The sequence below is a fragment of the Falco peregrinus genome, chromosome 1 (assembly GCF_023634155.1).
Source record: "Falco peregrinus isolate bFalPer1 chromosome 1, bFalPer1.pri, whole genome shotgun sequence".
NCBI classification, from domain to species: Eukaryota; Metazoa; Chordata; class Aves; order Falconiformes; family Falconidae; genus Falco; species Falco peregrinus.
Genome location: NC_073721.1, coordinates 107,262,691 through 107,550,190, shown reverse-complemented (window position 1 = coordinate 107,550,190; position 287,500 = coordinate 107,262,691). Strand labels below are relative to the sequence as shown.

General features: G+C 42.3%; 7 protein-coding genes, 1 long non-coding RNA gene and 1 other non-coding gene across 26 annotated transcripts in view; 6 read left to right on the top strand and 3 right to left on the bottom strand.

Annotated features, from left to right (window-relative positions):
- Positions 1 to 37,909: 37,909 nt before the first annotated feature.
- On the top strand, positions 37,910 to 45,527 carry LOC114011644 (uncharacterized). Its single transcript, XR_003553647.2, has 3 exons — positions 37,910 to 38,134; positions 38,743 to 38,852; positions 44,927 to 45,527. It is a non-coding gene; the product is annotated as an uncharacterized LOC114011644 (long non-coding RNA).
- Positions 45,528 to 51,788: 6,261 nt separating this feature from the next.
- On the top strand, positions 51,789 to 103,609 carry UBE2Q2 (ubiquitin conjugating enzyme E2 Q2). Its single transcript, XM_055805770.1, is given in 14 exon segments — positions 51,789 to 52,177; positions 52,179 to 52,241; positions 68,740 to 68,844; positions 75,821 to 75,925; positions 77,582 to 77,638; positions 79,743 to 79,883; positions 88,230 to 88,314; positions 93,618 to 93,678; positions 95,664 to 95,754; positions 96,118 to 96,176; positions 97,690 to 97,738; positions 98,638 to 98,733; positions 100,917 to 100,983; positions 102,803 to 103,609. Coding segments are annotated over 14 exon segments (1,134 nt in total). The 5' UTR covers positions 51,789 to 52,054; the 3' UTR covers positions 102,835 to 103,609.
- On the top strand, positions 69,874 to 69,940 carry LOC114011645 (small nucleolar RNA SNORD78). The gene has a single exon (XR_003553649.1). It is a non-coding gene; the product is annotated as a small nucleolar RNA SNORD78 (small nucleolar RNA).
- Positions 103,610 to 104,209: 600 nt separating the features above from the next.
- Positions 104,210 to 109,876, top strand: FBXO22 (F-box protein 22). The gene is made up of 7 exons (XM_055805759.1): positions 104,210 to 104,368; positions 104,453 to 104,585; positions 105,064 to 105,151; positions 105,296 to 105,391; positions 106,401 to 106,565; positions 107,528 to 107,693; positions 108,896 to 109,876. The coding sequence occupies exons 1-7, from the start codon at positions 104,265 to 104,267 to the stop codon at positions 109,323 to 109,325; spliced, it is 1,182 nt and encodes a 393-aa protein (XP_055661734.1). The 5' UTR covers positions 104,210 to 104,264; the 3' UTR covers positions 109,326 to 109,876.
- Positions 109,877 to 111,375: 1,499 nt separating this feature from the next.
- NRG4 (neuregulin 4) lies at positions 111,376 to 166,799 on the bottom strand. 9 transcript variants are annotated; one of them, XR_008747441.1, is made up of 8 exons: positions 166,767 to 166,799; positions 135,411 to 135,473; positions 131,249 to 131,342; positions 123,285 to 123,434; positions 118,384 to 118,463; positions 118,200 to 118,289; positions 116,702 to 116,811; positions 112,399 to 115,195 (listed from the first exon to the last, which is right to left on the bottom strand). XR_008747441.1 is itself a non-coding variant. In XM_005235674.4 (6 exons), the coding sequence occupies exons 2-6, from the start codon at positions 135,418 to 135,420 to the stop codon at positions 118,270 to 118,272; spliced, it is 354 nt and encodes a 117-aa protein (XP_005235731.2). In that variant the 5' UTR covers positions 135,421 to 135,473; positions 140,909 to 141,280; the 3' UTR covers positions 118,038 to 118,269. The 9 variants fall into 9 exon arrangements, 2 of the variants coding, with proteins under 2 accessions (XP_005235731.2, XP_027639970.1); XR_008747440.1 differs by lacking the exon at positions 166,767 to 166,799 and adding an exon at positions 141,193 to 141,296; XR_003553635.2 differs by lacking the exon at positions 166,767 to 166,799 and adding an exon at positions 140,909 to 141,280 and having other exon boundaries at positions 116,702 to 117,184.
- TMEM266 (transmembrane protein 266) lies at positions 141,436 to 227,932 on the top strand. 5 transcript variants are annotated; one of them, XM_055805727.1, is made up of 14 exons: positions 141,436 to 141,624; positions 166,840 to 166,996; positions 168,179 to 168,279; positions 168,805 to 168,929; positions 169,318 to 169,423; positions 171,605 to 171,793; positions 183,258 to 183,412; positions 189,624 to 189,697; positions 199,405 to 199,461; positions 201,141 to 201,279; positions 202,762 to 202,877; positions 212,491 to 212,677; positions 224,211 to 224,261; positions 226,933 to 227,932. In XM_055805727.1, the coding sequence occupies exons 5-14, from the start codon at positions 169,410 to 169,412 to the stop codon at positions 227,514 to 227,516; spliced, it is 1,566 nt and encodes a 521-aa protein (XP_055661702.1). In that variant the 5' UTR covers positions 141,436 to 141,624; positions 166,840 to 166,996; positions 168,179 to 168,279; positions 168,805 to 168,929; positions 169,318 to 169,409; the 3' UTR covers positions 227,517 to 227,932. The 5 variants fall into 5 exon arrangements, with proteins under 5 accessions (XP_055661702.1, XP_055661693.1, XP_055661705.1 ...); XM_055805718.1 differs by lacking the exon at positions 168,805 to 168,929; XM_055805730.1 differs by lacking the exon at positions 168,805 to 168,929 and having other exon boundaries at positions 168,098 to 168,279.
- A 132-nt stretch (positions 227,933 to 228,064) lies between these two features.
- On the bottom strand, positions 228,065 to 259,080 carry ETFA (electron transfer flavoprotein subunit alpha). 2 transcript variants are annotated; one of them, XM_055805789.1, is made up of 12 exons: positions 258,924 to 259,079; positions 253,146 to 253,295; positions 251,249 to 251,330; positions 251,066 to 251,148; positions 249,460 to 249,559; positions 248,138 to 248,248; positions 246,792 to 246,893; positions 245,941 to 246,009; positions 244,803 to 244,885; positions 232,689 to 232,754; positions 229,039 to 229,119; positions 228,065 to 228,163 (listed from the first exon to the last, which is right to left on the bottom strand). In XM_055805789.1, exons 1-12 carry the CDS (start codon positions 258,960 to 258,962, stop codon positions 228,125 to 228,127), a joined length of 1,005 nt encoding a protein of 334 aa, XP_055661764.1. In that variant the 5' UTR covers positions 258,963 to 259,079; the 3' UTR covers positions 228,065 to 228,124. The 2 variants fall into 2 exon arrangements, with proteins under 2 accessions (XP_055661764.1, XP_055661769.1); XM_055805794.1 differs by lacking the exon at positions 232,689 to 232,754 and having other exon boundaries at positions 258,924 to 259,080.
- An 8,653-nt stretch (positions 259,081 to 267,733) lies between these two features.
- ISL2 (ISL LIM homeobox 2) lies at positions 267,734 to 271,285 on the top strand. Its single transcript, XM_055805777.1, has 6 exons — positions 267,734 to 267,908; positions 268,972 to 269,161; positions 269,363 to 269,622; positions 269,730 to 270,013; positions 270,115 to 270,285; positions 270,429 to 271,285. The coding sequence occupies exons 1-6, from the start codon at positions 267,851 to 267,853 to the stop codon at positions 270,543 to 270,545; spliced, it is 1,080 nt and encodes a 359-aa protein (XP_055661752.1). The 5' UTR covers positions 267,734 to 267,850; the 3' UTR covers positions 270,546 to 271,285.
- A 1,433-nt stretch (positions 271,286 to 272,718) lies between these two features.
- The window catches only part of SCAPER (S-phase cyclin A associated protein in the ER), a 166,049-nt gene continuing 151,267 nt past the window's right edge, over positions 272,719 to 287,500 (bottom strand). For all 5 annotated transcript variants that reach the window (XM_055805663.1, XM_055805669.1, XM_055805684.1 and 2 more), the window contains exons 30-32: positions 277,633 to 277,824; positions 274,815 to 274,866; positions 272,719 to 273,165 (exon numbers count right to left, since the gene is read on the bottom strand). In XM_055805663.1, the coding sequence (XP_055661638.1) occupies positions 273,071 to 273,165; positions 274,815 to 274,866; positions 277,633 to 277,824 (339 nt within the window). In that variant the 3' untranslated portion in view covers positions 272,719 to 273,070. The remainder of the gene's footprint in view (positions 273,166 to 274,814; positions 274,867 to 277,632; positions 277,825 to 287,500) is intronic.

Sequence of the window (287,500 nt, the reverse complement as noted above, 5' to 3'; positions counted from 1 at the left end):
TTGCATCTCATCTCCTGGCCCCTTTGGTTATATTTGCTCACTTACTAGAGAAAGCATGTCTTTTAAAAAAAAAAGGCACTTGTGGGTTCAAATATTTCCTTAATATCAAAATACCAATTGAAAAACTCTGAAACCAAATATATAGGCTTAGTAAAATTTCCAGTTCCAAAATAGACTGCAGCTCTACATCAGCTTCTTACAGACCTTCACAGAAAAGGCTGCAAATAATTGAGTAGTAAATATATCTGGATTGGCCACTGACATTAATAACGTCTGTCCATATTTAATAACTGCTTTCAATATATAGTCATTCAGCAATACAGCGTGAATTACAGTGCTGTGATTCATGCCAGCTCTTCTGTTGGGGCCGTGGTTGAGAAGTAACTACATACTAGCCATAAATTACTGTTCTGTCATTCATTCCTTGCAGTGTCTTACTGAAATATCGTATATTGTTATATTTACAAAGGCACAACGTCTCAAAAAAGCCACCTGAAAATAAGTAACTCATTAAGTAGGGGGACAGGGAAGCAGGAAGGCGTGTTCTTTTGATAGGCTAGGGCAGGAGACCTTTGAGTAGCACTCAGATGCCTCAGCTAAGGATCTGTACTGACATGTAAGTGGGTTCTTCAGCTACACCCTTCAAACCACCAGCCTTTTGTTCAGCATGTGATGCTGCCTCAGGGCTTACCTCCCACCAGGCCCTCGGGCACAGTGGAGGGAGAAGCACAGAAGTCCAGGCAGGTCCCTATAGATGGAGTTGCTGCTGCTGTTGTTACCCATCTGATCTGTCAAGCGCCAGCGGATTTCTGGGTACTGCAGCAGAGTGAGGTGGATGTTCCCTGTTTTCTTGAGTTTAAAATCCACATGCCACCTCTGTGAGCTGTGCAGCCTTTTACTGATCAACTGATGCTTTCAGCTGCTTTTTGAAGTCACACCAACAGGAAATACCATTGCAGAACCAGATCCTTGCTAAGCAATAAAATAAAGTACTGGAAGACTTTGAAGAATAGTTAATGTATGGGCATAATACTGGCTGGCTTTTTTATTTTGAGGCTGGTCTGAAAGCATCGTCCTGTGAGGTATTTGTAGTGATGGATTTGAAGGGAGAGAGAGTAATCATGGATTTGAGTAAAGAGGTGAGACCTGGTGCATGGAGTGTGGGAGGGAGTGACTAGCAAGAGGACAGCTGTGGAAGAAAGCTGGAGGGGAAAGGCTGGTCAGAGCAAGTGCTGAGCCGAGGCACTTTTGCAGAAGAAAAAGGGGAATAATTAACAAATGTGGTCGACTCACAAAATAAAGCAAAGTATGGAAAGTTAGAATTGTTAATGGAGGGTGCTGAGCCTTTATGCTTCTCAGTGCTTTTGAAAAATACCATGCTTCACGAGTGTCAGATTCCTTTCAGAAAGAACAATTCTGTTACTACCCAAAAGCCTCATCCATGTCCTCAGCCTGCGTTTGCTGCAGTGCCATGGGAAGCCCTGGCTAATCTGCCTGCTTGGCTCTTGACTGTATTTCCACAAGACAAGCTTTCTTGCATTAGTCTTTGCCTACAATATGCTGCTTTTTGGCTCTGGGGCACTCCCAACAGCGTTGTAAATTATGTATCGGGACTGTCCATCTTCATCATAGCAGGCACAGGCAGAATGATATTTGGGGAAACTGTAAATTTGCATTTCTTTCTGTGTCTGGATCTTTCCAAATTCTTCTGAGGCTCACATGTATGTTTATTTTTCTATGTGTATGGAGTCGTTAAAGCAGGATATCACATTCACCAGTGATTTTGATATGAGCAATGGAGATGCTCATGTTTCAGCCTTCTTAGGAAAGGTCTGACCTGATTGCATCCACCTACTGTTATTGTGTTGATTCCTTTGCAGTTCAGTAAGGTGAAAGCAGAGTAAGAAAAGGATGGATTTAAGTCACAGAACTGTAAGGATCTTTCCTGGGCTTTTAAGAGCTTGGGAAGAGATTTTCTCCAATGTAATTCAACTGAATTTTACATATTATGTTAGCAAATAATTTACTACTTTCTGATTCCAGTACTTGGAAATCACATCTTAGGGTCCTGCTCCAGTACTGAGTGACCTCCAGTTATTCCAGGGAGAACAGTTTCTGCATGCAGAAAGCTTACCTAGACTAAGCTTATTTGAAAAATAAATAAAGAAAATAAATTGCTGCAGGCCTTTTTTCCTTTTGTGTTAATTGCAGGATTTTAACTTTTGAATATAAAGCTCTGTCCCTTCGTATTAGGAGTTTTGGGCTCCTTTCAAATGTTCTATAACATCATGCACATTCTTCATCTGAACTTTCAATTTATACTGTAATGTAACATACTAATATTAGTAACACCATTAATTCATCTGTTAGTTTTCCCAACAAAGTTCTCAATTTCTTTATAACTGGAAGCTTCCTAAGGAGAAAGTTCATACTGGTGCTGTGAGAAAGGGAAAATTACTAGAGAAAACATACACGCCTGCCTGAGTGTATATATATATGTGTCTTTATTTATAAAATAACTGGAGAAACTGATGTAAAAGACTCTTCCAGGGAACGTCCCCTGTGTAGTTGGTACTTTCTGGTATATTTGCATGCCACAAATAGAATTCTGTTAAAAAAAATATAGGGAAGCATCAGTTCATTTTGGCCTGGGGGGAGTTGATACCTATTAAATATTACTTGTAATACCTGCGTGAATTGATCTGGTTACTTGATTATTAGGTCCCTAGGAATTTAGAGTTAGTATATTTTAGCCTCTCTTAACTGGCTTTTAGTCCAAGATTAGGAAAGGAAAATAAGCTTTCCAGATTTTTCAATTCCTACTCTATTTTAAACTTTTAATGAATTATAAAATAATAAGAAAAAACAGTTTTATGCACCTGCGCAAGAGACTGCAGTTGTGCAGATATATTTCTACTGAGGTTCTGAATGAGCATGTTCAGTCGCAGCCTCCCTCACCTCAGTGGTCAGTCAGGTCAAACCTTCTTAGTAAACATGCATTGCTTGAACATACATTTCACCTTTATTTATTTTTGCCTCTTTAGAAGAGTTCTAACTCTTTTAAAGCAGGTAAAGTATTCTGAGACCTTAAAGTATGAAGTTTCTTAAATTAAATTTTGAATACTACTATTTTCAAAAAAAATTCAGAAAATTGTAAACTTTTTATTATGTAGTACACTTACTGTATTTTTTAATAGCATCCTTCATCTGAATTCCATTTGAATATGGTTTATTTGAGGAATAATATAACCCAAGGTGCAGTATTACAGTATTAATTATACATATAGGGAGAACTTGAAAATCCTAGGGATGGGTATGGCACCACAGGGTCTGTTCAGCTGTGACTAAGCCAGAAGCTCCTGAGGGAATATCGAGTGTAATCCTTGTGCAGGGACCTCTACGGCCCAGGGGTGACAGGCTGCTGGAAGCTGTCTGCTGGTCTGTGACTGGCACCTGCAAGTGCAACCCACATGTCGAAAGCAATCTGCCTGACTGCTGTAGGGCCCGAGGGGGTTCAAATAAAGTTAAACTTGTAAAAACCTGTCCCCACTTTGTTACTGAATGAAAGTCATGGGATAGCTTACGTGTGCTAATGACATCAGCGTTGTAAAAATACCACAGATACGTTCTTGATAGAACCTGACAGAGGAAACCTAAATATTTATAATGGTGGCAAACTTCTGTAAGTGTGACATAGAATTCAAGGCACAGTTATTCCAGAAGTTTAGCTGTGGGTTGTTTTACTGGAAATTACTTCTACTTATTATTTGATTTTCTCTGTTATGACTTGTCTCCTGTACAAAGACTCCAGGTCATGTCTTCTGGTAGGGACTAGTGCTGATGATAGCAGAGATTTCTCAAGTAGAAAATAAATTCATTGTGACATAGTGTCCATAGGTGATTGTTGTTATATATACACTTGTTTTGTTGCATATACTATGATACAGTCTCAGGAATGAATTAAAAGCAGAGCCCTGTTGCACTGAGTGCTGCCATGTGCTCTGGGACGTCATCCCTGTTTCAAAGAGCATCCATTTGTGCTGTCCCACATGGGTCGCTTCCAAATGGTGGAGGCAAAAGTATTTTTTTCTCCAAAACAGGCAGGGAGTAGCTTGGCCAACTAGTGCAGGAGGTCTGGTGCACTCCAAAAAGTGGAGTTTTGAACCCAGAGCTGGTGAACTGCATCAGGCTTGGTAACCTCAGCATTGCCCCCCCTCGGGAACACTAGGTTTGAAATTCCCCAGCATTACAAGGCTGTCGTAAGTGAAGCCAGTGAGGACTAACTTGGAAGGTTTTAATAGAATTTTCAGTATCCCCTGAGTGAGGTATAATTATATTATGCTTGTGGAATAAGCTGCCCCGTTTCAGACTAACATGATCACTTAGTTCCTGGTTACAGCAAAAAGAGTTTAAGGAGTGTTAGAAGCAACCACTGCACTACCGGTATGGCTTTCCTCTGCCACCGCTTCAAGCTGTTCTGCATTGTCTTGGTCCACACACAAACCCCTGTCAATAGCGTTGGTGATGCTTGGCTGTGGATATGCTTGTCCAGATAGGTGTGCTGACTAAAACCTGCCATTTGCTCGCTTTCTTATCCATTTTGTATGGTGCTAGTAGTACTGTGGTGCCTTTCCATGTTTCACCACATCTAGAAAGGCAGGCAAGGTTTCTCCAGTTCAGTTACAGCAGCGTACTGGAATACAGCAAAACGCAGGCCAGGGCTGCAGGAATCCCAACAGCACAGCCTTAGGGACATAGCACGGAGTGTGGAGCAGGGCTCTGCTGTGGCTGCTTACGCCTGGCTTAGGCTGATGTTCTCAGACACTTGTGCCTGTCAGAAAACCTTAGCCGTGAGCAGCTGCTTCCTAACATCTTCCAAATCCCCTTGGAACAAAGCCTGGAAGTTTGTAACAGAAGCAAATGGCACTTAGAATGGCACTCCCACTGTTTTGTGTTTCTCTCGTAATGATGAAAAAACCATTTCGATGTGCTGTTAGTTAGTACCGACAAAGAAAAAAGGAAATTGGCCTCCCCGTGAGACATTTATTCATCAATTAAAAACGAGATCTCATTCTGCAGATTAAGTATCTAGACTGTGTGAAATGGTGTATGCTATGGATGGTGTACAATCAATTGACAGAACAGAACGTTGGGTGAACTCTGCCTGCTGGATTGCTTCTCCGAGAGTGGGCTTGTGAGTCTACTAATACACGCAGGTTTATGGAATGGTATGAGGTGAGCCTGGGTTTTGTCTTTCCAAAACCAGAAGCAATTACTGTTTCAACGCACCGTGTTTTACTTCCAACAATTTTTGGTTAAAAACATGTTGTGAGAAATGAAAGACACAGCAAAATAGTGGAAATCAAAGGTGTTACCTGACATGCATCTAATGTTATCTACTTCTGCAGGGCTCCAAGGATGCTCAGCACCTCTTAGTTTCCTTCCCCAGAATGAAAATACGTATTTTTCACACAGCAAATATAGCAAGTAAGCAAGAAGAGGGTCTGGTGAAGCAAATACTTGATATAGTCAAGGGCTCAATTATGCATCAGTGGATTCAATTTATAGAGCAGACAGCATCAGTCTTGGACGAAGTCGGTCTCCCACACAGAGCACTAAAGCACACGCTGACAGAATGAATTAACTAGAGTGCTAACCAGAAGTCACTTCTTCCAAAAGGTAATTTGATTCAGTCCTACAGAAATTAGACTCCAGCAGTGGAATATTTACATATCTTATTTGAAATAACTCAGAAAGTGTAGAAAAAAAAGCATGTTTATTACTCTCTCACTTATTCTTGGATGAAAGCTCTTCCTTTGATACAAGTGAAGCTCTCCAGAAGTAATCAGGTGAGAAGACACCCCTGCAGACCTCATTTACAAAATCTAAGCTTCTCAGACTGTCAGTGATAAATTTTTCCCAGATGTGTTTTGATACAAGTGAGTGGTTTGTGTGACATCTGTATAATATAGGTGGTATAAAATGCATGTAGGACTAAAGACCATCCAAACCCATCTTTATCTGCTTCTCTTAGTTACAGGACCAAGAAAACCTTATTTGTGAGAAAGTGATTCTTGTGCTCTTGGTACTATGTCCACTGCTTTAATGCAGAGTGTCACAAGACATAAAAAGAACAATGTCAAGGATCCAGAACAAGGCCAGCTGCATTCCAGTTTGCTTTTGTGTGCCAGTGAAAGCTTTTAAATGGCTGTGGTCCGCCTACCTATGACCCTAGGAAATCAACAGACCTCATCCTCGGTTGTTGCATCATGGGCTTGTACATCTAAACTGGTTAGGTTTGCTCCCATTATTTCCGTTGGAAGGAGGATTATATTTCAGAACCATCTGACGGATTTGGAGATTTCTGCTTTTCTACTGGAAAAGCTTTTATGGAAGCAGACTGCATCAAGCAGCCAAGACTAGAAGATTTTTACTTCAAATGCAGAGGAGCAGAGAGCTGCAATCAAGCTGTCTTGAACCCTTCAGTCTGACTGAAGCCTTGAATTCCCATCTCAAGTCCTAGATGATGGATCACTGTTTTACTGCCAGAAGAAGGGAAACAATATGCATTTACCTTTGGTGTGTTCCACTGGGGAAGCTGCTGTCGGTTTCTATTAGCTGACGTAGAGGTGAGCAGACACTGAGCGAGTTGTGGGGAAGGACTCTGTGTTCTGTGGCCTTTTGCAAGCCTCACCCACCCACGTGTAAAAGGCTTGGAGATGGTTTGGATCTTCTCCAAAACACAGTGCCTCATCTTCTTCCCCCTACTTCATTCCACTAATGAGTTAGCAGCTCTACCTGAGGTTGGTGGGACACTGCAAAAATGCGTTGGTGTCAGACCTTATTTTTCTGTGGCCTGAGCAATCTGCTCGGGACGTGATCTGAGGGTCAGGTTGGTTGCAGTGAGATGTACAGTGTGTTCTGCAGATATTTTTCACTCAGTTGTTGGCAGAGCTCCAGGCTACTGCGGCTCACTCCATTGACTCTTTCACTTGCATGTCCAATTTTGTTTGCATGAAAGCTCCATCTATCACAGGCAACCTTCACACTGGCCATTAATTCCAGCTGGCTGGCTGATTGACTGGACTCCCATGCTGCATCACTTTGAAAGTTAATAGGATTACTAGAAATGCAAGAAATGGCTCACATGGTGACTTTAGGAAAAAAAAAAAAAAAAGGAAAAAAGGTGATAGCCAATTTGTCAGTGTGCATGCAGTGAGTGAGTTCACCTCCTGAGTTATCCGAAATCGCATTTGACTGATGGCAGCCTTAATGGACCAACCGTCATTTTGATTGACAACCCTACAGCAGAGTATAATGAAGCTGGTGTAAATTAAATGAAGGCCCAATGACAGGGGTGGCTCAGGGCTGTCATCAGGGAACATCCAGGCTGCATAGCCCGTGTGAACCCAAGGCTGTGCCTGAGGCCAGTCCTGCCAGCGCTTCCTCACACCCTGCGCATGGGCTCTGTGCTGTCACGCGTGGCACAGATCAAGGCCACGCCAGGAATCACCACGGACTGACATGCCTGCCTGCTGTGGGGAGCAGGGGCACGCCAGACACACTGAGCACTGTGTTTAGCCTGCTGGGCAAATGGCGTGATGTCTCTGTGGAGTCCTGAGACCACGGCAGACAGGACTGGAAGGCGAGCAGGGCCTTGCTGCCTGTATGACAGCCTGAGTCGCAGCTTCGCACTGGTGACGCAGGAGCTCAATAGAAAGGGTAAGGACGGGCCAGGATAGGCCACTTCTTAGTCTAGGTGACAGTCTAAAGCACTCCTTTGTACCGTGTTCTTGTTGCCTTTAGACTAAAGAACGTAAAAGCTGTGTAAAGGGCAGGTATGTTTTCCACAGCTTTTCTTTTTTGGTTGACATTTGCAGAATTGTAGTTTATATGTATTTTTCTATGGGATACTGAGGAAAACGGAGAAGCAGAGGCTTATGTGTGTTCTGTGGCAGGCTGAGAAGAAACTTAATTCCTGTTTCTCCCTCACCTTCCTTTCAACTCCTCCTTCTCCCAGTGTCCCATTTCTTCTTTTTCCATTCCTGGAAAGAGCAGGCTTGGGTACTGTAGGCAAATTTGGTTACTGGTTCTCTCTAACAACTGCATCATGGAGAGTGACGTATTTGAGATGTGTTGGCTTTGGCAGCACAGGAGGTGTTGCCAAGGTGCTGAGACGTACTCCATTCCTTTGGCCATCAGGAGCCTTGGGAACACAACTAAAACTAGCCTGAATAAAGCAGGAAAAGGTTGTGTTGCTAGGAAATTTGGGAATGGCTGGAGGTCACAGAATCACACAGGGAGAACTATGGAAATGTTTTACACAGATTTTTGAGTCCTTGAATCAGAGCAAAACTCAATAAAATCTTTTTCACACCCTTAGCAAGTTCTCACAAAAATGTCTTCATATTTGTAGTACAGAGCAGAAGGCCTTCATGTCAGTGCATGCATGAAACAAATCTAGAAACTGTATACAAATACCAATGATGATGTTCTTTCTGTTACAAACCTAGAGAAGGTAAGAAGTGAGGAGATGGGCTCCAAGGAGTGAATATATGAAGTGGTTGTAACGTAAAGGTGCTGCAAAATAACTGTTCTTGGGGTTTTGAGGGGAGTGGTAGTGCCACAGTGCCTCCTGTTGTATTTGCCTTCTGCCAGGTCTTCCTAACATTTCAGGTGTTCAGAATACTCGAATATTTCTGCTTCCTTTTCTAACTCTGTGCACTGCAGTTCTCTGTCAAGGCAAGAATTTCTTCAATGTCTGTTCTTCCACTGCTGAATTGGTATTGGTTTGGTTTTTCTTCACTTGGGTTATAATCTTGTTTGAAGTGATTGCGGGGCTCAGTACTGCCTGAAAGCGATTTGTGTGTCATACACAGTCCGCATCAAACACTTCTCTGTGGCAAACACATGGGTGAGCATGTCCTTTTGGTAACATCAGCATTCAGGCCAAAGAATAAAGCTGAAAGACAAGATTGCTTACGCCCCAGGAGGGATGTGTCTGTTGGGAGGTTCAAAGAAAGCTGTCCGGGCAAGGGAGGCAGCCTCTTGTTGCCCTCTGTTGGGAATAAACAGAGGAAGGGTTTCCACCGCCGCCTTTTCCTCTCCAAAACACTCAGCAGTTTAATTTTTGATGGAGGGGAGAAAAGATTGATTATTTCTTTCTCAGCCTTTACTGTTGAGCGAAGTGTTCTCTTGAGTTAGCGTTACTTCTCCTTTTGCACCTTGAGGACATGTCGCCATCAGCTTGTGTATCAGTAAGGCTGCTCTAACCTTGCCTTCTGCTGATTTTGTGAAAACAGTTATGCATGATCCCTATGCTGTAACTTGCTGCAGCCCGAAAGGCAGCAGCACTTGTGGGATTTCTCACAGCCACACACACAGAATGTTTCCAGATCAGTCTGTTCGTACAGCAGCACATGCCAAGCCCAGAGTGACTGTGAGCTTCTGAAATTGTGTATCCTCACATGTAACGAGAGAGTTTCCATGAGGATGACAAGTGCAGTTTTAAAATGTGGAGAAGTACAACTTCCAAGGCTGATAGTGAGAGGGGATAATTTAGGAACTGAAGAGTAGATCATTCCTCCCACAACAGCACTTCTAGACCTTTCTGCATGTGTAGGTTTTCGTACCAGGAGAAAAAAGCCAGTGCGTCAGTGGAAAAAAATGTTGGTTTATATTTTTACAAATACATTTGCCTGATAAACTGATAGCTGTGCAAGTCATAATTAATCTAATTAAAATGGAATCAAATTGCCTTTTATCAAATTAGCTCCCTGTGCAGGAATAAGCCTTTCTGATTTAATCCTACACATGCACACCAATACTTGGGAATAGTGGCCTGTATCTTGTCGATGTTAACAGGACAGCTAAAATGCCAGAGTTTCTATGTATGAAAGAGGCTCATGCTCTGTTTTGAAGTTTCTGTCTCTCTTTAACAGTAGTGTAGCCCGTCAGGTCGTGCTGGCTTAGATTCCCACCGCTTCTCTTTTTCTCTTGGCTTTGTGAGCTGAAGGCACTGAGGTAAAACCAAAGCAGCCAGCTCATCTGCTGGAACAGCAGCAAGTCATAACGCTGCCACCTTTTACAATGCGCAACTCTCATAGGAACCCTGGTCTTTTCAGTTGTGAATAAGCAGAAGAGGGTGGATTTAGGAAAAAGGATGTCGGATATGACAAAGTGAGAGAATCAAACACAGGTGCTGAAACTGGACTTCACTAAGATTTTTATTTGGGGAAGGAGACTGCATGCAAAAGTTTATGTAGTTTCAGGGTAAAATGAGGTTTATATGGCTTCCTTTTACACAGGACAAAAAAAAAAAAAAAAAAAAAAAAAGAGTAAGCTTTTAGCCTCACTAAGAGAACAATGAAGTTGAAATAAAAGCTAAATCTCCAGGGAGGCAGATGCAGATAGTGTCCATTTGCTCTCGGCAGATATATGCATTGAGCTGAACAGGTTTTACAGGTACCATTCAAAGAAAAAGGGCTACCACAGCTCTGCAGGTTGTTTGGGGTTATGCATTCCCTTTACACTTTGATTTTTTGCAACTGCATTTGAGGGAGAGGAAAATTCATGTGGGCAAACCGAACTTTGGAAGGAAAAAAACCTGAGTGATCCTTCCAAACTGAAGTTACATACTCAAAACAATAGGTACTAGTCCAAACCAAGTGTGGAAAGCCACATGTGAGATTCAGAGTCTAAAATTTGCATCTATACTGTGGCCCAGACCTAAATGGTGGGGGTAAACACAAACGTGCATCTCTTGCAATCACAGCTGTGTCTGCAGTGCGGCAAAGATGTCAAATAAGCTGGCAGGCAGCAGTGCTGCTAATGCCAGTATTTGGCACAGACCCTCCAGATGCATCTACGCTCAGCTACAAGCAGAATTGTAATTGCTGTGTAGATACTCTGAATAAGCAACTACAGCCTGCACACTGCAAACCCAGGTGCTGGTTGAACATTATTTCTTTCTACTGCTCTGTATTTAATGTAGCATCAAATTTATACTGTCTTTAAGGACTGATTTAATTGCCAAGGCAATCTATCTGAGGAATCTTCCTTCAGAGCAGTCAGAAATAAAGACATATTAAGAAAAAGACTAACAGAAAAGCATATATTTAACCAGTGTGTCAAGTCACTGCACCGGTGGTTGATATGGATCTCATTTTAATTTCTGAACCATTTTTGTGTCCAGAAGATAGATGGGGTTTTATTTGGTGTCTTGGAAATTTGTTTGCTTGAGCTCTTATAATCCAGAAAAAATATGTCTACCTTTTTTTTTTTTTCCCAGTAAAAGCAGAAAGCAAGTGATAGCTCTTGTGTTTGCCTCTTCTTCCTTACGGAGGGCAAAGCAGCTAGACAGCCAAGTACGGTACTAACTGTGTGCTGCTTATTGCAGAGCTGCTTATATTATGCCTGGATGTGCAAGGCTTGCGAATTTTGTATCTGCAGAGCTTCTGGTAATACTCTGATGGCATTTTATGGTTTTCTTTTTGCTTTGCTGGCTTTTTTTATGAGTGTAAGAGGATTTTTAAAGGGTCTTTACATACGGCTTATAAAATATCTCCAAAGAGTAGTAGGTAAACAGTTTGCCTTGCCAATAAAGGTTGTCTCTACCAGCATAAAGTTTAATTGCTTTTAGAGCTGTCAGAGTGATTTCTCAGTGTCTGATTTATGGCGATGAGTGGTACTGGAAAAGGTTGCTCTTTGTCTGTATAGCTGTGGGGGTTTTATAAGTCTTGAGGCTTTTTTGAAATGGAAGAATCATTATATTGAGAAGTGAATTTGTGTGTTTTACTTCTTTTTTGGGGAAAAGAATGTCCTGGACAAATCTGTTTCCTGTCAAAATACTGAGACTTTCCAACATCACTCAAAAACTGGGCTCTCTTGAAAACAGAGCAACAGTGAAGAATCTCAAAGTAATAAAAAAAAGACACAGTAAAAGGAGGTTTCCAGCTGTGACACATGCTAATAATATCTTGCATGGCTTTGAGCAATTCCTCATGAGATTCTGAGTCATGTTATAAAAGCATCCACTGGGAAGAACAGTACTGAGGTCCATAGCATTTATGAGCCATCTAAAACTCTGTGTCCAGTTCTGTACCCAGTTTAATTGAACCTCAGGGAGTGCTGGAAGATTTTAGCTCAGTGGATGACAGGTCCTAGGAAGCTTTCCTAGCACATTTGGAAAATAATCTATTGGAGGCCAAAAAGCACTGAATGCCCCATATGGGCTGAGAGTGACTGGAACGGTTCCTGTTGGCTTGTCTGGTGGAAATAGTTGTTCCCAGGCAGATTGTGCTCTCCCTGCTGCTGGTCCAAAACCAGAACTTCACTCAGATGGAAAGAGAACAGGTGAGATTAAAATGTGGCCTCACGGATTTACCCTGTGACAACCCTCTCTTCTTCTGGCAACATTTTAAAGCCCAAGGTATTTATATATATGCCTGCAGATGACAGCTCTGCTAGTGACCGTCCCCACAGCTGGGGTGCCTGCAGTGAGAGCTTGTGTTCTTACTATGGCCCCTCTGGGGGTTGCCACATCTGCCCCAGCAGCGCTTTCCTGCACTGGGTTTCTGATCTTGGTTCACACCACTCAAGTCCTGGCTGTAAATTCAATGGAACTTGCTGCATGTCTGTCTGTGTGAGCAAGATCCGGGCACTGCCTGTAGTGTCTTCTGGTTCAGCCAGCCTTGGAGAGCAGCAGCTAGCAGTTAACTGGCAGCCAGCTGCTCAGGGAAGAGGGGAAAGAGCAGCAGAGCGGTTCTAGACATTAAAAAATAAAATTGTCCCAGGAGATATGGCTTTTTAAAGACTTCAGTGTAGCAAGTAGCTGGATACCTGCCTTATGGGAAATGCAGTTTCTGCTGCTCTTGTGTCATTGGGGAAGGACAGGGAAAAGTTTGTAACTTCTTTGAATTCATTCCCTTAATTGTCATTGTTTCCATGTCCAGTACTTCTAAATGAGAGTGCAACATCTGCCTCTTCCTCCCGCAGCAGCACAGTTTAGCAGTATCTTCCTTTATAGAGTTTTTTAATGCAAAAATAATTTTCTGTTTTGCTGTTTTCATTGTAGACAACATGTAAGCAGAAGATGATGGGTTTTGCATATCTGGAGTGAGACTTTAAAATATTTATTCAGTTACACAAAGAAGAAAATCCCGAATTGAGGTTTTGCCTGCCTTGCTAGAGAAGTGCCTTGTTAATTCTAGTAATTACTACATATTCTATTACACAGTCTGTCAGTTGCATCTAATGTACTCTTTCATATTTTACTCCATAAGCTCGGTACTGGGGAGAAAAAGGGACAGGAGACTCTGAGTAGTCTTGCTCTTGAGTGGAAATTTTTTAGTGTGTGCATGTTCTCCCTCCAACCCTATCCCCCATTTTTTCTTTATCTGAATTGCAACACTACTGGTGATGTCACTTCTACCAAAGTCAACGAAAATGCTACTGTTGGCCTCATGGTGCTCACAGGGTAGGAATGGTCTATGTCATCTCTTTCTTCCACAGTCTCTCTTGTTCTATTGCATCAAAATCTCCCTTGGCCGTAACCACCAGGCAAAATAGCGCTAACAGCATTTTATATGGGTGATCTGTGGCCACATCCGCTGAATGTGCCTTGGTATGCTTCTCCATGGCCCCGGTGACTTCTACAACTCTTTCCTCCTTGTCCCTCTTTCCCTCCCTTTCTCACTTCAAAATGGGAAGCTTCAAAGCACTTAAATGAACCGTCTGTGTATTAAGGAAAGAGTTGGGGGTTTTTAAGAACCATTAGCCCAAGAGCAGTGAGTCCTGTATGGGGGAGTGGAGTTTTCTGGGTGACTTTTAATATAAGTAAGCAGTGGTGATAGCACACTCAGCCTGCACCGTGCAGAGCAAAGGAAGGCGATGCTATTTATTAGCTGTTGCATTGTACCTGTGAACCCCATGTCAGGTCTCTGCCATCAATTTGGAAGAGATATTATTGTTCTCGGCTTCTCCCACTCCTTGCGCACACATTCCCAGGCAGGAGCTGAGTGCCATGTGGTACCTGCAGTGCAGGCTACAGCTTCTCCTGGGCTTGGACCAGGCTGCTCGTTTCTGTGATAATTCCCTCATAAGTTTCCATTCTTGAACATATGGTTGGTCTGCTTGCAATTTACCACTCTGCTATTATGCAGTGTTTCTGCTGACTTCTCTGAAGTTTTTCTTGACTGCGGTCACTTGAGGGGAGTGAGCACAGTGGCACCAGAAGTCATCAGGTTTGTTCTAGAATTCTGAGAACAGGACCGTATGACCAGAGCTCCTCCAGACCACAATGACCCTTACCTGCTGCTTTCTGTAACTGCAGTCTCAGCAGGCAGAGTCATTGCACTTCATTCTCATATGCAGGCTCAGTCCTGAGTCTAGGTTTTGCTCCTCTCTGAAATACCACTTCTTGCTGAGGCAGCTGCTTTAACCTCGGTCTCCTTAACTGGTTGGGTAAATGACCTTGTCCCTGTTTTGCTCTTATATCCTGGTATTTCCTATTTTTTCCTGATTTGTGTTGCTGTCATCTTCTCTACTTCTATTCTGAATAGTCTGATAAAAGCTAAAGGAAGTTGGTTTTCATTCTTACGTTTTTATTTAGCAGTTCCAGCTAGTCTACAACAGAGACAAAATAGACAAGCAGAAGTATGAGCAATAAATAGTAATGCTCATTGATGCTGTATATTTTCCTACCATGTGAATTTTCTTTCTTCTAATTATTTTTCCTTCTTCAAAGTCAATTAGTTTCATGTGGTAACAGGAATTTACAATGGGGCTGCCAAACCATAAGTCTCTAAATCTCCATGGATTGCCAGCACGACTTTTTGTTATGCACCGAGAAGTGACAGATGTGTAACACTAAAATTGTTCTTCAAACCTGTTCTGGCTTTCTGTAGCTTTGGGCCAGGGTCAACTTAAAAAAACATGGGTTATCAAGAACAGTACATATTTTGGGAGTGTGGGAATGTGCTTTCTTGTCCCTTGGCCCTGCAAAGATTCCTGTGTGTTCTGGGGTTCAGATGCAAACAGGTCTATTGAACTTGCCTGGACTGTTCATAGAGATAAGGATGAACATGGGACTAAATCATGCAGGACCGGGACCTTAAACCTGAGTGGAGCAGGAGAATACAGCAACTGTAGCATGGTCTAATCTGGGCAATGTTCTTGAGTACAGGGTGCTTTACAGAAAATTATGAAACATCCTTGATGCTCCTCGTAGCTCCATACTATCAGGAGGCATTTCTGTATTGAAGGATATTTTTTCCAGCTTTCTCCTGGCCTGCGTTCTAATAATCAGAATATGATATTGAGTATAAGGATTTGAAAAGAAATACCACTCCCTCTGTAGACTGCTAGACCTGTGATGCTGATAGATACTATTTTGGCTGTGCTGCACTGTCAGCACTTGCCATAGCACAGATTTCTGTCTGTATTGCGATCAAGATGTGCAGCACCAGCTGAGACTGCTGGCAGCTGAATGGGACGCATTTGTGGGTTTTGGCAGTTGTACGGGATGATTTGGTACTGGGTTTGAACGCCCCAGCTGACAATCTCAGTAACATATTCAGCTGTGACACGATTTGCAATTTTAACCTTTCCATTATATTTTTTTTTCTTTTTCTTCTCTCTCTGAAACAGGAACTGTTCGGGAAGCTCAGACCTAGTGTCTGAAGCTGCCTGGGATGTCTAGAAGGTAGCACTCAACATGATAACTCACAGAATTTGTGATAAGGACTGCACTTGAGTCCTTATCACGATTATTATCAAATCACTTGAGAAGGACAACCAGGGAGTGCACTGTTCATGTGAACCGTACAGACCCCTAGGCACAAAGCTTGGGACTTGCTGGGCTTTAAGCAAGAAATCTGTAAGGGTCAGAATGCACCTCTGGCCTGCGTGGCGAGCCACTGCTGCACGCCATGACTCCGTGGATGCCTTGTACCACGGCACCGCGCTTTGTGTGGCACAGAAGGAAACTCTCTGTGTGGAAGGCTGCTAGTCTCGCCCTGACTTCAGTGGTTTGGTTCCCTGCTATAGGTCCATCAGTGGTAGTGCGCTGCACTTTTTATGTATCACAGAGGTGTAAATACCTGTTTCCTTCCAAATAATTTTTAAGGGATTTCTTGACAAGTCCCAGTGCAGTAAGTTATTTAAGCCTGTGGTCCGTTTGAAGCATTTGTCTTGATACTCATATGAAGCTGAATTCATCCTGGCATGTCTTACTGGGTTATGTCTTAAGCATATATATTATATTCATATAGCAATTCATTCCAAAAATAGTTTGGAAAAGCAAATCATAGTTCTGGAATAATCCTTCAAGCTTCAGTTGTGTTTTCTATTTATATACCTGCTGCAGATGTTTTACCTGAAAACTCACACAGCATTTTGTTAACAACATTCTTGATATTGTCCTTTCAGACCTTTACTGATGTTCTTTATCTTTATTGACGGTGCTGCATCTGGGCATAAATTGTTTTTTATGGTTGGATGAAAGATGGTTATCTGGGCATCTGTAGTTTCAAACAATATCTTCTCTCTCTCTGTAATCAGTGGAGTGAACGTAGTGTTTACAGTCACTGCTCTGTGTTCACCACCTCTGCCCCTTTATAGCGTTTCAAATAACAGCTGGCCCAGTTTGATATATTTAAAACCAGTGGATGGTCCTGTTGCATTAATTGAAAGCTGGACTGAGACCAAAAAGAGGGATAAGAAAGAGTTTTGTTTTGAGCTCTGTGCACCTAACCCTGCCCTCAGCAGTGGCAGTATCTAGGCCTTATCACGCATTTATTTAAAAAAAAAATGGAATCCACAATATATAAACAGAAGATAGTGAGTGTGCTTTGTTGTATAATCATTTCAGAGGATACGATCACTGAAGAGGAGAATAGATTATTTCAAGGATTAGTCAGAGGGTGAAGGTTAGGCAAATCGAAAACCAGGATGAATGTTTGGGAAAAAATAGTCTTGCTATTACAGTCCAGTGGAACAGTGAGGAAATGGAAGGACTATTGACTGGGTTATTTCAAAAGGGGTAAGAAAAATATTTTTTCAAGGACAATCTTTACTTAGTTAAATCACGCAAATGTTATTTGCCTTCTGAGATTGATGCAGTTTGTAAATATAGCATTTGTTCCACCTGTGTTAAGACCTGGTACAAATATCCACCCGATTATGGAAAAGTGCTGAAGTTTGGATATATGCTTAGAACAAAACATCTGTTTAGAGGGTGTGTTGAACTGGGGTCTAAACCTTTAAGCGATCCACAGGGAACTGGAAATGTCATATTGCAGACCATCCTTTTGGCCCAGTGCTTTGTACTGCCAATTACAAGCTCTGCTTGTTAGCGCTTTGCAGTATTTCTGAGGTGTGCTCTTGTCCATCTGAACGGGGACACTATGACACAGGCAGCTCCTGTCCCGCTGTATGGTCACTTCACACAAAGGAGAGCTGCTTTGTCCAGGTCTCACACTACGCTACGGAACAGACACTTAAACGGTAACACTTGGGCAGGCTGAAAACAATGAACTGCAAAAGTACTTAACTCGCTTGTTGTCAGTAGGCTTTATTGTTCATAATCCAGTATTAATTTAAATTACAGTCTTTAATTCCTTATATTCTTTTGAAAAAGCTATGGGAGTTGGCTTAAAACTGTCCCATTTTCCTTGTGACTTCATCTTCAGAGGAAGCTACCACATGTACCCTTGTTACAATTTCAGGCTGGAAGATCATCAGTGGGTTTCTGTTGCATTGCATTACAGTTGTTTTTCCATTGTAATCTTACATAATAATGGGATCCTAATGACTTTGCTAATAGTCCAGGATGCAAATTGGCTGGTTTTCAACTCGATAGTATTTTTCTTAGAAGAAGCAACATAATGGAATCCTCAAAAGGGTTTCAAAAAGTTCCTTCCCTGTTGTTTTTCTCTGGTAATGTAGTCTCTGGGTGCTTGTACTTCTAGGATGAGATCACTGAGCTAGTACTAGGAAGCTAGATTTAGTGTCACTTCTAAAAAAATGTGTATTTGGTCAGTGGTGTAATTTGCAAAACAGTGGTCTAATCCTAAATGGAAATCCAAATGGAATTATGGGCACTCATGAACTTTCAAGATTGTACATTTAGTAATGATGGAGCTTCATTTTGTCTTCTGTACTTTGTGGTTGAAGCTGCAGGGTTGCAAGCAAGCACTAAAATTTAATGAAAGAGATTTTCCCATGGGGAAGATATGTGTCTGATGCTGATCAAACATCCAGGGTTGACCCTAGCTGGGTTCTTTTTTAGGGCAAGTACAAGGATGATGGGTCAGAGGTAAGTATAGACAGTGGAATTGTTAGAAAAACAACAATGGTTAGAGACCACTGGGAGTGGCTAGGGCAAGTGTGGTAGCATACAGGTTTTAGAATACCAATACTGGATATGCTTATCATACATGTAGCTAAAGATGATGTTATTCTGGCATGTGTAGGGGCCAGCTACTCGTATATACTGTGAAGTAGATTACATCTCTAGTCCAGTTTGTGCTTTCTCTGTTTCATCATTTCTGTAAAGAACTCTCACTCACAACATTAAGTGACTCTTTATTTAAAGTTTCAACAGAAATTCCCTATAGCCATTTCTGTGTGAAAGCTATGCATTCATTCTCCTTGGAAGTCCAGTGCTTACTGCTACAAAGTTTTTATTTTTTCTCTCTTCCACTTCTGCCTATTCAGCTTTGGCTCCTGGTGGCTGAGAATAGCAACTGCCAATGCTCTCTGGTCCTTGGAAGGCTGCTCAGAGGAAAAGAAATTGCGCTTTCTTTAGTTCCAGTGTCATTTGACTTTCCCACAGTTACAAGGATTTCCAGAGTAATTGTTCCTTCTGCTTCTCCCTGTGCCAAGGACTATAGAGGGATATTTTTATCTTGCCTCAAATCTTTCTATTTATTGTGTGCTTAAAATTCATATGAGAATTGCTAGTGCTTCCTTCTGACTCCAGTGATACTGGCCCAAGGCCTGAGGCATGCTGAAGTCTGGCTAGTAAATATCCTAAACGTTGCTCATTAAATGCAGATTTCTCAGGCTAGCATCACTTTAAGTCGTAGAGTTACAAATTCCAATCTCTCGGCAGGAGACCACAGACCATTCTTTATGCTTCACTTACCTGTCTCTGTAGAGTTGCACAGAGGCTTGCCTTTGCGTTTTCACCATCACTTCCATCTTAGCAAAGTTCCCCTGTTCCCAAGTGCTGCTGTGTTCTGAGACACATGGCCAAACTCCAGATTCTTAGATAGCTTTTACTCAGACTCCAACTTGAGACCGGATAAGAAGATACAGGTACTATAAAGTATAAGGGACCAAGCAAGGGCTTCTGTGTTTGGGTGTCAGGCTTATATTAATATCACTCCTGGCGACTTTTGTGAGTGGCTTAGCAAACTTCTGGTATTGCTTTGGCTCTGCGCTTCCCTCTTCCTCTTCGCTGGTTCCTGCCTTGCCATCTGCATTCCTGTGGTCCTTACATCTGTCTTTCCATCGTAGTGCTCTGCCAGCATCAGTACAATGCTAGGGGAGAGCACCTTTAACTTAACGTAAGAGCATGGCATCTTCAGATGTCCACCCTTCTATTCTTGTGCGTACGGCTGAGTGGGCACACAAACTAAACTGTCGTTAATTCTCCCTCATTGCTGGGCAGAAGCCACACACGGCTGTTACGAGCAGGAATATTTCTCACTCGTTTTCCTCAGGGGCTTTTTAGCATGTGGGTCTTGGAGACTGTAGAAGGTTCTGTGTGCCAGTACAGTGTTGTACCCTTTTACAGTAGGGGTGTAATTCTTTGCTCAGCATTGCTTTTGTGATGACGTTCCTCCTTCTGAGCCTGCTGCTAGCTGAAGGAAGGTTTCTCACATCAGAGCACTGGTAAGAGAATGGACGTTCTCGCTTTTGTAGTTCTTCAAAGCAGCACTTCCAAGAGAAATAAGAAACCTTATGTTCTCTGGGTGTGGCTGTATGTGGCTGTTGGGCTGTTGCTTTTTAGTATCAGGGCCAATGCTGGGAGAGAAGCTGGGGGCACAGCTGGCCTGTGCCCTTGAGCCTAAATACCTGTAATGTCAGGATGCTTCTGCCTCCGTCACTTGTAGCCCGCTGTCGTCAGGACCCGCCTTGGAGCTGGGACCTTCTCCAGCCACTCCTGGACAGCTGCAGTGCTGCTGCTGCTGCAGGTGGGAAGACATGGCAGTAATGCAGTCGGCGTGTGGCTGGGCCTTCCAGCCAGCCTTTGCTCCCAGAGCTACAAAACAAGCTTCGTCATTAACTGAACAAATGGTGTTAGAAGGAGAGCTGGCTGTGAGCGTTCCGATGGAAACTTTCTCATTGGAAAATATCAACTATGTCTGCATCTTACTGGAAACAAGTCTGGTCAAAATCTGTCAGGAAGTTTCTCAGGCACAAGATGGAAATTATTCTAAAAGCAAGCAATAATTAGGACATTAATTTTCAGATGTGGGAAATTTGGGTTCAAGACCTTGGTGTTTTAAAAGCAGATATTTATCCTTGCTCTCCGAGATTCCCAGTCTGAGCAACCACTTTTGAAATAAAAGTGATGATCGGAGTGAGTGTAGTCGATCAGCTGACTGCCTTTCTGTGCAAGTGGTATAGCTTGTAACCCGGTTATGCATTTCAGAACTGACTAAAGGCGGGTGATCCATCAGAAGATAACACATCAGAATCCATCTGAATCAAAGGATTTGGAATCACAGTTCCAGATTTCCCGAGTCTCACCTTGCCTTTTCTGCTGGTCTTTGCCATAGGTCAGTAGTAGTTTTATCAGTAAAATCCATTGGGACAGCATATCTCTACCTCCGTGTGGTGTTAATTACATGTACAATATATATATATCACTTTTTATTAAAATAAATGCTTAATATTTAAATTCCTGAGTGGAATAGTAAAGAAAGAGTGAGGGTTAGGAAAGTGTACATACTTGGGGATCGGAACAAGATTCTTTACTTTGGAGAGGAGTAAAAAAGAAAAAAACCAACTTTTTCTTCGTTGTCATAAGATCCTCTGCCAAGTATGGCAAATAATGCTTGTAGCTAATATTTCTGAGATGCATTTTATATAAAAAAAATAATTTAAAACCATCCACCTGTGCACTATGCATATGCTTGCCTGGCTGCATTCTATTCTTCTTTTAAGCCTGTCTTACGAAAGAACAAAAATATCGTGTTCAGCAAGAACTCACAGAGACTGTTTTACTTACCTGTGAACTCTACTTCCACTTGTAAAGACGCAACAATTGTAGTTAAAGTTGCTGCTAAATTGCAGCGACTCTGATAATGCATGGGGTCTATAGTATCTTTGTGCTTGTGGCTGTGACCTTTCAATGAAGGGCTGAACCTGAAAATTATTATCATACATTATCGTCACTACCCATCCTGTATTAACCTCCTGATAAACTAGAGAGAAACTGTTTTGTCAGCCTGAGTATATGCAGGCAGCACTAGACACTGAATCATTTCACTGCCTGCAAACATCAGCAGTTCTAGCTTCTCTGTTACACTGCTTCACTGAGTTTCAAACTACTGCCGTGAAGTATGAAAATACTAATTTCTTTCCTGTGTGAAGTAGGCCATCTGTGCATTGTTCAATGCAATACTATCTTCTCGCTCTTTAGAATGCTTAAATAGTGTCATCTCTGAGTCATAAGTGAGCTGTTCCACGCACTCTGATTATATAAAGTGTATTCATGGTTTTCTTAACCTTCCTGCAGTCTAAAAAATGGAGATGCATGAATTTCGGTTCATCTATCAGTCAAGCAAATACTCTCATGCTGATGTAATGATAAACTCATGTAAGATGTCAAAACGTGGAATGCAATTTTTAAAAGTCTGCTGAGTTCACTTCTTGCGTAGTGCTAGAGAAGCTGAGTGACAGCACACGTGCATTAGATCACTTGGAGATCGTGGATACAGGTGTGTTTATACCTCAGCCTGCTCTGCAGTCCATTACACGGCTCTGCAGGAGCGCACAGACGTGCCTGAGCAAGGCAGAAAGAGAGGGGTCTCTGCTCAGGGGAGCATCGGACCAGACGTGAGTGTTGAATGGTGGGTGACAAGAGGAGCAGCACTGAACAGGGCAGCTTTTGGGGTGCAGCTTCTAAGGAACCAAAGGGGCAGCAAAAACCACTGAGAAGCAAAGTTTCGGCTTGGGTACAGCCAAAGCTTCATTGTCCAGGTCAGTTCTCTCCCAGCTTTGAGGACAGCGTGTCCTGGACACCAAAGCAGACCTGTCCCATAGGCCTGTCCCAGGGCTGGCTCTCAGCACACTCCTGTGGGTTGTGCTTAGGGCTGCAGTCTGGCAGCACAGAGCTCCTTGCATAGTTTGCAGCTTGTCAAGGGTTCCTTGCTGCTGCGGGCGCCGAAGCTAGCTCATGGGTGGCTCGCTGAGGGAACTGCACCGCACCACAGTCTGCAGGATGAACGTACCCCGTGAAACCAACACTGACCCAGCAGCAAGGGAGGTTCTCACAGAGCAAGCTGTGCCAAGTTCAGAAACTACTATATGTTTCTCCATCTGTAAAAATTAACAGTGTGCTGATTCAGGGCAGTCCTGTGAGAGCAGGCAGGTGCACATGAAGAGCTGTGAATAAGCGTAATGATGATAATGAGTATTGGCACTCTGCTGTTGCCCTGAAGAAATGAAGTGGAATGAAAGTGCAGTGTGAATTTTCTTGGAGATAACATGAAGCTCATTCACCAAACTGCAGATGCAATTTGGTTTGAGCCTTATATGGCAGGGTGTTTGCTTTTGCACTCAAATCTTGCATTTAGCACAGATACTCAGTGCAATGAAATTCATTCCTCTCGTTCAATTACTTTAGTATCTTGTTCTTGTTCATTCTGTTTAATCTCCCCGCCACCTTCTGTTGTGCAAAAGATATCTGCATATGTATTTTGTACATAATAGATGAACATAGGTCATAATTGATATTTTTGCATGTGGAGCAAGGTGGTATATTTTTGGTTCTAAGTCAGTAAAGCTTTTCTTTTCCATGCTTTAAAAAGAAAAGACAAGACTGTTATCCTTCAGTCAGTGGATTGAGAACCAGGAAACAAACTGGTCCCTGACTTTGCTGCTGTCACTGTGTGTGGCCATGGGAAGTCTTGTCAATTTTTATACCTCACTTCTCCATCTGTAGCATGGGTGTGACACTACCCCCTTCATCTCTGTCCTGTATGTAAACTTCAATCTAAGTGTTTGTATTTAGATAGAGGTGATAGTCTAAATTAGAAATTCCGGAGGCTTCTTAAAGTACATTGTATTCCTGTGTTTCCTTCATGCTGGGATATTCACAAATAGTTTAAGTGTGTAAATGATTGAGCCCAGCTAACAGCGTCAAAGAATATATGGTATGTTGGCTCCTACTGCTAAGAGCAGAGGTGGTTTACTGGGGGGAAGGATGGGGTGGAAGTGAGATTTTATTGCCTCCTGACTGAAAAGCCAGAATCCAGATGAGTGATTGTGATATGGTTGTGTGATCCATAGTAGAAATCTATCTCTTTTGCATGGAGCATTGAGGTGTGACGTGCCCCTTCTACAGCTGAAACGTGATTTAGGTGTTCCTAGAAAGTACCTGCATATGCAAAGTAGTTCTCACTAGTTACTGTCACCGCAAGCAAACAATCTGCCAGCTGACTTAAGTCTATTCTATTTTACATTCCTTGACTAGGATCTCGTGAACGCTGTATTGAAGATGCCATCTGAGTACTCTGGATATTTATGACTTGAAGTTGGGTAAAATCATGAGAAATTTGGTCTTGCGGAAGCTGGACCTCATTGCCTAGATGGGTGTCAGTCCCAGTTCACCAGAGGAAAACAGAGCCACACGGTTTTATATACTGTGGTTGCACGTAGACTTTGTGTTCATTTTGCCTGCAGACAACTCAGTTTTAATCTCTTACTGTGTAAGCTCAAAATAAAAATAACAGTTCTAAATACCAGGGCTTCTATTGCAAAGTCGCTGAGCGAAAAGCTGTCATGTTACATTAAGAGCACAGTTACTGCAACTGATTACTTCATACAGTATAGTTGCCAGTCTGTTTCCTGTGTAATCATGAGGAATGCATTAAGAATAGTGGCACATAAATAAGTTGTGAAAAAGTCTAGGAGCAACTGAAAGTTCCTGCCGCAATTGGTAGTGGGGAGAAATGAGCCAGTACTGTCAGAAAAATATTATCTTTTCATAATGTATTCCAAAAGATATAGACCAGAATCCCAATAATTTAAAATATTTGGACAGAGAATCGGCAAAACTACTAACACTTGCTAGTGCTTAAGCTGGGTTTAATAGACTTAGTCCAGGCAAATACCAATCTATGGTATTGCCTGAAGTGCTTTGCTGTGTTTTGTTGTAGAAATGAGGCAAGGAGACAGCTGCTGAGGCTTGCCATGGTCATGAAGCACTGAGTATTCCATGGCAGCATTCCATTTTTGTCTCTTTTTAGACAACTCTTCAGAAGTCATCACCTACAAAATACATATTCCCTGGTTCTCGTACAGACTGAAGCACTTTGGCTTTGCCCAAAGCATGGAAGGATAAATATACTTACTGTCAGTTTCCTCCAATCTGGCTACATAAAACCCAACCAATAATCTTTTCAGTGAACTTTAAGCAATTTGGAATTGCATCAGGAGAAAGAGCAACAGCTAATCAACTTGCTGTTAATTATCAATTAACTCCATAAATCAATGCCAAGGTGCTCAGACACATAACTGTTCCTCTAAAACCCAGTGGCTGACACAGATTCTCCTATAGAATTTTGCCTTTAAAATTCTTAAGATTCCTTTCCCTCTGCCATAATTCATTTTCTATCTTCTTTCTAGCTCACCAAGTCTTCATAGTGCTGAAAATGTCACTTTTATTTGTCTTCCACATGTCAGTTGTTGCTGTTTCCAATTGCTAAAGGTTTTTAAGGATTGGTTGAGTTGTTTCAGCAAAGATCGGTTTTGCCAAAGATTTTTTTAAGAAAAAAAAATGCTTTCTGTTAATGCAGTCATATTTCTGTCAAAAATGAAGAGAAGAAACACTGAAATCTCCCATGTTTATAATTTTGCTTTAAACAGCTGTGGTTTGCAGTGAAAACTCAACATTTCACAGGAAACCTTGTTTGTGATTGGAAAGCATTTAATAGAATTTTTTTTTTGCTCCAGGTGCCTTTATTTTGGAATATTTCTAAATCCTTTCCACCCTGCACTGCTTGCCAAACTGTCACTGCAGGTGTGAGGCGTACGCCCTCCCTCCAGGAGCATGAGTGGGGACACAAGCAGGTGGCCAGCTGTTTCCCTGGGGGTGGGTGGCCCAGCAGTGCTGTTATGTTACCACTCAGGGAGGATCAGAACAGAGCTCTAGGCCTATTCCTAAGGGTGTGTTTTATATTTGTTCCAGATTAGCTATGAATTAAATGTTACCATTTAATGATCCTGTGGTTGCTTGTCAGGCTATAACCACCATCCACCTAGGAGCAGCAATACACAACACACAGTTCTTCATCCAGAGGTGTCTGGACATGTCCTAGAGAAGCTCACTGCTGGTCTGTGCCATAGAGCAGAGCTGCGGTCACTGTATTTCATCCTGCATCTTTTGGTAGGTCAATGGCAGAGGAGGCAGCAAGAGCCAGTGTCCCCTGTGGTCTAGCAGTGTGTGGGAGGCTCAAAACAGGGGAAAGAATACGAGGCTTATTGCAACTTGTAGATAAGCTGTGTAATTGCTGCTGTAGCATTGCAGCTGCCACAGATTTCCATGAACAAATTCATGGAAGAGACATTCATACTATCTAGGCACCACTAAATCCCTCGGAACCAGGAACCCTGTGAGCTGCTATGCGTGGAAGGGTACTTGGGGCTGCTGCTTCCCCTCTTGCTTTTCTTCCCCATGTATCCAGCTCCATCACTGCGAGAGGCAGGATACCAGGGCCAGAGGAATATTAAGTCCAACCATGTGTGGCTGGACCTAGCATGTTCTCAGCTAGAAGGTGAGAAATGTAGTTTGTAAATGTACCTGGCTGATCTCTGAAGACTGCCCCTCTTAAAACAGGCTAAGGCACATCATCAGGTCAGTGTCACACGACATAACCTGCTGCTGCTTGGGCAGTACCTGCTCTGTGGGGAAACATCAGGCTACAGTTTTGCGTGCTGGCATTCTGGCACCTTTCATGATCGCTAAATCAATTTTTAAAGTGAAAAAGAGCTGAACCGTTGCCAAGAAGTTATGAGGCTGGGGAAGGTACATGAGGCTTGGGAGGACGCTGCACAACAGGAGTGCTAAGTGAGGGATTCTTCCGGACAAGGTCCGTGCTTCGAGCCGTATGTAACTGCACTGAACTGGAACGTGTTAAATGATTGATAGGAGATGTAGGCTGTCTGTAAGCAGCACAGAGACCCCAGAGACTGGTAAATAATGAATACAATTCTTCTGCTGTTAGTGGTATGACTCATTGCGTGCTCTCTGTTTTAATCACCTGCTGTAGGGGCCAGAGAAGGACTAGGCAGTCTCTCAAACCTGGATTGCAAGGAAACAGCAGGTAGGTTTTGAGCTGTCACTGCTGCCTGGTCGTTCCTTATCCAACTGGATACAAAAGCTACCAACAGTAATTACTGGTAGAGGCAGCCTGGGCAAGGAGGACAGATTCTGTCTCTCTGTGTTGTTTGCCAATTGAGGACCTGGATCCACAAATCAGTTGTCTGTCTTGACTGTCCTAGAAACCAGGGAAGCAGCAATGTGACAGCTGACAGGAAGCTCTCCAGACCTGTCGTCTCTCAGAGCTTCTGACAGGCGCCAAGGGACGCCCATGCACAAAAGCCTGGGAAAGTGCCGGGACAGAGCCCTTCTGTCCAGGGAAAGCCCCTTGAATCACTGACCCAGATACCCGTGGATTGGTAGTGGCACTGGCAAAAACCTGATGCTTTGTCCCTTCATTCTGTCCATTTGACCAGGCCCGAAATAGTCAAAAGTGAAGTCCTTAACGTTCCTCCCCCAGCACTGACATCTAGAAAACCCAGGAGCTATTTCCAGCCAACATTTCCACTGGTTATGTCACTGTCAAACTTCATGCCAGTTCCGCTGTCCAGCATTAGGGGCAGCCCAAAGCTTCTTAACAGCATGCATGAAGCCCAATTTTGTTGTCGCAACAGAATGGTGTTGCAGGATGCCAAGACCAAGGAACAGGTTGCAGTGGTTCCTCCCTCATGGGCCAGTGCTGTTTGCTTGGCTGTTTCTGGTTGTCTGCCTCTGCTCGCTAAGGAGCATGATGAACAGCTGCAGGTCCTCAACTCCTTGGAGGGAGGCTTGAATGAGATTTTGATACATGTGGCAACCAAGTCACAGAGCAGTATTGCAGAAGATGAGTGGAACTGGTCAATCTCTTCCCAGATCTGCTTGGAGCACAGAAGAGGATAGCAAGAAAGATGAAACCTGTTCCTCTGTTTGGATGCCATTTTCTCCCATAGGGAAAACACTGTAGGCTGGGCAAGATATCTTTTCTTTACAAATGATAAAGCCAGAAATTGCGGAATATAGCTTAGCAGACTGTACTTCAGCTTACTGGAAGTATAGTAAAGCTAAGGCAGAATTTTGCAAGCAGTTTTGCCTATATTTGGACTTTAAAAGACAGATTTAAGCACAAGACCCATTTACCTGGTTGACATAGCTGTGTTTTCATCTGTGATGAATTTGATCCACGGCTAATCACGTATGCCTGAAAGTAGGACTTGACCTGTTGCCTGAAACTCTTGATAAGAGATAGTATGAAATGCCTGGTAATAGGCTGGGAGAACATAGCTGTGCTTCTCTGCATTTTCTTGTAGTAGGGAAGTTTTCATTAAAATAAAGGGAACAACTTCAGTGTTGTGGCAAACTTTCCATTTAAGAGTGCTTATTCAGACATACAACCAGAAGTTCTTCTGGATTAACCTTTGACCTTACATATGTATGATTTGTTAGTGATGTGAGATAAAAGTAAAGAATAATAAGTCTGATATTTGTAATGTCATAGCATTGAGAGACTAAACTCAGACAAACAGAAGCCCAAGAACTGACTGACTTTATTTCTTCTGTACGTGCTTTGGCATTTTTCTAGCTCACCGAAGTTGCTGTGTAAATAAGTCGCTCTCGGAGTTTATTCTGCAGTAAACAGTAACACTGCAAAGCCCACAAAATTCGAGACACAGTAATGAGATTAGGCTTTGTTTCATTAATGACTTCTGAGTCACTGACATACATTGATTAACATTTGTATCGTGTATCTCCTTTTTGCAATAAAACTGTAGCTGACTGTAGAAGGGAATGGTGGGAGAAAGGCAGGAGAAAAGAATGGAGAAGTAGAGAAGGAAGAAGAACAAGGACTGAATGAACCCAAGCAAGAAAAAAAAGTGCTCAGGGAAAAAATGCCAGACACCACAGTCCTTGTTCCAGGGGCATTGCTTGAATGTGTCTTAGGGCTGCACTTAATGAAGCCATGGTGGGAAGGTCTCTGAGGTCTTGGCAGATATTTTGTTCTTTTCTAGTACAGAAAGCTCTCAAAGTGGAAGAAAATTCCTAAAAAGTCCAAACCCAGTAGCTGGCAGGTACAGCTGTAGCAGCTGTATCTTAATTGTTGGGATGCACTAAATCCTTCTTTTGATAATCAGACTATTCCAGATTTAGAGTACCTCATCATCCTCCACATGCTGTTTTGCCAGTTTTACTGCCGGAGAGTCTGTCAGTTGATGAGTGAAAGATCACAGATTTGTAGTTTCTGAACTGAGATGTTCAGTTCAAAAACTCATTAAAACTACAGCACCTGAGCCTTTCCTGGCCTGCCTAAGGCTTGCTGCTCTGCTGGTTCCTCCATCCTAGGGCCAGCCTTGTATTCAGGTCTAACTCTCTTTTTTGGTGACTAGTCCCAGCCTACCCAGGGCTTTTACTAATCAGCTACTTGCATGGCATTTGGGACATATGTATAACTATCTGTTTTGGGACAGGCTCTTGTTCGTATTTCCTAATATTGGCCTCTGCAGCCTATGAGAGGATGGGGGTTTTTAATGTTTTTTCTAACAGTGCTGTTCTCTGTTGCCCTATTTTCTTTTTTTATGCAGAAGCTATTGATTGTCTGCCTGCTAGTAGGAATGCCACCACTTCACACCAACATCCCAGACCGCTCCATATTTATAACCACCCCTCATGCCAGTAAGTATTTTTCTCTGACATATATCCACTTAACCAAAGGCATTGATAAGTTTAACCCTCCTTTCTTTTGCCAGAGATTTTTCTTCCTTCCTTTTTAAGAAGTTAAAACCAAAAAATCCTCCAAGGTCATTGGGAAACCAGATCATTCCCTAGATCAGCCTCCAGTATTTATTAGTTAGATCATTTCAGTGACTACACTGTCTGCCCTTTACTCACAACAGCATGTGTCACAGGTTAATTGTCTGCCTATTCTTAAGTGAATTCAAGGACTATAATGTGCGCTCTTATTTGCTTGTAGAAATTCAGATAAGCAACCTTACTCATCATGAATTTTGCCCTTGGCGTGTCCTGACAGTAATTCTTGGGCATCACCAGCCTAATGCCATGGAAAGCCATGCAGCATAGCTCAGCTCTGCTTTCATGTTTTCTGTTGTACTTCAGTTCTGTCTAGAAACAACACCTGTAATCTTGAATGTGTTTATTGTAAGAAGAAGCCCCTGTTCTGCAGAGCTGGCAATCTAAATAAATGAGGCAAATGACAGGTGAAAATGAAACAAAAGCACCAGCAATCTGTGTGACTTGCTTGACCTCATGTGGCTATTGCCAGATCCCACATGCGAGGCCTGTGACAAAGCTGGGAAAATGATCCAGCTATCTGGGTCCCCATCTCTCTGGCACATCTTCTAGATCAGACAGTCCCTCAAAGCATCAGGCAGTCAGACCTTACAAATGGTCTAACAGTGCAGCGTGGCTGTAAATCAAAACACTGCAAACATTTGTCATCCCATGAAAAATTATCAGGAGTAAGTGTATGATCTGTAGAGCCTTTGTGTCTTAAATGGGATTGATAGGGGTTTCTACTGGATTCTTTTGAGGGTAGCAGTGATGGAGAAATTGTGGAAATAATTGTGATGTATCAACTTCTGTAAAGTACAAGATCATTCCACAGGGAGTGATTTCTGGGAAGACAGTGTTAAAGTTCCAGAAAAATGCCTGTGGCAATGAAATAGCCTGTCTAGGGATGAGCCGTACTGCTGCTATTAATAGATAGGGTCTCAGTAAGAATATTCTTTGGCCAAAGTAGGAAACACTCGGATCATCATTCTTTTTAGGTTCCTGACTCTGCACCCAGCTATGCAAGGCAAGAGCAGGAGTGAACAAGCACAGCTGGGAAAGGCAAAATCCACAAAAAGATGGAACAGCTGCTTTTAGAAAGGAGAGCCTGAGGAGGTTTCTCTGTTGATCAGCTTTCCCTTTGCCCAGTTTACACACAAGGCTCAAAGTCTTTGTTTTGTGGGAGTTTGCATAATATCAAGTGTGTACTTCAGATACTGTGGTATTTATATTCACCTAGTTTTCTACCCCTAGAAACATGCTTTGAGATCATCTGCTGAAAAGATTAATTTACAAAATAACTTTTTTACAACACTGCTAAGACATAGCCACCACCTGGTGAGGAATTGTGAGTTAAAACTACTGGGGTGGTTTTTCCTTTGATGTTAGCATGATAGAGCAAAGGGGGGTACTATGGTAAGGAAACCAAAGCTGGCCAGAAAGAACTACAGTATTGCTTTGGAGACAGTTTTTCCAGATACTTAGCAGTGTTTTGTTAGTGCACTACGGCACAGTACCTATCTTAAACCTAGTTAACAGGCATTTTGTTACCCTCCCACTGATCTGGTATGCTATAAACCAGATCTAATATCAAACTAAGTATGTACAAATAATTGTTCATCAAAGACTGTGATAAAGGCCGCTGGCACAAGACGGCTCTGGATTTAACGCATGGTTACCCTGAAACTGCAGTAAGAGGGGATGCGCCCCGTGCAAACTGCAAGGATGCACTCTTGTGGCAAAGAGGTGCTGTGCAGGGAACAGGTGAAGCTGAAACCGCCTGTTTGTTAGGAAATCAAATGTTTTCACACTCAAACTGAAGAGACTGCCAGCTATACTAAGGAATTTTCACTGCAGCATCAATATATTGTATTATTTCTCAGGCCTCTGAAACTTGAGTTTCTCTGCGGGAGGGTGCATTTGTACCTCTGGTTTTCTGAAGTTCTTAGGGGCAGGTGCTATTCGGCATGCCTTGGTGTTTGTTCCCCTTGTCGAACATTCATAGCTGCCTCCCAGCCAACTGTTTCTCCTCATGACTTACAGGAGGGGAGATGTCTAAGGGTAAAAACTGGTGGAGACATAGCCAGCTGTCTCCCTGAGGCATGCGGCATGCTTTAGTGAGCGTTGAAGGCCATCACACTCTGTCCCTGCTGCCTTTTCTGTGTAGACAAGGGGAAAACCTCACAGCTGAGGCTATGCAGGATTGTCTCCCACCCTACCTTACAACACTTCCAAGGTTTATTGGGGAGAGTGCCAGGAGAGGAGGGCATGGGAAATGGCTGGTGGCCAGCACAGCTATGAAGTACTATGTTAACCACTGAGCTGCAAAATCAGAGCCAGAGTGGAGAAAACCTCATGACTAAGAACTAGCCAAGAAGAACCACAGGCCGATTGTGGAGAGCCGCCCAGAGACTCCAAGCCTGTGTTCGAAAGGTGCTTAGGTGCCTGCTGATAGGGATGGAGTTTTGGACCTGCCCAGAGAACCTCCCGGGAGGTTAGTTTTCAGTCTTCTTGGTCTTTGTTCCTCCTCTGTGGCTCACAGCTGATCATGTGCTTTTTTTCTCCCACTGATTACCTACCTTGTATATTCAGAGAGGTTCTATTTTAACTGTTCATAGTGTGTGATTGAAAAGTCTTTGGTGTGAGTCTCCCATCTTACGTCTGCTGTTTAGGGGCCCTGTGCTGTAAATCCACGGCTGTTAAGAGAGTGTTGTTGCGGAGGAAGGTATTTGCAGACTGTTTGTGTAAGGTAGTACTGCCAAAAATATTTGAAATGGTGTATAGTTAGGTCATTGGAAGGGTGTTTTCCAAATATTTCTTGCCACATTCTGCAAAAGAGACAGCAGTCAATTGACAGTGAAGTCAGTAATGTAAAAGGTTAATGTCAAACAAATGTGAAGAGCATTGTAGCAGTCTGCCAAGAAGTTGGCTTGATTATGAGTGTGACAGATGGATTCCAGGTACCAAAGCCAACATCTGATGTACTGAGGAAAACATAGTCTGTAACGTTGCCTTACTTGTCACATAATCTCCTTCTGAAGATAAGAGCTTCCAAGACACACAAAGCTACCCTCACAAAGTTAGTCAGAGCAGGATTTTCCAGGACACGCAATCAGGTAGCATCATCCCAAAGCGTCAGATGGGTTGGAAATGATCCAATGCAGCCAGTGCAGAGGAGGGAGCTTCCAGCAGTTGTTGGAGTTATTCCTCTGTGGAGCTGGACACTCTTTCACCTGTGTGGCCCCCAGTGTTGATGTGCACAACCAAGCAATAGTGAATACAAGGTCTGGGCTTGACTAACACTGAGGCCATTTGGATCTCTATGCATGGATAAAGGACCCAGAAGAAGCAGAAGTGCCACTGGAGGTTGAGTAACTGAAGTAGGTGATATTGAAGATCCCGGTTTAACAGATAATGTAAAGTATTCATATCAAGCCCTTCTTATTTTGAGCATTTAATGTATTAGCATATATAAGATAAGGACATAGGGTCGATCAGGACAGATGTGAAGAGTTTCCTAGTTGAAAATGGGCTGGAAAAAGTGAAATAAATGCAATATTAAAAGGAGGAGAAGTAATGGATAATTATTGAGTGTTGGTGCTTCTCCAAACTGTGAGTTTTTCCCCTGTGAAGAAGTGGCAGTTTAATCAAATTGAATAATTAGCTTTGGAACATCAATGTGAATTTATTTTTCCTTTTACAACATTGAATTGTAACCACTGCTGATGGATCTACACTGGAAGCTGTACACCACACTGTCCTGTGCTGCACTCGGATGGTAAAACTTCCTCAAGTTCTGCGTGGAAATACTTTCATATTTTCTATGTGGCTATCCTACAAAATTAACTCCCTGGTCCACCTAAGTGTAAGCCAAAGCAAATATTGGCAAACAGATGAAGGCTGTATGAACCTCAGGAAAAGAAAGATTTCTAGATGCTTTTTCAGAATATAAAGCATGTTGTAGATTTTCAAGTAGAAATTATCAGGGACCATTAATCCTGTACTGGAAATACCATGTGGTTTTCCCAAGATGTTGAACATCAAAACTGGTGCTACTTAAATTATTAGCAGCAGTTTTCTAGAAATAGCAGTCTTTGCTTGAACTTTATAGTTCAGTTTAATTCAAGATATGTTACCTGAACCAACACATCAGCTTGGTAGGAGAACCATGGCAACTCATGAGGAATTATCTTTGAAGGTCCAGATTTTTGGTTTCCTCTGGCTGAATACCAACCCGCGGTAGCTGCGGTGGTTTAATAGGAATGAATGCCCCAGGTTTACCTGACTGTCACTGACACCTTGTGTGGAGACACCGGCCGGGGAGCCTGGTGGTCGCATGGCCTTCTGAGAGCCAACCTTGATGTCTGAAGAACATTAAGAGGTATTTTCAGACGCTACTTCCCTTTCGTACTCGTGTGTCACAGATTTTTGGAACATGTCAAATTTCCAGAGAAAACTGGATTTTGGAGAACAAAAAAATGTTCCTATAATCACCCAGCCCCCTGCGCTGCCCGCCCACGCCTGCCCCGCTCTCCTGCCCCTTCTCCGGCTCCTGGCCGGTCCCGGACCCGCACCCGGCCCCTGCGGGACCCCGGCCCCTGCCCTGTCCCGGCCCAGCCCCGGCCCCGCGGAGCGGAGCGCTGGGACACCGGGCTCCGCCGCCGCTGGCTCAGCAGGCCACGTCTGGTCACCTCTGAAAAGCGTTCCTCTCCCGCCATCTTCTGGTCACCTCTCCGGGCCTGGCCGTACCTGGGCTGAGGGACCCTCCTCCCCCGCCGGCCGAGGTGCGGCGGTGTCCCCGCTCGGTGACGGCGTTGGGGCTCGCTCTCCTCCCGGTTCCTGCCGCTGCCCCCCGGCCTGCGACCAACAGCAAACGCGCGGTGCGGGCGGCACTTTGTACGAGTGTGTTGAGGAAGGTTGTTTGCATGAAACGTCAAGCCTGCTGTCAGATAGGAAAGTCACAGACAATGCTCTCAGCTCCCTCCCCACCTAGACAGGAGCTCTATGTGCTGGATGGTCTCTTTCCTGAGGCAGGCGGCTCCACGAACGGCGACAAACATTAGCACCGGGGAGTTTAACGAGGTCATTTCTCCGTAACTGCTCTCACCGAAGCGCTGTGGCTCCGGGGCCCCGCTCTCGGGCGCAGCCTGGTGCGTTATCCTGGTGGCCAGAGGAGCATCTTGTGCTGCTGGGAGAGAGAAGCTGAAAGTAGGTGTCCCCCTCTGGAGGGGTGCAGAGCTTACCTTCACGGACTGAAGACCACAACTGATTAAATTAGAATAGAACTAAAGAGCTGTAATTAGTGGAGCTAATTACTGGCAGGGAAAAAAAAAAAAAGTTCTGAGCTTTTTGACTTGATAACTACATGCTTTTTTTTTTTTCATTGTGAAAAGAGTATCGTGTTACCCAACTCTGTGTTTCTAAAAATGTGAGTAAATAAATACTAGGCAGAAGTTACATTAATCACTGACTTCTGATGCTCATTTAATTAATGTATTCATGCATCATTTAATGAATAGAGATGAAATTGTGTTTGCTCAGATGATTTTGAAATTGCCACAGACAGTGGTGGTCTGGGAACTTGTGCTCTTAGCCTTTGTTACAGAAAGAGACTATATATCTTTTGCAGCTAAATAGGGATAGTAAGTTTGAAATGTAATCACTTTTCAAAAAAAGTTAGAGTTCTTGGTAACACATGCCCCTGCCTCCAGCTGCTTTAAGCAAATTATACTCACATTGTCCTTTCTTTTTCTTTTTTTTTTTCTTTTTTTTAAATGCTCTCCTCTTCTTTGTGGCGTGTGAAAAAAACACAGAAACAACAGGGGAAACACTAACAGTCTTGGGGAAACAGTGAAACTCTGCAAAAATGCTGCCAAGCATGCAGAGCAAACTAACTGAAACAACAGGAAACAAGCAATTATTTTTAGTCAATATATGTTGTAATAAGAGCCAAAAGGATTCTGACAGATGTGTGATTTTTGAAACAAGAAGATGCTGTCCCCATCACAAATGGGGTCCTACTTCCTGATGAAAGGCTGAGTTTGAATACTGCTTCTCACTTTACCGTGACTGATGTGGTCCACTGGAAACCTCAAAACATTAGAGGGTGATGCAGCCTCCACAAAGTCTTTATTTGGAAGATGTAGCTATCGTTGGCTCGCTTCCCTGGATGGGGACTGTAAGGCAGAGTTCTACAATGTAGAATTCACTGCCTCTGGGGACACCACCCTTTCAAAGTGGCCCTCGTGCTTCTCATGGGATGCAAAGCCTTTGTAAACAACCTCCAAAGGGATTTAAAAACCAACCACAAACGTGGTGTGGACCACCTGGGCCAGCTGAGAGCTGGGCCTGTGGTAGCTAAAGGGTCTCTTTGAGCTGCAGCAGGACCAACAGGAATGGCAATGCCAAGGTGGCCAGAGGCATCAACCACCCAGAGCCAGCTCAGAAGGCTCAGTACTGCATCCCTGGCACCAGCTGTGCCCCTGCAGCTGTACCAGGCCCTGAGGAGCTGCTGCAGGGGCCTTTCAGAGCACTGTCTCTGGGGTCTTGGTGACCCTCCTTATCTGAAGAAGGTAGAAGAGGCGTTGGGCCTGAGCTCTAGCTCTGCAGCTTATGAATTTTGTTATGCAGGTACCATCCTGGTATCCTGGTGTGAAGAAGGCTTCAGAAACCCAGCTTCAGGATGTGTATTCTCAGCTAACTCCCACCTGAGCTGTCTTAGCTGCAAAAAACAAATTAGAAATTCAAACAGATGGGAACCTCTCAAAAAATGTACACTATTTCATCTCCCAAAAGGATTTTGACAAGTTATTTAAAGCTATGCATCCTACTACCATCTCTGTCTGGTCTTTGAGGCACAAATGAACTCAGGAGAGGTTTGTGTTTCAGCATGGGAAGCGCAGAGTTGCCTTTTTGCATTTCTAGCAGCGACATCAGCAGCAGATAGCAATGAACAGGCGAAAAGCTCTGTTGAGGTCAAGAAGAATTCACTTCCTGGCCCCCTAATAGACTACGAGCATGTGATGACCACTTTTAAGTGTGAAAAGGTTATTTCTCTGTAGCTCCTCCTAATGCATATACAGCACCCAGCATTATTGCTTGGTATGTGGCTGGTGGAGTTAACTTTCAGAGGAGATGTCAGCTGCATTTTGCGCGGTGAAGTTCTCATGTAATGCCGCAAGCATCAGGTGGGAGTGATGGCTTTTGCATGGGTCTCTGCAGCTGCTAGACATCCTGTATCTACCGAATGCAGCCAATGCATGAAACCGAAGTGTTGGATTCAAAAAGGAGATTGGTGGGTGAGAAGGTTTGAAGTTCAGGCATTTGCCTCCTTGAAGGTTAACAAAGCTCTTAAAAGGCTTTGCAGTTTTAGTTGGGGATTTTAACCGGAGCTGCCAACAAAAGCTCCAAAATCCCTGAGAAATGTGTGCAGGTTTGTCTTCCACACAATCTTCCCCCTGAAGAGGGGGGGCAGGGAAGAGGCTGGCCAGAGAGATTTGTTTCTCCTGGATGTGCAGTAAAGTCAGGCATTCCGAGAGGTTTTGTGTGGCTCCCGGGAATGTTTCTAATCTACCCTAGAAAGCAGTGCAGGAACCTGATGACTGTAGCTACAGCGGCACCGTTTAAACAGAAATTCAGTTCTCAGCTGCCCTGGGAGCCGCGCAGTTGTTTGGACCTGCAGCAGAGTGCGTGGGGGCAATGCCACTGAAAAAGACCAGGGACACTAGAGATTCAGTTTGTGTTAAATGATGGCCTGCAGCTAAGCACAGTGGCAAACAGGCCCTTTTGATCATGTTACTGAGGCTGTTCTGGGAGATGTTGTTCTGGCTGCTGCTGGAGTAAGAGCTTACTGTCTTTGGCTACCCTTCTCCCATCCCTCATGGTGCCTCATGCTCTGCCAGTGTAACTGCACACAGTCACTCCCTAACCTAGTTCTGTCAGAATGATGCAGGTTAGGTTAAGTATTTTTTAATATGGGAAGGGTAGCCTCAAGGCCAGGTTCCCTCACTCAACTTCTATTATGATAATAGCATGTGACATCCATATTATGCTCTGCTCAAGTGTGTGTGATCAGCTCCTGATCGGACTTAATGCCTCTGTAAATAAAAGAAACACAGAACAAAAAGCCTGAGATTTTATAAGCTAATAGCCCCTCAGAAACCTGGCTGGTTCCCAGAGGAGTTAACTCATTTAGAAACCTTTTAGTGGGCCATATTGATTACACGGATGTGTTCAGAGCTGTGGATATCGCAGTAACAATGAACTGAGGCAGTTTATCAGCGCATCAGTTATTTTACTGGGATAAAAAGGAGCTTCAATTGGACTAATGATGATGGGCTCAATCTTATGTTGAAGCTATCTGACTATCACAAAATTATCTTTCAGTGAGCTCATCTGTTTTGCAAGGAAGAAATTCATAATCTCATAGGATGGAAGATGTGCTGGCTATTTATAGTCACTGATTTTACTTGTAAGGAATATCATGACTTCACAAGTGCAGTGGCACTAATCTCCCTGGTAAAGCGTTTACCCTAATCTAAAGGGAGCTGCTCCTACAAAGCCAGCCATGTACTTAAAAGGGCCATTGAACAAATCTGCACCGCTGGCTCTCATTTGCCTGTAAAAGCAGCAGGTGAATCAGAGTGTCCTGAATGCACAGCAGCCCGAGAGCCAGGCTGCTCTCTGAAAATGAGACAGTGAGACAGAGGAGACAATATTCCTACCCAAAATGGCTGCAACGAGCTGAGATGAACGTAGGCAACAGCACATGAGCAGCTGAGAAGGCGCTGTAGCCAGCCAGCTGCCCGAGGTCTGCAGGTGCGGGTTTAGTAGTTAAAAAGCAGGCTGCTGTTACTCCACCAAGGACAGTAAGAGAGTTATTTCTCAGTTATTTCCTACCCTGCTCCAAACTAGCTAGTCTGGGGTAGCTTTTAGTGCTAAGTTGTATGTATTTGCTTTTAGTACCTGTTCCCAAGGGAGGAAAATACCTTTCTGGTTATGTTTGCAGAGGTCACTGAGGACCACAGAGCTAGCTGGAGTACATCTCCAGGAGATCAAACATGCTCGCAACTGAGCCAAATGAGAATGAGTTATTTAGAAAGCAAGGGTGGAGTGGAGTTTCTGCATTTTCCAGGGCTGCGAGGAGCAGTGAGCCAGCAGAGATCACTGCTGGGATGGAGGTAGGCGACTGCAGGTGCGAGACCTGCACATACTGGAGTTCTGTTAGCGATTTCACAGGCGCTCAGGTCTTCAACAGGGTGTGGAGCCAAGCCCATAAGACAGGTTGTGGGTGCAGGGCACAGCTCCAGGGCTGTGAGGGCTCTGAAGGGAGGGAGCGTGGCCTCATAGCGCCTGCACTGCCACTCTCTACCTGGCTTTTGGCTTGCCTTGAGTCTGTATTTATTTTTTCTTCTTGGGATCTGCAGGAATAGAGTGGAGCAGTGTCCTTTGCTCACTTTCAGCCTGGTCTGCTGAGCCTTCCCCTCCTGGTCGTAGGCTCACTGATTTCACAAAGACAAGCAGATTTGTGCACAAGGTACGTACCACATCAGTTGCAAAGGCCAGATGTAAGAGTGTTCCTTTAAATCATAATCCTTCATGTAATATCACACTTAGTTGTCACAGAAACCATGGCATCACTAACACTTACAGCTCTTGATCCAGCAAAAGAGTTGAGCATTTGCTTTTAATATAAAGTATGTGCTTAAATTCCAATTAATTCTATGGCACTGCTTGTATGCCTAGAACAAGGTCTACACTTTAATTTTTTTCCTAGATGAGAGTGATGTGGCCTGGTAAAACCTTCTGGTTGCTTTAGTTAAGCCAAAGTGGCATGCATGTTTCACAATCATCAAAATTACCAGTACAGGAATGGTCTGAAGGATGTCCAAACAGCAGTTTTTAAAGAGGATATGTTGTAAATTGAGTGCTTGATTAGATCACTGTCTCTGCTTCTGCAACCTGGAAAAGTGTTTGAATAATGCTTTTTTGTAGTTCCTTCCAGTACTTAGGACACCGGACATCTTTTAATTCTATTGATTCTATGATAGAGAGTAATTTTTTTTAAAATTACTTTAGAAAATGTAGAAGTTTGATCATAATTTCAGTCTAACACAAGCATTTGTGCTCCCAAATTAAATAACTGTTTTAATATAGCTGCTCATATGGTATTTTTTATTTTTCATTAAAGACACAGTTTCTGGATTAAGTACGTAAGAATTACTGTCTTCATTTTAAGGTATGTTTTGGCACTCAAAGTGGCTGAGAAAAGTATGAAAATATCCTTATGTCTCCAAGAAAACAAATGAAAACCGGAGGCAAATTAAGAAAACACTGCATGTATATTAGTTCAAAGATCTGGGCGGGTTAAAACATCTTTTAGTCAGGTCCATGATTTACGGTTCTTTGAATAGGTGTCAATGCTGAATATTCAATTCCTGTTGCAAGTATGTTTGAAAGATAACATGTAATATTTTACTCATTTACATTAACTATAGTCTTTTGTTCCCCTGATCATACTACAAACAAAATACTCAGGGTACCTCTTCAGTGGCTAAATGTTGCCCTTCAGACAGGGACTCAGAGCTTACTGGACTCGATGGGTAGGCTTCCACTGGAGCTCAGTGGCTGTTCCTCAGAATTAGACAGGTGGTTTAGTCTGGATCTTCCCAGTTTATGATTCATGTTTGTCAGTCCCATGAGCTGTATGGAGTTGTTACTGTTGCTCTGGCTGGCCACTTTTGGTAATGAGACAGTGAGAGGCATGAATTCAGCAACACCAGGTCCATTAAAAGTTAATGCTCTGACTAATTTCATCAGTTGATAACTGGACCTACCCACAGCTGTTCTGGAAAGTTACACATTTGTGCCTAGGTCTGTATTCATGCCAAGGAGATCTGTTCTGCAGATCTTCAATAAATGAAGGTGGTAGTAACTCCACAGCTAATTTGGTGTGTTTATGATGCTTTCTGCCAGCAGCAAAACAGTAAAATCCCAAAGGCATAAGCTTTTGTGGAAATGAAAGCAGAAGGCTAGTAAATGTGGCTGAGTTCACTTCCAATTCAGAGAATGCTTGTGGACAAATCTTCCTGCTGTTTGTTGAGGTCCACCAGCTGGTAAATGGCTGTGTGTTTCTAAAAGCTGTTATTGTAAGAAGTTAAAATCCTGTGAATGGAAAAGGGGGTTGAAAATATTACTGGCTCATCCCCTTGCCTGGAGAGTAAATGTGTAAGCCTTTGAATAACTGCAAAGATAAATCAGAGAGTATGGTGTTGATTTTGCTGATTCTGGAGTACATGGACAAAAAGACAGAACCTCATCTGTAAAAACATTTTATTAAATAGTATGATTGACGTGAAGAATTACCATGAATTTGTGGTCAGCCGTATTGGCTCACAAGGCCAACAGACACGCAGCGGGATGGTTCCCCCGATCAGTTGTTTGGGTTAATATTACTGTCTAAGAAGCTGACAATGAGGCAGGGAAAGGGGAGAGTAACCCCCTTTGTTACACTTACAGGGCTTATATCCCTTTTTTACACTGCTCACCTGAGTCTAAGGCCTCGCACTGTGTCAGTGCGTTCCCTGCAGTCCACTGTAGGCAACGGATAACGTGGGACTGACTGTCCTGCCTGCTTGGAAACAATTTCAGAGCACAGAAAAGGGCTGCTGCCTTTTTTATCGGTGTCTCTTGGTTCATCTTTAGGGTTGTCAGCATTACAGGGGCTTTTTCCTTCTCCCAAGCACGCAGGCTGTTAGCGCCCCGCCGGGCCGGCGGCTGCCTCCCGCCCGTGCCCGCAGCGCCCCGTGCTGCAGGGCGCTCGCTCCCCCGCAGCGGGACCGCTCCCCCCCCCGCAGCGGGACCGCTCCCCCCCGTCCCCCGCTCCACCCCCGCAGCGGGACCCCTCCCCCCGTCCCCCGTTGCCCCCCCAGCAGCGGAACCGCTCCCTCCGTTCCCCCTCCTGCAGCGGGACCGCTCCGTGTCCCCCCCCGCACCCCCGTCCCCCGCAGCGGAACCGCTCCTCCCGTTCCCCCCCCTGCAGCGGGACCGCTCCCCCCGTCCCCCCCCTTGCAGCGGGACCGCTCCCCCCGTCCCCCCCTTGCAGCGGGACCGCTCCCCCCGTCCCCGTCCCCCCCCCCGCAGCGCTCCAGGTCCCCCGCCCGGCCGCGGGGCGCTGGCGCTAGGTGGTGGTGTGCGCCCACGGAAGGTGCGGGAGCTGCCGCAGGGCCCGCACCGAGCCTGGCTGCGCCCCGCCGGGGCTGCGGGTGCTGCCGGGAGCGCGGGAGGCCGAAGCTGGGTTACCGGCGCGGCGAGGCTTGGCTTTTTGAAGCGTCAGGGCCGGAGGAGGTTTCTAAGCAGTCTGTGATCAACATTTCTTCCGTAGAGCTCACCTTGTCCAGCTTACCTTGCCGCCATGAAATCAGCCCCTTCCCTGGGCCTTACCTGTCATGCACAGCTTGGGCCACCCTTGTCCCACCTTGGTGGCCGCTCTTGGCAGCTCTTTGGCACTACGGCAAGGCTCCCTCGGAGATTCCCAGAGGCTCTTAACGTTGTCGTAGTGGCAGGAGGCTTTGGGCCAACCGTCAAGTTGTGTTTTCTTCCCCAGATTTTAATTTTTCTTGCTTAAATCCCCTGCTCCCTCTGTATATCGATGCTAAATAACTCCCTTTGCTTAGTGCTGGCAGCCTGCAGACTTAGGGAGCCAGGACACAAACGCAGGGCTGTGCAGCTACCTGTACTGTTGGGTATACGATGCAACCATGTGCTAATGCAGGGAGGGGATGATAAAAGATCCTTTAACTCCTTCTCTCCAGCCCTGTTCCTCTCCTCCTGCCCCTGTGGGAAGCTAGTATATACCTGTTTAACTATCCTTTAGTTAGTTTATATGAGATAGGTTCTTCAAGCCAGAAGAATCTTCCTTAGCCAGGTAGGGGAGAAGTTAAGACTCTTGTCTAGAGAAAAAGATCACCCTGGTGAGCGTATTGACATTCTCTGTTCTTGTAGGTGTCACACAGATGCTGTGTTGTTCTGAGGTTGCTCTGTGTTGTGCCTGGAGCTAAAGTGCGTGCAAGCCAGGTCTAGATTTAAGGGGTGTAAAAGAGGATCCTAATAGCCATCAGCTGCATCTGAGACACTCACTCTGGTGTTTAGTCCTTTTAAGTCTCGCTTCAGAAATCTGTTCTCTGAGTCTCCCACTTTGCTCTGATTTTTGATAATTCTCTGCCAAGATCATAGTTGCAGTGTTCTATTTATCAAGGAGCTTTCCTTTATGGAATGACACTGCCAAACACCACTGAACTTCGTGCTGACCTTGCTCTTAACTGCATCTTGAACTTGTTAGCCTGTTTAAAATTCATAGAAATGTGGAGTAAAGTATTATGTTCCACAAATTTTTTTAAAAATCAGTGGCTAACTGGAGGAAAGTAAGTGTTCCCCTTTTGAAAATATTGGTAAGACCCTAGTCTTACCCTGTCCACAAATCAGAGCTCATCTGAGCACATATAGAATATACTGGACAAAAAGATGGACTCTTATCTATAAAAACATTTTCTTAAATAAACAGATTGAAGTAAAGAATACAATACCAGGCAGAACAGATTCTGAAACCAGCCACAGCATCTGCTCTGTCTCCCCTAGCCAAAACAAGTGGTGAATGTAGGTGGTGGGAATATGGAGAATCCTGTGGAAAGTAAGAAGTGTAAAAACATGGGATGGAATTGGGAAAGGGCAAGGCGATTTATAATATGAGATCAAGTAAGATGCAGTCTGATGGTGGGATAAAAAAGTAATCCATAGGAAACCAGATTCACTAGGTTTGTGGCTTATAGATCAAAGAGTTCGGGGGGGGTTACCATTTCTCTGCACTTCTTGAAATTATTTCCTTGTTCTCATTATTATTCAAAATGCCTTTCTGTGTCATCTGATAATTTCATCAATGATAGTTTCTTCTAGATCACTATGAAAACCTTGATCTCAACTCTAACGCAGTACTACCACGATCCTTTTTAAACACACTAAGTACCTTTCCCTGCTCAGTAATTTCCTGGTTTTATTCCTGGTTCACAGTTCTTAAGCCAGTTCTCAAGCTATGTGGGTTCTGTTAAGTCGCAAGAGACATGAATTAATGTTATATTCAGACTTTTGTGATTCACTCTTTCGTATGTTTGTTTAAAGTGGAGTATGTTGATTCTGCTACTTCCCTTTTACTCACTGACCTTGTAAATCTGTAAGAGGTTCCCTTCCTTATAAACTCCAGGGCAAATATAACTGCTTGTGAGTCTGTTACCCTTCATCTGTTTTATTGGCTTTTTGTGCTTAGAATTTGTTTCTAGTAGGAAAAGTGACAGGTTTACAGAATGGTAATTGTTGGGATCATTCTTTTCTGATGTTTGGTCTTGCATTTGATTCTCTGAGACTGCTGTTTCCTGTGGCTTTTTCTCAGGCAACTCTTCATACTTCAAGTCATCTCTATAACGGAAAAAAGTCTTTTCTATCCTTCTTTCACTCATAAAGATACGTGGGTTAGTTTTACAGATGTACTTCACCATGGGGTTTTTTTCAGTGCTGTATCTACCAAACTCGATGTTGTGGTTTTGGTATTTAAAAGTTACCAGACGCAGAGTATGTAAAAAATCCCATACCAGAGCTTGGTAGATCTTGAATTGTGGTGTATGGACTCCTGTGACCTCCAAATCAGAGAATGATTGAAAATCACTGATCTAGCTCACCAATATTTTAATTCCCGTGAGTACTGTGTGATCTTGGTAAGGCATAGCCCGTCCTGTTGTTGAGATAGTGAGAAAAAACTGTTTATTATGTGCAGTAGGGAGCAACTTAAGATCTGGGATTAATTGATTCCCATAAAAATTTAAGCATCATCTCAAATGGATGTGCCGTCTCTCATGCTGCTTCTCCAGGGACCGTGGGCCCTGAACCTCCTTCCACTCCTCTGCTCCATGTCCCCTGTGAGCATTCTTGGCACAGAGGGGTGGACACCACCCAAAGCATGGGCTCCAACAGCACTCTGCCTGCTCCCCTTGTGCGAGGAGGGCGTTGGGGTAGGACGGGACGTGGCTAGGCACAGCGAAGCTGTGACTGTTTCAGCCTATACAAGGCTGTGGATGGGGCCGCTGCAGAACTGGCCCCAGACTCAAGGTGCCTTTCCTCTTTGCGGACAGCTGGGCTCTCTTGACAAACAGCATAAGCAGGACAAACGCCAGCACTGACAACAGCTTGCTGTGTAACTTTGATTTTGTCTCTTCCAAGTCTGGCTCAGACGTGTGGTTAGCTGAGTTACTGCAGTGCTGGGCTGCGGTTGGGTCCTAAGGCTGGCTGTACACCTGGCTCTGCAATGGCACTGCCTTCAAGATGTGTCTGACTTTCCCCACCTACAAAATGAGGCTGCATCCTATGCCTGGTTTGCTGTGACACTGACAGGATTAGGGCTTGTGCAGCACTTCAGGCATTCTGTTGAGGGTTTGAACAGGAGAGTACTGCCACAGGCACCGCTTTGTTCCCCAAAACCTAAACTTACCTACAAAAAGTAGTAAGAGTAAATGAGAAGCCCTGGCTGGTGTGGTTGCTGAGATGCATTTGATTTGTGTTTTCCAGGCTAAGTGACGCAGTGGTGTCTGGCTGTGCTTGCAGAATCTGAAACAATAACTCTGACCTGCCCGGATCATCTCAGTGCCTGCCACGTCAGATGCCCTGAGCTGATACTGTAATACAGACAAAGTTAACTATTTTGCTACCTATAAAAGAAGAAAAAAGAAGGGGGATGAAGGAGCTGCATATTTAGCTGTGACTAATATTGTATCTCAGCACTGTGAGTACTCGATCTGGGGATCTGCCCATTTCCCTGCCTCCCCCTCCAGCCAGAAATGTATTTAGCAGGACTGAGCTACATCTACATCCCTTTTAAGCCTCTGTGATGGCAGGGGACAATAAGCTTGCTGAGCCCTATAATGCTTATGACTCTGCATGGATGCCAAGGAAGGGGTGCAAGTCCTAGGGTGTCCAGGGAAAGTGCGTTATCATACCCTGAATAGTGCTCCACACAGCTGCCTCTTCCCTCACCCAGCTGGCTTTGGGAAAATGTTGTCATGATTTCCTTTTTTGTCTGGCTTGTTCTGTTATTTCATTAAACGGCGTACCTCACATATGGCTGCATACTTCCTCATTGCTTTCATAGCTGTGCTTTTCTTCTGTTTTTAAGAATCTATGGAGCCATAAAGGAGAACACCAGGCATATTCCCTGACTGTGCATTTTAAAGTATGCTCAAGGAGTTTCATTTATGATGTTTGTACAGTGGATTCTAACCCTCATCTGCAGCACTGCAAGACTGTGATTAACATGGCTTTGCTTTCTAGTAGCACCTTTCTGGCAATAAATTTAATTCCCAAAACTTTCATATGGAACAAAACCATATCATTAACCTTGCTTGCAGACACTATTCAGCTTTTGACCATTCTGAAATATGCACTGTTCAGTAATATATGTAAATATAACCAGAACTACAAACCCACAAACAGTGATGAAATCTTTACCAAAAGATTATTGCTGTTTCCTGTATAGGATTGCCAACACTCTTCAGTAGCTGAGCAAAAACACTCTAAAGAAGGGACCTATTTGACTCAGTTGCTGACAGAGGATGGACTCAGAAGAATTGTAACTGAAAACTCCTCTCTGACTGCCCCCCCCCCCCCCCCCCCCCCCCAGTGTTAAAGTTACGGCCATAGTATTTGAGTGCCTGCAGACAACTCCTTGACCCCTGTCCCATCTGGGCAACAGTATCGCTATCTGTCCAAAGCTGCTCTAGAATAGGTTTTGAAATTACATTTCTTAACGGTTAAAGCCTTTAAAAATAAAACAGGTATTTGAGGGACTGAGCAATCCCATGTCCACTGCATGCCATGCTTCTTGAAACTGCGTTGTCCAACCATTTTGTCAGCTTTTATGCACTGATGCATGATTTCCTAAAATGCTTTGAAAGTGACTTTGTTACTGAAGTGATGACGACTTTGGTGCTGTGAGCTCAGAAGCTGATGTGAAGGCCTGGCTTTGGTGAACAAGACAGCTTGGGTTGTATATAGGAAAAGCAGGATCCCCCTCAATCTTTCTGCCTTTGCCCCAGGCTTTCAGGTAAGGTTCCCGTCATATCCTTCTCTTTATGGGTGTCGGGTATTATTTGTCTTTTCTAGTCTCAGGTTCTGCTGCTATCTGTGAAAAAGGTTGTCTGTTCTACCTCAGGATCAGCTATTATCAAACTGCATCATCCATCTCTAAAACCAATTTACACTTCCTCCCATCTCATAAACTTTATCCTTTTCTTTCTCCTTCTGCCGAGGTTCAGGGTTACATAAGATCTGGACCTTCCTTATTTCTGAACTGGCAGTTCCCTCTTTGGTGCCTGCCATTTCTCTCAGGAAGGTGACATCAGAATTAAACAGAAAGACCCCTTCTAAGGGCTAGGCTGCTAGGCTGTAAATGAGAGGTGAGCTCAAAACCGAAACTCATAAACTATTCTCAGGGAAACAAATCAATCCTCTGCTAGGCACAAACACTCAACTGAACGTGCGGGAGCTTCACTCAGGGGTAAAGCTGGAAATACAGGAGGCCTGGAAAAGGCATTCACTGGAAGAAAAGGACTAATATAAACTGTAATTCATTTGTGCTCTAGAACATTCTTTCTTTAAGCCCCAAAGAACTCTTGCTTTCTTCAAAGCCAATGTGGTACCTCAGTTCTGGGCTCTTCACCCAGAGCTGATCCACACACAGAGCTGAGATGCTTGTGTATTGTGTGGCTGCACGGGGGTGGGGTGGGGGGGTGGGGGGGGGTGGTAATCCATGAACCTAGCAGACCCTTAACACATAGCAAAACTTTTTATACACTTTGAACAAGTGTTTACAATTAGGTTTAGTCATACCTAATTCTCACTGGTTCTTACAAGCCTCATCTCTATCTAAAGGTACAGCTTCACCCCCCATGTTCGTAGGGGGGTTTCTTTCCTCCAGGGTGGATCTTTTAGTGTGCTGATTAGGGTAGTTCACACATAGTTCTAGTAATTTGCTGTTTAGTCTTATTAACCATTTGTTTCTCCTTGACCTTATCTTGTTGTGCCCCAGCTGGACATATTTACAGTGCCTGTTCCTTTTCCCAAGTCTGTGTTTTGTTAACTGTTTGTAACAGTTTTTCAAATTCTTTCTTGGTTTTCACTAGAGATATTTACTTTCCCCTCCTCTCTCTTTTTCTTTTTGAAATAAATAATTCCTATATCACATCCATCCTACATCTTTGTTTATTTCTTTCTTAATGGCTCCTCCTGGACTCATCTTTCCTTTCGTTCCCTTCGCCCCTTGCTGATGGCTTTCTGTCTCACCAGGGATGTGTCTAGCTGATATGTTGGAGGCAGCACTGGCAGTAAATGCTAATGGAAGAGAAAATTTTGGTGTGAACTGTTTGCCTCTTTTTCTTGCCAGTTCTACCCAAGAAAGCAATGAGGAATCAGCTGTTTTTTTCTGAGAGTTTCAGTTAAGAACTCTTACAAATCTTGTAAGTTTTCATATTTATATGAAAGGAAGGGAAAAGAAACAAAGAAGGTTATGAGGGTATGTTATCTTCCTAACAGAGAGGTCTGGCCAGAGTTCAGATCCCTGGAAGAGGAAATCTAGCTGTATCATAGATAAAGAGAGGTTCCCATGATATTGAAGGTGAACATTTAGGAAGAAAGGTAGAAACCCCCAGTGCTTACAGGCAATAGAGAAGAAGGGACTTCAAGAGCATCTGTAATTACTAGAATCTGATACAGTGCTCCTGAGGGTCTTTGCCAGGATTAATTTCCTTTATTACCCAGAGTCGTCAGGTCTTTCCCTCTGTGCATTCATTTTGGTCTTTGGGACCGTCAGGAATTTCTGAGTCACCTTGTGACTAACCTGAGATTCATGGCAAGACCCTGAAGGAGGAAAAAGGAATGAGTCAGACATAAAGAGCAACTCTTTACACCTCTGAAGCAGCCTCTGTATTCCAGAGAGCAAGGCAGCCCCAATGTGTTCTCAAGGTCTTATCACAGGAATGAACTCACAGGCGATGTTGCAGCTTGCACAATGCCTACTGAATACAGAGAAGTGCAACAGGATTTAGAGGAGTGGTAGCTGTGCAGTTGCATGTTGCTTCTTGAAGCCTGCAAAAGAGGCAGACTGAAAAAAGGAGGACCCAGGAAACTACAGGCTGGTCAGCCTCACTTCCATCCCTGGAAATGTGATGGAACAGCTCATCCTGGAGGTCATCTCGAAGCATATGGAGGAAAAGAAGGTAATCAGGAATGGTCAACATGGATTCACCAAGGGGAAATCATGCCTGACCAACCAGATAGCCTTCCATGATGGAATGACTGGCTCGGTGGACAAGGGGAGAGCAGTGGATGTTGTCTGCCTTGACCTCAGCAAGGCTTTTGACACTGTCACCAGTAACATCCTCCTACATAAAAAAAACTTGAGAAGCATGGACTACGTGGGAGGACAGTGAGGTGGATTGAGAACAGGCTGAATGGCAGAGCCGGGTTCCCCAGGGGTCAGTGCTGGGTCCAGTCCTGTTCAACTTATCCATCAGTGACCTGGATGAAGGGACAGGGCGCGCCCTCAGCAAGTTTGGGGATGATACAAAGCCGGGAGGGGTGGCTGACTGGTGAAGGCTGCGCTGCCCTTCAGCGAGACCTGGGCAGGCTGGAGAGCTGGCAGGGAGGGACCTCATGGAGGTCAACCAAGGGAAGTGTCGGGTCCTGCCCCTGGGGAGGCACAAGCCCGCGTACCAGCCCAGGCCGGGGCTGACCTGCTGGGGGCAGCTCTGCGGGGAAGGACCTGGGAGTGCTGGTGGGCAACAAGTTGCCCGTGGGCCAGCCCAGCGTGCCCATGTGGCCAGGAGGGCTAGTGGGATCCTGGGGGGCATGAGAAGGAGCGTGGCCAGCAGGTGGAGGGAGGAGATCCCGCTCTCTGCCCTGGCGAGGCCGCATCTGGAGCGCTGTGTCCAGTTGTGGGACTCCCCAGTTCGAGAGACTGGGAACTGCTGGAGAGGGGCCAGGGGAGGCTATGAAGATGATGAGGGAATGGAGCATCTCCCTGATGAGGAAGGACTGAGGCAGCCGGGCCTGCCCAGCCTGGAGAAGGCCGAGAGGGATCTTACCGACGTCTACAAGTATCTTCAGGGCAAGAGTCAGGCGGCTGGGGCCAGGCTCTGTTCAGTGGTGCCCAGCGGCAGGGCAGGGGGGCAGCGGGCACAAACTGGGACACAGGCAGCTCCATCTGAACGTGAGGAAGAACTTCTCTACTCCGAGGGTGACAGAGCCCTGGCACAGGCTGCCTGGAGAGGTTGTGGTGTCTCCTTCTCTGGAGACATTCAAACTCGCCTGGACACGACCCCTGCTGTAGCAGGGGGTTGGGCTGGGTGACCTCCAGGGGTGCCTTCTGACCCCAGCCAGCCTGTGATTCTGTGAAGGAGCTGGGGAAAGCTCTAGGCCAGACTTGAACAATATATGGCTTGCAGGACACAGCTGGCCAATTAAGCAACTTTTTTGGCCTGCCAGAGGGTCAGGAGACACCATTTGGTTCACTGGGTGCCTTAGAGAGGTTCTCATGCCTCCTACCAGCTTGCCAGCCAGTGTAGGCCAGGCATCCCACCAGGCAGCACATATGCACCTCTCAGCAGTGCCGCTGCCAAAATAAATGGGGTGTCACAGTCCATGGAGAGGCAGAGGGGGAAGGCAGATGAGAAGACAAGGAGGATAAAGGACCAGAGGTAGTGGTAGAGGCAGTTCTGGTAAGGTATGACGAAAGGTGCAGTTTGGACTTGCTAAGCCTACCCGCCTATCTGCTACAGTGAGGTGTCTGAGGCCAAAATCCTATCATATGAGGGAAATAAGGCTGAGTCACCAAATTCATTCCTCTGCTGTCTCATGCATGGTGTCATGTAATGCTTGACAAAGTCTGTTCTGTTTAGTTTTGTCTCTTGTGTTCCCAGTGAAAGACTCTTCCACATTCTCCTTTTCTAACAGGTAGTCGTAATTTTCTGCTGTTTATTTATAGCTAATTTGCCCTTACACTTAAATCTTACCTCTCAAAGGTCTTCACCCCTGCCTGTTGACGCAATGGCAGACAAGGTTTGTACCCGCTCTGCCCTCACTTCGCAGGCCCTGCGGTCTGAGCCAACAGTTCAGCCCTGCTAGAAAAGCTGAGTTGCACACAGTGTGTGACAGGAGCCTTTCAAGTGATCCCTGGGGAAAACAGGTCTTTCAGCTCAGTGGACTTTCTGGTATCTCTCATTCAGAGTATTTAAACCAGTGTCAATCCTTCCTGGCTTCTTTTGTAGCAATGTGTGTTCTTTGCAGCTCTGTTTGCCGGAAGAACAGGAGATTTCAGGCCCACAAATCAGTAAGACTTCCATATGTTTGGAGTTGGGTATGTGCGTAACTGTTTTTCTGGATGAAGATTAGAGTTCTCACCACTTGACAAGATTCAGCTTGTGGTTTGTGAAGTGCTGCCAGTTCCTCTGAAATTAAAGGTTTATATAAAATATCAATAAAAAAAAAAAGGCGATTCCTTATTCCAGGTTTGCGCGTGTGCATGTGTGTACTGCATTAGTTGAAAGCTGGTTAGGAAACAAGGATGCTGTGCGTCAGTATTACTTGTATCACAGCAATTTCTTTATGCCATGGAGAGCTGATCCTGGCTCCCTAAGAGCTGTCAGCTGCCTATAGCCCAAACCAAGATGGAAAGGGACAAATAAAGGCACAGAGGTGATTTTCCCAGCGCCGGGGAGTGATAGAAATGGAGGCGGCATCTCTTGATCCCCGAACCCTGAACGCAGCGAGTATTCACTTTACTGGGCTTTCATACTTCGCGGCGCTTTTTCTGGGGGCAACGTGTTGTACGAACAGCTCCAGAGGAACGTACGTGCAACCCCGGCGTTTTTCCTGGCCGCTGCGTTGCCGCCCGCCAGCCCGCAGATACCGGCCCGGGCTGCGCTCGCACTGACCGGTCCAGGCGGGGCAGGAGCCGCCGGCTGGTGCTGGCTGACCGAGGAGCACTGGGGGCTGGCGGGGCGCCGGCGTGGCCAGTGCACACCCAGCCCGCAGCTTTCTCTCCCGGCGGGATGCGAGCGCGGTACGGCCGCAGCCCGGGTGCCCTCCCGCGGGGCCGAAGCCGGGGCGGAGCCGGCGCGGGTGAGCAGCGGCGGCGGCGGGCAGGGGGTGGCGGGCCGGGGGCGGGGGCTGGGGGTGGCGAGCCGGTGGTGGTGGCGGGCCGGGGACCGGGGCCGGCGCTGGCCGGGAGCGGTGGGGCGGGCGCGGGGAGGCGGGCGGCTGCCCCGGGGGAGGGGCAGAGGGCCGGCCCGGTCCTCCTGCGTGTCCCGGGAGCGGGGCCGGCCTAGCGGGAGGAGGGCAGGGCGAGGGCGGGGGCGGCTGGCGGGCCTGGCCCAGCCCGCCGGGGAGGAAGGGGAAGGGAAGGGGGAGCGGGCTGCGCTGTTGCCCTTTCAAGCGGGCGAGCGGGCGCAGCAGGCCGGTACAAAGGGAGCCGCTGCCGCGCTCGCCGTCCCCCCCGCCGGCTGGGGCTGCCCCGGCCCCCCGCCCTCCCGCCATCTTCCGCCCCGCAGGCGCGGCCGGGGCCAGGGTCGGGCCGGGCTGAGGCGGAGGGAGGCGGTGGCAGCGCGGGCGAGGCGGCGCAGGCCCGGGCCCGGAGATGAGGCCAGGATGTCGGTGTCAGGGCTCAAGGCCGAGCTGAAGTTCCTCGAGTCCATCTTCGACAAGGACCACGAGCGCTTCCGCATCGTCTCCTGGAAGCTGGACGAGCTCCACTGCCAGTTCGTGCTGCTGCCCGCCGCCGCCGGGCTCCGGCCCGCAGCCGCCGCCGCCGCTCACCATCCACTGCAACATCACGGTGCGGGGGCCGAGCGGGCCGGGGGCGGCGGGGGGAGGGCCGGGGCATGGCCCGCCCTCGCCATTGTCTGCGGGGCGCGGGGAGCGGGCGCAGCCCCGCCGCGGGGGTGACTCAGCACCGGGGGGCCCGGGGCCTCCGCCCACCGCGGGGCCGGGCCGGGGGGCCGCCGAGGCGCCTGGGCCCGCTTCCCCCAGAGGCGCCGCGGCTCCTCCCCGCCGCGAAAGTTAGGGAGCGGGCGCCCCCCCGGCCGCCGCTACTCGCCGGGGTGGGGGCCCGGCAGCCTCCCCGGGGCCGGCGGCGGGCGCGGGGGAAGGACGCGGGCGCCGCGGGGCCGGGAGCCGGAACAAAGGGCGGCTGGGGCCCGGGGCGAGCGGGCGGCCGGTCCGCGGGGCCGCGCCCGGGGCAGCGGGAGGGCGGCGGGGGCAGCGGAGGCGCCCCTGGGGCGCCTCGGCGGGGCACGGGCAGCGCCGGCCGCCTGCCCGAGCGGCGGGGGCCCGGGGGCCGGCGCGTTGCCGAGCGCGCCGCGGCCTGCAGCCGCACGGCGGCCGGGGGTGGCGGCCGGGCCACGGGGCTCGGCGCGGCGGGGGGGGGACGGGACCAGTCGCCCTGCCTTCCGCGGCGGCGTGTGGGGCTGGGACCGCGCCGCTGGCCCCCGCCGGGCGCTTCCCGGGGCGCGGCGGCGACCAGGGGGGCTGCGGGGCTCGGGGCGCCGCCTCAGCGGAGGGGCTCCCGCCGGCGGGCGTGCGCGTCCCGGCGCCGTGCGGCGGGTCCCCCGTGAGTTCGCCGGGGCTGGCTTGTGCGCGGGGGGAGCAGCGTGAACTCGGCGGCGCTGCGTGCCGTGGCGAGCCCCGCTGGGTGCCTGGGAGTTCAGGGCCTGAGCTTGCCCGGGGGTCTGCGCGGCTGGTGCGCGGCCCGCGGTGCGGGGTTTGCTGGGCTGGCTGTAGGTGCAGGTGAGTTCAGACGCCTTGTCAAGGTTCAGCGCGAGAGTAGAGCACTGACAGTGTCTGACAGGGTGAAGACAGGGATCGTGTGTGATTCACTGGGTGAAGCTCAGTGCTCCAGGGTGTGAGGAAGGCCTTTTTTTTTTTTTCTTTCTTTTTTTTTCTTTTTTTTTCCTTTAAAAGGGTGAACGTTTCAGACAGATATGGTGGAGGTAGAAATGTGCAGAAGTGTAAATACTGGAGTAGTGAAAGGTGAAAATGTGCACCCGAACCTAATAATCTTGGTCAGATCCTTACTTCGTAACTTACAAAGTTACACACTTACAAAGTGACTGTAAAATTGAAGGACACTCTCGGGTCTCACAGTTGGTTGGTGTGAGAAGCTAGTTTTGTGGTCATGGGACAGGTGTTTGCTTTACCTGACACTTGTATAGACTTGTCACCCCAGAAACATCTTATGTCTAAAATAAGCAAGATGCTTTGGTGTTCTGGTTTTTGGATGTGACTGTTCCGATGATGGATTGTGTGACTTCGTTTGAACAATTTTTGTATTCGGTAGAGGGGATTTCGTTGCTGAGAAGTCTGGCTGTTTCTTTCCTCACAACATGATCTGTTTCCTAAGTCTCTAAAGAGTAAAATAAAAGGTCTGATGATTGTGCACCTTCAGTTGCCGGTTGAATTTGATGGATTATTTCTTCTTTGCCAAGTAGTAAGCCCTGAAGCTTTTGGTGCCTTGGATTTTTGTGCTGTGGTGTCTGCCTACTTCTGAGGCTGCTTTGAAAGTAGCTAAGACAAATAGTCATTCTCTGCTAAGCTGCAAATAAATACACCCGCTTGCTTGTAGGCCGTTGGTTGATGTGTGTCTGAGCAAGCAAGAAACAAGCTTAGCTCAGTCTTGGTGTCTTTATGTATTGAGGAGGAAACAGTGTCTGCAATCTGCTATTACTGTCACTTGCCCTAAAGGTCAAGAGGTCTTTCGCATACTATTGGAACCGTGGCAAAGAACAGGGAAAGAGTAGTTTCAAACCTTAGAGCCGAGACTTCTGCTGTGGGAGAAGGCTGTGTCTGAGCTTCTTGAAACTTGTTTCACAGTTGTCTGCAAGCAGCTTGGTGCTTCCCAGTGTTGACTAACTTTTGGCTCTTTGAGGTAAATGGCTATTTGCCCTGTCTGTTAAAAATAAATGGGAGAGGGCAACCTGAGATAGAGGTGGCTCTCTTGAAACAAGTGGGCAGCAGATGATGGGGCCAAAAAGAGAAAGCTGACCTTTTGACTTCTGTCCTTAGATTTTTGACACAGGTGTTAGAAACTCTGTGTGACAAAAGTGGTTCTGATCTTCGCAGTGGATCTCTTTCTTTTCTCTGGTCTGGAGGGATAAGGCAGAGGAAAGGGGAAATGTCCTCCCGGAGAGGTGAGGGAGAATGTCTGCTTAGGAGCTGCATGAATCTCCACAAGTTTCCTAGACAGAGTTCTACAGTTTGATTAGAAGCCTGCTCTGGAATTTCTCACTGAGTTGATTTTCTGATTGTCTGCAGTATGAGTTTGTAGACCTGTCAAAGTCAGGCATTTGCTGCAGCATCCTAGGAGTAGCGTACCTGTGATACTGAGCAATGCTTGGAATTAAAGCAAGCTATACTTCATTCAATAGCTCCTCTGTTTCATAAAGTGACAGGCAAACTTTGTCCAAGTCTGTCCTAACTGCTGGTAGTGACCCATATTGGAACTTAAATGGTTAATCAGTTTATTTTAAACAAGGCTCTTCAGGGTGGAGTCACCCCTGTCAGAAACACTGCTGCTTATCCTGAGAACTGTCTAATTATTGAACTTGTTCAGGCTGTGTACCTTCACATTCCCATTTGTTATGCCAACAGCAGTGTCTTCGTTCTGGAGTTTTATTCTGGTTTCCTTTTTATATAACAGCAGCATTCCTATTAATGAAGTTCAATAAACCGGTGTCCTTCACAAATTATATGTATTTATCCTGGTCCTGTTCTGCATATTTTTTTAAATAGTATCAAAACAGTGGCCTTAGAGGAGTGTGTTTATTGATCATGACTTTATGTAAGTGCCTTTCAATGCAATCTGTAATTTCACTTTGGTACCTGATTGGACTTACGTCATAGTATACCAAAGGGTGTGTCAGAATTACTCAGTATTTTCCTTGTTGTTGTAAGGAAAAGGACTCATATGGACTGCTATAAAACATCTCATATTTTTTATATGATCTCTTCAGAGAGAAACTGGATATTAATATCTCTCCACCCATACACCAAACTACTGTTGAAATTCTGTGTCTTCCAGTAGCACTTGCAGGTAGAATGAGGTTTGTGTCAGCTCTGAGTGGGAGCAGATTTTACCTTTTTTTCTGATTTGCAGTGATAATGTTCATACATGAACGATTCGATTCAGGTGATATGGCTGACTCCAGTATACTCTTGCTTCTCTTCTGGAAAGTAGTATCTTCTGCTTTCACTGAAAAATACTCTGCTGCTAAATTGGAGTTAGAAGTTGTTATGAAAGAATTGAAAAGGTTGCTGTCTACAGATAACTGCAATTGATGGTAGAAGGCACTTCCACCCCACCCCCCCCCCCCCCCCCCCCCCCCAAACCAGAATGGATGAAAGGATATTACCAGTGAAAGCTTTTGACAAGTTGGGTATATACATAAGATCTAAAGATTAAATGCACTCCTAGGTAGTGCCTAGGCAGCCAATAACCTTTTAAAATGATTTATTTGTACACGGAACTAACCACATAATGAATGAGGTGTTCAGTTCAAACCACAGATATATTTTTTTTGTTGTTTTTAGATCACTAGACATTCTGTAGTGAGGTTGAGACCTTTGTCTTGCAGCATATGAATACCAGGACTAAATAAAAGCATACACAGCTTTGTCTTGATAATATGTACTTTTCTAACTAGAATTAGATATAGTTGGCATTTTAAAAAAGGCAATCAAGTAGCTGTTATCAAACATGACTTGCGCAATACAAACTGAGAAGCTTAGTCTTGTTTTATTTAGCAAAACAAAATTAAGTAAACAAAAAATACTAGAAGAGTGAGGACTTTAACTTCTTTGTATGCCAAGAGTGCAACTGGAAAAAGAACATTGCAAAAAGGGGTGGCAGGAGTCTTTTGTGGCTGGAAGACATAGGACCTTACTTTCTGACACCACAGCTCAGTTGTCCTATGTGTGAAAGGCTGTAACTGTTAGTGCTGCAGGACCTTGCAGGCAGTTGTTCTTCCTCCTCTATGATTTATGGAGTGCTTCTAAAACATCCTAGAAAAGCACAGTGGTGGGCTTCAAATATAAATGCTGGCTTATTTTGAGGTTTTAATGTACAGGAAATTGCGCTTACTTCAAATGGATTTCTTGTGTGATACTATAATTTCGGAAGTGGGACTGTTGTGGTCCTCAAAAGAGCTCTCCCTGCACTTTGATAATTGGAAAAAGTTTTATAGAAAATCATTATGTTCTTTTTACTTAGCATGCTTCCTCATGTTAATTGTTCATGAGGTTTTTGTGAAAGATTGAAAGATACTTTTTGATTTTTGTAAGTTTCTTCATATTCACTAATTTTTAAGAGGCTAACAGAGTAGGGCTACTGTGTAACAGGCGTCTGCAGGTATGTGATGGTTGCCTTTGGCTTGTGTTGCCAACGATATTTACTTTGTGTCAAAATTGAAGCACTGGTTGTGGGCCTTACCAGGGACCCTTCAGGCTACAAGAAAGATGACTATGTACTGCTACCTTTGGTTTGGGGATGGATGGACAGATGGATGACAAGGGGTGCTGGAGTTGGGGTGGGGTCTGTTAAGATTTTTGACTTTCCTGTCAAAGCTTTTTATCAATGAAATGAGGAAAAACCAAGGGAGTTACTCTGGAAAATAAGGTTGTACTTTCAAATTTGTTGTGGTGGTATGTCTACAGTGGAAGTTTGTAAAATCAGAAGTTATTAATGGAGTTAATCCAGTATGTTCCCGGAAAAAGAGTAACCTCATTCTGTTAGTCTAGAATGAATCTGCAAGTGTCTTTTCTGTGTTATACCAGGGGATATTGCATATTGATGACACGTCGATATCCTCAACATTAATTAAAAATCATGAATGCTAGAAAGAACAAAGTATGGTTGTGTGTCTGTGCACTCTGTAATGCTGCTGTTGCTCGCAGGGCAGCACAGGCTATTTGCCCTGTGAGTTGGCCAAAATTAAGATTACTGGATTAAGGACCTGGCTGGCGTGTAAAATTTTTCTACTAGGTTATTGTTAGTCTGGATCATTTCCCAGTCTGGTTCGCTGCATGGCTGCACAAACAGCTGTACCGTCACAACAGAGGGCACAGGAGCGAGCGAGTACTGGGGAAGACTGCTGAAGCCAGCATTGCTGACCGAGCCGCTTGCCAAGCGCTGGCTGAGCCCTCGGCAGCACTTGGGATCACTCCTGTGCAGAATATCCGAGCCAGCATCAGGCCGGTGCCCCTACATGAGTGTCTGGTTTGTTACAGTGACAGCTAAATAGAGACGACTGGACCAGACTAACTGGAAGTTGTTTGTTTACTTCTAAAATCAAATTCCTTTCAGGACAATGGAGGATGCAAAGATGGAGACAGTTCTCTAAATAGTATTATCAGACACACTCACACCACCGCCACCCACCCACCCTCCCCCAAAGAAACCAACCCAACCCAACAAAAACCAACCAAAGAGGGGGAAAACTTATGCATAGGAACAAATGTTTGTAGAAGCTGATTAACAGAAATATTTTAGTTATGCCTCAGTGTGGACTAGTGTTCGGTACTGTCAGCTTGTTTGCCTTTAAGTAGTTTTGAAGGGTTATAAAACCCTGAACTCCTGCCTGAAATTGATTTTTTTAGAATTTTTGTTTTAGACTGTGAATGGTAATATGCTATTTTTAAGAGACACAAGTTTATGGTTTAGTAAGCATTCCACTGTATGTCTTCAGCTGCAGACTCCTTAGAAGTGAAAATGACCTGTCACCAGCTCATAGAAGACAACTGGAAAGTTAAATGACTCATTATAGTAAGGAGAGGCTGTTTAACATTTAGCTCCTTACATCAGCCTGTCTGTACAGCTGAAGCTAGTATGATCAGAATAGTTCTCAGCTGATCTTTGCTGGAAGCAAGCCTACCAGTTCGTGTATGTTTTGCTGATTTCTTGCTTCCAGTCCTAATCTTTAAGGGTGCAATTAAAATAATGACCTTGTGTGTTCTGTGTCTTTTATGTTATCTCATGCATACAAGACATCCTGGTGTATTAAGTACTGTAGAGCAGTTAGTACCTGATTTCTTGAACTTTAGTTTGGACTGCATTCTCCATTCTCCCAGGTACCTAGTTTTTTTTTAACCCCTCTGAGAGCAAGAGTTTGGTACAGGTGCAGATGTTGCAATGGTTTCTTCAGTGTGTATCCAGAAAGGCAGAAACATAAGCTCTGTCAGAACTTGTATAGTGGCATTAGGAAAAAAAAAATGAAAGTGTTCCTGTGAGGTGGTGTTCAAGATACCACAGGCTTCCTTGAATTTTTGAAGTAGGAAATGACTGGTAAGAGCGCAGTATTTAATTTATTGATGGTAAACATTGGTTGAACTCCATGATAGTGAGATTTTGCATGTGGGGGACAAAGTTCCATCTAAATGGCTCTAATCTGAAGGCCGGTGACTAGCAGTCAGGGTGGCTGCATACAGGTTGCTGTGAGGGGGAGCTGGGGAACTCGGGTGTAAGAGCGGTAGAGCAGCAGGACCTCTGTTAGCAGTGGGTGAGAATGAAAAATCCTTCTATCTGCAGATGTCTGGGGCACAGCACATTTGTAAAAGGAAAGGGCGTAAGAGGAGAACTGTTCACAGAGAAGGGGAAAGGGCGCAGTGCCTTGGATGGAAGGGGGACTAAGCGATTTGAACACTTGAAAGATGTAAATTCTTGGAGAATTTGCAAGTTAGAAGTCTGCTCTGGAGTTTCTCACAGAGTTGATTTTCTGATTGTTTGCAGTAGGAGTTTGTAGACCTGTCAAAGTCAGGCATTTGCTGCAACATTCTAGGAATGGTGAGAGGATGAAGAGGAGGAAGGGGAAGTCTGGATTTTTGGCTGGCAGCAAAAGTGGCGTCAGACTTTGCATGCTGTGGGATAACAAAGTGATAAAGGCAAGAATAAGTCTGCTAGGAAACTTTCAAGTGAAGTTGTGAGCAGTGTGACATGCGCCAACTTAGTTACAAAACTTCTTCAGTTCTGGCTGTAGTAGAAGCTGTTTCTTGCCACTCTGGCTTTGTGACACTGGTGTTGATGGTACCTTTTCTGAATGTACTTTCTGTACAGTTGCAGAAGTTGGTAATTAATAACTCTTGATGATTCAAATGCGTTGATAATTTTTTTTCAAGAAACCAGACTTCCTTCAGGAATTTGGGCACCTAGCATACTGTGCTGCTGGTAAAGAAAGAGTATTGGAGAATCAGATTGGCAAAATACCTTTCTCTTCAGTGCATGTCTAGCTGCTTATTAGATAAACCATTGCCAGCTGGAGTGCCTGTATTATATGTGCATTAAAGACGAGAACCCCTTTGTGGCTGAGGGCTCTAAAAGAAACATCCTCTGACAACTGTCAAGACAGGAGTACAAGCACTCAGCGGGGTTTTTGCATGTGAGGATCAGGACAGGTTTGTTTTGACTGCGTGAGGTGCCATGGTGACAATCTGGATTCAAGTCTCAGCTCTACAACCTTTCTCCTGATAAGCCAGTCACTTAGCCTCCAGCGATGCTGTGTTCTTCACTCGATTTTCAGTGCGGGTGATCTGTAACTGTATTCGTTGCTGTTAGTAGTATTGGCAAAGGAATGTTCCGTCGCTCACTTAGCTGGGCTGGCCCTCTACAACAGTTTTCATTTTCAGTGACTACACGCTGCTCTTGAACGAGTGTCCCTTGCTATGCTGTTAGCTAAATCATACTTAGTGTTAACTTAGGAGTTGTGTTGGAGCAGCAGTATGTGAGCGTTTGGTGGATTTTACTTCAGGTCCATACAAAAGTGTTAAGAGTGTTCTGTCTTTTCTGTGAATTTCTTTGAATGGATAGGTGGCATGCCACATTATCTTGACTGTGAAGCAACATTTTATTCCCCAGGCCATCATCATAAATATCTGTGTTTTTATCAGAAAATGTGCCTTTTTTTGTTTTTATGCTAAACCTTGTATTTTAATTCTGTGTAGTTACACTGGACAAGTATATGTACTGTGCAGTTATGTTATACTGAACAAGGCCTGCTGCCTTTTGTTTGGGAAGGGGAGTGGATGAGGTTGTGGCAGCTGATAAGAGAGTCTGATAAACCTGTTTTTCCATGGGTAGTGTGCAGTTTCACATACCAACATCAGGAGTTGGGACATTTTGTGTAGATTAAATAGTCTGAAGAATGACTGGCTGTAAAAACTTGACCAAAAGAACTTGACCATAAGAAATATAAGAACTATGATGCCACATCTGCATTCATGTTTGTGACCACTTGAAGTGATGTTTGATGCCTTTGCTACTTCGGTTGTATGTGTTTTGGCTGCCTCTAAGGTAATGATGTTTGAGCAGTGAGAGATTTAAATGTGTGCCCCTGGATAGAGATGTGGAACTAAAACATGGAAGTAGCTTAGATTGTTTCATGAACTTTGAAAATATTGGCCTCTTCTATGCTCTTCTATGTGTCTGTTTGAAAGCAGCATTTGCTTAAGGAATTCTTTTTTTCTCAAAACATCACTTTATGTCTTGGGTGTATCCAGAAGTAAAGAAGTCAAAGATTCTCTAATAATTTTGAGAGAATTCTATGGGCTTGGATTGAACAAATGAATTTATGCAGAGCTGCAAATTACAAGCTTCTTGGGGTTTGGAATAATTTTTACATATGAAGTGTCATTGAAATACTGTCCCCATTCATACGTACTCAGCTGTGGTCACCATCTTATAAATACTGGTGCTTGCAAATGCTGCTGAATCTGTATATTGCAAAAAGTGTTCCATAATCTTGGCTTTCTGTTGATTTAAAAACATGCTGTAGGCAATGTGCACTTGTGCAGAAAGTGACTGTAGAAGGTGCAAAGTGGCAGACTGTGGCAAGTGTGTCTATAAAAGCCTGATGTGACAGGAGAGGAGCTGCCTTGCTCTGCCCAAGAGGATGTCTGTTGTGAAGACAGAAGTAACATCCATAACGATCCTGTATGCTCTTAACAGAAATGCTTCCTTGTGGTTATTTTGTTGTAGCTTTCTGCAATCAGTAGAACTTGTTTGTACAGACAACTGTGGGTTTTTTGGGGGCAATTTGTGATTGTAGGGTGAATTTTACAGGTACCTATAGAATTGTGGTTTGTGACGGTTTTTCTGTTTAATAAAGCACATGCCTTTGACCCCTTCTTCTCCAACACGGCTGTATTCAATAACACAAACTAACCTAAAACAAGATACTCTGCTACACTTGCCTTGTTCCCTGGAGAGTGTGTGGGAGAGGAAAATCATGACCCTGTTAGTTGTGTTGTCTTAACGCACTCCTGAAGGTGTTCAGTTTGGCAGCGATGAGCGTTATCGGCAAGCCTACAGAAGAGTAAGTGAATGAATCCCATAATACCTCTGTAAAGGTGCAGGATGATTAAGCTCTTGCAGTCTCCAGGGATCCAACCAAAGCATGCCGCTTCATCTGGGATTGTCTTGTATAGGCTGTAGCTGTCAAGACAGTCATTAAACTTGAGGGTAGAACTGCGGTAATTTTCTATGTTTGAGAGACACGTGTCTGTCAGTTGAACTTGGTACCTTACCAAATGTGTAAGTTGTAACAAGTATTCTCACTGAACTGAGCGTGTCAGGCCTTGACTCCAGGAGGAGTGTTAGAAAATTAAAGCTAGTACAAGCTTGCTTTTCGTGGTATGGGAACAGTTAAAAGATCTCTGTTTAACTGAACTCTAGTGAATAAAAAATATCCTTCTGTTTATATGCATTGAACAAGTTAATAGCATGTTGTATACAACCTTAAAATGCAGAAGCAGGTTGAAGTTTTCCCCTTGTTCAGCAGGGATGGGTAAAATTCACTTTGCTGCTTCCTTACCCCCAATATTAAATTTTATTTTTAAATGCCACCCCCCACCCCCCATCACATATGCTTTTCTTTTGGAACTCTGGATCACCGAACTGGTAGATTCTTAAAGAAATTACAATTATTTCGTATGTAAAAGTGCAAATTTTTACTTGGGCTTGGAAATTATTAAATGTTAGAATACTATAATATGTTAAATAACTCATTCAGTCTGTACAACAGAGCAAATGGTGATGTCTGGATGTTTGAAAACACAAAATTTTGGGGTTTTAGCACCTTGAGGTTTCTTTGAAGTAGCTTTGTTTGGAGTACTTCCACTGAAGTTTCAAAAAACCCGAGTTGAAAGTGACCCTTCATGCTTTCTTCCTTTTTTAATTATGATAAAGAATTGCATGGGAGGGCAGATGACAGTCTGCTGACTTTTAAAGTTTCTTGGCCTGTAGATTTCACAGGCACTCAAATACTTAGTGGCAGAAGAGTCTGACTTGCATCTTAAGCTGCCTTTGGAAAATTTGGCCCCTAATTATGGGAAGCAGTCTGTCAGTTGTGTGATCACAACTAATACTTTTAAGAAGCTGTAAGCTCTAGTATTTTATGGCCATCAAGCTAAACTTTAGCTTTAAGAGTATCTTCTCAAATCCTGGTATTTTTGTTAATGTTAACTCTGTGGGGTTTTTCTTTTTCCTCTAAAGGCAGGTTGACACAGGTGAAAAATTATTTAGTGAATGGCTAACAATTTCAAATGTGTACTAAACTGTAGCTAATTGTATAGTTTAATCTTCAGTGTTTTTTTGGATGTTCGTATAGGATATGTATGTGATCCCTAACTAGTGGGACTTGATTTTAGTTAAAAATAATTAATTCTGCTATTTAATTCAAACTAGCAAACTTGGTAGCATCAAGGTGTCTGCTGAGGGAAAGCCATCTATGATTTGAGATCAATCACTTGATGTGTGTTTATAGCTGCAAACATGTTCGCCTTGAAAAGACTGTATTAGCCTTCTGAAATGCCTTGTTACATTAGTATTTACTTTGTTACCAAGATTTGTGTGAGCTGGAATGGTCTCTTGCTAGCGTTCTCAAAGCAATTAAGCTGTTCAAAAGATTTGGGGGTTTGATGTTCTGTTGTTTGGAAGTAAAGGGGGGTGGACAAAAACTTTTGGACTGAGAAGACAGAAGTTGTGTTGTGAAAATCAGCTGTGTTTTAGTTGTAGCTGGTGTAAAAAGAACAGAACTAGGTTCTCTCAATGATAGAGATCTTGCAAAAACTTAAAAGAAATACAAATTGGTTTAATCTTGTTTACCCAGTATACTAAGGAGTTTTAAAAGAAAAAAATTTTCAATCTATAATGATCTGCAAATTAAAGAAAATGAAGAGCTGTCAGCATGTAATTGCGATTTTAAATCATGATGCTGAAGATGTATGTTTTCCTGCCATTTGGCCATGATAAAATGGCACCATTGTGTAGCCAAGTAATGTGGGTGCTCTGCTGCCTCATAGCAAACTGCCTGTATAGGTTGTTCTGATCTTAGGAATGGGAGCAAGATGGGTTGTTTTAATTTAGCAACTTCACGATTTCAACAGTATTGTAGTGATATAGAAAGAGCTCGTTTAAAAGTCTCTAACATCAAAATTGTGTCACTGTAGCTTTACAGAACAGGATAAAGATTACATAACACTGCAAGTAAAACAGCCATATTGTTAAGGGTGAGAAAACTTAGATAGGATATACTTAGATGACAGATCTCTACCCAGGAAAAGCTGTCTTAATGCATGTGTTCCTGGTATCTTCTGTCACTTTTTGCTGCCTTTTTTCCCCCCAGTAATTAAAATTGTTAGTAAAATATAAGTAGAGCCTCTTGTAGAGGATGCAATGTCTGATCAGCATGATCCTGTGTGTATTCTTCTAATACGCTGTGGTTTTCCGAAATGACATGATAGGTTTTGAAATTGTTCCAGCGGCAGGAGCGCGGGGCTTTATTCTCTTTGTATTTTGTATGTTTATTAGTAGGCGAAATGCTTTTGCTGCATTCTGTTACAGAAGCGTTAGTGTTGACAAAGGTCCCAGCCTGTCCTGGTGTTCATACAAAGACTCTCTAGAAGTGGTGATCCCATGAATTGCAATTGCCTCTGAGTCGTCTGTGAACATATTCAGCCTTTGTCCTCGGGCCTGGGTGCATGCTCGGTGTGATGTCGTCTCATCGTGTCACGTCTTACTGAGTGGTTGCGTTAACGCACGCCGTACAGCTTGGAAAGCTAGCTTGTGAAAGCTGCTTGAATCCAAGCACTGTAGCCTTTGCCTCTTGTGATGAATTTTTGGTTTTACTTGTAGAGAGCAGGGAAATGTCACGTTGCAGCAGTTGCATAAAAGATTTCAAACACTTACTGTGGGTGGTGCTTGCGCAGCCAGGCTAGGTTACACCACACAGCTGACGTACCGTGATTTTGTAAAAGGCCCAAAATAACATGTGGTGGTTTTGGGTTTTAGCCACTGAGGACTAATAGTAGAATAACTGCTATTTTAAGGTTCCTCTCATGAAATTTTGTTTTTGCATGTGAGAAGCTTGTGTTCCTTACATGACAACTCAAATCCATCTCTTCTCTCTATAGGGTGCAGGTATGGAGGAAAAACCCAACTTAATTCTCTCGACAGAATTAGCTGCTGTGAAGTTCAGTTGACCTTACAAACCACAAGCGTAGTTTTTCATTGCATGCTATGGTGGTACAAACTCATGAGCTTGTTTATATCTCAAGATGTATCTCAGAATGTTCGAAGTTTTGTGTGTGAATTCTATATTTCAAAATATAGTGACTCATATTCGCATGAAACTCAACTGTTCCAAAAATATGGATTACTTACAGATCTGGAGAATCTTAGTGCTATTTATGTTTTTAAGTTAAATGAACGTATTTATTGCTAAGTCTGAAGAATTAGTGTTGCAACAAACTGGAAGTTTGATTGAACCTCTATGTTAATATTAAGCATCTGTTGTGAAAAAGTTGGAATATGCAATTGAATATCCGTGTTCCAGAAGTCTAAAATTTGAAGCCTTTTCTGATGTGGATGAATGAATGTGCTCACACAGTGTTTAAGAAAAGCCTTTCTGATAAATGTGTTGTTCCCATTCATGTTTCAAAAGCTAAAGTAGACTAAAAATTTGAATATTTAATAATTTTTAGGGTATAGTAATTCATATGTCTCTACACAAATATGCAGTTTCAAATCCTAGAAGGACTGTTGTTCAGTACAGAAGGTATCAGCACGTGCAGGTAGCCACTGTAATGTATTTCAACACACGGTGGGACTGCTTGATCGTCAGATCTGCACTATCTGTCGTGTCCCTGTCTGACAAAGGATTTGCTGCAAGTTCTTAAGAGGACATTTTTGTATAGGCGCACCAGACTGGGATAGATACTGACTGCGACCAACAAATGTCCTACTGTGGGTTTGTTTATTAAATCCTTCTGGTGGAGAAAGGAGAAACAGTTGTCAGAAAAGAATAATGTAGGCAGTGAAGAGTTGAGCTTTATTCTGTAAGCACTCTTCAGATTCCAGATATGGTTTAGAAGAGTGGCCTGTCAGTTGTTAATCTTCTATAAATCATTGCAATTAATAGACTGGCTTAGAACTGGGTTAACGTAACTAAAAACACTTGGGGGTTTTTTGTTTGTTTTTTTTTTTAAAGGCGAAAAATACCTGTTGGGAGAATGCACACACACACAGTACAAATGTTGACTGTATCTGGAGAATATTTTTATTCTAATGAGTCTGGGGATTTTAATAAGCAGGGGCTCAATGAATCTTGGAAGGGGTCGTGCTTATTCTTTGTGTTTTCTGATGGAAATGTTGGTGTGATCTGAAGTTGCAGCAGTAGTGTTTGGCACATTGCTTTTCTCTTCATGAGCTGGCCAGAGAAGTTCAGGCCTCAAAAGCAGCTGGTTCAAACAAGTCTTCAGGCAGTCAGGCCATAGTCGGCAGGGTCTCCCTTCCGATGTCCCCACTGTGCATAAAGGTCCAGTGTGCAGCGTGGAAGCCTTGGGCTGAGGGTATTGCTGTGTTGCAGAGGACTTCACAGGTAGGCTGCATGTTATTAAAAATGAATGAGACATTACAGGGTTTGTACTGATAACATCTTTAATGAGCTCTAGCTCCTAAAAATAATAGTTTGGGAACCCAGTGGCAACTGGGAATTCGATGTTTCTCCAGCAGTCATAGTGGTTGGTCTTTCAGGAGTATCTTAAGTGAAACTGAGGAGAAAATACACTTTTCCAAGGTACTGCGTTTGGTGAAGGAAGAAGGTAATTAAACCAGCTGTAACTTACCCGTCCATTTGCCCGCCTTAGCCTTAAGACCTTGGCAAGCTGAGCACTGGGCTTTGCGGACAGGCCTTCGGGATGTTGGACCTCAGTTAAGCGAGAGCAGGTGTTTTGAGGCCTCTGCTGCATGTGCTATGCTTCGGAGTGAACCTGAAAGGTGTAAACAGTTTGTCTTTTCATAAAGATACCAGGAATATCATGTGTTCTAAGGTATTTTTAGCTCTGACTTAAAAAAATAAATAGAAACTTGGTGGGGTGGGGTAATTGAGCTTGTTTCAGTTTGTGCAAAGGCTTCAGTTTACAGGTGGGAATTCTGAGACTTCTGGAGCTAGCACTTCCCTGGAGCATGCTGCCAGGTGGGAACTCCACGAATGGTCTGTTTTGCCAAAGCTGATGTCCTTGATCTAATCTCATGGTTTCTTTTATGAAGTTCAGCACTTCAGCTAGAAGGTCAGATAGGAAGTAAGTGTTGTTAAAAGCCAATTCTAACATGCTTCTATTTCTCTCCAGTTCTCAAATGGATAGTGTTCTGTATTCTAATAAACCCAGTATCTTTGAAGTGACAGAAGCTAGTTTAAGTTAGGAAGGTCTGGGTTTTTCTTTTGGAACTTGCTCTTTGAGAGCTTGCCAAGGCTAAGTTTGCTTGGGAATCACTAAAGACCAGATGCTAACACTGACAGACAGGTATGATGCCTGCCTTCTGTGAAACTTTTTACTGCTGTCTTGAAAACCATAAAGCAAAAAATATGCAAGATGCAATCAAGAAAGGGTGTGAGTTTGTAAGCATAGTGCACATTTTGAAGTCACCTGTTAGAGTGGCAGTAGGAACCTTGACTCTTAAGTGTTGAAGGATGAAGCGTGATTTGTTGTCTCTGGAATGAGAAATAGGGAATTTTTCCTTTTAAACTGCAGTGAGGGTGATGAATTAAAATTCAGTCATATTATTTTTTAAGGCCTGAGGATATGAAGGTAATATCTGGTTGATAAAACTGAGGTTCAGCAATTTGTCTTCAGCTACTAGAATTTAATTGAATGGGTGAGAAGTGGAAAATGCCTTAACTAAAGCAAAACAAAAAGATCCAAACGTGCTGATGATATGAAGGGACGCTTCCTGTAGAGTTGGAAGCTATGTGGTTTCATCCATCCTCACTGTTGCCAAAGCCATGTCGGTAAAAAGATTGGTATTGCCATTTGAAATATCTAATCAAGAGGCAAAGGACTTCTGCTTACTTTTCTGTAAGCAAGGCTCTCTGTAGCACCCTTTTGAAGAGCTGCATGCTGTGGCAGCTTAGTGACAGAAAAAATCGCTTACCAAGGATTGTATGAGGTTGTGTGCCACATGTGTTCCGTATGTTGTATGTGCCCTAACAGTGGCTTGTTCTGGAAAACTGAGTACGCTTCTAACCCTGTGAATGCATTTGGTCTCACCACTGTCACCAGGATGTGTTTTGGCACCTGCCTAACAACTGTAGGGCTGTATCGATGGGGGACAGTTACTCTGTAAGCTTTCTTGATAGGGTTGTATGCAATATATTGTCTGAGAAATCTTTCAACAGTGGAAACTCCTCTATGTGCCTTGATGATACAAAGATAAAATTGCAGATTTTTGACATAGTGATCTGCCTGTTAACTTGTCCTCCAAGGCAGGAGATATGAGCGGTGTTGCTGAACTCTGAGGGCTAGTGCTAGAAGAGTTTGAATAATCCTGTTTGAGCAGATCTGAAGATTCCAGGTTTGTTGCTCACAGCTTTTATTTGGAAGAATCTGTATTTTTATAAAAAAATGGTAGAGTTTTATTCTTGGACATGTACTCAGTGTGATTCCATTTTTTGGTAATGAACACCTTCACGCGTTTCTAAATTTCTCCCTCCTGCTCCACCTGCCACCAGGGTTTTAAACTTTTCAGCACTGTTTCTTGTGTATGTCCATCACCTGATCAAGATGAAAATAGGATGAAATACTAGAAGAACCAGTTGGCTGGATTTCTTTCAACTTCTCTTGTGTTGCTTAAAAATACTGTGTTAAAAGCTTCTATGTTACCTGACTTAGAGTAAGATTAAAGGTCATGTTAATACTGTGTTGTGAAATTTTTTGTGTGAATTAATTTAAAAAGCTTTTTGGGTTTTATTCATTTATTTGTTGGGTCTTTTGTGTTGTTTTGTTTTTTTTAACAGGAGTCTTACCCCTCTTCATCACCAATATGGTTTGTAGAATCAGATGACCCAAACCTGACTTCAGTCTTAGAGCGTTTAGAAGATATTAAGAAGAGCAATACTCTGGTGAGCAAGTGTTTTGGTTGTTTTGGGTGTTTATTTAGCTGTGTCACGTTAACAAGCAATTAAGTAAGTGCAGTTTTGGGGTTATTTGGGGTTTTTTGGAAGCACAAGTTTCTCTTCCAAAAATATACAAACCAAAAGTAATCCAAAAGATCTGGGGCAAGGAGGAGGAGATGACTTAAATGCTTGCTTTCTGAAAGGTTAAGTTTCAGCCCCAATAATGACATGGTTTAAAGTTTTCTGAAAACACTTAAACAGTGAAATGCATGAGAACTTAAAACTATTGAATAAAACAGCTTTTCTAGAGTTTTCTTTGCATAGAGATCAGTTATGGAGGCAAAACCTTTGTGTTCTTGAGAATGTATGTTCTCCAATACATGGCTATGATACAAAGAATTCCTGCTATCAATAAAGACATAACTTGACCTGTTAGCTTCTGGTTCATCAGAATGTTCCTTAGATAGTGATAAGTTTGAGCAGTGTCGTGACTTCAGATGATTGCTATTTAAAGAAACATCTTTGCACAGATTCTAATGGTAGTTTTGTATTTCGGAAAACTATCAGGCATTATATCTCACTTGAGTAAGTATTTTGATGTAGTGATAGGAGCTCTGTGTGTGTATACATATAACATAAAAATCAACTTCACATGCTATGCATGAAAGTAAGCGTTTCTTGATGTCCTTGAATGTTCCTTGGAAATAAATTTCAGCACAAATATACTTTGTTCCACAAAGAGCAGTATTGCATCCTACTGACAAATTCTGTGATTAAAAGAGTTGCTTTGCCTCTCCAAATTCAGCATTATGGATATCAAATAGCCCTTAAGGATGATCTTTATTAACAAATTATTTCAACATTCTTTGTTTATTTTTGTGTACAGGGGTGCATGCATGCACGTGATGCATATGAAACTAATCAGTCTGCAGAATACTGTTTATTACATGGACGGTGTGGTGGCATTGGTATTTGCCTGGTTTTGGAAAAACTGAGAATATTCTTTCTCGTGAAATCACTTACCTGTGATGTTTACTGGGATAATGTTAATCAAATGTACTTGACCTTAAATAAGGATGTGTAAATTTCTTTTTCTGAAGAATATTTAGGATGCATTTGACTGTTAGCAGAAATAATTGGAAAACTAACAGGCGAGAGTCTTCATGGGTCTTGCCATAATTAAATACAAAGGGGCATTGCAAAGAAACGCTAGTGGTTTAGTAACCTGTCATCAGATCCAACATAATATACAGGAGACATACCTATCAGGTGTGTATTTTCTTCTTACAACCTAAACTTTAGACTAAACTACACTTAGAAGAATGTTATAGAACTCTTAGTCTTTGTGACTTCTGTGTAGAAAGACGTTCAACAGTATGGTAGCAGAAAATGTGGGCAAATCAATCTTTTTCTGTAATACAATTTTCAGAAGGTTCTCCACCTTGAAGCTGTGTGACTACAGCTTCAGACTAAAGGTTTTAGGCAAGGTATTTCCTATGTTTAACTACCTACAGCTTTGCTTGCAGGAAGGTAGAAAGCTTTATCACAAACATCATAGGACTTGCTGTACTGAATTGTATATGCACATAGGCTGCTTACGTATGTTGTAAGAAAACAGTTTCTGATATCAAGATTGTACTTGCCCGTGTAAAAGCTGATGGGTTGATGTAATAGACACCTGTGGATGGCCCATTGGTTTCTTGGGAATCCACCCCACATCATGTTATGCCAAGGTGAAGACAGATGGGAGTGGTTGAAGAGACGAATACTTAAGACTACAAAAATATGACTACTTTGTTTTGCTCAAAAGGCTTGGCTTTGTGGGGTTTGGGTTTGTTTTTTCTCCCTACAACTTTTCCCCCTGCAACTCCCTCCCCTTCAAGGGTGTTAGAGCAACTCACACACAGACTTCTTGGAGTAGGATAGGAAAGGATAAGGAACTACCTGTGGAAATGCAGAGGCTTCTGACTTATCATGCTATCTCCCAAAAAGTCACTTAGTTCAATTTAGACCCTTGGAATGTTTCAAACCAGTTTCCATTTAATTTATTGTAGCTAAAAGATGATTTGTGCCATGTTGCTCTAAACTCATAAAGTTATTGGAATGGTCAAATTTTGAATGAGAAAATTGCATTGGACTCTTCCAGGAGCTCAACTGAGCATAGCAAACGTGCTAAAAGCACTGCTAGCACGTGTAGACCGATTTAGTGTTCTTTGGTATTACTCTGTCCTCTGTACTTTCTTTGTAACTTTTGACAGGTATCAGCTGTTTGGGAAACTGAAGAACATGTTCTTCAGGCACCAGAGCTTGACAGGACTATATATATATGGAAGCCTTGTCATTTGACATCATAAAAGGAAAACTGTTTTACCATGTTAACATCATGCACATGTCTCCTGGAAAACCTCCTGTGGGTCTGAAACTGTATTACTTACTTTGGCATCAGCATGGTGCTTTTTGCTATGAAAATTTGTCAAGGCAAAACTATAAATGCTGAAAAGTTGTTGAGAACGTGATCAGCATAGATAACATTAGGTTTGGAGGCTTAGCTACTTGGCTGTTCATACTGAACAAGCTTCAGTCAGCAGATTGAAGGGCTACAGAATTCCCTCTGACCTCTAGTGTCTCCTGAATTCCTTTTCAGATCCTGAAAATCTGCATTATGTTAGACTTGGTAGGTAGCTGAAACTGACAGCTGCCTTCTAGTGGTTGTGCCATGCAAAAGATAAATCCTACTTCAATTTTGTTATTCTTTTTCATATAATGGAAGTTATAGTTGCAAGTCTAAAGTCTCAAATCTTACTTAATATATTTAAATATAACTGTACATGATTTGGAGGTTTTCTTTTTAAAGACAATATTGAAATGGACTTAAATTCAGATAGGCAGCTTCAGTTCTCACACTCTGCAAACCTTGAGGGCTTAGACTTGCATGGAAGACATCGAAAGTATAGAATTCCTGGGATAAGTATGCATACAACTTGGATAAGCTGCTGTCCCCAAGCACTCTGCTTCTGTATTAAGAATTTAGATTTAGTCTCACATGATGGCATTTCAGGAAAGAATGTTGGATTTTGCAAGCTACCAATGTGGCAACAAGTAATTCTGTGTTGGGGGTCAAAGATGATATGCAGGAAGCAGCTTTGCTTTACTTTCTGAAACCGCCCGAAGCTGCTGAATGTGTGTGAGACCAGTTACTGTCACAGACTACCTGATGGCTAAGTAGGGAGTCATGCTCCAAATGACAGTTATATCCTTTTTCAGCGGTTTCCTTCGGTGGTAGGCTAAGACTTATATAAAAACAAAAAAAAATTAAATCAATAGGTATAACATGTGAGTATATAGATAGATACATACATGTAGAAGAATAAGTATGTGTATACTTATACTATATCTATGTTTCTTGGTAATCAGAAAACAAGCTGCTTCATAGTAGACGCAGCAGTGTATTAATATCATTGAAAGTATCCTAAAATTTTCAATGCTTTCATACTGATCTCCTTGTGCATGAAAAGGCCTCCTAATGTAGGACAGGTTTCAGAAAACTTGTTCTAAACTGTTTTCAGATTTGTAAGATGTTAACACAGGAAAAAAAAAATTGAGAGGTGCTTTTGTGTTCAATAACAGCATTATGGTTTCCATAACTGTCCCAACTTTTCAGAACTCCTGAAGCATTAAAAGTTATAGATGTATATATAATATTTTAATATTTTGCTGTTATTTTCATGTTAATTATAATCAATATCATTAATATATAAATTTGTCATTACATTTTGTCACTGGCAGTTTACATTGTTCCTTTAATACCCTGTGAATTATTCATTCCAGTTGCTGTTTAGTTTCTGCTTTAGGCAGTTTGTATTCCAGGGAAACTATTGATGTACTGGTAGCCTGCTTTTCTCAGTAGCCCTAAAGTGTGTGTAAAGTGTATTTTACATTAGCCAAGCACGTGAAGTTAGCCTGGAAATACATGTAAATTATTAATACATGGCAGAAATCTGCTATCCTTTTTTGATAACAGTCTATTCCTGTACAATTAACACATACCAAATCATGCTAGACCCTGCTTAGAGCAGGGGGTTCGATCAGGTGGCTTCCAGGCATGTCTTTCAGCCTGCATTATCCTATGATTTTTCGTATGTATGAACAGAGCATAAGGGATAATGGTGATGGTCATCCATGGCAGAGGTATCAAGGATATGAAATGAATTCCTGTGGAGGAAAAACAGGAGTAAGGAAGAAGGGTTGTAGAGATGGGATCAGCTTCTCGCTCTGCCACCACCTTTGCAGGTCATAGAAACAGATGTCAAGTAAAACAACTTAGCTATAACAATGCAGTTTCACTGTTGCATTAACCTAACCCTGAAGTGTAGGCTGCTGCCATGGGAGGGTGTCCCTGCTCTTTGCTGCATGGTCCTGCCTCGCCCTGTACAGCGAAACCGGTGCCGATGTGCTGAAGCACGTCAGGAATTGATCTGTCGTGAAGTTTGTAAGCTGTGACGTGGTTGTGTGATCTCTCTTGCCAGTGCAAATAAGAAGGTGAAAACGTGCTGGTGGAGACGGGGAGACCCCTCTTCAGGCACAGCCGCTGTGTACTCGGGTCCAGGTCGTGCCAGCAGCTGGTTGCTTTGAGAGTGTCTGCATACCTTGCAGCAGTACTGTCTGCAGAGGGAAGTGAGACAGGCTTACAATGTAGGTCCTGGCTGCACAGGTTCCTTCTGAATTTCAATTCAGGCGACAGGACATCCCGTGAAGAGGATGAGGAGTGGAGGAAGCAGGGCAGGAAGTGGTTCTTAACTCTTTTCCCAGCCCTTAGTGCCTCTTTCTGTAAAGACGCATTTAATATTGTGTTCACTTGCTTTTTCAAGCTTTGGACCAGCTAAATGCCGGTGGTGGTATTCTTTCCCCACCATTTAGGCGTTTTTTGTATGCTTCACAACAGATACAAACAAATTAATGACTTGCCTAGCTTTACATAGATACACGAGAAAAATTACAGTTCCTAGAATTTTGTAGTTTATGCTCCAACTCTGCATGAGGCAGTGTTGTTTGTGCAGAGGAAAATTTTCTCAACAAAAAGTGTAGCAGTGCATCTTTAAGCATCTTACACATACCGAGACTAGTAGTTCTGAGACCTGTGATTCTATCTGCCAACTGACTTTTTGATTGATCAGCCCACTTTATGACTGCTCAAAGATTTCCTGATGTTTCAGACACCCAGAAAGTTTCAAACAGGTGTAGAGTCTTAACACTGATGAGAAATGTGATGGTTACAGAAAGCTTCTGGCAGCATAAACTATCACATCTTACGTATATACCAACAAGAAATGTGTTGCTGATATACCAATCCTTTTAGTGTCATCTGCTTTACTTTTGAGCTAAGGATGACTGTCACTAATGATATGGGAACACAAACATTGTGTGATAGAGACGATCATAATTCTTGCAAGGCAGGCTGGTATGTCTGTTCATGGACTCCAATAAATAACGTACCTGTTTAATAGGAATATTATTTGAGTTCTACTGGAGAAGGGAAAAGCACTGAAGCTTTCAGACAGCATAAGGACAACGTTTGCTTGTCACTGCTAGCAGTTTGGGCTTGGAAATGAGTTCTTAACCTTGAAGAGGCTGAATTTTCACTTGCAATAGGGTAAGGTAAGAGCATTTAAACTGGCCAATAGCAGGCTTTAGACATGTAGAATATTTTGGTATGATAAGATTTTTTTTCTTAGATGCCTTAATTTATTGTATGTTTTAAGAAATCCAGCGTACAGACACCAAATAGTGTTGTAGAGGTATCCTTTCAGGATAATGCAGTCTATGCTGTACCTTGGGTGAGGCCACGTTGCCTCAATCTCCCTCCTTTTTGGAGAGATACTCAAAGTGGAGTGGAGGCTGCTGCTCTGAGTGTAACTACTAATAGTGCCAAGGGTATGTGTACAGAAATGGTTGTCTTGCACACTGCCTTGCACAAGTGGCAAGGCAAACTCCCTTTAGTATCTGAAAGAAAAGTCCATAAATGGATATATAATTTGTAACAGCTTCACTTAGGGTACTGCTGTGCAAATAACGAAGTGTTGTCCATTTTGCACATGTATTCTGCAGTCCCTTCTTTATTTTTCTGACATAACTATGCGAAGACCTTGGGAAGCTAGGACACGCAGTAGAACAGTCTTTTATGGTCATGGCCTTAACTAGGAATCTGAGGTTGCCTAAGAAAGTTAACAGCTATGGAAATCCACTTAATTAGTATGGTGATCAAGAAGCAAACAATGTTCCTCTGTTTCTGCAGAACTAAATTTGTTTTCTGGATAGCATTACAGTGAGCGAAAGGTGTTCCCTATTTTGCAATTAACAGAATGCACGCAGTCAGTGTAACACTGAAGGCTGGGAACAGAAGTCAGTGATGGTAACAGATTGTGCCTCGGCCTGATACAAGGTAGAGCAAGCAGGCTGCCTGGGTCTCGCTCAAAGGCTGGCTGCTTAAACGCCTTGTACAGTATGTGTGTTGCTTCTGGTGCCTCACTGGTGTGCCCTAGAAAGGGATTTGGAATGTAGAAAATCAGGCTGTTCCTCGGTTTTTCTGAAGACGTGGTTCTTTAACCTAGGAAACTGGAACAGGCCGTCTTGTCTCGTAGAATATGACTGTTTGATTATTCCCTAGTGACTTGTGGCTGAGACAACTCTGCCTGGAATGGATGATGCTGTCAGAGCAGATTGTTCTTTTGCTCACTTTTTCACTTGACATGACGAGATGAACAGGAGCCATCTTTAACTTGCTGTGTCCTTGGTTTCCCTTTGTGGGGATTTTATTACAATGACTACAGGGAAAAAGAGGGGTCTTAAAACTTTATTCTGGTGCGTGCAGATTTAAATGCTGTGCACTGACTGCAAGTTCAGTACCAACACATGGAGAAAACTCAAAATATATTGTTCTGTGCTTTGATTTAAATAGATGTTTCCATGTTTTCTTTTTTTATAGCTTCTTCAACAGCTGAAGCGATTAATATGTGACCTCTGCAGATTATATAATCTTCCTCAGCATCCAGATGTTGAAATGCTAGATCAGCCATTACCAGCTGGACAGGTAAATTAAAAAGCTGTGGCTCCTTATGGTAATGAAGGATTTGTTTTTTCAACTGCAAGAAACAAGATCATGGGAACAATTAAACCTTGTGTGAGCCAGAACTGAGATGTGGAGCACTGTTGGTTTATGGTGTCCTCAATCTGAATTTTGTTTGCAGATTCCATTTAATAATGGTGTGGTAATATTACACAATTTGCTTTGGAGTTTCTGTCTCATTGAAAGGTGTGTATGTGATACCAGTGCTGTTGGTTTAATTCCCTCCTAAATACTGTTCAAGCCAATTGCTGTGCATTCCTAGTGCTTTCCAAATTTACTTTCTTCTGAAACATAAATGTGATTAAACACTGTTTGCTTTTTCTTGAAGAGTATATGTTTTACAGTGTGCACTTGGATGAACTACTATTGATGTTTTCCTTCCTCTTCAATCCCTTGCGGAGACATGGGATATCCAGGCCATATGCTACTTTGGGTAGGGAGTGTCTGAGGTGCTATGTTTACTTTTTGTGCACTTGGCAAATTAAGAGTTGCGAAGGGCTGTGAAATGTTCTGGTTAACCAAAATGTTTTGTATTGTGCTGAAAACAGAACTGGTAATAGACAGTAACTGTTCCTTTTTTTGGTATTTTTAATAAGATTATGATGTCGTCTTTTGCTTATACTTGTTCAGATGACACGAGTTCTGAAAATTCCTGTAGCATAACAGATGGTTTTCCTGTGGTGACAGTACTATACTAATGACAAATAACTTGCTTAATTTTGGTCATGTGCCAAATTGTAAGCCTATAGGATTTTTCTCTCAGCCACCCACATAGCAGTGCAACTGTAAGGCAATAGGCTTGTAATATCAGGAAGTAGCTTCGTTGAAGAGTTTTGCTTATGCTCTGAAACTCAAACAAATTCGTGAAAGGTTTCTTAGCTAGAAATGCCAGCTGATTTTCAAGTTAAGTAAGAGTGGCTGTAGTAAGTCAAACCAGACATCCATCTAGTCCCCTGTGTTGTTCACAGCACTGGCATTCCTCCTTTGCCAAAGGATGAGTGACAAAGCAGAGGACAAGCATATCAGAATGATCCTGAGTATTTCTGCAGCTCAAACTCCCTGAGCTTGAAGTTGCAGCCTGAAATGGAAAGCCAGGAAAAATGAACTCAATATGTGGTGTTGGTATTTTATCAAATAATCTAATAACAGTGCCTCTATGATGATAGTAATTGTTGCATAGAAGTTCTAGGTAGTGATACAAAAATCCATCAAATTTTAGGGGTCTAAAGCTTGAGCTTTTTCTTGTTAGAGGTCTAGCATGTATATGGATTCTAGTCAGAGCCATGATCTGATTTCATGGTTAAAAGATCATGAGTTACAACCCGCTTGACTAGCTTGTTGCATTTGTCACTGTATCAGAATAGCATGTTTATTATTTGAATCTGAAGTTTCCGTGTAGAACTTAATGTGAAATTGTGACATTCTGTTTCTTTGCTTCATGCAAAAATCTCTTTGCTGTCATACTATAGGAAAGCATCTTTGTGTATCTTTCACATTAAACTTCAGTCATGTGCAGACCTTGCTAAATGTAACTTTTGTATATACTGCTTTCTTATTGATAGTAGACTTCCTGTTTTTTAAAGAAAGGATTTATGCAGAAACCTCATTGTTGTATTACAGAATGGAACAACAGAAGAAGTTACGTCAGAGGAGGAGGAAGAAGATGATATGGGTGAAGTATGTGTATATGTAAGATTGTCCTAATCTAATAGACTTGTGGCATTTTGCTCTGCAGTGGCTGGCTAATTATTAAGCCAGACTGTAAAATGTAATCTCCCTAGAGTTCAACAGAAAAGATGATTAAAAATTTGGATGTTTACCTTGATGTCAGCTTTCACTTCAACCACAAAACTAGTGAAATTTTCTTCTTAAACCTAGATCTCAGCTGTGAGGTACTTGGATTCAGAGAATTGGACATCTGTTTGTGCTTTAGTCAAACAATACATAACATTGTGTGCCAAATCAGTAAGTTTGCATTGTTAACTGCTATTTCAAGTGGCCTATGAACTGGCTGTGATACAGTTGAAAGTGTTTCCCAAGTTGAAGCAGGCTGGCTAAGAGTAAATCAATTTTCTGATTCATTAAACAGGTGAGCTAGCTTTTAACTATAATACACTGAAGGAAATGGAAGAACATCCAAAACAGGTGTGCTAAACGTTAAGGGGCTTATGTCACTGTCTGGCAACATGGTGCTCCTTTTAATGAGCTCTTTACTGTGTGAGAACCACCCCTTTTCATTACTTCTGAAATATATAAGAATAGCTCCAAGGTGCTTGCTTTTCAAACCACTATAAATAGTCTTATTATAGAAGAACTATTCTGACTACTTCAGATTTAGATTTTAAATGAACGAGGTGTGTAGTAAGAATGAGCAACTTGTTCTCTGAATAAAAGGTCTTCCTTTAGAAAACATTTAAATGTTAGCAGTGTTCTGGAATTAATTTGAAACAGCCTCTCTTACACCATATTTAGCCTGATCCAGACCACGTTTCTTGGAGCCAGGGTTTCTGCAAAGGTAGTGTGTACAGTCCCATGTCCTGCCACAAGGCTCTTGTTGCTTGCAGACTTGTAAGAAGCCTTTTGCACTCTGTTCGGGTTACTTTGCACAAAAAAAATTGTCACGTCTATCACTATTTATAAGCTGTCAGGTGGTAGTGTGTGTGGCACTGTTATCTTCAACTTTTAATCTAGTCCAATTACTAAATTGAAAAGCAGCTTATTGTTCCTAGAGCTATAGTGTTATTTTGAGAAACCTGAGCATTTTAAGGAATACTCTGTCTAAAATCTGTTACAGTTGGAGGAAAGTGTTGCCAAAGGCACCAGATTAGGTGCATTTCTTACTACATAAGACATCCTTGAATATGCATTTATGGACAGGTTTTCCTGCCATGCAAACAGACAGTGCATAAAGAGTGGCCACAGGTGTGGTGGAGCACTGCATAGTGGAGCATATCCGATAGTTACGTACACGTAGCTTGCTGGTGTGGTTGCTGTAGCCCTTCTTTTTTCATCTCAAGGCACTTACATTCTTCCCCTTCTCTCCACAAATAGCACTTGAATCACCTTGCAGGCAGTTGGTCTTAAGTTCAGAGTGCTCCTTTGCAGCAGAATAACCTCATCTCAGAATACAGAGTGGAAGGTTTTTCAGTCTTAGTCTAGAACTCGGAACCGAACTGCTGGTTTGTGTGATTAGAATACTTGACCACATAATTTCGTCTTTTACCGTAATTCCAAAATTGCTGCATCTAATCTTCTGCTGAAGTGTTCACTTTAAATAAAGGTAGCTTTCCAATACTTAACTTTCTTGAAGGGTTGCTGTAGCCCTGCCAGATATGTTAATCATTGTTTGTCAGAAGTGTAATATAGCTAGGATTCTAATTGAAAAAAAAGTCTGTTTTCAGAAACATCTTGGAGACACTCTAACTTAGAGTCCTTTTGGATTCTCAAGCCCTGTTCAAAATGCCTTAACTTCCTTTCTTCTACTTTAACGGGCTAATTCACTACAATATTAACTTCTTGCAGAGGTTTTATTGTGCCTGTTTATGTGACCAGAAACACATAAATTTGGGTCTCATCTGTACTGTGAAGGCTCCCTACGCTTCCAGTGAATACTGTTGCCTAAGGGAGTGAAATTGTAAGCAAAATAGAAATAGCAACCAACAATCGCTAATAGATAGTACTGTGCAGTATGTGACTGTATCCCTAAATGCCCTTGGAGAGGGTTTCATTGAACGAAGAGCATAGTTAAGTTATTTACGGTGAATTTTCCCCTATCCTGTAGGACATTGAAGATCTGGATCACTATGATATGAAGGAGGAGGAACCAGTCGATGGGAAGAAATCTGAGGATGAAGGCATTGAAAAAGAGAACCTTGCAATCTTAGAAAAAATCAGAAAAAATCAAAGGCAAGATCACTTAAATGTGAGTTAGTGGTTTATGTTTTTTCCTTGCAATACTTCTGGTTTTAAGATGGAAATGGTTTTCAGCAAGTAAAGCTTACTGCTATGCACCTAGACATGAACTAACCTGTAGCTGACTTCCAGCATGTATAGGGCAAACATATCAAGTTATGGGACCTAAATAGCTCTTTTTGGAGATGTTTGAATAGGTCGACTAAGATGCCAAGGCCACTTAATAAATGAACTTATGTTCCATCAAAATCTTTGGTGAGGAAGGTAGTTGTCAGTCCACATTCCACAGAGGCACAAAAGCTACTTCAGAGCACACTCATTCAGCCTGGGAGAATGCTATCATAATTTATTTTGACAAAACTGGGCTGGGGTATTCTTGGCATTTTGGATGAAGAACCGTCTTTTAGGTTTTCACTAGGGTCAACTCCTACATGTAAATCCAGGTTTCATACTTGTTAATGATCTTTAACTGCTCATCTAATCTCGAAGGTGTCTGTTTGGTTGTGTCTCTCTCTTGCTTGATGCCTTTGTTACGAGCATTAGTCCTCCTTGCAGAATCAGCATAAAACATCTAAGCTGTAAGCATGACTTTTGTTGCTGAGCCCTTAAATATTTACAATAACAAAGCCATATATAAAACTGACTGCGTTAAAAGTTATGGGTGACTTAGCATACTTGTCAAACCCAGGAATTCATGCTTTAGATCCATTTTATGCATGCATTTGTTTTTCAGTAATATCTATGTGCTGTGCAAATTACTGAAGGGTGGGTTTTTGCCAGCCGAAAAGCAAGGGGCCTTCAGCAGCTCTGCAGCTTTATTATCAGAGTTTTCTGAGTGATTCTGCCAGTGGGCAGTTGTAAAAAAAAAAAAAAACAAAAAAACCAACAAACAAACCCAAACTTCTTTGTTCTTCAGAGGCTTAGAAATGTTTTGTCACAAGTGCCAAGTTCCAGAGAACCTTCTACTTCTCGAAGGTGCATGTAGAAGGGAATGATGATGTCATACAACCTTGATTTTATTTAGCCTGACTTCCAAAGAAACAAAAACTTTTATTTCACAAAGGCTTACAAAGTGTAATATGTGAAATTCGATACTCCTGTTCATGACTAATTTCAACCATAGGTAAAAGCTCTAAAGAAGATGCTTGAACTGGTGCTTGCTACTGTGTGAGCTCCTAAGTTCTTACATATTGTTTGACAAGTCAGCAAACATGTAGGTCATGTACAGACACATGATGTATTATTTCTCATTAAGCTAATAGTTGAGGATGCGAGCAGTAGTTAGGTACAGGGAACAGGACCTGTGAGTATTTAAGGAGGGAAGATGATTTAGGATTGATATGTAGGGAACACCTGGATTTTTGCCCAAGGAACCAGCTTTGTTCCAGTTCTTACACTTGATGATTTTTCCAGTGAATATTTTATAAAAAGCTTAAATTGCACTTTAAAGATATATTAGATTCAAGAGCATTGCTGTTTCAAACCTCTTGATTTGTAGTGAGAACTATATGCAAAGTGCTTGCCACTAGCCAAGCCAATCCGTTTTTAATATTGGATGCACTGCTGATAGATCTAGTTTCCATAAGAATTTAGGGAAAAGACTCCTTCAGTTAGAATCTTGACTGTTTCTTGTCATGAATTACTGCCCCTAAATAACTTTCATTTAGAAAAAACCTTCATTCTCTTAGTTAATGACAATTTAACATGGAAAAGAGTTCTGGTTTGTAGCCATCTGCTTTACAAAGGAAATAAAACAATAATGTTTCTGTTGGGGTTCCTCAGCTACAAGGCCTCTACTCCTGTCCCATGTGCTGTTCTAATGACTTGAGTGCAACCCTGTCAAAAATAAAAAATACCTTAGACTTACGTTCTGCTGAAATATGCAGCATGAAGTAGCTGGCTAGAGGAGACTGCTTTTTGATTTGGGTGTGAATTCAATAGTTACCTATTGGGTTGTCTGAAGGAAAGTGTACAGTAATGATCACTCAATCAGGGTAAAAAAAAAAACAACCACCCCACCCCCCCAAAAAAAACCAACCAAACAAAAGCAAACAAAAACCCAACAAACAACACAAAACAAAACCAAACAACAACAAACCAACCCCAAACCTGGTCAGCATTTCAATATTTTAAAGCAGGTAAACATAAGGTGCCAAACTGCTTTTGCTGTTTTAAGACTTGACTAACCTTAAACACACTGGTAACTTACTGGGTTAGTTTAAATGTAAATGTGTGTTCACAGTTTGGGAAGATGCCTGTTGAGATTCTGTATAATTTCTGCATTTATAATGCAGACCTAATGGTAAAGACTGCCTAAATTGTTAAAGAAAGAAAATGATCTTGCAGTCTGAAGAGCATGGTCTGCTTTACTGTTATCTAAAAATTTGGTAGAACTGAATAAAGGTTTCTGTAGTCTCAACATTCTTGGTGTGGAAAGCCTCTTAAAACTGCAGACTTTCTGTTGCTATCTGTTCTTTCCCATTTGGCAAATATTGCCTTCCCGTTTTCTTTTTCCCTCCACATCTAGTGGAGCCGAAATGAACACTGCTGGTTTTTTGTTTGACAACAGTAGATTCAAATTACATAATAGCAGTTTCCTATGCCAAGATGCTGTCGTTGATGCTGGTGCATAAACAAGGTCAGCTGAGTGCAGGGAACAGGGTATTCGACTGCTGCTGAGGAACTGTGGTGTGTTTTGTGGGTCACCAGAAATAGCTGTGCTGCATAAATAATTTCTCAAAGGACTTGTGAGCACTCCTAAGTGCTTGAAAACTGAAAACTATGGCTGCACTACTGACCTAGGAAGGATCTAACCTAGTAGCACTTGAATGCCCCTTTATGCTGCCAAAACACGAGTAGGGCACGTTAAACACTCTCTGAGATAGCAGGTGTGCTCACTGTCCTGACATAAAGCAAAACGTAAATCGGCACGGCTCTTCACAGTGGCTTTTCTTAAAGGAGGGTATGGGTTTCACAAACCAAAATGGAGTGGCTAAACATAGTGTGGTTTTCACGCAAACCACACCGTTCTCTGGGTGTGCTTTGTTTCTCAGCAGGGGGAAGCAGAACAAAGCCATGCCATTGCTACGCTTGGTGGTGGAAGAGGGAACGTGAAGCCTAATGTAGGGCTTTGACTAGTGCCCAATGCAACAAAAAGACTTTTTGGTTTCTTTATCGTTCTTTGACCCAAATTCATGGGTCATCCTTTCGCCCCTTGACTGAAACGTGGGTTGGAGTTATGGCTCATGCTAAAGGCTTTTTCCATAGGAAAGGAGCGTGTGCGGTCCCGTTCTCACATATTCTTAACCGGCCTTGCTGCTCAAGACTTCTGCTGCAGGAGTTTTTTAGGGTTTGTGAGTGTTATACCAGTTAAGAATATACATCTACTAATCTTGTAAATGAGTTCTCTTCCTTGGTAGTATACCTAATCCTATTCATCTCAGCATTGGGAAATAAATTTGGCTTGCGGTACAGTATGTAACTTGGAGCAAGAATTAATCCTCCTCTTAACATTGTAATAACTTTAAAGAACTGCTTGCTTACTGGGAGTGAGAAAAGGTTTTTGGGCTGGAATCATTAACTTCAAATATTTAACAACTTGCTGCTGCTTGCTTTTCAGAGGTCTCTCCCCACATAGTCATTTTAGAGATTAATGCTTTTCTTATGTAGATAATGCTATTAGCTTTTTCCATTTCCTACTGAGGAGTTTATGCACTTTCCTTTAGACGTTTCAAATGTCTTCCCTTTCATCTTCAGATTTTATGAAGTCTAAGGTGTAATTTCCATTTTTAGTCTAATCCTTGAAGTAAAAATATGGATCTACTTTAACTTCCAGGAATGAGTGTACTTCTGCACAAATGCTGAGAATGTTCAGTGACAATAGAGCACAGTTTTATTCTTTAGCTCTTTGGTTTTAGGTCACTTTAGATGTCACTTTATTATCTTGGAGGAGTTTACTTTTTTTGTGAGGTTTTTTTGGTGTGGGTTTTTTGTTTGTTTTTTTTTAGCAGGTAAGTCCTGGTCTTGTGGATGAATTATCTGAAATGTATTGTGAGGCGATTTACTGTACTGTTTTGATGGCTGACAGTATTTTTCTGGTCAGATAGAAAACAGACAATCCAGTCTTTACATTTAGAAGTGCAGTGAACTGTACCTGAGATAACCACAGGCTGCTCCTTAAATGAGTTGTGTCTTGAGGGGTGGAAGGGAAGAAGAAAACGTCCAAAGGAGAAAAGCTGAGGCTGCAAAACCTATCTCTGGAGACTTAGTGCAGCAGACAGCTAGGATAGTGGTGTGTGCTGTGCCAATTTCTGCACCATTAGGTGTGCCCTACTGACTTGTGAATGCAGAAGCTCAGTTCTGAAGTCCTAGTTTTCTTAAATTTGCTTAACTCTTCTATAAAGTATTTTACCCAAACTTACACAGTCACACTAAAATGCTAATTAAGGGTAGAAACACTTCTTAAAATACACTGGCTTGGACCAAAGTTTCACATTTCTGACAAAGGCAGAAGCATGTCCTTTGGGGGAGGAGTTTGAGAACAGGACAAACTTGTAGTAGTGTATCTCATGAGTATTTTTCATGCCCAACCGTTTTGGCTCTGGGAGTTTATGCGCCAGGTGCCTCCATTATTTGCAGCTCTCATCCATCGGTATGTTGTCCCCATAGAAGTTTACCTCCTGTAGCAGGGATTTCTCCAGTTTACTTGCTCATGGCTCTGGAGAACCACAAGTAAACTTGTACAGGAGAGGATGATCGAGTGAGACGTTTTGTGCCTGTGTGATTGTTTAATAGAAAAAAGTCACTTGGGGCTTGTCTGGCACCTTGGTTAACTTCTTCAGTTTACATATCAAATGGTTTTGCATTTCTGCTCTTTGTGTCAACCCCACATGACCGATACTTGTCAGATCCTGTGACTGACCAGTTATTTCTAAGGCAACTGTGAGTCTTGATCTCTGGAGAAATGGGAGCTTTATCTCCCTTGGAGTCATAAGTCCCACTTTTTCAGAAGGATACTCAGTTATTTATATCTGAATTCGGTCTTTGAAATTATAATTTGTGTATAGCAAGGTATTGAAAGTTGAATTTTTTAATTTTAGTACCATTACAGTCAAAACTGAACTCACTGCTGTACTACATCATGCAGTGGTGTGATCCAAGTAGTAAGTACACTCTTCTTAACTGCACTTTAACAGTAGTTATGAAAACCAAAAGTGACACCAGAATGAAGATGCTGTGTTTCAAAGCAGTGGTGTTTGACATCAAGTTACCAAGAGGTGTAGCAGTTAATCTCTGCAGGCTTCTTCTTCGACTTCCTCCGAGGGTGGTTCAGAGCACGTAAAGCAAGCTGCTGTGCTGAACTACTTAAGTTAAGCTTGCTAGCCTCTCTCTCTCGATCATAGATTACTAGTTTGCAGCCTATCGATTGCTTAGAGTAGCAAGCCTAATGATATTTAGAGTGGGCAACCCAACTAGAAAGTCCTAGGAAAAAAGGGTGAAAAACACTGTTACAGACAAAGTCTACTGAGGCTAGCTTACACGTACTAAAACTAACTTTTTTTTTTTAATACCACTTCTGTTTATTAGCAGTTAGTTATAATGGCACTCAGGAGTATGTGGGTATGTTAAGTTTTGCTTCTTAAATTACTACAGCGCAGAAGATTCTTAAATTTTCATAGGCAAAGGTGACCTTCCAGCATTATGTACAGAAATTCAGTAGCTTAATTTGATAGAAATAAAGATGCAATGAGGAAACTAGTTTTCCACAGGATGTCTTTGAGAATCAAAGTTGTTTTTAAATTGCCGATAGAGGTTGATATTCTGTGAAAAATCTAAGAGAATTCTTTCTTTCAGTAAGTAATACGGCAAGTGAGGCAAGGATATTGCACAGCTCTGCACAGAGGAAAGCCAAAATCCTGACACTTCTCTTGGAGGTTTCTTTTCTGGGGACTCAACACATCCATGAGTCTCAACCTTAATACTCCCAGTACAGGTCTGAAAAAGCACAGCAATTGTACAGAGAACGGTGGTTAACACTCTATTGTGTTATCTTGTTAAGTGTAATGCTTTCTTTTCCAACTAATCTGCAAGTAGTGCATATAAATAGTAATCTGCAAATAACATTTAAAGAACCAGGTTCTTTTCATAAAACTTAATTTGCTTGCTGTTAAAGGAAGAGAAATCCCTTCTTTGATACTGCTCTGTAGACAAGGGGCTTCAGTAAAGTAAGAAGTGACTTGTCTGGAGCCCTGTCTTTACGTAGCTTTTGTTTTAATCAGATAAAAGGAGCTGCCTTTTATTTGCATATTTAATTACAAATTCATTCTTCATACCAGTCCCTAAATAAAAACGAGTGGAATTTCAGAAATCTGCATAACTAAATCCAGTGGAATATGAAAATGAACAGTTTAAGTCTGCACACTGTAGTGTGAAGCTAAACATATTATATGATGCTACTGAACAGCGAAGACAAAGGAGTATGTGGAGGCTTTAGCATCAAGTAACTTACTGATATTTAATCTTTATTAAGAAATAGCTTGATCCTACAATTAAGACCTTGTAGAACATATATTGTCACTGCCGACTTCAGGCAAACAGGGGTGATAGGTGTTAGACTCTGGTCACAGCTGCTTGAGATTCCTCCAGAAATACTTTTCTGACACTTCTGTCAAAAAAGGATCTGTTTGTAGATGTTCATAGTGTCTGAAAGGAAACTGGAGAAACAAATCTCTCTTCGAATTGTTAGCTGTAGTAGGAAAAACATTCCCATAAGCTAATACCTCAGTACTTCATATAGAGAGGCTGAATTAACTTTATTCTAGGTGGGGGCTTTTTCTGTTTGGTGGTGTTTGTGGTGTGGTTTTTTTTTGTTGGGTTTTTTTTTTCCTTCCTTATCCTGAAACCGTGTTTGTGAGCCACATGTATTAGCCTGCATTTCAGTGGGACTGGCCGCAGTCCAAGCAGCAGCAGAGAGCTGCATGGGTCCCAATAAAGATTCTTCCTTTGGGGAATGGACTGCCAGTGAAAGCCAGAGTTTCTTGGGGTTGAGGTTCAGGGTGATAACTACCTTACCTCATTTGAAGTCTTCATTCCTTTTCCATATTTTAAATCTTGTAATGATAGTTTTTATATCTCTGTTTTCCAGAAATGTAAAATGGTGTTTTGGGTAGAATATATAAGCAGGTTAATCATGTAACACCTAAGGATTAGTATCAGAATCTTTCCTGCTAGGTTTGGCATTGAATTGGAGAGAGTTAGTGTAGTAGGTGTTTTTGGTGGCCATTAAATAAGCACTTTAATTCTGTCAGAGGAAAAAGTTCTGTCCTTACTTTAAAGCTCAGAAAATCAGGACAAAATGTAATGCCAAGGCCACAGAACTGTCAGCGTTGGGGATGTGTGCAGAATACACGTAGTGCAGCAGCCGTTGATACAAGTAGACATCAGTTACTTGATAACTGTTCCTTGCTTCATCAATAACTGGTGGGTTTTAGAGCCAGTCATATTTTATATGTATGTCACTTCTGGTTTTTGTTTAAGCACTGTCTCTCAGGCTGAAATACCATGTTCAGAAATCGTATGCTAAGTTTTCTATCACTTTGAGATGCTGAGTAACACAGAACTGAGCTCTAGAAGAACAGAGGCGATTTCTGCCCAGGTTGCATAAACCACAAAAAGTATGGCAAATAATAATAATAAAAAAATAAATTGGTATTTTGACGTTTACTTGTCTTAGTATTCCTCTGTGTAGGCATTTGAGGGTATTTTTTTTCTTCCCACTCTATTGCAAATAATAGTGTTGCTTTTGTTCTGCATTTTCTAAGTATATTGGCTGGTCTTAATTCATCCAGAAGCTGCTGTTCTATAGTGGATGCTTCCCAACCCCTGTACCTTTTTTTTTTCATAACCAAATAAAAATATACTTCTGAGAAAACAGTAAAACCTTATGTGCAGAAGCTTGTTCTTAGGATTAGTCTTACTCTTGCTTCTAGTACATAAAAGCAGAATATAAAATGAAATATTTTTCTATCAGAAATAGACTGTGTGTCCATCTTGGAAATCAAAATGCCAAAGGGATTAAATGCCTTTACAGAAAAAAATGTCTGTTGTACCTTGATTAAAAGCTTGTATCACTTATACCATATAGTAGTGTATTATAATGTGTTGCTTTGGAGGGAGTGTCTTGTTTCTTTTCGGTAGTCTTTGCTCACTAGAATGTGTAACTTTTGAAAAAACCTAATCGTAATGCAGAAAATAGTATATTCCTAATACCTTCTAGTGAGTGTAACTTTGTAATGGAAATAAAGCTCTTTGTAAATACTGCATTTCACTTATTTGGAGTTTTTTTTGTTTGTTTCAGGGTGCAGTCTCTGGGTCAGTTCAGGCTTCAGATCGACTTATGAAAGAACTCAGGGATATATATAGATCACAGAGTTACAAAACAGGTAAAATGCTTCAGATTTCCCTCCTTAAAATACGCTTTAGAAGAATTCTCTTAGCAAAGGCTTTCTGCTTATCCTTCTGCGTTCTGTTGTCATATGTGTGTATATACGTGTGTATATGTGTGCACATATACACAAGAATACATAGATACATACATTACATATAATGTCATTACATAAGAGAGTGTATTTATGGAGAAAAGGGAAGTCAGGATGCATATCCTCTAAAACATTCTTTCTTTTTGTTATGCACATCTTAATACAAGAATTTACAGGAATGGTGTAACTGTGAGAATGCTCTTGGGGTGGATGACTAGAAAGAACAACTCAAAATCACTTCTGTGGGACTTCTTGACTTTTCAGATCTACCTGAAATTAAGCTCTCCAGGCATATAGGGCAAAAGCTTTGACCACTAACAGTGTGTAGTACTGCTCACAAGAAGATGCTTGCTGTACGGGGATTTGTGTTTAACAGCAGAAGGTTTAGTTATCACAGAGGTTTTAGCCTTAATTACACTGCTGTTACTTTTGTGGTTTTTTGGTTGCGTTAATCTGATCCAGAGCTCCATGTATTCCTTGGAATAAGGTTACAAATGGCAACAGAAAACAAACTTGTCCTTTAAATTTGTTTGAGTAACAAAACACTGATCAGCTTTAGGTAGACAGGTGGTTGGCTGTTCCACTTGCTCCATATAAGGGCTGTATTGAAACTAGCTCAGCAAAGGGATGGGTATATTGATTTTTCTGAGAGTTACCATATGAGAAATAGAAATTACATGGATTTCAGGCAAGTTGTATTCGTGTAGGTCAGCTGCATAGACAACGCCATCACTGCAGCCAGGTATGAGAACCTGGTGCGGGCCAGGCTAGGAGCAGGAGTGCCTGATTAGAAAGTCAGTCTAAACTTTAATCTATCTGTTACTTTTCTGAAATTATCCTCTAGTTTATTTCTAGTGGGCTTTAATTTCACTTGGTGGCTATGGCATTTTAATTCATGTGTAAAAGGACAGAGTTGAAGAGACAAGAGTCTCCTGTTTGATTTGCTGTATTTACCTTTTAGGTAAATAGTTTTATGTGTTGAAGTACTGTGGACAGTGGTAAAAGGTCTGAAGTATAAATCTGATCGGGTAACCTAGTGTTGATACAATGCAGCCTACTTCTTTTAGGCTTTATTGCAGCTGAGTGCTTGCTGCTATGCCCCAATTACCGTCTATCTGGTAAAGAACGGATTAGTGGTTCTAAGGAAGAGCCTAGAAATAGATCTGTATTAGGTCACGAGGGATGCTTTACTGCCCACGTATGATCTTCAGGGTTTGGTTTTGTGGTTAGAAAAAGGATTGGGTGTAACAAATCTACGTGACTATAAAGACTGTATGGCGCTTAACTGTGTAGCGGTATGGCTGGAGGCACAACCAGGAGCCCCCATAAAAGCGTAGCTTGAGGTGAGGGTTTAGGTTCCTTAATAATGCCATTTCTTGGCTTTAGGTGAGTAAAAAATCTTAGTCACAGAAGACTGAACTCCTGATGTAGGAAAGCATACTCTAAATGATGAGATAAAGTACATCTTGCTAAACCGTAAAGAAAGCTGAGATACTAAAGGGTGAATGTAGTAACATATTATTAGCTTATGACTCAGAAATATGTAAAAAGACTGCAACTAGATGCCTTGTGTCGATCTCTAAAACATGGCAATGAAGTGTGTCAAAAGAAGGCTGACGCTCTAAAACTGATGGCAATTCTGCTTTGCAACACCATCCTACTGATACATCTATTAAATTTTGCCAGTAAATGATGCTCTTTGTTATAAAACTTACCTAGATTCATTCCTTACGGCTTCATTTAGTCTCTTAGGCCTTGAGTGAATTTAAATATCAGTTCTTCTCCTCTGCACAAAACTCCTGCTTTTATAGCCTAGTTCTGTCTTTGGTTATTAGATAACTGTCACCATGTGAGCAGGGGCATGGTAGATAATTGGCTTTCTGTTTTTTTAATGTGATCTTTGTTCTGAGTACTTGCTCCATGGTCCATTTTTCCCTTAATTTAATTTCCTACTATTAACACACAAAGGGAACCATTGTGAAACTTAAAGGTTCTGGTAACTGTTGCAAGGTAATTTAACACTACTTTTTTTTTTTTTTTTGGTAATAGAAGCCAGAAAATCCTAAGGCTGTTTTTCAGTTGCATAAGGATCACTTTTAGTGTATGTGAGGTTACATGTTTTCAGGATTGACAATGGGACAACCCCCAGGACTTCTGAAGTGAATAGTACTTGTAGTAATAGTCCTTTAAATTTTTTTCTTTTAAACTATGTTATACAAAACTAGCGTTAAAAAACACTGTCAGGACTTCAGTTATGGGTGTATATTCAAGGTACTATGCATTTTTGAGCTGAAGTTCCTTTACTGGTTGAAATGCTACTGTTGGAGTTAAAGCAAAAGATTGCTGTTAACAGGACAGTTGCTCATCTCACTGGAAAATCTAGGTGAAGAACTACCCTTAAAAACAAACAGAAAATGCTATTTTCTTATGAATTAACAGAAGCAGAAATTACTCCAGCAAATTAAGATATTATGTTACAAATTAGACAGTTTCATTAGTTTGTTTTGATAATAGGAGTCACAAGTCCTCCAAACTAAGATGATCTCATTTCTAAATACAAAGTTGAAGATTTGGATAGTTCATATGGAAGAATTCCCAAAGGCCTTAACGTCATTTAGGAAGGCTAGGGTGGGAGGGGGATGAACAAAGAATTTGGAGACAATAAATGAAATATTTCCTATTAGTATCTTTAGCGGCTGTGTTGTTTATATATAGTGTCTTCAACTCACTGCTTTTATCCAAAGACTACGTGGGATTTCTAGTTGTAGTAAAGTTGGTACAAGTAAGACATTTGCCTGTGTTTTGAAGGCGTTGTTTTTCTTCCTGCCTTTTCATCTCAGTTTTTTGCTTGCTTCATGGTTCTGTGTGCTTGCTTGTACTGCATCACCTCTTTGGATAGCCTCTTCGAGAGGCAAACCAAAAAACTTCCTGTGTTTGAAGTGAGGGGATCCTACCTTGATTCCCTTCGCTGCCTTAAAGGCCTTTCAGAAATCCATACTAATCACGTAAATTCTTCTTGACAATAACTTTTTTTCCCCTCTTACTGCCTAAATTAAGAAAAACACATGAGCTGGTTCCAGATAACACCTCTTCACTATTAAACCCCCACCCCCTTTGGGTAGTGTTGTTAAGAAGCTTCTGTGTCAAGATAGCGAGCGACTCTGATGCTGTTCATGAGAATGTACAGATACTATTCAGCTCAAAATGTGGGTGCTTGAAGGGTACATTAGGTAGCTCACTGTTCCATTAAGGTGCGTTCTTGTCGGTCCTGAACTATGCACGTGTCTCTGACGAACCTGTTTACAGCTTCTGGTTTAGGGACAGTGCAGCTCTCGAGGGGAGCCAAAGTTATTCCTCAAAGGAAGCTAGCAAAACATGAGGGACTGGTGCAGGAATGCTGGGCAAGAGCAGGACTTCTGAGGCGATGGAAGGAACACAGGAATAGGGATAGAGGCTTAGTGAATAAACGAGCTGATAGAAGTTCTCTTGTCATCTTCCATTATTTAGGATATTGTCAGCATCCTTACTGTAACTTGTTCTGTTGTCTTTAACAAGCATTTAATACTTGTGCTAGGAGGCAAATCTAATACTGAGAGGCTGCTTCTTCCAGTCTTCACTCCCTTTTGGAGGTAGGTGGAAGAAATATTCTGGATATAATGGTGGAATAGATTCATCATTAATGGGAGTTGACAATGAGCGGAGTTCTGAATGCCAACTCTTCTGTTATTATATTGGAGCGGTACAAACTGAAATTCATACAATTCGTGGTGTCCACTTATACTAAGGGCAATTCAGAAAATAACATCCTTGAATCTGGGAAATTGGAAAAAGGCCTTAATAGCTTCTTCTGTTCATCCTTGAACAGAAATGAGTGGTGTCTCTGAACTAGCTGCTGATTGAAAGAGATGGAGAGAGCACAGTGACTAAATTTTCAGACCTGCTTTGTTGTCCTAGACTTAAAAAAAACTTGAAATCATTATCTTGACTGCAGTACCCACTGTTTGTGGTGCTATGGTAAGGAGGAACAAGCATGGTTTCTTTACCTTGTTTACTTAGTGTTAGAATGCTTTGAGAAGGAAAGGTGTCTGGGCAGCTTGAAATGGTATCTGTACTCCCAAGTACTAATGCTTAAAAGTTTCAATGGCAAGATAATGTATTCTGGAATAATAATTCTCAGAAATGAATACTATAATTCCTTGGAGAGAATGTGATGAGTGCAATCTATGGGTTGTATATCCTTCAAAAATCCTAGGCTGATTCCTGATTTGTGTATGTCTTCCCAATAATTATGTCAGCAACAGATACACTGTTAAATATTGGCCCAGCTAACAAGAGCAAGTTTAATAATAGTTGTTTAGCGTGTATGCATCAATAGTCCATGGGGGAAGGGATTAGACATTTGAACATCACCAATACCATTTTCTAAATCTTGTCTGATGGCTAAAGATTCATTGTTTTTTCCTGGGCTGCTTGTGAACTGCTGCAAAAGGAAGCTTGAACATACGAGAAAATGGCAGATAACCTTTCATCCTTCCCTTTGAATGAAATGCATAACTATTGTTTAATGTGCTTAAAACTTACCGACTGCTGAATACCACTAGCTGGCTGCCAGAAACAACTATTCTTTTGATGCTTTTTTCTGGTTTCTTTGGTCATCTGCTGGGAATGTGCTTCATCCAATACAGTATCTTCTTTTTTTGGGTTTTTGCTCCACATGCTATCCAGTGTTCTGTCCTGGTCTACCAGTACAGACGGGAACCCATGAGATATAATGCTGCATACTCAGACTGTGTGTTAAGTGTTTTAAAAGTGTGTTGGTCATGTACTGGGTATAAAATATACTGAGCACTAAGCAAGCTGGAGTTGTAGCTGTGGAAAGTTTGAAGGGGCGCTGGGAGAAGGGGAAATGGTTGGGTGTCAGAAAAACATTTTGATTCACGTGGATATTTTTTTTTATAGAAGTGAAAGGACTTTTTTTCCTTGTCTTGCGCAGAAGTGCTTCTGCTACTTCTGGAGGAAGTAGCTGCTGCTGCTTCCTGAAGGAAGGATCTGCCTCAGTATCAGTATCTCAGTATTTTATCTATTGCTTACATCTACTGACAGTGTTTGTACTTAAAAACAAAGAATGTTTTTGCAAAATCTGTAATACTGTAAACAAAATCTGTAAACTTTTAGTGCATAATTAATTCTGTCTAATATTTCTACAGGGATATATTCAGTGGAACTGGTAAATGACAGCTTGTATGAATGGCATGTTAAGCTTCTAAAGTAAGTTATTCAAGTTTTTTATGTCCTGAAGAATCCATTTTTTTTTATTGCTGCAGAGATTCTTGCTTCTGACAGATGAGAATCTCTAGCTAGAACATATAAAGTAGTGTGTGATCGCTACAGTTCTGGTATAGAGAAATACACACAGATTCAACTGTAGTAGTTGAGCTGGCAAAAAAACAAACCCTCTTGTCACAGTCAACACAGTGTGTATTACTGTACCTCTCATTACTGTTCAATTCTTTCCAAAACTACTCCAAAATATGAAGCCTTAAATGATGAAATTTTTTTGTCTGGATGGTTTTATTGTGGTTTTGTTTGTTTTTAATTTCAAGAAAATGCAACTTGTAGTTTCATTCACGATGTAAGAAGGAACAGAACGGTCTTAGTCTCATTAGTTCTTTATTTCTGCAGTTGAGCAGACACATAGGACTGAAACTTTTAGGTACAGCATAATTATTACTTGTCTGCTCTTTTCTGATTTTCACTGTGTGTACTAGATGAGAACTCACCTTGTGGTACCCATAGTCCAATAACTTTAATTCTAGAGGTATCATATTGAAATTATTCCTGGTAACAGGATCACCTGCCATTATCCTACAAGATAACCTGTAGGAAGGAAAAGCCTATCCAGGCTAGGCTGGGTGGCTGCAGAAGATGGCAGTGGATGAAAGAACTTCCATCAGTTCAGATCTGTCATGGTCAATACGTGTAAGGGCACAAGCTGTTTCAGCACAGTAGCTGACCTGCCCGTGGGAACTGTTGCCTTGTCCTAGTGGTAAGATTTGTATGGCTGTGTCACCAGCTGCTGAAACACAGTTTTGTTTCCTTAGTGTAATCACAGGCGTGTGAACGTTTGGAAGCTGAAAATGGCAGGGGTGACGTGTGTCAGAAAAATCTGTGCCATATTACAGGAGGCCTTGTCCATTCAGCGCTTCTGTAACGAAGTGCTCAAACTGCTGTGCAGGGATTTGAAACCTGTTTTCAAGTGCCGTGAACAGGTCTGATTTTCTACCTTCAATAAAGAGAAAATGGAGCACATGCAGCAAATGGCTTCCAGAATGACTAAGAGAAGAAATACTGTGTGTTTGTCACAGCAAAAAGTGTCTGAAAAAAACCCAACGTGTGTGCAGAGGAGTTGAGGGGCTAAACGTCAGAGAGAAAAGAGCCCGTCTGACTAAGGAACGGTATCGTTACTAGAGCAAGTAACTGAACTGGCCTAGTACAAGCTGTGGCTGGATACGATGGGTTGTGGGGCACTGGGAGATTTTCTTCTGAAACCCCTTCCCACTGGTAGGGTGGGGACAGATGACTGTTGGTTTCACCTGCAGCAGAGGATTGGCTGTAATAGCCCGTAACATATGTCTAATGTATGCTTTTGGCTTGCTGCAGGCCTTTTTTGACTCCTCTCTTTTGAAAGCTGGGGTGTAAGAGCCTGGGTGGGGTTAACCCAGTAGTGTCTGCATTAGTGTAGGCTGCTCAACACCAGCATTTTGCAACAAACAGTTGTTGAAATTCTGCTGAGTAGAAGCTGCTGGCTTCAGTAATTCTGCTGATGCGGATTACTTCTAACAGCTGATACAGAGCTGCGATAACATATTCCATAAAGGTTTCACTGCGTACTGAAAACTAGATCATACAGTCTTCCTGTTAAAATCCCCCTGCCCCCTTTCTCAGAACACAGATTTCCAGTGAACTGAAGAGAATTAAAATTGCTATTTAAAAAAAAAAAAGGTTATTTTGTGCTAACTATGTTCAAGTAACACTTGATTAGTATTGGGAATGTAGTGTGCTGCAGCAAGCTTCCATGCTGATCTCATGGCAACGTGTTTACTTTGTAAAGGGAGCCAGAGTTTTTTACAGTTCACATTAAATTACAGTTTGTAAGCTACAAGTACATAAAGGAGCTCTTTAAGAGTAATTACTATTTACAGGTAGCGAAAATATTCACTTCAACTAGGATCTCACCCCTGCTTCTATTATAGGGTTGATCCTGATAGCCCACTGCATAGTGATCTTCAGGTCTTAAAAGAAAAAGAAGGTGTAGAATACATTTTACTCAACTTCTCTTTTAAGGTATGTGTCTATGGGAAGGAATGCTGGGGTTACATTTGTAGCTTACCATAGAAAGTGACTGAAATGACCCTCAGTTGTTACTTGGGTAAAGATGAAGCTGTTGCATTAAAAAAGAAAAAAAAAAAAAAAAAGGGAGGGGTGGGGGGGTGGAAATGCCACTTTTAAGTTTGGCACTAAAGCTTCCCAAATACTGCTTTATAGCCAGTACTGTGAAAAAGTGCTTTATAGAGAACTGAAAAATTTTACTGCTAAATTTTACTGCTTTAAGTCTGATTTGCCAAATTAGGCTAATGAAATACTTCCTGGATAGGAAAACAGTGTCACGGGATGTTTCTTAACGTTGTTTTTTGTTATGCTTTTCAGGATAACTTCCCTTTTGATCCTCCCTTTGTGCGAGTGGTATCTCCTGTGCTCACAGGAGGGTAGGTGTGAGCTGCCTTACGGAAATTTTACTTTCTGGTAAAAATGTTACAATTGAGACTAGTTGACTGGGTTTGCAGGGAACGTTTCGAGAGGACCATGTAGACTTTTAAGAGCATGAGCAGCTGTAACCTTGAGTTTGGTGAAGAGCTCAGTGTGATACCGAGACTTGCTTCTCAAGCGATGAGCTAATAGTAGGCAAACAGCTGGGTGCAATTCCGCTTTGACTTGCTTTGTTTGTGTCAAGCCTTGAAAGAATCTGTGCCTGCCATAAAGTTTAGGAACTGTCCTCTGTGGATAGCTAACGTCGCTGTTGCTTCTGTTGTAACGTGCTTTGAGTTTTTACTTTGACAAGGGGTCTTGATCCCTGGGTTGCCTTAAACTTGTCGTATAGTTTTAACTGACTTTTGCTGGTAACCCTGCTGTAAAGCTTTTGCCTAAAAACTCTTCAAATGCTAAAACAAACCCACTAAATTCAATGGACACCGTGCTGTAACAGGCATCTAAAACGTATTTGTAGTGCTGTCTTGTATATACCCATAGAGAGAAGATTAAATTCACCTTCCAAGGCTTTTATGCATCTCTCACTGACAGGAGGTGATACCTGTACCTTTGAAAGTATCGTGGTCTGCGATAGCTGGTGCTGAATCTGGTTTGGTTTTAGTTGCTGTGTGTCTTTCTTGCTTTCAGGAAATAGTGCAGTTAAACAGTGTTCCTGAGGGTTGCTGCTACCAAAAAAGTAAACAAGCAGTGCCAGATGCCAGAAAGCTCATTTGGATTTTGGTTTTGTTTTACTTGGACTTCCCAGTAGAACGAAAGAAAGAATGGCCCTGAAGGTTTTCACTGCTTGTTTCCCTAGGGATGTTGTACAGATCTATGTTGTTTGAATGCCTCTGTCATAGGGGAGACTATCTTCTCGGAGTGGCAAATTCTGCTCCCTCAGTCCGGGTTTTGTGATGACCGGGTGTTCCGACTGCCGAGTCCCAGTCAGCACAACGTGTGATTAAGCATGATTGAAACTAGAAAGTGGTTTATAGAGCAGATTTTCACTTGCTCTTTTCTAATCTTATTTGTCTACATCTTTGATTTATAGGTATACCTTCATTGCTTGGAATTGTGTTAAATTTCTTTACAGAAGTGAATTTGTTTGGGTTTTTTACAACTATATGTCACTACTACATATGCAGAGTGTAGCCATAAAAAGCAACCTTCCTTTTTTCACGGTCTGTGTACAGTTGTGTAGACTAGCTTGGTTTCTGATTTTTTAACTGTCATTAGCAAAGGAATTATGTTTTTTTCCTTTGGTCTCACAATGCTATTCTTCTGTGTGTAAGTATAACATGGCTAACTAGTTACAATATATTACTAGTTAAAGGGCATTTCAGCTTTATGTGAACAAAAAAATTAACAAATTAGCCTGCAAGAGCTTAAAATGCTGTGTGGCTGTGTGAACAGTTTCATCTTTTTTCACTAACTGCTGATGTCAAATATATTTTCTTTCACATTTGTTTCTAGGTATGTCCTAGGTGGAGGTGCATTATGCATGGAACTTCTTACTAAACAGGTGAACACAGGCTCTGTTATCTGGATAATAACAAAGCATGCTTTAAAATAATGAAAATAGGTGTTTCCCCCGAGTTGAAGAATCCCTGTGTGGAATAAATTACACACTCCAAAGGAAAGATGGTGAAATAGTCCCACAAGATTTGCCTTGCTGATCTTGTGTGAGATCTTGGATGGCTTACGAGAGGTCTGAGGAAGAGGCAAGAAGTGAGAGCACATCAACTTTGAATTCTCAGAATTTCTGGGAGGAAGCCAGTGTAAAGAGTGAGTTCTGAGGAGCAAGATGCATTGTTTTCTTTTCCAGAAGCCTCTGCTACTGCACAAAGTGAGCTCTGGAGAAGTGGGGAATGCAGAGGATTCTAGGCATAGACACTCTTGCGTAGACAGTGTGATTGGCTTTCTCTTTAAGTAGTAAATGAACAAAGTAGATGTCTGCAGGCTCTGGCAGAAACTTTTGTGAACCCTGAAAGGTAAAGCAATACCAGAGATGAGCAGTAATTTTCATGGAAGCAGAATTGTCATAGCTCACTGGATGACTTCATTAGATTGCAATCTTTTCTGCTTACAACAAGAAGCTGTAATTTCTGTTGTGACATTGCTGAAAATTTGTAAATGCTGTAACAATGGAGTTAATCCTGTTTCTGCCTCGCTGTGTCTTGGAAATGTGTGATTCAGCCTTTTCATTTTTACTGCAGGGTCTTGGTACTAATACTGTGTATCACTTTCCAGATTTTCTCTGGAAAATAAAAGTTAACTGGGAACAAGTAGGTAAAACTGAAACTGGAGTGTGGGAGTGGAAAAAAAATAAATAATCCCTAAGCACACATTCCAAACTAGATTTGCAAGGTGAGCAAAGGCAGTGAGTACGTGTTATATAGAAATATTTCTTTCCTTCTCCAGGGCTGGAGCAGTGCCTATTCAATAGAATCAGTCATCATGCAGATCAATGCCACTTTAGTCAAAGGAAAAGCCAGAGTACAGTTTGGAGCCAATAAGGTAAATGTGCTGCGTATATGAATTAAATTACTGTTAGGCTTCTGTTTCTTTGACTTGCAGAGAAGATGCTTGATGACAGAATTGTCATTACAAATATATTTGCATTTTGATTTATCTTGATGTCTGGTGCATGCGTGAGTACTTTACGGGCAGTTAACTATGAGTTTGTTAGGGCCCTAGAAGGTAGTGGGGCCCAAGAGAGCTGGCCAATACTCAAGCATCACTTCCTCCAAGCTCAATATGGGTGCATCCCCCCAAGTAGGAAATGGAGCGAAGTGGGGCAGGAAGCCTGCATGGACAAGCACGGAGCTTCTGGCAAACCTCAGACAGAAGAAGGAGGATTATGAGACGTGGATCAAAGGACGGGCCGCTTGGGAGGAACATAGGGACGTGGTCAGAACATGCAGGGGAGTGACAAGGAACGCTAAGGTCCTAAATCTGTTGGGGGAGGGCAAGGACATGAGGGGCTTCTTCAAGTACATCAGCAGGAAAAGGGTGACCTGGATGAAGGGACAGGGCGCGCCCTCAGCAAGTTTGGGGATGATACAAAGCCGGGAGGGGTGGCTGACTGGTGAAGGCCGCGCTGCCCTTCAGCGAGACCTGGGCAGGCTGGAGAGCTGGCAGGGAGGGACCTCATGGAGGTCAACCAAGGGAAGTGTTGGGTCCTGCCCCTGGGGAGGCACAAGCCCGCGTACCAGCCCAGGCCGGGGCTGACCTGCTGGGGGCAGCTCTGCGGGGAAGGACCTGGGAGTGCTGGTGGGCAACAAGTTGCCCGTGGGCCAGCCCAGCGTGCCCATGTGGCCAGGAGGGCTAGTGGGATCCTGGGGGGCATGAGAAGGAGCGTGGCCAGCAGGTGGAGGGAGGAGATCCCGCTCTCTGCCCTGGCGAGGCCGCATCTGGAGCGCTGTGTCCAGTTGTGGACTCCCCAGTTCGAGAGACTGGGAACTGCTGGAGAGGGGCCAGGGGAGGCTATGAAGATGATGAGGGAATGGAGCATCTCCCTGATGAGGAAGGACTGAGGCAGCCGGGCCTGCCCAGCCTGGAGAAGGCCGAGAGGGATCTTACCGACGTCTACAAGTATCTTCAGGGCAAGAGTCAGGCGGCTGGGGCCAGGCTCTGTTCAGTGGTGCCCAGCGGCAGGGCAGGGGGCAGCGGGCACAAACTGGGACACAGGCAGCTCCATCTGAACGTGAGGAAGAACTTCTCTACTCCGAGGGTGACAGAGCCCTGGCACAGGCTGCCTGGAGAGGTTGTGGTGTCTCCTTCTCTGGAGACATTCAAACTCGCCTGGACACGACCCTGCTGTAGCAGGGGGTTGGGCTGGGTGACCTCCAGGGGTGCCTTCTGACCCCAACCAGCCTGTGATTCTGTGAAATTATGAATGTATGAGGAGAGTAAAACCTTGGGGTGGACAGAGTGTGAAAGTAGTTAGACTTGTACTATCCCTGTATTGGCAAGAGGGGTGGGAAGGAGGATCAGAATTGGGAATCAGGAGGACTTAGAAATTTTGGCTCTGAGAAGGGCTATAGATGACAGCCTGACTGCCAGGATGATATACACTGATGTTCTCTTCCTTTTGCTGGACTAAACACCTGTAAAGTTTCATGAGGAGTGAAAAATAATAACATGCAAATAATCCTGAGCTAGCCATTCATCGTTAATCAAAATCATTAGTCAGTTCAAGTGTGCATGCTGGTAACAGACCATAACTTAAAAGACTTCGAAGTACTAAATGCTATTTTGAACGGGTGTTTAAATATTTTAGCCAAGAAATTGTCACTTGGATGCCAGTTTTTTAGTAGTGATTCAAGAACAGTGAAAAGATGTGAAAGTTGATGATCACAATTCTGTCTAACCCTGCCGAGGAAGGCAGCGTTAGGGTCCAGACTGTCTGAAGCCCGCTGTTGTGGTTGCCCACACTTCTGACTTACCTCAGGTTCTGAACCTTCTGAGAGAAGGATCTTTCCAGCAGCAGGGTATGCAAATTATTGTCATTATGATGGAGGAGAAATGAGAAAATAAGGGTATTTGTCTTGAAAATCTTGTACTTTAAAGCCAGGAATGTTGTAACTTTGTGTATGGTTTTTACTTGCAAGCACACTGTAGAGTTTCTTCGTAAAACTGTTTTTAAGTCCTGCCTATCTAGATGCAGGGTTTCTTACATTAGTTTGTTCTCCTTTCAGAATCAATATAATCTAGCAAGAGCACAGCAGTCCTATAAGTCACTAGTACAAATACACGAGAAAAATGGTATGTATATTCTTGTGACTTTGTTCTTGTCTGCACAGCAACCCGGGAATTGGTGTTTGGCTGCAGTAATACTTGAAGTGCTGGAGTGCCTTAAGTGGCCTTGGGAGGGCTGTAAATGGTGGTTCCTCTCTCCTAGCTTGCACTAGAGAGACAATAGTGCTTAAAGTAACTTGACTAACAATTGTTGCAACTCTTCCAGCATTTGTGAATGTTCCATGTGTTCCTACTATCTTTTGGAAGGTAGTTCAATTTCATTTTCAGCTAGTTGATCTAGGAACTTTATCATCACTGTAGCTTTTAAAGTGTCTTATTTGTTAGTGAAGTACCTGCTGGAAGCTTGCCTCTTGCCTCGAAAGGCTTTGTTTCAGTGTGGCAAAACCTTAGCAGTAATAATCATTAAGGAAGAGATAAAGCAGAAAGAAAGAGCAGAGACTAAAAGATACAAAAAGTCCAGGTGAAGTACACTGGCTGGAAAATTGTGCAAAAGAAATGGGAGACACATTTGTTTGTGTGGGGTTTTTTAACCCTTTAAAAGCCAGTTAATGGTGCCTCAGCTGCAGAAAAAAAGTATTTAAGTGCTTCAGGTATAATTTCATTCATTGTGCCAGGATGAGAAGGTAACAAATGACCTGAGGCTTTAAAAGGTTTAAGTAGCTTACATGTTATGTAAAAATAGTCAGCAGAATCGGTACCCTGGTCTCATGACGAGGGGAGCTGAGGCAGTTACCACTTCCATGATGTTCTTTGGTTCAGGCTGGACACAGTGTCCTCTGGGAATTGGTATCACTGTGAACACGAGAGCGTATTTCAGCGTGACTGTAGTGAGCATCTCTGTTCCCCTACCTCTAAAATTGAACCTAATGCTGCCTCTGATATTGGAAGGAAGATCAAAGATAACTACTTTAAAATGCTTTCCAGTTTGATGATATTTTGATCTTGCCATTAACTGAGTCTTCTGCTTTTTTAGTTTGCCACAAAAGCCGGTATGACTGGCTGTTTACTTCTAGCTATGTGCCAGCCTTGACTACAGTGATTACTGCCGCGTCAGGAGCTGTACACAAAGCAGTCACAGCATTTATTGCTGCTGCAAAAGGTGTCTTTAGCTTAGAGCTGCTACCTGTTCTCTGGGACAACATAACTAGGCCCTGTATTCACTGTATAAAAATTCGGAGGAATTTTTACAATAGTGTCTGAAAGAGTTAAGATGGGAGACCTGGAGGTGGCTAGAAAAAAACTGCACACTTGACCAGGTACGATTCAACTGCTAAAACATGCCAAATCCGATCAGGAGACAAGTTACTCAACTGACGCTTCTGAGCCTGTTCCTACAGCAAGATGTGCAGGAGCAGGGTAAACCATTCAAATGCTTGTGTGCGCCTGGCTGTGCGCTATGCAGGAGGGGGCTCGTACATCGGCATCTCTGTGTAGCCACACTTGTATGTCTGTGCACTGAGTGGCTTGAAGACTTGGGAGTTTTGCCCCTCTTCCGTTTGGTTTTGTTTAACCTGCAGCAGCTTCCTCCATTGATGTCCAGCTCAGGATAGCTGCTACCACAAAACCCCTCAAACTCGTTTTTACTTTTTTTTACCTTTCGCATCGGAATACTGGATGTGATCCTGAAACATATGCCGCATGCTTCATCTCCCTCTGCGGACCGCTAGCCCTCGGGGCGCTCTGGGTCTCGCTGAGCTGACCTGCTCCAAGAGGGGAGGGACGAGCCCCACGAGGCTGCCGTCTCCCACGGATTGGGAGTGAGATGGGTAAAGATGGTCTTGACGTAGTGATGTCGGTCCCTAACGCATTTCTCTGTTCTCCATAGGCTGGTACACTCCTCCAAAAGAAGATGGCTAACATTGAGGACTGTTGTATACCTGGACCAATGTCAACAAAACAAGCTCTTTTTTATATTTTCCAACACACAGACTCAAGCTATGAGTGCCCCTATAACAGCTGTACTGAAGACTTTAGCTATTAGATAAGTTAGTGGATAATCTGTCAACTGACACGTAAAGTATAAGTTACAGCCTTACCATTCCGCTCTTCTTAGGTACCTGGACTGAGCAGTTTGGGCCTTTACCGTATTTGTTCTTATGGATTAAGCGTGTTTGGGCCATGCCCTCCCTTCTCCCCCCACCCTTTTTTTTTTTTTTTAATTTTATTTGAAAGCATAAGCTCCCTACAGCAGCCTATCGAGTTACTAAAGATCATTCAGTAGGAGTGAGTTGTTCACACACTTCTGTGTATTTCTTACCTTTTGCAAAATGCAGACTGCGGAGACTTGCGTTGTATCGTTTCATTTAAAGCCAAGAAGTTTAATACATTGTTTAATACTGTTTTAGGATATGTCAGGTCTTGCAAATCACAGTAGTTTTTTCTGGTCTAAAAATGACAGCATCTGTAGTATTTCCAAATTAATTATATAGGAACAACACGTGTATGTTAAGTCATTAAACATTTTTCATGGCTGTATGAGAATATGAACTGTTTCTTGGAAAAGATGCTCTTTGTTTAGATTCTGTTCATTTTTTGGTTTGGTTGGTTTTTTTTTTTGTTTGGTTTGCTTTTTGTTGTTTTTTTTTTGTTGTTGTTTGTTGGTTTTGTTTTGTTGGTTGTTTTTTTTTTTTTTTTTTTTTTTTTAAGCAGAGCAAGGCTGTGCCAATAAAACCTTGTACCTAGTCACTTCCACTGGGGCATCAGAACTTGCCGGGCTGTTCCTGCTACTTGTCGGCTCAACCTCCCTAACCAGAAGAGCAGCAGTGTGGAGCTTGGAGTTATTTAAATACTAAAAACCTTTTTAGGTGTTCCATTTTATTAACGGGTTGTTGCAATCATTTGTAAACTAATGAACTTATAAAGTGATTGGCACAAATCGCGATGGAAATCCTTGAACGAAACAGTTTTATATAGAAGCGGCGGGGAGCGGGGCGCGGCGCTGCGGGACGCCCGGGCGCTGTGCGGGGCCGGGGGCGGGGCTGGCTGCGCGCTCCCGGGGCCGGGGCGGGCGGCGGCGGCCGGGCCCCCCCAGCGCCTGGGGCTGGCGGCGCAGCCGGGCGCGATGTACGCTGCTCTGTAAACTTGCATCAAGTTGATGAATAAAAGCCCTTTTCACAGTGCGCTGTGTCCGTGCTGGGGCGGGCGGGCGGGCGGGCGCGAGCAGGGTCCTCCGCGCCGCCGGGCGGCGCTACCGCGGCCGTTGCCGCCGCCCCGCCCCCGCGCGGCCGGAAGTCCGCGGCGGGAGCGCCGGCGCGCGGGTGACGCCGCGGCGGGAAGGGGGCGGCGCCATGGAGGCCGCAGCCAAGGGCGGCTTCGTCCTGGGCAACCTGGCCGAGGTGGTGGAGCGCGTCCTCGGCTTCCTGCCCACCAAGGCGCTGCTGCGCGCCGCCTGGTAAGCGGCGGGGCCGCGGGCGGGCGGGCCGGGGCCGGGGCCGGGGCGGCCCCGCCGACGCGGCGTGTGCGCGGTGCGTTGCAGCGTAAGCCGGCTATGGAGGGAGTGCGCCCGGCGGGCCCTGCGGGCGAGGCAGCGCGTCGCCTGGGTGTCGGCGCTGGAGCCGGGCCCCGCCGAGAGCCACGCGCTGGTGCGCGCGCTGGCCCGCGAGCTGGAGGTGGGGGCGCGCGGGGCCTCGCGACGCGGCGGGCGGGGTGCGGCGAGGGGGTGGGGCGGGGCAGCGGGCGGGGCGGGGCAGGGGGCGGGGCGGGGCAGCAGGCAGAGCAGGATAGAGACAAGGTGGAGCAGGGGAGGGGCTGGGGATGGGGGGGGCAGCGGGTGGGGCGGCAGGGGGTGAGGTGGGGCAGTGGGTAGGGTAGCAGGCAGGGTGGGGCAGAGGGTGGGGCAGTGGGCAGGGTGGGGCGGGGGCGGGGCAGGGTGCAAGGTGGGGCAGTGGGCAGGGCAGCAGGCAGGGTGGGGCAGGGCAGCGGGCAGGGTGGGGCAGCGGGCAGGGCAGCAGGCAGGGTGGGGTGGGGGTGAGGCAGGGGGTGGGGTGGGGGTGAGGCAGGGGGTGGGGTGGGGCAGCAGGCAGGGTGGGGTGGGGGGCGGGGCAGGGGGTGGGGCGGGGCAGCAGGCCTTCTCCCCCACCCCCGCAGAAGGTGCAGGTGCTGCCGCACACGGTGCTGTACGTGGCAGACGCAGAGACGTTCAGCGGACACGAGGAATGCCATGAGCAGAAGAAAGGTAGGGCCGGGTGCCGCAGCCCCGCGGGGCAGCCGCTCTGTGGCGCGGCGGGGGAGCCGGATGGGCCGGGCTGGGCCGCAGGGCAGGTTCCGGCGCTGCTCTTACTTCTTTCTCCTTTTTCTTTTTTTCTTCTTTTTGTAACAGCCAGGAAGAGAAACAGTAAAGAAACAGCAACCGCACTTGAAAAATTGTTGCCAAAGCGATGTCAGGTTCTTGGACTGGTCACCCCAGGGATTGTAGGTAGGAGGAAAATGCGTGAGTCCGTGAGATATCGGCTTGAAGGTGTCCAGCGTATCGCACAGCTGCTCCAGTGCCAGTTTATCGCAACTTCACCCGTTTTTCAAAGCGTCGTCTGGCAGAGCAGCAGGAGAGCTCTTGCAGTGACCGCCCTGTCCTGCTGCCACCTTGCTCAGCCTTAGCTTCGGTTTTAAGGAGTTCACAGTGTCGCTGATAAGTCGAGTGACCTTAAGTTCTTGCTTCAAGTGATGCAGTTATGATTATAAGGGTTGATTTAACTGAGCAGGCAGCTCATTGCAGGTTTACCTGGCACTTTAATGTAATTATTGAATGGGTTTTGGCTTTATATGTATTTTTCAGAGTCACATTGTGACTACTTACATGGGATGGCCTCGGTATGTACCTCTTTGTTACGGTCTAGCAGGAGGCATACACAGCAACTGTGGAAAATTCACAGTCTCCCTCAGCAGTGTTTTTCTAGTGCTTCACTTTTTTTATCATTATAAAGTTTTTTTCCTAATTTCTTGCCTCAGATTCTCTTTCTGCAGCCTAAGCATCATTGTCGCTAGCATGATTCAATGACGTGCTCCCAATGTTTCTGTCAGTTTGCTTTATATTGTCATCACACGCTTGCTTAACATCTTGAAAACGTGAGTGTGTTTGCCTGCCTGCAGAAGTTGGCAGCAAGGCTTGAGACAGCTGTATGGCACAGGGCTCGTTCTCCAGCCGTTTTACATTTGCTGTGGCTGGGGAGAGAATGTCCAGATGTACCCGCGACTCCTTGTCCAAAGTGACTGCAGCTTGATCGGCGGCCAGGACTCCTACATGCTTCGCCCTTACAAAACATCAACAAAAATGTCACACCAGCTGTCAGTTAGATACGTTGTTACGGAAATGAGCTGTCACGTTTTACATCACCTAAGCTGTTCTGCCTCTTTTGATCTGTGTTAACGGTGTAGACAGAAGTATTGGAATCACTGAATGTAAGTTGTCTGGTTTTGTATTTTTGTAGTTACCCCTATGGGTTCAAGCAGTAATCAGCCTCAAGAAATTGAAGAGGGCGAAGCTGGTTTTGCTCTGTTGTTTCCCAAAATTGATGGGGTGAAAATTCATACCTTCCATTTTTCTAAAGACTTGAAGAACAGGGTCTTTGATGAAAGTAAATTTGCGGAAGCAGGTATGTCCTTGTTCTCCCCTTTATTTGGGCTTTTGTGAAGTGTTGTGGTGCCCTTTTAGGTGCCAGTGCGGAGTTACGTGTGGAACCAGCAGCTTCTGCACAAATTCCATTCCCGGGGCCCGCTGGGGCTCTAGGGCTGCGGCTGGTACTTACGCATCTCTATCTCTGTTCTTCTCGTTCTCTGGAGTGTTAAGGTTATCTTGAGTTCCCATCTCAGATTACCTCAGGTTTGACATGGAGCTGTTCACAGGGAACAGTTTGTTAGGTTTTGAGCAGTCAGTCATTGGTTAAAAATTGTGATAAATGCATCTGTGCCATTGGGAATGATTCCTTTCGCTACGGTTTAGAAACAGGTGGGGAGGGGCTGCTTCTCTTATTCTCCAAAATAACGTTGCATTTAGATCCTGAGTCAGGTGGTCTGGCAAGGAAAGGCAGAAGAAAAGATGGCATATTTCCATAAATACAGTTTGCATTCCTGACATTGTGCCCTCAGCAGGGTAGGTCATTTATGAAGGGTGATATAACGAGAGTTTCTACCTCGGGATAAGCCACTAGCTGATGTCATTTAATTTTCAGGTAAAGCTATTCACCACGTTGTGGTTCTTGAATAACGCTTGGTTCTTATCTGTAAAAGGATGGTTAGGGCTGCCAAGTAAAACTTAGTTGCTGTGGCTTCAGAGGCTGTGGTAGAACTCAGGTGCTCTGCTAAAGGAGTGGAAAGCTGGAGGAAGCAGATGCAGTTGTCTTCCTTGCTAGGGTCTTCTCAGAAATTCTCCGTTACGTGGGGAATGCAGCTCAGCTCCTGAGTGCCTGGGCAGCTTGTGTCTTGGTTTTGCCAGCGGCAGCAACAGAAAGCCGTGACTGAAGGTGTGGTGTATGGTTTGAGGAGAGACTGGGATGGCAGGGCTTCAGGGGTCAGGATTTAAAAATGAGAGGGTTGGTGTTTGTGGTTTTGTTTGTAGGTCTGAAGAATAACCCGGATCTCCGGGTGGTTCTTCTGTTTGGCTACAACTCCTGGAAGTCTGGAGCTACTCGATTTCTTCATCAAATAGTCAATCCCTTGAATGAGAAAAGTATCATCCTGGCTGGGGGACAAGTGGAGAGCTTTACATCACTTACCTCTGAGACGTAAGTATCTTTTTCAGGGTAAATTGTAAAGAAGATGTAAAACGGGAGAAACGCTGCAAAAGTTGTCGCCTTTTAGTTAAGTCATATGAGTGCCCTTTAACAGTAGTAAAATGATAATTTTTTTTGTTTTAAGACAATAAAGCACAACTGGTGCACTGTGATTTAGCTAGAAAAGCTGGAAGCTTTGACTGTTACAAATTGGGTTCTGGAAACTTGGCTAGGAGAAACTCACTCCGAAGGAGATACCCCATGTGAGTTTATTGTAGTCTATGTTTATTCTCTGCCTTGCTGATAAATTATCACTCGTTGTGACAGAGACCATTTATGGGAAGGTTCTGTTTCTCGATCAGCCTTGGCTTGGTTCACGTTGTGTGTTCAGCTGCTGCTCTGTGAACAGGACCGTGCCCAGGAGCACACCTGGTGTGCTGCTGCTGCTGCTGCTGCTGAGGGGCTTGGCACTCGGAGGACTGCGCTAGATCTCATCCGGCTTAACCAGCCCCTTCCCTCCGCTGGGATCCCTGCAGGGCAGGCTCGGGCCCTGCTTGCCCCAGCTGCTCTGCCGTGCAGGGAGAGCCCGAGGTGCCCCCTGATGCGTCCTGTGCTGGGGAGTGCAGGGCGGACATTGCCACGGGCTCCTCTCATGGCAGCGTAGGTCTGGACTCCACAGTAACATCACTTTTTTTCTTGCACCTGATTTATGGCAGCTGCACCATTGCTCCAGATAAGGAGCTGACCTTATCTATTAACTTGCTGGTAATAAAGCATAAGGAGGTAACTACTGAAACCAACGTGTCCTGGCCACCCAAGGAGACCTAAAGCAACATGAATCTTCAGCTGTTACTGACTGCTGCCCTGCTTTGATACACAAATGCAGAGTTTCTTTGGTTTAACTAGTAGTTCAGTTGGAATTACAGAGCTGTGATGTACACAAACCGCCAACTTTTCCATGTATTTGAGAGGTAGGCTTATGCTTAATCCCTGGTAACAGATGTGAAAGTTTTTCCTTGTGAAAGGTTGCTAAAAAAAAGAAAAAAAGCTGCTAAGAGTTGAAGGTGTTGGTTTGGTTTTGAACTGTGGGAGGCTTTCAGGATGACTGATGTGTTGGTCTGCTTTGAAACCGACTTCTGCCACAGCAGAAGTGTTTTGGGGTCGGAAGCGGCGCCCCTGGAGCGTTCTCTAACTCAGTGCCTGTTGCCTTTCAGTAGCAACGCGCAGCCCGGCGATGCCTGTGGTGTGGTCGGGCTGGCTTTCAGTGGGCCCCAGATCCAGAGTGCCACTGTCCTGTTAGACCAGGACGTAGCCGATGAGAGGACAGCAGAAGCCGCCATGCAGCGTCTCAAAGCAGCAAACATCCCGGAGTGTAACACCATTGGCTTCATGTTTGCCTGTGTTGGCAGAGGATATCGGCATTATAAAACCAAAAGGAATATGGAAGCGGATGCCTTCAGGAAGTTTTTTCCAAACGTTCCCCTCTTTGGCTTTTTTGGACATGGGGAAATAGGATGTGATCGAATAGTTACTGGGAATTTCGTATTAAGAGAATGTAATGACATAAAGGATGACCTGCTGCATGGTTACACTACTGTTATGACCCTTATTCATCTTGGTTCAACTAAAGCAAACCAAGCGTAAATGTTTTTAATGCTTCAGTGAGCTGTTTGTTTCATTCCAGAAAGCAGAGAAGTCTGGAAGGGTGGACATCTTGCAATCAAAACCCCTTCCAAAAGATAAACATCATTTTGTATCAAATCTTGTAGTTGGAATAGGTTTATTATAATAGCTGCGAGAAAGCTTTGCATTTTGTGTAATCCCCTGTACAGCTCAGAATTGCAGGTAAATGAAGTTTGATGGAATTCTGGAGTCGAAGAAAGCCTGTTTCTTCCAAAATGAGAACAGTTTGCACAGATAGCAGTTGGAGTCCAAATACCAACACGCAGAAAGACACGGTACCTGGATGTGCTCTATTTATGTATGTAAAAAGGGTCCAGAAAAACTATGGCTGCATACTGAAATAGCTGATGCATAAAATCCACCATTTCCTGGATTTTATTTCAAGAGAGATGCACAACCTGCCCAGAGTCCTATTTACAAAACTGAATAGGTTTAGTAGATAAAATGAATGAAAATCTTCAGAGAGAATTAACAGAGTGCTCATTAAATAAAGATGAAAATACATAAAAGTACCTTGCCTTCTATTCTTGGAGAAAAATCTCTGACCTAAAGAGATGTCCAGTTACAAGCTCAACTTGTCTCACCACCTTGAATTGAATTTCAGTTGTCTTAAATATCGGGTTTAGAATAATATTTGATGCTTTGTGTGTACCAGCAATTTCAGTCTTTGTGTATTTAAGTTTACCCAACCAAAATGTACTGGTTGCCTCCTTTGGCTCTCTTGTAGCATGATGCTCTCTATTATAAACACTAAAATCCAGAGTGCTAAAAATTAAGACTACCTGGTATCTTTAAGTTCCTTTAAAATATTTTTGCTTTATCATTTGAAATTGTGAGGCACACAAGATCTGACCATGTCCTGTTTATGTAGGGCCTTTAAACAAGATCTGTGCTTTTGCATGTTTTTCCCATGCTTCTACATCAGTCGCCTGCTTTGACTGCTGCAGCTGGAATGCAGTATTGCAAGGTTCGAGTAAGTAAATTCAGCAGCCTCAGTACAGCTAATTAATACATTTGCTGCCTTTTAAATTCTTTCCTCCCTTTTATTTTCACTTAATAATAGAATGACAAGAAAGTAAGATTAATTTTGCACCATTTCATCACGCTTTTAAATGCCAAATCAGGCAGCTGGCCCGTTTTCAGTGTAGTAAACCCAAAATACTTGGTTGTACGTTGTACAACAAAGTAATGATATTTTTCTTTACATGTACCAACCAAGAGTACATTGGGCAACCTTCTGCCCATGTCTAGTAAAAACTTTTCCTGAATTTGGCCTGACGAGCTGGGGTAGAGGCATGTGTGTGGCAAGTTAGCCGTTGGTATCCGTGGGCACTGAGCACAGGCAGCCTTGCTGGTGGCTGTGTTGATGGGGTTTTGTTGGGGTTTTTTTTTTTTTGGTTTGTTTTAGTTAGAAGGCAGAGGATGAGCTGTGAACTCCCAGTGGCCACCTAGGGGTAGATTAGTAAGTGTGGGTGTGAGCTGGAAAATGTGTAGTTACTGTATTTAGAAGGAAATGGAGTATGCCTGAATTTTAAGAGAAGTCTCATGGGAGGCGTGTGCCTGGTTTTTTCAGCAGAACCTGAATGTCACGTTTGGCCCTTTCTGTCTGCATAAGCTGCATGTTTAACAGGAGGCAAAGAAAATGTTTCACTTCTGTAACTGGACAGGATCCCTGTAGCTGTTGCCATGAGTTAGGGCTAGTCAGCATCGCTATACCATAAGCCTGTGACCTTTTAACTAACTTTTTGCTATAGTAGAAGTAAATCATAGAATCATTTTGGTTGAAAAAGTCCTTTGAGATGCTGATGTCCAAGCGTTAAAAGTAGATCAGCTGTGCATCCTGAGCAACACCGCGAATGCACCCAGAAGTGTCCAAAGCAGCAGGCGGCAAGCTCCAGTGTGGGCGCAGCGGAACAGGGAAGGCAGGCGCGGTTTGGAAAGGCTGATCGGCAGCGAGTGGCTGAGGGCACTTAAGGGGTAAGCACAGTACAGAAAGGATCTGTGGGGGGAGCTCCCAAGAGCCTGCAACAGAGTCCAGCAGCATCTCTCCAGCCTCGGGGAGTGGGGATGAGCCCGGTGAGCCCAGAACCATGGGCTGCATCGCTACACTGCCTCTCCTAGACTTCCAGGCAACAGGGAAGTAGTGCAATTGATAACAGTGCAACCTCTGTGATTAAAGTTCTGCTATCCAAATTCATCTTGCCCCCACACTGCCATTTGCTCTTCAACCACGACAACTCCTAAGTGAAATCAAAATGTATTTGCTTTAACAGTGCATGTACCAAAAGGCAGGGCTCGTTCTTAATTGATGGACAGTTTTGCAGTGCAATATATAGCTGTCACTCAAAAAACAACCATGAAGCTTTAAAGTAGGCAAAGTTAAATGAATATTCAGCAACTGGGGCAAACGTGAATAGCAGGACTGCTCTGAAGATAATTAATCTGCAGTGCTGATGGTGATACATTTCCAGCAAGAGACTATAATCCCTAAGTGATCACAACTGGATATTGCTTTTGTTAAGAAAAAAAAGAAAACTTTCAAAGTCACAAGACCTGCAGGGAGAAGTGATGGTTTTGCTGACAAAAGGTAAAAGACATTCTTTTTTTCTTACGTTTTGAATATGAATAATGTTCCGTTGCACATTCGTTCTTAATGCATCGTGCAATTAAGTGAACTGTAAGTTTTAGAAGTACAAAAAATAGGCAGGCAGTGTAATGTGTGAGCTCATACTTGCATGACCAAACCAGCAATTCCCAAACATTAAATTATTACTGTAATTTTTATATTAAAATTACTGACCCAAAATCCCTCTCATTACAGGAAGTTTCTGTAACATGCAGTTGTAAGAAAGTGAGAGGACAAAGAGCCAGATTGCTCCTGTTGAGTTTACTTATTTGTGTTTCTCTTTCAGAGAAGCAGCTCTGTAGCGGTGCTCATTAGCTTTCATATAAGACACTAAGTTTGGTATTAGCCTCATTTTTCTAAACCCCTACTGTGGCCAAATGAGAGAACAATTTAAAAAAACACTTGCCATTCAGATGCCTACTTCTGTTTTACTCAATGGAATGATACAGGAAAGTAACGTTTGAGGTCTGGAAGTTTATATAGTTAAGTTACAAAGACAGTAAACATGTACATTTAAATGGCCTTCTCTAGGGTCTTTTGTAATTTCTGAGCACTCTGCAAATATTAAGAAAATAATTATTTCCCCACCATGTAATTATTTTTCATGATTATATTGTGGGGAAGAAATTTTTTTTTTTTTACTGTTACGAGTCTGAGGTAGATCTCTAAAATACATTCCATCTTAATACAGCTGTTGTATTTTGTGCACACAAAAGCAGGCAAGATAAACGTTAAGACTCTAATTATCAAATTTCTTACTTGAATTTTTTCCTGTTCCCAAGCTGTTTCTCAGCCAGGGACAGGCTCCAGAAGAGGCTGGTTTGGAAGGGCCCTGCATTAGCCCCGAGTTCTCTCTAGGAATGTGTCTCTTGCAACTACAGGCTCAAAGGTATGCAGCAAGGTAAATTGTGCTAAGTCCTGGTGGTGGCGGGGTGTGCCTTGGTCCTGTACCCCAGTTCTGGGTCAAACAAATACGACTTCAGACACTGTGGGACCCTTGTACTGATTATTCTGTGCCCACCAGCACTTCATAACGAGACATAATGAGGGTATTTTCCTAAACAGACAACATATAGCTACAGCAAAAAACTACAAACCTTTTGTTCCAAAGGAGATGCATAAGATAGGTTTGGATTATTTGGAAATATTACCCAGATACTTACGTTAGAATTATTAGCAGAGAAATAGCTAATTGGAATTTTTTTCAAGTGCTTTGATAATTTAGGAGCAAAAACTTTATTCCTAAATCAGTGGGATTTGTGCTTCCAAGCGCTTTTAAAAAGCAACGTATAATTTGTCATCATGACATTTCACAGATCCTCACTGAGATTAGCAGGTAGCACAAACTTCTCAAAATAAATGTTTTAGAGTGATTCCTGTCATTGAATCAGTGGCAGTCATGTCACCTTCTCTGAGATAATTTTCACAGCTATAAGAGTTAGAAACAGCTTTTTTAACGTAAGCTTGTCTTAGCTAAGTTGCCAGCATGGCAGCAGTAAGAGCAAACACTAATCCCCTCAAAACAGGAACTCTCCTAGAATCTCCAGAACAGGTGAAAATGACTGAATAGTTTGAAACAGCAGCAAATTCTGTGATGGAGAGCATAGATTCAAATTAGAGAGCCCTGTTAAAAAATGCCACCAGTGGGTGCTCAGCTACATTTTTAGAGCCCGTCATTTCCCTGTTCAAAAGTTCTATGCAAAATACATTGAGAGGATAATTTGAAAACAGTCTCTTTCAACGTACACTGAAAAAGAAGGTTCAAATCTTACACAGACATACAGGTGCTTTTGGAAGTGTTAGAGGTTGGTTGTAGTTGCAGTTCGGGGCATGAAAACAGCAGTATCTTCCTGCCATTTCAGGTTCTACAGCCGCAGGTTCTGTTTACACGCACTTAGCTAGCTACAGAAATAATTCCTTGCGAAAGGTTTTGTGGAGTATCAGTCCCAAACATGGAACTGAGTGGCAACCTGCCTATGGGCATTTCACAAAACTTGTATTTGGTACTGTGCTATCAAGAAACTGATCCGACATTACATGCAGATTATGTTGAACAGGTTACAATTGGAAGAAAAGCAAGAACAGGCTTTGGATAAACACAAGCAGACAGTTACACACAATAATGAAGTTTTTGGGTTTGGTTTTTTTTTTTTTTTCTTTGCTCATTTTCCTCCAAAGTGCAGGAAATACTGCAGTACTTTCTTGAAAAAAGCCTTTTCCACTGATCTCAACCACAAAACCCAAATAATTTATGTCTGGATTCTTCTGGTTATTCCATATAATCTGAGATACAGGAATATTCCATCTCTTCATTTAAGTATATATATGTCAACAAAAGGCATTATAACTGAGAGAGGTACAGTGAACATACACATCCTGGTAATCTAAACAACATTGCCAGAGAATCATAACACAATTTAGTTCTAGGGTTTTTTTTCAAACTTGAACAGGTATGTCTTCATTAATATTCCTGGGTCTGAATATGGTCATAGTACAAGTAAAAACTCTTACCCAAACTAATCCACAGTCTTTTCAATTTTTAGTGGAGATAGCTTTATGTCCTTTAAATCTGAAAGGGTGCTAAATGCCAAAGGAACATAATTCAGCGGGTTGGGTTGAGTTGTTTCATTTTTTAATGTAGAAAAGTTGGCTGTCTGATGTTAAGTCCATAACCACCTCTGGCTAAAGCTCTCCCTGTCCCTGAGCATCCCTTTCTGGGCAAGTATGTCCTGATACAGGAACAGCTGAACACGCAGCAGGAATTTCCCCTTTCAGGTAAGCTCACAGCTTTCCCTTTCTGCCTGGACTCGGGTCAGTTTGGTAGCTCCTAGTCAGAACGCTCACAACAGACAGCAGTGGCACAGACACCGTTTCTGTTGTGGTAAGTTCTCTCCTTCATTTCTCCTCTGCTTTCCATTTTCAAATAACTGAATCATACTACCAGAACCTCTCTACTGCTCTTCAAAGATGCAGGGCCAGAAGGAAATTTTTTTTTTTTTGGAGTGCAGTAAATTGTGAAGGGGTCGCACAACATCGAAGGTACCTTTAAAATGGGAAGTGGTATCAAACGGACTTCCTGTTGGTCTTCCCGCTTAATATTTAACAATATAAATCAAAAGACTATGCAGCACAGAGAAATCCTCTTGTTTTCTTTGGAGAGCCATTCCTTCTTCTTTCATTTTACTTTGCCCCAGTGTTTGGGCTACTAATGAAAAAAAATTGCATACTCAGTAACATAAGCAAATTCTTACTTAGGTCTATAAAGAGATTTCCTGCTAATGGCTGGCATTTCATTCTGCAAGTGATCAAAAGGGTTTTGCAAAACATTATGAAGAGACCATTACTACAAGATTCTGGAGGGAAAACATGATCCTCAGGTATAAAAGAATTTTTGCCGTAAGACTATTAATAAATTGTTGTGTAATCATATTAGTGGAGGTTCCTAGGAAACTGGTCTTTTCCGCTCTTCTTCCCTCCATAACCTTTCAGCTGGTGGAGAGGTAATTTTAAAGACGAGATCTTGCGTTTCATGAAGTCAGGAGTCAAGCAGGGAAGAGAAACCTTATTACTCATCCCTGCATATACACCTAACACTGTTTTTGTACTCCAGTGACTCCAACCACATGAACTGATCCACTGGAACTGGTGTTTCCTTAGCTTTATTGCTCACAGGACTACTTGCTTAGTTATGTAAGCAAGTATTGCTAGGGAGTCTTGTAGTATTTTATTAAATTGTATGTAATGTTGGCTACCCTGTAGTTTCTGTGGCTTTTGACCACCTTAACATGAATTTGTAGCTTGATCTCATTTTGACCTGAACATCATATTCACAAAGCTTGTGAACTGAAAGAATTAATTTTAGAAGCTGAAATGTTCTCAGATGCAATGGGTGTGAAGCAGTCTGAATCACTAATAGGACTTCCTTCAAAGATAACACTGTTTCATAAATCAACTTGTTTGCATTTAAACATGGTTTTAGTTTATTCGTCCTCACATTTTGTACAACTTGTTTCCCAAATAATGCAAACAAGATTGGTAACAGTGAGTAACTCTGCTATGTCTGTCTAGGAAGCTGAGAGGGTTCTAAGAGTTTATAGACTACAACTTCAGTCCATTTATCTCTTACATCTTCTATTAATATTTCCTTCCAGAATTTCCACTTAAGGTAACCACAAGCCTTTTCCTTCTTCAATGAAAACAGTATACCAAACTTCATTAAGTCTGAATGTCTCATGAGCGGTAACATATGGAAGTTACCAAACAGCAGTTGTCTCTGACTAATTTCCACCGAGGCTGTGCAAAGTACTTGAGGTAATACTGATTCCAATGTAGCTGTCAGTACTGTCATAGATCTCCTAAGCTCTCTATTTAGCAGTGGCATGTCCTTCTGTGATGAAAAATCACTTTTATGTTTCCCAGCCTTTAAAATAGTATTATCAGCTTCCTTCGGAGTACCTGCTAAAGGTTTGAAGTCCAGAAAATAATATAACAGATCAGTTAATTTGGGGAGAAAGTGATCTTTCAGTGCTTCGTATAACTTAATCTCTGGATCAGGTCCTCTACTTGACTTGGTGCCCTCAGATTCTCCATTTAGATGCCGAGTGTTAACTTGGATTTTAACCTCTCTGTCATGAGTTCTCAGAAGGTAATGTATTTTTCTGTTTTGTTTTCTACAAGCTATTACAATATGGTTTTCTCTTTGACTTCTTACCTTACACACTGTAACAGCATGTCTCTTCTTCTCTGTCTTGTGGTAATTTTGTCTACGTTGATAGAAAATACACGCTATGTTTTCTGACACTACAGCATGGAGTAGACACCCTAGAAACAGAAGGTTATTCAACATTTTCTTTGCACCTGTATTTTTATACATGTCCAGATTGTTTATTTCAGAGATAGGAAATCTGTATTCTGCATTTTCTCCCTTTGCAATTACTGAAGTTTTCTCAATTAATTTTCTCTTCAATACAACCTTATAAATCCCATATAATGAGCTGCTAGGTGATGTGCCATTATGGAAACGTGTCTGATTTTTGCTGGTTTCAACCTCCAGTGCTAGGAATGAGTTGAAAAGAGAATGGTTCAGTTCACATTTTCTATGCCTCTGACTAACCGGACAGTCTCTTTCTGTTCTCAAGGCAGAAAGAGAGATGGACCGTGTCATTTGGTCTGTCTTCGTCTGAGAAAGAGAATCCTGTGAGGAACCAGACAGTGATATATAATATACTGGTGTGATTAACAAATGGTTACGTGAATAAAACAAATACATTTTTAGAGAGGGAAGCACTTGTTCAGCCAAGACCCCTGTCTGGATAATATTTTGTGTCAAGAATGGACCTGATGAATAAAATTCCTCAATTCTAATATCTGAAATATCAACTGGAAAATGTAAAGTAAGGTTTAAATCTCCCTCAGCAGCGAGATTTTCAGAAGGAAGCAAGACAAAATAAAACCATCAAGGAAAGTGTCTTGCTTAATATTAGGGACGTATACTGAACAAAAGGTAAATACTCTGCCTAGTAAACTTCTTTTAACCATTACCAATCTCTTTTCTTAATATTTTGTTTTAATTTGAATTAAAATATTGTGTCAGGAAGCTGGCTAATATACTAGCAGTGGTACCTCATCTTTATGTTTTCTTACTATTAAAAAAAAAAAGAAGAAAAGAAAGAAGAGTCAGTATTAGCTGGAGAAAGGTACTTCCCCCCCCAACCCCACCCCCCCCCCCCCCCCCCCCCCGCAATCTGGTAAGTGTATCTGAAACAAGACAATTCTGGACATGTATCACGGGTATAAATTTTGAAACTACAGAGCCAAGACAGTCCTCAGCTCCTCGGGGGCAATCTCGTGAAAAAGGACAATCCTGCGAAAAACGCATAGTATTACCTCACACTAAAACCCCTATGATTATCTTATATTCTCTGCAGTGAAAGAAAAAAAAGATTCGTATTTCCCATGTAGTAAACCCCCAAATTATCTCATGCTTCTACCTGTGCATTACTGAAAACAGTAACTTGTCATGAAAAATCTCAAAAAATTTAAACAAATTATACTGATTGTAGTGATTTCTGTATAATTTGATATGCCTTTAAAAACACATAGAAACTCTAGTAAGTGCAACTGTTTATGTCTTAGTTGCAGTCTTCTCCAAGACATCTACTGATGTCTACGCTTCCTATTTCAGACTACTTTCTTCTCGTCTTGCTTACCGCATCATCCTCTACAGCTGTTGTATTCTTAGGGTTGCTCTGCATGTTCTTTTCCCACCATTCTTCCACTCTAATGCTCTGTTATTATTTCTGAAAAGTAAACAAAACATATGCTTTTAATTAAAGAAAGCTTCCTCCCCTGCCTTCTGTATGGAGTCCAGTCATTTAACTTCAAGGTACTCACTGTTGCAGCCATTGCTGCTTGTAGTCTCAACCAGGCTGGCACCACACTCCGAAGAACTTGTCCTTGGAATTGAAGCTTTCCTGACCATAAGAAACAAAACCACAGACAACAGGGAGGAAAAAAAAAAATCCCACACTCAGAGTGAAAAAAGTTATCAGAGAAGACATACATTAATTGAACGATGCTTCACTGCAAAAAGTGACATGGATCTTCAGCAATTACTTTCTAACACTGAACATTTTTGACAAGCACTTATTCAAGGGAAAAGAACAGAGATCAGCACTTGGAACTACATGACTTCTTCCCTAAAGCTAATGTTCCCGTTTGATTTCTCCAGTCTTTAAGCAATTAGTAGCTATCACAAAATGATTTAATTTTTCATTAACTCTCAGCATTTGGAAGTGAAATATCAATAATGTGATATTTTCCACACCTTCTTGAGGAGAAACAGATCTGTTTAAGCAGATCTGATCTCTTGCTTTCTTTTTCGCTTTCTTTTAATAGTAATTAGGCATCTGCTCTCTTGAGACGAGTCATGAGCTGTTCTCCTTTCTGTCCAGTTTGTGTCCTGCGGTGATACAACTCCTCCACAAAGTCTGTCATCTTGGACAGCTTAAATGGCTTTATTCCTAGACCCTGTTGTTTTGGCTGGCTGAGTTCCTGTTCATCAATACGCACTTTACCTAGTTTGGCATTTCAACATGGACTTATAATAAAGTACAGAAAGGAACTGCAGGTTTATTTTAGTTTTCCCTAAGATTTTCTCTATTCCTCTAAGCTGTGTGTGTGGCATTCAGGCCTCTATTGTTTCTAAATAAAAGCTGGCTTATGTGGATTCTATACTGATCAGCTACCTTATTCTTCCAGTAACCCTTGTGCAATATGTTTCTAGAGAAAGAAGGCCAGATGAACCTGTACTGATAGGTGAATTGCTTACAGCAAAATATGCCATTTGTTATGGCGTATTCAGTATATGCCTTAGTAAAAACAAAATAGCAAGGATTTTTGCATACTTCCCTGTTTTCCCCAGGTCAAAGTGATAGGCTTTATCGGTACCATTTGTTGGCAGGGTGTGTACGTGTGCTTGTGTCAAGACAGAGAGCGGCTAGATCTGGATTTGCTCTACCTCCAAACTCTCTGCTCTACTAACAGGATATGCAGCTCCTGGGCCTATTAGCTGCACAGAAGCCTACTCCAATCCAGGATGGTTTTTTTGGTGTTAAATAGCAAATCGCTCTCAAAAAAACAGTTCTGATTTAAAAAAACCCAAAACAACAACATAGATATATATATAAGTTTTACATTCATAATGTAAGTATTTTACTATCTTTATTAGTATTAGCTAAAATACAATTGCTGGCCTGATGCCGTATCTTCTAGTGAATCCCAATAGTTAGAAATAGCAACAGTTTTGTGTGCTGAGCTTTTACAGGAAGGTAGCAAACTGAACTGAGCATGCTCTTTAAAGATCAGGATTCCCCCTTTGACAGAGAAGCAACATTTATTGCCTGTGAAACAACACAGTCCTGGAGAAAACTTGATAAAGTAACATAGGAAGCTAACGTATTGAACTGGTTTTCACATTAATTTTGGGTGTGGACAGTACTGTTCTTACGAATTTCTACAATATGATATAAAGTTGGTTTATAGGACTCACCTTTGAGGAGACACAAAAGCATATTTTTTTCTTTTCAAAAACATCCCTCATTGTTTTTTCAGAAAGTAAATTAAAGCTACTCACTTTACTATCCGAATAATTATATTCTGTCAATCTGAGACTCGGTAAGATAGCTCTGTAGTAGCCTTTCCTGCAGCAGGTTCCAGCAAATGAGACTACTGTTTATCTTTTCCAGTTTTAAGACGCCTTTTTTCATCACCAGTCCTTGACCACTCTCTCCCTCTTATTTCCCTCCATTCTCTGCTGTTCCTTTCACTTAAACCTTCAGTTCTTTTCCTCTTTTGTGTTCTACTTATCATCACTGTCACCCTCTAGCCATTTCAAATACTGTTTCTTCATTATCTCTGATTTCCTCTCTTTCTCATTGTAGGTTTGCTTTCCCAAACCATACCATCTTGATGAATCCTAGTAAATCAAATACAGCATGAAATCAGCCTAACAGCAGATTGTTGGCAGACTGGAAAAAACAAATCCTCGGCTGATAAAAATTTAATGACTCAGCTAAATATAAAAGGAGAATTCTCCCACTGTTCACCCAGAGCTTTTCCTATGCAGCCCTCTTTTATGGGTTACTTTCACCGTTACTTGTGATTTGGTTTTCTAAGCAGAGCAATGAAATCCTTTCTTTCTACCCGTGTACACTGAATGGATTTGTTTGTAGGGAGCATTCAATGCACGTGCACATGCCTGGTCCTGAAATCTGCCCCAAGCAACCTGAGAGGAAAAAAACTTGGAAGGCGGGTGAAAGTGATGACAGGGACAAGAAAAAAAGAGCACTGATTTTCTAAATTCTAAAAGATGTGATGTATAATTTTAGGGATTCAATTACTGTATCCTAAATTGCGCTTAGTATCTCCTCTTCTGCATCTCTTCATATTGCATTACTGTTTATACTAAAACCACACTAGACTCCCCTGCTGGAAGAGCCACGGAAATGCTTACTAACACACAGTGTGGGGGAAAAAGCTCTCTGCTTTCTGATTCTGGATCAAACATATTGGTTAATACAGTGTAATAGTGGGAATTTCATAGCACAATATTTTTCTTAACATTTTAAATGTAATATATTCTATCAAATGGGCAAGTCAAGGATGATGTAAACTCTCTGCTAACCCTTAAAAGCCCCAGTTCCCTCCTCTTCCAGAATGTGATACAGGTGGTAGATTTGTGGGGGGAAAAAATTACAGCAATATTAATGATATCTGCTAGCAATAATCCTTGTTTATATAGCTGAAAAGAGGGGAGTAGATTAAAGTATCCTCTTGAGATTCCTCTTATATGTTGGTCACTTCAGTCAAGAGATAAGGACTTCTAGATGTAAAGAGTTTCTTTAATAGATGAGTTCTTTAGCAGATGACAGTGCTACATCAGCCTCTGGAGTGTAAAGGTAAGACAATTCAATTTTTAGCCAGTTACATTCTTTTCTTTACACTAAAGAAGTTGATCGTGATTTTATGAGATTTCCCAGGTTGGCCTGGTATGTAAGATAGGTTCAAGAGCAACTATGTTAAGACTGAGTTGCTGCCCTTGTTAATTTTCTAATAAAAAGGCTCTACTACGTGTTCTGCCGGTTAGGTAAAGCTTGAGTAAATCGATCTTCTATAAAGAGAGTAGCTGAGGTTCATCTTCCAACTGTCTAATGAAAGACTTGCACAGACCTGTCACTGCTGTTAGTCTAAGCTTCTGTACTTTGCAGTGCAAGGCTCTGACCATAAAACTCAGCAGACTGTCCCCAGTCTTCCCCAAATTTTACTGTATGCAAGAGGACAAGGATCTTTTAACAGCTTACTCTCTGAATTCTCTGCTCTCTGAAGCCCTTTTTTCCTCTTCTCAGAGACAGGCTTTACTTCTAAAGAAATACTCTCCATACCTCTGTGAGACTTGAATTAATTTTTCTTTAGTTATTTAAAGCTGCATTCTGTTCTAATAACTTTATAGTAATTTGCAAATGTTTGTTAGCGAACAAATGCTGCGGCATTCCACTGCTAAGACAAGATTAATTAAATAAAATTACTAAGGTGGGGAGTAACCTTTACAACAAGTTTTTTTTATTAATACAAACTGTTTTATCAAAAGCTCTCCCATCTCTTCTAAATATATTCAGCTACGGGAAAAACTGGCATTCAATGGGTTTCCATGACAGCAGCTGAGGTAAAACTAGACCAGCTGTTCCAAAGGTTGCTCACTGAAAGGCACTGATCACAGAGGTTGATTTGGCATTGTGATTACAGGAGAGCAAAGAACAGAATTGCAAGAACCTTAGGTTATCATAACCAAGGAGAAATGCAGCATAGGAGGCAGAGGAAGAGGCTGCAATCCTGTGATGGCGGAGAAGTACAGGGGCTAGTAAGTTGCCTCATAAAGGCATAAATTAACAGTGTATGACAAAATGAGCTCTTACAAAAAGTGCTGCACTCTAAAAACAAGAGGAGACATAAGAGGTTGACTTGTGTACATAAATGCAGCGAGTAAGTGAAGACAGTAAGTTTGTTTGGGTTTGGTGTGTAAGTGTACGGATATATGTACAGCATCAAATCGTTGACTTAATCCCAGTAACTGCTTCTGGGTTTCCAGTCAGTCCTAATGTGCCTGAAAGAACTGAAACCAAACCTGCAGCACTTGCTCTCTAGCACTGACATTTTCATGCTACTCAAACGTGGATCATCCTGGATAAATGAGTTAGCCCTCTGATTTATTCTAGATGTTAGTTAGCTAATAAACATCTACCTGAGATTATTCTTGAATTGTATTCTTTCCTTCATTCTCCTCTTTTAAACCAGGAGCTGTAAAGGAATTGGGAGCTAATGGCACCAGTTGGTTTGGCTGCCAATTCAATGCAGTGGACCAGTTTCTGATCCTTAAGCACTTTGGTAATTTGCTTCTGCTTCTCAATCTTTGGACAACGTAAAGGTTGACTAATGTTTTAAAATGTTAGCACTATCTCTAGGTAGACTGTAAAATCCCTCAGAAATGGGTGTACTACATGTATTTTTTTGCAAAACAACTATAGGTAGTAGCTAGAAAAGACACTGAGAAAACTAAAAGCCAGGAAGTAAACTATTACAAGCAACAAGTTAAAGACATCCACATTAATTATGCTGAATAACCATACAAACCTTATGGATAATTCATCACATACTTTTACATTCAAATAATCAGTACATGATTACCAGAAGAAATTTCTACTTGATTAAATAGCTTCAGCACTCTGAAGCACTTTTACCTGCAAAGGAAGTAGAATGCTCCAATTACAAGGACTCCTAGAAGAAGAAGTGAAGCCAAGAAAGCTGCGAACAGGTCACCTTTTGCTTGGGACTTGATGCTGGGCAGCAAAACTTCCTCGCAACGGGCTCCTGTGTAGTTCTCAATACACCTGGGAAACCAAGTGTTATTGGGATTACATGGTAATTTGTCATCTAATATGCAAAGCACAAAGGCTTCTTTTGGTCTTAAGTGGGGAGTGAACTTGTTATGGCATAATTCAACATTTATATTTGCTTCACAGCAAGCCTTATTATGGAATTTCCACTTGCCTCATATTTGTGGAACAAAGGGAATTGGGTACATTGGGCATCTAGTTTACATTCTGATCCATACTGCTTTTCTATATTAAACCATATTTTCTGAATATATTCATTGGATTAGTAATATACTTCACAGTGGTGTACTTTGCAGTTAAATCTGTCTCCTCCACTAGCATATTTAATTAATTAAATCCACTTCATTAGTGTTAACTGTGTCACCCCACTGTTTCTCGTAGAGCAGTCATGCATTCTTCTCCCCCTTTCATGTAACTTGCTAGCTGTCCTTTGAAGGGCTAGTACTGTCAGCTAAATAGATCAAGGAAATGGGAATTCATTGAGTCAGAGTACACCTTAAATTGCAGGAGTAGTTTGTGAGGTGTAACAATTCATGCTAGAACATGTTATGTGCTTGGTGAATGACCCTCTCCTGGAGAGAACTATAGAAGTCTTCCCCACCATGATAATTTTATGTATTGAGCTTCTGAAAATTTCTTCTGAAGAAAGACTTAAACTGAATGTGGTATTTTACCATGGTAAAATGTTATGATATTTTATGAAAAATAAATAAAACGGCTTAGTAATTCATATTGAGTCAAAAATCGATAGGTTGAACCTAAACTGATCTTCATTTGTCTTATACTTTGCACTTACTCTGCTAAGTTTTCTTAAGGAATTTACTGCCTTACAGAAAATGGAAAGCACTTTATTCAGTAACTATATTCTGCATGTGTCTTTTATACATGTAAATTTGCTTCTCTCTAGTTGTATTACTAAAGATCTTGCTCCCTCTTGCTATTTCTGGCACTGAAGTCATAATAGTCTGTGACATAAGCAATTTCAGGCTCCAGCTGAGAAAAATGGGCTAAACTCCATAACATACTTGAAGTTCTCAACTGTCATTGGCAGCTGCAAAGTATAATTTCAGATGAGGGATAAGAAGGCGGAGTGGGGAGGAACTAGCAAAAAAGAAAGAAGTCCAGCGTATCTAAATAAGATAAATGGATCACAGTGAACATACCAAGATGCATGCTTGATGTGACTCCCAGCACCACTTTCTGTAGAATATGGACCTTCTGGTCTAAACTATTGTGCAAAGAATTACTACCATGTCTTTCAATTCTTTGCCTTTGGGAATAAAATGGAAGATTTAGACACTAGAAAAAAGATTTAATTATTATCGTATATAAAAGTTGTGCAACTGATCAAACAGCCACCATTTACTAAGGACACTTTTCAAAATGCCTATGTTTGACTGCTGGGAGAAGGAAGGACTGCTCTGATTGCTTGAGATAATGTCCCAGATATTTACAGTAAGTATAGTGGCATTTCAGTGGCCTATTTCTGAAATAGTGTAGAATACTTTGAGAAGTGTAGTTTAGGGCATTGTTCTCTAGCAAGTGTGAGAGAAATGCTTTGAAGAACTGAATAGAATAACAGGGATAGAAAATGGGATATAAAATTCATAGAAGTATTGAATACCAATGAAAACTGGAGACTAATGCAAGGCTAAAATTATACAGGAAGGAAAAAAAACGGGTTTTTGCATCAAAGACTCATGGAAAAGTTCTAGAGAATGGGTGTAAAGGGAGTAAGTCAGTCGCCTAAAGAGAAAAATGAAGTAGGAGGAAGAGAAGATAGTCCTAGATGAAGAGAGTTGCAAATAGGATTAGGTAAAAGGCTAGGATTAGAGAACTGTTGACATCCAGTAGAGTGCATGGAAGCCATATTCATATTCTGTGAAGACCATGGGGAAAAAAGTGGGAATGTGATGGCAGTGTAGCAAGAGGATCACTGAGATCGTGGCCACTTTCTACTAAACAGAAAATGGAACCAGATGCTTAAGGTAGCCACAAGCCCTCAAGAGCAGCCAGAAGGCCTAAGACTGTAAGGGGAAAACTATAGCCAGTATGAATCCAAGGTTATAGCAAAGGGAAACAGACATACACTAAAAAAGCACATGCAAAACTGAAACATGTTAGATGCTGAACCTATTAATTCTTCCTGGATAAAACAAAAAAAAGTTTTAGAAACATGTTTTCCATGACTTGCCAGTTAGTATCTGTTAGTAACAGACAGTATCTGTTTAACTGTGTTTAACGGATTGAGGATTGCAAAGCTACCTTCACTTTCTCTAGGCTGACTTGTTGACACACTTGCTGGAAGTGATTCCATGCTGTGTTGAAAATACTGTCATATAACCTAAAAATTATGGAGGTTTTCATAGCAGCAGCAACAATGAGATGAGCTATATCTTGGTTGTATTTAAATAAACAAAATTATAGCTCATGTGAGCCTACCACCAGTCTCTGCTACAGTTAGGGCACTTCTGAAAATCCAGATGTTCAAATATTGGCTTGCACAAGCTTTTATGAAGTCATTGGTGCTGGTGTACAAACAGGTGAAGGACTACGTCAAATATAGAAGCAACTGATGCTTTAAGACGACCAAGAGAGGGAGAGGTTTCTACCCTAAGTCCTTTCCTAAAATTGGTGGGAAAGAAAATAAGCAGACTTCAGGACTTAGCAGTGGAACTCCCTCAGAAGATGTGCTTATCATGTTGCATTAGGAGGGTTCTAGTAATTTCCGTGGAGTTACATACACAGTGACTGCAAGCCAGACAGAAAAGTAGCCTCTAACAAGCATGTGGGCTATGAACATAATCCAGGCAGATGGTATCTACATAGTGTCTCCTAGAGGTAGTCAGTCTTACTATACACAGCCTTAAAAATAAGTAGCAACTCATAGTTTATCTTGTTTGTAACAGATGCCTAAAAGTAGAGCACAAGCTAAACATGACACATTTGCAGTTGCACATATGGCAGGCAACTGTGCTTTGTACTTGAGTGAATGAGTGCAAAAACCAGAGAAGCCTGCTTCTAGGCTATAGTAAGAGAAAGTTAAGCTAATTAAGTCTTGTGGTCACTACGCCAGGTGTTGCTGTTGCACAACATCATCTATATGGTGTTTGCCTGCTGTTTCAGCACATGCTGTGTGTTGGCTTTAAATGATCCTACTATGTAGCATTCCAGAGTTGATTTTTAAAATGGGAAAAAAAGGTCTTTCCTCCTCTAAGAAATTATAATTTTGAATTCGATCAGACTTAAAAGAGAACAGCCTTCAAATGTTTGAGGAAAAGCTGTGAGACCAGAAACTCCCATTTTCAGATGACATCCAGATTTCTCTTTCCTAGATGCCTGCACACACGCCCACACCTCTTGTCAGATGAGATGAGCCAGCCTTAACTGTTGTATACAAACGTAGTATAGGAGCTGTGCTGGACACAAAACACTAATGCAATACAGGTAAACAGAAATCCACAGCCTCTTTCAACATAGGATATTAATCAAAATGAACTGTATTAGCATCAATGCAAGGCAGAAGGAAATAGATGGCACTGGATAAGATGTCAGGAGATGACCAGTGGGTCTGCAATTATATGGATCCTTTACAATCTAATCAGTTACTAAAATGTAAGCATAACAGCCCCCTTATAAGAAGGCATTACTGCTGTCTCATTTGCAGATGCAGTTCATGAGACAGTACAAGTGATCTACTGCCTGTCTGATTTAGGTAAGAAGGTAAGGTTTCTTTCTCTTCCAGACTCTAAGGTGGGTGTCATAAGCAAGTATCTGACAGACTTTAAAAATAGAAGTAGGATTTGAGTCAAATATGCACAGCCTCCCATTGCTTAGTATTACACTACAGGCGTTTTCACTTCAGGTTTTGTTTATTCTTCTTTTTTATCAGGGAAAAGCTGATGCTTCACGGTATAAAAATTACTTGCATGTAAATACAGAACTCCAAGCAGGAAAAAGCTGAAAAATTATCTGCTTGTCAATACAATTCAGATTACATGGCTGATAGCTTCAAAAAATCACCATAATCTTCAGTCTGTAGCAGGGTCCTAAATATTGTCCAGATCTATACACTATAAGGACATCTAATAGGTATGAAAAAGAATTTAAAGCCAAAGTGAATAAGCAATAGCAGAATTAATTGGAAGCCCTAAGCAGCTTTTTTAAAAGTTCTGTGTTCAGATGAGCTTCAAAACTGTTACTCTGAAGTTGTATTCACATACAGAGTAAAATAAGAATGCTACTACTGGAGAGAAATTGAAAGAATGGGTTATTTCCCCCTAGAACTCCCTTAGCTATGTGTTTATGTGGCAAGCTTTACAGTATCTGGTAATTCTGCTCACATACTTTTCAAACACATAACCTAGTGTTGCATTTTATTTTTTATGTCCCATTAAAAATAAATCTTAATGACTAACTTTTTTTGTCTATACTTTTGGTGCATAGTCTTAACTTTTGTTCCTACCATTCAAGCTAAAAGCAGAATTGAAAAATACTAATTGGACACTTTGTTTCCAGAAGAGCCTGGGGTGTATGAAAGTTTAGTTTTAGGGGCAGAGAAAGAAGAAAAGCCCAGATGAGTGGGAAGCCCTTCACTGGCAACTTGCAGCATGTATATTCTGAAGGCTTATGGCACACCAAGTACACCACTTGTAGGGACGTTTAAAAAGAAAATGAAGGACCCATCTTGGAGAAGGAGCCAGACAAGGATGGGGTATACAGAAAGTCACAGAAGAAATTTGCACAGCATTTACTGGACTAGTATAGGAAAGGTGGAGAAGAGTTTGTGTTAGGATAGAAGCAAAGGAAGGGGAATGCAGAGATACCCTTTAATCACACACAAGGATTTCAGGGACGTCTGCCTCTGTCTTTGTCTCTTGCAGTATTTGGTCTGAATGCACTGTCCTCTGCAGAATATGATCCCTTCCTCAAAAGGAGAGCATTCACTATTGATTTCTGTGCGTGCTGCCCTCGGAAGCAGAGGAGCTGTGTCTGTGTGGTCTCACACCATCTGTATTTTGGCTGAAATACAGAAAGAAGGCTCTCAGAAATCTGCCAAGTGTAAGACAAAAGGGAAGGACCGGAGCTTCCTGTCAAACAAGATCTTCACTTAACTCTGCACTGCATTAATTAATGATTATGGGACAGCTGTGCATCAGGTGCTGAGGCAAACAGCTTTCAGCCTCATGTTAAATGATACACCTGAGGCAGCTGCTTTTCCATCCTTCTCCATTCTGCTGCATGTTTATTTAGTACATTTGAGCATTCCTGGGTTTGAAGCTCATCTTGTTTATGGTGACAGGTGTGCCTTTTGCTGCTAATATCATTTAACACATTGTCAGGAATGAGGGAAGATGGCAGCTGCGCAACTTCATGTTTTAACACACATCAGCTGTATTTAAAATCTGCTAATGTTGCACAGGGGATGGGAATCAACTAATGTTTTGTTTCTATTAAATCTCTACCTTGTGTGTATGTGTATATCTATGTATCTATCTATATTTATTCATTTTGGAATGGTAAAAAAACCTGAAATTCCAAAAGTAAACAGTGGCTCTTAATTTGTTAGCATGCTACAAAATACATATTTCTAAAGAATGATGTAACTTGGCATCATTCTTTAAGGCAAATGTGTTTTAAGGTATTTTTACAGTTTGTTAGTCTCTTCTTGTTCTATTCCCCCTTTTAATCAATGCTGCGCTAATGGTCATTCAGCCTTTGATTCCACAACTGATGCAATTTTCCTGTTGGTAGGAGATGATCATTTGAGAACACTTGGAAGCTTTAGGTGGGATTTGGCAGAAACCTGCATCAAAGAAACTTTATGCAACTATGTGATGATGCCAGTCTTCAAGTTCCAAAGCACCAAATATTTTACTGAATTCTGCTGGATAGTGATGCATTTTTTCTGTTGTTTCTGTTCACATCATTGCTGATTACTAAGATATCTGTGTGTAAACAAAACCTTTCTCATCTATAATTAGCCTTCTCTGACTGATTAAGGAACATGTTTAGAATGAGGACATGCTTAAATAGAATGCTGCTATTTAAACCCCTATAACTTCATAATCAACCACTAGATACAGAAGAAAAATACTTGATAATTTAAATGCAATAAGATTGCCTGAGTGTAACAGAAATGCTCTCAAGATGTTACTTTTCTGCTTCAGCAGATTATAAAATCCTCTAGTACCTGAATTACAAATTACTTCATTTGGAGCCCTTTTAAAGCGGAAATTATCTGTGCTGACTAGCTTGTGCTCCTGAAGAATGATTTGTTCTATTTGTTACTTCATATTTACAGTTATTGCATCAGATACACCTTCCTCATTACACAGTCCAGCAATAGTTGAGAGGGCACTTTGAAATTGTGTAACTGATGCTGTTTAGTCTGACCATTCTTTTTTCATTTAAGTAGTTTAGTATCAATAATATGGGATTCCTTCTAGAAAAAATGCTTATGGGATTCCTTCTAGAAAAAACGCTCATGTACTTCAACATATTTTACTTTTTGTGTGTGTAGTATTCATTTTACATTAGATAAGCTTGCAAGGTTTAGCAATTAGAATCGTCATCATACAGCACTTCCAAGCTTTACCCTCACTCCTGGATCTGATTCATTGTATGACACTGGACAATATGCTTAGGGACAGTGATATGCTGTATGTATTTTTCCAGCTAGCATTTACGACAAATTTTCCTCTCATCTACTAGGTGAGTTTACATGCTTGAGTTCAAATCTTTAAAATGATCTGTGCCAAACAAAAGAAAGACTTTAATTAAGGATGTCAGAAAATTTTGTTTCCTTATTCAAGTGTTTCATCCAGTTATCATCAGCTATAGCTTAAAATTGAAGAGGGAGCAGAAGTTGCCACAGAAGAAAAAAAGCTAATATCCTTAAGTGTATGTAATACATGTCTGAATATCTATTACTATGTTAAGTAAAACCATTAAATTAACCATGATTTATTTTGATGAATAACTCAGAATTAGTAAATGCAGAACCATGAAAAATCAGAATTTAATTTAGCATCTTCTTATGTCTTGGTAAATGAGAAAATAAAAGGATAGGGCTGTAGTTATGCAGGAAACTTATCCACATGCAAAAATAGGAAGCGCTTCTTTTCCAGTGTGCTACATGGGCTTCAAAAAGAAGAACAATCCCATCAACAAATGGTGTAAGAAGTACCTATGTTTGCTGCCTTGATATTTCTTTGTGGTCTTCAAGTCGTCTTTGGCTGTCACTGTAAAGCTGCCCTTTGAGTGTTTTGGTGAGATTCAGATAACAGTAAGTCTTGAACTCCATTCTTTTTCCCCCTTAAAAGATCATATTCCTTTTTGTACTTTCTCACTTTGTTCAGGTCAGGCCATTTTATGTTATAAGAATTTTTGCAATATAATTCATCTGGAAGGAAAACTAGGGATGTACATTGCCTTTCTGTATGCCTTTCCTACAGTCTATATTCATAAGGCAAAGGGTATTTTGTTCCTTTCTGTATTGTAATGAAGGGAGGAAATATGGTTCTAAATATAGATAACATCCTGAATGCATACATAACTGAGTGCGGTTGCACCTGTCGAACAAGCAAGCACCAAATATACACGTTTATTCTTCTCATATTGTCATGTCTCTGCAAGTTACATAAGTGATCTGAGCATGAATTGCTGAATTTGGAACAGCCGTAGGTATTAGGTATTTTCTTTTCTATAATGTTTTAACAGTAGTTTCTTAAAGAAGCAAAATGGAGAAATAGTCTTTAGGCAGCTACTGTCCAATTCTTAAACACACAAACTTTAGTTTCACTGACCTGCAGAATGGACTGGATACAGTAGGAATCATATAGCAAATCCCTCCATTTAGACAAAAAGATCCATAACTGGTGCCACAGAGTTCTTCATGATCTTAAAAATAAGACCAAAATAAACACAAAGAAAAATAGAGACTTCTGTATTTTTATCAATAAAAGATCTTAATTATACTTTCAGGGAGTAGGGGTGGCTTCCTTAAAAAAAATAAGCAAAAACACCAAAACAAACCACCACACACAAACAAAACCACTCTATGAACAAATAAGGTATGTCTTGCCTTCCAAGCCAGCAACACAGAGCACTATCTATCTTGCAGAATTATTTCATTTAACGATATGCAAAAAGATCAAAAATTTAGACATCATGAAGCACTTGTTCTATGAATAAATGCAAAATTTCTCTTTCAGCAAGAGGAACTTTTGAATTCTCCGCTACTTCATTTGCCTTTCACAACCACAAGCCATACCAAGTTGAGTGACTCATATGATGACCTATATGAAGTCTGGTTTGTCCTGTTCCAGCACCACAAACTATCTTTAGCTTAACTAGCTTCTGTGAGAGAACGGGAGTCGGTACAGATAAACCCAGAATAGTCTCAGGTGTGGACCAGGACATTCTGAGACTGTGTCAGGTTGTATTAAGAGCTGCATCATAGCGCAGCTAGACACCGCCAGGTTTTCCCACCTCAATTTTTAACAACTAACAGAGGAGCTAGCCTATGAAGTATCACTTATGCAGAAGACTGCCTGTTACAATGTTAATTTCCACAGATCTCAGAAAAGCTTTTTCCTAACTCAGTAGGCTTCTTATATGAATTGTTTGTGTGTTAAACACAATTAGGTGTTCTAATAAACCCCCAAATACAGGATACGAATGTTGGCACTTGTAGCAGCAGTTGTCCATGTGTTTTTATGCTTAAAAAGAATATCTAACTGTACCATTTCACTCTTTCTGAAAGCAGTCTAAATTTGGAAGTTGGACTGCATATATTTATGATACATATAATGCATCAGTAACTGGTTTGATATATATGGATATATATTTTTTCTATATTCTTCAATCTCATGAAACCACAATATCTCAATCACAAGCAAAATAGAGCAGTCTTCTGGCATCACAGGTGTGAGAATCATGTGTTACCTCACACTTTCGGTGTTGTTTTTGCTGTTATTTCTCCCAGAAGTTCTGAAAATAAGAATTCTGCTGTCTCACTGGTTATGTACAGACGCCATGTTCTATACAAAATATAGTGTTGTTTAAGAGGAATCAAGATTTTAGGTTTTTTATTTGTCCTTCAGGAAAGAGTTAGGGTTTTTCCTGCAGAAAAAAAGTGAGGAGAGTGGCCATAAGACGTTCTGTGGCAGAGAGCTGTTACAGCTTTGTAAATAAAAGAAACCTGACTTTTCCAAGAGTAACAGAAAAATTTAGCTACTTCTAAACCTGTGCAGCAAAAACATTGTGCATCGTGCTGTCCTCTAGACCACCTCTAATAATTCCAGTCTCCCGTCTTTTCATATATTCTTCCATTTTTATGACAACATATTGATGTAGGAGTGTGAGTACAGTCTTTATATTATTTTAAGATGAAGGCAGTTATACCACAGAGCTCAATGGGAATTCAGTTTCACATTCACGTTATCAAAATACTGGCATCCAAATGGTAACTGGACCTTTTTGCATGTGTGCAGATATATTAGGGAGTTGGAGGAAGGGGGATGTAAGGCGAGAAAAATTACTCATGTTTGACCTTGTTGCATTGGCTTAGGATGTGGCATAACGGAAATGTGTGTTCTGCCCTACTTCGTTAGAAGTTAAATGGAAATTTATTTTAACTCTGAAGGTTTCTCTGCTTGTCTACTGTTAATTAATTTACTGAAAGTTCAGTATTAAAAGTCTTCTAAAATTCTTTTGCATGGGTAACAGCATAACTGCAATAGGAATAAAATGGTAACAGAAAAAAACAAGCAGGTTTTTAAACAAGAACTCCAGATTACTTTACTTCAGCCTATTCAAACATAACAGTGGAACATTTGTGACAGTGTAATTTCATTGAAGGCTACATCCTTCCTTAAATGAAGACAGGCTACTGAATACATGAACAGTATATCTGGGTATCTATACAACTATAAGAACCAAGAGAGAAAAAGCAAAACTCTCAACTTTGACCTGCTCCCAACTCTACTAAGCATCTGAGGGAGTTAAGTGTTGTTGAAATTCTACCAGACAGAAAAGTGACATGACAGAAGGTAGGTCACACAGAAAAATCCCTTTAGACAGCTCATGGAAAGCCTTCAAAGAAATTCTCATGAGAATTAATGAAAACTTGTTAACCTCCTTAAAATCCTGCCTTATGGTTCTATTTCTTTTCTTTGTCTTTATGCAGGAGTAGGCCTGTCTCACACTGGCATAGTGGTAGGCTACTGAATAAAACTAAATGCCTCAAGTCATTCAGGTCTCAGAACATTTGGGAGAATCATTCTCTCACTGTTAGGGTGTGATCTGTGTATGAAGGACCAGCTCTGCAGCCCAACTCCACACTTCTGTTCTGGCCTCAGGCACTGTCTTAGGCCTATTAAAGAAAAGTGAGAGAGGTGGAGAGAGAGAACAAAAAGTGCCTAGGAAGCCTTCAAAACCTTTTGGATTGTAGTTACAGGCAATTTCTCTATAGGCTATTTCTTTCTAGAGAGAGACTTCTTTCCAGTGCTAAGGGAAAAATGGTAACCTTAATTTTGTCGGTAATGAAATACTTGAAGGAACACCTATGTCCATGTAGATCAGGTGCCCTATTTTCCATCCAATTGTGCTTTTCATTAGTTCTACTTTGTGTATTAATACTTTGCTACTACTTATTGAAAGTACCAGGGTAATACAGTACAAAGTAGACGAGAAAATTATGAAAGTGAATAAAAGAAAATTTAGGAAGCTCTAACACTAAAAACCCACATTAATTACTACTAGTAGTGGACTTGCTATAGAGTACTATTGTACTCTAGTATTGTACACTTCACTGAAATACAGTAGTTTGGACCTCATTTGAAAGCTACTGATCTGTATTTATAGACAGGAAAGTATGAAAGCAACAGTTTATCCCTTTAAATTTATAGTCAGTGATGCAAAAGAGTATACTGGAGAATCAGAAGGAGTTCAATTCAAGCCAAAATCCAATTACATTAGCATTGGTGAATGTGTTATGATTTTTCATGAGGTAAGTCAATACATTATATTAATCTAAAAATGCAAATGGTATGCTTTGAAAGTCAAATGTATACTACATTCAGACTACCATAATCAAGATAGAAAAGTTTAACAAGTCAAGTGGCGATGGGCAATTAAAAAAAAACAACAAAAGATTTAGCTTTTCAATTAATATGACTGTAGAAACTCTATCAACGTATGTTCTACATAATATATATCTATATATGTAATTTGATATGTCCTTCTAAGTGAGAGATTAAATAAAGAGAAGTAGGACACAAATGTTACTTTTTTAAAAAGTCAGGTTTTTTTGGGAGAAGTGAAGAGGAATGAAACAAAATTGTTCCAATACTGGACTGCGAATACTTAAAACTGGCAAATGTAACAGCAGTCTCTAAATACACTGATTCTCAATTATTCTGTTTGAGGACATGCACAAAACCCTGCCCTTAAACTATCTTGTCTGTTTGCATTTAAACTTTTGTAACCTGACTGTCCTATCTATTAAAAAGAAAAACAAATAAAGGCTCCACACCACCTTCACCCCCAAAGAACCAAGCCAGCCTTGATAATCCACATGTTGACTCAGCTATTTTGCCTAATCCAGAGGCTAAAATACTAGAGACTGTCTAATCCTGAAGTGTGCTAAAACCAAAAAGGGAAGGAGGAGGAATGGGAAAGGTTGACAGAAGATAAAGAGGCTGATGCATGCTTCCTCACTTGTAAGCAACTTTGGAGTGCATGCTAGTCAGTCATGAACTATGAAATACTAGGATTGATCAAAGCAAACATCTCCTTAGAGAATTTGTACCCCTGACTGGTGAACTAGTTCGCTGACTAGTAAGTGATGACAGCCCTATGGAGCAGTTGTGACAATCCCAATGGCAGCTGTCAAAATCAATGCAATTTTAATGAATTCTAATTATATATGTATACACGTTGAAGTAAAGACTTGGAAGAAATTACCTGTTCGCATATTATTCCGACAATTTTTATTCTTGGTCAGAGGCTATTCTTCTAAAACAGCACCTAAAGACAAATATGCAAATTTAGCACGTCATTTTTAATCCTAGTGACTTTTTTCCCTGTAGAAACAGCTATTGGAATGCATCTTTCAGTGTTGCTGCTAAGACATTTGTTGTATTTTGACAGTAATACACTTATATTAGATGTGAGTTCCGTTAATTCACAGTTAATGGCAAACATTTAAGTCTGCTGTCAAGTTCAGTGAACTCCACAGAGTAACACCAAATTCACACTAAAGTACATTTAAACAATGAATACCTTTTTGAAACTGCCATGCTTATTCAGAATTGTAATACTTGATGCTTTTAGGCAATATACGTTATTGTTTCTAGCTAGCAAATTAAATTGACATTTGTACCTTGAAAATACATTGAAAGACAGTGCATACAATTGAACCAGTCCTCAGACTAGTAATTATTCAGTCAGGGAAGACCTTGGTGTTAGAATTCTTGCATTTCACAAAAACCAGCTTCCCAATTTATAATTTCTCAGAGAGAATGTGTGTGTTTTACTTAAGTGTTTTTCATGTCTGGATGTCAGGTGAAATTACTAATATAAACCGTGAATTTAGGAGAACTCAGCAAGGTCAGGACTTGTACAATTATTTTTTAAATATGGAATAGAAACTCTCTGCCTGGACAGAAACCGATCTTCACTTGACATCGCTGAAAAGAAACTTACTCTGTAGATATGCCAGCTCTATAACGATCTAATGCTGTTATATTCTGTCTTCTTGTATGATATAGTCGAGGTTTACTGTACCAAAAAGGTTACCGAACAAGCCTAATGCAATAGGTATTTTTTAATATTTGCTCTTTTTTTTCTTAATTATACTTTAAAGCATACATAAATATTTGAGCAAACTGTCCTATATTGGAAGAAAGACTTTTTCCCATTAAATGATCAAATAAAATAAATTACCAGCTTTACCAAAAATAATTGCTTATGCTTCAACTTTTAGTGATAGAAAGGCAACTCTGTAGAGGCCTGTTTCAAAAGGTATAATGCATTTGTACTTACTGTATAAGCACACAGTTCTGTTTTTCACAGGACCTCAGATGGCTTCTCTAGCTCTTTAAGCGTCCTGTCCATACAAGAAAATCTGAAATGGCAGCTCCCTGTGATACTGGGCTGTAACAGCAAGGTCCCCACCCAAAGGCTGTCCTCTTGGGCTGTCTGCAGACATGCAACTTTGTTTACTTTGTGTACACAACCAAGTACTATTAACATGGCATGTGGCACAAAGAAACAAAAAACCGCGATCTACTTCAGAATTGTAATCCTGTTTTTAAAAGAATTACATTGTCCTGGAGATGGTTGTTTTTAGCAGGCAAGATCCGGATTGTGTATGTGCTGTTAAAAAGGCTTCACATTTACATATAGTGCAATGTGGGTGAGGTCACAACAAAGACAAACGTGCATACAGAGGCCAAGTACGGGACAGGGTAACGCCCCGTTATGCTCACAGAATTACTCGCATGCTTTTCTAGGGTTACCAATACTACAGTTTATTGCTGAATTCAAAACATTCACATAATGCAGTATATATAAATTCCATCATACAAATATTACATGCAGCAGTCAAAAATCTGATTTAAATTTCTATTTTATTGGAGCAAGCAGTCCTTTTTAATTTTTTTTCCCTGTTCTTGGAATATTCCACAAAATTGTGTAATATCCAATAGCTCTCAACAGAAAATATTAATAGGATATATAACCTAAATTTCAGACCAGCTCCTTTACCACATTTAATTAGGATATAGGTCCTTGAACAGACAAAAAAATTTGATTTTGCTACTGCAAAAAGGAGTTCTCACATCTCCTTTCCTTCATCTTATTGTCAGTATGCATCTCCCTATCTCTCTGGTGCTGCTGCTGGTGTAAGTTGAACTTTTTCAGGAGATGCTTGAATCCAGTGATGCAGCATAAAATTCCTTAGAGGAAGCTGACCGTTTTCTACTTCACCAGTGTGTGTTAAACGGATGTGCTATGCACCTCATCAGCTGTTCGGACTAGGACTAATTGTTACATGTACTACAAATTGTTTCTGAGACGACTGTAGAGAACAAGAACAAAACAAAGAGGAAGGCTATGGGACTACTAATAGTTTATTTTCAAACTTTATTGCCTGCATATTCAAGGAAACAGGGTGGCAAAGGAAGGAGGTGAGAATACTTCCTAAATAGTGCAAGAAGATGTATGTGTGTAATTCTGTGCTTTAAGTCCTGACAATAAGTATCACAACTTGAGTCTAAAGATTACTTTCAAAAGAGATGTTGCTGACACCATTCACAGCTGTGGCTTTTTTTTTTTTTTTTTTTTTTTTTTAAAAGAGACTGAAAAGCAACTAATGAGGTAGTCATGTATTTGTAAGTTTTTCTCTAGGGTGTTTGTTGCACTCCGAACAGAAGTTCAAGTATGCATCAGTGTCCTAAAAAGGATTATATCAGACTCTCTATCTCATTAGAAAAGTAAGCTGATATATTGTAAAGAAAATGAAATGCTATAGAAGAAATTGTTGCTAAACTTGATTCTAACTTGCTGACATCTACCTGTGCACTGAAGTTTTTTCCGTACTAGAAACAAGAGGTCATTTGTGCATCTACCTAACACTTTCCAAATTCTTTATCTTCTTTTAAGACACAGCTGTAGCTTATGCTCACAGAAACTAAAAATACAGTTCTATGAATGCTCAAATGTTTATTTTGCATACATTGAATCAAGTTAGAATATTTTAATCTGAAATTTAAGATATAGCCTAATTTTCTTTGTGCCAGCTTGTTGAAAAATCTTCAGATCAGTACTACCCTTTTCCTGACATCTGTCATCTGAACTGATATTAATAATCGCAATATATTGTTTGAAAGATTACAGTTTATACATTAAAGTTAGATCACCTGTGTACTGATATATACCGATATATACTATTTCAGCCTCTTCAATTACTTGAAACTCCTGGGCATCTTCATCTTCGTAGTCTGAATCCGTTAACAAGGGCTTTAAAGGATTTAAATCATGTTTAGAGTTAACCGTATCTTAAATCACTTTAAAGTATGTTCCAGTACTTTGCTGAATGAAGCATGAGCTCTGTGTGTATGCGTGTGTCACACTGAATTCTGGAAACATGACGGAAATACTGGGTTACTATTCTGTAGCAGAGAAGCCATAGATTAAAGTGGGCCAACAAAGGAAAATTCATATAGCCTAGTGCTTCCCGGGCACTAAAACACTAAGGGAAAGAATACATTTATTTCTTTTTTGGGAACTGCTGTTGGATTTCTGGGCGACTTGAGTGCTCAGTCACAAAACTGCAATGGGTTCAGCTCTTCAGCAAAAAAAATGTGCTCCAGGACCTCACATACTGGAGGCTGGCTGGAACAACTCTTCTGGACTCATTAGATCTGCCTTTAACCTGTTTTACTCCCCTTCACGCAGAATCCTTATTGCCACATAGTTTTGTGTACTTCTCATGGCTAACTATTCTAAGCATCTGTGAGATGCAGTATCCCCAAAAGATGGTAACTGGAAGTTTTAATGAGCACAGGCAGATAAAAAGAAAGCACTGAACAATGATTTAGGTTTTGTTTTATGGTTCTTTGCTATTCAAACATTCTTAAAATTAATCTCTAAATAAACTCTCACCCAAATTAAAGATCATTTCAGTCACATGGCTATTTCAAATATACATTGTTTGTTCATTTAGATTAAGTCGCACCTTACAGCTGTTTTCAAGAATGGGATTTTACTGCTTTGTGTATTCTTTTTTTAAGATCCAAGAGGTAAAAATCTCATTCTGCCCCAATACTGAGTTCAAATATTTGTGTTATGAAAACTATGAAGGGAAAAAAAAATAAAATTGCACTATCTGCTAATTACACATAAATTTCCTTCTGAGATGTGTCCTTGATATCTATCAAGTAGTTTGCCAACCACACCTCTTATTTTCTCCAAGAGCCAGGAACTGTCCTGAGGTCTTGTTAAAAGGAGCGTGCTTATCTAGGCGGTAACTTCTAGTACCCTCACATATGAAGCTCATAACTGATTTTAGCACTGAAAATCATCAGGCATCAAAAAAAAAAATAATCAAACTGCCTGAAACAAATGGAAATCTCAATAAGGAAGAATTCAAGATGAGATAATTTTTTGTGTAAGGACAATGCATTACTCACACACTGAGTTTCTTTTAAGATGGGATAGCCATAACATGAAGGAACTGTAACAAAAGACAGAAGCAAGGGCTGATGCCAAATGGCTTGCAAGTCTCAGCATGCTTATGATTGACAGATGAATTTTTTGAATCCAGATGTTCAAAATTCTTTCCATGACAGTTTTCTGAAATGACACCAAATGACTGAGTCTTCTTGTCTTAGGAACGCCTACAGCAAAAGGTTTACATTCTGATTTTATCCGCTGACCTATGTCTAGGATTAATTATATACTAAACCAGCTGATAAAACTGTTGTCACAATGTTGAAATCACAATGTGAGACATTACAGTAAATTTAAGGGAAAACTTTCTATTGCTAAAATTTTGCAAGTAGTTTGCAACCAACTGCAAATTCCCACCCGAAACCCCAGTTCTAGTGTATGAGATATTCATACGGAAGTTGGCAGAGCTACCTTTCAGTTGAGGCCTCTGTCAAACGTAAGTACTGTAGTCTTTTTTTTTTTCTTTTTTTTTTTTTGTAATTTTGAGGTAGTCATGAGCTTGTGTGTGCTCATGCAGGGGAAGTGATAAATTTTAGAAGACATCTACATTAAAAAAAAATCACTATCAAGTTTGGAAAAAAACCCCACAACACTATTGTTTCATTCTGTGTGCTTACTGATTTCTCCTACAGCACTTTTGCTTTCATCCCTGAACTCTCTAAGAAATCAACTGAAATGTCATACAACTTACAGGTTTTCACTGTGTGATTAATTTTTATTCCTATCTCAGTGGTAGATAGAGTGCCCATGAGAATGTCAACTCTCAGATGTCAGTAATCTCAGATCCAAAAATCAGAACTCAAAAAATGTGTATTACAAACTGGCATACAAGGAGATGGTTTAGCACATGGACATTCCATTAAACAGATCGGTATCACTTTAGTAATTTTAAGATACTAAAAAATATCTATCAAAAGAGTTTAAATACTTATTTTTATATGGGAGTCCTCAGGAAGCTAATGTAACTAGGCATCCCAGTACTGATTTTGCTTTTTTTGAAGCCAAACATCGTCTGGACGGTAGTAACTGGTGGCTGCCATCACCAGCTATTCCACAGCAGTTCAGCTTATGGTAAAGAACTGTTAAAACTTGAATTTCAACCTCTTTTTTTCGTTTTGCTCATTTAAAGCATGTTCTTAACCTTGGGGTATTTTTATTATTCCCCGCCCCCCCCCCCCCCCCCTTAATTTTGTATTGAGTTAATTTGTTCTACTTAAGCCGCAGCTTACCACAGCAAATGGGTATTCTTAACTCTGCCGGTGTAATCTTTCCCAGACATGCACCGGACAATCTGCTGAATCAACGTAATCTCTAATCTGCCCCGTGTAATCCGGCAGCCGCCCGCGGCGCGCGCCGTTATGCAACGCGGGCGGCTCCGGGGGCACGGCGGCACGGGGCGCGGGCGGGCCCCGAGCGAGGCGGTTGCGCCGGGCCCCGGCCGCCCCACAGGAGCCGGCCCCACCGCCAGCGTGCTGCGGCGGCCCGCGGCCCCTCCTCATACCGCGGCTCCCACCTGCCCGCCCTGTCCCGGGGGTCGGCGATCGACGCAGCGGCTCCCGCCATGAGGGGACCGGCCGGGGCGGGAGGCGGCACCGCTCCGCCCCCCCCGCCCCCCCCCGCCCTCCGCGTCCCGTAGTACTACGGAGCCCGCCCTCCGCCGCCGCTATTGGGTCGGCGGCGCCCACGTGATGGGGGCGAGCACGCGCGCGCGCCCCCTTTAAACCGCCCCGCCCCCCCCTTTTCCCTTTCCCGCCCGCCCGCCGGCCCGCGCGGGGCCCGCTGTTGCCTAGGCGACCCGGAGGAAGGGCGGGCGCGCGCGGGCGGGCGGGCTCGCGCGCAGGTTTCGCCCCCGCCCCTCTCCTCGCCGCTGCCGGCTCCGCGCGAGGCGCGCGGCGGCCCGTCGGCGGAGCGGGGGCTTTGCGGGCGCCGGCGCCGCGGGCAGCAGGTACGTGCCGTGCCGGCCTGGGGCCGCCCCTGCCGCCGCCCCTCGCCCTGCCGCCGCGGCGGGCCACCCCCGAGGGCGGGCGGGGCGGCCCGGCGGGGTCCCCGCGCCGGCGGACGGGGCGTGGGGAGCCCTTTGGTGGCGGAGAAAGTTTGGCGGCGGGCGCCGCCTCCCGCCAGCTCGCCGGCGGCGGGGCCGGGGGGGCCCTGCGGGCGCCCAGCCGCGGGCCGGCCTGCGGCGGGGCCGGGGCACCTTCCCGCGGGCTCGGTGTGGCGGCGCGGGGCGAGGGGGCTGTCTTCGGGCCGCGGCGGTTGGCGCGCAGCGGTGGGCAGCCGGGCGGGGGGCGGGAGGAGCCGGCGGGGGTCCCGTATCGGGCGCGGGCGGCTCCGCGTGCACACAGCCCGCGTAGCGCCGCGGCGTGAGAGTCGCTTCGCGCTGGCTCTGCGGGAGCGCCCGCCGGCCGCGCAGCGCCTCTGCGGAACGGCCGCCCCGGCAGCTCCTGCCGTGGGTGCTGTGGATCCGTACGGTGCTGCAGCTCGTCTTGGAAACCCTCTGCCCTAGAGCGGCATCGTGGCTTGCCACAACGAGAAAAGGAACCGCAGTGTCTTTTTGGAAGCTGAAATCCCTTTAGACTGCTCTTAACCAGGGAATTTTCGGTTTGCCTTCCACAAAAATGTAATGAACCTAATAGACCTTTTTTTGTGGCATCTCTAGAGGTGAAATCTGTAAACTGTGAGTAGTGATGTACTGTAACGGGATAGGATGTCACAGTAACTTTTCTTAAGGAAAATAGTACTTCAGCACGTGTGGTTTCTAGGGTGATGGGTTTTTTTTCTGGTGTGCTGAAGTTAGGAGACGCATCTGCTAGATGTGACTTCAGCAGCATTTCTTGGTTCTTATGTGTGGATTTGAGAGCGAACTGACCTACAGGCTCTTTTGTTAACTAGGGCATGCACCTGACACTGTTGTAACAGCAGCAAAAAATCTGTCTCTAAAAGGAGTAAAATGAGTAATGATGTAGGGACGTTTACAGCTGTGAATGCAATCAGCAGAGAGGCTTGTTTGTCTGAACATGGGCACCTGTCGTGTACAGAAACACAGTGAGAAACTGCCGTTTTGTGATGTGACTGTCAGGAGTCCTGGGGGTTTTGGTAAGACTTATTACTGGAATTTGCACAAGAAAAGAAGGGTAAGCAGCCTGTATGTTTTTAACGTGTAGTAAAACATTACTACCCAAGCATGGATTGAGTGAGATGGTATTGAAGCTCAACCATTTTCTGGTAGTTCCTGTGAAGATGCTGTAAGTTCCTGCGGGACACTTGTAAAAGAGTCATTAATAGTACAGTCATATTAGGGGAGGATTATAAATTAGACCATACGATAGTAGCATGTAAGTACTTTGCAACAAGATATTGTGATTAACATTATGCGCAATTATCTTGTATGGGAAGAGCTGTTGACTTGATCTTGTGAACAGTATCCGTATTACCAGGCGGTGTACTCTGTGTAGAGAAGGGAAGGAATGCTGCTTATTTCCAGAGCATGTGGAGTAAGAAGCAAGGGTGTCCTGCTTCAGTTGTGTTACAGTTCCTAAACACTGTGAAGAATATGCTTACAGTCAGTGAAGTGGCTCTGTGAGTGAGGAGCCCACATTCCAGAAGCAGTGCATACGTGTACTCATTCCTGTATGTTTCTGAACAAAGTGAAATTTTTGCAACTGTGTCCTGATGCTGCCCATTAGATTGCAAAATCGGCTTGCCTGTTCAGTGCAAGGTGGAGTTTTTGCTGAAAGGGTGAAAAGAGGTTTAAGTTCCACAAAAAGTTAGATGTGGTTAGCAGGTGATAACTATGCTAAAGACAACAGTGGGCAAAGAGGACACGTAGCAAGAGTATATGCATCAGCTATTCTAGCTTCAGAACTGGAGTTGTAGGTGAAATGAAGGTCTTGACTCCAACTGGTTTGTGAAAAGGTCAGTAAGAAAATTAAGATGTGAACTATGTATGCTTGCAGTGCAGCTACTAGTGCATGCCTGCTACTCAGCTGAAGTATTTTCGGACTGTGACTGACAGCATAAATGGGGAACGTAATGCACGGTATAGCTGTTTTCCCTTTCACTGTGTCTGTTTGCAAAGGTTAGTTGTGTGTATGCGTGATTACAATTCTGAAGGTGCCCTGTAAAAGATGCATACTGCTCATTATAATTCTCCTCTCCTGGCCCCCGCTACTGTTGTGCTATTACTCCAACTTGGATTCAGTGGTGACTCTCTGAAACCTGACTACCTGGCAGCTTGTTGTTTTGTCTCTGATGGTCTATATGCTGCAGTTTCTGACTGCAGTAATATTGCATCACAGATTTTACCTTCAGCACTGAGGGCAGAACTAGCAAAACCTCAAGCATCTTCAAGAGCATGGTTTCAGTGTTATTACATGTGGTTACGTGCAGATTAGGCGGAGAAGCTGCATTGCCCTATGAGATCCTGATATATTACAGGTAAATTTTAGTCATATCATCAGTATTAAAGTAGTTGCATTACCTAGCAATAGAACAACAATTAACTGAATTGTGTTACATGGTATAAAACTGACAAGAGTAGCATATAGGGTTTTATGTTTGTGTAGTAGTGCTCAACATATCTGCTTCCTGGCCGGTGGGGATTACTTGACAGACAAAAAACTTTATCCTTACAAACACTGCAGAACCAATACTGACACAGGATAGTGAGCTGCAGTCCTTTCTGCCTCATATGTTAACATCTAAAGTGTTAACCAAGTGCTATTTGCAGAATCTTCATTGATAGTTGGTATGTGAGATGAAGGTTGTGATTTGATTCCTCTTTTTCCTCTCCTTCCTGGTTCTGTCCTGATACTGTGTGCTGTTGAAACTTCTTGCCACGCTCTTGTTAGGTTTAATAATATGAGGGGTAAGTCTGGAATCTGTGGTGTTGGAATACAGGGAGTTTTGAATTTTTTGGACTCAAAAAATTTGGAACTCTCAATACTTTTAGGGGTATTTTTGTAGTGAGGTAGGCATGAGCATACTTAGTGAAATTTCATCTTCAAGAGAAAAATAATAAAAGTTGGTTTGTTATCACTGTGGGGTAGAGCTTAGCTGTTGTGCATTCTTTGGCTCAGGAAGTCCCTGCCCGAGGTGAACTGAAAGCTTTTTACCCACCGAGTTCTTAGATGAAGTGTTAGGGGCAGGGGCTAGGTGAAAGACTGTGGAAGGTTTACTTCAGTCTCTCTGTTGTCTTTCAGCCCACCTATTTGCTGGGCTTAGGATTTTGCTTGACAAGAGTGATGTATTGGGGTTTAATTCTTAATTTAGTTATAAGGTTGCAATGAGCTCTGTCACGTCCATGTAATCTTGTTGAAATCACTGGTTTTGCATGAGTATAATTAAAGACAGGCCTTCTTGTAAACTCAAGTTGTAATGGAGGTTTTCTAATGATAGTTTTGTCATTAACTAAGCATTACAAAATGCAATATCAGCTTCTTGCTTTATTCAAGTCGTAATATTTTCAGCATAAAGAGGTTCTCCCTCTGTCTCACTTCCATTTTTATCTTGTCTAGGGTTCAGTGTTGCTTTGATACATTTGAACTGTAAGATTTCTTCTTTTGTGGCAATTACTGTCTCTTCTTACATCGTGTAAAGCATCATGTGCATCTATAGCATTACACACAAATGAAACTATATTTAAGAGTATATGTTCAAATATTTGGTTGTAAAGTCAGACATGTAAGTCGGAAAATGTCTAATTTAGGGTTATGCAGATGCACTTCTATGTTGTGAACCACCTTGTTCACTGAATGAGCCAATGATTTGCAGGAAAATTAGTAAGTGATCTAAACAGTTAAAAAGAACATTAATGCAAGTGGAGTATTAATTCATATGTTGTTTTAAATATGATGCTTCCTAATTTCCAGGAGCTTAATTTGGAACCCAAACAACCTTCTTGCAGATTAGTTTCTAACATGGCCCCTCTTAGTATTGTGTGGTTTAGCTTTTTTTTTTTTCTTTTTGGTAAAACTGTATTATACAGAGGTGTAAATTTCCCTTGTTGACCTTAACAAATCCCTGAGTGGGATTTGAGCCTTCAGTAGTGATTTCTAGTTCAGGTAATTGCCTTACTTGGTAAGGTGGTTATTTGGTAAAAGGGGAAGGACCTTCGGAGTCTGTGCTTTGTCTAGGGGAACAATGGGTAAAGTCTGACCTGTTTCATTCTCCTTTCTGCTGTCTGTCCTGCCTCTCTACTTCTTTGCTTCAGCAATCTGTTAAGTGCTTCATAGCGCACTGTCTGTCACTGTTCTGCCAGAGGTGCAACCTGCCCAGCCATTGTGTAGGTGTCGTTCATGTCCATTTGATTATTTTTTTTGAGAGAGGTCACCAAATACTTCATTTAGAAAAGCAAGCAGGTATAGGAAAACGATTCGGCTTAACTTGAATGGATTGCCATGAGACAAAGAGCATCCCTGTTATTCCAGGGAACTTCAAAGGCTGTCTGCAAACCAGGCAAGTGTCACAGCTTCTCAAAAAGGTTGCAAAAGCCTTTGTAGTGTAAAGTGTTATGTGTCTGGTATTTAAGTGTGCCTACCAGCTTCTTCTACTAATAGAAAATGAAAGTTCATATATAAAAATAGCAAAATACAAATTTTTTTGAAGTTGGTGAGACTTCTTGCTGTCAAATTATTTTAGTATTTTGCCTTAAATACTTCTGTCTGAGTCTATCAAATAATTTCTTACAGAAGAGTATGCAATTTGGACTTCCAGTTGATTTAGGTGATGGTACAAGCTTAAAGCTCTTCTTGAAGTGAGCTGAAGAGCTCCTTGTCTGTAATAAAGTTAACAAACATCCAGGATGTAAACATGAGGCATGTGGTGTGTCTCAGCTAGCAAACAGTCCATAAGTTTTCTATGTATATAATATCTGCCCAGATTTTACAACCCATATCTAGTAAATAATTATGTTCTTATCTGGAATGATAAAATTAGATTTGGAAACAACTTTTTAACGGTAAAATGAGATATGGGTCAAGTTTTATGTGTTAACTTGCACAAGTGTCTCAAAGGCAATCTCAAAGATTTTTCTTGCACATATTTACTGGGTTTTTTTTCTTCTGTTACCACTGCCACCTGCAGAAACCTGAATGCTCACCACCACCACACCCCACACACACCCCCTACCTTGGTCTTAAGAAGGACTTTCTGAGCAGGGAGCAGTAGTGTGTTTAAATAGATGTGCTTAACTTTGAAAGGTGTTATTTTTGGGACTAGCTCAAAAGGGCAGGTACTCCTTGGAGACATTATAATACGGCCAGATCGCTCCAACTGAAAAGAGCAATGCAAGGCTTAGGTAGCATCAAGGTTTACTTAAAAGTTTTTGACATACGTTTTCTGTGGGCAAAAAAATGAAATTCAGAGGAGGCTGCAGAGTGGGCACAGCTTCTGAGCCTCTCAGCTCTTGGTGCTGTGTTGGAACAAGTGCTGGCTTCCAGAGAGGCAAACTGCTATGAAGGGTCTTTGTTCTCTTCCCTTTATTAGGGCCACGGTGATGCTTGTTCTTCCCCCTGTGCTTGTACAATGGCTTTTCTTACCGGTGTAACGCTGTTGGACGTAGCAGAGGTCTGCACCTGCCTAGCAGTGATTATGCTGGAGACAACATCTGTTCCCTAGCTCCCCCCCTAACCATTGCCGTTGCTTCCCTGCAATTCAGATCTTGGTGTACAAGGAACGGAGAAGTTTGTGTATGTTTCTTGTAGGAAAGGATGTGTGCATGAATTAATGAGCATACTGCACTGATATTTGTCTCTTCACTCTCTTTTTTTCTGATTCATATTTGCTCACTTTTCCACCTTTCAGCAAAGGGGAGCATATGGCAGTGTGCTGTCCATCTGGTTGCCACTTACTGTGAAATCATTACGCAAGGAAATTTGGCCCTGTCTTGAATTTCTTATGTAGCTAAAACTGCTAATAGAATGACAGCTGAAGTGTTTATTCTGAACTGTAAATGGGAGTTAAGCACAGAGAACAAACACAAAGGGTGCTTTCTGAATATTTCAGTATTGTTCTACATTAAAAAAATTATTCACGCTATACTAGTATTTAAAGCAAAAGAGACTGGGACCTTCGTGCTGTAGATTGTTCAACTGTGGATAAAAGTCATGTCCCAGGGGATTTGCAATCTAAATACATTTTAATGAGAACATTGTGAATGGTGATAGGTGTTCAATAAAACCTTGGTTATATAGGTAATACTGGATATATGTAATTAAAAATTTGGATAGACGTAATTAAAAATTTGTATCCTAGGACAAGCTTGTAATGTGATCTCTTTAAATGCATAGCAGGTAGTAAATTCATTGTTCAGCAGTAGTTTCTTTTTTAAAGTGATTAAGTGCAACACTTTTAAGAATCGTTAATTCAGGTTGTGCACGTTTTGGGTATATCCAGATACTACTCTTCATCTACCTTTCAAGAATTAACACTGGCAAAGAGAAGTCTTACTGCCTTTTGCAGCATAAGAATGTGTATGTTTTTGCTGTCATCAGATTTCACATTACTAACATTGAAATTGTAATAACCTAACTTTCTTCTAGTTATCTAGAGGAGTACCACTGAAAAAGACAATTAGGCTGTATTTGTACTATAATATTGCAAGATTTTACCTGAAGATGAGTACTTCCAAAGGTAATCTTAAAATTCAATTTATTTTATACATGTTAACTTTTGTACACTGTCTGCTTTGTCAGCCAATAGTTTGTTTTTCACATAGCCACGTGGAAAAGCCTGTATTTTTTTAAAAACTCGAAGAGTTGGTTATAAAATTGGGAAGTAAGTGGGAGAGTCAGGAGCAAGTAATTTATCTGAATCTTCCTCGCAGGGATCTTCTCTTTTGATTGTTATATGCATATTTATCATGTAGGACAGTGCTGCAGTGACCCTGCTGTGATATGACAATGCTCATGGGCTGGTAATAGTTTTGGCTTTGGGGAGGAGAGTGGCTAGAGTTTGTTCACTGCATTCTTTGATGTTTTTATTTTGTTTTGATCAGAAGGGCAGTCAAGTTTTTAGCACAGCACTGGGATTTTTTTTGCCTTTTCTCCTGCAAGAGTTAATTTAAAAGACTGCAGATAGCTTTCTAGAAAGCTTTTGTCCTGTACTGAAACTGAAACAGGCAATGAGAAAGAAATTCATTGTAAGTTTTCCAAGAAAAGCTGCATTTGAGGCTTACTCTGAATGAACTTTTTTAACAGATATTCTGTGTGTTATTAATTCTTTTAAGTATTTTAAAATGGAAACCCAACCTCAGTACGCAGCTGTGAAACTAGGCTGACAGTGGGAATATGGAGTAGTTTTTGGGAAAAGGAAATATTTAATGGCTTCTATTACAGTCTCATGACAGCAGTGGCCTAGCTATTGGTGATCTATAGCTGAATATCTGTAAGTACTTGTATCACAGAGAACAGCCAGCTCTGCTGTCTGAAAATGAATGGTGGGGTCTGTGAAATCACTGCTGAGCTGCATCTTGCAGTACTTCGTTGAAAGACTTGTGCTCTGTGGATTTTTTTTTTCCAACTCAAAAGGAGGGAAAAACCCCAGAGGCACAGAAAACCCCAAAGATTTGCTTTTAGCCTCCAAATCAGAGGACTTTAGTGTGTAGTGGTTGGGATTTTTTAAATGCACAGTGTAGGTACAACTTTTATTGAAGTTTTTGGAAATACATTACTTAAATGTTCAGGAGTTTGTTAAAGGGTAAATCTGTGATGGGTGGAACTGTGACATGTTCAGATTCATGGATATCTTCACCAAATTTGACTCACTGCTGTTTTTGTCTAATGTTAGTGTGAAAATGAGGAAGAATTCCTTTAGTGATCTGCTGCTTGAGAGACAGAAATGACTGATAAGGTAGTTTCTCTATGGTCTTGTAAGTCGGGATCAGGTCACCGTCGTGACTCTCGAGGCTGACATCTGAGATCTTTAGTTTAAAGGTAGAGACCATCTTTGTGCATCTGTTACTCTGCTGTAGAAAAAGTAATGGTTGTGAAGGTAAAATAACGTGATTCCAGCTAAGCAAGGGACTACAACTTTATAGTGAAGTGCTGCTTTTAGGCTGGGACCCAGGCTTTGTATCCTGCCAGAAAGCAGAGGAGTTTTGATGTGTAAATGAAGGGATTCTTTGAAATGCTGGGAAGGCCTGGAGTGCCAGGCAAAGGATTCCCTCTACAGCCTGAGGAATAGGAGCTCAGGGACTCATCCAACCCTTTGAATATTGAGCTACATACTGTGCAGTTAGTTGTAAGGGAGGGTGGGTTTTGGTGTTTTTTTGTGTTTTTTTTAATTACGTTCTCTTCTGATTAGAAATGCTTGTCAGCAGCTCCCTTGTACTCTTCTGAATTTTGGGAGCTACAGAGAGAAGCTTGGTCCTTTTTAATTTAGTGGCTGGATGTTGCACCCAATCTGAGTGCGGTGTTTCATTCTGAAGATTAGATAGACTGGTTGCCTTTGAAGAACTTCTTTCAGTCAAAGATGTTTTCCCTTTTTTGGGGAAAGGAAGGGACTGCAGTGAAAGTAGCTGGTAGCCTGCCAAGGCTTAAATACAGAAACGCTGGATACAGTGAACTAGCAAGCAAAGACTAATTGGTTATTTGTTTGACACATTTGGAAATGCAGCCAGTTCTTGGAGCGCCTAGGTGACAGCATCAGCTAGTATCGGGTTAAGTGAAGTAAGTATATAATCTACTGATAAATGATCTATATCCTCATCTAAACCCACTGTTGACTGCCTTGGTGAAGAGATTTCACAGACTGAGTGAACATGTGAAGTAAGCTTTCTATGCCTTCAAATAAACATTGGGGTACATGGCATACATTGACTGGGAAATACAGGCTTGCACAATTCGTTTCATTGAGAGGGAGAACTTCATGCCCTAGTGTCTGTATATTTCACAGGCTTTAAAAATCACTTTAAAACATACTCGTTGGCTGTGTGTGACAGGAACTTTCTCTCCGCATAATGTCTAATGTAATTAAATACTTATCTTGATTATGATGCTATCATAAAACAGTGTTTTATCATGGAATGAAGATAAAGGGAAGGCCAGTGTTCAAAACATTACATTACAAAATGGAGAATTTAGTATCAGAGGAAAAACAGCTGATGGTGGTGCTTTCCTTCCCTAGAAGGACCTCCTCGGATCTTGGGGCTGTATACTGGTTTTGTTTAAATGGTTTAACAAAGCACTTCTGTCTGAGATAGACTTTTTCTACTAGTTTCACGGGGTACTGCATGAACAGCATTTGGCAGGAGAGGAACATTATGTATCCAAAACCTTTAATTATGTGCTGGAGGCAGCTCTGTCTAGGTCAGAAGACACCATATCAAATAACATATTGCAGGCATTCAGAACTTGCATAGTAGCTTGATTATTCATTGAGTATTTGGTCTTTGTCAAGCAGATAATGGCACTGTTTGCATTCACAGCCTAGGTCTGAAGTATATGACATAGAATATTTGGTTTTGAAATCATCTGTTATCCAGCTGATGTAAGAACTAAGCAGAACAGCATTCAGTAAAAGCTTTTACAACAGCAAAGATTGCCTATTCTACTGTGCATGTCACACTTCTACTTACTGTATACTACCAGCAGTTCTGAAAGTGTCCAAGAGATTTTTTTTTTTGTTTATAAACACTTAGGCCATACAGAATGTTTAATATAGACTATTAAAAACCAAAACAAACAAAAAATGCCCTGAAGAATAAAACAGTTTAGAAACTTCCCAAACTGCTTAAGGGCAGAAAAGGAAGACATTAAATAGTGAGGGAGAAGTGTATGATTAAGATGCGCAAGTAGAAGAGAAATGGCATGTCTTTCTCGGTCACACACTGTGCCTTATTTTACTGATCTATAGAAGAGAAAGTTTTTCTAATTTATGAATAATTTCTTAGGCTTTTTAATGCTTTAAGACCCCAGGGTGGAATAGGAAATCAACTGCAGTGTCAATACCTGATAATTTTTTCAAGGATGTCAGAGTATGATCTAAGGTAAGTTTGCAGGTTCCTCTGGGCACTCACATGAGCTCACACTTAGAGGTAACTATCAGCTTGGTAAAATCCACGATTGCTTCAGTACTGTGTTTTAGAAGGGCTGGGGAACAGGTGATCACGAACAGACCTTTATCCTCTAGATTTCATCCTACTTAAGACAACAAGCATCTCATTTTCATTTTTTCCAAGCTGGAGTTTTAAAGCAATAAGGTGATAAAATTATTGCCTTAAAGGACAACAAAAGTGATCAAACCCACCCGAAGTAATGCTTTTATTGTGTCAAGTGCAGCATACTGTGTTATTCAGAATGTGTTATATATCTGTGACTGTTTAGCCTGCAGATCAGTCTGCCTTGTAGTAGAGAAGCTGTATTTTCAGTGTGAACTATATACCCATTTGAGCTGCGATCAGCACTCTTTGCCTTCCCTAAGGAGATGGCAGTGATTGTAGTATTTATCATACACAAAGGAATCTGTCTTGCTGTATATAGCTGCTGAAAGACATGTGAAAAATAGGGACAAAGGTGGCAGTGTCCATGATCTCAGTGGCCCCTCCGACAGCAAAACTGATGGCGAACTAAGGAAATTGCTTCCCCGTTTCTCACCCGAACCCCATGTTTAGCCACAGCAATAGTGAAGAGTTAGGCTGATTTGGTAGTGTGTTTGTAAGGGAATCTGCTAGCAGAATATTGGCTGAAATGCTGGTGTAGTGGTCTGTGCATGAAGCTATTGACCTGTGCTTTGAAGATGTGAACCTTTAGGTGAAAACCAAATTCTTGGCTCACTGCAGAAAATGAGTATGCAGATAGAATGCTGTAGTTTACATTAAAAATGGTTATTTGAAGTAAAATGACAGGCAAGGGTTGGTGTTGAAGGAAAAATCCAAATGCACACCACTGTTTTAATAAGAGCAGGGAGTCTGCCTGGTTAATTTAGGGTTGAAAAAAGCCCAGAATGTAATGCGTGTTCTGCTACCATTAAGTAGCCCTGTGACTGGAGCAGAGATGTGAAACCAAGGGCAGAACTTCTATTTTGGGAAGGAAAGATGGAGCAGACTGAAGTGGCAGAGCACTTTTCCAAGGAAAAACACTGAACATTTGAACTTTGCTGTGGTCCTGTGCTTTATAATACGTGGCAAAGATGGATCAGTGATTCTTCTGACTTGGCAAAATTAAGACTGCTTTCTGGAAAATGCAGCAAAATGGCCTCAGAGGCTGCTCTGGGTATGCTTACAGATTTGTGCTCATATGAGAAGTGTATGCCTTTGCAAGGGAAGGAGAAATAAATTACTTGCAAGCCAAGATCAAAATAAAAAATTATGTATAAAGGTGTTGTACGTGACCTGTTTTTTTTCAGTTCTCTGCTATGGGCAATGAAGCTTACGTGGTACTTAATTTCTCATGACTTTCCTCATATCAGGCTAAGCTTTCTCTTCCTTTCACCCCCAAAGAACTGAACTATAAGGACTCTTGTGATTTGAGCAAGGAGAGATAGATGTAGCAACAGTTATGTGCTGGACCTTGCTGCTCCCCTTCTTTCTTGCCTATCTTGGCATTTGGTGTCAGTGGCATTCATGTTGCTAGTTGTTAATTTAACATCCACATGAAAAGATGAAGACCTGGGTATCTCCATAGCTGGAGTGTGTGTATCCCCAATACAAGGTGTGTTGTGTCCAAGCCTAGATTTTTGTCAGTTTTGAGATGGTTTTCTGTTTGTTTTAGCGCATGGGTAAATACACAATTAAACTAGTTCTCATCTTTTCTCCAAGGCATAGTTTTGCATTTTTATAATCATTTATAACCGAAGTGTTAAAGGAAACCTTTCAGGCATGAATATTTAGTAAAGATGTAGTTAACACTGCTCAATGTTGCGATCCATTTGCCTAGAAAATCCTGCCGGATTTTTCCTTAAGCAAGATTTCTTGCTCTTTCCCTGGTTTTGCACAAGTTTTGACACCATATCCACCAAAAAAAGTGCATAGGTCAGGTTAGGAAAAGTGTGTTTGCCTTCTGGAGTTTTTGTCACTATCTTGAGTATATGTATGTGCATGTGGATCCTGTAACTTTTGTGTCTTCAGAGCCCTCATTAAGGTTATCCTGCTGCAGAGGTTCAAATCTGTTTGATGCTTTACACCAACTTTTCCCTGGGACAATCTCATCCCATTTAGTTGCTGTGATATTTTTATGCTAACTGTAGCAAAAAGAGAATATGTTTAAGGAGAAATACTTCAAGAAATCTAGATGTACTTTTCATCTTTTGGACACAAATTGATACAGCAAGGGGGTTGGAGGTGGGGGAAGTCAGCATAATGTGAGCGACCATCTCTCTAAGTTGATGGAGCACAGTTTGGGAACATCTGGACTGTGAAATGTGCCTCTTGAACTTTCATTGTTTGGTTCCTTGGGCTATCAGCCATGTAGTATATTTTTAGATACTTGCAGTAAATCTTACTGCATGTGAAAATGCCAAATCCAGTCAGCTGCTGTCTTTCAGTAAGTAGGAGAAAAGGATCTTGGTTTGAGTTAGTTAATTTGCTGCTGCATTGCATACAGCAGTTTGTACAGCTATATCTGAGCTAGCTTTAAACTAGGCAGCCTGGCAGCTAGTATCGAAGTCCGGCTGCAGCAGCGCTAGCTCAGCATGAGCTGCTATAATCCTTGTTTTTAATCCAAAGAGGAAAACTTGACCTGGATGCAGTAAAGCAATCTTTTCTTTCAGTAAGCTATTTCCTCTGAAAGCAGGGGAAAAATGTGTGTGTTAATTTTTATGGTTCGTGTTACATAGTGTTGTTGGTTGGGGTTTTTTTTACAAGAACAAAGGGAGGCGTAATAATTTAAAGGAAAATGAATGTATTGACTCCTTATATGGGTGAAATTTGCATGCTACAATTATGTATCACACTATAGCGCAGGTATGCCTTGGGCATGCTGTGTTGAAAGTCGGAGAAATTGGTTCTGCCCTGGAAATGTGTGCTCTGTCTGCCATCTGCAGCAGTACAAAAGGTGGTAAAATGTTTTAAAAGTATACAGCTGCCTGAACTGATGTAAACTCATTCATTTTCTTACTGCCATAGGAGACAGTGTTCTGCTTGATGAGGGTGCCCTGTGTTTTGGGCCTGCCTGTGCTTGGCAGATGATTTTTCTAGCCTTTGGGTAATGCCTAACACTTCTGCTCTCTGAATATTCTCTGAAATTCATTACACTTGGTTTGGACACCTGTTTTGTGCTCTAAATGAGTGTTTTGGTATTACCAGCTGTTAAAGAAGGGTAATGTGTGTTAGAAAAATAAATGATTTTTTAATGGAATATTTTTTCAAGAACTTGTCCATTTTTAATTCAAGAGAGAAGTTTTCCTATCCTGAAGCTTTCCCTGTTTCTCATGCTGTCTAATCCTTCTGTTGTTCCTGAAGGATTCTGTTCAATATCACAAAAAGTGTGGTAGGTCTGTTTAACCAACCTCTATTTATAAGCTATTTAGTATATGCTTGTTCAAAACTGTGTTATCTTATTACTGCAAACATTGTCTCAAATTAGATTAAGTACTTTGGGCTTATGTGACTTCAAAAAAACCCCACCTTCTAAAATACCTAATGTGTCTCTAAGTAGCATGTGAATAGTAAAAGGTATGGGCCAATTTTTCCTGTCTTGAAAGACTGTTCATTTCTAGGACCTTAAAAGATCATGGAATTCTGATTGTCATCTTGGTATCTTTCCAGTCTCAGTCTTGCAGTGAAGTTTGCAGTGCATGCCTTCAGCGGCTCTCACTGAGAAAAGAGGCTTCTGAAAGCTTTCTATCCTGCTCTTTTCAAATGTTTTAAACTTAATAGGTCACGAACTGTCAATTGTCAACATCATGTTTGAAATCAGTATATTGTGAGAAGGATAACTCAAGAGAATAACAGTTTTATGAAGGACCTGTGTTTTGCATTTGTAGGGATTAGAAATTAATAATCACAAGATACTGCCTCTTTAAACCCCTTACTGGTCTTTGCAGCAAGCAGTTTGTCTCATTTCTACTGCTTGTTTTTCAGTGTCAAGTGCAGTAAATCTCTGACCTGAGGCCAGTATAATCTTAATTCCTTGCAGATATTCTTGTTTTATTGGAGAATTTTTGATTTTGGTTTTCCGATTTAAGCAAGACTTCAAAATTAATTTTGGGGTTTTTTGAAAGATTTTATACATGTATTTGAAAAAACCCCAACAACCTACACTGATAATGTTAGAGCTTTTTCTTTCTATTGAGAAGTGACATTTTTCACCAATGGAGTGACAGACCAAAACTCAGAAACATGAGCTCCAATTCAGACTCTGGGACCTGTTTGCTATGTGGTCTTGGACTTCGGGTTTATTTAGGGTGTATGTACTCATTAATTTACTTGTTTTATTGAAAGTGCTAGTAAGTCTTTGGCTGGAGATTGGTAAATTATTTAGTAGATAGTGATTGGGTGGAGGGGTTAGTGCAATGTTCATGTAAAAATACTTCTGAAAAATTTCTAGCAGTTTGGCCAGCTCATCATGTTTTTAATCCAGAAGCTAATACAGATGTAGCTTCCTTGCTGTCATCTCCCTGCTTTGGGCATGTTGCTCTGAGTTTCCCGCCTCCTAGAAATGTTAATGACTATCCTGGTAAAGTTTGGAGGTTTTTGAATTTTAATAAAGGTGAAATCATAAATCTTAACAAAGCTCTTGTGTTTGCAATTGTAACAGACACAGTTTAGTTTGAAGCAGGTGATTGGTACGTGTTATGGATTTAAGAGCAGGAATGTGCTTTATTTGTAACTTAGTATTTGTTTAGTGTTTTGGAGCTTGCATTGCTGTATGGATCCCTTGCATAACCATTGCTTGAAAAGCAGCCTTTTATCTCATCAGTGTATTAGAACCTCCTTATTGGATATGGGTCATGGGACTTGACGTACTAAATAAGATACTGCTAAAATAGAGCTGTGGAGGGTGTCGGGATGACTGCTATGTTGGGTCATGCAGGGGTTGCCAAAGCTTTTCTGTGTGATGCCAAAAGAGCCAGAAGGCCCTGCACTTGCTCTGGTAGATGCTTAGGGACAACAGCACAGAATGTTGAAGGGTGACAAAGATTTTTTCCTGGGGGCCCATGTGGTTGGGTTGTCCTGTCATCTTCATGATCTTCTGTTTTTAAGAAAATAGTGAGTAAGCAAAGCTTTTTAAAATACATCTGCTTTATATATTCCCTGGACTGAACTCCAGGGTAGCAGAGTCTGTTCTATAAACTTGTCCATTGTACTATCTTTCTCCAGCAGATACTGTCAGGTGTGATACACTTTTCCATGAACACTTACATCTCCTTTAATATGTTTGTTATGATTACTTAATACACAGGCAACATCAGCTGTGGTCTGATTCAGAGTTAGTGCCAGGTATTTGAAATGTGAATAACTTCTCTCAATCAGTTCATCTCCCCAACTTTTTTCAACTGTAAATAAACTATATTTAAAGAGCAGCCTAGGAATTAACATATATGACTTAGTGGAAAATACGTATGAGGTTTTTATATGCTGTTTGTTTCTTCCCATTTTACTAAGACTTTGTAAGTACTGAGTAGCAAAATTACTGAAAAGTTTACTTCTGGAATTGCTGGGGAAGCTGAAGCCTGGTCCCTGTCTGTGCAATGTTTCCTGTACTTTCTCGCTGCGTTTGTGATGGCAGAAGCCTTGCTGGGCTGTGGAGCACCTTTGGGGTTTTTGGTGCCACTTCAGGGAAGACCAGCTCCGAGGTGAGGGTTCTCTGTGTTTTTGTTCAACTAATCAGTTGCTTTTCCTTATCACTGTATCTTACCACTATGCTATCTTTAAGTTTATGATCAACACCTCTCTAAGGCAGGGAAGTACTTTAGTGCTTTTTTCCTTTTTTTTTTTTTTCCTTTTTTCTTCCCCTTCTTCCGGCTGCCATCTCCTTGAAGGGAGAACTGTGGTCCAGGGAGTCATGGTATAGTCCTATGAAAGCACTTGGGCACCTGAAGTAGCGTGCAGGCATCAAAGTCCTAACAGCTGAAGCAGCATCACAGCAACACACTTCTATTTGAACCGTAGCATGAGTTTTATTTGCCTCTGACATACTGAAGTATTGTTCTTGTTGCTCAGTGGCTCTCACTCATTAACATTCTGCTGGGATCTTGGTTGATTAGCATGGCTAGATGTGATAGTGCTCAGTTCTACCATGTGTCTTAAGGCCCAGATTCAAAGTCCTTTACAGAATTAAATTTAAAATCTGAGTCCCAGAGTACCATCCTCATTGCTTTACAACCTGGATTTCTTAGTATGTTAGCAGTAGCACCAGATTAGTGTGCCACAGGGAAAACTGGTTCTGTGCTCACAGTGTTAAATCACAGTAAGATTAGCTTCCTAGTGAAGAGTAAACTTTGTGAGCCCTTAGCAGCTGAGAATTTAATCTCAAGTTTCTCTGTGATACTGATGGTATCAGTGGAAAAGCAGGAGCTGACAGTTCTCCACTTTAAAACAAAGTGGGTTCATGGGTGGGTGTTCCTGCACTCTTGGGAATTTATTCAGTGGCTTGGGTTTCCCTTTACTTACTCACGTGACAAGATTATCTACCAGCCCTCTCTGTTTTTGCAGAGTTTAAAAGGGATGGGGGCTGGGTGGGGATGGTGATGTTAGTTATGTATTCTTGAAGGAGGAGAAAGATCAGTCTAGCATTTTTACTTTCCATGTGTGGTGTGTTATATGACCAGTAACTGAATGCATTTTAATATGGATTTATATGAATAAGCAAATAGATTCAGCCTGCAGGAGAAATTGTGCATGCCTGTGCAGAGCAAATGCTTTTCAGCATTTTCAGAAGCTATTCCTCCTGCATACCTCAGTGATCCTTCTTGTATTCCATGCAAAATAACTAATAAATCAATTACTTCTAGTAAAAAAGGTCTGAAAACCTAATGCTTAAAGTTCACACACACACACAAATTTTTTTGGTTTTATAAGTAGAAAAACGAGAGCTTCAAAGTTCCAAAGCATTTATTTACGTACAGATAGTGCTTGAAATTATTATTTTTAAAAGAACATACTGGTTTTTAAGCTTAAAACTACCTACTTTAAATGCACAATGTGTAAGGTGGAAGTAAAAGTGTAATTGTTCATGAGGTATATAGTTTGTAGTTGCATATTGAAGCAGACCTTGAGGGTGTTGGCTTTTTGTTACATGATTTCTTCACCAGGCCATATCCTGGGATTTGGCTGCAACAGGTGTCAAACCAGATCCTGTCCCTTCTCTCCCCATCCATTGCTGTGCTGCTTTTCATAGAACTATAGAATGGTTGGGATTGGATGGGACCTTTTAAAGGTCATCTAGTCCAACCCTCCCAGAATGAGCAGGGCCATAGTCAACTGGATGAACTTTTGCAGAGACCATTCAGGTTTCTGCTTTTTCTTTCCCCTTTATACTTCTAAAAAAAAAAATAAATTATGCTAACCGTTGCACTATAGTGACTTTTTGCTGCAGGACAAAGAGCAGCCTGTCCCCATCCTGTTTCCAGGTCCAGTGGGAAGAATTGTTTTTTTTACCTATGTGTTTGCAGCAGACAGTCTAGGCAGTCTCCAAACATACACTGGCCATGTGTGTCTCCTTGTGATGTTGTCTTCCGGACCTCAGTTAGAAGTGAAGGGGGAAAGGTGCAGACTTCACTGCTAACGTGGAAGTTACTGGCCAGTTGAAATGGCTGCATTGGGTGGACTGCTTCCTCCAGACTGTCAGGGCAGGGCCTGCTTACTCACAGCCTGGACTGAGTCCCTCGCCATCGGTATTTTGTGGCAGAAACCTGGCCTATAATATGTAGTACATGCATTCCATCACCTGCTGAGGAAGCTAGGATTATACAGTTAAATGAACTAGCTGTACATTAAAATGACTATCAGTATGCTGCATACTACAATAAGGTAGTCAAATCTTGCATTTTAGGCTCCCAGTGGTCAGGAAAGGTTTTTCCAGCCATGAACAGCATGACCATTGTGTCCACGTGTACTGCATGAAATACCTTTCCTCTGAAGTACCAAACAGGACATGAATTCAAGAATTCTATTAGCTCTCTGCTCTTGCAGAGTGAGGTTTACCCTGTATGCATCACTAGGATTAAATACTGCAACTGTTTGTAAATTTGCCATCAGAATAGCTAGGCTATTTGTTTCCAAAAGCTAAACAACAGAGCATAGTGCTGTTGGGAGAAGAACAATGTATTTCACATCAATGGGCTAATTATTATATACTTGCTTTTGCAAGATACACAGTAAAGCCATAAATTCATATAAATTTATTGCATTTTGTCTGAAACGTTGCCCATAATGCTTGTCAGGAATGACAGAAGATAGATATTTCTCAAAAATATATTTGTAGTGTAGTTGGTTCTTAGAATGAAATCTTTACTTCCAGATGGTGGTTTTGACTTGTCTAATAGCTTGACTGGATTTAGCACTAGTCTGCTTAGGTTTGTGTTGCATCTGTACTGCTGATTGTGAGACAGGATTGGTCTAAAGAATTTCCTTTTCAGTCTCCTTACGCAGAAATATAAGAAATACATATGGCTTCATAGAGCCATAATTGGCAGATACATTGAAATACCCAGCTCCAAGAGATTAAATGCCAAGAATTTCTCATGAGGTTTTCTTTATACTTCCCCAATTCTTCTTGTAGTGTTGTGAGTCTTTTGTATTTTGCTTGACATCAGCTCCTCTACAAAATTAGAGAATACTTTAAAATTTTCTAAAGGCATTTCAATCCAGAATCTGTTAGGCCCAGGATTCTAAAGAAAAGCAAAATTAATAGCTTGAGGAAGAGTCTTAACGTTGAAGTCTAATGGCTGAAAGGCAGTCTTCAAGTTATATTAATCTAAGGATATGGGCAGATACTCAGGCTTGTGATTTGTTAGAAGGTTAACCTACAAGTAAGATAAGCAGCAGATATCGTGGATGGAGATTAAAATGTACTGAGATTTAACTATTTTCATGGCAGGGTGTGACCCTAGTACTTCCATCTGACTAAGACAGTATCCCCTAAGACAGACTGTAGGTGTCACCCCTCTGAATTGAGACATACATCATACTGAAGGATGTCTCAAAGCAGGTTGGCTCAAGTGTTTGTGTTATCTGTTGCTGTTGTTAAAAGCCTGAGTGAAATTCTAGCTCTGTCCAAGTAAAATTTGCTGTTGGATTCAAATGGACTTGTATTGTTACCTCAAAAGTGATTAGCAGACTGCAAAAGTTAAGTGCATGTGTGATTAACTCAAATCTAATCGGAAAAGACCTGCAAGGTATCTCTACAGAACTAAAACCATTCATTCTAGGATGTCGAAAAGTGTGTGTATTTTTTCATTACTGTTCTAAAGAGTGACTGGACCAGTCTTGCTTGGCTTGAAAAGACATGGCTGCAGGTCTCTGGGCAGTGACCTTTCACTGTAGTGCTGGAGAGTAAGAAAATGAGAACTTAGAAGTGAAATCCAAGAGTTGACTCTTGACAGATGCAAGCAAATCAAACTTCTTTGACTCTAAATTGGTACTTTATTTGCTTCCAATAGTAATAATTGAGCTTATTATGACTCAGCTAGGTTAGTGTCATTCCCAAACATTTAAAATTCAGAAATGGAATTGTTATTAGCCAAGCAAATATAAACTTTGTTTGTGTTTCAAATTTAATATTTAATCCAAGGGAGACTGGAGTTTGTGGGGTTTTGGGTGGGTTTTTTTTCCCTTTTGAGAGCTAGAATTTGTGGCACAAAAAAAATCTTTGTTGGGTTGAGGGGCCAGGGAGTTGTCTGTGTTACAAAATTTGTCTAAATAATCCTCTAACCATGTGCTGACAGACCCCAGAGTCATTTAGTTTCTCAGATGGGGAAAAAAACCCAGATGTTTTCAGTCCAGTGGAGCTGTTGATGCCAGGCTCATTCCTATCAACATGTGCAGTGGCACATCGCAAAAGCTAACTGATACTGAGCTTTCCAGCTGTGAGCCCAGAAGCAGTATCAGCATGGCATCCTGCTGGAGCTATTTATCCAAGCCCATGGTCCCTGTTAGTATCCTTGTGCTGGGCTGTAAAGAGAGATCATCTCACTAGGAGCCAGCCACGACTGGTCTAAGTGGTGCTGTCACGTATGTAGGTGACACCTCGCTTTTTCTCAAATCAAAGTACTGTCTCCAGCAGCTGGAGTCATAAGCAGAGCGGGAGATGTGAAGACATACAATAGAACAGTGTAAGCTGGCAGCCTTGTGCCTAATGCTCATGTGAAACATGCTGTTTGTGGTTTCCCTTCTTATTAAGCAGGTCCAAACTTAAAAGACTAGACAAATCTGTAAAGGGACCTTTCAAATATGTGGTTGCTGTCTTCTGTTCATTCTCTGGACTCAACCCTGTAGCGTGGGGCTTTTTTTCTTCCACTTTAACCACATGGGGAAGGTATGGAGAACAACTGTTGGATCACCAATTTCTTACAGCTAAATGGGGGCAGTTTGTAAAATGGTAAGGTAAATGGCAAGCTTGAATTTACTCCAGAGTAAGAAATCAAATGAGTAATCTTCTTGCTGAATGAATGCATGTTTTTTTATGAAGGAGCTGAAAGCAAACTTTCTGTTTGCGTATCCTTGGTAGTTACTTGGTTCTTCCAGATTTTTGAGATGCCATATTGCTCCTGTTATTTGCCATAGTGTTACAATTCGGCAAGCAGAAGGCCCTCAGTCCATTCTTTGGCCCATGACATCTTCAGAATTGGCTACCTTATGGATTGCTTGATGCAGTACCTGCTGGACACGTGCCTTTTCTGGAAATTGTTGATTGTATATCAGAACAACTGAATTTCAACAGTGCCAGTATGCACTGTGTAGCATGAACTGGAAGGAGAGCCTGAAGGAGCTGTCAGGGAAGCACTGGTATGTGTTAAAAGCATATTCATGCTGGAGTGTTTGCATGTTGGAACCCTGTTTGTAGATCTGCTACATAGACCCCACCCTGTCGTCCCAGCTTGTAGGTGAAGAGATAGCAGAGGGAAGGAGCATGAGTCTTTTCGTAACCATCCCAAACAGAGCAGCTCCTCCTGTTCGTTTCGGTCTGCAAGTGCCATGTACTGCACATCTGCAAACTCCTTGCAAGAGGGTGGGCTTGGCTGGGCTGTCCTAGGAATTTGTATTAGTCTAGTTCTCCTCTAAAGTCTTTCTTCCAGCTAGTGTTATTTGTCCTGTTGTCCAGATCTGCAATACTGAAAAGTTAAAAATTCAACCAATGGTCATGATGCATTTGCAGAGAGATTTATTATGATTGTACACGAGATAATTTTTCTCCCTTTTTGGCCCATCTAAACTGCTCTCTAGGAAGTATGAGCTATACTTATGAACAATGAGACAGTCTTTAGTTACAAGAGTACATGCTCCTTTTTCCCTAAACAGCATTCTGCTTAATTTCAGCATACAGGGTGATCCCACAAGGGAATAGAATTATGGCCGCATGAGCAAGTTCAAATCTGTCATTTCCCTAATTTCTGAATGCTTGATTTTTTCCAATCTAAATAACTTTGCTGTGATGGAAGGTTTTTTTCCTTTTTTTATGGAGGAATCTACAGTAAAGTTTTTTAATACATCACATTTAAAAAGATGCAAAATTTGATGTCCCTTCTTCCTTGAAATAAAAAGCTCTCTCTTGTACCTCCTTTTCTTTTCTGGATACTGCATGGGAATGTGAAGATAGGAATGGAATTGGGAATCTGCAGTGTGAAAATATGTATCAAATATACTTGACTTGTTAAGGAAGTTGATTTACTGTTTTCTGTGTGGCATTCTGCAGTCATAATCTTCTGACTAATTCTTGTTGTTTTTTAAAAAACAAAGGAAGTATTCCTTATTCAACTGTATAGAGCCATATAAACACATACTTTATCAAACTCTTGTCTTCAATAGAAGTGGGATTAGGGAGGGTCAGTTTAATCAAAAGAAGCTTTTTAATTCTTTATCACAGTAAACCTGTTCACCCATTAGGGAAAAAACCCCAGTTTTGTTCAACCTGAAGTGAAGCAAGGAATTGGTGGGACCTCTCCTGCAGGAGATTTTCAGGGTTTCTCCTGCAGAAGTGCAGGTTACTGGATTTCTGAAGGAAGAGGTTTTGACATACATGACCAATAAAACTTTCTAAATGCAGATGTGTGGAGCTCGTTAAAATTCTCATGGAGAGGTTAAAACAAAAACAGTTGTCAGAATTGGTAGGTTGTGATCATGGGGAGCCTAGTTTCAGTCCTTGGAGAAATGCGATTTGCACTAGTAGAGAGGAGCAGTCATATGTTCAGTGCTGATCCACAGGGTGGTATCGGTGGTGTTGATCACAAAAGAAAATGGGGCTAGTCTAATTCACAAGAGCTTGATGTATCTACCCCTAAATCACATTTCCCCATTCACTTTGAAAGCTTCTGGGGTAATGTCTGGTTAGGTGTTTCCCCAATTCCTATTTCAAATTATTTCTTCTTTCCATTTTTCTGAGTAGCTCTATGTCCTCCTTAGGATTGCTCAGTAGGAACTTTAATAGCAGTAGTTTGCATTTGGGCTTTAGACTACAAGAATTTTTATTTATAGACTGAAATAAGACCATAACTTTTTTTGCACAAAGGAAACAAAATTCCATTTCCTGATGTGTACTAGCTACAGAATAAAAAGCTCCAGCATGACACAGGAGGAAAAAAAACCCACACAGAAGCTCTTTTTATTTCTACCCCTTTCCCAATCTGTTAAGCACTTTCAGTTTGGGTGCTTACTCTGGTTGAATATTGCCAATGGCCAGGGCTCAACACATTATCTTTGATTTGAGTATTTCTCCACCATGCTGATTGTTTCTATGGTTGTGCCCATAGTGCGCTGCCCTACCTTCTCATTTTTGCTGACATAACTGTTTTTGGAGTTGTACTGTGACCTGTATCAGGGAAGCAATCCTGCTTTTTTAAAAAAAAGTGCAGGAAAAGAAAAGTTTTTCCAAATCAGTTTCTTGGTCCAGCTTACGCTAAGGTGAGGTCTGTGCAGATGCATGGCTATGGCATGGGCAGAGGAAGGAGCAGAAGCTGGGCAAGATACCTAAAACCTGCATTGCAGCTAACAGCAGCGTTTCCTCAAGTGTGGCTTATTCTATTTATTTTGAATACAAACTGTGAACCTGTTCATGTGTCTAAGCTGCTGTTGGGGAGCTTTGTGGAAGAATCTTTTCTTAGAAGAGCATGTCAGAGTTTGGTGTTGTAGCTACTTGTTAAATTCAGATGTTTCAGTTAGTGTCTGTATTTTGTACAGGAGCTTACAGCTGAATGATAATACCCCCCAGAACATAAGCAAATGCAAAAAACTACACTGAACCATGGGGTCTTGACTCAGCTCAGTTAAACAGGTTACAAGTTAGTAGAGACTTGGTTGCAAAACGCTTAAATTAAATGATCTTCCTAGTCCCCACCCAGGATTGAGCATGCTACATTGTGGCACGTAAGACCGTGCTTACATCAACGCTAAAAGTCATGGGTTTCATGCACAAATGGAATACAGATCTTCTTTTTTTTTTTAAGGTGGTTGTTGGGATTTTGTGTAGTGGGTTTGTTTTTAAACTTGGGAGTGTACACACACACACGTGCTATGCTTTAATGTAAGTTTTTCAAAATCTGTTCTATGCTTCATGTTTTTAAGCTGGACTTTATCTCTTTATTAGCAAGCTGCAGCTGAGGTGTGGTGACTGACAATAGGTTGATCTAAACATTAACAAACGAACTCAGGCAGGATGTGTGCTGGGCAAGGGCAGCGGCATGAACCTTTGCTCCATTACAGCGCGTGACCCCGCTTTTCAACCCGCATGGTTCTGAGCATAACCCGTGAACTGTGAAGCAGTTGTTTGCCAGTGCCCCAACAGAGAGGAGGGTGAAAGAAATCATAATCAATTAAAGGGTACCTTGCAAAAGCTTTGAGGAATGCCTGTGTGTAATACCTGTGCAAAGAACAGAGGAAAGCTGAGCAACTTCTTTCAGCTACTGCAGAGGGGTGAGGAGCCGAGTCAGCTTTGCTGAGGTTTGACCTGTGATCCCACACATTTTAAGCTGGGCTACTAGTCTATGAACGTGACTATGCAGAAAACCAGATGCAGAAATACACTTCCCACCAAATTGCACTCTCCTCTTGATACATACAAGACAGTATGTTAGCCATTTCGTCTGGTGAATGTTCCTGGGTTGTATACCACCTCACAGCCCACACTAAAACTTTTTGGGATAATTCCTTCCTTTCTGTCATATCTCCTTTATAACTCTTTAACTTGGGGAAACTCTGCTCATTATATAGCCATCTCGCCTTGAAAACACTTAAACCACAGAACAAATAGAATCGCTGAACTCTTACAAAATGGGCATTGCTCATACTCACAAGCAGCTCAGCATGTACAATGTGCTGTCTGGTCTCTTCCAAAAAGTGGGGAAAACCCCCTGAAACCCAAACCCTGGAACTGTTAGTTAATTCCCTGGCATGAGACCATGAGAGATGAGGCTTTTTTGTCTACCAAGCACTGAGTGGGATAAGTGTGAAAAGGTATAGAAAAAATTCCACTTGAGTGGTGGATGGCATACCCAAATGTTGCCCTCTGCCCCCAGCCTGTCTCTGTTGGTAGGGAGGACAGCCACATCGTTGCTCTTTGCCTACACCATATCCTATAGGAATGCAAGTGAGAGAGAAGTGCAGAAGAGTAAAATATCCTGCTGTTCCTTGTTGCCTTTAAACACTACTTGGTTGCACAGAAATTTCCTGTGGAAGTTTGAAGTGGTGGGTTTGTTGTTGCTATAAAAGTTGTGGGTTTTTTTAAGGAAGTTTTGAACATAACAGATGAGGTGGAGTGGATGGAAAAAATAAATTTCTGCAAAATGTTAGTATATGTTAAGACATTTCTGTTGCTTGCATAAAGCCTAGAAAGAAGCATGAATCATGGTAATCCATTTAGGATATAGATATACACAACCTATTACGTCCATTTTGAAGGTTTCAGTTGTGCTGCTCTCTTACTGCACATATTAACTATTTGTCTTTTTAATTCATTACATTAGGTAATACATTAGTCATCTGCACCAGAAATTACTCACTTTTTGCCACTTTTTCTCTCTGGAAGGCTCCACTGAGTCCTTTGGAGACTTGACTCCCTCTATCTCCTTTCAGGTCTCTCTCCACTTTACTCGTCTCACCTTTGTGAGTACCTTATGTCATGGTAACGATCCTTTCGGCTAAGGCGAGTTGGACTCTGCTCCCTGTGGAGCCATCAGAGCTATCAGAAGAGCTTGCTGCCTGGCTGCGAGTTTCTCCTTCAGTCCTGGTGGTGAGCAGATTTTATCTGTAGAGCTGGCAACTCCAGTAGGAGGGAGCAGGTCTGGCTTATTGGTGTTGCCACTGGTCAGATCTGGTTGAGGTGTAACACAAAATCGTGTATGACTGTGAATGTATTTCTAGCTTTAGGAAAAAAATTAACAAAAGACAGAGACTTAGTGTATTCTGGAGGGGCAGGTATTTCATGTTCATGTCCTATGAAAGAACTGCAGTGTTGCTGGCCCCACTGTTATGACTTAAGTTCCCTCAAAATCTTGAGATTGATCTAAAAGATAATGGCTGTACATTTTTTGTCATTGTTTTGTTTTCTAAACCCCTTTGAGAGGGAGGTTGTGAGTATTAGCACTGGGCTGTTTCCCAAACAAATGGTGAATCTTTTACTGTGTTAAGGAATTCCCATATCTACATCTGTCTCCCTGTTCTCTAAGGCCAGTTTCCATCAATTCTATTCCCATTTCCTAAATCAGCTATATCCCCATTCACCTTTTATTCTCCAGGTCTGCGAATGCAGTTATAGCAGGATTCTCAGTTTCCTCAGTCTCGCAAGATGTGTGCATGGTACCTTGTGACATTACCATTTGCTCAGGCTGAGTGCTTAGGACAATTGCTTTGGGTAAAATTTTCTGTTAAATAGTGGTTTTTTGAAAAGTGTTGTAAAATGTCAACCCAAAATAAGGTGTTAGGGAGCTAAATAGCAAAACAAGCCTGATAAGTTTTAGTTTTGTTGTGCTAGTAGGCATAACAGTTGCTATAATAAAGCTGTCATAGGTACGGATTCACCAAATCCCTTCAGTACATAACTTCAGGCAAATGTTGTAGTATTTTGCTACCTTAGGGATATAATAAATAATTCAAGGACTGCAAAGGCCAGGGAAGAGACTTTCCTTGATATCGAATGAATGTAGAAATTAAGTCTCTGCTGTATCAAATGAATGTAGAAGTAAGTCTCTGCTGTATCGGGGAAGGTTTATCTGAAAAAGATTTGCTTCTTACTCTGACTTTAGAGCTATTACAAGGTTATAGATAAATGGAGTGTGTTTTTCTGAAATATGTGTATTTTTCTGGTTGTTGGTCGTGTTTCTTTTCTTCATAGGAATAATTAAATTGCTTTTGGCTGACTTAACAACTTGAGGAGGGTGATCACAGTGTAGACCCTTTCTTTTTGCATACCCAGGCACGTTATCTGGAAAATCTGAGAATGCATTGACTATGTTTTACCTTATTATAAGGTTAGAAGACGTGATATAAAGACTTGGAAATGGCTTCACAAAACATGTAAGTTCAGTTTTATTGTTTGGTATCAAGTGATTGTTAAGGGTCATACTGTTGCTACGTTATTTTTCTCCACTGTAAATACTTGACTAATACTAACAATTCAGTCTGTAAATAACTCTAGTATAAAGTTTAGTGTAAGAAACATTTTTCATTATGAAACTTTTTTGGTGTGTCTGTAATATTAGAATTTGTCAGTGAGTATTTCTGTTTAATTACAATAAGAGTGTGTGTTTGTTACTTTTAAAACTTATTTGGCATATAATCTTGACAGTAGCTTTACAAAGTCTCTCATGATACCTCTTTCTAAGAATTTTTGTTTTATTGTATAGTATTCTCCAGTTTATATTTTTTCAGCTACAAAAACCTTGTGTCACTAGGTTTCACTCTCACGAGCTTGTCCTCTTCCATTCTGGTTACCATGCATTTGTCCAGGTACAACACAGAGATTTTGCAACAAGCAAATGTGGTGCCTTTTCCAAATGTTTTAGTGTGTTTTGATGATCAAAATATTATCTTGATTAACAGCCCACCTAGAATGTTTGACAACATGAGTTAATTCTTGGAAGAGACTTTCTAAAGTCAACAAAGGGAGTCAGGACACAGTTCAAATTGGAAAATGGAGAACAAACCCCCAAACTTTGTTGACAAAGCTAATGCTTATCCCCATAAAATATATATTAAATTGTTAAAAAAAAAAGTTCTAATAGAATTTTTGCTCCCAAAGCCATGAGCTTTCTTTGAAAATCCACTCCCCCCTCTGATCTTGGTTATCTTTATCAACAAACTAGTGGTTTAAAGTGAGACCTGAGTTCTTATGGAAGTATATATGTGAGCAGGTGTCAGTGTGTATAAGCAAATGCGCTGTAACTTTACAGCTTCCATAATATGGAGGAATGAACATGGAATAAAACCACATTGAAAAGGAATCATGGGGGAAATAAAATATTAGGCAAACTCACAACATGACAACAAACATCACTGCAACCCTCTGGAGTTCTTTCAACTGTGCTTTACATAACTTTGGTTTGCTTCTCACAGAGACCTAATCTTGGAAGGCTAGAACTTCTGTGCAGAACAGCTTTAATTAGTCAAATACTGGAACCGCTGCTGATTCAGTTGCATCCTTCAGCATGACCAATCCTCAGTAAGTACCATGTGAAGGTAGCTAATAAATTAAAGAGAAGGGAACAGGTTGCTACCTGTAGGAGAATGATGTTGTGACATCAAAAGGGTTCTGTAGGTATTATTGGAAGGAAAAGCTGATATTTGGAGAAGGAATAGTAGGATTTGGTTAGTTGTCTAAAGAGTGTGAATTAACAGAAAAAACATGAATGCTGTAAGCATGTCTATGTTACTAACAGCCAGTGGCTGAAAACTAGTATGTCATATTATTTTCAGATCTGTTTGCCTTTTTTCTTTGCTGCCACCAAACCTGTCTCAAAGCTGTTTGCCAACACTTAAGTCTGTTGGTTTGCTTGTTTTTCTTTTCAGTCAAATCAGACAATGCCTGTCATTTGTTCTGTCTAAGAATATAGAAAGTAAGACCTGTTGGGAGTGGGAAAGCTGCAACAACCCATTTCGTTTTTCCTTTATAAGACTGGATATTGGATCATTATATGCTCTTTCATGCAAAACTGAACTGGCTTGGACTTGTAAAGGTACATGTTCACAGGATGGCACTAAAGGTGAAAATCAAAGAAAGAAAATTCTTGCTAAAATTAGCTCTTCCCTCTGGGCTTCTGTTTTCAGATTGCTTACAGAGGAATACAGTTCTGTTGCAAAAGAATCTCATTACTTTCCATTATTGGTTAGACAAAGAATGAAATAAGCCTTTAGGTTGTTCAAATAGTACTTCCTCTTGCTCCTGCTTTCTGCCATAGTAGACAGTTGCAGCCTTTCCCTGCCAAATACTTCAGCTATAACAGCGTTTTCTGATTTTTAAAATTATTCTTGTGTAATGCTGGCAGCAGCAGTTAGCTTGTTTTAATTTAGGAATGATGTTTTCCATCAGAAAGGGTTAGTTTAATGGCGAGGCTCTGACTAACAGAATATTTCTCTCTTTCACATAGAATTTTAGTTCCTTCACCCACATCCTTAGACTTACAAGATATAAGAGTTAAGAACTCTTCAAAATTATTCTTTTTTTTTTTTTCTGGAAGAAAAACCTGAACTGTTATTCAGGCTGCTTGAATAGCTAGAAGATTTTAATAAGCTTTTTTAAAACAGTCACCAATGTAACTTTTGCAGTCAAATAACAGACAGAATTTGGGTGCTAAGCGCTTTAACTATATCCCTAAGGAAAAAGAGTATCTTCACACCTGCTGTTGAATATCTCTGACAAGTAGCCTGTGATGTCTTCAGAAGTTAACAAGCTCCCCTGGATGAAAGCTAGAGAAGTTTTTGCTTGCACCTACTCTGAATCAAATGGAGCAAGTAGCTTTCACTGGGTACTACAAAGGATCAATCCCTGCTGGGGCTTGTCATGCAACCTCTCTCCTGCAATGAAATCATCTTTGCATGCACTAGATAATATGCTAACTGACAAAGTTTGAGTTTCTAGATAAGTAGTATCTTGTTATAAATGTGGAAGACACGTACGTAGTCAGACTCTGGTTTTACCTGCATGGAGTTCCCATTAATGTTAGTGGGGTGATAGAAGAATACATGTTAAGATTTGGAAGCTGCACATAAGGATAGTTAAGATGATCTTTATAGAGGAGTCCATAATTCTTCTGAATTGTTGTTCTCCTTTCAGAATTATTTTGAAATAACTTGCAATAGAATGTTCCTTTCTAGTTGCTATGAAACAAATTTGCCATCTGTCAAAACTATTTGAATATTAACCCACAATGGAAGAGGGGTCAAACTGCATCCATTAATTTAACAGTTGATTTGTATATAATGATAAATAAGCTTAGCTATTCATTGCTCACTGATCTAACTTATAAAGCAGTAAGTTTTTAGGTGGCGTAGTTACATGCCGCCTTTCTGTTTTGCACAAATGTTTTGCATTTGGGTTCATACATTTTTTCGTATGTGTTTGTATCGCATCCACTTATATTTAGTGCTTTTGAAGCAGATTCAGCAGAGTGAAATGCTGCTGTTTGTCTGACGTTTCTGTTGACTGCAGTGGGATCTGCAAAAGACGAGTCTGGGATCTAGTCTGTCCCCTCAATGACCTCACAAAGTTCTGTTATGTTGCTGGCTTTTTAGGATTCTAAAGTTCTGGTCTCTAACTTATTTTTACTTGCTTGCTTATTTATATTTATATGTATATGTGTGTGTGGAGAGAGAGGGCTTTCTATTTTGCCTATTACATTTTCAGGCCTACAATAGAAGGTGGTGTTTCAGAAGTTGAGATAATTTCGCAACAAGTGGAAGAAGAGACCAAAAGCATTGCTCCTGTACAGCTTGTTAATTTTGCTTATCGAGATCTACCTTTAGCTGCACTTGATCTGTCTGTGGCTGGGTCCCAGCTTTTGTCAAATTTGGATGAGGAGTACCAAAGAGAAGGGTAAGTACAAAGGACAGAAATTTTTTTCTAGTTTTACGCTATAGGGATTTCATGGCCTGTAGAAAAAGAAAACCTTGAGTTGGAGAAGTGTAACCAGTTGTCCTCAAACTCTTCAAAAAAAACCGTTGTCACAGGATGGAAGTGATCTTTTCTAATGTAACTAATCTGTGCTGGTTTGGGGCTCTTTATAATTTTAAGTGATTCGTAGCTGCTCTTTTAGCACAGTTTGGAAGCCTTCTTTCAGGGAAAACTAGACCAAGCATCTAGTCCAGCAGACAAGCAGAATGGCCTCGTGAAAGGTCTTTGTGAAATGTTTCAGGTTGACAGAGATGGCTACTGTGATTTTTTGTATATCTCCTGACTGAGAGATAATGACTCTGCCAATTCCTGGACAGAACATTGTCTTTGATAATGTGTATACATACTACCCCTATTTTCCTAGACAACTGTTCCAGTTTTATTGGAATAAAAGATCTTAATCAGTTCATAATGTTTGCCGAAACATAAGCCAGTGTCAGATTATGTAGTGTTGTTGTCCTGCAGGAGATTAGAAGTCATCCTTTTGCCTGGTTCAGGCTTGAAGTGGCTGTAGGTGGACTGCTATACTAAATTTTTTCTGAAAGATTGGGGTCAACTGGAGAGAATCCAGAGGAAGGCAGATCAGAGGCTTAGAAAACCTGTTGTGGAGTACTGATTGAAGTAACTGTGTTTCACGTGAAGAAGAGACTGTCAGGGGAGCTTATAAGAAACTTCAGTGAGGAAGAGAACAGTCTGTTACCAATCTCCGTGATGTTTAGGACAAGAAGTAAAAAGCTTGAATCGTAGCAAAGAGAAGAATAATGAGGGTAGCAAAGTGCTAGGGTAGCTAATAGTGTGTGTATGGAGGAGGGGAATGGAATTGCTATTGCTAGATGTCTTTAAGACAATGCATTTGTCAGGAATGATTAACACTATAGTTTAACATCCCTTGGGACAGAGATCAGGTCACCGCTTGTGCCTAGCCGCTCTGATTCTGTGATTAGTGTCCACTGTGTGTCACACTGAATGTATATATACTTCACTGTCAACAGCATCCATCTAAAAGCACTTCACAGTAAGTCATACGGAGCTCCCATTGATGAAGACGTTAAAAGGCTTTATATAAGCCTCCATTTATTAACAGCTCAGTGTGCTCTAACCTGTGCTCTGAAACCAGCAGAGACACACCTGCTTGATCTCTGCTCAGTGGCTATTCTGTGTGGTAGCCAGGAAGCTGTATGCAGGGAGGGCTCTTGCCTTTAATTTCTTTCCAAATAGGACTTTGAGACATCTCCAGAAAGTTGTTACTCCAAACAAGGGGAAATACATTTCAAGTAGGTTACATAAGTATGGTACAACTGTAACATAAAATACCCTGCATAGCAAAAGAGGCACTTGAAAATTAATTTGAGTATGCAGGTGTAACCCTCAGGCTATTTTGGTGCTGAGTAAATACCAGTTTAGTTAATATGCACTTTTTATAGATTTTTATGATCTGAAACTCAATTTTTCACTGTGCCAAAGTGCACAGATCTCTCATTGTGACCATATGAGCAGCTTTGCAGCCTTAAGTATGGAAATAGACTTGTCATTCTTTTTCTCAGCCGAGATCTCTTCTTTTGTGGCTTCATTGGTCTGAACGGAAACAAGCAGGTGCCATCCACACCTCCCAGCTGTAGAGTGGATTCTCTGAAGAAAATTCAGAGCTTTAGTTTGTATGTCTCAATGCATTTTGGCTGTTTATGTTCAGCGAAGTCCCAGGACCGCACCTGCCTTGTGGGAATGGTGGCTTCCTCCTTTCAGAAGCACTGATCTGCAACTGATGCCTTGTGAAAATTAGGAGCAGAGCTGAGCTCAAGAAGCCCAGCAGCAAAAGTAAAATACTGTCCCCATACTACCTCATGGCTTCATTGGGAATATATCTGGTTTTATGAATGTGGTGTAATTTCTTTCTCATGGCCTTGTTAGATGCGACTGGCTTCCACCTAAGTAAGAAGGAGATAGGGTGGGTCGGATGAGTTTGGTACAGGAACTGACAGCTACATCTTCCTCATGTATGAAGAGTGGTGTGGGAAGGGCAGCACAGGAGGTGGCAGAAAATATCTAAGTCCCTGTAGTTTCTGCCAGCATCCATATTCGTAACTGTGAAGCTGTTACCCCAATGCTGCGATACGGGTTGCTGGTGCAGATACCAGAAGATGCTGCAAATGCTGGAGAGTACTAAAAGGTGATGTAGGACTCGTCTTCCCCTCCCTGTCAGTTTGCCTTGTCACAGACTCCAAGCGTTACCTTCTGTATCCTTTTCCCTGAGAATTTCAGGGAAGGTGCCAACCTGTATGACCTGCATATATTCTGTATGGCTCTGTTACTCTAGATCTGTACCTGATCTAAGCAAGTTGTAGCCATTCTAACTGCAAGGCTTTGCAGCAGGAAGGTCTGGCACATCCTTGTGCTTGGAAAGTGCTGGGTTGTTGTTACAGGCTGCATCTATACATGACATTTTGGTTTTCAACATAATTGTCCACAATGCCTAGTTCCTGACGTGGGTTGTCACGCTTCATCACTAGTATGTCTCCATCTCCATGTGCAGAGCAATGAGAGAGACATCAGGCTAGAGATGGATGAGTATGCAATAAAGGAGTCTTCTGATTTGATAGTTTGGTTGTGTGCACCCCAAGGCTTTCCTCTAACTTTCCTTCTTCAAGGCTAGAAGATGGTCAGGGTCCAAGCACAAGTACAAATTTAACCAGATTGCTAACTAGAGGAGCTTTTTGTTTCATCTGAGAGAATGTTTCCCTCAATGAAGCCAATGTTAATAGGCAACTAGGAATGGGTGGGTCATAGCTCAGCCCTTGTTGTGTGCCTAGAAACTCTTGGATGGCACCCGACTAGCTAACTCCCCCACAAAGAAATGAAAAAAGAAAAGCAAAAAGAAAGGAACATTATGGTCTGCCTTTTGCTAGACAGACCATATGTAAACTGACCTTCCCATGGCTTTAAAGATACTAGAATAAAGAAATCTTATTTTGTGCAGTTTGGGTCTTTATTATATCAAATGCTCAGGGCAGTCAGTTCCCATCTGTCAGTGTTGTTGAAGGGATTTTGTGGACTGTTTGAGCTGGTTTTGTCAGAAATTTAGTTTACAATGCTGATCCCTGTGCTCAGCAACAAAGAACGAACTGCAGATTAGACTATGCATTAAGCCTGTCCCTGAAGTACACCTGTAAGTAGTGAAAAGGTAATCAGGCAAGAAAACCCTTTCCACTCTCCCAGAAACCCTCAAACAAAATGTGAAATATGTTGTCTTCTAATGTGGGTTGAGCAAAAATTCTTTTCTCTGTAGAGTTCCCAAACAGGGAAAGTACAAAGATTTACATGTTGGAAGTTGGTTAAGTTGGATGGATTCTGCATTGCAAATATTCTCACTCATTATAAATCATGTGGGTGGGCTGGCATTGCCGCCTTTGCACTGAAGAGGAGCAAGGTACCTGTGGTCACTGCATGTGGAATAGGAGGGATTCCTGCATCTGGCTTGCTTCCTAGCTGCAGTGGGGCTGATGTGCCTGGTGTTAATAGAGCTATCTATGGGTCTTAAACTTCAGAAAAGGAAATTTTCTGATAAATGCTGACAATATGTCACTAAAACATTTTGAGCTTTATGTGACTACAGCAATCTCTATTTATCTCTTTTCCATCCTGTGTAGCACTGTGAAGAAACAGGAGCTTAGTTCTCAGGTCCAAAATGAGTGAGATGTTCATTACCTCCTAGTCCTGCTGAGCTGCCCTGCAGTTAACTCCTTGGAATTATTCTTAGATATTGCTGCTGTGCACTGTACCCTATGCTGAGACATTGCAGAAATGATTGAGGCATAGGCTGGAGATGTGTCTATGAGAAATAAACTGATTCAAAAAATGTGCCTTGGGTGCCAAGAAGAACACACGGGGTACACTTCTAAAATACCTGTAACAGATTAGGTGATACTTGTATACAAAAAGCAGCAGCAAAGTTGCCGATTTTCTTTGTTTCTGTGAATTTACTGGGGAGGCTGTGTCTGCACTGAACGAGGTTTGCATGAAAAGAATATGTAAACGTTCCTTTGAGGAGACTAATTACTCAGAAAGCTAAGGAGGTTTTTAGATGTTAACATTAGCTTTAAGTGCCACTCTTAATTTCTTTTTTTTTCAAATCAAGTATTCTGTTTTCCAAAAAATGCTTTCTCTCTTCTGTTTTTGTGTCAATGACCAATAGAAACGATGGGGAATGAAGGAAGTGGTATATCTGTGCTAAAGACAAACGGATAGGGAAGAGTTCTTCCTGTTTTTTCTTAAATTCCAATTAGGAGGTATCATTCACACAAATTATAAAAAAATTGTTACAGACAGTTGCACAACAGGCTGTATTCTTTTTGTGAATATGCAGTTGTTCTGTGAGCCTGCCTCTTGATAAAGAACTGTGTTTAATGAGGGTTGGGAAGCAAGGGGAGAGATACACCGTATTGAAATTATTTGGTTTAGATTGCAGATCTTAAATTTTTATATATTACACAAATTTGAAACTTGAAGTTGCTTTCAAGTACTGTTTTACATAAACAGCTGTAAAGGTTTGGAGTTCATAGTTAATGTGACGACATTAGCTGTAAATAGTCATGGCATTGTAATTTAATGATTTATGATTGTCTGTTAGTAGCTTTAGATTTGTTTGGTTGCAGCTAGAAAGTGCATTAAACAGTATGAATATCTGAAAAAAGAAAATTATAGGGAAGGGGAGGAGAGAGATAGAGAAGGAAAAAAAAAAAGGGAAACCAAAACTGAACAGAGATTTGCAGAGATTCGGAAGTTGACACAGGAGAGAGTCATGAGCTTTTCATTTTAAATTGGTTGCAAACCTTCACTGATGAATGTATTCACTCATCTTGGGAGAAAAGGGTGTCTGTTCCTTCAGTCTGTCTTCTGTAATTGCACCCAAATAGGTGCCATTATTTCTGGGTTTCATATTCATCTTTCAGGTTTTATTTTGGTTTCTAAGGTATATTACCTGTGTTTTCTACAAAGCTTAAAGGTGCTTTAACTAAAAGAACTCACATGGATGAAGTTCTCACGCTTCCCTTATATTCTGCTTTTCTTGTCTTTACCTGGCAGCATAATTTGAAAATAGTCCCTTTTCTGAAAAGTTCTGTGCAGCTCATGCAGATCCTGGAGCACATGATGTTGATACATGGTGAATAATGAGGTCCAAGCTGGAGATAAAGTGCAAAGGTTTTGGAGGGCAGAACTATTTCATGATGTGAGCAAGCTCCCTTGTATTTACAAAAGTGATGTATGTTTTTAGCTGCCAGCCAGTCTGAATCCAGAAAGATGGTGCAAAATCCTAACAGCAAAATAATGAATGAGACTGTAGTGCTGATTTGTTCTTTGTGCAGTACTATATCACTGCTACTCTCTGTGCTCTGGTCCAAAACTAAGACCTGCACTGCAGCAGAAAATGAGCATTCGGCATGACAGAACCTGTGAGGTGACCAGCTTTTCACAAGAGAATACATGAAATTCTGGGTTACGTTACAGAGATGTTCAGTGATTTAGAAACTTCTTTTTCTGTACAGATTCTGTGTTTTTCTTTGTAAATGTTGTTTTCCAGAATAGCTCATTACTGTGTTTACCCTAGTACCTAAATCCTTTGAGTGTGTCCCTCTAATGGGTTTTATCAGCAACACCAATTGGTAGAGGGAGCAGTAATGTAAGTTAAAAAAAAAAAAAAAAGAATTAATTTTCTAGCTCAGTGATTTTCAGGCTTTTTGGATTGTAGATCTTTCTGTATTTTTCCAACAAAACTTGCTTTTCCCAGATACTTTTTGTGGGTAGAAATGTAGTTGTAGCCTGCAGAGACCACTGTTTGCAAAGCTTTTTATTGGAGAGTAGAAAAGATAGGGATCTAATTTATCTGGCTCAACACTGGAATTAATTGTCTAAGTGGAGAAGATATGACTTGGTGCAAAAATTGAAAGATGGGTAAGCAATAGGACAAAGGAGAAATATGGAAAGGAGGAATATTAGTCTGCAAGGGGAGTCCCATGACAAGGTCATCTGAGTGCTGGGCAGCAGTCTAAAAGCAAATCAGATGTTAGGATTCATTAGGAAAAGGAGTAGAGAATAAAAGAGAGGTTGCTGTTGTACTCCTCTATATATCCAAGCCTTGCCCGTGTCTTGAATGTGAGTGTACTTCTGGTCCCTGTCAAAAAGGATATGGTAGATATACAAGAACTGGAAAAGATTCAGAGGAAGGCTGTGACCAAAGATGTGCTATGACTTCCATTGGAGATTACTATGTAAGCTAGGACTCTTCAGTCTGGAAAACAGAAGACTCACATGAGGTTTGATTGAGATTACAAAATCTGAGACACAGAGAAGTTTAACATTTGACACCCACCTACCCCACCCCGATACAGGTGCTAGGGTATATTATTAATAGATTAAGACCCAGGTCAAAAGAAACAAGAAGAGGTTTCTCTTTTCACAGAGCGCCGTAGATGTGTGGAACTGCGTTCTAAAGGATGCATGGCTGCTAACAGCTTATCTAGCCTTAAGGGGAGGTTGAACAAGTTTGCGGAAGAGAAATTCATTGAAGGTTACTAAATAGAATCTGAGAAACAGCATCTGTCTCAGGAAGTCACTGAGTTGAAAACAGCTGGATGCTGTGAGGGTTTTAAGGGGAAGTATTGTATGTTTGCTGTGTTCTTAGTCATCTTGAGACATCTGCTCTGGCCACTACTGGAGACAGGATACCAAGTCTTTGTTCTGACTTAATATGGCTGTTCTTATGTTTCTTAAATGTTGTTTTTGAGCACGATGTTAGTATTTCACTAAAGAATTTAGCATAAAAAGGAAAAGCCTGATAAGCAATTTTCTGGTGAGCGTAGTAATATGCCAAGTAATCACAGGATGTCTGTGACCAAATGTTGTGATATACGCCTGTAAAGAAAGCACAAAGCAGAAAGTACTTCAAATAGAGCTGGGCTGCATTCATGTAATTAAACCTATTCCAGAATAATGTACTGCTCCAGTTGTCTGTATTCATGTGCAGAAGAGACTACTAGGACAGTTACAGAAACTCGCTGTTCACAAAGAGCATGGGCTTTACTTACATTACATGAGTGGAGGCCATCGCTGTGTATAAATGCATCATGGACAAACTTCCAGCAAGGAAGAACAACTAATTGAGTTAACAACATCTGCATAAGAACAAATATGTATAAACTGGTCATATGTGAATTTAGGCAGGAAATGGGGGAATCTTTATTGCCATTTGAGCAACAGTTTTGCGTCAGTCTTCTGAGGAATGTCACAGAGTTTGAAATAATAAAACTTCTAGGGGAAAAAAAAGGATGAGGGAGCTCTCAATAGTTAAACTTCTGTAGTTAATCTAAGCTTGTAGGAGAAGTCCAGGAAAGGGGTGCCAAGCTCTATCTGTTCCTTGGAGTTGCTCAAGGCCTCCAGCTGCTATCTGTAGCCTGCTGCGAGGCTCTGCTGTCTTTTCTGTCTCAGCCAGGTTTTGTGTTGTTACTGAGCCTTTCTGTGTTCCTGTTACTTCCTGACCATGGCCTTTCTACTCCTTCAGATAGTGATTTGGATCTCATCCATCCTTCTGTTTTCTGATCTTAGCCATCTTGTGAGATACAAACACTTGCTGTTTAACCAAGAGAAGAAAGAAAAAACAAACACACAAAAATATATTTTAAAAACCCCACAAAAACCTCAGGGTATAAGGTATAATGCAGATTTTGGGGTATTTGTTTGCAAGACCAGAAAATAGAAACAGTGACAGCTGTTAACAGCTTGAACAAATTGTTTGTAGTGGTTCCTTGCTGAATAAACATGTTAAACCTTTCCCAGTTTTGCCTTATGTTCTTTTTTCCAAGCTGTTTAATAATAAAACTAGCAGTGATGATGACAGATTGTTTTTCCACAAAGCCGTGTGTGAGAGTATCTTTAAAAAGAATTACCCCGGCAATAAAATTCCACTAAATAATTTTAATGTCTCATAACCAAACTTTACAGCCCTGTATCACCATCAACCAAGAAATTCCCATGCTACTAGTACACTTGTTTACTTCGCCCATGCATTGTGAGAAAGGTGAAAAATATTCCTGTTGTAGAGATGGAGTAACTGAGGTACCCAATGAACCTGTTTGAAGTTATGCAGTAAAGTTGTTTTAAGAGTTGTCTTAAGTCATACTATACTTGTATCCATATAGTGCATGGTATACAGAAACAACACAGGGCACCAAAATAAGTTGTACTTGTTCTCTGAACAAAAAAGGGCACCTTTTTTCTATTTTTTTTTAATATATTTTTATTTTTGGTCTGGAGTGAGGGAATTGTATAGGGTTAGTATGTAATCTCTTCATAAATTTGAACTGTGTATGTTAACTTTTTTCTTTAAGGTCTGTGCATCTGGGTTTCTAATCTGAGCTTTAAATTTAGTGTAGCTTTGCAGAATTGCAGAGGAAATGGCCAGGATTTTGAAGGTAAGTTTAAACCACACTAATTATGGGATTATTTTTTTTCCTCTCAAATACCAGATTTCTCATCTGTTGAATGGATGAGCCCTTACACATCAGCAGGGAGAGATACCACTCTACTAAGGCAAGTTACATGGTTGAAGGAGTTGAGGAGATTTGTGTACCAGGAGTCAGTGTGGTTAGCATGTCAACAAGTATATTTAAAATACATTTCTACTTGGATTATAGTTCCTTTTATTATTTATGTCTGTCCTTTACAAGGGTAAGAAGTAAAAAAACCCCAAAAACCAACAATCCTGTATGACAGAGTCCTGATCTTGCTTTGGAGTGTAGAAGCAGCAGGGAATGAGCTAGTTAAGCAGCATCCAGAAAAGAAACCATCCAGTGCTCCTTTCAGAGCGTAACGTGGTTGTTAATGTCAGTGGATTCAGAGGACTTGGAGGAGGTCTGGGAAGAGGTCTGCTAGGCAGTGATGTGAAGATGCTAATCAATGTCCATTTGTAGGACAAGGATTGAACAAATGCACCTTGGTGTAATAAATTAAAATATGAAACTGGAGGTAGCTTTTCAGTGCTTAAATTTCAAACACTTTTATGTCTTTGAAATCAATGTATTTATTTTGTGAGTGATATATATGTGTAAACAGGCAGATGATCTATCTGCACTTGATGTTTGAAGTTAATTGCTTTTTTGAATCATGAACTGACAGTTTTGTTTTGAAGCTTTTTGGAATCAATGGAATATTACTACCATACAGATGGAATAACTCCACATTCTTTAGCATTCTATAAGTAACTGTTAGCTTGAATAATGATTATTGTGGCTATATGTAACGTGTGTTGAGTATCACAGTTAATTTTTTCTTACTGGTAGGAACATTTGGTATATTTGAAAATCTCGACTATGTAGAGCTTTTAAAAGAATGGACTTAGGCCCTCTGCTGATCATTCTGAGAATAGGAAAGAGGAAAAACTGCCCTGCAATATTAAAACACTGGAAAAATGGGTCTTTTTTGAAAAGGGAAGATAAATGTAGGGAGAGAGCAGAACTAAAAACTGTTCTATTTAAACAGGGCCATTCCCTGGCATTATTTTCAGAAAGATCTAAAAAAAAGCAACCCCACCACCCCGCCCCTGAAAAAAAACCCACAAAATCTGAAATAACAGTTGCAGTAAAGACAAGTTATCCTCTTTTGAGATAATATAAAGTAAAATCCATTAAAAGATCAAATTTGCAAAAATTACCTATCCTAATGCCTTTTTCCCCTTTATGTTTTAAACATACATATTTTTAAAACCTAGTGCATTCTGTATTCAGGCTAGAACCATAACAAAGTTAAACTAAGGGCAATTTCCCGATAGTAGCACTTGTCAAATCTTCTCTGAAGTTTTAAGAGTCAGTTTAGGAGTATTTCACGGTCAAGTAATCGGGCATCTTGAGTACAAGTATTTAGTCGATATGCTTAATTCTGAGAAGCTGCTTGAAAGTGTCAAGTCTCTGAGCACTACGTAGCATCACTTTCTCCCTCATTTTTGAGTGTGGTTATGTCAGGGAGTGTTTTGTAATGTTTCTCCAAGTGTTTGAATATATCATGAGTTACTGAGTCTAGAGCTGGTTTTCTGGAATTGATCAGTATCATTATATCACCTTGTACACCATTGATTTGTGTGTATTGACTTTTTAGTTTGGACAGTGCCATTACTGCACCACACGTCTGTGTGCTTGCAGCTTCTTAAACTCTAGTTAATAAATCATGTCAGCTCTTCATTAGCTAATGTGTATTTACAGTGCTTTGAAAATATGAAGTGTCAGGCAAGCATCAGAACTTTCAGAGGTGAGCCAATACAAGAACATTATGAAACACTGTGATGAGAAATCATACAGTACTGTATCAAAGTGAAACTATGGGGGGATTTTAGGAGGAAAAAAAGTATGAGTGGGCTTTATGCTACTTTACTCCTAGCACAAATATTTTCAAAAGAAAAAAATTTTTTTTTTTTTAACAACTCACTTGAAATGTGTATCTGCATTAGCAGACTACTAGTGCAACAATTACTGATGCATCAGCTTCCTTCCAGAGTTCTGTCCTTGTAGCCTCCTCGTAGCTCCCTTCATCTTGCCTTGTCTTGTTCCTCCGAACAATTTGACCTCATCTAAACCAGGTTTGGGAACAGTCCCTAGCATATGCTGTCCCCAAAACTGAGCTACCCTAAAGTCTGGGGAAGTCGTTTTTGGCCTGGTGCACAAGCAGGTTGGTGAGAGTTAGACAACTAGACGAGCTAGACAGCCTTGGCCAGTGGCTTGACACTTTGCCAGGCTGCATATAGATGTAGGTGTAGCTGTGGAGTCACTGAGCTGCTTCAGTGTTTTCCAGATTCCTATTGCTCTTTTCTGTGATGTCATGGACTGATTGTTGCAAACCAAATTTGACAGTGCTTGTCTGATTTGTCACATGCTACAATGAGGATAAAGGTGCACAACCATAAAATTAAGTAGCAGAGAAATTCTTACAAAACATCATTGGCTTTTAACGTAATAGCGGAGTCCTGCTGTGCCTTGGTACTCACAGATGTAAGGGAACGCAGCATGTATGTCAAAATAAAAACACATGAAAAAATGACAGGAAGAAAGTAGAAAAGTATGTATGATAATTAGTGTTGTGTTACTCAATACATTGAAAGGTATTTGAACACCAGTACACTCCAGAGGGTTGAAGAGATGCACAAGATCCCCAGGGTGAAGTTGTTTGTGAAGTGGTTTTCTTGGTAAAGAAATCAATGAAACTGAGTTTTGCAACAACTTTGTATTATTGCTGAGTGTATCAATAACAACAGAACTTGTGATTTTGAGTTCACTGCTTTTTAGCTCTCTTCCTTTTTCACTTCTTTTCTTTTCTTTTCTTGTTTTTCCTCTTAATTTTATTTCCTTAGATCTAACTGGCTAAAACCGTGCTGTGGGAGACGAGCAGCTGTGTGGCAGGTATTTTTGCTCAGTGCAAGTCTCAACAGTTTCCTGGTAGCCTGTGTAGTATTGGTGGTGATTCTTCTGACTCTGGAACTCCTAATAGATATAAAGCTTCTCCAGTGTGAGTAGGAGGATTTTATTTTTAATTTTTTAATTTTTCAAATTTTTCTCTTCTTTTCTCCCCCCCCTTTATATTTTTATATTTGGTGAAATAAAGGCTTAACTTGCTGGGAGGTTTTTGAAGTGGGGAGGATTGTGGGGATTTTTTTCCTACCATTTAAATGATTGCTAGTCTAGGTAAGAAATGTGTTTTTGTGGAACCCTGGTATAGTGAAGTCAGTCTCTTCCTTATTTTGCTGACCAACTTCAGTATAGGACAAATTTTCAGAGGATACAAGCAGAGTGTACATGCAGAGATCTGCACATACTGCTGTTAGTACTTGAAAAGGTCTGTCCTTTATGAACGCACTCTGTATACACAGAAGAAAGATAATTTGTGCGTCATTAATCTCTGATACTTTTCACATGCATGTAGATAAACAGAAGTGAAGAACTTGCTAGTGTATTTGGTGCTATCTGCATGATTAATTTACTTCTATTCAGGTGGGTAGGAACTGAAGTTATGTTTTCTATCTTATGTACTGAAGTGATAAAGATTTCCTTTCTACTTTGCTAATACACTGGGAGTCAAATAATAGCTTAAATGGAGTTTTACTGTATCTGAATTCACTCTACACAGGTTCCACAATGGAAATTGTAATGCTGCTGTTTTGCTTCCCAATTAATCTTTTTTTTTCTACTGCTCTTTTCCTCCATTCCCCTCCCCTCCTTTTTTTTTGCTCTTATGATACAAAGCTGACATGAATACGAATGCCAGCTGCAATTTTCCCTATGCTAAATGTCAAAGAGCAGCCTCTAGCATCTCTGTACAATCTCAGATATGTTGAAATGACAGTGGTGGGGTTCGGTCAGTACCATAAATGCTGAATGTATAACATGGGAGAGTCATGGTCTGGTATCTTCTATGGCAACTTTAAAGTGAGCAAACAAACTTCTTATTCTGTTGAAGTCCTTTTATTTTTGTGATTTGTCTATTAATATTAGTGGAGTTAGATTTCAGTGTAAATATTGCAATTATATTAAGATTAGTTTAAGGGACTTTAAAATTGCTGCAATTATCAATATAAACCCTATAAGATGAATAAATGACTAAGCTGTCTTTCCACACTGTTGTCCACCATTTACACCTCTGTTTACATATACTGTTCTGAGCATGGCCACTCCGTGGCAGTTATTTTTTGTAGTCTCTGGTGAGTTTCCATTTTGGATGAGGAAGCCTAGAATATGGACAAATCTTCTGCTTTCAAAAAACTTCAGGAATGCTAATTATATGGGTGTATGTCCTTAAAAATTGAATGAGGAAGAAGCTTTCAACAAACAGAAAGATGTGGCACCTCGAGAAATATTATGTAGAGAATTGTCATTTCCTGTAGATCCAGGAGTTTAAAATGGTTTCTCTTGATTTCTGTTAGATTTTTAACACAGTTTCAGGGAGTCTCCTCTGGGAGTGCCTGCTTTCTTACCATTTATTTTCTGAAGAATCTTCTAAAGAAGGCTTTATTTTAGGGGTCATTCCTCCTCTATGTGTCTAGTGCATGTTATAAAAGCTCTGCAGCTTATACCTTGTGCATGACCTATAGGTGTTTGGTCAAGCCAGATGATCTCACTGTTCAGAGGCTGCCCCTGCCTGTATGGATTTTCTCATCACCTGAGAAAGGAGCCATTCCACTCTGTGTTGCTACTTTGCATTTTAACTAATGAACCAACACATCAGCCACCTTGTCTTTAAGTTGAATACAGTCTGTTTTGTTTTAAATCAGATGAAGGCTATCTTGGTGGGACTGGTATAAGTATTGTAGTTGTGTCATATGAAAAATGTGGGTCACTTACATTAAAGTTTTAGAAAGTCATTAGGCCACAATTCTGTGGTTTTTTGTTTTTTTTTTTTTTTTCAAAAAATGTAATTACAGTTTTAAATGATTCCTTATTCTATATGAAATCAGCCAATGCACTAGAATGTTACGGCACATCACTGCCAATTTTTTTGATAACAAGTGCTAATCCACAATTATAGTTTGTCATTACTTATGGAGCCTCCTCCCCCCCCTTTTTTTAACTGATGTTTTCTTTGGCTGTGACATTTTGAGAGCATGATTTTCCTCTCATACTTTTAGGGCAGTCTTTGCTTGCACTGTGCACTTGTCCCATACAGCAAACTGTCAGTATCAGTGATGGAGACCATATTTGCAAATGTTGTAGGTCACAGACATGAAAAGGACAGATCTTTTAGTGTATTTTAGCACAAAGCATATTCATGCTGGAATTAGAAACCCCTGAAAGCAGCAGACATATAACAGATCTTTTATTACAGGTCTCTGTCCTATAGTCAGCTTTTTTAGTTCTATCTTTAAAGCTCTTCACACGCATTAACGAAATAACATCTCAGTATCTTGTGATGTTTTGCAAATGCAGAAATAGATATGTATTAAGCCACTTGCACCTCATTTAAAAAAAAAAAAAGATCATGGCAGGTTCCAATCCCCACTCCTCAGAAATACAGACCATGCTGTGTCCCTTCCTTGTGTTCAGTAGTTTTGGGGGAAAGCAAGTCAGGAAACTATCTTAGTATTGCCTTTCTTCTGCAATCAACTACAGCAGGTGTGTCTGTAAAAGGCATCAGGCCTTCTGGAAAACTGTGAAGCTGAAAAGTTCTGCTCCTGGTCATTTGATTGCTAGATCGGGGCCCTGTGTGAGTACATGCATAGCTGTGCAAAGGAAGCGCACAAGGCAGTGCAGCAATGCCTCAGTAAGAGTGGGTTCAGGGCTTGCCCAAATGGCGCAGTGACAGTCTGCTCTCTGCTCCTTGCAGAAGCAGTATAGTTTGTACCTGCCAGGAAATCATCAAGAACAACATCCACCGAAAGCAAGCACTGATAGGATGAGCTTCTGTAATGGCCACTCAGGGTTTGTCAGCGTTGTGGTTTAACCCCAGCTGATCACCGAGCACCGCGCAGCTGCCTGCTTACTCTCCCTGACCTGGAGGGGTGGGGAGGAGAATTGGAAAGAGAATGTAAAACTTGAGGGTTGAGATAAGAACAATCTAGTAATTAAAACAATTACAAAATTTAAGAATAACAACAATAATAGTAACAGTTACAATGAAAAGGTGGGGAAAAAGATAAAATCCAAGGGAAAAGGGACAAAGGAAAACAAGTGATGCACAGCACAACTGCTGACTGATGCCCAGCCAGTCCCTTAGCAGCAACCCCCTACCCAGCCCCCCCACCCCCCAGCTAACCCTCCAAGTTTATATACCAAGCATGACATCCCATGGTATGGAATACCTCTTTGGCTGGTTCAGGTCACCTGCCCTGGCTGTGTCCCCTCCCAGTTTCCTGCGCCCCTCCAGCCCTCTCGCTGGCAAAGCCCAAGAAACCAAAAAATCCTTGACTGAGTATAAACATCACCCAGCAACAGCTAACAACATCAGTGGTTATCAACACTGGTCTTCCATCAGAGCCAAAACACAGCCCTGCACCAGCTACTAAGAAGAAAGTTAACTCCATCCCAGCCAAACCCAGGATAGTTAGGATGTATTCTTCATCCCTCCTCTCCTGGATATACATTTTGAGAGGAGATGAAAGTGAGGGAGAGGGGCAGGAGGTGTGTTGACATTGGCTGTGCTCAGCATTTTATACTGAACCAGCTTCTTCACAACTAAAAAGCATCTGGATTTGATTTGTTTCTTCCCTGTAGCAACAGACAAGCGAAATGTGAAATAAAGCAAAACTTTTGGGCTTTTAGGTTAAAAATTTTGGGGGAAAAAAGTTTACAAGTTCAACAAATGTGCAATTCTGTTCCAGATAAAAGTGGAAGCTGCCTAGCTTAGGTGCTTTCTCTCAAACTGAATCCCAATGATGTATGTGGACCACCACAGAGCAGGGAGGAGCACCTCTTGGAGAAGACCCTGCTCCCATTTTTGTAGCTTTTCACGGCAGTTTTGAAAAGGAGTATTTTGGAGGAGGGAAATACCCAGATTCAGTGTATGGGCTAGCGATTCAGCTGTTGTACAAAAGCTTCCTGCTTGGAAGGATTTTTCAAATTTACTGTTTTCCTGGCAATTGGATGGCGCGCCGTCCGGCAGCGCACCCAGCACTGCCACAGCTGGTGCGCCGGGCGACACCGATTTCCCCCCACCCCCTGGCTGCTGTATCGCTCCGGTCCGCTAGGGGGCAGCAAGAGCCCTGCATGTCAGTCGGCAGCGGTTTGGAAACTGCCTGCAAACGGTTTCCTTTTCTTGTTCTTTATGCCACCCTTTAACGACAGTGTCTTGGGAAAGTTAAATATATTCTTTTTTGCCCAGTTGTTTCATCTTTAAGTGGCTCTTCTGCTGCACCACAGCAAACCCTCTTTCATCAAGCACCAGATGAGCCTCAGCTGTGACAGTTCCAGTGGCAGCCCATACTAACAGTATTCTTTGTGTCCTAATGTCTTCCTACATCCCTTCCCGTTTTAAACAGTTTTAATTTTAAAATAAGATGCTTTATTTAGTGCATGCCCTGTATGTTCTTGAGACTTTAATTCTGCCAGTCTTGCGCCTCTATGCACATATTGATTGCCTTAAACTTTGCTGTTACACAGTAATTCTTCAAAACTGCAAGACTGCATAGACTATTTTGATGGCTTCTGTAGGGATGGTTGACTCACAAATGCCCTGTAGTAAAGACAGAATCTTTTCTCTTCATTCCCTTATTTCAAACTTGAAAGCATGTGACCTTCAGAGCAGGAGTTACCAGCAGTTCAGATACAGGACCCTTTCAGCTTCCTGTTTTTGTCAGAAGTGAAGGGAACTTTGATCACAGAATTTCAGATGAACTTACTTGTTAAAGGAGTCCTCCAGATTTCAAGAGATTGATTTAAGAACATGAAGACAACCCATATATCATAGGGCCTCTTATGCAGTCTTGCAGCAAATTTGCCTCGGTTTATTTCATTTAACTTATAAGCAAAATAAATTGTATCGAAGGAAAGGCTGATTTAATGCCAGTGAGTGCCTGTACAAGGCTTAAGTACTCTGTAAAACCATACTTTTAATGAATGCAGGGAAGTTTTCCTGAGCATTCCTGCCAGTCAGTTCCTGAAAGGACTTTTGTTGAAAGTCATTTCACTTTGAAAGTGGAATAACTACCTCAACATTTTGCATGCGTAAAGAGTACCTATATGGGAAATTAGTATGTAGAATCCAGAGTTTCATAAACTAGTATTTTAACTTGCCCTTTACAGACTTATTTTTGTGGAGGAGTTTGCAATGAAGTGAACATAACTAACTTTAATGGTCACTGTCTTTCTGAAAAAGAGCGCTTACAAAGGAAATTATGAATTAACCATTTACTTAAACTGGAATTTTATTTTGTTTAGTGTAGCTTTTTTGAGTGTTCTCGTAGAAACTTCTTTAAACATAAACCTGTCCCTGTGACAGCCACGTTTCCTGAAACGCTGCACAAAACCAGTCACGTTTGCTGTACAGATTAGAATTGCTGGTATTTCACAAGCTCCTTAAAATTAAGGCATTAAGATTTGATATTATTAACAGTTAACAATTACATTGATTCTTTCTGTTGTTTCTCTTGCTGTGGTTTTCCTGGAGTCAAACTTGACTCTGAGGGGAATGGGGTGCTGAGCTAGTCAGAGCTGTTCATGCCATGTCCGGAAAGCTGTACAAAAGTCACCCTATTTATTTATTTAAATGATAGAAATGTATTTGGAAGCCCAGTTTGAGCACTGTTTTTTAAGTACCCATTCCAGACAATTAGCAATCTTCTGAGCTGAGTTGTCAAAGACTGAATACAAGGAACAATGTGGGGATAGTAGAGCATTCTGTCTCCTTACAGAATTCTAACTCTGGACTTTTAGGTATACTGGATTTAGTCACACATCTTGGACTAAGGCAGTGCATGGAATGAGAGCACGGAGCAGTGACAGAGCATCAAAGACCTAAAACGTGTATGTTATTGCTTACCAGCAGTCCTATCTGTAAGAGCTCCAATGAACAGCTGCTGTGGCTGCTAACATGTTGGCCTGAATTAGGGTGAGCAGCTGACAGGGCTGGAGTTTCATGTCCCTTTACATCCCATCCTTTTTCTGGTACTTCCATTACAAAATGTAAGAAAGGAAGTTTTACCCGTATCTAAGTTGTAGCAGTACTAATTATATTAAACCGAAGTTGCTTTCTGCTACTATAATGATGCTTCGTTGTATTGTGTTAATTGCAGTTTCAAGTGCATCACAGTTTGCAGGAATAATTCACTGGATCAGCCTAGTCATCCTGTCTGTTTTCTTTTCGGAGGTATGTATAATCAGTCTTTCACCACATACAGAACTGCAAAGTATTTTTATGCTGTCACTGGCATTAGTAAGAGTTTAACAGTAATTTGACTGTGAGTAAATGTAGCACAGAGTACTTTAAGGAAAAAAACCACCAAGCCAACAGTTGCCACTCCTACACAGCAAACAAAGTAACACACAAAACAGATTAGCACTCTTTGTCAGTTGCCTAGAATTGGTAAGGAAACATGGAAGATACTATCTTGCAAATTGTAATTTGAAAACTACAAAAAAATAATCATCTCCGACTAACTACAGGTGCAGGACAGGACTAGTTTCATCCATTTGTTCTCACAGAAATCTTTTTAGTGTCACTGGGTATAAGGGATAGGAATAAGATATATTATTCAGGATTAAAGATCCACAGAGCTTTTTTGCAAAAAGATGTGTTTAAGAATGAAGTTATCGCCTGTCACAGTTCATGTAGGTAGTGTAGATGTTCTAGTAGATACAGTAAGAGAATGAAACAAATGGTGAATTTCTTTGCAAAACTTTGAATGAATGCATGCATTGGAAAAGGCTGTAATCATGATATAACAAATGACCAAATTGGGATAATACGTTACAGTTTTCAGCTTTATTCCAAAAAGAAGTCATTGATATTGAGACATCTATACTACTCCTGAAAATCCCAAAATTATTTTTAAGGCTATTTTTTCAGGTCATGGTGTATTACTTGTCAGAAAAAAACACATTTTGTTAAGTTGGAAGACAGCTTGGACTTAAATATTTTTAAATATTTTTTCTAGTTTCATGGGAGAAAATATTATCATCCGAACAGATGTTAGTCTTCACTCTGTGGTAAATGTAGGTGAAGGTTAAAAAACCAACCAACCAAAACGACCCCAGACCAACCCACCAAAAACCAAGGAGCTGTGATATCTGCAAATGATTTGATAGATCACTTGTGTTGAATTCATACTCACGGTATTATATACCTGCTTTTTTCCATGGTTCTATTGATGAAATACATTTTTTTATGTATATTACTTTGTATTTCTACTCATAACATGGATTTTTCTAGCTGGTGTTGCCAGACCATCAGTGGGCACCTTCTGAGAGGATTCCTTTGTAACAGACAGGGGTCTCAAGGCTGCTTTGCATCCTAGCCTTCTGGTGCTGCAGTTGCACAAATAGATGTGATTACCATCCCCATCCTTTGACAGTGTGGGTTGTAGGATTCATGTAAACCAACTGAAAAAAAATATCTTTAAACAATTAAAAAAACTTGCAGACTCTTTCCTTTGTGAATTGCACATCCTAATTCTCAAAGACTCAAGTTTGTTAGATGGAGTCCATTCCATGTAAAAAAATACTTCCCCCTCTCCCCCAGAATCTATCTTCAGTGGGGATTAGCACTCTGGGGCTTGTGGTAATCCTGAGCTTCCCAACAGGATCAGTTTGTAACTCTGCTACTAGCAGCATGGCTGCACATGCATGCTCACCTGATCTTCATCACTTTCTGGAGCTTGTTTCACTAAAAACTTCTGTGGTCTGCAGTTCCCTTCTACTGGGGTGTAGTCTCAAGTTCTGTTTTCATTCACTTGTACCACCAACCACTCTTCTCAAACCCTGATACAGTACCTTGCTCCTGTATCCCTTCCGTAGTTCAGTTCTTATGCTGATAGTGGTTGGTTGTGGCAGTGCAGACAGATCCTCCAGGCCAGTACTCACCTGTCTCAAGGAAAAAATCAGTTGTTTCAGTTCTGCTGAGACAGAGTACCCCCTTAAGTGGATGAACTGGTTCAGAAGTGTTTTGCAGGAAAACAATAACAGGAATACTTCACAGAGCCAGAAGTGGTTGCCTGACTCATCATCCTCATTTAGGATCTGTGCTGGCTTTTCTCCTTCTCTCTGTATTAGGTATTTGGAACTACTTTTCCTTGTCTGCTTGCTGTTCTCATTTTTTATAAACCTCTTACCACTCACTTCGTTATCTGTTTCTATCTTTCAAAGTACCTTCCTTTGCCTATTCAGTTATGGTTTGAATTTATACCGAAGAAGAATGAGGCCACAAGGCAGCCACGGAAAGTGCACGGAGGAGGGTAGATTTTGGAGTATTGGTTCATTTGGCAGCTCAGTCTTTGGCTGGGTTCAAGTAACAGAGGTGGCTCCACAGAGCAACTGGATGTGCTTCAAAGACCACAGGTCTGGAAGACAATGAAGGTACCTTGCCTACTGCGATTGCTGGGGCTGGCCTTGTGCCAGGTTAATGAGCAACAGCACTTCTGGTTGCATTGAAATGCATCTCATCAAAGGAAAAACAGATGGTTTATTTTTTTCTCATCCAAATCAAAACTTTTGATTTTCTTCAAGAGCTTATGAACTATTGCGAAAACTGCGGATCGCATGGATAATTTTTTTTTCATCCATCTTAATTTTATTTACTGTTCTTGTGCCTTCAGGGGATTTTTTGCCCTCTGATTCACAATACCATGAGTCAGCTGTCTTTGTTTGGAATTACTTGTTGAGAAGATTGTGTGTTAATAGTGAGATTTTGCAGTCTGTGACTATCCATGCTGGGATGATTTTCCAGAGATGAGCAGGCTTAATTTGTTTGCTTGGATATAACAGGCAACTGCTGAGGATTGATTAGTCCTTCAGTCAGTGCCTTTTTCCTGCAAGCAAGGATTCAAGGTTTCTGGTGTTCAGAAAGGGTTGTTTCCATAGCAAGTGTCATGTCCTAAGCTTGGATGTTTGTTTATTCTGTAGTTTGCTTCCCATTAGTTGTAAATGTAGACACACAATTCTTTAGAAAGGCCTCAACTCAGAGTTAGAGAGCAAATAATACAAAGTTGTGAAAGACTACTTAAAAACCAGGAAACTTTCAGCACAAAATCTGAATGTTTTAGAAAAATAGGACTGATTAAAAGCTGCTGCTAGAAAGGTAATCGCAAATAATTACAATCCTATCATGTTGGAGTTAAACAAGCACTGGCTTTCTGCTTGGTTAAAATGGAGGGGACAAACATGCCAGCAGCTGGCAAATGTTAACAGAACAGCTGCCAACAAAATTAAGTAGCTACTGTCACAACATCTTTCTGCTCTTTCTATGCTTGTGTTATAGCCACAAGCCTTAAAGGAATTTATTGCACTCTGTTAATTTTATATTCTCTGTCACTGTCTGTGACTTTCCAATGTTAAAATGTTCCTTATTCAAGTGAAGTGCACATCAGTTTTTTGCTTTTTTTCAAACAATTAGAACAGGATTTACTAGTGGTGTTGATTGTGTATGTTTGTCTCTGTTTACATACATCACTATGATTTGTCTGTGCACCAAATGTTACCCAGATGTTAAGACAGAAGAGAAGAGAAAGACACTGGGGGGGAAACACCAGTACCAACAGCAAGGCAAGGCCGGGGTTACACCCTATCAAGAGGGCAAATTCAGCCTTGGTAATAGTTGGCTGAGAAAAGGAAGATGGGGAATGTCACAGTGTTTTGGTAAGTGGATTGGAGTTTGCTTGTATTTTAATAGTCTTATCACATTGCCACAAATATTTGATTCTGTAGCTGTTGTTCAGTTCTTCTTTTCCACTAAGACTGATGAGACTGTTTGCGTGCAAGAATTGAGTTCTTTGATATTAGTTGTTTGCATTGCTCTGTATGTGCTTCAGTCAGCCAAGCACTCAGGCATTCTGCTAGCTTTCAGCACTTGAGTGTTTCCCTGGGAGTAACCAAGTCTTCTGATGTGCTTAAAAGTTAGGCAGTCACGGAATTGCAACTTTTTTCCTGCATCTGCGTCCAAGAAATAATTTCTCAAATTGAGTAGAGTAAGTCTGGAGTCCTAGCTGATAAAGAATTTGTTTCGTTAGCTATGGCTCACAAGCGCATTTTAGATTTTCGCTTTCAGGGGAAAAAAAAACAACCCAAGGTTTTCCTCATCCTATGTGTTTAAAGGAAGTATTTGTAGTAGTTTGACACTTTACTCCTTGTTAAAAGCAGTCCTTGGAAGGAACACAAGTTGCTAAGGAAGAGCCTACTACTAAGGTTCTGTTACAAAAGAAAAACATCCCAAATGACAGAGAAAATACTGCCTTTCTCATATAGATTTTTCGTAACAAATTAATAATTTTATATTAGAGAAATCAGTTATGGGTTTTTTTGTTACATTTTTTTCTGAGCTTTAAACAGCTAAGCAGAAAGATCATAATCTTCTATTAATTCTATAAGTCTTCCATAAGCTATGGCTTCTTTTGTGGATATTTACTTTCATTCAATGTGCACACAACTTTTCTCATGGTGCATAAATGCACTGCATTGCTGGCTGTGTATGTTTTGATTTTTAAGGGGGTTGATTGGGGGATCTAGAAACAAAGGTACGGATTTTATATACTGATTTATAAAGGTTAATTTAAACTTCCTTCTTTGCCGGTGTGTAAAAAATAAATATTTAATATACTGTGCAAATTCTTTTCTAATAATTTTTCTTGCTTCACAAAAAAGGAGTTACCAAGGGAAATGGTTTTGTGGAAGTCTAGGAATTTAGCTAGACACCTTCCTGAAATGCCAGTCTGCCAGTGTCATTTCCAAGAATATACCTGACCTATATGGTGTGCTCTGTCCGTGCTTCATCTGTGCTTTCATCTCTTGACAGTGACAGTCCAGCACCTTTTACGTGGTGCACTTCAAAGACAGGAATTGGTGCTAGTGTAATCGGGCCCGGAGGGAACGTCTGATGCAGGGTTTTTAAGAACAGTTCTCTATCCAATCTGCATTTACCTTATGGTAGTGCACTGTGTCTCTAGTAAGCTGTTCCTGTTCCCGAAAAGCCCTTTCTAATCCATCCAGAGTTGTCAGTTTAAAATTAATTATTTTTTTCCATATCCTAAGAACAGGTATTACGGGAGAATGGAAGAACACATAGACCTGCAGTGTTTATGCATTTGGATCCTGTATCCTATTAGGGTAGTATTAGCTGTAGTCAGTGAAAAAGAATAAAGAATATACTGTGTTCATGTCTGTGGGTGTCACCACGCTTTTGCAGTTAATTATTTCTCTGTGACCACATGTGCTAATAGAGCCACAGCAGTTACAGAGCACAGTACACAGGGAGCGTTTTGTACTGGGCAATATGCGGAGTAAGGTCAGTAGTTACGTGTTGCCTTTGAGAGCTTGACGGAAGAGGAACCACGTGAGGAGGATGCCTATGCACTGGAAACAGGAGATCTCAGTTTAAAGATGCTGATAAGTTCTTCCGTGCGCTGGTGGGCTGGGGGTAGCGTGTGCCAGAACAGCCAATGCAGGGTCTCAGGATGGGCGCACCAGAAGATAGCAAGAGGAGATTCTTTGAAGGAGGGAATGAGCTAAGGCCTCTGTGGAGTGACCCAAACCAGTGAGGTTATATATTACAGTTTGGGTACAAGGTGTTCTTTCTGGGAAAGATTTCAATAAATACTTTATCTTTACAAGGTATATCCGAAAGGCAGAAGCTTAATCTTCAGAGTTTCTGTACAAGTCAGAGTTAAAGATACTCTGTAACAGATAGATTGGTTTTGTAGCAGTGGAAGGAAGAAGGGCTCTTCTAAAGACACCTCTTCCACCCCACTCCCTCCTCCTGTCTCGTGTGCTACCACTACTCCATCTTGAAGTGCTGAGTTGCTCTCCTTGCTGTTAGCTAAACCTGGTGGGCCTGCTTCACCTCCTGTGCTGCCTGCTTTTGATCTCTTTAATCTATGGACTAATTTGGCACAGTGAGTCACTGACTAGAAAATTGCATACTAACTGCAAGCAAGAAAGTATTTAAAATTACCTAATGCACATTTGCAGTCAGCTGACAAATGTAGCCAGCTCGCACAGATTGTGGGAATTCACACGGGTGGCTCAGCAAAGGACTTGACCAGGTTTCCCTTAGAGAGAAAACCTGCAGTGTCACACAGTGCTTCATAAACTTCACAGAGGACACTTAATGTAGGTCAGACAACTGTGTTGTCACCAAGGGATACTGTCAACTTCAAAATTACATTTCTGTCTGAAAAACAGTTTAAAATTTTACTTCTCTTTGCATTTCCTGCGAGTTAAAGAAGTTAACAGAAGTCTTCAGTCGTTTCCCTTTTATTAGTGCACTGGACAGACTTTTATGTTATAGTTTAGCTTTTCTCATAAAACAAAAAAGGTACAACCTTTGATACAACCAAAAAATCTGTATGTTAAGGACGTTCTAATTGAAAGACTTCTAGTCAAGAAATGCTAAAGCATTTTTTTGCAAGTACAAAAAACAAGCTGGCAGTGGCCTTTAACAGAAGAGTACTCCCACTGATATTTAACGTTTGCTTTCAAATCTATCTGTCCCAAAATGCAGAATGCCTGTGTAATGCAAAACTATGTGTGCGTTTGCTACAGTGCTGAAAAATGCCTGCACATCAGTAGGAAACAGCAGTGCTGCTCCATTTTTTCCCTATTTCTTCTAGATTCTACAGTCTACAAATGGTAGAGTTGTGACTAACGTTTATATTTTGTCTGTGATGAACAGTTTGCAATTCTCTCCTAATTCATATGCGTTTTTTGGTTTGGTACATGTACATAGGAAGCTTCCTGGATTATTGATTTCTGTCTCTGTTTTTTTCAGATTCTGCTACAGGTTCTCATTTTTTAGGTTCTGTACAGAGAAAGTACACAATCAAATGCAGTATGTATTTGTTTGAAATATATTTTTGATAGTTTAGGGAAAGTACTAAGATGTTGTTTATAGGTAATGCCAATGCTTTCATTTCAGTCAAAGTATGATATTGAACAGTCAGGGAGATTTGCTCGGTGAAGTCCACGTTTGCTTGGTTCAGACTCCTCTGGGTAAGAGTTATGGCAGCAGCAGTGGATGTATCTTGTGCTTTGTACGAACAGAGGGAGAGTAGAGGAAGCTAAACCTAGTTTGGTGTTGCTGCTAGTGAAGACTGGCCAGTGAGTAGTAAGTGTATGGCACCTGTGTCTCCAGACGCATGCGGTCTGTGACTTTCTAAGTCATGGTACTTTTCCCCAGGGCACCAAGGAAAAGCTGCCTGACAGTCTTGTCACTTCAGTGACGATGTGGGCTTTTTTTGTTAAGAGTGACATTGCTGATACATATCTTTAAGACCTTCCATACAGAACAAGCTGTGCCCAGTTTGTTCTGAAGAGTGCATCTCAGGTGGGGAGCTGGGTTCATTCTGCCCTTACACTCCCCCTTCCCACAGTGTGTCTGCTCTAGCTGAGAGCAAAGATGCTAATCATCAAGGTATTTTGTGAAGAGGAGACCTATCTTCCAGAGGTAGCACCAACAACCATTACTGCATTAAATTGTCTGCTGAGTAGACTCGCAGTCACTGCTGACTTGTGCTGATTCACACCAGCAGACTGAAAATGGAAACATTTGTGCTAGCTTCCAGCCCCTGGAACTGCTCACACCCATTAATATGACAGCAGCACAGTCTGATTTAAACACTGTGATGAGGAATTCAAAAAGGTAGAAAGGAAAATCCTTTTTCGTGTTCCCTCAACAGCCCCATGTTAAATCATATTTAGGGTTGTGAGACAGTGTTTCAAATCTCTTTGTGCAGATACACCTTATTTCAGTGAAAATACCTTTGTGCACACCTATCCAAAGGTCAAAAGATTTTAACCCTCAGTTACTGTGAAGGTGTTGAGTGTTCAGCCATCATTTAGTTAGTTGACCTAGCACTTCATAAATGCTGCCTAGGTGTAGAAGGAGCCAGGTTTCTCTATGCTGTCAACAGAATTGCTGTAGGAAGGGTAGCATCCAAGCTTTAATGAAGGCACCTCTTCTACATTTCCCAATGTCTGGCCACTGTGGAACTGGCTGTGGCAGACCTGAGGGTAACGGATACAGCTGAACTCACAGGCTCACCAGTAACTTGTGCTTAAGTTTTGTGGAGCTTCTCAGCAGGGGAGCAAGGGAGGTGCTTACAGAGGAGCTGGGATGGTTTTGTCTGAAAGTATTCTGCTCAAGGCCTGAGTTGAGGCTGCAGGAGTGCCTTAGTTTTACAGCAGCAAGTGTACTTACACGTTGTGTTTACATCACATCATGCTGGTGAATTTGGGGTCATTGAGGGATTTGAGGAGCTGCTGTTGTGTACCTCTTCCTCCACATAGAAATGTCGAACATATAAGTTAATAAGGAAATTGCTGTGAGCTTTATTCCTACACTGCATTTGTAAAATGCTTTGGAAGTAAAATGTTCTTTTTAGGAGCACAGACCAGCAGCATTAACAGTTCTTGGTGTCTATGTAAAGTCTCGTAATTTTTTGTAGAGGAAGGAGAGCACTGTGCTTTCTTTTCTGGCTAGTGACTCCCTTTCTTAGCCAGACTTGGCCAATGCTCCTCATACGCCATTTCTGAGTAAGCGTTGGCTGGTTCCCTTTCCTGCTCATTGATGGTATGAGGCCGGGGTCTGAAAGGACCATATCTCCCACAGCAATGTCCCCCTCTGCGAAACAGGATTAAGTGCTGTTACCCAGGTTTGGGCCAAGACAGAACTTGGTACAGTCATCCTGGGCCAAGTCAGGCAATTGGGCTCATGGGGTTTGGCAGAACCATGCATGGGAACACTACCGAAAAACCCAGTGGTGTTCTGCAATTAGCGCTGATATGTTTGGCATAAATTCAGAGTTGGTTGGGATTTAATATATTTGTATTTGTAATGAAGAAGAGATACATATATTCATCAGAGTAACTTTTTTCTGCACAATTCTTGGCCTGGTCACCCCCCACACACAGGCCTGCTGAGCTCTGTCATTAGTACTGTTCTGTGATGGAGACAGTAGCATTTTGATCTTTTTCGCAAGGCATGCAGCTGCAGTTAGACTTTTCGTGCCTGTACAGTTTGTCAAAATCTGACCTTGATGTTGCTGTTGGCAGAAGATGTCCCTACCAGTTACACTTTTATGTGAATTCAATTTCAGTCATTAGTTGGATGATTGATTTTTATTTTTGCATTGCATTTTCCGAAAGCCAAGTTAAAAATCAGTAGGAAAGATGCCATTGAATTTTTAAATGGGAATTCACCATTGGTTCATTCTGTGTTCGCTCCTTATTCCTCTTTTCTAGCTACTGACGCTACGTATAGCTGTTTTACTTTGTAGAGGAAGATCACAGAGATATTTTTCTCCCTTATCCTGTGACTTTCTGGGAGGTTTCATAGTAGGCCAAGAGCCCTGTACTCCAGAGGGGGAGAGTAGGAGCCTCTGCTCTTCAGATTGACGAAATGTCAGTTTCTTTAGGTATCAAGAGAGGGCAGTGCCTCCTCTCTTTTCTTAGAAAATAGTAAGCACTGGCATATCAAAGATGGCAAGAAAAGAGAATCTTCCCCCATTCCAATTGAGGGGGCCCCACAGTGGATCTTGTATAGGTTTGGGTCAGGGGTGGGGTGGAGAGGGATGGGTAATCTAAATCTGACAAGTCTAAAAGCGAATTTGTAGGAGGATGGAAAGGCTGATGAACATTTGAACTGGAAACTTGTTTATGGAAGTTTCACTGAGTCAATATAGTGGTGGGAAAGCAACACCTGCATTTATAATACAGAAGCGTAGCTTTTCTAGATCCTTACTATTATTCGGAAGAAATGCATAATGCTTAAATAAAGACAAAAAAATATCCCCTAAACAGATAAAAGACTAAATGTTTGTCTAAAATTACAAAAACATTCATCGTCTCTTTTCCCCCTAATTATTTTACTAGACTATTTTGAGGATTGTGGTCCTTGGCATATGGGATTACATTGAAAACAAAATAGAGGTAAGCACTCCTACTCTTTGTACTGTTTTTGAGACACACACAGTAAGAATATTCAAACTGCTTTGGGTAGCAGTTTGTTGTAGACCTGATGCAATACAGTATCTTTTAACTCTGATAAATATGCACATTCTTCTCATTGCATGCAGGTATACATAGCTGTATGATGTCGTCTCTCTTTATGTGAGACACTGAGAAGAGTGCAATATTTGGAAATATTTTAAGAAAGGAGGGATTGTGGCATTTTTGTTATTTGTGTCTCTTTTGTTAGAGTTGTGCTAGTCTGACTGTTGGTACTGCCACCCTGGGATAATGAGCAACACAAACTTTCTGATAAAAAATAGTGGTTTGGCAAACCCCCCAATTTTGTTGTGAATTTTTTTTTAATTAAAATCAATTATGATAAACACTGTAATTTGTACCTCAAATTAAAAATGAGGTAGAATGTGCATACTGTTGCAAAGGCAGATAAGGAAATACATGTGTTAGAAGCAACACATAATCCTAAACTTAACAGAAATCTGGAGATCCGAAAAATTAAAAGCTCTTTCTTGATACCGGTCTGATAAATTAATACTGCATAGGATGCACCAGAAGAAAAAAATGGGTTTTCTCGGTCTAGAGGCTCACACATTTTAATACTAAAGTTGTAAACCTTTTAACATGTTTTTCAGAAAAACTGAAGTGAAACTTAAATTACTGATTCAGAGACTCATTAGTGAGACTAAATGCAGCAATTTCTGATAATTCATTTTGGTAATTTGAAATGGAGTCATATTGTTCACTGCCCATGAAATGGTGGCAGTAAGAAGTGTTTCTTTTCAACACACTAAATTGTTACGCACAATTCTGAATGTGTGGTGCTTATAAAAATCCGTCCCACTTCCTTATGCAAACCATTAATCAATGGTCTTTGGCAGCTGGGAAATGTCTCAGTAGGAGTGAGAACATGGTATTTATTCTTTTCTACCCTGCTAGGTGAGTGTAGGGCAGGCACACCACCATTGCCAGTTTGCTCTGAAATTTATTTACTCACACGTTTCTAATACTTTGTACAATATTCTTTTCTGATCTAATCCCAGTGCAACGAATGTCATACAAATCATTCTGAATAGTCCCAGTTGTCAAAATCCTTGGAAACCTAGCTGCTCAATAAAGGTGAGAGCAGGGAGTCTTTCTGTCTTGATGCACAGCCATTCCCACACACATTGTGCAGTCAGGACGTGACCAAGAGCCATCAAGTCTCTTTGCTCCATCGTTTTCTACTTGTCATCTTGATCTCTTCATTTAGACAGTAAGATCTATGGGCAGGGGCTGTATCCTTTTTTGGGATGACATAATGCCAAGTAATCAGGTAATAAATACCAATGATAATAAAACTCTTTGGCTGTAATATCATTTAGGCTATCACTTCTGCTTGGGGATTTTGGCCAGTGTTTCCAAATACCTTTCTCTCTCCCTGCCCTTCCACCACAGTTTATCTCTTCTCACCTCATAAAATGCACAAAGGAATTCTGTTGTGCTGCCTAAAAAGGATGCAGCCTTTCCGTAGCTTGATCCCTTTCAAATATGTACTGTAATTGCGTTTCTTTTTGGCAAAGTGGGAGCCCTTCAAGACCCCAAGCAGGAATGGCAGCATTACGGTCTTTAGGAAGGGTTTGAAAAAGCTGATTTCTCTTTAGGTGTTTGATGGTGCTGTCATAATCTTGTCCTTGGCACCAATGGTGGCCTCAACAGTGGCTAATGGCCCCAGCAGCCCATGGGATGCTATCAGCCTTATTATCACACTACGAATATGGAGGGTGAAGAGGATCGTTGATGGTGAGTGGTGATACAGTTTATGACTCCCCAGAATTACCTGGCAGGATCGGAAAAAAGATTTTTTAAAAATACAAAAAGTTTCTTTTGCCACCACTGTTTCTGTCGTTCTCATTCCTCTTACATTTTAAAAGCACTGAACAGAAAAGTTATGACTCCCATGGAGGAGAGCAGGTCTCGAGTTCATGGCTGTGTATCTCCTGTTACCTAGGAGCCTTTATAATCGATCGGTTTGGTTTTCTGTTAGACATCTTCACGTCCCCTATCCTGTAAAGCAAATGCCCTGACCTGCTTCCTGATTCTGCAAAATAATTGCTTCCAATCTGCTTTTCTGATCTTTGCTGCACCCTCTCTATTTCCATACAGCTAACTCTGTCTTGGGGCTTTCTTTTCCAAGTTTTCATCTGTAATACTATTTTTATGTCAGATTCCAGGAGCATTTTCTCACCATGGGGGTTCCATGCTGAAGGTGCTTTCTGCGGGGCTGGTGTGCAATGAAGCATGAATTGGTATTGTTTTGCACAGATCTCTGTAGGGAAGCACCAGGGAAGATGATAAAGCCCCAGCAAGTTGAGGTTGCAGAGAGCAGAGCTGGTGGCAGTGCTTGGAAGCAAGGACTTCACTGTTCTACTTTGTGTTCAGTGATTTCAGGCATTGCAGGTTACAGAGAAGAGAAGCGGAAAAGGAATAAATGGTCACTTTGCTCATATGTGGAAGATCTGAATCAAGTTGGTATGTTGGGTTTAGATGCCCAGGAAGCTCTGTATTCAGAGCTGAAGAAAGCTCTCCGACTGAAGCGTCCAAGAAAAGTTCAGGATCTCCTGTAGTTTCAGAAAACAACAAGAATTGCAGTATGCATTGAACAGCCTTGCTGATCAAGTCTGAGTTTGCCATAGTTATGACAGGAGCAAAATTGCCAGGGGTGTTCAGAAGACCTATTGAAAACTGGGCTGCAGCTTGGAAAAACAATAGAAGACACACGTCTTTTTCGGTTTTTTGAAATATCCCTCTTATTCTGCTGTTTCCATTAAGGATTCATTTCTTACAGCGAAGTCTAGGAATTAAGTGCCCTGGGCTCTGGAATAGTTCTTTTCCTAAGGGAGCCATGCTGTTCAGGTTTAGAGGGGATGGGCCTAACTCTAAGCAGAAAATCCTCCTACCACACAATTCAGGAATTCTGTGGTAAACACTGGAAAAGAACTGTATTAGTGCAGCAGAAGCTAGGAGGAGCATGCTGGGCGCCTTTCAGCTCAGCCAGGCGAATGGAGGTCTCACCAAACAACATCTAGACCCTGCTGATGCACTGCACATGTTAGCTATCCTTCCCCACAAGAAATAGTCCAGTGCTTTTTCTATAAGAAATACTCTAGTTCTCCAGATGCAAGTGAAAGGGGTGACACTCTTTTTGGCCTGTAAAGGTTTTCCCTCTGATAAAAAAACTTAATCACAGCTGGGTTACTTTAAGTGCTTATTTGTGTTTTCCAGCCTATGTCCTTCCAGTGAAAGTGGAGATGGAGATGATGATTCAGCAATATGAGAAGGCAAAGGTTATTCAAGATGAGCAGCTGGAAAGACTAACCCAGATCTGCCAAGAACAAGGGGTAAAGTTCAGTTATGTCTTTCTTTACGCATAGCTTGTCATGGCAAATCAAACAGTTCATGTACTTTGCTGCAAGTTAAGGTTTGTGAAGTATCCCTAGGACTTCTAGTGTAAGGTGACAGGTCTCGGTGTTAAGGAAGTATTAGCCGCAGCCAGGCTATCGTCAGCATGCTATTTGTGAAACAGCAGTTGTCTCCCTCTGCTGCTGTGCTTTTGTTTTTTAAGGTGAGGAAAACAAAAGTATGAAATAGAAAAAAGAGTGCTTCCAGTGTGTAATTAACTGATTGAGGAAAGATAGCTAGACATGATACAAAGAACATGCCAAAGTGATTGCTGCTGTTGGCTGTATTAGCAGTTGCAGATATATTAAGGCCATATTCCTAGGAAAAGTATATGCAGTTGAAAGCTAATGAATCTCCCTGCTTTAAATGCAGAATGCAGCTTCCCTGTAGGTCAGAGACTCTTTTGGCAGATTCAAAATGTTGCAATAGAAGCTTCTAGTTCCTGGAACCAAGTCAAGATTTAAGACTTTTCCCAGGCCCCCAAATGTTGAGTGATTCAGTCTTTTGAGGTAAGGGAAGGTAAAGCTTAAAATATCTCAAATTAATACCTTCACATGAAAAACACATAAACCCACTGTTTTTGGGCAATGAGCCAGGAGTTTTTGCAGTTTGTCTCATGCAAATGAGTTCTTGAATAGCTTAACTTAAAGTAGAAACCAGGGATACCGGGGATGCATGTTGAGGCCCACCCTAGGTGGGCGTTCAGGTAACCGTCAAACCACAGCAGAATGATTGCCCAAGTGACTTGTTTCTTGTGTCAGTTGTAAGGGTAACTGTGAGGTGTCCAAATAAATCCTGGAGATTTCTAGCTTCAGTTCCCACTTCCCACTTGTGGTAGGTGCTTTTCAAATACAAAAATGAGGAGACTTGTAAGTCTGAATGGCTTAATCAGTCAAAAAGTTGACAGGCCTGAGCAGACAGGAGGAGAGGCAACTTGTCCCCGAACAGACCAACAGCCCAAAAGGTACATAATCTGAAGCAGAGATTTAGGTGCCCACATTTTACCGAGGAAGCTAAATACTGATGCTTTCAGAAGTATTTTAAGTCCCCAAATGGCTTTTTAGATTTAGTTCCAGGTCTCCGGGGTCTCAGCCTAGGATGCTGCAATGAACTCTTGGTAGTGTTAGGTTGTCTTGTCTGTGTGATGAATTTCAAAGACCTGTTGACATTGTGTGTCATTTCATAGCACTGTTTTAGAGAGTCTCTCATGTTAACCGTAACCAATTCCTAAAATTTAGGCTTGACTTTTGCCAAAAATTAGTTTCTTCCAACTGTCTAAGTATCTTCAATGGCAAAACTTCAATCCTCTTCATGATGGCTTTGCACAGTGTTATTGATTCATGGCTCTGTCATGGTTGTGAAAAGAACTAGGAAATGGTATATACCCCATTTTACAGGGGAGGGATTATTCTTTGACCAAATGCACTAGGCAAATCAATGATTTCTGGACTTCTGTTGCAGTATTTTGTCTGTCAGACAGACAACTATTAGGCTAAAGTTCTTGACAGTCATACATTTGAAAACACTGAATTGTAGGAAATGTATTGTGCAGCCAGATAACACTCTCAATCTCTAGACAATTTAAGGTGTTATTTCATAGCCTTTGAATAAAGGTGGACTCATCCCAGGTGGGGTTCAGGAGCAGCTTTTGCTGCTCTCCATTCTCATCCATATACTTCTTATCTGCATTCCCGGCTTGCAAAACATCTGAGCATAGTAGCCCTAATCTGAGCTCTGATGGTTACAGCATAGCTGTACATCAAGCACAAAGAAATACTGCATTGGTAGATGAGTAAATCTGTGAAAACAAAGCAGGTTCTCTCCTAGCTTTCAAGTGTCATCAGCTATGGAAAAATAGGGATTATAGAAAAATGACAGCATGCTAATCCTTCTTATTTTACTGTCCTGGCTGCCTGCCAAACAAATGTCTCAGCTGTATAATATGAGGTAAATGTACTAATTTGCTACAGTTAGCAACGTAAGACATTGACACAAGTACTGCATCTTTCCTTTGTAAATTATTAGCTTCATAATTCAGTCAGGAACAACTTATCAGCATTATAATATTCACATTAACATTGTGTACAGTATCTGGTGGGAAAAATGTCTCCTAATGGTATTTAATGTCTAAAATTCTGCCAGTTTTTTTGCTTTTTCATTTTATCATCTTTTCTGACCTTTTTAAGGATGGCTTGTTTGTGGCATTTGTGTGCATCCCTGTGTTTTTGGGTGAAGGTTTGCCTCAGCAGTCTGGCTGTTCCCAAATCTGGAGTGCTGGCCACAAGGGATTCCAGTCTGCTGTGTGTGTGGTGCCATGTCTGGCATGGCAGATAGGATGGCTGGCAGTGGCCTGTAGGGGTTGACCTGTTGCCTCTAATACATGCTGGGACATACCAGTGCCAGCCCAAGTAGGAAGAACGGGCAAGCCACCATGGTTGCCTACACCCCAGTAGTGGATGTAGATACTGATTCATTGTGAGGCTGCATCTTTGTGATCACACTGATGATTTGAGTTTACTTGATAATTATAGACAGGGCTGAAAACATTCCTGTCAGAAAGTCCCAACACTTTCTTTTCTGAGATCCTGTGTTCAGTTTCTTACTGCTTTGCCGCTTATCAGGCAATTGGGATTGAAATTCTCAAAGTCTGGCATCTTCTGCAGATGAAATTAATTTTGAACGTTTCAGACAAAATATTCATTATTTCTGAAGAGAAACTGGGGAAAAAGTATTAGCCTGTTTTGTTCAAGATTTAAAACCAAAATAATTGGTGGCCAGTTCTCTGAGAAGTCCCATGCCTTCCTGTTTTGAAGCTGGTACTTAACACATGACAGGCAAAACCGAGAGTTCCTGCTTTAAAAAAATAAATGCAGGAAAGATGCAACCTCCCTTCATCATACTTTTTGAAATCTGTTTCTTTTGTCAGTTGTACATTTTTTTTGGCCAGTGATAGGGTATCACAACTATAAAGTACATTTCCATTCCTAAATGACATTAGAGACATACTTCTGCAAACATGAAAACTCTTTCCAGATGTTGATTTTTGGCTAGCCATACATGTGAAAACCAGAATATGTTTTATAACTTAGAGTTGCATGGACTACTGCTTTGTTCTCTGTAGTACCCCACTGAAACTGTTTGAGTAGTTTGCAGTTTTATTTATTGTCCATTGGCCAAGAAAGAAGTCATTGAAAGGGAGTGGAGCATGAGGGTAGTCAAGGCAGAAAATACTGAAAGGGCTGAGGTGGCTGTATAGGACTTCACAAAACATGAGAAACGTTAACAATCACAGTAGCAGGGATTTCTAAAAATGGGTAAAGGTAAAAGGTAAAAAAGTTTCACTGAAATTACTGTGAAAAACATGAAGAGTATTTTGCTGATGGTATTGTTTTATCAGAATAACTTAAATTGAAAAACAGAGTTCCAAAATTTCATTAACAATGTGAATTCCAGTCAGGGAAGTTGCTTTTTTCCTCTGGAATCACCTGTAAAGGAATTTCCACTTCTGATAATAGATATACTTATGTGATATTTTCTGCTTAACTTTCACAAGAGTCATTCAGCTGAGTACAGTCCAGCCAAGACTCTGTATTCAGCCTTATCGCAGGAGCTCCTTTTCTGTCAGCTTCTATAGAACTGGGAGTTTCATCATTCTCAAAGCTGCAACTACTATGGAAATTATAATTTTTATCTTGGAATATAATTTGTCCAACAGCTGCTAGTTTAATGACAGGGCTATTTAGCTGGTAAAATTACCTATCGGAGGAATAACTTATGTTATCCTTTTGCAATAATTTTAATTTATTTCAAACTACCAGTCATTTTCTTGGTGAATGGAAGGCAGCCAAGGTCATCCCGTGTTTCATTCTGTCCGTAAATCATTAGTTTGCAACTGTCTCCTGATTTTTATTGTTACCAACAATGGCTAAACTAATGGAAATAAACATTGGATTGTATCCCAGTGGCAGATGAGTTTTAGGGCAGGGCATTCTGTACAGACAGCACTAATAGAATTGAGCAAAGTTATTGCTCCTGCATTAGACACGAATAAGCTTCTGGCTAAAATGTTCATTGATCTCTCTGAAACTATGTCAATCATACTCCGTTGCTAGGCCATTAAAGGGAAGTACTGTATGATTCACTGCTAAGCCCCTTTTTGAGTCTTACATGCATGTTGTATAATATCTGATAGGGTGGGTGGCACATTTTATAAAACCAGGCATGTAAACTAAGATGTTGTCTAGAGCTTTGGGTAGGTCTCTGTCATTTTACCTGCTTATAAATAATCACCTGATGCATTCTTTGAGTGAGGAGATGCAGAGGTTGCCCCATAGTTCTTTCTGGTTTGTTTCCTGCCAAAATGTTGCGAAGTTTGTGCAACAAGAGGACATGTAACAAATTTTGAACGAACTTAAGTAAGTTTAAACTTACCATCAATTAACTTTCTATTCATGCCTGACAATCTACTCATACAGATGGTCTCATATAAGAATCTCCCTTTTTTTTCTTGGTATTTTCACATTAGCCACCTGTATTACACATTTATCGCTGTCTTCAGCTCCCTTATGGGCAGGTGTAGCCAGGCTCTTCTCAGAGGTGCAGGGTGTCAGTACCCAAGCTTGGAATGTGATACAAGAACAAACATTTTTGCTAGAATGATCAGGCACTGGAGCAGATTGCTGGGGAGGTTGTGGTGTATACAACCTTGGAGATAATCACAACTTGACAGGACAGGCTTCTAGCAACCTGAGCTAAGCGGACTTGCTTTAAGTGGGTTGTTGGACTAGATGACCCTCACAGGTCCATTTCAGCCTAGATTAGCTGTGAGACTATGTAGTTTTCAAATATATTTTTTCTATTGCAAAGTATGTTGGAACTTACTGATAAAGGAACCCACCAGAAGCTACCAAAGTACATGTAGTTAAAAGATGATGAATATCATAGGTATCCTGGTAAATAATGTCAGTAGCAGTCTCAATTGGGCCAGTGCTCAGGTTGTAACTATCTTGGGTCAGGAGAGGGTTTACCTTACTCTCCTTGATAGCAACAAGTTCTCTTTCACACAACAGCATTATTTGCCTGCTGGCGCTCTGTGGTATTTACAAGGTTCTTAACACAGAGCTGATACCTATGAGTAAGCCTTAATTTAAACAGATCAAAGCATGTTTTGTAAGTTTATATGCTTTTTTCTTTTTTTTCCCCTCATGGTATGCATAATGTTCATCCTTCCTTAGAGGCTGAAGGAAGGATGGTCTACCTGAAAGCATGCAACATGGTTTTCTCAGTACAGCTCTTCTGCAGTACTCTGTGTTAGGAAGGCTCAGGTCTACATTCAGATAGCTACATCAGCTCCTACTGCAAATAGAAATTTCATGTGTTTAACTTGGCCCAGAATTTTTACTTAAAAAGACTGTTACGTTTTATACCTTTTAATGATTTATTTAACCTGCCCTGGACTGTATGACATGCAGTCAGAGCAATCTCATTAGCTCTTTTACACATTAGAACTGCCCGAGGTCAGTGTTCAATATAATGTTCGATAGATACAAGCACCTACAACATAATTTGCTTGTGCAGTCTCTCATTGAATTATGCCCATAAGGAACACCCACTTCTCTTAGACTTAACCTTTGTTTTTAGTGGGTTGCTTTTAGTGGCTAAAACTGTATTCCAGTTTCTACAATATCTTGGGATAATTTTAAAGTAATAATTGGAAATAATTAATACTAAACTGATTTCCTGAGTAGATGCATGCCTTTTGTGAGCAAATACCAGTTTCTTGTTTAACTTTTCCTAGGTATTTTATTGAACATCCTTTCATTTTCTTAAATCGATCCTTAGGATAAACTGTGATTATTTTTTTTTTCATCCCACCCAGTCCCTTTTTGAACATGCTAGAGACTCAGATTTTGGGTTTGCATTTGAATGCAGTATATTGGGTTGGGGTTTGGCTCTATCTTATGCTCTGCATCTGTAACAGGGTTACAGTTCTGCATCTCTGTGGAGCACGTACAGATGACTTTGCATCAGTAACAGTGAACGTGGGAGTGAGACGAACAGCATTATCAAAATAAATACCCTCTTCTCTGTCAATAAAAAAAATAAATTAGTTACGCAACAGTATTTCATTCCAGCTTTCTACTGTTTTAATGACTTATATAGACTTTAGGGCAAACATAAATGGGACCTGGAAGCTGATCATCTGAGGTAATGAAAAAGTGGAAGGGAGAGCCTGTGATAATTAGCTGCAGCTGTGTTGGGTTTGTAGGCAACATCAGTTTCTGCTGTTATCTTTCTGAACATCTCTGGGCGCTGCTATTCACCTTGCACGTGTTGCTGAAGTCCAGAGCACTGTGCTGCTTTACTGTGCCTAGGAATTCAATTTCCATATCTGCTCTTGACATTCTCATGTTCAGTTCTGGACTGCAGACTTGCTGAACTAGCTGCGTTAATAGCTGAAAGTAAGACAAGCATGTGGATTGTGTTTGCGGCTAGCAATAAAAGAGGGGTCGCATATCACTTATAACGTTGCAAGTCCTGCATACCTTCTTATCCTCAGGCAGTGGATGAGGGAAGCGTTGCGTGAGCCAAGACATCAGGTCTGGGTTCTGGTTCCTGCTGCTAGAATGTGCCATTGTGCGCCCGTCCCCGGCAGGTGTGCTCCGGCTGCGCGGCCGGGTTGCAGCTCTGCCTCCGGCCGCCAGGGGGCAGCAGAGCCCCTCCTGGGTGGCGTCCGGCGGCGCTGGCCGAGCCCGGGAACCGCGAAGGCGGCTGCTGCGCGGAGCCCCTGCCCCGTGCTGCGCGGCCGGAGTCAACCGAGGCAGGCATTTCTCCCACTTAAATAGGAAATAAAGACTTGTTTGTATAAAGTGTAGCTGTCCGGAGTGGTGATCCCAGCAGTGGTTGCAGACTGCTGCTTTGTCCGGCGTGCCAGGCTCAATAGTTCGTAGCTTGATGGCATTGGCAGAGCCGAATTGAACAATAATATTTATGAGCTCATCTGTTAAAAACTGGATGGCCGTGGAGAAGTTAAAGATTTACAATAATCTGTGGATATTTGGAAATGCTTGCTTTATCAAATAGAACATGTAAGTGGCCATCAGAAGGTCTGGTCTTTTACCCCATTTTTCACCGTGGCAGGAAGGTTCACCCAATGTGCTTCCTTTTTTATATCTGTAAAATGCAGCGATGCCCTTCAAGCTTTTGATTGTTACGATTTTTAGCCAATCTTTGTAAATGCTTAAGCTGGTTAAATTGGGTGTGAGGCAGAACTACAGTTGTTGAGCTGACTTTTAGGTAGCTTTATCTATCTGTGTTACAAAATACCTGCTAATTCTTTTGTCTTCCGTGAAGAAAAAAAAATCATATCCTGCCTCTAGGCCAGAATTAAGCATTTCGGTTGCAATATTTCTTTTTCTGACACACAAGAATGTTTTTGAAGGATGAAATGTAGAAAAACAGTAATGATGCCTAATTCTTAATGCCTTTTAGTTGAGCTAAACAAGTACATATGGTCAGGCAATATTTTTTTTAAAAAAAACCTCCAGACTTATTTTTTGCCTATCGTGTTTGAGTGCATTTCTTCCTTTAAATCAAGGGAGTGTCCGAAAGGGTATCTTTCTCCTTTGAAAAGTGAAATATGAGATATTTTAGGATTTACGAGTTTTTTTCATGTCAAAGGTAAAACCTGAAGTTCTCTGTGTTGTAAAGCTGAACTTGAGACAGTCCTTTCACGACTGAATGACACACGTTGGCACCTCTGGTATGGCAAAGGCACGTTAAGCCTCAGGAAGCTTAGGGCTGGCTGGGAGAAGTTAGCACTACCAGTTTGCTGCTGCTTCGTAGCTGACAGGTTAACACAAAACCCGCCCGCTGGGATGTGCCATAGAGGTTTCACTGAGGGAATCAAGGAGCAGGGCTGTATTTTGCTGGTACTACCTGATACTCTGGCTGCCGCTGTCAGAGAACCTTTAGTTAAGAGCAGTGAGCGTTTCATGCAGCCAGCTGTCTGCAGCTGCCAGACTTCTGCCCACTGATTTCAAGTCAGAGGAAAAGCTCTGTGCTTTGTTAGGTCCCTGGTTTAGGTGATTTGAATATGACCTGGAAAGCTTAAACTGCCCTCTTGCTCTTTAGATTTGAGTCTCGCAGTGGGCCTTCCAGTTGCTGTAGTTCTTTCCCTTATGCTCTGGAAAGCAGATAGTCTCCAGATGTGGCAAACGGGAATCCCTTTTTCTTTCTAAAATCTGTGGAAATTCTGTCTTGTTTCAACTCCAGTTGCTTACACAGCTTGGAGCAACGGCTGCTGCTCTGCAGCATGCCTGGGGTTTGTGCCATGTCTGGTGTGGACCGTGGTGGAACAAACTAGGTCTGCTGGTGGATTCCAAAATCTGACAGCGAAGTAGATTTGAGTCAGCATCTGAGAGGCAAGAGCCAGAACCAGATTCATTTAACCTACATGCTGTTACACACCAGTTTTCAAGCATCGAGGTGCTAATTCCATCTCTGTTGTAAATGCAGAGTGACAGGTGCAGTGTGGCTCGCTGTAGCATCATGCTCTCTGATGGCTTTTCAGGCCTTGAACTATGGGAGGCCCAGCAATGCTAAATTTTAAATGCCTTAGCCTATTACTTGCCTCATTTGCTTTTTGCTCTCAGACTCTCTATAATTAGATATGACTTGGTCACTGCTGTACTACTGATCTTAAAAAGAGTTTAGAACAGAGAAACTGCTATGCAGCCCCATAGCTGTGCTGGATGGCAGAGGGGAAGGACAGTGGGATTTTGTAGTAGTTATATAAGGGTCTCTGCAGAGAAATTATTTTCTTTCTTGCATTGTGGAAGACCTGTGGCTGTCAAACACTAGAGAAACACTGTGTCCATCAATCAGATTGTACTTGGTAGCTTCTGTCTTTTTGTGAGGTGTCTGCTTTATAACACCAGTCATAAGGCAAATCCCCTCTTGACTGCAGAAAATTATTGACTGCTGTGGCTCATATATTTGAGGGGAGTAGCCAGGGAAGTGGCAACCTTCCCCAGGGTTTTGTACACACTGTTGAGTACAGAAGATTCCAAGCTGGAGGAGGACTGTGGTGTCCCTTGCCTAGTTAGTGAGGGAGCACAGTTCTGGGAACTGCTTATAGACTCTCCCTCCGCAGAAATCCTCATTACAAAGTCTAGCAGGTATGGGATGTTTGTCATGAACCTAAATCCCTAAACACCTGTTAAGAGTGGTTTTCTATAAAGATGTCATTTGACTTGGCAGGTAGATTTGTTAAAAATTGTCTAAAATCGTATCTTCAGAATGCAAACGCGCAAAATAGAAGACTAGCACGAGGCAGTCATTATTTGTAGATCGTGAGCAATGGTCCAGCTCACGTGGCTCCGGGAGAGCATCAGCAGCTTGGACTTGCATCCCAGCTTGACCGCATAGTATTTGCTGTGACCAGTCTGTAGCAGTTTAGTGATGAAACGAGTAATAGGTCCCCAACTGAGGAACACAGCCTTCTGGCCATGCTTATATGATATCAGTATGTGGTGTTGTTTTTTCCTCTAGTTTGAAATCAGGCAGCTGAGGGCCCACCTTGCACAGCAAGATTTGGACCTGGCTGCAGAGAGAGAGGCTGCGCTGCAGGTCCCACATGTGCTGAACAAACAGAGCAGCAAGAGATACAAGGTGGTAGCGATTGAAGATTCGGATGATGAAGCCACTGAGAACATCACTGAGTTGCGACCTCCACGAGGTGAGTGCTGCCTGTGCACTGCTACCCGCTGGCACAGCTCCTCCCTTACATGCAGTTATTGAACCCACTGAGTACCTTCACTTTACCAGTGAATTGATTACTTCCCCTGAAGACTGCGTTTCCCCATTTTTCCAAAGGGGCTTCATCTGCTTCAAAGTGGCAGGAGCTGTGGTCTTTGTGAACAGATTCTGAACAGAGCCAATAAAACGACTCGGGAAGAAAATTACTTACGATGTACCTTCCCAGTGTCCTCATGATTATATCCGTCAAATGCTAAAGCAGCAGCAGCCAAATCAGAATTGGCAAAAGGATAATCACTTAGAGGTAAAAGCAGGGAAATTAAGAACACTGCAAGCCAGTTTCAGTCTTTGGCCAGTTGCATTTCTGTGGTTTAAGGAGGACCCATGCGTCAGCTGTGAAGCTTGCCTTGCCTAGAGGCTGTGCTCTCACCAGCTTGCTTAAAACTGCCGATGCTGGACGGCCTGGCTGGGCTTGGACAGGCAGCTCCGGTGCCAGAAGAGGAGTGATGCGCTGGGTAGGCAGCTCCTGCTCAGATGCTGAAGTGCCGTGTGTCCATGGTGAAGAGCAGTCTGTTGTCTGTGAGCTGTCTGTTGGGCAGGCGTGTGGGTCGGGGAGACATCAACAGTTATATTTACTTGGATCCACTTTTATCACACAGGTGCCAGACTAGAATTATTTTGGAAAATACATAGTTCTTCTTCCTGTGATTCCCCCAGCCCTTGCAGTGGAGTGCAGAATGTGTCCTGATGTCAGTAACATTTAATGTAATATTCCAGAGGAGACAACACTTTCTACTTTAGTACTTTTGGATGACTTACCTTGTTTATTTTAGTAGATGATCAGTATGTGAATATATCTGAATAAGAGGTTTGCATGGTATCTTTATTTTGTTCAAACTCCTTAGAATTCAAGGCACAGAAGTACATTAATCAAAAGGTTTAAGAGAAAAAGCTCACCAGACATTTTCAAATGATAATCCTTTCCATTCTCTGCACAGTAATGAAAGCATGTAGAAATTGGTTTTGTTTTTTCCTCTTTATAATATCTAAGCGCTAACCACAGTTCAGCCATTAATTATTCCTGATCTGAAATTGTATTTAAAAGCAGACAGTTGAGCAGACTGCCCCTTAAAATGCATTTCCCCCTTTTTTGTAGTATTTCAGAGGTTTCCCCAGTGGATATATTATAATTTATGCATGTGTTCCTTGAGGGTTACATTTGGAACTGGAGAGTGTTGCACACATTATAAGGAGGCTTGCTGGAATTTTAGTGCTGTGGAGATTCATCTAAAAATTCTAAGGTATTCATTCAAACTTCCAGGTTACCAGAATTACTCATTATTTGTGTCTCCCTGTAAAATGCTGTGCACACATGCAACAAAGTAGACACACAATCTTCAGGATTGATTTCTACGTTCAGCAAATAAGAGGACGTGCATTACTTTACATACTGGCTAAGGTGCAGTTATGTTATCTTTAAATGTTTGTATTGAGTATCCAGAATTTCTGACTCCCGGAAGTCATCTAACTATATCAGAGGAAATATTTTTTGTGCATTGTATCATGTATTACATACAAAGGTTTTGTAGAAGCATTGAGTGCTTGTCTTCAGAAGCTAGATTGGGGTGACTCTATTCTAACAATTGTCCTTTTAAGTTGAATGAGGCAGGAGTTTTACAGAAAAGTACTTCCTACGGTCTTATAGCAAGGGACACCCATCTGTGGTGGTCTACCATCATGGTGAGTTACTGACAAGGGGCCCAGTTAAGACTGCATGAGAGACCACGAACCCAGCAATAACGGGCAGTGCTTTAGTTCACAATCCATGTCACAGTCAATTGAGGCAGATGATTTTGTGTGTTATTTCTGGGATTATTTTGCAAAGGAAAGTAGTAGTAAGCTAACAGGGCTGGGAATCCTGCACTAGTAATGCTGGCTTAGAGATTGCTTCTATGTAAGATACAGGACTTCAGAACCTCAACTAACAGCTTAACAAGGCGGTTATCCCTGGGGAAGATGGATCACGAGCCTGCCCTGCACGGTTCTTCTCCCTCCCCACCTCAGCTGGGTCTTTCTTCTCCAGCTCTGCCAGCACCAGCTTGCACTCCCAGTAATATGCTGGCTATTGCTGCAGCAGCTTTCACATTATCACTTTGCGTTTTCTTCATCTATGCTGTGGCCATTCTGAGCGATAAATGTATCAGCAAAACCAGCGTGTGGTATGTCAGATGGAAGAAGAGCATCTCTTCAGCTGAAGGTGCCTCCATTTGCACAGTGTGGAAGTGGTGTATCTGGCTGGTGTAGGGTCTCCCATCTCCCTACCTGCTCAGGCATGTGAAATACTCCTGAGACATGGCTCTGCAGAGCACAGATGAGTAAGACTTTTCCCGTGGGTCATCGCTGTATCCTCCCGCTTCGCACGTGCTGCAGTGATGCTGGCTGTGCTATCTTCAGGGCTTTCCGCACCACTTGTTCTGCCCGGAACTGTAAGCCACCAGTGTTTTAACTCCTGACTTTTGGGTCAAGGGTTATGTTTTGCAAGTTACCCTGTGTGTCAGACCACACTAGGAATTGCTTTGCATCCATTTTCTCCAAGCTGTGTTTTTCCCCCCTTAAAGATTCCAGAGCGATGACTGCAGTTAATCGTTCTGTATGCCACACGGCATTTGTGAGCTTTGAGAAATATCTGCAGTTGCCTATGACACTGACTGGTTGGAAGAGAAATAAGGGACCCAGTTGCTAATACTGTTAAAAGAAAAGTTACAGTTCAAAGCTACAATTCAACTGTTAGGCAAAACAGGCTCTGTTATGCTGTTCTCTTATGCTCTGGCAGAACATTAGCGCTACATGTAACACCTGAGGGAAGGGTATGGCACAGAATGCACATGTTTGTGCCAAACTTTGTCAGCCTTCAAAAAATCACCGTCTTGGGAGAGCCCTGAATTCTGCCAAACCAGCAAGACTGAGTTGGCTACAGAACATACTGCATGAGAAAATGGGATATTCCATCTCAAGCTAATCTTATTTCCCCGTTCTCTGTTGAACAATGGAAACATTCAGTGCAGAACACTTTACCACAAAGGGGTTATGGAATAAGAAAGCATTGAGACTTTTTACTCATTTCCCTACCTGGGAGTTTTATGGGATAGTGCGTAAGTTAAAGCTCCTCAGGGGCAGCTGCAGCTTGTGCTCTGGTATTTACACTGGATTTTGTGTAGCCATTTACTACAGTGTTCAGTAAAGTAAGTCAGGTAAGCCCAGCATCACATGGTACACAGCACCTGAGGGAATTTGTGTAGACACACGCTGTGGCCTGCCACCAGGAGACTACTGCACGTGCTGGCTGATTTGGTAGCTTTTCAGTACGGTCTTTGCCCACCTTTTCTTCTGCAGATCTCTTTCTCTTTGTATCTGCAGTGCCTTAATTGCCGGTACGAGGCTGGGAGAGGCAAGAGCTGTAGTTAGATGGTCAACAGGCTCTGTGAAAGTGTCCCATAATTTCCCAACTAGTATTTCATGCCTCTTCTTGAGGCTGTACAGCTGTAAGCTGCTTGTGGCCTGGTCAGTCTTGTGCTAGTTCCCTGAATAATGGATTGGTTGCTGCCTCACACACTTCTATCTCCTCAGAGCAGTTCACCAAGAGACCTCCTAACATAGTAGGAATAACTCTGTGGAAAACGTATGCATATGTGGGATTTTCTAATTCATTTAGCTGAAAGCGGGAAATTTTTCACCTTTAACTTTCTTTGAACAGAGATTTTATTTGTTTTGCCAAAAAATTAATCTCCAGAGTGGACAAACATGAAGGCTGAAACACAGGCTTCAGCATGCACATCAGAGAGTACCGTTGCCAACACCAGGAAAGATACGAACTCAAGAGAAGCACACAGCTCTAGGAGCTATAAACCCAGGGCAAAGCTGCGTGCTGCACTGTGAGCACTTCGCTTCTCTCCCTCAGTTTGTAAAGAGCTTAGGATGAAAGTTGTTGCATGTGAATGCACATCAGCATCGCTAATGATTTTTCAGGACCATTGTGGTCAAGGGTGAAAGTTGTTGCATGTGACTGCACATCAGCATCGCTAATGATTTTTCAGGACCATTGTGGTCAGCCTTTCTTTAAGAGCAAGGCAAATGTTCGAAGTGCTGTCATCTTCTTTCTTCTTCCCGAAGATCTTTAACATAATGGCAAATATTATCCTGTCTGTTCATCTCTGAATTATAAAGGGAAGGTTTTTCTTTTGCTGAGTTCTTACCTTGTACAGTATGTAACTGGTCATGGTCAGAATAACATTTAATGTGTTCTGCTCCTTCACAAATCATTTTTAGTGTTTGGTATACAAAGTTCCAGGCTTCAGGGAATGCCAGGTTCACAGTGCCCCATATAGTCATTAATACTTCCTTCCAAAATTTATTATTCTTTAATCTCTCCCATAATATATGAATTAGAGTCCCTAGTGGAATTTCCTCGTTTTCCTGCATATATCATTTCAGTTTTTGAAATTCTACAGCACTGACATAGTTTAAGATTAATATGCCACCCTTCTATTCCTCTGAGCAAGAACTGGATCCTAGCCCTGTTACTTTGTGTCACAGAAAGCTTATTTTAGCTATTCTTAGTCAAACTTTGATTTTTCTGGGGTTAGTGGCAAGTGTCTTGCTTTGGGGGACTGCTGCAATTTATGATCGTGCTTGGAGAAAAGTAAAGCTTGCTCTCCCTGTAGGTACGCACAGTTTTGTAAGCGAAGAAAGTAGGATATTGGGAGGGGAATGTGAAAAAATCTGGAGCTTCAGAGGGCTTCCCTTAAGATTATTCATAAGCTGTCTGAGAAGGCAAAGCAGGGCACTGGGAAGGATTTTGTCAGTTGTTCCTTGCAAGGCAGTCTGAGCTGGCTGAACACTTTTAAACTCTAAGCCAGTCCCTTTGGTGATCATCTGTTGGTGCTCTAAGCGAGCCCTGTTACTGCAGACAATAGATAAAAAATAGTTTATGGTTATTTTCAAATGTTGAAATGTATCTACTTTGAAGCCTACTCCTGTAAGTGGTTATATCTTAAGTGCACTCCACTTCCTGGTTGAAGTCCATGTATCCACGGAAGAGTGAGGATTTGGCTTCTCTGTAGGTGCCTCTTTCAGGCTTTGTGGTTCTCTGTGCACTGATCCTCCAGGCAGGAATCAAAGGAATTAAACCTTAAGCAACACTTACATAAATGTGTATGCAGTTAGTGAAGTTAGGCTCTTGAATTTCACATTCACCAAATGGGTGGAGCAGAAACTTTTCACTTCCAGAAGTGGTGAGCATACAGTCACGCGTGTGAGGTTGAAGTTGTCTCCCATCGTTTAATGTGAAGAGGTGCGAAGACATTGCTGACAGGTATAGGAACACAGAACTTGAATTTTTTCCACTGTCCAAGCATGCAGCCCCTTTCATAATAACCCCTTTCATAAACAGATTGTGGTCCCTGTGACAGCGGTGAAGTATTTTGCCCTTCGCCGCCATTATAACACTGTTCCAGCATCTCGCTTTTCTAAATTATTAGAAATCTTTTCCTAATTCCCAGTCTACATTTATTTGTTGCCAGATTATAACAATTTGGTTTTGAATGCTTTTGCTTAAGTTATTCTTTCCCTGATGTTTACCCAGCATATTATTGTTTTGTTGGTAGCCATATTCTTTCTCAACCTTTGTCTTTCTAGACTCAACAAATGTGGCTATTTTGCAGAGACAGACTCCAGTTCCTCTGTGTTTGCTTCAGGCCGAGTGGAACAAGCCAACTCAGATGTGGATCTGCAGATCCATATTCATAGAGAACAAGGTTGGAAAGAGCACTCAGAGGTCCCCCAGGCCATCCTCTACCCAAAGCCACCCACCATGCCGACACACAGATGTCTTACATCTCAGCCATGCTCAACTCGGCACACAGTGCTCTTGCAGCATGATCTCCTGAAGCGAGGGCCAAAGCCACCCAATTTGCTGTCAGTTAAGGACCTTGGTTTTCTGTTCTGATTTTTCTGTCCCAGCAGTATCTGCTGATAATGGAGCTCCATGGAAATCCATATCCCAGGATTTCCTTCTGCATAACAGCTTCCATCTCAGGGTGATTTCTCACTTAGAACCAGGCTGAACCTGTCGCTCTGTTTCTGTGCAAAGTTAACTTTGACGAATCTTCTCAAGGTGGATTATCCACCTGCTCAGGTATCCATCCAACCTCTGCGGGGACTGGATAGCCATCTGAACGGAACAGTCGTGTGAGTGCTGCAGAATCTGCCTTCAGACGAGAAGCAGGGGAAGTCCCCCGGGACATGCCAGCTGGCTGTGTGTGTTTCCTGTTGGCACAAGCGTTCCGTGTTGCTAGAGGGGAAGGGAGAGAGATCTCCTAGGACCAGCAAAGCAAAGGGGAAAGACTCTGCTCAGGTCATCTTGCACAAGACCAGCAAGGTGAACTTAGAGAGTACAGCACAGCCTGGGGAGCATGGCTGTGCCCTAACAAATGGATGTACAAGTAAGCAGTGAGCTATACTAGGGCTGCTGAGGAGAAGAGGAGGTTCAGTCTGGTTGAGGATTTGGTAATGGTGAAGTTCAGATGGCGAGGATCAGGCAGATCTGGAATGCCAGAGATTGTATGGCAATCTGCGGGGGAAAACTCCCTAGGAAGGTTACAGCTTCTTCACTGGGGACTTTCCCCCACGGATTGCCAGTCAACTCTCACAAACACCTATAGATGTGTTTTTTATGTACGTTACGTTTTCCTTTCTTACTGCAGTACAACGTTGTACTAAAGCTGTGTTCTTTTTGGGCAAAGGCAGGTTGTGGCAGTGTTACTGGCTAGTGTCAGAGCAGCGTAGCTATTTCTAGAAGTGTTAGGCAGATAGTAACTTGATCTCATAGCTTGTGCCTTGAAAAGTCTGCCTGCTCAGAGTGTATTTTAGTGGGTTTTATTGCAAAGTGTATTTTATGCTACTTTTTTTTCCTCAAATGCTTCCAAGAAGACACCAGTAGCAGTGATGGAGGTGAAAGATCTCCTTCTTCAGAAACCTCCTAGAAAAGACCGCTTTCTGGAGGGAAGTCAGGGTAAGACATTACTCTACTTTGAGGACTCACATCCTCAGCGGTAGGCGACACAGCAGAAAAAAATAACCTTCCAGCTGAGAAAATTCAGCTTTGAGAGACAGAAGGCAGTACAGTCAGTGGCAATAAAAATATGAAGCAAAATACTTTACTAATGAAATGTTTTGAAAGAAATCCCTTTTTTTTTAGGCCTCTAATCTTAAAGATCTGCAGATGGTATTGATTGTATGCAAGGGGGTTGCAGACTCATTCACAAAAGTCAGTGATGAAACAAGGTCACTGTTGAGGGATTATAGAACTGAAAGAGAGATCTGCCTTGGTGGAATGTCATTTATGCATTTTGCCAAATTTATTAGGTTTTTATAGGGCCAGGAGAGAGAGATTACAGTGTTGTCTCTTGGGTCAGATGAGATTATATGGGACTGTGTTCTAAACAGTTTATTACTCCCTGAACCATTATAGTGTGTGTCCCGAGTCTTGCAGGAAAAGTAGAGGCAGGTGATTTGAAAACCTTCATCAGACAAAATCCAGTAGCTGTCAGACAGATCCTGACCAAGAAAGACACGTTTATTCAGTAGCAGAGGTTTGGGTAGCAGGCTAAGAGGTGGGGCTTCATCTGACTTTGCTGCACTTACAGCCTCACAGAAGTGGTTGGTTACCGTGTCAGGGAAGGCTGTTTTGTTTTTCGGTTTTGTTTTTATAGGTAGGAGTCTGAGCAGCCTTCCCAACCAGACATTCCCTTCTGCTTAGTGAAAACTCCCGATGATGCTGGAGTCAGATCCACTGTCTATTTGTGGTCCCACGTTAATCTGCTGCCTCCTCATACAGTTACGTACTTGCTGTCTTCCACTAGTAGGTGACGCAGTTCCAGGTGTCTCATTTTGACATTCTTATGGACCACAGAGGACGGCCTGTCTCTGCTCGTTCCTTCTCCTGCCCAGCAAAACCTTCTCTCAGCTGAATTCCTCCATAGTGCTCCTGCATATCTTAATGCTTCCCATCACTCTTGCTTTCCAGGGAAGAGTGCGGAACCATCCTTGTTCACCACAGGTTAGGATGGGTTTTCACGTGGGGAAGAGCTGCCTCTTCCCACTCTACCTTCTCAGGTCACAACTATTGGGCCTTCGTCACCAGATCTGTCACTGTATCTCCTGGGGATAAAGGCTTTCAGTGGGTATGTGTAGACGTGGCACTTAGGGACATGTTTGGTGGCAGTGTTAGGTTTGCAGTTGGACTCAATGATCTTAAAGGTCTTCTCTAACCTAAATAAATGATTTTGTGATTCCTCCTGGTGCATGTAGCAAAGGATCCCAATCACCATCCATAGACATTTTCCTAAGATTGCCATTTCCAGAGGAAATAAGAGGGAAATGCTTTTTCTTTCTACTTGTTGCCAGTTCATTAATTTCCTACGAAAACCATTTCAACACTGTTATGGTCAAAGACTTTTAAATGGAAAGTTTATCTTCTGGAAAAGGAAGTGCAGGTAATGTTGCAGTGTATCTGAAGAGGTGGGTTTATTTCTAGGAAAATCAAGTCTTCTGGATCCTGAAAATACCAGGGTGGCAGAAACAAGAAAAAAAAATGTTTTAAAAAAACAGGGAAACTATGAAAAATGAAACTAAAATACACTTGACAGCAGAAAACGCTATGTAGAATTTAAATAATACAAGCAATCTGCCCCTCCTGTAGAAACTGGTCGCCCCTGCTTGCTCATGCGAGCTTCCTGCATGCCACCAGCTGCAAATGTCGTTGCACTCCTGACCCTGCTGGACTGCGGCACGACCTTGTCTCATTGTATGTCAGCATAAAGTACTTAAGCAGTGTTCCGCAGTAATGTGTAGTGCTGTACTTTTTATATATTTTATATGCACAAATAGTTGCTTTCAGTTGTATATTTGTGGCAGTTTTTTTAAACTGCTTGCCTTCAGCAATCTAGAATTTAATGAGAGATAACTGCAATTGTTTGTAGCCTTTTATGCCCAAAGCAGCTGAGACTCCCATATGGCTAAGATGAGTTTGTTAATAGTCAGTTTGCTTTAAGGTAATGATTCAGAAACTTAATCTGTTTTTAAAATATTTATTCTGCCACTGTTATTCCATTACTCTTCATTGTTTTTTATTAATAAGAAACTATTTGAGGTAAAAATATATGTATATTATATTTTACATACACATGGGTATATTTTTAAATATATATATATTATTTATAGATAAATAGATAAGCAATGTCAAACCATTACAGTAATAAGGCCATCACAATAACATTGAAGGGGGCAGCCAGGCAGCTCTCCCGATCTTGGGTGCAAGTGGTCGCACGCACAGCCATGACGGCTGGTGACTTTGCTCACCGCTCAGAGGCTCTGAGCAGGTGCGTTACGGCGTTTCCTCTGCAGGTGTTGAGCAGTGGCCTCTGCTGATATGACGAGTGGTCTGGATCTCCTCGCTAAATTGGCTTGAAAGCAGCTGATGGGTTTGAAAATCATGCCCTGGTACATTCTGTTGGTTGACAGCGGACAGCCGGGCAGTAAGTGTGTGCCATCCCAAGGAAGACTTGATTTGCGCCTTGCCGTAAGACATGAGAAGCAGATGAATAACTTTTCCAAGTCATTTTCTGTCTTTGGTGCAAAGCATCCCTCTTGGCATTTGGGGCAGATTTTGAGGAGAGCCAAGGGAAACGAGCACCCAGACCCCCAGTCGCTGCCCGGAGTGCGCTGTGTGCGCTTTTGGCAGGTGATGAGGAGGGGCAACCCCCACATGCAGAAGGTGCCAGAACATGCCCTCATCCAGGGCAAACTAGTTCTGTTTTCGAATTAGGCTCTTAACTTAAATATGCTGGAAGTGCATCACCAGAAGCACAGCTAGGCAGGTATTTTCTGACGGTAGCTGAAGGTTCCACGCCTGGATCTATACAGGCTGGCAGGTTTGGTGGCATTTAGAGTATAAATCATGCATGATTGAAATGAAGTGTATTTTAGTAGCGGGTAGCTGAAAAGCCTTGCAATGTACTCCTAATTCAGCGGCATTGCCTTGAGCTGCTCTGAGGCCTCTTTTGTAAACTCAGACATTAGCACAAAGCACACCTCTGACTGCAGGCATTTAAAGATCAACAAGGGCCAAAAAAGCTTTTAAGATCCAATGAAACCAGGAAAACCACCATGTTGCCTTTCAGTGTCAGGTTAGATTGCCTTCTTACGAGTGCAGCTATTTCAGGTACAGAGTGCTTGGTGGTTTGGGTCATGTTGTGTGGAGAAAGTGTTCCCCAGAAAACATCTGTTTCTTTCACCTGCAAACCGCAATGTGCTGTGAAGAGGCAGGACTGTAGCCACACAGACCCAGGGGGATGAAGGAAATCTGGCTCAAAGGGATGAGCATGGTTCTCTGAAACATGGTATCAAAAAGAGCACTTAAAAGGAGAAGATGCTTTTAGAGTGCGCCATAGACCGCAGATTGGGCAGGTCAGGTTGCTTGTAAGCTTGACGTTCTTCCTCGATTGCCGGTACTGTCTTCCTAGCAGCATTATTTGCATTCTGCTCAGAATTGCATTAAGAGGAGTTTGTTATTTTCTTTTTCAGTGCCTTAAAGTGTCCTGTGTTCTGTAGGGTCACAGGAAATCCCACTGTCATCTGCAGCACCTAAAAGCTGTCTGTGCTATATAGCTGCTGCTCTCCCTTTTGTGTCACGTCTTCATGTCTGTCTGACCGTTATGGACGTTCAGGTGTAGCTCTCATGTACATACCACACCCCTGACTCGTAAAAATCTTTATGGTATGTTTTAAGCCAACAGATAATGTGATGTTAATGTTATGCTATTTATTACACATGTATGAGTAATATACAATGAAGTAACTCTGTATTCTTTCTGAATGGAAAAAAAAAAAGACATTATTTTTAGAATTATGGATTTACCATTAAAACTACGTGGATATACAAATGCTGGAGAGCTGGCTTCTCTGGCTCTCTTTTTAGACAACTCGGTGGCGTAACTGTACAGCAGTTACCAGTTACAACTGTAACACCTGTGCTGGTGCCTGCGGTTCAGCCCATCGGGGTAAAGGCCAGCTCCGTCCTGGGGGAGGGGAGGGCCCTGCAGCCAGAAAAAGGCCAGTGTTAGGCTCGGCTTTCCAGGTGGCGAGAAGCTGGGCCGGGGCAACTGGTCAGCCCTGCGTCACTCTCTGGAAAGGTCCAGAGCATGTGTTCTGTGGAACCCAGCACGCCTCATTCCCAGGCTGCTGCCATAAAGAACCGCAATAAATGATAACCCTTATTTTGGCTGCAGCCACGGGGTGGGTGGGGTGTGTTGCCAAATCACACCTGTTCTGACCTAAAAACACACAAAAGGTGGTGCTCCGGGCGTGCAGAGCAGAGGAGAGCCTTTAACAGGGTGGGGTTTCAACCCCTTAATCAAATAAATGGTTTTCTAACAGCTGCCTTTCTGTTTTTCCAGAGGATGACATGAATAATTACATCAGTCGATACTACAATGAGCCTAGCAGTGGTAAGTTTTGCTGGAAAATGTAACTGTGAACTGCTTTTTTGCATTGTGCTGTGTGCTGTAAACCAGGCGAGACCGAACGATGGCGTAGATCCATCCTGGACGTGAAACCCACCGTGGCATCTCTTGGTTTGCTCCGTGCAAGTTTGTATTAAAAGGAATTTTCTGAAGGTTGAAGGACCACAGGTTTGCTCTTGCTGAAGGCAACGGTTTGGAGAGCTGGGAGAGGTTAGTTCCCCCCCGCTGGGCTGCCCAGTCTGCAGGGCGGTGCAGATGGGCCCGAGAGTGAGCAGCATGGACAAAAAACCCGAAAAGATGTGGGGAGTTGGCTTCGCCCAGCACCGTGCTGGGAACCCTTCTGCCAGGTTAAACCGAGTGGCACGAAGCCCCTGCGGCCGCGCGGCCCCTGACCTGAGCTCAGGCGGCCACCCCGGCAGCGGCCCGGCGGGGGGGGGGGGTGGGCAGCGGCCTGGTGGGGCTGCCCCGGGGGGGGAGGGGTGGACGGCTGGAGCAGCACGGTAAGCGCACGCTGGGCAGGCGTGTACATGCCTCCCCCCTTCAGTTACCTGAAATGTCATGTACGTACGTACATATGTGTGTGTGTGTGTGTACGTGTAATGTATTATATAGATTCTCCTATATACATAGGGCTCTATTAGAAGTGTGTCTGCATATACATGTACATATAGAGAAGATAGGTATATATGTGTATACATGTAAGTATAATATTATATGCATCTATTCCATATATATACCCCTATATAGATAGTATGTATACACAAAGTAGAACAGACACATATAAAAAGATACATATATATGAGGATGTATCTGTGTATAATCTATATATATTATATATATATAAATGTGTGTGTATATGTGTATGCATATAAAGCAATTATGTATTACAGGTGTATATCCCACATATATGCACAAAGGCAGAAGTAACAATATGAACATATGAGCATAATGTATCATATATGTATCTCCATACATATATCCCCATATATATGACATTATATATGTATAAAGTTGTGACTATATACATATATGTAAAGATATCTGTATATGTCTTTACATACATATGTGTGAGGCTGTCTGTATATACATACTTTATCTAAATACATATATTAAATACATTAAAATGTATAAAGATACATGTGAAGGGATGTGTGAGAGGAGGAAAGAGGGCCTGAATATATGTGTATATATTATAGATGTAACAAAATGTATTTAGGCGTGTATTACGTATTTATAGCTCCATATATAAATACACATGGCCCTATACACATATATAGCCATGTGTAAGTAACATAATAGAAGTGTAAGTGTATGGTTCTACATATGTGGGGTATAATGTGTTACATATTTATATCCCTGTAGATATAACCTGCATTGCAATACATAGGGAGGGAGGATGTAGGTGCTTATAAAAGGTATCTTGGTTTTTCGTGTGTGAGAAACACAGGTATATGTGAGAGACAGGGCCTGGGTATGTACATAGGTATAATGTCTTATGTATATCCCCACATATATACACATGCATATATACTTGCATGTGCATATGAATATATGTACATTTCTCTATATATGTAAAGATCTATAAAGGTGATTCTGTGGTTGTGTATATACATAATATTTTTATGTAGTACATAAAAAATGTGTACGTAGGTATAATGTATATGAGCCTATATAAAAATACATAAGGGGGTATATGTGTGTATAACCAATAGATGTTATGTATCATATATTAAAAGGTATGACTAATACTTTAAGTTTTTATAAGTATTCTGTAGTATATGTGTATCACATACAGGTATAATATATTATAAATCTACATCTCTATCTGTAAATTCCCCATATATACAGAGGAAAAAAAAAGGTAAGACTGTGTCTATATACACATAAACTAGATATAGCTAGAATGAATATGTGCATGCATATATAGATAATACAGTATTATTTGTGTATGTTTAAAAAGACAGATGAAAAGGACATGGATGTGCGAGTGTCTGTGTATATACATACATAATTTTGTGTGTGTGCTCAAGTCTAGGTATAATGTATTATATCTGTATATCCCTATATATACCCCCCTATGTATTTTATTTATGCATACATATTTGTATGTACATGCACATATATGTAAGTATATGGTATTATATATAGAGCCCCGTAACAAACTTGGAGATCGGTAGCAAAAAGTGTACCTACACATGTGTTATGTGTATATGTATAATTTACAAGCTGGATCTGTGTACACCTGTATAGATGTATGTGATACTATTTATAGATAACTAGCCCTCTCTAATAAGGGTGCATATATATATCTGCCTATATAAAAGATGTGTGATCTAAACACAGGGAGATAGATAGCTTTAAATGAAGGGGTTGGGGTATGCAGGTATGTGTTCAGGTATGTATAATCACTTCATATACACTTTCTCCCCCCCCCCCCCCCCATATGCAGAACATTACATATATATATATATACACACACAGCTGGAGGTATATGGTGTTATTTATATATAAATGCACCCGTGTTACACATACGGTGATATATACCTGTAGGTGTAAGGGCAGCTCTGTAAGCCGAGGGGGCTGTGCGGCCTGCGGAGCCCCTGGACGCGGCTACCCCGCGGGGCGCTCAGCTGCCTCTCTGCTCTGTTCCCTGCAGACAGTGGCATCCCCGAAGCAGCCATCTGCATGGTCACCACCGCCGCCATCGACGTCCATCGCCCCAACATCTCTTCCGACCTCTTCACAGTGGAGGTGCCGATGCGCCTGGGCAGCACGGGGACGTCGGCCAGCATCACCTCGGGCAGCGCCTCGCGGTCGACCGTCAGCTCGGGCACCCAGGCCTGCAGCGAGATCAGCCAGACGCTGGGCTCCTCCCCGGACTGCAGCGAGGACGCTGCCAAGGCCGGTGCCAGCCCACAGGCCGACCTGGTGCCCGCGCAGCAGCGGGTAGCCCAGGCCATGGTGCAGGAGCTGCTGTCGTCCCTGTCGGAAGAGGCCTGCCTGGCCCAGAAGGGGCTGGATCCCGTCAACCTGAAGCTGCCCAGCCCGGCCTGCTCGGCGGGGGCCAGCCCTGACCTGGGCCACCGGCTCAGCGTCTACAACCGCAAGAACCAGGAGAGCCTTGACGTCTTCCAGCTCAAGCCGCTCATCACCTGCCCGCAGGGCGCCCCGGCCATCGATGAGAAGTACGGGGCGCTGGGGCCCCCAGAGCCACGGCTGGGCAGGGTTCCGGAGGCGTAGGGACGCTCTGGGCATGCGCTCATCATCACTGTGCTGGGGCACGAGGCTGCCACAGGCACGGCGACAGCACTGCAGGAAAGGCGTGAGAGCCGCGGCCTCCCCCGCAGCAGCCGCCAGCCCAGGGTGAAGCCAGCGTCGCCTCTGGGCCAGCCGGGCCCTACGGCGTCTTCTGCAGCACGAGGGCCCTTCCAGCAGTCTTAGGCCAACATCGACCCACAGTGCCTGGGGGGACAGACGAGGGACCTGCCCTGCCCCCAGCCGGGCGGTGCTCCCGGGCACCGTGGGCCTTCCAGCAGTGCAGGGCCCAGCCCCCCCACGGCGCCCGGGGGCAGGACGGAGCTGCGGGACAGCCTGGCCCCCCGGCCTGACCCCACGCAGCGGCTGAGTGGGGCTGGGAATAAACACTGACAAACGTACCGGCTCCTGTGCTGCCTCCTGCCTCGGAGCCCTTCTTCATTCCCTTCCCCTCCTGCCTGTCTTCCACCCCACCACCACGCCGCGCGCTACCCCGCTGCCCGCCCAAAAAGAAGTACCACAGCAGCCCCCTCTTTCCAGTACAAGCCTTTATTTGCCCTTAGGGACTGCAGTGCGGGGTCCGTCGCCGTCCCTCACTTCTTCTTCAGGAGCTCCGTCATCTCGGGCACTGCCTGCGAGCACCAGTGCCAGGGTAGTGCATGCTCCCCCTCTGCCCCCGCCTCCCCCCAACCTCTCCCTGTGCAGCACCCAACCCCCCAGTCACTCCCCACCCTCCCACCCCTCCTGCCCAGCACAGCACTCCAGGGGCTGTGGGTCACCCCAGCTCACAGCACTCCCCACTTCTCTCCTGCTGAATAAAGCCTCTTAATTATTTAAGAGTGCTACATTTCCATTAGGTGGAAATAATGCATTCGTACAAAATTTATTAAGGAAATTGTCTACATGGTGTTTCTTCAGAATGGGACTGTCCCTGGCTTACGGAAGGGCCTGTGCTCGCCGCTGAGCCAGCGGGCATTATTTCAGGAATGGCATTAAGTGCTGGCAGAGCTGCTGCCCACGCCTCGTCACAGAGCCACTACAAGCTCCTGCCACTCAACGCAGGCGGCTCGCACACGTGAGGCACAGGCACTGGTGGGCACGGTCTGGCTCACAGCTCGGAGAGAACTGCAAGCTCCTCACGGGCATCAGTAAGGCAGCAAGCCCAGGAAAAGACAAAACCTCCTCCTGCCAACGCTGTACTGTCATACTTTATGAAGCTTACAAATACACAGAAGCACCTACGTGCAGTTCTTTCGCGAAATGGTTCATGTTCAAGAAACAGAACAAAGGCAGGCTGGCTGTGACACCCCCCAGCGCACACACTGCTGCTACTTGCAGGGACTGCATTTTGAGTGTGAAAACGATGAAATCAGAAGGCAAATTCTTGCACAAAATGACCCAAAGCAAATACCCTCACAGAGACGCCTTTAACACTCCCTAGACTGTATTATCTAAGATGGTGGGTCTCTGAAACAGTTGCCCCGCACACGTCCAAGCTGAGCCTCACCTGAAACAGGTCTGCCACCAGTCCATAGTCTGCCACTTGGAAAATCGGAGCTTCCGGATCCTTGTTAATGGCAACAATGGTCTGCAAGCGACAGCAAAGCAGCGTGTGAACAGAGACACTGGATTAACATCCAGGGCCGGGTGACAGTGCCACGCCCTATCCAGGAAACACGAGCTAAACCCTCTCCAAGCCCCTAGAAGCAGAAGATGCGCATCACGGCATTTAACGAACATTTCCTTTACGCCTCAAAAAACAAACCAACCCAAACAACCCCCTCAAAAAACCCTCCCTTCCCCGCTTGTTGCATACATCCAGGCTATCCTTCCCTGTTGGAGAGAGTCTAGAAAAAAAATTGCAAAATATTATCTGCAAGATCTAAGCCATTACAGAAATAACTCGAGGTAGCCTTTAAAGCAAGTACAATAAAGCCATGGCTAAAGGCCTCTGTACCTACTATGGAACATATCATTTGGTTTGTCACACAGCAGAAGAACAGGTGTGATCAAAGTCCCAACACCACAGTCCAGAAAAGGTCTGTCTTGGTTTAAGCTCTGCCATACCAGTAAATCATTCTCTAAATCTCTATGACAGCTTCCAGCAAAATAAGTGCGGCTGTCCACATCAAAACCTGCAACAGGATGGGGAGCACTCCATAAAGGATGGAGAAAAAGGAAAAAAAAGACAACGGCTCATAAAATGAACTTTACACCGAGCAGGCAGTCTAAACCAGACTTCCACCTCAGCGCTGCCAGCGTGAACTCGGTCAGATTGAAGGCAACATGACTCCTTGGGACAGCTTTACCCCAACAGTTATTTGATACATTTACCTGCCATTCCCAGGGAGCCACAGCTCATGTCTCTCTTTTGTTCCTTCCACTGAATGTACTTGTCCGGCAAAATTAATGGCTCAGTAGCATACACTTAGTGGCAGTAACTCAAAGATAAAAGTTTGCAAATCCTGGTTTCAGACCCACAGAAATGTTTTTGCCTCACAGGCCATTTGTATCCTGTGACTCACTATAAAGAAGGACCACATCGTATATGCAAGAAGGAAGCACCTACAGCAGAGCTGGGCTGCTGCCCTCTTGCCAGCTCACAGCCAGAAACCTGCAAGTTCCAGTCATGCCTCCCCTGAAGTATTTTCCCTGGAGTTTACCCCCATTTGCAAATGCCAGCTGCCACTGACAGTTCTACAGTGCAGGAAGCAAAACCCAGGCTGACACCGGAGGCCATTAGCTCAGCAAAGGCTTTTTCCACCCGTACTCTGAGGCCCTGCCACACTCCACAGAACCATCCGCAGGGGCAAACGCTGAGGCCAGCACTTGATGACACTTTGGGGGCTGCCAGCTCTGTCCTTATCACAAAATGATTTAACACCGGTTGGTTGCAAAACTGTCTCAAGCTTTAGTTTGGCAGCCTAGTCCTTCCTCTGTCTCCAGTAGCTGAAGTAACTTTTTAGTAAGATCTGGTTCTCTACCTCATCACTAAATCAGACTTTTCATGGTAAGAAGCAAAAGCATCACCTTGCTTGCAACAGAGATTTGCAAGTTAAATCTCTTCGAAAGAAAAGAAACTGTAGCTGCCTCACGAGGGAAGTAAAAATAAGGAAAGAAAGCAATGACGATTCTCCAGGTCTCCTCAAAAGCTGCATTTTCTAGCTTGCTATAAAAGGACAAATAAATTATACATTTCACTTGGTAGAAAGCATCTGACTGCTTTGGAAGATGTATGCTCAAGTGTGCCAGTTCACAATGCCAGATAATTCAGTGCTGAGGGAAGACGGGGGACACTCCAGAAAGTTCCCATGGCTGCGTAATTCTTTATTTGTAAAAACTGGATCTTTTCAGTAACTACAACACCTACAGGCTTGGGCTAAAAGGAAAGCAGAACACTTTTCAAACACAAATAAGACTGAACTTTACAATACACACATTTGTTTACACTAGGAAAACTACGACAGATGGGAGAAATTAAACTGCAAAGTATGCATCTCCTATCAACGAATTCCATCTGTCCTTATTTCCTATACAAGAACATCTCAAAATACCAAACGTGGCATTGGAAGAGCCAAAACAAGCTGAGGTTTTGCTGTTGCAGTATGGGACAATAGTGCTGCCCAATGTTTTTATATTGTTTTATATCAAAGGTAATTCTGACACTTAAAGTAACAGGTTCCCAGTATTGCTGGTAGTCTTGACTGAGATAAGGCAGGAGAGAGAAATACAAAACAGGGTCAGACCAAGTTTTAAGCAGCTTAAAATACAGAGTTCTCAGCCAACGGCTGATACTAACCCCACCTGCCCATCTTCCCCTCGCCCAAAAGCACAGCTGGAGACCGAACGCCTCGGAACCCAGACATTCTCCATCCTGTGGCCCATCAGATGCTAGCAGGGTCCAGAGGCAGCCAAGGACGACTGTGGTAGTACTGCACCCGAGCTGCTCTCACGGACTCTCCCACCGCCTGACAGTCCCTGTTGTCTCCCTGTTGCTGCACTGTGAGCAGAAGATACTGTTGCACGAAGACCCGTGAGCACACACCGCTACAGACACCATTATTCACACTGCTCATTAGTGACCTTCATATCCCTGCCCATCGTTCATCCTTCATTTCTAATTTCAGTTGTTTTTTCTCGTTGTGTCGACTAATGCCGACACCAATTGAGTCCCTGACTTTAGAAGACTGAGGCCCCAAAAAAGGTGCTGTATGCCAAATCCAGCTTACGTGACTTTGCCCAAAAGATACTTAAGTAATATATGCAAAAAGAACTACATTATAAGAAAGCACAGACTGTCCTACCACACAGGCTGGCTTGTGAGGACAATTATCAGTCCCATAAACCCACTGGTCTATCACTGGTTAAACACAAGGATCTGCCTGTAACGTTTTGCAAACCTTTTCCTCAGTTTTATAAGCTATTCAAAGTTCTGCATTTGGTTTCTGCCAGAAACCGTTAAGTTCACTCCCTGGGAATAGAAAAAAAAAAAAATATATATATATCCTTTTTCTAAAACTACTAACAGGGAGGCAGGACAACCTACAGTTTCTGATGTTTGGCATTCGATAGTATGATTCAGCAGGCAATTCTACTCCTCTGTACAAACACTGTACTGTGGGCCAAACTGGCAATCCCTATTTCAGATTATTTGCTTTGGCAACTAATGAGTTAAACCTTTTAAAGTTTTACTGCCATTTTATAATAGGTTTCCATTTGAATGGCTAAATGCAAGAATGTCAGAGACATCTTTTACTTTATGGAATAGTAAGTTCATAATTCAAATTGCACATTGTTATGCATGAATTAATATGTCATACTCTGAAATAAACGCAAATGGAACTATTGTATAGAATGCAGGCATGTGTGGTTTTTTGTGGGTTTGGTTGTTGCCTGTTTTAGAAAAAAGTCAATTAGCTGCTTCTACTTACCACTTTGGGTTGTAGTGCAATGGTTTTTCTACTGTGTTAGATGTTTTGCCACAATATTTTTTATTGGCAAGGCTTAGAGGGCTAGCATGTTTTAAAGAAGCAGACAAATGGGCAATCTTAACATTCAAAAAAACTGGAAAACTGGCTAAAGTACTGATGTAAAAGCAAGAAAGTAAACTCATTTCCTTCCTCAAAAATCTTTTCTAGCACATCCATCTTTATATACCTTGCTGTCTTTCATTCCAGCCAAGTGTTGGATTGCTCCAGATATTCCCACGGCAATATAAAGTTCCTAGAAAAAAACAAAAATGAGACATTTTTGGTACCCACGACATAGTTTCAGTAAGCTCGCACTAAACCTTACTCAGAATCAATTACATGCAGTAGTTTTTACATTACAGTAGTTTTCAATATTAAAGACAGCTGATGATTGGTTGCCTTCCCCACTTGGGCATGCAATGCAACTGTAAAATGAGAATCCCAAAGAGGCATCTGGCAAAGATAGATGAGAGAGGGGAGGAGAAGAGGAAGAAAAAAAAAAACCACAAAAAACCCCCAAAAGGTCTGCATCAAACGTAAGACCTGAACACACAAGACTGCTGCTCAGCTAGAAGAACAGGGCGATCAGTGTTACCCATGGCCCTGGAGATTCCCAACGCAAATATTAAGGAACGTATAACCTACAAATGGATAATGCAGTCGCCTGAAGAGAAAACCCAGGTTTTTTTGCTTGAAGCCCCTAGGATCCTTTAAGACAGAATGCACAATGCTGAAATCCAGGTCTTGAAATCTTTAAAAAGTCCCCTATGTGGCAGGATAAAACCCTTCAGATACTGCGGCGGGCTAGTGCACCATACATTTGTTGTGATAGTTTCTATTATTCACCCCAACCTTCAATCCTCATACGCCCTGAAGCTTTTCTTCCTCCATTCACTATCAGCTCCTGCTCAGGGTGAGTGAAGAAGCACTTCCCAAGGAGGCAACAACACGGAGTAGATCTTTATACTTTGGGGGTCCCAATCCAGCATCTCCAAAGAGACTTGTATTCAAAAGAGACAGAACTGTGTACGCAAAGAGATCTCTATCGACAGCTTTAATTCACAGCAGAAAAGTATTTTTTCCCCTCAGGCTGAAAGTCATCCAGGCTACAATCTATCCAAAACTAAGTCTATTTTCAGCTCCGTGACAGTTGTCCCACCACCAAAGGAGTCCAAGTAGCAGTCAAGCCTGTACTGTTTAGCTACCTAATTCTACAGAAGACGACACAAAGGCTGTACTTCTCACCAACTCATTCAGCAAGAGGAAACTAACACACAAAGCTAGTCAGGAGATTGTCTGTCAAAACCAATTAAAAGGAGGTATTTATACAATGTTTGGAGAAGACGCAACCTCAAACGCTAACAGAATTTCTTTTTTAAAAATACCAAAGTTAGTCCATCTTTAAGAACACAGAAATCTAATTCAAGAAATTATTTTTGAGGCCAGCGAGGGTAAGGGGGTCAAAAAAAAATCTTTTCCCTGTGCAACTGAAGATGTGCATTACAGTTAAGTGGCTTTTAACATGCAGAACAAAGCACAGCTGTGGAACAGGCACAGACCTACAAAAGAGGCTGGCAAATGAAGGTGTTCAAATACAGAGACCACGCAGACTGCTTGTTCCATACAGGCCTGACAGTCATTATATAAATTAAAGGAAAAAAAGATTATTGTTTTCTGACGTTTCTACAGCCACAGATTTCACCTATTACATCAGCTTTTAAACAGGAATAGATAAATAAATTTTTATGAAGCTTTTCTACAAAAGCTATCTCCTGTAAAAATTGAAGGGGAGGAAAATCAGCAGGAATAAAGTATTTCCTATTAAAAAGGCTTGCTTTGAAATTGAAACACAGAACCTAGTCTATGTATTTCCACAAAAAGACACAGCTGTTGAAGACGCTCAGAAATTTCTTAGCCTCGGTAGCTTTTTACTGAGTAGATTACTATTAGAGGTCAACCCATTTGAACCGCAGCTGCAATGTAATATAATATGTCCATATAAGAACCATAGTAAGAATGCAGTATTTTAATTATACCAAATAAAAGAACAGATGTTACAGGAGAAATTATTCTAACATCATATAGTCTTTAATGCCATTTTAATACTTTTTTAAAACACATTACTGTAATGCGATTTTTTTATTTTTTTTTTTAGAGCAATTCATTAAGTGCCAGTCATCTAGACTACCAGATACTCTTATCAGTCTGTTTAACATTGTCAAGTTCAGTCCTTGGAAAGCATCCAGCTAACCAGGAGCCAGATGCCTACGTGTATATTGTATTAAAATATCTAGGAAAGACAAGGATGTTTCATTAAAATGACATTTATAAATCACCAGGCTTATCTAAAAAGCCTTTATTATGCATCTAAGCCATACCCTTCTAGGTCCCGGGCCTCTGGCTCTCTGGCTAAGCTAACGGGCCCGCTCAGTAACACTGAGAGCAGACCGCCTCAGGAACGTCTTCGTACGAAGAACACATAGGACAGCATGTCCCTTACCAATAGTTCTGCATTGTGAAATAAGATTTCACCGCTTACATCTTAGTTTAAATCTGTTCTGCAGTTTCATAGGAGGGACACAAAGGACCCACAAGGTCTGAATGATGAAGATTCAGGACTGTTCAGCGCTCTCCAAGGAAGGAGATTCAACTGGTCAACCAGAGAGGTCATAAATGACTCAGAAATTCAGATCTCGGAAGTTTTCAGGGTAATATCCTTGTTTGCACATCTCCCCTGAAATCATTCACTTCTATCATGCCTTTTTCTGAGCCCTACCATTCCTACTGTGTTAGCGTTCAAACTCCCAAGTCAGGGCTGTAGCCCCAAGCACTAGGAATCAGTCAGGGAGGAAAAGGGAAAGCAGACTGGCACCAGAGCAGCACCCTTCCAGCTGGAGTGCCACATGCCTGCCATCGCAGCAGAGAGCACATTAAGGTCTGGAAGGAGTTCTTCAAAAAAAAAGGAGTTCATCAAAGCTCATCTATGCAGGAGACCCATGCCAAAGCACAAAACCGCATGAATCACAGTCTGGATCATGCCTCTCAGGTGCCAGCAAAGATGGCTTTACACCAACTTCCAGTTCCTGCTTTCTGGATCCCTGGAAGCTGCTCTAATTACTGCTGTCAGGTGGCTGATCCACAGCCTACAGTTACAGGCACTTACATCAAAGTCCAGGACACGGAGCAGCATTTATCAACTCCCTGGTGCTTGTGCACAGGCAGGTTTCACTGAAGGGCTGCTGCCAGCGCTGTGCCACATGAGAACGGCATAACAAAACAGCACACCGATTCTGTACCAACGGGCTCACTGCACCGGCTGATACAAATTAAGTCCCAAAAGCAATTAAAGTCAAAGAAACTTTTGGTGTGTAAGGGCATGGCGTCAGATTAAGACAATTGTCTTGCCTCACAGTAACTTAATTTCACACAGGAAATAATTACTGCACACATGACAGCCATACCACAAATCTGTATTTTTCGCAAAGTACATCATGAACACCAGCACAGCGGAAGGGACACCAGAGAAGAGAGGTAACAGCAAGAAAGAGCACAATGGAGGAAACACGCAGCACAGGAAGCTGAATGGACCAAACAGCCCGAGTGCACAAAGCAGAGGGCAGGGAGGCGCAATCAGGACGTACCTAAAGATGTGCTGTTGCAGAAAAGGCCTGGTATGCCAGCAATGGGAATACGTGAAGCGGGGAGCATGAGCACGCAGCATACCCAGTAGGTTTCTCACAGCAGCAGCCAAAGCTCATTCTGCCAGTTTGCTGGCACAAAGGCCAAAAGTGTTTCATTTGTCCTCCCACACAATAACCCACAAGACTCCCACACAATAACCCACAAGTGGGAGCCAGGACCTGACAGAGACCTTAAAGTTTGTAAGCACATATCTGCATCACAACAACCCTAAAAAGAAACAAAACTCCAAGTCCCACATTTATCCTATTCAAAGGGCCAGATTCCAAATCAAGAATCCAACTCCTCATTTGCTATCTGAAGTACTAATGTAGCCTTGGGTTGTTTTTTTTTTTCTTCCGACAAACATGACTGTGTTATGTCTTGTAGCATACTCATTGTATGCTAATCATTAAATAATTAAATCCCTTTGCTATCCCCCCTAAAGTCCTATTTCTGCGTTAAACTTACCCAACTTAGATATTAGGGTCTACAGCAAGTCTTCACGTGTGCAAATCTGCACAGCTGGCTCCAGAATCCACATAGCCAGTTACACACAGCTTGGATAAGTGTCACCAGAGTGCTATATGTGGATGATTATAATTACCAATACAGCAATGCAGTTATTTTCCTGTGCACACTGACTCTTCCGATTATTTACAGAATAATTTGCTGCATGTAGTATTATTTCACTTTTATTTGTGAGAATATTTTAAAATGCCTTAGGCTGCCTTGGGGCAATTAAGGTACATTTGTGTAAGAGAACCACAACAACAGTTTTTAGTTGCAACTTACAGTGACTTTAAATGCTGCTGAAAGAGGCTACTGTGCATCCACAGGTGCAACACAAGATGAGGTAGTCATTTTGCCGGCATGCTGTCAGCTACTATTGATTTTTACGACAATTTTTGAATTACACTGAAAATCTTCAGTGTACATCAATTTATCATGCTACCAGTGGCATGCTTTTAAACAGGCTAGTTTAATAAACCCCTTTGGCGCACATACTCTTTTTAAAGGCAGCTCTGGTATTTTATTTTCTTTGCAAGAGTGAAAGGACAATGAAATTAGAAAGGAATCTTTGTAATGAAAATTGCTTCATACAAGTGATTTCTTCCAATTACAAGCTATTAACCCAATAAAGTATTTTCTGGCTTGACATTAGTTCATACATATTACACTGTATATCAAACAATTACCTGCTATGCACTGCTTCGATGCATTGAGTATGTTCCACTCAAGAAGCACGCATTACTAAACTATATCCCAACTACAGTTTCTTTTTCACTTAAAGAACCTTTGATCGGCCAAGCTACGTAATTACTCTTAAGCGCGGTTAGGGTGTCTGCTGGAGTGCAGGGCCACACAGCAATTTTTTTTCTCTCTCTAGGGAAAAGCACATCAATTGCTTTCAGCTAAATGCACTCACATATGAATATTTTAGTACAATTTAATGTTTCTGCACCAACCCCAAAGGAGCAGAGCATCAATTTGTGAACATAGTTTTCGTGGAGTTAAAAGCTACACTGGATAATGTAGGATGAAAGGGGTTGTCAATCCTTAGCTTTTTAGCAAGCCAGAGAAAGGTAGTCTGTAAATTCAGTCCCAGCTGCACACAAGCAGCTCTCTGAAGTTTGCCACTATAAAGCGACTTTTCAACAATAGTGAATTATCAGAGGAGATAATCCAAAAACAATTTCCCAAGCACGGTCAGTTTTCCCAGCACTATTCCCTCTGCTAGCTATCTAACAGCCTCAATCATTTAGATTCAAAGTGCACCTGCTGGTATGTTAGTAACACCCACAAACATCATGTACAAATAACACATTCCTACAAAGAAGCTAGCTGAAGGCTGAAGAAATAATGTACCATGAGAAACATTAGTTTCTTAATATTCTCTTGTACATGTACAAAATTAGGAAGTAATGAAGACCTTATTATCCATAAACAAGGAGTAGAACATCTTTAAAGTAAGTACAGTCTAGATGACAGGAGTGATACCTCTCATGAAGCTAAGGGAATTAATTAGTTTATTCTGTTGTAAGTAATTTTAGGTAAGAGCTAGAGAACAAAAAGCAACAGAAACACTGGAATAAAATATACCTTGTTTCACTTCCCCTACGCTTCCCCACAAGAAAACATGGGAAGATATGCTAACCTGAGCAAGCAAATGATCCCTAGGAAACCAATGGGAAGTAACAGCAAAGAAGAGTTAGCATCCACTTATTACACAATGAAACCATGAGTCACTTGTGCATTTTGGAGAAAACAAAACCGGGCTAGGTGAAATATTTGATTGATTCGCCACCAAATACAAATAAACACTAAACATAGGAATAACACAAATAACGTGATACTGTCTCTCTCCCTTCCTGCTACTCCAAAAGCAAGCAGATGACTACTAAGCGCTAGAAAGCTACCCACTGCACTGAAAGGGACTGCCCAGTAAAATACTGGGGCATATACAAGCTCAGAAAGCATCCCATCCTCTTGCTGGAGCAACAGGAATTCCACTCCTCTGTAAGAGACTACTCTGCAACTTCATGTATCTCTCTGCTTCCTTGCTACTCAGCTTTCCTTTTCCTGCTTCTAATCTCACCCCACTCCTGCATTTTCTACCTAATTTAACATGTTAAGTTGTTCCTGTTCTTCCATGGCTTTGGTGCCTTTCAGCTGAACCAACATCTACCTCTTCAGCATCTCAACTGAAGCTGCACCTACCGCTTTCAACATGCCTCTTTTCCCCTCATTATTACTGTCAATTCCTGACCTCCCTTTTGAAGTTCCTGCAATCCATTACATCCAGAGAGACCCTCTGATATGAAATCGAAGCTTAAGCACTGAAGCTAAGCAGGTCAGCAAGTTTACTCCTGGCAATCGTATCAGAACTACACTGAATTCCCATCTGCCTTCCCCACCCGAGGTTTCTCAGCACATGCGATACCCAAATGCATCTGCCCTCCATGCAATCATACCATGTCTAGCACGATCATCTAGGCCAGTGTCAGTTATTGCTACATCATGTATTTCCTAACTTCTGCCTTCCTCAGTTTGCCATCTCATTTTCTTGTTGCCTGTTAGTATTTTGTGCCCTACGTTGAAAGCAACAAGGTAGCAGCAACTGAACACCAAAAAAAACCCAAACCCAGGTTCTGCCAGGCTATGCTTCCCCTGCTGGGTGGACCCTCTGTATGGCACCCTCCTCAAGAAGAAAGCCTTGCAATGAAGTCCGAGATGGTGAAGGTGAGGTGTTTAGCTGTGGTCCACCAATGGCTGACCCCAGATGGACACCTTGAGTCCTACAATTGTGAAATACTGGACTGGCCATGTCTTCCCTATTGCCACCTAGGAAAACCTATAAAGAAAGCTAAAGCGGATACAGAACTGGAATCTGAAAGAACAGACTTCAATACAGGAAAATACAATAAATTAGGAACGAGTGAACATTTAAACTCTGAAGAGACTAAACTAGAAGGATGCCCTTCAGGCAGCAGCAGATTCTTTGTAAGGTCAGAGGATAACATTAACAGCCTAAAGTTACATACACTTTCTGGAAAAAAAAAAAACCTTCTCAGTGCCTCTTGAGGGTTTTTTTTGTTTTTGAGGAGTGGGGGGAGAAGCTGAGAGCAAGATAATCCCAGTACAACTCCATCTTCCTTCAAAAGCTAAAGGGAGAATATAATTACAATAGGACACCAGGGAAAACTTGGGAGACCATGGGGATCCAAACATATGTGCCTAGTGGCACTGCTGACAGTGTAGGATTTCCCACCCGAATCCCAGATGCTGCTCCAGAAGGAAGTCTCCAGGTCCCGCACAGTAACTACCAGCCCTGTGAATGTAGTTTTAATACCCCAGATGGCTGAAGTGGCATTACACACCTGTTTGTAGGCATTCAATCATGCCCTATGTGCCCCTTCCTCACAAACCTGTACTGCCAAGTCAGAGTTCAGAAAGTAACAGAAGCTACTTAAGGCTTGTAGCAGTTGCTTTCCTTCTCTCACAACAGTCAGAATATTTTGTTTAAATATTAGAAAATTATGCAAGTTCATTAGAAAGATTACATAGTTCTTTTTATGTTAGAAATGCTGCTAATTACACTTAGGGTAAGGAAAGCTAACACTGAACTAATAAAGCATTCATGTTCCATTTAAAAGAGTACATTATTTAACCGCTCTTCTCCTCCCTCCTTTTTTCTTGTTCATTGCTTTCTTTTTTTGTGAAAAAGATAGCTGGGAAGATTTTTACTGTGAAAACTAGCACCCTGACTAATTGAAAAATTCTTATCTAAAAATAGCAGTTACTCGGGGAAGCGGGGGGGGGCTTGATTTGTGCAGGGAATTTAGTATTTTCTAACTGGATATACTTAACTAATACTTAACAATAGGCACTCATGGGAAAGATATTCTTATCTAAAACTAATTTGAACAATCTTACAGGGGTTTTTTTTCTGAAAACAGAAACTACATACAGTGCTTAATCTGAGAACTGCATTTCCTTTTTCTGTGGAACACCTGCATATAAGCAGCAGCGGAAAACAACTAGCTTCTAACTTAAAAAAATACACTCCTAAAATGGTTATCACTGATTAAAGACACTGAATATACTAAATTACTTTTTTAATTAGGAAGGTAACATTTTATGTTTTAATCTATTCACTTATGCCTAAAAATCAAATAATACAAATCGGCCTTCTCTTTCGTAAGACAGAATGTTCAAACAGGAGCTACAATCAACTGAAATCAACAGGTAAAAAAAGCTACTAACAGAAAAAAAAATAATACACCAAACATTTTAACAACTGGAATAAAACTATACAAAAGAAAAAGTTACCAACGATCCAGCCAAAAAAACCCAAAATGCATAAATCCCAACACGAACTAGAGGTCCGAGGCTATTTTGGGAGTGTGGATGTACCGTACAGAACTAATTCTCAAACAGAACGAAGGTGAAAAGGCGAAGTTTGTACTCCTTAATCAACTGCATTGTTTCATTACTTCAGCAAAACGAGCTACAATTGTTTCTTGACTGGCAGTTTGTTCATGTATTAATACATGAGCATTTCAGGAAAGCTGCTGTGGCTGCAAGGTTCTCACATCCTGCGATGCACTGTCTGGGCTGTACTCTTCAGACCACAGCCAGTAATTCCATGACTGGAGTACTCTGTACTCTGAAGAGCACAGCCCAGACCAATGACCAAAATTACCCTTCCTTCACCAAATCCACAATCAAAGGCACAAGGGAAGAAATAAGGACATCTTTTACATGATTACCTTCTTACCCAATGAGCAGCACAGAAGCACTCCCCAGCAGTCATACACGAAAAGCAGCAGTAGAAGCACCTCCTCTTCCCGAGCTTGTAACTGACTCCTCTCCCTCTGTAGTCTCAAAAATGACCCAATTCCAGGGTCCTTTAAAACAATGCATTCCAATCCTCCACTGAGACTGGGCAAGAGACTATTAATAGAAGAGTAAGATCATACGCTGAGATACTTTCCCATCAGAAACGAACAGCTGCACAGGAGACCAAGTATGTCTCAAACTCCAACAGTTTCTCGTATCCAAGATTCCTCCCCTGCTTAAAACCCATGCGCCCAGGAGGGCATGCACAATGTCAACTGGAGTTCAAAACCAAACACAAACCCCAGGTCTCGGCTAATACAACTAACCAATGTACAAAGCTGCCTTGCAATTTTCCAGATAAAACACCATGAGCTCTCCCTGAACTAGTGATATCGAGCATACCTCATAGGAAAAAGAAGCAGCCATCTTCTAGAAAATTGTAGCTAGTATAATCTTGATGTGAACAAGAAAGCTTTGTTCTACTTCTTCATTAAGTGAATTCTATCTTCCACTGCACAGAATAATTTTCTAGCTAAAGAACCAAAAAGATGGTGAAGTAGAATTAGGAATGTAAAGTAAGAATATGCAGCTTTAAACTGCCTCATACTTAAGACACCCATCCAGCACACTGAAAAATCAGTTCCTCTGTAGTTGGCAGCTCCGAGGGCTTCGTATCAATTCAACTTCCACCTCTCCTTACAATTAAGATAAAATATTTTTGATACTTCTAAGCCACTGTATGCTGTCCCTGTATATATTTTAAGAATAAATATTTGAACAATTTGAAAGAAGGGGCATATAGTTTTCAGTACCCTTCATAACTCTCTACTTAATATTTGTTAAGAAAGGAGATGAGAGAGAAATGCTTCAGCCTGCTGACAAAAAGATGTAGCACCATGCGATTGTGCCAGTGAGGATCGTTTATTGACACCATAGTTAAACATTCATTACTCAGTCCTGACTGACTAAGGGCTATTTTAACAATCTTGTAGAAGAAGATGACAACGATGACATTGACGTGATCCTACGATGTGGCTGTATATTCTTATGATTTCCACATGCTGCTACAAGCCATCTGTGACAAGTTATAGCACTGTATCTTCATCAAAACCTAGTTTTTCGTTTCATAATTGTTTATGTGTCCTTGACTGTGGAAAGAATGCTCATTGTTGAGCCTCAAGACACACAAACCAGAGCTGAGCTGTCTTCAAATTAGCATTCACCACTTCACTAATGGATATGTGGGTAGTGAAGAACGGAGGATGGCCAGTCTCATCTCGGGCCCTTTCAAAGTACGCAGTTAAGTGACACTCAGCTCACTCCCTGGTTTTCAAAGGTTTGGGTATGCAACAACCAGCTAAAGACTGCCTCCTTATGACAACCAACTCTGCCTTCTTCAGAACCTGCAATTTCCATGTATGTTGCAGTTGCACTTACCGAATTAATGTTGATTAGCCTGCTGAAACCTACAGCTGCAGTATGTTGGGCCTTATGCCTAATGCATGATCAAAAGAACGGGCATTATATTTAAATCTGAATGTTCTTTTAGCAAAGAGGAAGTGTTACGCTGAGAGCTACAGCTGTCCTGAACTATGTCCAAAAAACCAGTAACTGCACACTATGCACAAAAGACATGGCCAGAAAGAAGAGTTAGGGTCGCATTTATAATCTGTAAAGCCTCACAATTTCCTGGCACAGCAGAGGTTACTATCACTGCTATCAAGATTTTGGAAGGACACTATGCAACCGGATGGACCTTAAGTCTTGTCAATAGGTCTATTTCTCAGAAGCTGCTTTTTGTAGCAGTTGGTTATCACATAGATTTACAGGTTAAACATTGGTGTGCCTAGAAATAGCTCCATTTAGGCCTACAGGGCTATCAGATGGCCTCTGATAAGGACTGAAAACAAGAGCAGCAAACATCCCTATCCATATTTCAAGACAGAAGAACTTGGAATCACGAAGTATCTTGTCCAAGAAAACCCAGCAAGCAGAACCGACAACAGACTCCAGGAATCACAAGCTCCTGTCTTTGGTATCTTCAAGTACTGCTCTATTCTGCTGGATGTATTACTGGAAAAGTAATGGTCATGGTTTGAAGTTCTCAAATTTGCAGCTCTTAACGGTACAAAGACTACACATTTCAGATCCTGTCAAGGCTTTGGACATGTACAGCTTTTTACTGTTCAATTATTGTGGTTTTATAAATGCAGCAGTTGAAGTAAGACAAGTTTCTCTGCTAAGGTCCAGCTCACTCTCCCTTACTGGTCTCATTAAACCATTAACAAGTAAAAAGTTGCTCTTTGGTGCCTTCCATCGCCGTAACACACGCAAAAAAACCTGCTTACTGAAAGGTTAAACATTTACTTGATTATGTAGCTCAAAGTGTATATATGACAGATTGCCACACCTGCCCATGTTCTTCATCACTATTCCTTACTCATGACCATGACATCCTACCTCAGTACATGCTAACACACATCCTACCCCCCACTTGAGATGAGCTACATTTTCAGCTTCTTATTTACTCAATTTACTAAAGCTGAAGCGTGCTTTATTTGTCTACCACTTCCCCACATTTCCTCAGGTCAAAAGGAACAACAAAAGTAGACTCCTACCTGACAGAAAGCCACCCCCCAGATCCGAAGAGACACAGGGACAGAAATCAGTCCCCTGTGGCATCAGGATGCATAGCAGAAAAGATATGCAGCATGTTATTTCCCAACATTAAACCACTCATAAGAGTACACCCTTGGTATTTCACTCTACAGCAGCCAACCTATAGATTATTTACCTCCTAAATTTCTTGCAGTTTCATTTCTTACAAAAATTTTACTTAGAATGTAATGCAATAATCCAGTTACAGTTACCAAAACTTAAAATACAAATCATCACCTGTAAAAAAATGAAAAAATGCTCTTCCCATAGCAATAATTTCAATTTTATGTTGGCAATGATATCTTTCAGCATATCAACAATAACTGTTAGAAAACGAAAAAAGGTTCAGTACAGGCAACTATAAAAAAAATCCAGCACACAAAACCTCTGACAAAAATGTCTCCAGAACCCTTCCGACTGACCCAAAATAGAGCTTTACATCACAGCTTGCTGCTGTAGTTTTGTAAATGCATAGTCAAGTGACACTATGACAATGGGCACACTAAGATTTTCCTGTTAGGCTCAGTATTAAGACTTAGCTCATTTCTAAGCATTTGATTTGAAGGAAAATCTATGCTAGAAAACATCACAGCTCTTGTATGAAAGATATTTCCATACTTACTGGTGCTACTATTTTGCCCGTCTGTCCAACTTGCATGTCATTAGGAACAAAGCCAGCATCAACAGCTGCACGGGAAGCTCCAACTAGTTGAAAGAAAATATTTCCAATGTTTTCTTTTAAAATATTAGCGAGCCAAATTTCTATCACCATAAAAGCACACGTATTTTACTGAAGAGTCCCACACTGTAAGGGCATGTATTTAGAAACTTCCCTCTTAAAAGCTCTTATAGTAATCCCTCCCTATACCACTGGCTGAAACTTCCAAACACTAAGTGCTAATGCACTTCATAAGCAACAGGAAATCCTCACTCCCAGCACCAAAGGGCCATATATTTTAAACCGAGGATTTCAGTCTGGCATATTGCCATTATTTTCTCTTGTTGCTTTGTCAAAAGAGGATTTTCCCATAAATGCCTTCCCATAATGTTCCTCCAAGTTTGAACTGAACACATGTGCCATCTTACACTGCTGTGGAGCTCAAAAGTCAGGCATAGTGAAGAAAAATATCAAAGTAAACTTGAAAATGCCACATAGACGTTTAGTTAGTGAAGCCACCAATTTAAGAACAAAGCCATTCATGTAGAACTGTAAATTTATTATTACATGTGAAATCTAAAACTAATGTAGTTAAAATGTTAATGCAAACAGTTCCTCCTTCTCTTTCAACCTTTCCTTAAAATATTTTGCTGAAACACTGTACATGGTGAGTTTCCTCCTGTTCGTACAAAAGCATAACAAAGAGACAGAGCCACTCAGACTACAAGAGCTGTGAAACGGATTCAGTAAAGGAGTAGTATATAACGATGTATGAAGAAAATATTAGCTCTTCAGAGTAAGCTAGGACCAATTTTTAATTTATGCAACTTCACTTTTCGTTTGTGAGCTTGTGTTCTGGAGATTTGAGGACAGGAAATATTAGAGTTTAGTATTTGGCTCCATAGACAGGCACTTAAATACACAAAAGACCACAAGGACAAGACAAAACTTTATCTACAAGTACAGTAAAAGGATGTTAAGAATTTGACTGAGACATGAAAATAAAAGCCTTAAGATGAACATTGTTTTTAATGTGACCTTTGAAATATAATAACCAGGGTTGAAAAAAAAAAACAACGAACATGGAGCAAAACAAGTTTACCTGCAGCATGTAATTGATCCGCAAGATCATACAACAATTTAAAATTTTCACCGCTCTTCAAGCCTCTCCCTTAAAAGTTAAGAACAAAAAAGATAAAGAACATAATTTGCTTTAAGATTTTTTTTTATTGCCTACATATTTTCTGTATGAGTATTTGTGTTTGCAAAGACACAAATATATGCCTGCATGGAGTATTTTTGGATCTGTTACTAAATAGTATTTAACTTTTGGAGATTTAGCTTTTGTCTTTGCAATTAATATTATTTCATGCATATAAACCAACACCACTGCCTAGTTTACTTCCTGCACACAGCACCATCAAGATCATTCTCTGAAATCGGGGAAATGGGATTTTTTTTTTTACCAATTTGTGCTCCCTCTGCTGGCTTTAGGTACAAAACTCTGTATTGGGATAGCTAAGGAATAATTTTTTAGCCACAGGCTTACAGTAAAAATTACAGCCCATCACTTCATACCTGAAGAGCAGAATACAAACAATGATTTTTGAAATTATTAAAGCCATTACTTACTAATTTTTGGACTGCCTGTAATGCTTAGCAATGATGACAGATTTGGATCTAAAACCACTTCATTTTGCTCTAATTTTACAGGGACTCACAAATATGACAATGCTCTTAAAAAGCCTACTAGCATATGTTAAACTCATGTTTTGCCTCTACACAAAACAAACATGTTAGGTGCATTCCCGCTGGCCCCTACGCCCTATTTCAGAATTACATCATAATATTTTTTTTAATGTATCACATTATAGGGTTCTGCTATAGATATTATTTAATCAAGATGTACCATTACTTCAACGCGACATTACAGTTTTAGTATTATCTACTTACCACCTGATACGACCACTTTTGCACTAGTAAGCTCTGGTCGATCGCTTTTTGTCAACTTCTGCTCAATCCATTCAGACAAACCAACTGGCGGTGGAGGGGTTACTGCATTGCCCAGAAGAAAAACATTCACAAGACAAAGGATAAAGCCTGTATTTTCAACCTCGTAAATTTCAGCTTAAACTTAATGCAAAAGCTCAGTTCTGTAACCAATTCTACCACAAGCTTTTAACTACTGTAAGTAATAGCTCTGTGGCTCTGACTTATAAGCCTCTGTCATTAGTTGTGTTTAAGTAACCTAAAGTACAAACTGCACTAAAATGAAGGTCTGTTGTGTAAGTAATACATTGATACCAACCCAGCACAGGAAGTGTGGTTCTTAAGACAGGCAAACAAGCCAATTAAGCAGTGCAATGACAATGCAATACTCTACTCAAGTACCAAGCAGCATTCGTTCCCTAACATCCAGATGTTAAGAAATACAGGATGGTTCAGGGGCAGGTACTAAGCCACAGAGAAAAAGCACGAGGACTGAGATGAACACACTCGTGCAGCAGGTTACTAATGATCGATCGCCTCTGCTGCATTTACAGCACAGTCATGAAAAGGCCCACAGCAAAAAGCAGTAGAGGTGATCAAACACTGGAGCAGGTTTCCCAGAGTGGTTTAGAAGTCTGCATCTGTGGAGACACGCCAAACCTGACTGGACATAGTCCTCAGCAACCTACTGCTCCAGGGGGGTTGGACTAAATCTCAAGAGGTACCATCCAACTTCAACTATTTTGTGATTCTGTAACTGGATTTCTCTTACTATCAAAGCTACACCGGCTTCATTGAAACAATAAATTAAACCAATTTAGTTAAAACCAATCTGAAACAACAAACGGGTGTTCTCAAATCAATTTAAACTGCTACTAATTTAGCTAGACACTGTAATAACCTATCTCAAATGAAATATGACCAATTATAAACCAAAACTGTGGATAGCCAGTGAGTTTTATTTTTGCTCAATCTTGCTTTGAACACCAATCTGGCCACTGAAGCAGCTGTAAGTTAAAAAAGGAAAAGTTTCAAGATTCTCGAGGATTAAGCAGCAAGTGAAAGAGGCACAGATTTCAGTACAAATAATCTCAGTTTCTGGTCAAAGAAGAAGTAGCAAGTGAGCAGATAAACCATATCTTCCCTTACTAGACACCACTAAAAAGTGCAAGTATCTGTATTAAAAGCATAAAGGTACACAGTTATAGCAATCAGTTTGTTTTGATACATACTTCTGCAAAACATCACCATGCAGTGAGCAAAACCAACTCTACTACATGGAACAACAAACAACCAAAACAAATACTCACGCTTTTCTAAACTGGCACTACCTCCACTTGTTGGTGCAGCCTCAAAAGAAGTTCCCCGTACAGTAAATACTTTAACTGCTTCATCACACTGCACGGTGCAAAGAATATTTCCTAAACAAACAAAAAGCCCACATTATACTTGTGAAGAAGATAATCAGACATACTATGCTTTTTAAAAAACAAATAAAGTTAGTGTCAGAAACACATTAGCAGTTCTACTAGAACAGACAACATTCAGAAAGTTACTTCCCAAAATTGCAGTTTTAGATGACTAAAAAATATGAAACCTTGGCACTTAATAAACATAGATTACAAATAGTGTAATTTAACTTTTTAGCTTCCTGTTTCCAAGTACGATAACAAATCTTCTATATTTGAAGGATACAAAGCATTCAAATAATCTCTTACAAATGAGCTTTTAAATTTCAGAAGCAGGGGGCCACAACCCAACGTTGAAAGTGTCATTTTTAAACATGAAGAGTGTGTATAATTCAAAGTAGATGTTTTATCCTGTTGTATGAATTCATCAGAACAGAAGACAACGAGGCCTGCCCCAAGTACCTGTGCGATTGTGTTTCTCTCAACAATATATACTACAAAGTATTTACTTCACACTGGAGGCTGCAGGGAACACTAAAAAAGAAAAAAGCTGCAACACCAGCTATTCATAAACAAAGTCATCTTGAAACTGAATTCCTGGGAAGCAGCTTAAAAGTGCAACACAAAACCACATTCTGGTAATGCAACTCAAAATGTAATACCACATTGGTACAATCTTGTACAGTAAAATTAAGAAACACAAGCTAATAAGCTCATACCTAAATTAAAACACAGCATCAGACAAGCATTAGAGAAAAAAGACTGAAAAAAGAATTGCAAATTAAGTCCATGAAATGTTGTAAATAATTAGTTCAATGTCTTCATAATTAGGAAAAATAACCCTGTGGTATCTTAAATCAGAATTAATGCTAGTCATATTAAATAAAGTTGGACAATTAATGTCTTACATTTTACAAAATCTGATCAGAAGTAAATTACCAAAGAAATGCTGTATGTATAAAGGACATTACCAAATACTATTAATTAAAGCAACAGACCTGGTTTCTAACTGACAGTACCAAAGCTGTTAGGATTACTTGCTTTCTCACACATGAAGCATCATGTCCATTACCAGGTTTCATTTTTATGAACCACAGCAATTCATATTATAAAGTGAGAATTCCTGTCATATTCCAAGGTTGTAGCAACAGGGTTATGTAGAAGAGTTATCAATGTTGGGTCCTTTATTGCACAAATACCACTTACCTTCTCTGATTACCCACCTGCATAGATAGTTCTTACAAAAGTGTCTGGTGACTGAATTTCAATAATGTCAGAAACAGGGGCAACATCAAGTTTGCCAGCCACTCTGGGAATAAGATTCTAGAAGTCAAAGATTAAAAGTTAGCAAAGTAAATGCTAAGTAAAATTCACATGGTCAATAAAAAAATGCCTGCTGTCCTGATTTTCACTTCATATAATGCTGTCTGTAAGTAAGAAGGCACATACAACTGTAAGATTTTTTTAGGGCTACTCATTTAGCTTTAGCAGCCAAATAAAATCCCATTATTGTAATAACATTAGACATTTTATGTGACTTACCATAAGTAAACCCTTAATTTAATATCTTAAATTAGGAGGCTTATTTGCTTCAATACTTTAAAAATAAATATAGATGCAATTTACTCTGAAAATTGACAATTATGGATTGCTGAGTTCTTCGCACTTCAAGGGGGAAAAAAAAAAAAGCATTTTTGTAAGCTAGTTACCAAAGACAATAGGAAAAAAACCCAAAAGTCACACTGACCCCCCAAAAGCCCCAAAAATTTTATTTTAAAAATTAATATTCAAATATTCTCTTGCTCTGAAATTGACACTGGGAAATTACTTAGCACCTTTACGAATGGGAAGGAGGATAAAAAGCAACATAAATCATTAAGAAATTAACGATAGCAAGAGCTTTGCTTACCCGCCACCCACCCCAATTTGGTACAACACAAAGGGCCCACTTCTGAAATCTTTACTCACATCAAGCAGTCAAAAATGGAAGCACAAGCTTTCAAGCAAAAGCTATTAACCTTTACTAAGATACTGCAGATCAAAAATAAAAGATAAAATTAAAAAACGCTAAGTCTTAAGGTATGTAAAGATTTCTCTTAACAAAATAACAAGTATACTGATTGATATCGATTGGAAGTGAAAGTAGTCAGATGGAAGGCTGATGTCATTATTCATCCTACATCGGCAAGATTTCTGAAGTATCCTTTTTCCTCTAATTTAACTGCACCGCAACATTGACCAGATTGTCAGTACTGAGGCTCCCTGTGTACTTAAAAACACACTGCTTAAAAAATAAGTTTTGAAAAACTGTATTTTCATTTAAAAACATCCTGGCTAGGCTGACTTGGATCTGTGTTATTCATATATATTTACAGACGCTTCAATGTACATGACCTACACCACAGAAGCAATTCCCCTTCTCCAAAGAAACATGCTTCCAATGTCTGCGCGCTTTCATTTCAACCCGCCTATCATACATTTTTCATCTCAATTTACTGTACTTCTCCTTACAATTTTCATAATGCTTTCAGATCACTTAATCTATTTTGTGTTATTGCACATTTTGCCTTGTGTACACAGAACTAGCTGGTTACCACTAAATCTTATATTTCTACCATACTGTTCCTTTGTCCAAGTCAGCCCATAATAAAACTCAGACATGAATCAGTGTTTCTAACTAATGACTTCTTAAGTGAACTACTGTAACATTTTTTGAAAATTTGAAACTGTCCACAGCTGACCTCTCTCAGGTCTTTGACTCATACTCTCAGACACGTGTCTCTTTTCTACAAGACATTTTATTTTTTTTATGCACTTTGATCTACTTACCTTCCCGAAGGCAGATGCTCCAGCACAAATGTGGGTGTAATTAAATTTTTTATGAGTTTCCAAAATCAAGGGAGTCAGCTCCTCTGAGGATAAAAATATATTGCTCAAAATTTACAACTATCTTATTCTCAATCACAAATATAAATACCATTATTTTTGTCAATAGGTAAGAACAACTCTCACCTGCTAGAAATCCCTTGTACACATCATGCTGAGCCACTAGAACTTTTGCAACACCCTGCACTTTGCTGAGTTCTTGTGCTACCTATGATTACAAATTAATTATTAGTTTGTATTATAACAGGCACCACAACCAAGTAACAAGAGAGAGTCCCTGCTGCAAAGAGCTCACAGCCTATAGATAGCTCAAACTGGAACACAAAAGTATGTGAATTTCGAAAGCAGAACAAACCTGATGGAACAAAATGTGTATGTTCTGACTCATAGCATAGTGCCTTATGGGATAATGAAAATTAATTCTGTGGATAAGAAAACTGCAAAGCAAATCAAACACAGGAAAGCTTGCCTCCTGTATGCAGGATTACACAACGATCTCATGATTTATTACAACAGCCGATAACAATCACACTTGAGGATTACTGCTCAGTATTCTGATAAAATCATCAAGAAACCAATCCTACTTTCTTTTTAAATCAGCTGATATCTACCACACAACATACAATGCAAATACAGAAGTACGGTGATGTTATGATCTTTGTTCAAATTTTAGGAGCCATCTTTTGCTTGCAGCTGACTCTCTGCCTACTGATGTGATGTATATTGTCAATTCTGTATTTATGCATTTTTTCTTTTAAATTTGCAGAACTGACGTTTCAATGATAAAAGGGTTGTTGCAGATCAGAGAGGACTGACAGCAGTGTCTGGAGACCACATGCATTGTCCCAGGACTAGCGCAGTTTTACTGAGTTTGCTGAGTATCAGTTTACCCTCAAAAATTAACAAAAGGAAATAAATAACAATTCCATAATAGCTGCTACAGAGTATCTGCTTGAGTAAATGGCTCTCTTGTCCTACCAATTCAGACTCTTACAAAGAAACTTTTAAAAAACTGCAAACCTTCATTTTTTGTGAAGTACTTTTTCCCACCATGACATATGTTGCCAAATAGACACCATATACTTAGTATTAAAAAAACAAACAAAAAAAAATTCCCGATCCATTCTTCTACTATGTGAGTGCCAAAGAATAAGGAAAGATCAAAGGCTCACATATCAGGCAAAATTAAATATTTTTTTTCCATTTTCTTGATCTAGATAAATATTTGCCTCTGGGTCTCCACCTCAGAACACCTGGGTCTCACTTTAGAATAGCCACTGAGGTTTCTCCACCTATTTGTGAATTAGCTGCCCTAAGTATGCCGCCTGCATAAGATACTACAGACTGCTTTCAGAATAACAACCCATGAACAAGAGCCTACTATGAGAAATATGAGGCATAATTATTTCTACATTTACTGTTCAAACAAGAGTACATCATGCTGGAATGAAAGTATCACTAATGTAGTAACTATATTGTCTCTAGACTTTGCACATAAAATTTAGACTAACAATACAACAGTTAACTTACAAGAAACTTTTTTAAGACGTGACCTATATGACAAAGTCAAGCAGCACCGATTTCAGAATTGTAGGTTGCAAACACTCTTACTACGCTACTAGTTGGCTAGTAAACCCAAGATGCTCAGAAGCCCTATTTGTCACTGTCCTGTTTCACTTCTTCTGGTTGCCATCTGAAAAAGTGCAAGTTTTTTTTCCGAAGTTCTTAGCACTGCTATGTTTGTCTTTGAAACTTTACAGGGAAATATTATTTTAGAAGTTAATTGGTCCCATAAAAATTTGCTCACTTAAGCTTGTAACAGGTGATACTGATATTCTCACTTGTGAAATGAAATCTATTTTCACTTCAGAAGAGAAGCAGTTCAAACGCAGGACGTTTCTGGCAGATTAGCGATTCCTGGCATAGTTCTCTTCGCTACAGATTATTTTTCAGGCGGACCAAGATGCTACCAAGTGTTTCACCGCATTCATTATTTCATTCATATGAAAATAGCGTTTCCTACCTTGTCGCAGCTGGTACCAGCTACTAAACAAGAAACTTCACCTCCAAGGCTTTTTGCCGCTGTGACAGTATTTAGTGTAATGGGTGTAAGAGTCTCATTGTTGTGTTCTGCTATGACTAATGTACTCTGAAACCTCTGGAGCAGCAATCCCTTTAAAGAAAGAAATAAGAAAGAAGGAGAGGGGAGTTTGATACTTATCATTTAAGCAAAAACCTGTTCCTAAGAGCAGAAAGTTATCAATTATACAAACTGTAAAACACTGCTGTCAAACAAAACAGGCTAAATCTAGATGATTTTTATTAAGTAGGTGTTAAGAAAAGGTATAAACTTGCTTGACTTCAGCATATCTCTAACATGCTGTGTTTAACCTGAAACTTCCACAGGAAAATATTGAACAATATTAAGAAAAATATTTTAATACATTACATTCAGGCTCAGTTGATCAATGTAATTAAGTACCTTAAAGATTAAACCAGCAAGACTAAGACACAAGAAAAATTGAGGGTAGCAAATAAATACTTACTTGTTTTTTTTGTGGTCATTGGGTTTTTTTGTTTTTTACTATAGGTTTTAGCCAAAATCTACCTACAGAACACACTTTTTTCATTAGTTACGTATAAAGGCAAAATTGTACGCAGTGGCAGGATGACACTTAAGTAGCAAAAAGGCTCAGAGTCTAAAAACACTAACAGAACTGTTGATAACAACAGGTTCATTTTTTTCTATTTTCCCCTTAAAACATTTGACACTTGATCAGTTTGTCTACCACCACAATTCAGTGTTCCTTAAATAAATAATTCTGACCAATAAAGAATCCACACACAGTCTTTAAAGCAAAAATGAAATGTGGGGTGGGGGTGAAGAGAAAAACGACAAAGAACTGCCACAAAACCAAACCAAAATATTCTGAGCTCTAAGACTTTCTTCTCTAATTTTCAGGTGAACCTGGAAAAAGCATTATTCCTCCAAGATTCCTTACTAGGGTAAGGAAAACGTTTGGGGTGGGAATGGGAGTATCATCCTTCAAGTCTTTGTTCATCCTACACAAAGCCTACACCAAGCTATCAAGATCAAGTTATGATCAATGTAACATGGAACACATGGAAAACAAAATACATTCATTAATATGACCAAGGCACAAATACTAACACAACACTTAAGACTGCACAGCCAGATACTACCTTTTTTAGACATGTATTCTGACCCCGTATCCCCTCATGCCAATAGGTACTTACCCACCACTTAAACTAGTAAAAAGAGCTTCAGAAAATCTCAAGAGTCCAAATAGAATTTGGACATGGACTTCAGTCACACAAAGCCTACCAACATGCTAAAAACTTCACACAGAGAAAGCAAATCCTGAGCATGTCCCTGAAGCTAATCACAGTGTAAAAATAAAAATACGATGATAACTTTTTGCAGAATCAGTATTGTAATTTGTCATTTTGATTAAAACAGTAAGGATTCTTGTAAAAGTGCTCTGCACTTCATCTTTTACGCTTTGTTATTTGTTATGATGAAAGATTCTAGGATCATTTGAAGCCAATTGCCAGTAACAATTTTTTGTTAATAATTATTGTAAATATTAATTATATATAATAATAATTAATAAAATATTTATTTTCAATACAGATCAGACACCATATTTTTTATTATCTTTCATACATCATTTGCAATAAAAGTTACAAGATTTCAGTCACCGTTTGAAAAATAAATCCATGTTTTTGTGGCAAAAAGCCCACTTTTCCTAGGATTTCTAGTCATGTCACAGGGTAAAGTGGACCACGCTCCTGAAAGATTCTGAAGTTTTTGAATTTCCGCAGGGAGCCGCATGCATTTTAAACACACTTAATTCTGACCATATTACGATCTTTTCCCTAAATTAAGTACTGCACCACCGTGGGAGCTCTACATCATTCTGTCAAACGATTCTAGAATAAACTGAGAAATATTTTTTTTTAGGCAAAAAAGAGTAAGAGCAACGGATGTTGCCTGAGCAGACTGGATATTACTATATCCACTATAGTAATATATATATATATTACTATATCCACTATAGTAATATATATATATATATATATATAAGATATAGCACTATAACTAGGTATTATTTCTAAACTGACAATCCCACATTTTGTATTTGTGGGAACCACACACCAGAGGGTCACTTTATACCTACATGCATCACATTTCTGAACAAAAAGACAAGACCAGATTTAAAATAAAAGTCACATTCTAGATCTTGTGTAAAAATACTGGATGACAAATAAGATTCCTATGTGAGTCTGAATTTTTTAATATACCAACACATGTAAAAATTTTTTTAAGTAAACAAAACCAAAACAAACTGACTTTTGTTTGTTGTAATAGGGATTCTGCAGTAAAAGCAGAGGGTAATTCATCCAGTCACATGTGAAAACTGAGAATCTGCAGTAAGCCAATGAAAAGGACAGGTAGTTATTTTGATGCACTAACTTGTCCAGCTGCGCATGGGCGAGAAGAGCTCATTATTTCACTGACCTAATTTCTCCACCTGTACTCGGGCAGGATGCCTACTCTGAAGCCTAGATAAAATAGGGAGGTTGAATATAATGTAACCAGCTAACAGCAAGGATAAAAAGCACAAGAGATAAGACACACAGAACAACCAATTTATTGAAAAGAACAATTCAAGAGGAAACAGCTCTCAGCACTTGTGCCACAGAAGGTTCCTGGAAAGCTCTGGAAAAATCAAGCTATCCAAAGAAGTCAATTACAGTTAAACATCCTACAAACCTGGGCAATCGAGTGGCTTCTCTAAGCATGCCAGTAAATTACAAACACATCTGCCAGCAACCAGTAGAACTGGACATTTATTTCACCAAAGTTTAGACATAAATTGAAGCTATGCACCCATGTTCCCCTTACAGCAGAAACCTCTTCATTTCCTCTCTGATGACAACAGTAATTCAATTTATACTAAAATAAATATTTATGAAGGAAAACCATTTGAAATTTCTAACTCACCACCACCACCTCAGCATTCACTGTAGAGCAAACCTAGACTCTGACTTCCAGATGCCTGAAAGGTGGTAAGATTAGCCTAGATGTGCTGTATACATCAAGCCACTTGCAAAGCACCAAAGGATTCACTGAATCCATCATCTCGAGTTTCCCCAAAGCGCCTCTTTGCTCCCTACCTGAGAAACCCAGCAACGTTTTACAAGCAGAATGTGAAGTTTAAGCGTAATACCAGAATTTCTAGACTTCAGACAAAATAACCAAGACTACCCACTGCTACCGTTTTGGCAAAACATTAGAAATCGGGACATGCCCAGTATATGTGCACAAATAAACCTACATGAGGACAACACCCCATCTACGCAAAGTACTCGCTCAATTTGCACAGGTGACCTGCTCTTCACAGCAACACCAATGCAAACTGTACATACATTGGGTCTTCCAGCACATACACAGGTCACCTGAACAGCACACAAGCAGGCCCAGCGCTTCTTAAAATACGGATTTGCTGCTTATATGCTACAAAACATACAGCTGGAAAAAAACACAGACAAAACCACTGTGAATCTTTGCTTGCTGCTTGGTGAGCTGGTGAGCAGGCAGGGATCAGTGGCCTTTACAGCCAATACTAAACCAGGCCTGCGGCCTGCTCCAAGGACACTTGTTGTAATGCAGGAATTACGAAATCAGCTCTGCAGGTAACACACACGGCAGACACAGGAACAAAAGATGGGACAGCCCAGAAGTCTTTCCAGCAGGTGTGTTCTGTATGGCCCCACACTCCATATATGCATGAATATTAAATAGGCTGCTAGAAACTTCACCCAGGAAACTCGTCTCCCAACCTCTGCAGAGAAACTGAAACCGAAATAGAAAATTACAACACAAAAGCACCTAACTGGACCCATGAAGTCATCTCAAGAGCTGATTTTCTTCATTGCAGAAGCAAACTGGCCAGAAATTAAAATTTTTAAACTGCTTAACAGGAATTATGTATCTCACAGAGACCCTCTCATAGAACCTCGGTACAGGTCTGGCTACAGAAGAGGTCTGAGAATCTATTTAACTCCAGGAAATGCTAACTAGAAAAACAACACTGGAGTCCCCTGAACTGAAAAGGGAGATGTAACTGTGGTGAAGAACAGCAGAATAAATGAAGACTTTTTAAAAGGGTTTATTTAGGAATCACAATAAAGACTTAAAATTACACGGGAATTGAAGCAGCAACAGAAAGATGTAATGCAGAATGAACTCTTCCAAATATGTCCCATGCAAACCATTAATAAAAAATCAAAGCAACGGAGCTTTCTGAAATACAGACAACACACTATTGGAAGTGAACTCACTAGATGGCTTATTCCATTTCCATCCTCTGCACCGACCGTTTGTATATTTGCAGTCTTGTATTCCTCCTCAGTCCTCCCATCTTTAAGTTATGCAACACCAATCTTCCCTGTCTCTCACATCCTGTTCTTCTCTAAACTATTCAATCTTTAACTGCACAAGCGTTAGCTGTGCTGGACCCTGCTTTGTGTCTCTGGCAGACAACATTGTTACCTACACAGCGAAGACATGCACAATGTTTTATTTGCTTTATTTTATGAACTTATGAGTTTAGATGCAGATGGCTGAAAAACAAGGAGCTGACCTCATGTTTCCAGGATGTGGAACTGAACTGTGCAGTGATCACGAGAGCAAAGTATTATTTACATAGCAGTACTGTATGTCCTATGAGGTCCAGAGATCATGAAGACCTTTGCTCTGCAACGCCTACAGCCTAACAGTAACTGAAAGGCATCCATAATCACAACAGTTAAAATTTCTAGATTAACTAGATCATGTATGCTCTGGTCTGCCTTAGCTTTTCTTGGAAGCCATTCTTAGTACCTGAAACAGATTAGTATATCCATAATTCCCATTTTAGGGCTGTAATACCTGTATGAGCCTTGCTTGGAGAGCCCAAAAAGAAACTTGTGAGATTTAAAGCTGGTTTAGAAGGGCTCTTTTCACCCAGTTCTAGTGGACTAAGTGTCTCCTAGTGCATGCTACAAGATCAAACAGGTATTCAAGGGCATTTCATGAATCATCTACCCAAACTAACCTTGAGTTCACCTAGTCGTTAAATTTGGTAACATGGCCAGCATGACATGCCAAGCAGCAAACGGCCTCCAAAAGCCCAGCACTCCCCAGCGCTGAGCAATATGAAGGTCAATATGGAAAAGCAACAAGTGTTCACGTCAGCGTCGTCCGCAGACCGCGGTAGTTACAGCGACCGCACTTCTACGCAGCTGCGCTCGGGTGACTGGGAAACACGCCGGGCCCTCTCAAAGCCGCAGAAAGCCGCGCCCGGAGCCGCCAGCGCCTTCCTGACGGTGCGCGGAGCTGGCGGTAACGAGGGCCCCGCGCCGCTGCGAGGGCGACACCTGCCCGGCGCGGGGGGCGGAGACGACCGGCCTGCCCGGCGGCTCCCCCGGCCTCCGCCACAGGACAGCCCCCCGCCGCTCCGCTGCCGCGGCTTGCTCGCACCCACGCGCGAACTTTGCTTCTGAACAGGCGCGGTGCGGGGCCGCGCAGAGGGCGGCGGGTGAGCTCCGTCCCGCACGCCCCGTCGGCCAGGCTCGCCTCGGCCCCGCCCCGCACCACCCCGCCCCGGCGGGCGGCCGCCCGGGCGGCGGGAGGGGGGGCGGCCGCGGGCGGCGGCCAGCCCCTCAGCGGGCCGCAGCCCCTCGGCCCGCGCGCTTCCCGCCCAGCCTGCCGCCTCCCCCCGCCCGCACTCACCGCCCGCCGCAGGCGCTGCGCCGCGACCGCCCGCAACATGGCTCCGCCGCCCCGGCCCGCGCCGCTCTCGCGAGAGCCGCGCCCCAGCCCGCCGCCTCATTGGCCGGAGCGGCGGGCCAATGGGCAGCGGCGGGGCTGCCCCGCGCGCCAGCCGCTGGCAGGCAGCGGCGGAGCGGCGGGGGGCCGCAGAGGGCCGCGGGCAGGCCCGCACCGCGCGGGCGGCGGCAGGAGGCGGGGCGGGGCCGGGGCGCGGCCGCCAGGGGAGGCGGGCGGCACGTGCGCCTTCCCGCCCGGCCCCGGCGCGGCTCCCGCGGGCCGATGGCGGCGGGGAGCGGCGGCCGCCCACGCTCCGGGCCCGACCCCGTCCCGTTGCAGCGGAACGCGCCTTGCGAAGGAGGAGAGGGGGAAGGCCCCCATCGGCGGCTGCGGACGGAGCGCACGGAGAGACCGGGAACCGCCGCGCTTCCCCAGCGCCGCAGCCCTCCCGCGGTCCCGGCAGCTTCAAAGCCCAGCGGGGTGACAGCAGCGGGCACGCTTACAGCTGCCTCACCCGCGCCCCGTGCGCGGCCCCTCAGCGTCTTTGGGGAACAGCTCCCTTGCTCCGAATATTTATTACTTATTTTTCCGATTTCTCAGAATCAAGGCAAGACATTTTGTTCCTGCCCCTTCCACGGCACCAGGGTGCCCCAGGGGCCAGGCTGGAGCTTGCTGGTTTTTCCCATACCTCCAGGGTTTTTTTCCAGGTGGCAAGGACAGGGTTTTGAAAATCCGCGCAGCAGAATGCTTCAGGCCAAATTCACTGCTGAGGTACGTGCTGCGGGTCTCTGAAAACCTGGCATCCTGCAGGAGAGGGCACCACGCTGGAGTAGCCAGTGCGCCAGCCCAGGAGCCCCGAGTGCACAGGGATCGGGGATGCTCCCGACTGACTTCCTATCCCCAAAACCACCAGACAGCGAGCCACGAGTGCAGTTTCTTACATCCTGAAGTGGTTTAGAGAAAGAAAACACAAGAACAAATCCCTGAACGATTATGGCCACTGGACTGCTCTTCCAAGAATAAGCAGTGATCTGCAGCGTATCACTGATTTGTTCTGCATTTCTGGGGCATCCCACAGAAATAGCAAAAGGCAAACTGTTCAAAAAGGCTTTTCAGCTTTGCCACAGCCTTGGCACAGGATCACATCTAAAATGTATTCTGCCGCATGATTTTTGCATCGGATGCCAAAAAGTACTACTGCTTTACAGCAACAGCTAACCAGGGCCAGCAACACAAGCCTCTGAATGGACAATTTACTTTGTGTCAAATCTCAAATGCCTCTATAATAGAGGAAAAGCAGCTGTTGCACACATTCCAGCTTCCTGGCCCCAGAGCACTACCTAAACTGCCCAAGCCCTAAGGGAGGGCTGCAGAGGGAAGAGCTGAAGGAGGTAGCAAAACCCCTTCCGGGCCTGTGCTTGATTATGCAGATTAAAGTAGCTCCAGCACTGCTCTAACTTCTGCCCTGGCTCCACCAGTCCCCCCAAAAATGAAGAAAACTGAACGGATACTTGGGGCTGCCTGTGCTTGTCCTGGCTTGAGCAAATGCCTGGTTGGAGGGGAAGTTTTATTGAATACCAGGGGAAGAACGATTTTGCTGAAGTCACTGGACCCCAGGACAGGTCTGAGAAAACTGTGAATAACTGAAGCAGCTCTTTACCACCAGTTTGAGTAACGGTTATGGTGCAGCATGACTCTTTTAGATATGGGAGTTTTATACAATATAGAAATCCTTACCTGCATCCTAGGTAATCCAACAAAAATAACAACAAAGTAAGGATACAAAATAACATCCTAGGCATCATTAATTTGGCCATTATGTATTCTTAATTAAGGTGTTTTACTCATCAGAAGCATGGCACACAATTTCATCATCCCATTTTAAGCTCCAAAACTGAACTTCCAACACACACATCTCATGGGGATGAAATATTTAACAAAAAGAAAGAACATACATACACCTAAAAATCCAAAAGCACAAAACCCCAAACCCACCCTTGTCATTTCAGTTTGATTTTTAATACCTCAGACCAAAACAAAAGTGAGTTACTATCAAAGTTGACCTAATGGCATCATAGCCTAGAATAAATACATCCTTTCACTATGCATCTGGCTTAATAGCATACATCGTATTTTTATGAGCAGAGTGATACTGCCATTCTTCAGGTCAGATTTCATGATGTAGTGTCACCAATCCAGAGATGTGACATGCTTTTTATTGTTTTCTGTTTATAAGTTTTATTCAAAACCTCAGCAACACTTCAGATGCACGTAATTCTTATTGAAACTGGCTTGACGCAGATTACACCCTGAAGCACAAAGGAAGTCTTTATCACTTATGGCCAGTGTTTTAGGAGCTTATAACTGTAATCAGGTAGGGATTATATCAGCATGATCCATATTAGCTGAACCATAGCAAAAAGCTTTTTTCTATTTGACCTTCCCACCTAGGGCATGACAATTAATAAAAGTGGTAAAACATGCAACAAACAGGTGCTGCTGAAGGTGGAGTCACTGTCCACTGCAAGCAGAGGATAGTACTTTGAAAGAAAAAATCATTAATTAGTGGAAGTAGATCCTTGTACAGTGCATTGTTATCCAGGATTATTTCATTAGGATCTGCTGACCCAATTTCTGCATTGGAAAGGGAATTACATTTTTTCACAGTTGGGAAGGGGAAGACAAAAAAAAAAATAGAAATCAATAACACAGATTAATCAAACTTTTTAAAATATGGTTGCAGACAAGAGCAGGTACCTGTATTGGTATCTCTACAAAAGCCAGATGAAATGAGGACCAATCACAAATATGTAATCATGTCTCCACTAGAATCGGATTTTGGTTCCTTTAGAATACATAATTCCTAATTAAAACATATGGAATCCAGCTAATACAGTCTCATGACTGAGGGATTTAGTGAAGGGCAGGAATTATTTTTTATTACTGCTACGATGGTCCCCTCTGTCACAGGTCATCCCTAGCTTACTCCTCTGCAATCACTCTGGAGATAGCTGACTCGGATAAATTCAAAGAGCTGCATTTGGGAAGCTTCCCCAACACACGAAAGGATTCACCTCCTAATCTGTCAAAATCCAATAACATTAAAGCAACTGCAACCTGCTTACAGCTCAGCGGGGCTCTCTGAGCTGATGGGCCGGACCCACCGCCCAACACCAGACAGGCAGCAGCGAGGAGGGCACCAAACAAAATCCCACCTCAGAAGTGGCAGCAGGAAAGATCTCTACTGCTGAGATACTTTTTGCCCAAGCACTGCCAGCTCACATGACCCAAGTGGTTCAGCCCCCCCAGGACATTACCCTTCCCCACAGCCACAAGTAGAGGACCCTCTGCACAACGGGGGATGCATCTCCCTAGGGCCCCTGCTCTCTGCTTCTCATCCTCACTGGCACAAAAATACATCTCAACACCGTCCTGACCTTTGAGATCCTTTATAACAAAACACTACCACAGGTGTGCTCAATACTTTGCCCCGATCACCTTACAGCCACTCACCTGTGTGTCTCAGATTGGCAGCTAGTCTCTCAGGAGGCCTCCACAGTAGCCTTCTGGAAGGGAACAATGCCACGAGCTCCTATTTTCAATGCCAGGGGTAGAGGAAAGAGCGCCCCAAAGCCACCCCATAGCTAAGACAACCCTTCTACTAGCACTGAGCCTACAAAACCACCACAGGCAGGTGTTTTCCCTTTCTTATAAACTCCTCTCACTTGCTAATCATTTCCATGTGCCAATCAAGTAATGAGCGAGTCAGGGAGCAACATCACATTTGCTGCGTATTGCTAGAGAACAAGATCACCAGAGGAGTTAAAGAAGCCCCTTCTGCTGAGGTCACAGGCAAAAAGTGACCCTCGCAACCTCCTGGAAGCAAAGGCTCAGGTTACTTTGGAAGGCACCTTGTCCTGCCCAGGAAGGAAGGAAGGAAGGAAGCGATGCAGTGGGGAGAGCTCTGCTCCCCTCCCAGCATGGACACCTGCAACAGGCATTTCGCGACCAGCCACCCTCCTCCTGCACGCAGCTTGCCTTGTTGCTAATGGGATATGCGTGTAAGATCCTCTGCCAGGTTATACCAGCATTATTTTTTAAACAGGTAGCTGCTTTTTCTGCCTGTTACACTGCTGGAGAGAAATCCAGATGCCAGTATTCCTGCTCGTGCCAGCCCAAGCCGTTCCTGCAGAGGCAGGGATGGCCAGCACATGAAATCACCCCAGGGGGAATGGCTCTTTCCATGCCTGCAAGCACTTCAGGAGAAGTTATTTTTTCCTTTCTTTCCTTCAGTTTCATCTCAGTGAATAAGATTTTAGTGCAAGTGCAGCAGCTGCAATAGGCCTCTGCTTTCAGTGTTTTGGGACCTGCTTGTTTCTTGCTATTTTTGTTGCAAAGCCTGTTGAGAGAGGACTACCTCCTTGGCGAAGTTACCTGCAGCTTATGCCACCTGCTGACAAAGGCTAATGCACCTCCTGCTTGCCCTGTCACAAAGTCTAAGATGCTACAACTTGCCCATTGCCTTTAATCCCACAGATAATGGCATAATGAGATCCAGGTGGCTGGGGGTTGAACCTAAAATATACACTTAATTTGCCATTTCAGTGAAAGCAGTTAACGAGCAGGGATGGCTTTGCAGGGAGCGGGGCAGCCTCTTCCGCATGGGCAGGCTACATCAAGACCAGATACAGCTCTGGGAGACAAGACTGAGGTCAACTGTAAATTAACAGGCTCGCTGTGAGGGTCAAAAATAACAACACTGGGTCCAATTGCATGGTCTGGTGCGAAGGAGGCCAAATGAGATGGGCCAATGAGTCCCCTCTGCACCCATGAACTTTCTGAATCCTTCTTATCCAGTGGGGGGGGAAATGGCAAGGACTCCCTTTGCCATTTTACCATGGCTGATTCTTAATCAATAGCAGGGCTGGCAGTAGCTCTTGTGCAATACCACTTTCCCCAGAGCTGGGCCCTCTTCCCCTGCAATGCTCCCAACCCCTGCTGGTCTCAGAAGAATTGAGCCCAAAGCTCCACATAGCAATTCAAATGCATCACCAGACATTAGGCCACCGGGTTAACCACTGTTTAATTTCGTCACATTTGTTTGTGAGTTATGTACGTGCCTTTCTTTTGTCAACATCTCTTTTTAGAAAGGATATTGATTTTGTTTTCAAAGGCTCTCGAAAATAAAATGAATGACTACATTCTAAACGGAAGGAAGAGTCATTTTCTCAACAGCTGTAAATAATTTATTTGTTCGCAACCCACCCAGATCAAAAGATACTTCATCAACTGATGTGGCAAAATCTGTTGCAAGCTGCATTTCTATTATCTCAGATCCAATTAACCATTTGGAGCAGACTAAAACATAACTAGATCAATCAGAATCAGATTAATATCCAATCCATAATCACATTAATCACAATCTGTCCATAATTAGCCATCAGATAATCCCATTGGACAGGAGGTGACATGCAGTATCCCCATTATCTCATTAATTATCTATTTTCAGTATCAGACATTGTGCCCAAAACACCAGGAAATGTTTTTTAAAGGAAAAAATGGACAGGGGAATTCTCCTTTTGCTACATCCTCCCCACTGAAGCCCCCAATGGTACGATGTTGGAGTTTTACAACATTTCTTTGTTTTTTACATGTTCTGTTAGAACCAAGAGCTGTTTTTCTGAGAGATGTCATCTTTTTAAATAAAATATGATTATCTTAGGAAGATGGATAAATAAAACATTTGTTTCATGTGAACAAGTTTATGAAAGAAAAGAAAACCCTTCATCAAAGGTTTTAATGGTAACATGATAACAATAGCTTTGCAAAGCTAAATCTTATTGCAGATGGTTCCTGTCCTTTTTTTGTAATGTAAGTGAAATTGTGTTCCATCTGTTTTAATTTTATAATGGACTTAATCCATGGCTGGCTCTGAAAGAATCAGCATTTACTGCCTTTGCAATCTGCTGCAAACAAAAAAATTGTTACCCGTTTCCCCTTTCTAGAGAGAACTTGTATTTCTATTTGGGAGCAGAAAGCAAAGAGTTGCTCTGCAGAGAGCGTGAAGTGCTGTCAGCTGGCCTCACCCCACAGCCAGGCAGCCCCTGCCAGCTCTCGCACCAAACCCAGCCGGAATTGCCCCGAAAGTCATCGGAAACTCTGGATACTGGGTGGAGGAAAGCAAGAAGTAATCAGTGCAGAAGGAGAGACTGCATTTGGGTTTGACTAGCAAATGCTTCCAGCAAGCAGTTCCAAGCGACCTGAAAGTGGTTTTCCAGAAGTCCCCTCCTGACCTGAATTATTCTATGATTTTATGATGCGCTTCCTTACCCCCCCTCAAGTGAACCAACAATTAACATGTTTGTAAAACATGGTGGTATCAGGCTGGTTTTATGCCTTTTGGCATTACCTGTAGCTGTTTTGTACATCACCTAGAGGAGGTTCAGGGCTTTCACCATTTCCCTGGGTTTTGGGTTTGGGTTGGTGGTTGGGGTTTTTTTTTGGTGGGGGGTTGGGGGGGGGGGGGGGGAAGGGGTTGGGGGGTGTTCTGCTAAACTGCCTGTGCTGCACTGCCCACGCTGTTCCTACCTGCCCAGTCATGAACTGAGTCTAGTCCCAGCATACCTGCCTGATGTCAGTGCACTGCTCTGTACTGTCACAGGTGTGTCTGCAGCACAGCTTTGTGCCAGTTTGGAAAAGTTTGGCTGGCTCGGCTATAACCTAACCTTCTTATTCCTAAGCTGGTGGAGGTTTGGGAGAATAGAGAGGACCCTGCCCTCAAGTGAGAAAAGGGTGATGCAACATGGAGCATCCCTGCCAGGCTGCTGTATTCTTAGACGTGTTGCATTCTCCTATCACTGACATTTTATTTTTGTGTTTTATTGTTAACACATGCAGATACTGACTCACTCAGGACTCCATGGATTCTAGCTCAGACCGAAGTCACCCTTCTGCACCCCTTTCCTGCCAGGCTCCCAGGCATGGGCAGGACACCCTGTGCCACCCCACAGCCGCAGCAGCACTGTGGCAGTTCCCATCACCCGTCCTATGAGGTCACCCCAGCTTGAAGAGCCAGCTAAACTTTTCCAGTGCCCTTTGTGTCACTCACCACCAGCTCAGCTCTGCTGCTGGCAAGTGAGCCACACTAACAGCAGACCACAAACCCCGACAGGCGCCACAGCCACCCTGCCACTGCCACACAGGCAGGGGACACATGGCCTCACCCTGCCCTGAGGAGTCATTGCCACACCACACCTTGGCACATGCAGGGGTGCCGAAATCCCTGGCAACACATGCCCCTGGCGGGTACCCCAAATACCATCCTACTTCTCCCCTCAGCTCTTGTGCAAACTTGAACATTTGGGGTCCTCAAAGGTGTAGCAGGGGCTGTGGCTGGGCTGTGGAGAGTGGGTCAAATAGCCAAATATCCAAATTGTCCTCTTCTCCTCAGCTTCTGGGGTTTCGTATCTACTAGGTGCCTGACATACAAAAAACCAAGTGCTTCAGCTGGCTTCCCTCCTCTGAGCAAAATGAGCACAGCTCGCCCTTCCTTAGCCAAAACTTACGGTCACTATATCCTTTCCCAGGCTGTACAGGTTGGTCTATACCTGTCAAATTCTGTGTGTAAAATTAAAAAGTTGATTGCATGGAGGGGAGGGACAGGACTGAAGCCCCAAGACAGCAGCAATCTCAATTCCAGTATGTATGGGCTGTCACGGACCTTTGGAGAGACTCGTGCCACTGAGCTGTGAAGTCTTTGGGAATTTAAAACTGAGGCAAAGGCCACTGAAAGGCTTTCCCTATTTTTCAGCTAATGCACAGGAAGCCCATGGAGACTTGGGGGGGAGGAGGGGGGGAGCGGAAGGGAGGAAAAATTAATGGAAGGGATAAAAAAGCAACAGGAGAAGCTGAGCTGCAGGAGCAGCACAGGATCAGGTGCACGAAAATGAGGTAAAATGCTATTTTTTCGCTCCGATTTCAACTCATCGCGCGGCTGCTCGTCACGCGTCTTCTTCCCTGCAGGGCCGCCCCGACGATGCCGGCGGTCCCGTTCGCGTCCGTCGGGGCGGCCCTCCCGCGCACGCCCGCCAGCAGGGAACCGCTCTGCGGACGCGCAGGTCCGCGCCGGCGCCCTTGGCGGAGCCCCTTTCCCGTCGGCCGCGAGGATGCGCCCCCGCGCAGCGCCAGGGACCGTCCCGCCGCCCCGTCCGCAGGCACCTGCCCTCGGCACGCCGAGGCGCCGGGAGAAGGGACAACGAAATGAAAGGGGAAAGGGAGGGGAAGGAGCGGGAAAGGGAAATAAAAGGAGAACATAAGGGCGAGGCTAAGAGTCCAGGAAAATAGCAGGGGACACAGAGCGGGCACAGCCACAGTGCATCTCCGCCCCCTCAGGCTGCCGGCGCCGCCGTCCCCTCCGCGCACAGGGCTGGGGCGCACGGCGCCGGGTCCCGTGCCAGGCGGCCGGAGGGTCCCGCGGGCGGCGGCGGCAGCCAGGTGGGTCCCGCGGCCGCCCCGGGCACAGGGGCGCGCCTCCGCCGAGGAGCTGCCCGCCCCGTCCGAGCCGCCGTCGGGCCGCGCCGGGCCGGGCCCCCGCGGGGCTGCGCGGGGACTCCGCGCCCCGCCGCGCGCCACCGCGCGCCCATTGTTCGCCACGGCCAATCCGCGGGCGCCCTCCCCGCGGCCGCCAATCGCCTCTGGGGGCCGCGCGGTGAGGTCAGCGCCGCCCCACCGCCCCCCCGCGGCCGCTGCGCGCTGACATCACGGCGCGGCCCGGCGGGGCGGGCCCGGGGGGGCGGGCGCGGCCCCCCGCCCCGCGCGGCGCGGGTAGTGGTGGAGCGGCAGCGCCGCATCCCGCATCGCGCGTCGCGGCCGGTGCGCAGGGGGCCGCCCGCATGGTGGACATCCTCCTCCCGCGGCCGCTCCCGGGCGCCATGGGGGAGCCCTCCAAGAGTAAGTGCGCGCAGCGCGGCGCGGCGCCGGGGCGGGCAGGCGCGGCGGGGCGGGCGCGGGACGCTGCGGGGCCGAGCTCCGCGCCGCCGCTGCCGTCGGGCGGGCTGGCGGCCGCCGCGCCGGCCCGGCCCCGCGGGCGCGGTGACAGCGCCGGGAAGGGCTGCGGCACCGCGGCGGGCGCGGGCGGCTGCGGGCTCGGCCCGGGGCATCTCCGGTGCTGCTGTTTCCGTTCGTGCCCGGCGCTGCCCTGCCCCGCTGGCTCCGCTTCTTACCGAACGCCTGCCCCTTCGGCTATCCGCGCTGCTGATCTCCTTTCTTTCCGCTGTTTCCATTTCTTTCTCTCCTTCCCGCTGCTTGCTCTTTCTCGCATTCCCTCTTTCTCTGCCCGCGTTACCGTTTTTCTCTCTGTCTTCGTTTCTTTCTGCCTGTTCTTCTTTCTTGCCGTGTTTCTTTCCGTGTTTCGGTTTGCCTTTCTTTTTTTAAATTTCTCTTTCCGTTTTAATTAAATTCTTTCTCTTTCTGTTCTTCTGTTTTTGTTTGGTTTTATTTCTCCGTCTCTTCGATTTTTTGTCTCTTGCCGTTTTCATTTGTCCATGTTCCCATTTAAAGTGTCTCTGGGTTTTTCGGTGGTTTTGTTCCTTTCCATCATTCAGTTTCTTTCTTTCTTTCTTTCTTTCTTCCTTCCTTTCTTTCTTTCTTTCCGTTTTTCCTCGGCTTTTCTTTTACTGTTTCTGTGTTTCTGCTTTGGTTTCCTTTTTCCGAAATTCTACTTTTATGTCTCCGGGTTTCGGCGTTAATTTCCCTCAATCAAAATTCTGGGGTTTATTTCTGGCTGTATTTATTTCTCTCCGTTTGTGTTTCTGTCCTTTATTTCTCTCCGTGTTTCTGTCTTTATTGATCTTTCTTCCTATTTTACAAAAAGTAAAAAAAAAAAAAAGAGAAGGAAAAAAGGAAAAAAAAAGGGAAAAAATGTTGTTTTTTTAAAAAAAGTCTTTCCCTAATTCCTGGTGCTTCTGCTCTTGAACACCGCTGCCCCTGACCGTGCCTCACTCGCTCCCGGCAGGGCGGCCGGGGCTGGCCCTGTGCGCGGGCTGCGGGGGCCGCATCCAGGACCCTTTCCTGCTGCGGGTGTCGCCGGACCTGGAGTGGCACGTCGCCTGCCTCAAGTGTGCCGAGTGCGGGCAGCCTCTGGACGAGACCTGCACATGCTTCCTGCGCGACGGCAAAGCCTACTGCAAGCGGGATTACAGCAGGTGACCCCGAATGCGCCGACGCTCGTTAAAAAAACCAAACCACCAAACCAAAAGCCCGAAAAAGCACTAAAGCCCCCTAAGACCCCCGAATTTCCCCCAAACGAAAACCCGACTCTCGGCCGCTGCCCGCCCCCACGGCGCCGCCCGGAGCCTCCCCGACGGCGCGGCCGCGGGCCCTGACTGCGCGTCGCCTCCCCGCAGGCTCTTCGGCATCAAGTGCGCGCAGTGCCGGGCGGCCTTCAGCAGCAGCGACCTGGTGATGCGCGCCCGCGACCACGTTTACCACCTGGACTGCTTCCGCTGCGCCGCCTGCGGCCGCCAGCTCCTGCCCGGCGACCAGTTCTGCCTGCGGGAGCGCGACCTGCTCTGCCGCGCCGACCACGGGCCGGCCCCCGACGGCGCCGCCGCCCGCGGGCCGCGCAGCCCCGCGCTGCAGCCGCCCGCCGCCGCGCACCTCGCAGGTACCGGCTCCCCCCTCCTGGGGCGGGCGGCGGGAGGGGCGGGGGGCCGGGAGGGGGCTGCGGCGGGCGGCCACCCTGACGGTGCGCGCCCTCCCCGCCTGCCGCAGAGCCGGTGCCCGGGCGGCCGCCCGCCCCGCGGCCGCCGGCGCACAAGGTGGCAGAGAAGACCACCCGCGTGCGGACGGTGCTGAACGAGAAGCAGCTGCACACGCTGCGGACCTGCTATGCCGCCAACCCGCGCCCCGACGCCCTGATGAAGGAGCAGCTGGTGGAGATGACGGGGCTCAGCCCCCGCGTCATCCGCGTCTGGTTCCAGAACAAGCGCTGCAAGGACAAGAAGAAGTCCATCCTCATGAAGCAGCTCCAGCAGCAGCAGCACAGCGACAAGACGGTGAGCGCCCGCCCGCCCCACCGGGGAGGGAGGTGGGGGGGGGGGAGCCCCGGGCCGGCGGGCTCGGACGGCGGCCGTACTGAAGCCCAGTGTGCCCGCAGAGCCTGCAGGGCCTCACCGGGACGCCGCTGGTGGCCGGAAGCCCCATCCGCCACGAGAGCGCCGTGCAGGGCAGCGCCGTGGAGGTCCAGACCTACCAGCCGCCCTGGAAGGCGCTCAGCGAGTTCGCCCTGCAGAGCGACCTGGAGCAGCCCGCCGCCTTCCAGCAGTTGGTGAGCCGCGCCGCGCCGCGCTGAGCCGCCCCGTCGGGCCGCGGGGAGTGGGCAGGCCCCGCGGCCCGCCGGGCTCGGGCGCTGCCGGAGGGGGCCGGGGCGGGGGGAACCGCGCCGGGTCCTCACCGCCGCTGCTCCTCCAGGTCTCCTTCTCCGAGTCCGGCTCCTTGGGCACCTCCTCCGGCAGCGACGTGACCTCGCTGTCCTCCCAACTCCCCGACACCCCCAACAGCATGGTGCCCAGCCCGGCCGAGACGTGAGGCGGCCCGGCCGCCCGCCGCCGCGGGACTTCCGCATGCCTGCGCTCCCTGCATGAGACACCCGGCCCCGGGCTGCTCCCAGAGCGCCGGACAAACGCCTTTGTTTTTTAATTATTCTTATTTAAAAACAAACAAAAAATATGTTACTGACGGCCAAAAAAGCACCGGGATCCTCGCTGCCTTCACCAGACCGGAGAGAGAGCCCCCGCCCTGGTTATTCGTTGTTTTGGGTTTTTTCCCCCTGCGGATTTCGATGTTTCTTTTCCCCAAAGAAACGCGGGTTTCCCCGCTGGACCCCGGCACGGTCACAGGCTGCCTTGCCCGCCGCTTGCGCTAGGGACGGCTTTTCTTCCCTTTTTTGGAAGGGAAAAGAAAAGGGGGGGGGGGGGGGAAATAAAAGAGAGAGAATACAAAAGGGGGAGAGAGACTCCCCCGGCGTGCGCGCCTTTCCGCGGCCGCGGAGCCGGCCTGGCCCTCCCTCCGCGGAGCCGCGTCGTCCAGTCTCATCTCACGCCGATGCCTCTCCCGGGCCGCGGCGCCCGGCCCCGCACCATCGCTGGAAAAACGGGACACGGAAACGAGACTTTTTAACGGGAAAACCAGTACTAATAATGTTAAATTATCAATGGACGGAGGACGGATTGTTTGAGCCTTTAACGAACAAAAGTAAGTTATTGTTATTTATTGTCAGAGTCAGCGGTTGGATAGTGGGATTAAATATTTTGGACTTAATAAAAAAAGAGAAAATAAGAAAAGGAAAGGATTGCAACGAAAAAAAGAAAGGTGGGGGGCGGGAGGGCGGCGGCGGGGCTCGCCGGGCGCGGAGAGGGTGCAGCCCCGGCGTTGCTGGCACGGCCTCCCCACACCGCGCTAATCGGCTTTCCCGAGCGGGGCCGCTTATTTATAGCCGGGGAGGCGGAGCGCAGGTTTCCCTTTCGGAGCAGCCCCCGGGCTCGGCCGGGCCGCGCCCGCACCTGCCGCGGTGCGGGGCCGCCTCGCCTCCTCCCCGGGGGCGGCGGGGGCTCGGCCGCGGGTACTGCCCCGGGGAGGCGGCGGCGCGGCTGGCCGTCCCGTCCCCTCGCGCGTATCCGTGCCCCCGTCTAGACGCGGGCGGCGGCTCCTTATCTGCCTTCGGCATCACCTGCGAGTGCGGGCGGCCGCCGCGGCTCCCGCTGCGTCCCCGTTACCCGGGCGGGAGCGCGCTCAGGGCCGACTCCCGCGGGATCGCCGGCCCGGGCAGCCTCACAGCACACGTCGAGCCGCCCCTGCGGCCCCGTCCCCGGGCAACCGGGTCCGCACCCTCGGGGGGCGCGAGCGTAGCCGGGCCTACCCGAGGCACCTCGCCGAGCGGCGAGGGAGCGCGTAGCCGCGGCGCCGAGGTGGGAACGGCTCCGCCGCCTCCGTGGACTGAGCAGGCCCCGGCCGGGCCCCCGCGGGCGAGCTGGCCCGCGGGCCGATCCGCAGCTGCCGTCGGGGGGCGCGGAGCAGCCCGGGCTGCCGGGGGCGCGCCCGCCGGGGAGGCGGAGAGGCCGCCTCGTCCAGGCGCTCTTCAGCCGCCGCCGCGGCGGGCGGTGCCCCTCGGCCCGGGGACAGGTGGGCAAGGGGGTCGTCTCCCGCCCTCGCCCCTCGGCCGCGGGGCCGCCCCAGTTACCTGGCTCCGGCCGGGTCGGGTTTTGGCTCCGGGGCCTGGACTGCAGCGAGCTGTTGCCGTCACCGGGGAGCGGGGCCGCGCGGACCGTCACGCCGCCTCGGCAGAGGCGACCGTGGAACCCGAGTCCCCGCGGAGGCCCCGCTCTCCCCTCAGGCAGCGCGGCGGCCCGCCGGCCGGCTCGGGATCGCCGCCGCAGCCGCCTCAGGTGCGGGCCGCGCCCGGCCGCGGGGGCCGGCGAAGGGGCCGCACAGCCGGGACCGGGGCCGCCCGCCCTCCGGCAGCGCCGTTCCCGTCGCGCCCGCGCGCCCAGCCCGCGCCCGCCGCCCGGACGCCGCGCGCCGCTGCCGCCCGCCCCACGCGCCGCCGACGCGCGCGGTTTGCGCAGCCCCCGCAGCTCCCGCAGCCTCCGCAGCCCGGCCCGCCGGGCGCTGGAGAAGACGCCGCGGCCCCTCTTTGTTCTCCCCCCCTGCCCGAGCCCCGCGTCGCTGGCGGCAGCGCCAGCACCAGCGCCGGCCCCGCGGGTCAGGCTGCAGACGGGATAAGTTACTTTATTACAAGATATACAGAACATGTTTGCTCCATTCGCCATCTTATTTCCGCAGTTCCGCAGGGCAAGTACCGCCACATCGCAGGGCAGAGAACACCCACATCATGACACAGGGTATGTGAATGAAATACACTCAAATTATCAAAATTACAAAACAGAACTTGAAAGTTATCTACAGTACATACGATATAAATAGTGCAAATTATGTATCTACAGCGTAAGTATTCAGGGTATCGGAAAACTTTCCGGAAGAGCCTTTGGAAGAAGGCGGTCAGCAGGAACTGCTCAGCGTGACGATGTTAGGGACTGTAAAACCAAACACAATGCTTATTTCTTCAAGAAGAACTGTCGAGCTTCTTCCCAGGACTGGCGGGGGAATCTGTTGGACAGCTCAAGATAATCTTGAGAATTGAAAAATTTTTCTGTTGAAGACAGAACATAAAATTACCAAGTTATTCCCTCTTAAGATGGCAATAAAACAAGAATAATGAACACGAAGCCAATTTGACATACTTTGAGTCATTCGCTCCCCTCCCCCTACCAAAAACTTCTCAAATCACGGGGTGACATTTCTGTGGAGCTCTGGACACTGAGGCTTGGCTGTAAAAATGGGAGCAGAGGGCTCTGATGAGCAAAGGCTTAGATTTTTAGGCTTCTGGATCAGGCGCTCTGCTTTATGCATCGGAACATTATGCACCTTTACACATTTTATATTCTTGGAGCTCCCGGGGACCAATGCAGCCTCATCTGGGTTCAGGCAGCCTCCACGGCGTGCCCTCCACTTAGCAGCAACTTTTTCCACAAAGGGTTGCAGAGAAGTTTTGCTCCCCAGTTCCCCCAAAGCTCACAGCACGATTACAAATGCAGCTTTTACTCCTCTGTGTACTGTGCTGGCATGAGCGGGGCTCCACATGTGTGCACAGCCTTGCAGGGCCCAACCCTTGGAGGAGCACGCTGCAGCGCAGCACCCAACAGTGGAGCCTGCGCTTCCAGGTTTTATTCCCAGCAGTGTTACTGTTCCCATTTGTTTTCTGGGGACACCATCCTTCACATTCAAGTGATATAATGGATAAAATAATCCTGCTTATACTATTATTAAATCAGCTTTTTTGCAACTGGGGAATGTGTAGCAATCACGCTCACACGTCACCACATAGTCATCTTTGTTTAGAAGTTCACCCAGTTTGAACAGTGAAAATAAAAAGCAGTTTTCTGCTCAGATTTTAGATTTTTCTTGAGCAGATTCTCATGCAAACACAATCCTGGAAAGTCTGTTCTGCAGAACTGCACAAGGCTGCTTCAGACTAAGAGGTATAATGTTGACAGTAAAGATCTCCATAAAATTATGTTAATTTTATAATTTAGTTTTAAACACAAAGTTATGTTTTACACCTAGAGCTGCTCGTCTTCTGCCAAATGTTAGCAAAATGGTGGTGTATTTCTGCTTGCTGTTAGGAAGAAATGACTGGCCGAGCAACGTCCTTTATGCAAAACACGGGTGACTCAAGACCAGATACCCATCAACACACTTGAATTTCAGACATGTTTAACAATAGCCATCTTAGCTGAGAATCTTTCAAATGTGTAGTCTAAAGAGGTTAACTGTATTTTACACAATATTTACAGCAACGGGGAGGGGAGAATATTGCAACTTTTCTGCAAACAGACAAACTTTACAGGGTAATTACAGGACAGTATTTTACTAATTTTTGGCTCCCTGGGTATACTGGCATGTGTCTGCTTCTGCAACCTAAAACTTCTGCAGGTAACCCTTGTGACAGCTAATTATATATTTGCATACACAGTATCACATTTTAAGACATGGTATCACATAGCATTTAATAAAGATTAACAGTCTGAATTCCTGATATGATGAGCAGCAGACTGGAAGACATGTATGTTTAAGTCAGAATGTGAGCTACGGAGCCTCTCCCCGAACCATGAAATCATATTGCAATTTACTGTAATTCTTTCATGATGTGGACTCAAAAGATTTAAATCACAGTAAAATATAACATCTACACATTTTGTTACCGAATTGCTACTCTGTTACATTTCATTGGAGACGTACCCCTCTGCCGAGATAACTGATTATCCATTTGGCCTGAACTCTGTGCAAAATCCTGCAGGGGAGGGGGGGGGACACGGGATGACACGACAACAACAACAACAACAGCATCAGCTTTTCTGCTCTTAAAATTGAGGAATTAAACCAACATTTTTAAGTCTTCACAGTCACTCAAAAATACTAATACATTATGAAACTTGTAAATTAACAAACTGGCTTGTTTGCAATGTATTAACAGAATACTGCCAGCATTTAAATTCTATAAGACATCGTGGATTTTTATACCTTTATTTGTACTTTTTTTGAAAAGCAAAACAAAACCAACCCCCCCAAAACAAAAAAAAACACCCAACACCAACCAAAACCCCGACCAACCCAAACCAAAAACCTGTTAATACACAACAGAAAAAACAAGATTTTAATAGCTTCTTAGGAAATAGTTATTATGACTTTTAATTTAAGAGAACATTTACTATAGCTGTGTTTCTTTAAAACAAATGGTGGTTTAGATTTCTGCTCCTGACTCCAAATACCCTCTTACAAAATTCCTGCATTATCCTGATTTCACCAGCTGTGATTCCCAGTGACCCAGGAGCCTGCGGTCCTGATCTCCTGAGAGTAAGTGAAGTTCTTCCACAGAGGTGATGAACTCTGGCCGCCAGCACTGCGGCCAGCTGCCTAACCAGCTGAGGTGCAGTTAATCCAAGTGCCCAAGGTGATGTGCGATCCCTGCCGCTGCCGGACAGGATGCTGCATCCTCCGGAGTCAGCACGGACACCGACTTCACTCGGAACCACGTAGGATTATGCAAGCCAGCTGCCCCACTACAGAGAGGGCTTTTAGGATGCTATCTTTTGTTCGAGTAGTCACTGAGCAGAGATGGTACTATTTGACATAAGAGATATGATTTAGCAAATCATGAATACTCCTAAATGTTTTCTAATTATTTCAGCACATCTAGAACAGAAGTAACAAAAATAAAAAGGATGATGCAAACTTCAGATGATGGAAATAAATCTGTTGGGAGATATAACGTGGGTTGTTGTAAAATCCAGCAATCATTTTCCTTTGATTTATGCTGCACACATTTAACAAACTGTATTTAAGTGTTATATTCGCACACACCACCAAACTTCTACATAAACGGCACTTCTTTTTGTATTCCCTGGCACAGGAAGAATCTCATTTTCTAGTCACGGGGAAACATTTTACAGTCTTTCCCAAACCTTCTGCTGAAGCAAATGAGAGCTTTGCTTGACAGACAGCAGCAAGTCAAAATAAAAGTACAGAAGCAAATCCCTTCTGTGTGTGTGGGTATCTGAGCATTTCTGAGCTCCTCTCAGAATTGTTCTCTGTGTGCATGCGTGTGTGTGTGTGCGTGTGTGCAACACTTGGGATTAGATTTTAAGATGGGTAAAATACTAAAGTACCAGTGAAGTCAAGACATGACTCTTCTCAGCACACAAATATCTTCTATATTTTAATGTAACTTTTTCTACAAGCCTGCAAGAACATGTAGACTGGGCATCTGAGATATACCTCTAATTGGAAATCAACTTAATAATGTTGACCCTTGTAAATATACTTAGGGTTTGCTGTAGCTACTGGGGATTTAAATGCCATTCTCTCGCTTTTAGCACAGAAATCAAGGTAAATTAACCTTAATTATTCATATAGGGAACACTCTCCTCTGCACTCACGTTTTTTGGCTGAAAAAGACAAACTAAACTTGCTGCATTTACTCGTAATGCTTAAATTACTTTTTGTCACTGATTTCTACATTGAAACCTGTCATTTCACCATAAGGAAATCAAAGATCAACTATAGCTTTGTATTTAACCAGAAACTCATTACTATATGGAAAATTCTTTTAATACTAAGTTCCAAACTTTTTTTTTTAATCTGCTATGCAAATATTTTAGTATTAAAAGGACAAAAAGCAGTTGCACTCAGAAGTTTGATATTGTGTGAGGACTTCTAGTAAATACTTAGTTCTTGTGCCTTCTCTTCCAAAACCGTGTAGCCTACCCCTGGACTAGCTGTAAAGAAGTAGGAAAAAAAAAAAAAGTTTGACACATTTCTGCATTAACAACAGTACCTTTCAGGTGACTGATACAGTCACTAGAGTCCTAAAACCATATTATTTTTTAATAGTAGAGTACTTAGGAAAACTTAATTTATTCATTGGAAAAAAATTTCAGTAAAATGTACAGAAAACATAAGGCATATGTAAAGCATAGCATATAAATTTAGACAAAGGGGAAAAAAATGCTGTAAATCCTTATTCAAAACAGTATTTTTAATGACCTCAGTGGCTTACTGTCAAAAATAAAGACTGCAAGATTAGACTGGTAACATATGTTCTGTGTATTTTCTGCATAAAATATATACACTTCTGTTCAGTTCTCACTGTAAATCTATTGTACACAGTATACAACTGTACATTTGTATGTAAATACATTAATATACTGATTTCATATATGCTATATTTACAGTACATTTAAAAAAATAAATATATTAAGAATTACCTTGTAACAACAGGATCTGCATCAAATCTTCCTAGCACATCCAACAACTTTAATGAAAACAGGATTCTGCATGCGATAGCGAGAATCTGAACTGCTCTGTAACCTTTTCGTGTTATAAGATGCCTCAAGTACAGGCATAATCTGTGGTTTGAAAAGAGCTACAGAGAACCTTAAAGTACTTCAAAGCTGTTTACTTGTTTTACTTAAGTCAAATGAGTTCCATATACACAGCAAAGGCGAGAAAAACTGTCGCATTACCCTGCACACCACTGTTGTATTACTGCAATAGCTACCTGAATGAACGTGGCGAGTAAAACACAACTCATCTCCTGCTCCAGGATGATCTTGTTCTGAGGGTTATTGTAACAAGCAGCTATTAGTGAAGGGAAGAGCACTTTGATTAAACGAGGATCACTGAAATACTGGAAAGGCAACTGGCATAATTTTTGCAGCACTGTGGGGTGACGGCCAGATTGTACAATGATCTGAAAATACAAACATACGAAAAAGAAAACACATGATCTATCTGTTCTTCTCTTCCTGGTAACCACCAAGGATGTTGAAGTCATGCTAAAAAAATGAGCACAGCAAAGAAGTAAATACTAAAAGTAAAGCTTATAACATTTAGTCCAAACAACTTCTGTTTTAGTGTGCGAGTATTATTTTTATTGCAGGGGAACACAAAGAATGTAAAGTTGTGAAACTTCTTTTTCCTGTATCACCCAAAAAGACAGTAAGTAAATGAAAAGGGGATTAATCTGCAGATTACAATAAAATAGACTAATTTAATACCTTCATTCAAAAGACAAAGAATTATAGTGAAAGGAATACTGTAAGTTAGAGCTATGAAACAAAACCCTCCAACCCCTGCCATTTAAACACAGTAAGTGGTGGTGGTGGGGGGGGGATCAAGAAAGAGATCACCAGGACTGTAAAAACCCTTGCAAAGCTCGATCATCCTTTACTGGAGTGCTCTCTGGCAATTAGAGAGGACTCTGTTTCATGGTAGATGTCTGCCACGCATTCTCAGGCACCAAAAAGAAAAGGTGATTGTAAGCTGCACAGCAAGGAGTTTCAGTAAGTAGAGACTCAGAAAGATCCTCCCATCTGTATTTCTTATCTCAGTTTCTATCAGTGCCATTGACTCTAAAAGGAGAATTGTTTAGATAAATGGGACTGTTGTCATGAAGCAGGCTAAGTTTACAACTGTGTACATCTGAAGAAATAAGGCAATGCTATTACTGGTCCCCGGGAAAGGAACCTTTCCAATTTACTTGATATTCTTATAAAGTCTTTGTGATAAACTAAAAAATGCCAAAATCGGATCTGTTCCAAGTAACCTTGATTGAACAATTATAATATGAAAGAGCTGTTTGACCCAAAGTTGGCTTTTCGGCATAGGAGGAAGCTCCTATAAGGTTTGAACACTGTAAAACTTAGGGTCACGACTGTAAATTGTGCTTGGAAAAACACAATTTTACAGGTACACACCCAGACAAGACTGCATTCAAATTAAAACCAGAAGGACAGAAAGAAGCAGTTGAGACCACAGGAACATAAATTACAGGGATTTACAAGTTTTCAAAGCACTTTTAACAATACCTTCAGAGCATACTCTCAGTTGATAATGCAGTTGAGATTAAAAACAAGATCAACAAAGTAGTAGTTTGCATTTTTTTCAGTTCACCAGCCAAAAAGACATTGAAAACCTTTCAAAATGCTGGTAGAAATGTCTTAATGACCTTTAAGACAGGAGGAATTTTTAAAAGACAGCCAACTATGAGACAATTAAGCATACATTTGGGCACTGTTTTGAGGAAAATATCACTGAAACATGTGGATGATTCTAAATTTAACTACTGGCTACCACCCTGTAAGCAAGAGGGTGCCTTTCCAGTTTGTGATAACTGTTTGTACTTTAAATTCACCTGAGAGGTTATTATATAAGTCCATGTTTTTCTATAGTGAATTCTACAGTCAGGAAAGTACTTAAAATCAATTGTGACTGTAGTAAAATAACTACAATTTGTATTTATGATCCAGGACAGAACAACAGAACTCTTGCTTTCTTTTTAATGGCCACTGTACACTTGATGAATAGGCAGAGGAAAAGAAGTTTTTGGGATTTTTAATTTTTCATTTCACACTTCCATTACCTGTTCTAAAAATGCCATGGATAATCAGTGAACTCTTGCCAAACGAACAGTGCAGATACCCAAACGGCTTCCATGGAGTTATTATTTCATTATATTTTTATTTTCAACATTTTTACTGCTATGGTTTTATCAACATTAAAGATAGGAAGGCATATAGAAGGGCTGCGGATTGTTTTAACCTGGTATTTATCACATGTGGAATCAATTTAATGATTTCAGCTCATTGTACTAATGCAGCTACTAAACCTGATACACTATATTATGTACTCTGGGAAAAAAAAATAATCATGAGTCACCCCTTACTGGAAAAAAACCCAAACAAATAAACCTCTAGCAGAGGATGTATTCCTTGTTTCGCTGCCAGCTGGTGGAGAAAGTGAAGTCCAGCACTTGACTTAGCAGATGATCAACAAAGAAAAACTAAAACTTTCCTATGATTTCTTTATGGTGGAAGACTTATCTTGACCTTTTTTTTTTTTTTAAAAAAAAAAAAAAAAAACACAACACAAAAAACAGTCACTTGGCTTAATGATCCCAGGGACTTTTGCAGGCCTGGAATACTCATCTTACAAAATGCTCTAATACAAGGTACAAACTCCTTACTGAAATCCAGCACAGAAAGCTTGCTTTTCCTCCTGCCACATACTGGAATCCAGGTATATTTACCTAGATTTAGCTTTTCTTGTTGCTCTCTCTCTAGCCTGAAAGTCAGATATACCTGTCAAACATAACAAGATCCTAATTAAATCACTGTATTTCTGTACAGCCAAGCATTTAAGCACCTGCTTAACTTCAGATATTTGCCTAGGTTCCATTAATATTTGCTTGCGGTTTTCTTTTTCTGAATTCAGACCTATCAAATTAGTACAAACTACATTTTTTTTTTAATCCAGAGCAGTCAACTTTTGTTTTCTGTATTTCATTTTAAAAATTTTGCTCATTCTTAAAACTTATAGATATTCATACAGCTTTACTGGATCTGCCTGTGCTTAGCTTAAATACATTGCAAACAAGGTGCACCTGCTTAGCTTAGCTTATTTTTGGCCCAACACAGTAAACATTAGAATAACCCCCTGAAGACCCAAACTATGCACAGCAAAGAGACACAGCAAATACATTTCTGAAATGCTGTTTCATGGTGAATTAATGAAGTTTCTCTTCATGCTCCCAGCCAAACTCAAGACCTTGATACGTTTCTGAGGTGGAGTCCGTGTTACAGAGCGTGGGGATGGAACTGAGTAGCATGCCAGAAAACACTGGCCAACAGCACCGTCTGCTCTCAGTGTCAAAGCCTGCTGAAAATGAGAGGCTAGAGCATCTTAAAATGCTTTACTGTGCTGGACTGAAGCAACCTCTACACCGTGTAAGCTGACGTGGCAAGGCTGCACAATATACGCCACCATAATACCCGATTTTGCTTATTTTTAACCTCTACTAAAGTCACCTTTAAGAAAACATTTTTCCCTGCGAGGTCTCTGTGAATTTCCAGCTTTCCTATAGCACGCATGCTGTGCCTAGTGCAGCCACACTAGCTGACTGTCCGGAACAATGACTGATGTGATGACCTGTGGGAACTTTTTTACTCAGCAACACCTTTCAAGGTTGCCCATCAGTTATCTTCTGTCACTCCCACCAGTTTATAGCCTTCTGCAGGTTCCACTAATGTGCTTAATCTCCAACAGCCAGAGGGTCAGGCAGTCTCTTCTGCCCTAGCAGGCAATCCATGCTCCCGTGTGACTCTTTGGGAAGTGCACTCTGCACTCACAAGTGCAATAACCATCCCGATCCCACTGTCTTGGTATTTCTGAAGATGATCACTTAGTAAAGCATGACTCACGACTGCTAAAGTATCTAGACAGAATTCATTTTTTCCTCAAATTTCCTCGGGCCAACACTCACTGTATAGCATATTGCTTGGCCGATTGCTGCAATTCTTTGAGCTGTGGAAGTCTGAAGCAGTATAAAACTCAGTCTTTCAAAACTGACTACAATGACAAAAGCCAGCAATATGCCACACAGCACTTGGGCAATAAAAAAGGACAATCAATCAAAAACCTAAAAGCTCCTTGCGGTATGGAACATTAATAAGGTTGTGAGGGGAACTCATAATTTTGCTGGGAGATAAGGCTTCCCCTCTCTCTCAGGTACGGTGTCTGGCTACAGACCCGAGGTGACTGACTGCTGGAAGGATAATCCCATCGTTGATCCTGCAGTTCTTCCCTCACAGTCCCAACAGGCCAGCTCCAGCAGCCTTCCTCTCCTGCCACTGCTTCCTGGCACCTTGCGAAGGAGATGCCCCCAGGACTGAAGGCCTTTACTGAGGAACTAATAAACCATATGGACCCAAATAACTTGGGTATGATCTTCTGGGTATCAAAGGGAATGCTGCAGGACACTTGATTTTTCTGTGAAGGTCCAAGGGCCCAAAAATAACCTTCTCATGATCCTGCAAGAACAAGAATCATAAAAGCATGACTCCCCACCTTGCTCACAAGGACAGGGCGATAACCCCAGGCATACAGCAGCAACCTCTGCATGAGAACCAGCAAGGGCAAGATGTTCTGGTGGACACTTCCTAATTCCACTTACTGGCTGTATATACAAATATTTTTCTTTCATTTAATCCTCCTCTATATTCCTTTTATTATGAATGAAAACTACAATTACTTTTACATGTGTACGTATGAATTTTTGTCAAAGCAGAGTAAACAACTCTTCCTAACTAAAAGAATCCAGACCTTTTGAATGATACAGCAATGACACAGAATGTAACAGCAGTTGCATGTCAAATCAAAAGTAAAATCTTACCAAGTCAATGGTTAGTTTTACAAGAAAATTAAAATAAGAATCTCTGGTCTTTGAAACTAAATCTTCATCATCAGGTAACTGAGTTTATAAGCATCTTGTAAGTAATGAACAGGATTTTCTTTAGGAAAACAAAATGTCAGCTAGAAAGCTGAAGAATGACTGTATGTAAAATATTGAAAAAATATTAGCCAAAGTGAACTGCCAATTCATATATTCATGTAATTCATATATTCATATGTCCTAATTTGACATGTAATGTAGATGGATGCTATTAAGTTTTCAAGAACTAGTAGTTCAATCAAACTGCCTTGTGAAGATTTACATTTTTTAAACTACAGAGCAGCAATTTTTTGGTGACAATCTAGATTTCTGTTTCCAAGCTGTGATTGAATTTAAAACTTTGCCTGTAACCTTCCAGAGATTTAAAGATTATGATCACAGATTTTCTTCCACTGGTTCCATGTGTGTATGTTAAAAATTGTCAGCTATTTTGCGACAAGTAACAAAAAAACCCCAAATGGTTCCGTCTCAGACCAAGAACTTTTTCATTCCCTGTGTACTACAAAAAGTTAGTCCAGGATTACTGCAGAGTGGAAGTGCTGATTTTTAGAGCAATATTTAGTCTCGTTCTACTGATGGATTTAGGTTTTGCTTCACTTGGACACTTGCAGCTCTGGAAAGGCATCATTCACATCAGTTATTTCTGTCCATATATACCACAAAAACACTGCAATTATCTTTCAAAGAGGCTAATTAATTTTCTGGTCAGGAAGAACAGAAAGCCACCAGCAAGTTTTTTGTCTGTGCAAAGGCAAAAGAAAGAACTGAGAAGTATTCAACTGATTCAGAAAGCCAGGTTCTCAGTGAACTAAACTAAGCGAGACCAAAGAATAATATTATGAATCAATTATAATACCATTTACTGAAGATTACCTGAAGATTTAGAAAGGTACAAGACATCCATCACGTGTCTAAAATTATAATAATATTTACCAGTCTGTTCAATAATTTCCTCAAAGGTTACTTCCCAGCACTGCCACAAAATAGTAATTTTAAAAAACCAACTCATCAGAGTATTCCAGGTTGAAAATGAGTGGGTTTAAGCCTAGCAAGAAGCTGTTCTCCTCCACATAGTTACACTGGTCAGGTTATCAAGGCCAAGTTTGAGCCCACAGCAGGGTAAGATCTTAACTCATCAAAGCAGCTTCCCTAGGAAGTTAAAGGAAGTTGCTGAAGAGGATGGTGCATTTGCTACAAGACATTCACCCCATCCATTTTGGCACGGCAGTCAATGCTGCCAACGACAATCCATTGTTCCAGGGTCCTTTAAGTCCAGGGCTGGGGGGACATGGCCGGTGCTGGCCCCTGGAAGACCTACAGCATATACACAAGAGCCCCCAGCCCCAGGCTCTCTCAGGAATGTGGGCGCGTACTTGCACTGCTTTTGTTTCATTTTCGGAAGACTTGCTGAAGACTTTTTGCAAACATAACTGGAAGACATGATTTAAATGTTGCCATATAGAAACACCGTACTTTTCCCAGCAGATGCTGTAACCTATCTGAGTTCTTTTTTCATTCTGTTGTGTGGTCCCACGATTTCCTCTGTCACAAATTTCCCATTACCATTAAGGCAATGATTTTGCAAAAGCTTCCTTTTTGTTAAGCTGACACTTCGCTGAAGTCACCAGTAACACTTTTGTACACAAAGGTGTCCAGGTGCGCCTTCCACATGACAAATATCAGAAAAGCTCACTGCAGCCTGAAAACTGTCCCGCATCCCCCCCAGCAGCTATGTGGTTACTCTGCCTGCCGGCTCACACTGCCTTCCAGAAATCAACTACACAAAAACATTGGAAGATTTAAAAACATGAATGTCTTTAGATGTTAACTTGGTCATATTGTTTGTTTATTGTTTCTATTCCTTTTGCTATATCTTAACATTATGTCATGGTTTATGCTGCCATAATATGCAATGTAAAAATGCAGAAACTTTCGGAGCAAATGCATCGCTGGCATCAACGGCACTGCTAGGGAAGGCACAGCCACCATAAATGAGACCAGCAGAGGTAGGGGGACGTCCAACTAAGGAGGCAGAAACCATGTCCAGCAACTCTCTGCTACCATCTGACCACCTGGAACCGCACATGCTCTGCCAGGCCTCCCCAGCAGCAGAGGGATGCTGGCTTGGCAACACTGCAGCAGGCAGATAATGTCACTTTGAGGTGCTTTCTGTAGCCTACCAGTTTCGTTCATCCACAGAAGAAAAGAAAAATCACTTCTTGCTGCTTTAAGATACCAGAGAAAGGAGGAAGATTGCCAAGGAGAGAACTGAAATCTGTAGCCATGAAAAGGCCAAACGTCAAGATCTGAACAAAACCTCAGAAGTTGTTTCAGTGCTCCACTCTTGCCTGACTAACCCTGATAAACAATGTCGCATTCTTAGCACTCCACAGTCAGGCTGGTGGTTTTCAGTAGTTCTGACCAAGCAGGAGAAGTTGTAGCTCTTTTATCAATCAGAAGTGAGACAAAATGACATTAAGGTAAAATGGATACAGGAAAATGCACTTAAATATTAACTTTGCAAAGTTTAAAACTTCCTGAAGTGAAACCTTCCTCACCTCATAGAGAGAAAAAACTGCAAATGAAATGTATTCCATAGGTACTTAGAAACAAATATCAGTGATTCTCACTGTGAGCTGAATTAACTTCCTAGAAAAACAACCTTCTCAATAGAATTTCCTCTTATTTTTACAAAATGAAGCATTAAAATGTACTCTCCTACTTGACTGTGCTCTTCTGCTATAATGTATTTCATGTTCAGATGCAATTTTCTTAGAATAAGTCAGACTAAAAAGCTAATGGTTCTCTAAGGGGCAGTCCTTGCCTCTTGTAGTATCTTGTATGACCTAGGGGTCCAAACTTGAACGTGGCCATTATAAACATTTGGATCTTAAAACTGTACTGTCGGTATGGGAACTATTAATGTTTCTTTTCTATTTATCATTTATATAAATGCCAATTCTAATCTGTACAAACGAATAATAACTTCATTGAACAGGAACTCTTCATCTAATCTCTGGAACTACAGTATTCCATCAAACAGCTGAATCCTTTTGTTTGATGTCAGGTTATTTATAACTTTGAAAAAGAAATAAGTCTTTATATTAGTAGTCCAGAGTTTCTCTTCAAAGTTAGATCTGCATTATTTCTTTGCTTCTATATAAACAGATCTCATACCGCTAGTATTTAATCAGCAGAATATGTCACCACTTACGCTCTTCTGTTTTAAGGTCAAGCTCTTTTCTTTCCATTTTGCAAACTCCACTATTGGCAAGGCTCTGTGCAAGGAATGTTCTAAATTCCTACTTAGATTTATCAGGAATCAGAGCACCATTTCCATGCAAAAACAGTGCTCCAGAATGCGACATTCAAATTTCAAAATAAGAATTTTGCCTATTTGAAAAATTCCAGTGTTTATTTTTTTTAACATCACATGGAAGCTTTTAGATAACAGAGTTCAGAAAAAGTTAGTCTTCCTATAAACCACATTATGAGCATTGTCCTTTTAGAGCTAGTCTATGGTTTAAGCACGCAGATTCAGTTGTGTTCTGTGTATACATAACAAAGAAAAAATTACCTGTGCACTTTCTGTGTAATCATCCTAAGCCATTTAAGCACTGAGGATAGGACAGTGACAAATACAAACACAGTGATGCAGTGAAGATGTAAAAAATGTGTCGAAAGTCGAAAGGAAATCCAGATAAAGAAGTTCTGTGTACAAAGCTCTTGGAAAAAATGTCACCCAAGTTACAAGATAACAAGACAACTAACAAGTCACCTTAGTTACAAGATAACAAATGAAGTACATATATATAAAGTCAGCAATAAATAAGTAATATTAAACAGATACTGTAAAAGATAAGCTGCATTAGACTGTGATGAAAGGAGAATGGAAACAATTCTAATATGGATTGAGGCTACTTGTGAATTTAACGCATGCCCAGGCTACAGGATAGAACAGTAATCTAATGCCCAAACTAGAAAAGGTATTAAGGAAAAGCCTAACTTTAAAAATGATAGCATTTCAACATTTAACATATTAACATAAAAAATAAATGTTTAAACATGAGGTTGCTCTCATGCTTAATCATACACTTATGTACCTTGTTAAATTGCTGGGTATCATCGCTTTCTAGAAAATGGTAAGCTTCACAGCTTCCAAAATAACGTTAACAGGACATTTACATGTTTAAGTGTTGGCCTAATAATTTTTCATCAGAGAATATTATTATACATCAATCATATGAAGGAATCATGTATTCTGCAAACTCAAATAAACCCCCCATCATGCCACGTCTCAGATCCTGAGGCGTTATTCTCAACACTGACACGATTAGGATCAGCCCCTGCAGCCCTGCTCTGCGTTTGAAGATTCACCTTCACACTGAGATAACATCTTCAGCTTTGGTAACACTCTACCTGCGAATTTAAGCTGCTGCCCTGGGCACAGCTCTCTGCGTACTTACACAGATGAAACACCTGATGTGCACGAAGAATTCTTGATTTAAAGGCTAGAAAAGAAACAGGGTCTTAGTCGACAGAATCAGCCAACTACTGGCAGAGGCTTCTGCCATCCTCCACGGCAACACAGCGAGTATGGGTCAAAATCCTGGAAGGTGTGAAAAATTACGATACTACAGTCTAAACCACGTAAAATCTTTTTGTGCCTGAGGATTTTCCCTCTTGGAAAGCAAGCTCTTCTTGCCACTCTCCCCAGCCCTACCCTAGGCCAGCTGCACAGCCTTTGCATCTGCTCACTAGATCCTTTCCCCTTCTGGCCCCCAGGTGAATTGCCGGGTGTGAGTGTCTGACCGCGCCTGAGGGCTGCGGACGCCGAGCCGCGGGACGCGCTGCAGGGCCGGCCGAGGCCGAGCTCCAGGCAGAGCAGGGAGCCGGGCCGCCCCGAGGGGAGCCGCGCTGCCCTGTGCGGGGGGCGGCCGACGTGCCCGCAGCGCTCCCGTGCCGGGCTTCCCTGCGCCCTGCCCCCGCACGGGCCCCGCACCGCCCCGGCCTCCCGCAGCCCAGCGGCCCCCCCGGGCGGCCAGCCCACCCCCCGCGCACCCCCCCCAGCGCCCGCAGCAGCGGGGCGCGGCCGGGCAGCAGGCGCGGCCCACAGGCGGGGCCGGGCGGGGGCCCC

Excerpts from the sequence above, each read along its gene's own strand:
- TMEM266 (XM_055805738.1), top strand. Across the intron at positions 189,698-199,404 it reads TGTCTGTTTTCTTTTCGGAG|ACTATTTTGAGGATTGTGGT; the intron begins GTATGTATAATC and ends TTATTTTACTAG. Across the intron at positions 212,678-224,210 it reads TGAGTTGCGACCTCCACGAG|AGGATGACATGAATAATTAC; the intron begins GTGAGTGCTGCC and ends CTGTTTTTCCAG.
- ETFA (XM_055805789.1), bottom strand. The coding sequence starts at position 258,962 with ATGTTGCGGGCGGTCGCGGCGCAGCGCCTGCGGCGGGCG. Across the intron at positions 251,149-251,248 it reads GTACAAGGGATTTCTAGCAG|AGGAGCTGACTCCCTTGATT; the intron begins GTGAGAGTTGTT and ends TTTTATCCTCAG. Across the intron at positions 246,010-246,791 it reads AAAAGTGGTCGTATCAGGTG|GGAGAGGCTTGAAGAGCGGT; the intron begins GTAAGTAGATAA and ends TTAACTTTTAAG.
- FBXO22 (XM_055805759.1), top strand. The coding sequence starts at position 104,265 with ATGGAGGCCGCAGCCAAGGGCGGCTTCGTCCTGGGCAACCTGGCCGAG. Across the intron at positions 104,586-105,063 it reads CGCTGGCCCGCGAGCTGGAG|AAGGTGCAGGTGCTGCCGCA; the intron begins GTGGGGGCGCGC and ends CCACCCCCGCAG. Across the intron at positions 105,152-105,295 it reads ATGCCATGAGCAGAAGAAAG|CCAGGAAGAGAAACAGTAAA; the intron begins GTAGGGCCGGGT and ends TTTTTGTAACAG.
- ISL2 (XM_055805777.1), top strand. The coding sequence starts at position 267,851 with ATGGTGGACATCCTCCTCCCGCGGCCGCTCCCGGGCGCCATGGGGGAG. Across the intron at positions 270,014-270,114 it reads AGCAGCACAGCGACAAGACG|AGCCTGCAGGGCCTCACCGG; the intron begins GTGAGCGCCCGC and ends GTGTGCCCGCAG. Across the intron at positions 270,286-270,428 it reads CCGCCGCCTTCCAGCAGTTG|GTCTCCTTCTCCGAGTCCGG; the intron begins GTGAGCCGCGCC and ends CTGCTCCTCCAG.
- NRG4 (XM_005235674.4), bottom strand. Across the intron at positions 118,464-123,284 it reads GCATTCTACTTCCTTTGCAG|GAAAGCTTCAATTCCAAGGA; the intron begins GTAAAAGTGCTT and ends TCTTATGGTCAG. Across the intron at positions 118,290-118,383 it reads AAGCAGCAATGGCTGCAACA|AAATAATAACAGAGCATTAG; the intron begins GTGAGTACCTTG and ends TTTACTTTTCAG.